Source organism: Ictalurus furcatus, chromosome 2, assembly GCF_023375685.1.
Source record: "Ictalurus furcatus strain D&B chromosome 2, Billie_1.0, whole genome shotgun sequence".
NCBI lineage: Eukaryota > Metazoa > Chordata > Actinopteri > Siluriformes > Ictaluridae > Ictalurus > Ictalurus furcatus.
Window position 1 is genome coordinate 27,654,629 of NC_071256.1, and position 264,232 is coordinate 27,918,860.

Here is a 264,232-nt window from a genome sequence, read left to right on the forward strand (position 1 = left end):
CACACACACACACACTTTTCAGTGAGTCAGATTATTTGGCTCAGTTCAATATGACTCGACTCTTTCGGCTCCCAATTAGCTTATTAGCTTTGCTCTTAATTTAAAGAAATTGTTTAATGAATTTCTTACCTTCTAACAAGCAAAACATAATTATTTTGTTTAGAAATGAATGTAGGAGTTTATAAAATCTATTTAAATAACTGGCAAAACAGTCCTGCTTCAAACATTCTTCAAAATAATTTTCTTGGATGAAAATAAAACTTAAAAAAATAATAATAATAAAAGCAGAGTGGCGCAGAATCACAGATATGACACCGTATGACATGGATATGACCAAACCATTAACATGAACATTTTAATAATAACGCTAAAGAGTTGTCCGACATGCTCTTCCTCTTGCGCATGCGCGTTAACATCGGCCACGGCACGCGCGCGGAGCAGGCAGGTGGTCCTGAGCCAAGTTCACTGATCGCCGAGTCGAGTCATTAAACAACAAGCGCTCTGAGGAGCCATGGGATAACGGATGTCGCCCGAGTCTAGCTGCTCTAAGTATTATGTTAAAAAGAGGAAATGCGTTTAGGCAGCGTTTCCCACGACTTTGATATACCCGAGAGCATATACCTCCCCGTTGTGTTCGTTTTGAACTCGTTTAAAAGTGTAGAGTGAGGATTTGTTTAGTCAGGATGGCGTCCGCTCGACAAGACTACGTCGCCCCGTGGTGGACTTACTGGCTTCACAACTTCCCACACGTTAATTTCCATTTCCAAGCAGTTGATAGTGCCTTTAAACCGGGGGAAGTAAACTACCACCAGGTCAGTTTAATATCTATTTACTTCACACATTAATTAAAAGTATGGTGAATGTGACAGAATTTAGCTAAGTGGTTATTTTTCAGTAAAATGAAGCACGTTCTGGTTTCACTGGGTCTCAGGAGAGAGCGCGTGACTGCCTGCCTGCCTCAGTAACTGGGCTTTCAGGCCAACTTTTTTTTTTCATCTGTAAAATAAAAATAGCTTCACGTGTGTTCTTACTATTTTTTTTTTTGTTTGAAAGTAAGGACACAGAAATAATTTCCTTTACTTGGGTATTTTAGATATTGGAAAACATGGACATCTCGAAGCAAAGGAGTTCTGTAGCTCCTCTGTTCATTTACATTCACATCCATTACAGATGCACATTTTATTTTCTTTCTTAAATTCTTGCAAGTATTTATTTATTTATTTTTGTTGCACTGGAACGTTTATGCAAATGAAGCGTTGTCTAATTAAATATGCATACATTTGCATGCTTCATAAAATGTCTAGTATTTTTGTATGAAGTTGGAATTAGAATCTTACTTAGTGTGAGGACACAGAAAAGTTTGCTGGAAAATCTTTTCTTCGTTGTTCAGCTAACAAAACAGTATAAAATCTCATGTAAATCCAACCATAATCAACATTTTGGGGAATCACTATGGAATAGGAACGGAGGCAACATTTCATGTATTTAGGTCATCTAGAAAGATTTTTGGTTTTGAATATACATATATATATATATATATATATATATATATATATATATATATATATTATATATATATATATACAAGGTGGTTTAATGTGTTACACCGATGATTATGAATGCATGTATATCATAATGGCACTTAAATTGACATATAAATATCAGGAAATAAGCTTTTCAGGGATATAAGACATGATGTAGTTGAGCAAAGTGGGCGGAGCTTCAAGTCTGCTTCAGGATAAAGCAGTGTACACAAACAGGCAAATGATCACTGTAGTTTTTTATTACTACAATGGAGTACTTTTATTACTACAGTTTGAGAAATGTTATAGAAGCAATTTATAAAAAATCGGAAGGAAATAAACGTGACCAAAAATTTCTACGTGTAGTGTCTTGCCTTAAGAAGAAAAGTAAGAGGCTGGTCCTAGATTTGCGCAAGCTGTTAACCCTAACCCCAGGCCATATTTATGTTTATATGGGAATAAACATTGAGTCATCCTCTTCGGTATCTGGGACGGAAATAAAAAAAGAAGGCATTCCAAATAACTAAGCATTGCTGTACCAAAACAACAAGCACGCACCACTACATCACAGGTCATAAACCGTGTCAGATGACAAAGAGCAGATAGTACTGAATAGACAAAATATTTAAAGGAAAATCCACACACTATATGGCCATAGGTATGTGAATACCTGACCGTCACTCCTATACGTGGTTCATGTGTGGTTCTTCCCCAAACTGTTGCTGAAAGTTGGAAGCACACAGTTGTGTAGAGTGTCTTTGTATGTTGTAGTATTACAATTTTCCTCCAATGCAACTAAGAGCTTGAGACCAAACGTGTTCCAGCACGATAATACCTCTGTACACAAAGCGAGCTCCATGAAGACATGGTTTGCGAAAGTTGGTGTGGAAGAACTCGAGTGGCCTGCACAGAGCCCTGACCTCAACCCCAATGAACACCTTTGGGAAGAACTGGAACACTGGCTGTGTGCCGGCCTCCTCACCTGACATCAGTACCTGACCTCACTAATGCTCTTGTGGCTGAATGGGCACAAATTCACACAGCCATGCTCCAAAATAACGCACAAAGCCTTCCGTAAAGATTGGAGTTTATTATATCAGCAGGTGGGTTGGTGGGTTAGGGGTTTTGGAGGCACAAACTCTGGAAGGAACTGTTCAAAAAGCAAATATGATTGTGATGGTTAGTGTGCATCAAAAGAATAGATTAGCTATGACATTTTTGGTGTTCAGTATTTGCGTCTTTAATGTCGCACCAGAGCAAGTCTGTCACCCAAAATCTTCCACTACTTGTTTATTACATTAGTGTCCCATGCAAAACAAGTGCAGACTTCACCAAACGTGTTGTAGTTCATCACGTATGGTTAAGGTTAGAGAAAATAGTATGCATGGTGTAAATTCTATTTTTGGACAAATTATATATTGAAGTTAATTTAATGTTGCATTACTGCAATACAGCTACCTAGCAACGTCCAATTTCTCTCAGAAGTAATTTATCATAGAAAACGGTCTGCTTCCAAGAAGAATGAGAACTGAATCTCACTATAAAGCAGAGCTTTACTGTACATGCATGAAGCTTTCCACTAATCCATCTTATACAGTAGGCTGCTGCTTTACATTAAGGCATTTTAAGCCTTTTCCTTAAAGCTTATACACTGTACATGGGCAGTCACTAGACACATTTACTTATAAACATGCACAAGTCTATTTGCTTTAACTTGATACATATACTCATATACCACAGTTCTGTTTGGTCAGGAAGTGTTGATTAATTTTCTCTAACAGCAGCTCTGAGAAAAATTGTGTTAATTTCCCCTTTCTATAGAGACTTTTGAGACACCCTGTAGTTGACGCTAAGGTTTATAACCACAAGTCTTTGGGTGGTTTTTAATCTTTGTTATGCCCTTTCTCTATATACTGTCTCTCTCTGTGTTTTTGTTGGTGTTTGTGTGTGCATTTTCACCCAGATCTCCCTGTAATGGTGTTGTTTAGATAGGTTTTAATGTGTTGTCATCATACCCCTTCCCCACTCACATACGCTCAAGAGTTGCTGATTCTTGTAAGCATGTCAGTAAAGTAGATCCTTGAAGAGAAAGGCGCGATCGGACTGTAAGTGCAGTTAACACTGTGTTGGAGCTCAAAATTGCTCCCACAACAGCACACCGAAGCTGTGAAAGAAATCCGATAGCATTAGTCCTTTTGTAGAGCAACTTGTTGATTTATGCTGTATTATACTACAATCGATTCCACTTTTGGCAGACAGCTGGCTTGAATACAAACCCCTTGTCCTTACACTTGAATGTGATGTTATTGTCAGTCTGGTATTTTAATACATTTCTACAATACACACAGAAGGGAGGGAGCAAAACAAATTACTTTTATTCCTCAAACACTCGACCAACAAACTATTTTTGCACACCTGCAGGTGACAGATAGACACAAAAGACACAACCAAGTCAAAAATCAACAAGGAAAAACTCCTGCACACTAACAGTACTTGTACATGTATTAAAAATAGCTTTATTCACAACGTTTCAGTCCCATGACCTTCATCAGGCATATACAAACAATCTGATTTAGACTTCATCGAGAAATGGAAAATCATGAAAAATAATTTTTTAGATAGGGGTTACCCGTCCGAATGGGTCGATGAAGCTTTTAATACATCTTTTCAAAAGACTCGTTCTGAGTTGTTGAAAAAGAAGACAAAAAAGTTTGAAAAGAAAACATTATTTTACTTTTATTACTTATTAATCCAAGTCTTATTTGATAAGATAAATTTTGCAAGCATTGGCACTTGTCTTCTGATCCCGAGTTAAGTGCTCTTTTTCAACACCCTCCGCTTATTGTATACAAACAGGCTAAAAATTTGAGAGATTATTTAGCACATGCCTGGTTTCTGAGTGATATCTATTGTCCATCTCAGAGATTACTTAGTCCTATACAGAATGGAAATGATCAATGTGGTAATTGTGCTCAGTGCAGTAATACATTCAAAACATCCCTTTTTATGTCATCCAAGAACTGGTAAATAATATAGAATTAATTCGTTCATTACTTGTGCTTCCACTCATGATGTCTTGCCCTTGCGGTCTCAGTCATGTTGGGAAAACCTCACACCAACTAAAACAAAGAATTAGTGAACATAAGAGTTCTATTAGAAGAAAGGATGTTAATTATCCTGTCACGGTCCATTTTCTTTCTTTGAGTCATGATGTTTCCTCCTTACGCTTTTGTGGTATTGATAAAGTGAATGTGGCACCGAGACAGGTGATGTAGAAATGTTGTTACAGACATGAGTTATTTGGGATTGTTACTCTTCAGACTTTATCACCTATGGGCATGAACGATTAAGCATTGTATAATGTGATGCTATATAGTTATATTTATTTGTTTATGTCTATATAATATGTAAATTTTTCCTGTAACCCTTTTATGTGATGCTGTGGTTACAATGATGTATTACATCACTGATTGCGACTGGTAATGATGGATCATTGCAGTGATTGGTCATGTGTTGATTGTAAATGAGATCGTGTTGAGTAGATTGTTTGTATATGCCAGATGAAGGTCATGGAACCAAAACGTTGTGAATAAAGCTTTATTTTTGATACGTGTGCAAGTACTGTTAGTGTGCAGGATTTTTTTCCTTTTTGATTCCTCAAACACTAAAAAATAATTTTTCGCTAGTAAAATTGATTTAATCTTTACCAAACTGTCTTGCAGCATGACTTCAGTTTCACTTCAATGCGTGTCTACTTGTAACATTTATTTGTATTAATTACCAAACTAAATAACGGAAATGAACATCACAAGAGAAGAGAAAGTCTTTCATTTTTATTTACCTCTTAATCTCATAATTGTTTTCATTTTTGTTTCAAACTCTCTCATTTAAACATGATGTTTATTTTATTTAAAAAATTTTTAAGGACTGTTTGAGATTCAGCTTTGGATGATGTCACGTAACAGAGGCGGATGCAAGTGCAGATTTTCATTAAGGAAATGCAAAACTCGAAAACATAAACCAGATCAGGAGACACAAGGCAAAAATACATATACTAAGAGTTGAACTAAGGTACACTCGGCAACACACAAACACAACAGAAGCTAGACAATAAGAGGTAGAAAAACAGGGTCTGACACAGGTGAGGCTGATTGAGGCACGTGAACTGCTGGGGCTAGTGGGAAATGTAGTCCAGCGACGATTTCTGCATGAACATGACAGATTAAAACCATATCCATTCATTCATTTTCACTAGCCCTTTTATCCTGGTCAGGGTTGTAGTGGCAATTTCCTAGGGTCAGTTTAGCCCATTATACACCTGTGAGCTTTGAGGAAATGGAGGAAACTGGAGAGCCTGGTCAGTGGTAGTTCAATGGTTAAGACTGATTGGAAGGTCGTGAGTTTAAATCCCAGCACTGCCAAGCTGTCACTGCTGGGTCCTAGAGCAATCAATGCTCAAATTTGCTCAGCTGTATAAATTTGAAAATTTTATAGGTAAGCCGCTCTGGATAAGGGCATCTGTAATGTAATGTAATGAAAACCATGGAAAAACATGGTTCATTGCATAAAGACTGGATGTGTTTGCAGTATTCAGATGTCCAGTTTCAGTGAACCTGTGGCCACCATAGCTGACAGGAGTAGAATCGGATGGGTCTTCTGCTGGTGTAGCTCATCTGCCCCAAGATTTGGCATGTTGTGCATTCTGAGATGCTTTTCAGCTCACCACTCTTATAAAGCGTAGTTGTATGAGCTACTATAGTCTTCCTGTCAGCTCAAACTAATCTAGTTTGTATTAAAGAGGCAGGTGAGTGTAAATAAGGTATGAAACCTCGGTTGTTACTAAAATTAAATGTGAGCTCACAGCTTAGTAAAAAAAAAAATAGGAACAAGGAAGGTAAAGTCATTGTGGTCAATGATCTCATTCCCTCATGTTAACAAGTTATAGCCACGCACTGTTTTTGTTAAGAACGGATGTCTCCAGTGAGGCATCTTAAAACGAAACAGTGTGTGTTATGTTTATTGTGATTTACACACAGCATGTCTTCTGAGACAATAAACCTGGCCTCTGATAACAATAGGGTAAATAGCTCAATAGAGGTGTCAGGGTGCATGTTTGTTTGTTTCAGATATCCAGCTGCACAGTCATGTTTTCCAGTCTAGGACCACATCGTGGGCTTTGAAAATGTTACTTTGTAAATATCCTGCATCGTTGGATTTGTTTTTCTTCATGCTATTCACTTCAGTTCAATTTTATTTTTACTTTTAACAATGGAAATGGTCACAAATCAGCTTTACAGAAATCCAGATATACTATAGATGTAAATACTGTAGATACTGTGGATACTGTAGATACCTGACCTTCACACCCATACTGGATTTGGGTCTTCCCTAAACTAGTTCCCTAAAGCATTTCAATTTCCCTTCACTGCAAGTAAGAGGCCCAAACCTGTTCCAGCATGACACTACCCCTGTGCACAAAGCGAGCTCCATGAAGACAGGGTTGGCGTGGAAGACCTCGAGTGGCCTGCACAGAGACCTGACCTCAACGCCACTGAACACCTTTGGGATGAACTGGAATGGAGACCCTAGACCTTGCTAATGCTCTTGCAGCTGAATGAGCACGAATCCCCAGAGCCATGTGCCAAAATCTAGTGGAAGCCTTCTCATAAGAGTGAATGTTATTATAACAGCAAAGAGGGACTAAATCTGGAAAAGGATGTTCAACAAGCACATATGGGTATGATAATGAGATGTGCACAAACCTTGGGCAATATAGTGAAGATTTAGATCCCTAATGAAGAAGGCACCTCTGACAGCGGCAAGGAAAAACTCCCTGAAACAACATGAGGAGGAAATCTTGAGAAGAACCTGACTGAAAAGGGAACAAATCCTCTTCTGAGTGACACTGGATAGTTGGATTTTAAATTATTACTCATCCATAACTGTATGCTATAATGTCAAAATGAAAATTATATTATTGTAAAAAAAAAAGAATAATTTTATGCACAGAGAAGTCGGCATTACATTTAAAAAGCGATAATGATTTAGTCTATGTAGAAGAGTATTGTCATCTATGTTATTAGAAATTGCACTATGGTCAAACAACACCAGCATGGAGACAACCGTGAGCAGAGGCCTGTAGTAGGTCATTTACCATTTTAAACTGCACTGTTTCTGTACTGAGCCTAGCTGCTGTGCTACAAACTTTTATAAATCTTGGAGATAAAGGGGAGGCTCGACAGTCCCTACAGACCTATATTTTGACATCTGGCAAGGGTCAATGTCAAGTTTTTTAATCAGTGGTTTGATAACTGCTAATTTAAAGGATTTAGGTACATAGACTGTGCTTCTGTGGTTCTGTGGATAGCTCTCTAAGGTGGGTTTCACACTGGGCACATTTACTGCGGTCTGAATTCGAGTGTGATTGTTCCCGGCGCCCATAAATCCCCCTGACCCCCCCAATCCCCCCCAACAGCATTGATCTGGTTTCAGACTTACAGCGCCCTCTACAATTGTTTGATATCCATGCTCTCATGGATACAAAAAAAATGCAAACAAAACACAGGTTTATCAAAAAAATTATTTGTTAAATATAGGTGTGCAACAATTATTGGCACCCCTATGAATTCATTTGAGAAGTATATTTGAAGTATATTCCCAGTGATATTTTACTTTTTTTTTTTAGTACACCCGGGTGACTAGGGACAGGAAAGTGTTCAGCCATGACATCTTGTTTCACAGGGGTATAAATATGAGGTAACACATAGGCCAAATTCACTTAGTCATTCATAACAATGGGTAATACCACGGAATATAGCTGTGATGTGCAGCAAAAGGTTGTTGAGCTTCACAGAATGGCAAGTGGCTTTAAGAAAATAGCACAAGCATTGAAAATGCCCATTTACTCACTCATTGTGACAGAGACAGCTCCGGTCCACTTCTCAGACCACTTTTTTTCCCCTCCCAAAAGTACCTAGTGACAAATCTAGCGACTTTTTGGGCAAACGTTAACTACATTCCGTAGAAGAGAGTGGCCAGTGCTGCCCCGCGAGCGCGAGGTCAAGCTTTCCCGCTGCAGACACACCTCTCTCTGCGGCTACTCTGTTCAGTGAGGGGCAGAGAGGAGCAGCACAATCATTCACTTCTAACTTTCTCTCTGAGTGATCATTTTACATATAGCCGAAATCACAGCACAGCTGTTGTCAAACAGATGTAAAGGCCTGACACTAAGCATAATGCAAGAGACCAATACGACATGATGACATAATGAATATGTTAATTAGCGGGTGGAATCATCTAGCGACGTCTAGCAATTTTCCATTGAAAGTTGTTGGCAGCAGTGCTCTTGTCAGTCACACTGACATTATGGTGAAGACGAAGCAATGCCTGGGAAATGGAAATTTAGTCCAGCATGGCTGGAAAAGGCACCATATGTAAATTGGTTGTGAGATGTGTGTGTGTGTGTGTGTATATATATATATAACGAATATGTTTGAATGACATCGCTTGTATGGTCCTTGAAAACAAACAAACAATTAAATAAATAAATAGTGCTTGAAAGGTCCCTGAAAGTCCTGGAATTTCATTATGAAGCATCTGTGCGAAGCCTGACAAATTAGCCGTATTTGATCGTGAGTGAGTTCATTTCCAAATTCAGTTATTTATTCCTGATGTTCTGTTCATTCTTAGTACTCTGAGGACAATTTCCATTTGTATGATTTCATTGCTCTAGGAAACAAAAGATGAAATATGTGGCATATTTAATTAGTTGCTTGTATGATTGTTCATCAGTTTTTCCAATAGCAAGTTATTCATTCCCATTAATAATGTATTGAGAGGAAAATCTGGTTTGTCTGTTTTCATTTATATCAATGTATTTCTGTAAACTTGGTTAATTTTATAGATTTGAATTATGATTTAACGCAATGTTGCATGGTATAGTGATACTACTTGGTATCATGATACTTCAGCTGGTATGGTATCGTACGATAGGTTAATGGTATCATGTCAACCCTATTATGAGCAGCAGTGGACCTCTTCTATGTCCCCCGACGTTCCTCTGCCTCTCATGGTACACGTATTTTGTGGACAAATGATGTCGTCATCGGCTAAAAAACATGCGCAGGTTACTTTACTTCCTGAACAAGTGTGAACCCGAGTACGAGTGGCGTTCACATTCACGGGAATCGCGGCACAGTTCCAGCGCAACCAAACTCGGACCATTTCCTACAGGTAGTAACTCGGGTTTGGTACCGCAGTGCGCTTCCTGGTCCACAGGACAGCTGTCACCTTATCAAATTTTCATGCAAACCACGCTCTGTTTCGGACTAGACTGCCAGCGTGAAAGCCCCTTTAGTTTGAGTCCCAGTGATACATCCATCGTACCCCTTTGTGATAGTTATTTTGATCCCAAAATGCATCATGCCCTGCTTGATATAATGACTAAAATCATCAGGCAATTATGATGCCTCTTGTTGAATATTGATAGCAGCTTGTCAATCAGCTTGTTACATACTTTGACAAAAACTAAAAACATGTTGCATTTAATAGAATGCATTTAATATGGATACAAACTAAAAAAGCTTAACCTGGTAAGTAAGAAAATATTATTTGTTCAAAATGTGCATGCCATTTGCAAAACTCTCAAAATATCAAGGTGTTGGAATAATTTTGCAAGCGACTCCATTTCCAATATCAGCAGAGTTTAAAAAAAAAAAATAATAATAATTTTTTATCATGCAGCCTGAGCTGCTTTATTAGTGCTGCTATGTGCTGGTGTAATAGCAGGAGTGTGATGTAATTGACATTAGAGGAATTCACAGCCCGGTATAAAAGACTTCCATTCAGATGTGCTATCACTCGGTAATTGTTTTATAGTTTAGTCTGATCGAATGGATACTGTGGCTGCAGGCTCCTAATCAGAGGTTTCTCCTCGCTTATTTTCTGAATTTGCTTCATCGCTCTGTCTTTTGTGCACCGCTCCTTCAGGGTGCAGTAACTCAGAGGTCACAGGACCGTAGAACTATTTTACTTTGCTCATGTTATCACATGACTCTCCGTTTTGAGTGATCTTCTGATCATTTCTCCTTTGCCTCAATGCATATAGGTTTCCATAATATTGTGAAAGTGCTCTCTAGTCATCCTTAAAACACACACACACACACACATGCAGCATTAATCACATGTAACCTGTTAAATATGTCTTCTCAAACAGCTGATAACTGTGTGTATGTGTGTGTGTGGTGTGTGTGTGTGTGTGTGTGTGTGTGTGGTGTGCTGTTTTTTTGTAGTCTCTGATCTTTCTGGCTTGCATGGCAGCTACGGGCCTGGGCTTGAGCCTGTTGCTGCTGGGTATCTATTTAAGTTGCCTGTGCTTCTGGCGTAGGAAAGAGGCAGAGGAGACCAAGAGGCCTGACACTTGCTGTGTCACATGGGCCGCCGTGATCACGGGCCTGGTCATATGGTAAGTAAATCTGTCTCACTTTGTAAGGGTATGTGAAGGAAAGAAGGCTCGGATACATGACTACAGAGCTGGACAAATCCCAAATTCTCTGAAATGGTAGAAATACACAAAGAAATGTGTGTATAAAACGCTTGCATCCAAATACATCACAATTCAATGTGCACCTCAGTTGATGTCTGTAGTGAAGCAAGTGGCAGGACTCAAACCTCAAGTTTGTCACCTCACCAAGAAATATATCAAAACCCTAGGAGTGTGCTGAGCTGTCACTTAGCTGCTTCTCAATGTACAGATAGCCCGGATACATAATCTGCTTGTCCCAGGCACATGGGTCAGAGATATTTTCCCTCGTATGTGGTATGTATTATAGGAAAATCAGAATTGAAGTAAAAAACAAATCATTATAGGAAAATAATCAACAGTGAGATGTTGTGACGTGACGCTGACGGCCATTATTTATAAGATTATTTATTTTCCCATCACAACACGGCACAAAGTTTTTTTTTTTCCCTTTTAAAGTATGGGATTAGATTTGTGCCAAAAATATTGAAGGTAACTTTTCAAGAAGTGAACAAAACAAATAATATACAATGAAAAAGAAGAAAAACCCTCTGAAACTGAAAACAGTGAACTGTTTGAAGCCAATGAGACTAAAGCGCTGTTAAACCCGCTCACTCGTGAGATTCGTGCCAGAGCGTAAGCGAAAACTTTGAAAGCGTAAATGAAAACTCTGGCAGCGCATTCGTAAACCACGCTTAGCGAAAACGAAGCTTAGAAAACTGTTAACAAAGAATGCTGTGTATTTGAAGACTAGGATTAATTTTTGCCACTGGGTTCACTGTTTTCAATTTCAGAGTGTTTTTCTTCTTTCTCATTGTATATTGGCACAAATTGAATTCTATATTAAAGCACATCAATTTGCCAATGATTACAATTTTTTATTTTTTAATGAAGAACACATTATACCTTTTAAATGTTTATATTTACATGTAACTTTACATGTTTGTTCCTGTTATCACTTACCTTATAACAGCTATAAACATTCTCTCACCAGCCAGCTTTTTCCTCTTTCTTGAAATAAATAAGATGTAGCTTGTCGTGATCACAAAACAACGGTATGTGGACGGTCCTGTGGAGGAATAATTACAGACTGTTACAAAATTGTCAAAAATAGAGCTGCAACAACTAATCGATAAAATCGATAATAATCGAGTATGAAAGTCGTTGTCAACGAATCTCACTATCGACTAGTTGGTCTGCGCGCAGCGCGTTTACTCATTACGTTAATTCTGTTCCAAAAACACGCATCGGAGTGTAAATACTAAAGTTGTGTCCCAAATGATGCAATATACACTTACACTGTACACAATGTACTCTACCGTCTAGTGCAGTGTTTCCGTGGACCCTAGTGGTCAGTAATAATAATAATAAAGTATATATATTTTTTTGTTAAATGAATCAAAATATATTCAGATGAGATGTTTTAAAATGAATCACTTTGGTTATTCCTGTGCATTCACAAATATCACGTTAGCTGAGCTGACGATCGTTCATTGATGGATTTATTTTAAATTTATTTACAAATGAAATGATAAGTTGCCCCTGCGATGGACTGGCACCCTGTCCAGGGTGTACCCCGCCTTGTGCCCGATGCTCCCTGGGTTAGGCTCCAGGTTCCCCTGCGACCCGGAAAAGGAGTAAGCGGTTGAAGATGGATGGATGGATGGATGATAAGTTGCAAAAACCTATGAGTGGTAGACAAGTTCAAGTGTCACATTGATGGATAAAACAAACAAAAGATAATTCAGAGAGTCAAATTAAATATCATACCAACAATAAAATTTAATTATTTATGTATTACTTTAGAGATGCAAAAAAAAGCACAGTCCTCAATTAACAATATATATTCTGGTGTGTGTGTGTGTATTGTGTTCTTTTCAGTCTTATATAATTGGTAAAGTTTTAGTCGTAAGTTTATGTTTGTAACACTCAGTTTGTGGATTTTATTTTAAATAAATGAAAAAATGGTGCTGGAAGTTTGCGCCCCCCCCCCCCCCCCCCGATTAATCGAAAAATAATCGGCCAACTAATCTGTTATGAAAATAATCGTTAGTACAGCCCTAGTTGAAAGTCTCCTTACAGAAAGCTTCACCATATCTTATTATGTTTTTATTAATGTGTTTAATATTCATTAAATAACACATTTGTTTATTAGTGTCTTCGACACAAGTCTCTGTAAATGAGTTGTTTCTATCGAAACAACAACATATTAGAATAGGTGCATTAACACACTGTAAACCTGTGATATTAAATTACAGCTGTTACTATTGTCAGAGCTGCTGTTACAGGAAATCAGTCAACACCTTCTGACCAATCAGATTCGAGCATTCAACCATGCTGTGATATTAAGTGAATAGTATTTGAGAGAAAACAAACATTTAGATATTAGCTAAGTATAGTCTGCAATAATGCATCAATTTCATATAGACCTTTATATGAGGTGGTACTTCTGGTTCTGTTCTTTTTGTATGAAAACGTAATGCTGAAAATGCAAAAATGCTACAGAGTTGGACAGCAGCACAGTAACTGAATTCATATGTTCACAGAATGTGTGGATTTGTCTGTGCTTGAAGATGAATATTTTAGTTATAGGGTCATGAGTGTCAGCTGTAGATTAGTGTTCAGTTTTGGCGTATAAAGATGCAGTAAGACCTGCAATGCCCTTTTTTACTTGTTGAGAAAATTAGTGAGGATGATAATAATGAGGGGGAGGATAAAACATTAACCTGTGAAATGTCATCTGGGCCAGCGGATGGATATTTATGTACAGTATTCGTAAGGATAAGGAGATAATTGTGCTAAGGGATGAATTTGCAATGCTGCAGTCATTTGTAGGAAAGTGGGAAAGATTCGGTTTTAAACCAAATGTTCTGGCTAACATCTCATTTGAACCTCTCAATCTTTGCTTATCTTATTTGCTTATTTCTGAGGATTAGGTCTAATGTGGGAACAGTGAGCTTCTGTACTCCTACTCTTATACAGAGTATCATGCACCAGGGCTGCAGCTGTCACTTTGATGGAATAGCCTCCTCCAGACTTATGATTCACTACGCCCAGTACTGCAAACTAAAATAGTCAAAGATGAAGAAAAAAAAAAAAAAACGTCCCATATTATACCTGCACTGGACCTGGATAGCGCTTGGCAATTTAATAGGTGTGTCTGAATACACAAACCATAAAAATGCCTAAGGTTCCCCCCCTAGGAGAAGTGGTGACTGGAATTAAGTGAGGACACAATGTCCTTGGTTTGAGTAGTACTCAGAAAGACATCAGCAGAGATCTACAGAGGTCAGTTTCTCTTGTGGTTCATGCGCAGGCGATTCTTGAAACTCCCCTGACTATTACGGTTTTCCTTCCTTACTAGCAGTCACCATTTCTTTACAGCTCTAATAATATCAAACCAGAATCTCATAACGGTTTCAACAGACTGCTTGCATTACGGGGTTTTCCACGTTACACCGAGTTTTGACAAAGTGCCTAATTGAATTGCGGAGGGTTCGACTTAATCTTGTGACAGATTTCTGAAAGAATCTTACTGCAGTTAACATTCTACCTCTGAACACAGAGCTCCTTGTGGTGTTAAGTGCCGCAGCGTGATGCTGCTTAGCAAAGAGGGTCTCTATCTCTCGCAACCATATCATGACACCGGAAGAAACTAAAGCATGGTTTATATTGTGTTCGGTTTATATGGTTTATATGCACCTTCCCTAACGAACTACGGAAAGCCTCATGCATTTTATAGTGTTTCAGAACAGTGGGAGGTTCTTAGCTGTCCATCAAACAAACGGGCGGGGCAGGAAACAGTAAGGCATTGTATGTATAGTGTGTAAAAAAATTAATAAAAACAAACCAGCCTTTATTGTAAGATGGGGATGAGACATGAGGATGTTGCTTTTTTTCTTGCAGACAACCTATTTTTATCCAGTAGTTTAAACACATTCAGGATACATTAAGAATATAAAAATCCATATCTTTTAATTTTTCATATGTAATTGATGTAATCTAAGCATTACAACTTTAATCTTGACAGTAAATGAACCAATGCTAAAGGTGTGTTAGACAGACATCAGGTTTAGTGAAGCAAACCTAAAGTATAGTATAATATAGTATATCCTTTCTGCTCTTACGAGACTAAACGGTTCTGGAGTTTAAATGTGAAATTTTGCATTGGTGTTCTTAGTGTTTTTCTATACACGTGAAGCCTCATTACATATTCATCCTAATTCCTTGCTAATTTCTTATTATCTCTGTAGCTGCAGGACAGAGAGGTCCAGGGAGTGGTGAGTTAGCTGCCCTCAGAGCTCTGATGATATAACCAAACCCATTATGTGCAGAGATGGCTGAAAGCCCAGCTGCAGGAAACGAGGACTTTTCTGAAGCCTCTGATCTTGTGCTGCCCTCCAAAAACCAAACAGCGGCTTAGTGTAAGGACATACAGTTTAGGCACTTTTACTTTCTTCGTTGTGTTCATGAACATTTACTGAACACATGAACGCATGAACACAGGCCCAGACGACTCGTTTCCCAATTTCCCATCTATTCATATTCCCAGTAACTGCTAATTGAATTACTTAGGGAAATGTGCAGGCTTTAAGCGAGAGGTAATGTAATGAAACTCTTTCACTGTTGGCTGAGGGAGAAGCAGTGAATATGGAGAACTCACTAGCACAGGCTGAAGGTGGCTTAGACACAGCGAGAATGTGACATCCATCATGATTAGGAGGCTACAGAGACAGGATGGTCGTCTACACACACACACACGCACACATACACACACACACACACCGCTCCCTGTGAGAGGATATGTAACAGGCAGAGGACTTCTCTTGCTGCTCCCACCCACTTTGCGGAGGAGATCTAACAGCAGGGCTGCATGGTCCATCTGTTCAGTCTCCATTGTCCTCTCATGGATGTCCTGTGTTTATGTTATCTGCGACTTTAAACCACATTTTTACTTAACAGTGTGAAACCGACAAAAGTTTGTTTTTGTGTCTTTGTGGTTATGTCATTGTAACGTGTCTGTTTGTGGTATGGACGGGTGTCTAGCGGTTTTTCAAAAGGTTTCTATTTGTTCAGTTTCATTTTCGCTCGTTCACAATGGTGTACCTGTTTACTATTGTTATATTAAGATACACTGTCAGTCATGTGGCAGCATCGCAATGCATAACGATTGGAAAAACATTGCACGATCTTTTTTTAAACTGGTTTTTGTCTAGTTTTGGTGAACCTGTGCCCATTGTAGCCCGGATTCCTGTTCTTGACCGACACGAGCGGACCCCGATGTGGTCTTCTGCTGTTGTAGCTCGCCACCTCAAAGTAAACTGTGTTATACATTCTGAGATCCTTTTCTCCATGGTTGTGAAGAGTGTTTATCTGAATTACAGTAGACTGCCTGTCAACTCAGACTAGTCTGGCCATTCTTCTCTGGCCTCTCTGATTAACAAGGCATTTCCATCTACAGAACTGCTGCTACCTACCTGGTGTTTCCGCACCATTCTGCGTAAATTGCAGAGACTGTTATGCGTGAAATTCTAGGAGCTCAGCAGTTTCTGAAATACTCAAATCAGGCACCAACAACTATGCTACGGTCAAAGTCACCGAGATCAAATTTTCCCCATTCTGATGTTTGAAATGAATTGAAGCTAGGGTTAGGGTTAGGGTTAGCCCTAACCCTAACCCTAACCCCTAACCCTAACCTGTATCTGATTTTATGCATTGCGCTCCTGACACATGATTGGCTGATTGGATAATTACATACATTTATTTTTTTTTTAATTTGCCTCTTTCAAACTTATTTATGATAAAATAAAATTAACTGGGACTATATAATTTACAGTAATTCTTTGCTATCAATATGTTTTGCAGTACAGTGCGTCATTACTGTGAATAAACATTACAGTACAGAAGCTGTAAAGATGAATCACACTATTTGCCTGGAACTCTGATGCCTGTAAGTTACAGGGAAATGTTTTACAGTGACTTCTCTTCCTTGATTTGGTAACATTTTGTGATGGGAAACACAGTTACTATAATAGGGCATGGTTAGTTCTAGATTTCGATTAGTATGCATACCACACTGAAACCGTGCTGGTCAGAGTAAATATTATCTACACCCATTAAAAGTAATTCATGAACGACCACCTTCCCCTGTCCTTTTTTGTGAAAACCGTACCAGTGATGTGATTCATAGTGGTTGCACGTGAGAATCTGCTTATTACTTGTGCCACCAAGTTAAGTGCTAGACCCCCTAGATACACAAAATGATGTCATCAGTCATGCGAATGCGCGGGTAGCTTTCGGGTAGCAAGGGACAACGAGTAATAATTGAAGGCGCGGGGTGATATTTATCCATTGAGGATATGGCTTCTGGGAAGGACCTCTGAATGTATTTTAGAATTTATTTGATTAGAAAAAGAAGAAAAGAGAATTTTAAGTGCCATCTCAGTGCCTCTGAGGTATGTTGTGATTCAACAGGCAATACTTTTCCAATAGTAGGAGAGGTTAATCTAGTAATCAGTTTTTTTCACAGTTTTGAGAGATAGCATCTTCTCCAAAAGTAATACACAGAAGCAGCGAGAGGCACCAAAGAGCATGGAAGGATAGAGCAGGATGAGAAAGACTAAGACCACACCGAGACCAGATTTCATCCATCCATCCATCCATCCATCTTCTACCGCTTACTCCTTTTCAGGGTCACGGGGGAACCTGGAGCCTATCCCAGGGAGCATCGGGCAAAAGGCGGGGTACACCCTGGACAGGGTGCCAGTCCATCGCAGGGCACACTCACATACACACTCACACACCCATTCATACACTTTAGACACGCCAATCAGCCTACCATGCATGTCTTTGGACTGGGGGAGGAAACCAGAGTACCCGGAGGAAACCCCGCAGCATGGGGAGAACATGCAAACTCCGCACACACATGGCCCTGGCGGGAATCAAACCCCAGACCCTGGAGCTGTGAGGCGAACCACTAAGCCACCGTGCGCCCGACCAGATTTCATGCAGACATTAAATCTTACAGGTAGTTGGGTTTGTGCCTTGATACTGTAGTTCAGTCTGTGGTGGACCTTGTGCTTTATGATCCACAGGTGGATGAACATAACTGTAGTAGAGTTGCCTAAGTATATCCAGCAGAGACATAAAAGACAGACCTATTCTTTATTACAAATGACCAGTTATGCTAATGTGAATGTCTTGGAGAACATGTAGAGCCAGCTATGTTATTGTATGACTAAAACGAGCTTTATCAGTATTAAGTGTGTTGGCTCAGTGGTTAAAGGCTCTGTGTTACTAATCAGAAGGTCAGGAGTTCAAGCTACCACAGTTGGACCCTTGGGCAAGGCCCTTAACCTTCAACTGCTCGGTTGTATAAATTAGATAAATTTAAGTCGCTCTGGATAAGGGCGTCTGCCAAGTGACGTAAATGTAAATGTTACAGTTCTACAATATTTTCTTCAGTTTGAATATGAGGATTCTTTTTTTGTAAAGGGATTGTATACAAGAACTTAACAGTTAGCTTATCGTGTAAAAATTTCAGTACACAACATGTGAAAAAAATTGGAAAAGCCTTTGTTAGAAAATGTACCTTTTTTTCTCTCTCAGTTCTGCAGTAGGAGTGGGTTTCTATGGAAACAGTGAAACCAACGATGGCGTCTACCAAATGACCTATTCACTCTATAACACCAATCACACTTTGGCTGGCATCGATAGCCAGGTAAGAGTGTGTTTCATTTGCTGCTTCATATTACTGTGTTGCCTGAGGGCTAATAATGCACAGACAGTACACACACATACAAACACACACATACACACACACAAATACACACAGCACATATACACACAACACAATACAACCAAGTCATTTATAGAGGTTTTTCTCTCTGTCACTACACTCACCAGTAACTTTAATAAGAATACCTGTACCCCTTTGCTTCATGTAATGTGGCAGCAGCCCAATGCATAAAATCATGCATATACAGGTCAAGAGCTCCAGTTAATATTCAGATCAAACTTCAGAGTGACTTCAGTCGAACACAGTGACTTTGACTGTGGCATGACTAATGACAGGCTGGTTTGAGTATTTCTGCTTACTGTATCTCCTGCCATTTTCACACACAAGGATTTACATAGAATGGTGTGAAAACCAAAAAAAACATCCAGTGAAGCAGGTGGAAAGTGCTTGGAGACCAGTCTGTTTCAAGCTGACAGGAATGCTACAGAAACTCAAATAACCTCTATTTACAAGTGTAGGGAGCAGAAAAGTAGCTCAGAATGCACCGCACGCCAAACATTGAGGTGGACGAGCTACAACAGCAGAAGACCATATCAGGTTCGGCTCGTGTCGGTCAAGAACAGGAATCTGAGGCTACAGTGGGCACAGATTCACCGAAACTAGACAAAGTCCAGTTTCGAAAAAGACATTGCAGTGTTTTTCCAGTCGTTATGCATTGCGCTGCTGCCACATGACTGGCTGAATGCATAATTGCATGAATGAACAGGAATATAGGTGCTCCAGTGAGTGTATATGTGTGGGTGTTTGTATGTATGTGTGTATGTCAGATAACAGTGTATGATTCACTTCTGTACTGTAGGGATGTAACCAAATAGAAATACATTATTTCAAATGAACAGATAATGTGTTCTAAATAGATACAAATATAAAAAGGTGGCACACAAGCAGGAGGTTTTTACTTTCTTGTAGGCACAAGTAAGTGGTCAGATTTGAAGCTGTCAAGAGACAAAGGAAGATGTTCCTTGTTCCTTAAATGCATTTACATTGTTTACCCATTCATCCTTGGTAACTGCTTGGTGGTTTCAATTAGGCCACAAGTTTGTTTATATTTTGGGAAATAGAACCAACTAAATACATATCGTGAGCAGATTGAAACAATGAAACAAAAATATCTTTGTGAGAGGGATTTAAAAAAAAAAACCCCAGTCTTCACAGTTATGATCTTGGGTGATATAGCTGAGGTTGAGGGACTCTCAGAGCCAGGATTCACACACCATGCCGACAGTGCCGGCATTTCTACCTCTGGGTTGTTTTCCACAAAGTGTTTCTAGGAGCAAGGTAGGGTTCATCCATCCATCTATCCATCCATTTTCTGTACAGCTTATCCTACACAGGGTTGCGGGGAGCCTGGAGCCTATCCCAGGGAACTCGGGGCACGAGGTATGGGGTGCCAACCCGTCCCAGGCCACAATCACACACACTCACACACATTAACACATTACGGACAATTTGGAAATGCCAGTCAGCCTACAATGCTCCCAACCCAGGAGGTGTGAGGCAAATGTGCTACCCACTAAGCCACTGATGGTAGGGTTCATATTTAATTCAAATATTTAACGAATTTAATTCAATAAAAAGAAAGACTTTCAATAAAAAGAAAGACTTCTACTTTCAGTGTATGGATATTTGGAGCATTAAGTGTACAAATACAGAGAGTGAATTGCATTACTCCTCCCACTGTTTTGTGACAGGTTATAGTCCATGATACACACTCAGGAGTGTGTTGCGGGACACGGCCTGAAACATTTCCAGAATTATTCTAACACATAGTACACACCCTAAACAAATTACCCTGAACACCCTAAACAAATTTAATTTGTAACAATCTTTTTTTAACTTGTCCACAGACTTTCTGCCACAGGACAAATTCTACACCATAAAAATTCATTAAAAATAAACTAGTTTCATAAGAAGCTTCAAGGTTCCCTTGTGAAACAAAGAACAAATGAGGAATAAAGAGCAAAAAAAACATGGAAACCCAGAATAAAGAAGCTTGTGTTGTGGTGAGATGTCCTAACTTTCAGGGAAATTCTACTTAAACGCCTTGATTCCTCCACGTATCTCTCATATATTAGTTCCTTGTTTTGAATTACAGTATGAAGCAAGCCATCATATGACATGTCTGAAATGATTTGATTAAAAAGAAAGTGGATGTTATTGTTTAAATTATACAGGAATGGAAAAATCAAATAACAAAACGTTATGTGACTGAGAGACAACTGAAACAAATATGATATAAAAAAACCAACATTTTTTACAGTGATATTTCCATTTAAAAAACTGCCTCTAGACTGAGATGAGAGAATTCTGTCTTATCTCAACTTTCTTCACAGATGTCTGGACTGTGTGATAAGCTGATGGGTATCTCTGGGGCACCCATCCTCTCTCACAGCCTGTTCAATGGCTGTGTTGTGTTTTCAAGCCTCAGACTCCAGAACTCATTTCTTTTTTTATTCAGAGCTTGAGGTACTTTTTAAAAGCAGCTAACTTGCAGCAGTATTTTGATCCGTGGCCCTGGTTGGATTCATAGGAAGTGCCATAGAGAAATAGCTGAACTCCATTCAACTTTCGATCTCTTCACGAGTCTGCCACTGGCCGCTGGAGTCACGGCAGCCTTTACTCCCTGACATCTGTGCACTGTGATCTAAGGCTTTGGTGTTGCTTTCCAGCTGACCATACTCATGGTTTTGTATCTTAAACACCCTCCAAGGCTGAGGACAGTGTTATCAGTCAATTGGGCAAGTGAAGTGTACAAAACATAAATCAAGTCTGAATAAATCACACTGAGCTGATCATGAGAGCTAACTAAAGTCACGAGTGCGGAGTTGATTTGTAGTCTGATGAATGTACTTAGTTGTAACTGAGTTGTTGTGATGATTTTATGAATGACAGTTTTATTTGTGTTACAAATAAAGCATCACAAAGATGATGTTATCTTCAGTACTCAGTTTTACAAGCACGGCATTTGAACCTAATCTAAAACCTAATCTATTAAGGAGCACAGAAACACTCTTTATGGGGACCTACGAATAAGACGTTGAAGATAAGTTGGAATTAGTCTCGGAGATTGTAAATGGAGGGAGGACACGAGCAGCCTAATGTCCTTCAGAAAGAAAGGAGGGACTGGTAAGTACAGATCAAGAGATAAGCATAGGTAATGTTTACAAAAAGAGGGCATTGTGATACTTGAAAACATTTCCTTATACTTGTAGCACAATATCCGAGTTTGCTCAAAGAGTGCCGGATAAAAAGAAGTGACACCTTTAAAAACATAATAATTTTTTGAAAAATGAACAATTTTAATGTCCAGGTTGTGAGTAACAGTGGAGACAGTCAGTGTAATAAAAGCACTGATGATACCAGTGATATGTCACAAAAATGATCGCAATATCAATATATAGGTAATGAATAAAACATGACAGGACTTACAGTTACAGCTGATAAGCAAAGACAACAGATGTGATGTGGTCCGATACAAAGTGGAGGTGGATTACAGTGCCCTCCACTAATATTGGCACCCTTGGTATATATGAGCAAAGAAGGCGGTGAAAAATTGCCTTTATTGTTTAACTTTTTGAGCTTTTGTTAAAAAAAAAAAAAAAACCCACAAAAATACTCTGCTCTCATGCTCTCTGCTATCATATCAAACAATTGCAAACAAAATACAGGTTTATATTTAAAAAATCTTTGTTAAATATAGGTGTGCAACAATTTTTGGCACCCTTTTAGTTAATACTTTGCGCTACCTCCCTTTGCCAAGATAACAGCTCTGAGTCTTCTCCTATAATGCCTGATGAGGTTGGAGAATACATGGAAAGGGATCTGAGACCGTTCCTCCATACAGAATCTCTCCAGAACCTTCAAATTTCGAGGTCCACTCTGGTGGACTCTCCTCTTCAGTTCACCCCACAGGTCTTCTATGGGTTTCCAGTCAGGGGACTGGGATGGCCATGGCAAGACCTTGATTTTGTGGTCAGTAAGTGTTTTTGTGTTGATTTTGATGCCTGTTTTGGATCATTGTCCTGCTGGAAGATCCAACCACGGCCCATTTTAAGCTCTCTGGCAGAGGCAGTCAGGTTTTCATTTAATATCTGTTGATATTTGATAGTCCATGATGTATCCTAACAAAATGTCCAGGTCCTCTGGGAGAAAAACAGCCCCAAAACATTAAAGAGCCTCCACCCTATTTAACCGAGGGCATGAGGTACTTTTCCATATGGCTACCTCCCTGCTGTGCTAAAACCACCTCTGGTGTTTATTGCCAAAAAGCTTTATTTTGGTTTCATCTAACCATAGAACCCGATCCCATTTGAAGTTCCAGTAGTGTCTGGCAAACTGAAGACGCTCAAGTTTGTTTTTCTTGAAAGCCTTCCAGACAACTTGTGGTGATGTAGGTGACTTCAGATTGTAGTTTTGGAGACTTTCTGACCCCAAGACTCAACTAACTTCAGCAATTCTCCAGCTGTGATCCTTGGAGATTTTTTGGCCACTCGAACCATCCTCTTCACAGTGCGTTGAGACAATATAGACACACGTCCTCTTCCAGGTTGATTCATAACATTTCCAATTGACTGGAACTTCTTAATTATTACCCTGATGGTGGAAATTTTGTGGTATTTTCTTATAGCCGCTTCCCATTTTTGAAGCTCAACAACCTTTTGCCGCACATCACAGCTATTTTCCTTGGTCTTACCCATTGTTATGAATGACTAAGGGAATTTGGTCTACGTGTTACCTCATATTTATACCCCTGTGAAACAGGAAGTCATGGTTGAACGATTTCCTGTTCCTAGTCACCCAGGTGTGCTAAAAACAGAAATGATTAGTTCACGTCTCGAGTCTTCGGGTTCGAGTCGTTCGTTTATCCCGTGACCGCCCCGTAGGCTGAATGCAGTGGGGCTGTGAAGTGATGAACGAACGACTCGAACCCGATGACTCGAGGCGTGAACGAATCATTTCTGTTTCCTGTACAGAACCCATGTGGATGTTGCAGCGCGTGCGTGGTCAAAAATGGACGAATCACTCTCTGAGGCATCTCGTTGTTCCCGAGTCATATTAAAGATTCGTTCAAAATGAAATCCTCACACAATCCTCTGTCCTGAAAATTGGAAAACATACTGACTGCCACTTGAGACTCCTTCCACAAGTGTTAAACAAACATCTTATAATAGAAAGCTTTATGATATGAATGCTTATACATTATTCTTTCTTAAATAACATATATTTAATGTTTATTATTAGTCTTAGATCATGTAGATTATCTGGCATACAGGTCCTTGTGTATGAGCGCATTAATATAAACCTATCACTTAAATCACAGTCAGAACTAGTGTTAGAGCGGTTCCCTTATAGAAAATTCAACACATTCTAACTAAAGAGTCGAGCATTCAACAGTGCTCTGCTGTAAATCATTATATCGCCCAGTCCAATATTTAATTAACAAAACTTAGTCTCATATTATTTTGGAGACTGAACTATTTAAATGTATTAGTATAATATTGGTGTAGTTGCAATACTGTAAAATATGAATTGCTTTGTCATGGTTGGTAGATATAAGCTTTCGTAACCTATTAGCTATGTTAGCCTTGTGCCTCCAGGGCAGAATTAAACAAAAAAGGTGGGCTCTATAGACATTTTATTGAATTGGACTACATTTGGACTACAAGTAGAAAATTTCTTATCTTTTAAAGCCCTGCCAACATTTAGAACAGCTCAATAGGCAGAGAGTTTGGTGCTTATCTGCCTTTGACAAATAGCTTTGCACTTTCTCTGTAACATGACAACGTGAATATTTTGTACTGCTAACTTTAAGAGAGATTTAAAAAAAAGATATTCTGGTTAGAGGCTGGAGACTGTTTATAGCTGCTATAGCGCAAGTGATAACAGGAACATTTTTTATGGACATTTCACAAGTGTAAAAATGTAATATATGTCGTACTTTAATAAATAGAAGTTTTAATTGTTGGCTGATTGCTGTTGTATAGGAGCAATAAAACACTTGTGTTTTGTAGGAGATGCTGTTATAGGAAAATAATTCACTTCAGGGTGTCAACGCATCACACCATCCCATCCTTGACTATTTTCATGACAGCACATTCCATTTTGGCTGCCAAAGAACAGCAGTAGTTATTTATTACATGATAATTACCCTTTATTGGTTTTTATCTCAGGCAGAATTAGCCTGAGATTATTTTAGATTGCAGGCTGATTTGTTAAAACATGCAGCTGCTCTAGTTGTCCAGCAGACATGCTGGACCAAAATGATTCCTCTCTGTCTCAGCCATCTCTCTTGGGCTTTAGCCCGTATTTCTAAAATGGATTTGCATATGGTAATCATATCCATTAGGAGATTATTCTGGATTAGAGTTTTTGAGAGGTTTGATAAATATGGCTCGCTCTGCAACATGCAGACACAAAAGGTTATTTGGATGCATGTATATGAATACATGGGGGGAGGGGGGCAAGGTGGCTTAGTGGTTAGCGCATTTTCCTCGCACCTCCAGGCTTGGGGGCTCAATTCCTGCCTCCTCCATGTGTGCGCAGTTTGCATGTCCTCCCCGTGCATTGGGGGTTTCCTCTGGGTACTCCGGTTTCATCCCTCAGTCCAAATACATGCACTGTAGGCTGATTGTCATTTTCAAATTGTCCATAGTGTGTGAATGGGTGTGTGAGTGTGTGTGTGTGTGTGTGTGTGTGTGTGCGATTGTGCCCTGCGATGGGTTGGTAGCCGAAACTCACCGTGACCCTTTGTAGGATAAGCGGTACAGAAAACGGGTGAAAGGATGAATACATGAGAAAAAAAGGGTGAAATGATGTGTGGTGAAATGACAAACACAAGATCTTTATGAGGCTTGACTCTGCCTCCAGATCCACAGTCTATTCATCAGCTAACTGACGGCTCTCCTGGATCTGTCCTCTTTCAGGTGACTGGCTCTTTGAGCAACATACAGTTACGGCTAAAGGAGCACCTGGCACGGCTGGATGAGATCTTTTCGCCTCGGCAGGACTACACCCAGACACTTCGCTTCATGCAGCAGATGGCTGACAATATCATCCGACAGCTCACTGCCATGCCCAACATCAGCCAGGCCAGACAGGACCTTGAAACAGTCGCTGATCAGGCCAGCTACATCGAGTATTACAGGTGACGTGCATGGCGTTAATGGGCTTAGTACTACTTCTTTATGAGTTATTTTTAAAAGACTGCAAATTGAGTTGGCGTCAAGGTGGGTAGCATTGCCATCTCACATTACCAGGGTTCCGGGTTTGAGCCCTGGTGTGGAGTTTTGCATGTTCTCCCTGTGTTTAGGTGGGCTTCCTCTGGGTTCTTCTGTTTTCTCCCACCTCCCAAAAACATTCTGGTAGGTAGACTGGTTATGCTAATTTGCCCCTAGGTGCAAATGTGTGCATGCATGGTGCCCTGTGTGTATTCCCAGCAGGGCTACAGATCCACCGCGTCCATGACCAGAACAAAGCGCTTCCTGAAGCTGAATAAATGCAATCTGAGTCCTGGGTTGCTCAATGCAGTAGTCAAATCCTGCAAGTCTTACATCCGTCGTGTTGTTCTTTTTTTTTATTTATCTCCGTTTAATTCTCCGGAGAGCACTACGTTAGTGTATAGTATGTGACCTGCATGTAATGGATTATAAGTCTGGTCACCGCGTTTCTCCATCACACATAAAGCTATTCAGAGTGCTATTAACAGCCACAGCTGATTTCTGGCCTGCAGACAAGCGCCATTAACTAGCACAGAATTATGTAGGAGTCACTTGTGCCATTGACCTTTATCCAGCCTTTAAAGCAGTCCCTCATTTCCACTGCCCTTTCAGAGCTGTTAGGCATGCCGAATTGAGTCATATATTCTCTGTGAAGATCGCATTCCCATTTGTAGACTAGCGTGTTATGAACTAGCAGCGGGCTTATTGATGAAGGGCTCATGTTTCTGGTGACCGGAGGACTGCGGTATCGAGCGAGAATGTGCACACCTTCTTCCTCCATTACTCAGGGCAAATCGAATCAGCCAACTTCCTCAGTCTCTCTGTCTCAAGGTGTATGAGTATAGGATTGTGGCTTTATCTGCGTGCTATAGCATCAATGTAGATGTTCAAAATACCTGCAGCCATTACAATATAAATGATAAGAGATGAGTTGATTAGTTGTCTAGCTGTAATCAATTTGATCTACTATTCTGACCTGATAAACATGACTTCAGAGTACAGCTGCAACAACTAATTGATAAAATTAGTTGGTCTGTGCGGTACATTTACTCATTATGTTACTTCTGTTCCGAAAACACGTTTCGAAGAGTAAATACTAAAGTTGTGTCCCAAATGAAGTACTAGACACTCACACGATGTACTCTATCGTCTAGTGCAGTTTCCGCGGACCCCTAGTGGTCAGCGGTGTAATTGCAGGGGGTGCGTAGGAGAGTTTTAAAGATGTTTAAATAATATTATATATATATATTTTTAAATGTATCAAAATATATTCAGATGAGATGTTTTAAAATGAATCAATTTGGTTATTCGCGTGCATTCACAAATATCACGTTAGCTGAGCTGACGATCGTTCATTGATGGATTTATTTTAAATTTATTTACAAATGAAATGATAAGTTGCAAAGACCTATGAGTGGTAGACAAGTTCAAGTGTCACATTGATGGATAAAATAAACAAAAGATAATTCAGAGAGTCAAATTAAATGTCACACCAACAATAAAATGCAATTATTTATGTATTACTTTTTATAGATGCAAAGAAGAAAAAAAACACAGAATTAAACTACAGTCCTAAATGAATAATATATATTCAGGTGTGTGTTTGTGTGTATTGGGTTCTTTTCAGCCTTCTATAATTGGACAAACATTTGTGTAAAGTTTTAGTCTGAAGTTTATATTTGTACTGGAAGTTTGCCCCGCCCCATCCGATTAATCGAGAGAAGAAGAAGAAGAAAAAAAATCGATTATGAAAATAATCGTTAGTTGCAGCCCTACTTCAAAGTTATTCGGGAACTGGTTGTGTCAAACAAGGTGGCAGCAGTTGCTGCTGTACAAGCCAAGATGAATAAACACTCATCAGAGTAGACACAGTCTCAGAGTGAGATGATGTCCATAGTGTCTGTTCTCTAGCTCATGAAATACTTGTGTCTGTGGATTTTCAGTACTGAATTAATAACTGATTAAAACACACACACACACTTGAAACTCCTGCTGGTGTATTATGCATTGAATCCCTTTTAAATAAAACACTGTGCTGTACATTTCAAGCTGTGGTTTCGTTCCTGTGAAAGAATAAGTGATATATAGTTTTATGGATGATTTGATTCTGCTTCTTTCAGATGGCTGATGTATCTCCTGCTGCTGATTCTAGACCTGATCATCTGTCTGGGATGCTGTTTGGGGCTGGCGAAGCATTCTCGCTGGCTGCTCACCCTGTGAGTGCTTCTCATGTTTCTGCATACTTACTGAGAGAGCACAGATCTCCTCCTCTGTGTCTGTAATATGCACTTACTGTCCTATACCAAAACCAGAAATTTTATGCATTTTTAAAAAAATATATATATATATTTTCTGTTCCTGGCAATGAAAGTGACATGCAAGTGTTCACATAACATGTTCACATGTTCTAATTTTAGATGCCTTCTGTAAGACACGAATGACCCTTGTTGCTTCGTGTTGAAAAAGCGATATAAACAATGATCTATGGCAACAACAGGCACAGGCTCACCGGAAATGGACAGTTTGGACAAATTACAAGAACACTGATTGGTCTTTCTCCGATCTTTAACTGTCCAGTTTTGGTGAGTGTGTGCTTACTGTAGCCTCAGATTCCTGTTCTTGGAGTCAGCTGTTGCAATCTATCCGCCTCAAACGTTCAGCGTTTTCTGTGTCCCACGGTTGCAAAGAGTTGTTATTTGAGTCACCGTGGATCTGGCCATTCTCCTCTGATCTCTCATCAATGGAGAATTTCCACATTTTTCGGTTTTTATTTATTTATTTATTTTTATCTCTCGCACCATTCTGTGTAAACACAGCACTTTTCAACAGTTTCTGAAATACTCCAAACAGCTATAACATTTTCCCCCATTCTGATGTTTGATGTGAACATTAACTGAAGCTCTTGACCGGTATATGCATCATTTAATGCGTTGATCGCACTGCTGCAACTTGATTAGCTGGTTGGATAATTGAATAAATAAGTCGGTGCACATGTATTCCTTATAAAATGGTCAGTGAGATGTTGTAAGTATGCAGATTCCACGTGTGTGTCCCGGTTTGGGAACGCAGTATATGTCGATTGTCATGTTCTTCCTTTTACCACTAACAGATGAAGGGATTAGATAAGCAAACCAACGTTATTCTCAAGCACTCGAGGGAATAAAAGACCCCTACACACATGTGCTCAGTGCAGTCTTCAAGCATATACGTATCTAGCAGGTATTGTGGTTACCAACACTAAGGCAAAGCCTGCTTCCTGTCACCTAGCATCTTCAGCAGACGTGCACGTTTCTTGCAAGGCTGTCTTTTGTCTAAAGTTCATCTATTATTCATCAAAATAAGTTCACAGAGAGAGGCTACGGACATGTTCTCATTCTGAGAGCATAACTATGCGTTCGCATATGTGCTCGTGAATAACAACACTAAGTAATTAGCTGAAGTGAATATTTTGCATCTTCAAACATTAAGGTGAAATGTTACCCCAGCTAAAATAGGGTTGCTCTTTTATTTCTATCAAAATAGGGATTTTCGTTCATTCGGCTGATTCATTTAATAGTGTTTTCCTTTGCTATCAGTGGATGTCACTCTTTGTTAAGTTTGTTTGTTACCTACATGCTTTAGTGAAATGTATATAAGTCCAATCAAAGCAGTTGTTTTTAAGTAGTTAAAAGCTCTCAAACTGTTTCCGATGTGCCTGTGCCAAATCTTTAAAGTCAATGTTCTCCCTTTTTACTTTTGGGGGAAACCAAAAAACCAAAATGAGATCTATCAGAACTATATATAGTAGAAAATGTCACCATGTGAAGGGTTTTTTAGGCTGCCACATAGCATGCAGTGAATATGAAGTCATATGGGACTATATATAAATATATAGTGCATGGTATAGTATATGGTGGGTAATATAATATAAATGCATTATAGTGGTCTCATTTGTGCGCTCCTTTAATTCCATGGCAGGTAGTCATCAGAAGATGAAGGTATTATTTTTAAATACCTTCCTTCCTGTGTGGTCTTACTTTTTTATCTACCCATCTGTCTTCTCTGCCTGTGAAACAGCTGTGTGGTCACTTCTGTCTGGTCTGCTCACGTTTCAGGAGCAGCTTGCTTCATGCTTTAATTTGTCCTCACTCGTGTGGTTTTAACTGAATATAATGACATCACACACACCAGCAGTATAAAAACAAACTGGGTCTCTTGAATGCTGGCTACTCCCTTCTCTCGCTCCCTCATATCTCATACATTCATCCTTGTCTCGCTCTCCCTGCTCCCTCCACTTACTCCACTAATGCCTATTGATCGCTCTGCCAGGATGTGTGCGTATGCGCTAGTGTGTGTCTGTGCGCGATTGCACCCTTAACTAATTTTTAAGTGCTTCCAGTCCACTTTACTGGTGCTTTTAAGACCATCATCAGAAAAGAGATTTGGTTCGTGAAAACCTCGGCTGCATTTTTGCGCCCATCAGGGAGTCGTTTTCTCCATTTTATTTCTTTTCTCTCCTTCTCTTTCTCTCTCAATTATTATTCCTCCTTCTCTCCCTCTAATCTATGCACATAAACATGCTAGGGCTCAACAGTATTCTTTGGTAACCGTTATCATAATTGCATTCCGACCATCTCAGAGCTTGCAGATAAGTTTTTTGCCATTGTTTTGATAAATTGTGGAATTGGTGTAATTAAAAAAATATATTCAGGCCAGTTTTTAACCGTGTCAAATTATGGGTCTACCAAGTTGCACTGATCACTATTTACATGGAGTAATGGAGGAACAATCTGGGGAACGTGATAACATAAATGTTGAAACAATTTGTGACTAAAACAAAGGAAGCAGAAAAACAAATGTGGCAGAATCCAGTGCTGAATCCAGTAAGTGTTGCCAGATATGATTGTTGGAAAAACAGCTGAAAAAAAAGCATAATTGATTTATTCATCCATCTTCAGTAACTGCTTCATACTGGTCAGGGTTGTGCTGCATCTGGTACCTAATCCAGAATCAATGGGCACACAGTGGAAGCACATCCTAGTTAGACTCCAGTCCATCGCGGGGCACCAGCCACACACATTCACACACTAATACACACCTAGGGGTAATTTACCATTACATTCTGTCCACTTTCCAAGGACAAGGGAGAACCTGGTGGAAACCCAAGGGCAGAACATGTGAAACGCTGCACAGACAGTAACATGAGCTCAGGATAACGAGGTGGTAACACTACCCACTGCACCACTGAGCCACCCATCCAAAAACAAAAACATGATCGCAAATAAAATGAAAAGAAATAAAAATAAAATGATAATAAGAATAAAATTGATCCAAATCAGTTATTTTTATAATAACGAAAATATATTTTTGTTTGTTTGTTTGTTTATAGGTAATTTTTTGTAACTGGCCAATTAAATTGAGATATTGAAAAGTTAGTCACTGTTGATTCGGAGAGATGTTATTTTAGTTCGTATTCACAATTGGTGACTTAAATTCAAAAGTTCAATATTTATGAAGAAGCAGCTTAATTTTTATTCTTTGTTGTCAACTGCAGCACACGCACGAGGCAATTTAAAAATAAACAAGTAAAAATAATGACCAGTGCAATGAAATATGAATGAGAAAATGGCAAGAGTTCAAATAATAATCTAATAAAAGTCTAGTACATTGCTCAGTATATTGCTGCATAAATAGTTCTGGGCACAATTATCACATTAATCACTGCAATTTTGGCTTAATATAATGATCTGGCTTCCACCCTCATTTGGCAGGTTTTTAAAAAAAATAAGCACTTGATCCTGCACATCCTGTTTGTCGTTGTTTTTGTTGTTGTTGTTGTTTTTAAACAATGAACTAGAAGTACATTTGCTGATAGATTATATGGCCAAAAGTTTGTAGACACCTGACCATTACATTTACATTACATTACATTACATTACATTTATTCACTTAGCAGACGCTTTTATCCAAAGCGACTTACAAATGAGAAAGATACAAGCAAATTACACCCATAATGTATGTGGACCGTCCCCAAACTTTTGCCACAAAGGAAGTACACAGTTGTTTAGGATGGATTTGATGGCCACTCCATGCGTATAACTCCACTCTGACTACAGCCCATGGGCAGTGATAAGAGGTGGATTGAAAGAGTAAACAAGTCATTTCAATGGTTTAATAGTTCACTTTGTAACCACTGGAGCGCAAATCATGATGTGTACGAATATAATCTCAATATTCTATTTTTGTCCTTTGTGCATCCCTGCATATCCAGAGACAAACAGACAAACAATGATATTTAGTGTAGAAACCAACACTGAAAGAATTAAGTGGATCATTTAGAATATATGCTTGCACTTCCGTGTTGTCAAAAAATAGCTACAACATAATAAATACACTTATATAGTATTAAGTGTGTAATTTTGAATCTGATGTTTTCAAATGATACCTTGTTTATGTGTGTAGCAGAAGGATTTATTAGCAGTGAGCATTTTATTTCGGGTGTGTCACTTATGTACTCTTACTAAAATGGTGGGTGCCCCTGGCATGTGAACAAAGCGTGAATCTCATTGGTCAGCCAGTTTTTGACGCGACACATCAAAAAACAAACGAACCCCTCGACTTTAAAAAAAATGTATGCCTGGGTGTGAACACTCTCACTGACAGCCATTGGCACGGTAAATGGACCGTTTTTTGTGCTGCAAAAATTGTCCCAGTGTGAAAAAAAATACTCAGGGTTTTTTTTTGTTTTTGTTTTTTTAAGTAAACTTCATAAGCTTGGAATACTTGTGATAATATCTATATACAGTACATCCTTTCTATGGCCTCTTATCAAGCCTCTTTCTCTTTCTATGTTTCAGTATTATGGTGTTAGCTATGCTGACTCTTATACTGAGCTGGGCATCACTTGGGGTCGGCATGGCCACTGCAGTGGTGAGTTGTTACTGTTCTTACTAAACACTGACTAAAACAGTACCTATTACAGTTAGAACACTACATGTTGCAGTTAGAACACTACATGTTACAGTGAGAACTCTACCTGTTACAGTTAGAACACTACATGTTACAGTGAGAACTCTACCTGTTACAGTTAGAACTCTACATGTTACAGTTAGAACACTACATGTTACAGTTAGAACTCTACCTGTTACAGTTAGAACACTACATGTTACAGTTAGAACTCTACCTGTTACAGTGAGAACACTACATGTTACAGTTAGAACTCTACATGTTACAGATAGAACACTACATGTTACAGTGAGAACTCTACCTGTTACAGTTAGAACACTACATGTTACAGTGAGAACTCTACATGTTACAGATAGAACACTACATGTTACAGTTAGAACTCTACATGTTACAGATAGAACACTACATGTTACAGTTAGAACTCTACATGTTACAGATAGAACACTACATGTTACAGATAGAACACTACATGTTACAGTTAGAACACTACATGTTACAGTTAGAACTCTACGTGTTACAGATAGAACTCTACGTGTTACAGTTAGAACTCTACCTGTTACTGTTAGAACACTACATGTTACAGTTAGAACTCTACGTGTTACAGTTAGAACTCTACCTGTTACAGTTAGAACACTACATGTTACAGTTAGAACTCTACGTGTTACAGTTAGAACTCTACATGTTACAGTTAGAACTCTACATGTTACAGTTAGAACACTACATGTTACAGTTAGAACTCTACCTGTTACTGTTAGAACACTACATGTTACAGTTAGAACTCTACGTGTTACAGTTAGAACTCTACCTGTTACAGTTAGAACACTACATGTTACAGTTAGAACTCTACGTGTTACAGTTAGAACTCTACATGTTACAGTTAGAACTCTACATGTTACAGTTAGAACACTACGTGTTACAGTTAGAACTCTACCTGTTACTGTTAGAACACTACGTGTTACAGTTAGAACTCTACGTGTTACAGTTAGAACTCTACCTGTTACAGTTAGAACACTACGTGTTACAGTTAGAACTCTACGTGTTACAGTTAGAACTCTACGTGTTACAGTTAGAACTCTACCTGTTACTGTTAGAACACTACATGTTACAGTTAGAACTCTACGTGTTACAGTTAGAACTCTACCTGTTACAGTTAGAACACTACATGTTACAGTTAGAACTCTACGTGTTACAGTTAGAACTCTACATGTTACAGTTAGAACACTACATGTTACAGTTAGAACTCTACCTGTTACTGTTAGAACACTACGTGTTACAGTTAGAACTCTACGTGTTACAGTTAGAACTCTACCTGTTACAGTTAGAACACTACGTGTTACAGTTAGAACTCTACGTGTTACAGTTAGAACTCTACATGTTACAGTTAGAACTCTACCTGTTACTGTTAGAACACTACATGTTACAGTTAGAACTCTACGTGTTACAGTTAGAACTCTACCTGTTACAGTTAGAACACTACATGTTACAGTTAGAACTCTACGTGTTACAGTTAGAACTCTACATGTTACAGTTAGAACTCTACATGTTACAGTTAGAACACTACATGTTACAGTTAGAACTCTACCTGTTACTGTTAGAACACTACATGTTACAGTTAGAACTCTACGTGTTACAGTTAGAACTCTACCTGTTACAGTTAGAACACTACATGTTACAGTTAGAACTCTACGTGTTACAGTTAGAACTCTACATGTTACAGTTAGAACTCTACGTGTTACAGTTAGAACACTACATGTTACAGTTAGAACTCTACGTGTTACAGTTAGAACTCTACCTGTTACAGTTAGAACACTACCTGTTACAGTTAGAACTCTACATGTTACAGTTAGAACTCTACATGTTACAGTTAGAACACTACCTGTTACTGTTAGAACTCTACCTGTTACTGTTAGAACACTACATGTTACAGTTAGAACTCTACGTGTTACAGTTAGAACTCTACATGTTACAGTTAGAACACTACGTGTTACAGTTAGAACTCTACGTGTTACAGTTAGAACTCTACATGTTACAGTTAGAACTCTACATGTTACAGTTAGAACACTACATGTTACAGTTAGAATACTAGATGTTACAGTTAGAACACTACATGTTACAGTTTAAATGATATCTGTACGATCACACATTGCAGCTGACCGTCTGTTATAGCAAGAATGAAGTTGGTGTTTCTAGGTCATTATTATGGAGACAGAGGGAGTAAAGTTTAACTTCTTCTTCAGAGGATTACTGAGGCTCAGCAACTGCTATTCACTTTAGTCTGCATGTCTCAGTGGTGCAGGCCGCTTACTAAAGCTTATTACAGAGCCCTAGTGCCTGGTCATTCAGGTTAAACAACCTTCAGGCTTATTGATGTAAACAGCTCTTCCTTCTGGGTCACTCATGGCATAAACAGGTCGAGGTGCTGCTTGCACCTCTGTTCCATTGTGTCTGTCCTTCCATCTCCCTTTCTCTCTCTCTCTCTCTCTCTCTCTCTCTCTCTCTCTCTCTTTCTCTCTGTTTCTTTATTTCACACACACTTTCTTTTAGACATGCATGTGCATACATGCCCTGGCTACACTGTTTGTGTATTGTATTCAGTAGTCATGCCAGCATCTAAGACTTCTTAGCTATGTGCATGTCATAGACGGATTATCCAGAAAAAGCTTCTTTATCTGCACAGCTGTTTCTTTTCCACACTCTTGTGACTCAGATTACCGAGAGTCCCAATTTATAAGCTATAGACCTACATAGTATGTAAATATTTCAGGATGCATTTTCATATTTTGATGGGATACTTATATCAGCGCTCTGAGTAATGGTCGATAACCGTTACCGAGCTAATGTTGACTTCCTCTCAGTAAAACATCACAGACGTGAAGGTGGCATGCTTCCAGGAAATTTCTGAGCTGCGTTCATATGCAAAGATCTGTATTGTCGACATTATACATATTCATGACATGTGTACAAGAGATGCCAGTGGATTGGACTAGAAAAATATACATCCAATATGGAACCAGTGATTCAGGCAAATGTCAGGTACAAACATGTCTAATAGTATTTATAATTTCTTCATAGAACAAAAGTATGCTGATTGCATGAACCAAAATGAATGATTTCAACTAGTAGTATACCCTGCAGTTTTTCTGTACTGTTAACCCATGTGGAACCAGCACGGTTGCTCTTCTTCCTGGTTGCTACGAGGAACCAGCCCTTTGGAGCCAGATCTATTTCTCTTTGGAGAAGCGGAAAAGCGATTAATGATGTCACTCCTCAGACACAAGCCATTGGTTCTGTGTCTCTTTGGGGATTGAGTCTTAACATGGTTGATGAAGGGAAGGATCAGGGGTCAGTCACTCCCTGTAAAGTGGATTGCCCCCTGCCGATGTGCCACATTGATTCAGGTCCCGCAGGCCTGCCGACCCTTTTCTCCTAATCCATGTAGAATACAATGTAGAACATAAATGCTCTTAGGAATGGGTTCAAATGATCAATCAATGTCCGACAGCTGACAAGTCATTTAGAGAGGTCGACTGGGGTTCTTTAATCAACATTTTTTTTTTTTTAACAATAATCTGATTACGGTATCTCAGTGATATAAAAACGGTCATTTTTGTTCATTGTGGAATACCTCAGCTCATATTGAGGAGGGCAATGAAATCAGGATGCTCAAAATATGTTTCAACACCCACGTTGCTGAAAAAAAAAAGTTCCTCTTTTTTACATGTGTACTGAAATTTAAACTGCTGCCTCTTCATTGATCTCCTCAGGAGGCTTGCCGGTGTCCTTGCATACTAATGTATTCTGGCTGGGCTTTCTGTTTTCATTAAGAATATCGAGTCTTTGGTTGCCATCACTGTATTTCAGACCTGAAAGTTTACTTGGGTTGGATTTGTTTTTGTCATGGAGAGTGATTTCGTCCAGTTGCACAGAGTCAAGTAGATAACAGTGCAGTATATTGCTGGTTTGCGTCAGACTGCATACAGTATGTTACACCTGTCAGTAGAATAAGTTATCCTGTGATTAACAAATATGTTAAATATGTTATCCTGTGATTAATTTTAGAGGAAACCTATAACTGTGCCTATTACATAAACAATATAGCCCATTAAGTAACAGCCATTGGTTAGTGATTCATGGCGGCAAAATGATGTCTTTGAATAATAGTCACTTCTGCCATCAAAGCAGCCACTTTTCAAGGCAATTTCTGTGTTATGATCAAATTCTAGTTATTGTGGATATTTATCGAGCATCTAGCTCACTTTCTGTTTTTCTGTGATCATGACAATGATGATTTTGGTGCAGTAAAAGACAAATAGTTATTTAACTGGTTTATCAATGTTAGTTAATAAAGAAACATTAGTCTCTCAGATGAAGATGGACCTAAACTAGTCTAATTACTCACAGCTTGTCAGGACTTTCCTCTGACCAATTTCACAAGCAGTCATTCAGAAAACCCAAGTGATCATTGTTGAAAACATGCACCTTTTGCGCATCCATCAATGCTACACACTTAGATTGAAACCTGTCCAAATATTTCCACTGAAGAGAAGCAACAAATGCTGCTGCAGCTGTGCTTCAAGTCAATTAGAGAAAATAACAGGTCTCCTCCAGATTTCATTTGCAAGAAGATGAATATGATGAAGCACTGTAATTGCAGTGTCTTTCAGCTGTTACACTCGTGCAAATGAGTGTGGAGGAGGCAGAGGAATTTTTAATTTGAGTCAAAAAAAAAAGAAAGAAGTGGTTTGTTTCTGCTTTCAGTTAAGGCCAACGTGACACTAAAAGCTGAGTAAATAATGTTTTTCAGTCCAGGTCATTTCAAATGTTGGTATCTTGCAATAATGAAGTAGGTAAACTACAAATCTGTGCATTCCTAACTGGTGTGTATTGCACTGGTGTGTGCTATGCTGCCCTGCTTGTGTTTTGGTGTCAGCTATGTTTTAAAAATTCACCTGCCATTTGGGTATTGCTCAGACATTCATATTAGCGTTTGTTGCTGTTTTTAACAAAAGTACAATTTGGCTAATGTTACAACCATCTGTCATAATGCTCCCTGTTGTTGTATGTTGGCTTCTGTTTCTGTTTCTTTTTTCTTTTTTTTTTTTGCAACAGCATGTGGATCATTGTCGTTGTTTGCACAGGGGAACCCTGCAACCTGACTAGACCAGACTGACTCTCTTCTCTTTGAGTTGCAGTAGCTTTTGTCTTTTTCAGCAATGCTGAAGTATAAAAGCACAAGCTATTTTGTGGTTACAAATAACCTGTTGCACTCTAGATACATGTGGAAGCTGTAGGGGATGAGCAGCAATCATTTTGATTACTCGCTCCTTCTGTTTTGTGGCTTGGGTGGATAGAATATTGGATTTTCTGTGTCTTTTATATAACTCAATAAAACCTCATTGATATTTTAATAAGTGTTAGGCGTTTTGGTCTGGCAGCAGGGTTTCGGCTGGACGGGAGTCCACTCTCTCATTCACATTGCTGTCCACTATATAAATGGGTCGTAACCGCTAACCATAAATATTTAAGGCTTTTTCACAGACGTTTAACTATTTGTCCTTAGACTCAAGTCTGGTAGTTTGTGTTCAGATTTTTAATTAACATTCCAATGTAACACAGCATTTTACACAGATAAGGTAATGAACAAACACACGAGCACAGCACCACCATAATATACATCAGTCCAGTCGTGGCAGGGATTGGATCGGTGTTACAATATAGCATGTATTTGTGTCCTAGCACATGAAGATATATTCCTCAGCTGTCTGATAAGGACTCTTTTGAGGACAATTCTGGACACATGTTGGACAGTTTGAAGAGAAATGAAGTCTGTCAAACTGGCACAGAAACAGTGTCGGACATTTGACACCGCCTGATCATCAGTTTCGTGATTTCAGGATTTTCCCCTGTATATTACATTTAGAAGACCTATTGAAGCCCATCTAAGGCCTAGACTAGTCCCTTAGACTTACTACTTTGAGACACTTACTGAGAATTATTGTTAGGTTTTTGGCACATCATGGCAGTAGCTTGTCATAGGTCACATGGCTACATTCAAGTAGGACATGCAGATAAGCAAGCCATTTTCTTTCATCTTAACAACAGTAAATAAGGTAGTTATGAGACGTCATAGCTTGATGTGCAGTTTCGAATTAATTTTTGAGATTACAGAGCAAACATTGTAGTGTGATGTCACATTGGACACTTGCTGTCTTATTTAAGATCATCTTAAAATTGTCCTCAGATGCAGTGTATTCTTTTGATTTCCGTTGTGTGGAGATTTATTCGTTGTGTCTGTGTAACGCGCAGTGAGATTTCAATAATGCCGGCACTTAATTCTACCTCATCCATAATGACAGCAATTTAGGAAAGCGAAACGAAATAAATGTTCTACTATCGCACAGTGGAATACAATCAGTGTTACATTGACAGAGGAGAACAGGGCAATGAAATGACGACCGATAAAATATGTTCAAACACTAACTCTCCTGGAAAGAAAATGTTGATTTGCCCTTAACATTTATATTGATATTAAATTTCAACTTCTTTTTTGATCCCCGCTTGAGGCCACTGGTGTCACTGCATATTAATGTATTCTGAACGTACTTCACTTTGTATGTGAACAGTTTTCCTTAAGATAACTACTTCTTCGTTTGCCATCACTGCATCTCAGGACACAGTTGAGCGATTGGTTTGATTAGTTTTTGCTGTGAAGAGTGAACTCTCCATGTGAGCGTAACTGCGGTTGCTTTTGTGTATCTCTGCACAGTTTTTCTCTATGTGCAATGTAAAAATTGGCACGTGCAATGTGCAATATTAAGAAGGTGGCATATGGCAAGTAGCAAATCCCCAATAGTGCAGTACAGTAACAACAGATGTTTGCGACTTTACTGGCTAAAGTGCATTGAATCTACAACACACCCAACCCTTTCCTTAAATCCTGTTTAGTACGTGCACCAGCATCTCCGAAAGCTCGGGAGAAGTTATTTATACAACCTTTCATTACATTGCTTATAACTGGCTTCCTCCTTTATCACACATACACATCCTTAGCTGACAGTCTCATATACAACTCTGGAGATGGATTATATTAACCTCTTGGGCCTAGGGTATGGAATGTACAACACAACTACCATTCACTAAATTACACACATTTGTCTCTCTAAAATGTCTGAGAGGAGTTATTTATACAGTATTTACGTTGGTTATTGCCTTGCTTATCTCTCTCCTACATGCACATCAGTTAACTGACTGTCTCATGCAGATAATGTTTTTCTGATATGGATCTTCTGCATTATAATTCACTTTACTTTTAATATCCTAGGGTGCCAGCGACTTTTGTGTGGCCCCTGACAAATTTATTGTGAATCAAACAAAGGACTTCCTGCGTGAAGGCAAGTTTCCTACAACCTGGATCTAGGGATTAATACACAATATCTTATCACCATGAGGCAGTTCATTTGTGTACCGTTTTATTAAAATAAGCACGTGTGAGCAATAGAAATGAGAGTTGTTAAAAATCTTCTTTTTTTTCTTCTTCTTACTGTGCCTTACAGATGTAGCCCATTACTACCTTTACTGCAGCCAGACTCTACTCAATCCTTTTCAGCAGGTAAGCGTTGTATTCTCTCTGATTATGAACTCTCAGACAGAGCTGTTATTAGGGGCCGATGGCATAATTGGACCGGTTAATTCAGAGAAAGCTCAGTGTTAACCCCATTATTATGGCATGATTAAAATATCAGCACGCATAATTTAATTACTTAAAGAAGATATGAAAATAAACTTGGATCAGATGGAATCCTTTAGTCTGTGGGTTTGTGGTAATTAGTTTTGTCTGGCTTCCTGTGGGATTCCTGCCAAAGGTAGGCATTAGTTTAGTTTGTTGGAACTAAACTGCTTTTGGTTGTTTATTAAGTATTAAGCTTGTTGGAAGTAAAAATGAGGCAGAAGCATGTAGTAAAATGTGGCTAAAACTGTACTCATTAACATACCCCTGACCTTAAGGGTTAAATGTTTTCATTTCTACAGGATGATGTGGCACCAGGAAAGGTTTTGCCACAGAACCTACTATACTATGTTAGCTAATGTAAGTTATAATGTAACAAACTCTTGTGTCATGGTATATTTTGACAGGTTTGGTTACAAGTCAATAATGGATATCACAGTGCCAACCACTGGCTGCTGTAAATTACCCCTAGGTGTAAATTAGTGTGTGAATGTGTTAGTTTGTGTGCATCCTGAGTGTATTCCCACCCCACGTCCAGCGTTCCCAGGATACGCCCTGGATCCAGTGTGAACTCTGACCAAGATAAAGTAGTTACTGGATATGAATGAATAAATAAATGCAAACCAAATGCTATGTGTGCAAACAATAACAACCAAAACTCACATACTAAAACTTCACTTCTGTTGACATGTGACAAAGTTGAGCTATTTTACTAGCAGCTAATTGCCAGATTTTTTTTGGATGGCAAGTGGCATTTGCAAATTGCATATTCATGCATATTCACAGTTCCAAGCTTTTTCACTGAGGGTAAAAGTACAGAGATGTTTCAAGGTCTCTTGAGCTATTAAAAAAAATATAAGCAATAAAATAGCTTTTCCAGTTAGATTATTTATATTCTCATAATGTTAATATTTACTATACATTCAGATTGTAAGCTGATGACTATTACAAATACAAATACTCTAATGCTACATTTTAAACGCCAAACATTTTATATCACTGTGACGTATCTTCTCCTGGCAGGAAGTGGCTCAAATTGGGCGAAACACCAGCATAAATATTTTTAAGTCTTATCCCTGTGTTGTAGCCGCTGACCATCTTCCAGAGGTCCCTGACAACCATGCAGATTCAGGTCCAAGGCTTGCTTCAGATTTCTCTCTCAGTCTTCCCCACTGCTGAGGTAAGAGCTCCACACCTTTACGTGTATTTATAAAACACTTTATGCGTATTATAGTATCTGCCTGTTTTTCATTTAAACATAAATGCTGTTATTTGTGCATGCATGTTTTTAGAGGGATCTGTTGGGCATTCAAGGGATTCTGAACACCACAGAAATAAGCTTGCACCAGCTCACAGCCTTGCTGGACTGCCGCAGTCTGCATAAGGTGAGAGCCTTTTTAGTGCACTGTGTCTGTCTCACAGCGTAGAATATGAATCAGCGTCTGTGTGTTTTGTGTGTGTGTTTCCATGGCAGGACTATCTGGATGCCCTGGTGGGATTGTGTTATGATGGGGTGGAGGGCCTACTCTACCTGTGCCTTTTCTCACTGCTGGCAGCCTGCGCCTTTGGCGCCATGCTGTGCACCATTCCACGAGCATTTATCCTTATAGCCAACAGGTAAACCTCGCTTGTTTTGGTAAGATAACGTATTGCTGCTAAAAGTGTTTCAGGTTTTTTTGTGGGGGAATTTTTTCATTATTTAGAAACTAGTTCTTAGCAAGATCAGTGTTTTTTTTTATGTGAAAGGGTATGTACTGTACGTATGTAGGTAATGGTTTCATAATTGATGGAAATAATGGACACTAGATATTAATATCTAGGATGTCATAAGGAGTACGATCTCCCGTCGCCTTTAGAACAGCTTTAATACTTCTCGAGATGCTGTCATGTACGTCATGAATAGCTAGTGGCAGGATGGGCAACCATTTTCAAGAAAAAGAAATCCTTCAATTATTTAAAGGATGAAGGAAGTGGATAGCTACTACACAGTTTGTGCTCCATACTTTTCCATAAAGTTTTTTTTAAATCTGGTGACTGAGGAGGCCAAGGAAGGACTTCATCCTGTGCTCATCAAACCACTCATGAGAATAACTACACATTATCAGGAAAGAGTGATTGCACTACAGGATGCACCTGGTCGTGTAACATTTCCTCATATTTGTTTCCTATTATACAACCATGCAAAGCAATCACTGGATATAATGATTTCCACGAGATGGCTGCCCATATAAATATGGACTTAGCAATCGGCAGCAGTCATTGAAGGTTAAAGGCATTCTTTGGCTTCCTCCAAACATAAATCCATCCAGATGTAGGAAATATAGTGAAAGTTGATTTATCAGACCATATTTTCTTAGGTTGCTGAGGAGTCTGGGTTTTTTTTTTTTTGTTGTTGTTGTTTTTTTGGGGTTTTTTTTGCTCCTAATACCAAATTATGCATTCTCATGTACTGGCCTTTGATACAAAAGATTTCGGAATAGTAACAGAACTCATGAAATAAAGTAGGAAATTAAAGTACTCTTCTCTTGAATTACTGTATTCATTGCCAGAAAAAAAGAGACAAAATGAAAGAGTTGATATGCTAATGCTAACCTCCCCTAACCAATTATCACCAAGTTGAAACAGAAGGGGAAAAAAAGCAGTAAAGTGATTTAAATGTATTAACTGCCAAAAAGGGTGACAAAGAATGGAGATGCTTATGTCTATAGCGCCTCAAGCCAAGCCTGCTCTCTGTGCCCACAGGGACAGGAACTATGACGACATAGACGAGGAGGACCCGTTTAACCCGCAGTCACGGCGCATGGCCCCATACAACACAAGTCGTACAAATGTGCACAGCTTCTGCAGCTACAGCAGCAGCCTTGGAAGCCAGAGCAGCCTGCAGCCACCACCGCCAGCCGCCTCCACCGCTCCCCCTCCAGAGTACATGTGAGTGAATTCTGATGCAGATTAATACATGTTTACAAGTTATGTACTTTCCCTGAACTCTTTTAGCTGATTGGAGTTGCATAATCATCTAAGTGGTTAGACCTACACCCATGCCTCACTCTCACTGTCTCTGTTCATCAATTAGGAATCAGTCAATGCTGTTTGGAGGAAATCCTCGATATGAAAATGTGCCACTGATTGGAAGAGGTTCACCACCACCTTCGGTATGTCATGGTAAAACTGTGAGCCATACAGCAGCCAAGCTTATCATTTTCTATCAACTCGTTCTGTATTTGCTGAAATAATGAACGGGAATCAACGTGTTAGGGCTAGTGCAACACTGCCCCCTGCTGGTTTTAGCGATTAGCATCGCATGCCTCCTCTTTGTCTCTGATGATTCTCTTTTGCCTTTCGGTTCCCATCAGGCTATGTTACGTATTAAATAATGAAAAGAATAAAAGAACAAATATAGAAATATATATGAAGTTGGTATAATAAAGCAATAAGCCACTCGAGGGTGTGTGTGAAAGTTACAGTTACATTTATATAGTGCTTTTCCAGACACTGAAAGCACTTTACATGTGGGGGGTTGGGGATGGCGGGGTCTCAAGCGTTTCTTTAGATTATTAATGAGACTTAATTTGTCCATAAATTGATTTTGAGACAGAAAACTATTATCACCCATGTTCCACCATGAGGCCATCTAGTAAGTTACTACATTTATTTACTTCTTTCATTAGCAGGAATGAAAACTGAACCGAAGCAAATGCCCCAATTACCAATATTCAATTCAGTTAAATTTAAGTCTAGCGCTTTAATAATCTACAGTGTCACAAAGCAGCTTTACAGAAATCCGGATGTAGGTTTAGATGTAAATCCAAGGACAATCCAAGGTAACAAGGAAAAAAGAAAACGTTTTAAGAACATAAGCACCTAATGTTGGCAGGACACCTATAATCAGTGTTTCCAGTGCTCACTGCTGTTGGCTGCCTTTTGCCTTTCAATATTGTGCCATTCAAAAAATCTAATACTTTCAGTTCTTTTAGTTCACACTTCAAAGTACATGTGTGTCTGTGTGCAGTCTAGTATTTAACCTGCCTCTATACTAGACTGTAGCACTACTTAAGTGTGATGTACATGACACTTACATGTCCCATTCACCTAAATAAACATTTATAAAGGTTTATTCTAACAGGTGTAAAAACCTGCAGTAACTCTATAGGGGAGGAGTTCATAAGGCTTATTGACATCTACATTTGCACTTTTTGACAACTGATGTACTCAAATCAGCCCTAATATTAAAACCACCTGCTTAATATTGTGTAGGTCCCCCTTGTGCCACCAAAACAGCTCTGACCTGCTGAGGCATGGACTCCACAAGACCTCTGAAGGTGTGCTGTGGTATCCGGCACTAAGACGTTAGCAGCAGATCCTTTAAGTCCTGTATGATGCAAGGTGGGGCCTCCGTTGATCTGACTTGTTTGTCCAGCACATCCCACAGATGCTCGATCAGATTGAGATCTCTGGAATTTGGAGGCATTAGTCTCAGATGAGGGGGGCACGGTGGCTTAGTGGTTAACACGTTTGCCTCGCACCTCCAGGGGTGGGGGATTAATTCCTGTCTCCGCCCTGTGCGTGTGGAGTTTGCAAGTTTCTCAAACAATTCCTGAATCCTTTTTATGGTGTGGCAGGGCGCATTATCCTGCTGAAAGAGGCCACTGCCATTAGGGAAAACCGTTTCATGAAGGGGTGTACTTGGTCTGCACACACGCCTTCGGTGCTGGACAGGGGTCATCATGGGCACTCTGACCGGTCTGCTGCTACCCAGCTCCATACACAGCGATCTGCCATGCACTGTGTGCATTTCTGACACCTTTCTATCATAGCCATCATTAACTTTTTCAGCAATTTGTGCTGCAGTAGCTCTTATGTGGGATCGGACCAAACGGGCTAGCCTTCACTGTCTACGCACATCAGTGAGCCTTGGGCGCCCATGACCCTGTCGCCTGTTCACCAGTTGTCCTTCCTTGGACCACTTTTTGTAGGTACTAACCACTGCATATGGGAACACCCCACAAGACCTGCCATTTTGGAGATGTTCTGACCCAGTCGTTTAGCCATCACAACCTGGCCCTTGTCAAAGTCGCTCAGATCCTTTCACTTGCCCATTTTTCTTCCACATCAACTTCAAGAACTGACTGTTCACTTGCTGATATAAGGGCGAAATATATTCGACCCCTTGACAGGTGCCTCTGTAACGAGATAATCAGTGTTATTCACTTCACCTGTCAGTGGTTTTATTTTTAAGGCTGATCGGTGTAAATCTACATTATGAATGCCAATGTGTTTTATTGTAACCTATTATCAGATTTGTCATGCTATCTCGATAATGATAATTGGAACACGACAGGAGAAACAATAATGCACACAGTTGTACAATATAATAGGAAATAAACATAATGTATGCATACACAAATGCAGTACAAAAATAAAAATGCACAGATACACTTATGCATGTATACCCTGTGTGAAATTGTGCAGATTTAAGGTGGTGTGTATCAGCATGATATGAGTATAGGGACAAGGAATCAAAGTCCCATAAAGTGCAGTGTGTGCATGAGTTACAAGTGCTAAATGTCTTATTATTCATCGATGCAAAATAAAAAAAAGTGTCCATATTAGATGTGTTATTGTTATTTTATGTCAAATTCATTCGAATTTTAAAAAACCATTCACGTTTAATTACTATTTTCCCCCTTTGTTTTATTCATTTCTGGATTTATATCTACAGACATGTAGATACAGTAAGTGGGCTTCTTAAGAAATACACTGTCTTTGTTATTTGCCTTTGTCTTCATCTTCTCTATACCGCTTTCATCCTAGGTTATAATATCTGGTCCAACAGTGCAGTTGTTCTTCACTCATCATCACTATGTTTCTCAGCACAGTCAAGCAGTTTGTTTCTTATGGATTAAATTAGTCATATTAAGTCTCATCCCCTCAGTAGTGTGAGCTCTGACGTACTGCTGTGTTCTTGTTGTTCATTGTCACCCATCCTAACTGCCACGGGAGGTGAGAATCACCAGGATACCTCCATGGGCAAGTGCATGCAAGACCTTCCAAAGCCACGACCTTCCAACAAAGTCACATAGTGTCTGTATGATGAAGTATTTCATATACACTAACGGTCAAAAGATTGCAGACACTTGACTGAAATGTTGCTCGTGATCTTAAAAATCTTTTGATTAGAAGGTGTATGATTAAATGTTTGAAATCGGTGTTGTAGACAAAAATATCATTGTACCAACATATTTCTTTCTTTCATTAGAAAACTAACATTTTATTTACAAAAAATAATTAATTAATGGATGACTTGGAGCGAACTATTCGAAAAAAGCAGTCAATAACTGTCCAGCGTAGGTGGGAACTCCTTTAATACGGTATAAAAAGCATCTCAGGGAGATTCCTCAAGAAATCGGTTTAGAAAAGGCCAAGAATACATTTCTGGAAATTCTAGTCAAAAAAGGGCATCTACTTTGAAGATGCTAAAATATTAAATTACTTTGATTTATTTTGGATTTTTTTTTTTTTATCACAACATAATTCCCAGAGTTTTGATGACTTTATTATTATTCCCAAAAGTGTGTGTGTGTGGGGGGGGGATAAAATATAGAATGAGTGTGTGTAAACTTTTGACTGGTAGTGTACATACTGTTGTTATACAGCCAGTGTTCATTTTCTTCTTCTGGCCCCTCGTGGGAGATCATGTAAACCTTGGAGCTATCTAACTTTCAGAGTTTCAAGTTTATTTGTCCCGTGCACAAAATGTCAGTGACAATTGTATACATTGCAGTGCTTATTGTGAGGCTCAGGTACTCTGCAATACAAACAAAAAATATATCAGAAGATAAAAGGGGGGAGGAAAGTGGGGGAAAGAGATTACTTACAAATACAGTATATGTAACAAAATATGCAGAACATATTGGTATGTATGGTTTGTGTGCCTAGATAGTATACTGTCGATAGTATGTCGGTAATGTGCAGATCCTAACTGTAAACATGGGAATATGTGCAGTCACGGTGTAAAAATAAAAAGTAGCTGTATGCACTTGCAGTGTCTGAGCAGTCCACTATAGACAGGTTGAAGCAGATAAAGCAGCAGTACAAAGTAGCATTAAAAAAATTATATTTAAATTAAAGGTATAAATTAATAAATTAGTATGTGTAATAAATATGTACAATATTTCAATATATTGCACAAAGACAACACTTAGTGCTTAGCAGCTATGAAGTGGTAATAGTGTTCATAGAAATATTGCAACATGCCCAAAAGTGACAGAAACATGTGTCCATGAGTGTCCTTGGGCTGTCAATGGGGTGACCAGTGTGTGGGAGGTAGTGGAGGCATGAGTGACAGAGAGGAAGAAGAAGTAATGACTGGATTACAGTTTGTTCAGGATCCTGATGGCCTGCAGGTAGAAACTGTTCTTCAGCCTGCTGGTTCTGGATTGAATACTGCAGTACCATCTGCCTGATGGCAGTGTGGCAAAGAGTGTGTGTGCTGGGTGATTGTGGTCTGTGGTGATTTTGCAATCATTCCTCAGACATATTGTGTGGACGATGTCCTGTAAATCCTGGTGTTTGTTGGCAGTAATGTTGTAATAGTTGTAATAACTGTTACATTTGTATCTGCGTAACAGTTTGTGACAACAGTCGGAGTTACAGGTGCATTGTCCTCCAAAGTAGTCGATAGTCTCGCTTCACAGCTGCGGTGAATGTATTTTCATTTTTCGGAGTATTTTCAGAACTCCAGGTCTACTACATTGAGTACTGTTCTGTTGCTCAGTATACTTGATGAGGGTTCCTTCTCATTGCCATCAAACACTACACCATGTGATCACTTTGTGACTTTGTTGGAAGGTATTGGTATACGTACACGCATGCACAAGATGGTATCCGGTTCATTGTGACCTCCCGTTGAACCACAGTTGCATACGTAACTGGAGATTTTACTGTTTTTGTTTATTTTGTCTCAGACTCAGAATGCTCCTCAATCCCACATCTTCACCTCTGATTGAATTGCTTCTGAAAGTGTTTCTACCTGCCGTTGTTTTTATTCTAAATATCGCAATGATCTGATAGTACATAAAATACAGTGCTTCTTGTCCAATGCCCATTCGACATGATTAATTAAAAATATTTTTATGACATATGATGGCAGACAAATGGCAGCTCATGGAGGTTCTGGTTCAATGCTTTTCCCTTTCTTTCTTCTTTTTAGTATTCACCCAGCATGAGGACCACCTACCTGTCTATGACTGATGCCCAGATACGACACTTTGGAAATGACTACCATGTATAAAGCGTGAGTGTCTGAACCCCCGAAGAAGCCGAGACTACCCTGGAATACTCATAGATGATATTTAAATCAGATTTTTTTTTTATCTCTCGTGGATACATTTTCTTCCCTGTTCTCCTTATAGAGGAATTCAAGACCTGCAGTTCATGCTGTGTTGATTGATTCCAGAAAGACTCAAGAGACCAGTAACCTCTCTAAAGAGGAGGCCATCCAGGTTAATAGCGTACATCCTGTACCCTGTAAATACAACTTTTTGGTCAGTACACGAAAATATACAAACTGTGAAGTTGAAAAAAAATAAAAGGTTGGATTTGCTACACACATGCTATCAGTTCCATAACAAGCCTTTCAGTTGTCTGTGTGTAATAAATTCACACGGGAACGAAACCGAAACGATCGCCTGAACAGGATTCCACAATAAAACACATTGGTTGTTCTGCATTGTAAAGAATAAATGGTGCTTCTACCTGCAGAGTTTCTGTACATAATTGTGACATCTCAATGAAATGAAGTGTTACCTCATCGCTGCTTGAAAAAAACAACAACCCAAATCTTACATTTTCAAGCATCGAGAGCTGTATCACATGTCAGGACTGTAGTTTAACCATGTGTTGAAAGATTTGATTCATTTTTAGGCTCAGATTTGAGAGAACCTCTGTGTTGAAATAGCTTTCTGTTACTCAATGCAAGGTCAAGGCTGAAGCAGTAAATACTTTCATATATGTAAGCTGATGTACTGTGTGAATATGGCTGAGCTGCGTTAAGTTGTTGCTTTTTAAGTGCCAGATAGGCATAAGAAGTTTTAGGCATCACTCACTGAATGACTTGCTGAACAAGATTGAAATTGTACTTATACTGTTAAAGATATATAACCTGAATTCTAACTTTGCTCCTTTATGATGTCTTTATTCTCAGAAGTGGGTTTTTTTCTATTGTTTTGGACCAGTTGGGAAAATGTAAAACTTGATTAAATGAATAATTTGTTCATTTTATTGCGGCTGTGTTTATTTACAGATAGATCCCACTCAGATCATAACAGTTTCCACTGAATTTGGACACAAGGAGAAGAGTGCTTTGAGATAGACCAAATTGAAGCAAGTTATTGTTAATATCCTTGGATTTATAATCGTTTATGTCCTTGGATGACTTAAGTAGCTCACCAATGATCTCATAAATACTTACTCCACCTTTTGATTAACATAATAACAGTAATAATAATAATAATAATAGTTGCCTTGCATTTGTTATAAAATTGTAAAAGAAGAAATGTGTTGCACATTTGTAAATCCAGTAATAATTCCTGTGTCAAAAAATATTAATGTAATAAATCAGCCTGTTAAGATTATATTTACACTCATATTTTGTTTTCACAAGTTTAAATAACTGATTTAGATTCCAGCCAGTCATATGGTACAATCACTGTGAGCTGCCAATGTCCATTCTTACTCATTTAGCCTGGTTTATTTATTTATTTTTTCATTTTGTTACTGTGGTGGAAATCTCAACTCCTCCTTATTAAAGTTATTATATTTAATATAGAGTTATTATAGTGGTTTGACTGGAATTGAATTGCTTTAAGCCAAAATATATTGATTAAAAAACAAATAGCACTATACATAATGTCAATTTAGATCTATCTAATGTGTGCTGCTGGCAGAAATTTCAGAATGATCTATGGCTCTAATAAATAGCCAGCATATTGTATGTACACATTTAAACAACATCATTTCATTTCATTTGTTCAAATTTTTATAAAACAATGTGGACACCTGACCATTATACCTATATGTGTTTCTTCCCTCAAACTGTTGCCATGAAATTGGAAGCACATAATTGTATGATGTAATTGTAAGCTGTAGCATTACAATTTCTCTTCACTATAACTAAAAGCTGTTCCAGCATGCACAAAGAGAGGTTTTGCCAAGGTTGGAGTGGAAGAACTTGAGTGGCCTGTACAGAGCCCTGACCTCAACCCCAGTGAACACCTTTGAGATGAATTTGAACACGGACTGCACCACAGGCCTCCTCATCCAACATTAGTGCACAACTTCACTAATGCTCTTGTGGCTGAATGAGCAAATCCTCATGGCCTCGCTCCAAAATCTAGTAGAAAGCCCTCCCAGAAGAGTGGAGGTTATTATAACAGCAAAGGGGACTAAATCTGGAATGGGATGTTCAACAAGCACATATGAATGTGCGGATTAGGTGTCCACAAACATAGTGTAGTTTGAGATTCCTTGCACTACAGTACATACATCATTATAACAAGCAGCAGAGCAGAAGGACCCTTATGTCACAAAATGTTTTACCATTCTTACTACAGGTGGCGCTGAACAACTCATGTTGATCAGCTTCACTGGGTGCATTTTGAGAATGGCTGCACTGTATGTAGTTCACCGCATTGGACTTTTCCATCCATCCATCCATCTTGTACCACTTATCCTTTTCAGGGTCACGGGGAAACCTGGAGCCTATCCCAGGGAGCATCGGGCACGAGGCGGGGTACACCCTGGACAGGGTGCCAATCCATCACAGGGCACAATCACATACACACTCACACACCCATTCATACACCACGGACACTTTGGACATGCCAATCAGCCATGCATGTCTTTGAACTGGGGGAGGAACCCGGAGTACCCGGAGGAAACCCCCGCAGCACGGGGAGAACATGCAAACTCCACACACACAGGGCCACGGTGGGAATTGAACCCCCAACTCTGGAGGTGTGAGGCGAACGTGCTAACCACCAAGCCACCATGTGCCCCATGTGTTGGAATTTTATGAATACAAAACACTAATACATTTTCAGTGAACCAGTGAATCACTACAGAATCATGTACTGTTCTTGAAACAGGTAATTTGGCTCCCAATGTTTACTGAAAAGAGTCAACTCATCACTTACCTTTTGGAAATTCACATTTTGGCTTTTGACTGGGACATTCTTTTGTATTTTTTTAAAGTCCCCACAAAATCAAAATGGAAGTTTTGTGGCTTTTAGCATGAATATGCTCGCTTTAGCGTGCTCCAAAACAACAAAATTCCCGTTTAGAAGATATATTCATTTAAAATTTACAGTCTCTCTCTACCACCAATATTGATCAACCATTTTGATGACATCATTCTGCACTTCAGATTCTTGTCAGATTTTCTGTCCAATCAAATGCTCTCTAGAATCAAAAATGTCCCGCCTCTCAACGTTATAAAAACACCATGGTACTAAGCAGTGTCAAGTACAGCTTATCCTGGACTGTGATGTAAGCTAAACGTATTTTTTAATTTTTTTTATTATTTATTATTTTATTTTATTTTTTTTAAAAAGGGAGTAGTCACTTGATATGTCCTGCCCTGATTTTCTGTTTCAGTGGAAATTAGGTCAACACACCGAATAACACAGGGATTTTAAAGCAATTCCCTGTTTCGTGTTTTATATTGAAAACATTCTGTAAACTTATTATTATTTTTTTAATACTGGCTATATATATATATATATATATATATATATATATATATATATATATATATATATATATATACAGTATACATTTACAGTATAAAAAGTATATTATAAGGAGCTATTCAAGTTACTACCGGTCTCAATAATAACACAAATTTGTAAAAAATAAACCTGAACAAAAAGTAATTAACTAGAGAATCTTAGGAGGCTTTTATTATTTAGAGAAGACTTTAGCCTTTCCGCCTGACAGGAAACCGGAAGTAACGTTTATCGTAGTGTATTTCGTTTTCTCTCGATGGCCGCTGGTGTTAGAACGATACCTCTGATCTGAGATCAGGTTTAATATTCAGTTTGAATGTTTACTGGGGTTGGGAAACTGATCCTGTATCAGAATTTAAAGGGAACCTGCAGCTACGGTTGCTAGCTAGCGTCACTTCCGGTTTGTTGTTGGTTAGCAGGTGAACGTTAGAGTAGTGGAGTGATTCAGGCGAAGTGTGCATCGTACAGCAGTTTACTGGAATGCATTTCGGAGAGAGAAAATAATTGATTTATTTCGGAAAAGAGCCGGGTGTAGTAGAAGTGGCGGGGATGTGGGAAAAACGCAATGGGAAACGTTTTCGCCAGAAAAGGATGCCCAAGTCGAGTAACAGAGCAGGACCGGGCTATTCTGGTACTGTTCATTCATATTTATCCTCGCGGTGAAAGAAACGTAGCATTTAATCTGTGTGTGTGGAATGGGGAGTGTAGGGGGGAGGGGGTGTATGAGGTAGGGGGGGTATGAGGTAGGGGGGAGGGGGTGTATGGGGGGAGGGGGGTGTATGGGGGAGGGGGGTTGTGGAATGGGGGGAGTGTAGGTTGTGGGGTGTATGGGCTGGGGGGTGTATGGGCTGGGGGGTGTATGGGATGGGGGGTGTTCAACAGTTATGGTCAGTATGTTGGGTAACGCTAATTAAATACCACTAAAGGGATTACTCTTCATGGATAAACAACTGCATGCACTGGGGTTAGTCAGGTGTCCTATTTATCTGGCCCTGGGATTTAAAGGCACTGGCAGCTATGAATAGTTAACTAAGGAATGAGGAAAAAACAGGGTGTGCTGTTATAGGAAAATATTCAATGACACGGTGGTGTGATGCAGTCAGGGAGTATAGACTGGTTTCCAACAACAGCATGTTTTATTCCTCTTATACCACATCACTTAGTCAGTGCTTAATCAGTTAATGGTTAATCAGTTTATAGTTATATGTAATTAATAAAATAAATAAATTAATTAAACAACCGCTACAGTTTGTATATGCATATTTTAGTATACAAATAAAACAATCAAGGAATTAGGATTAGTAAATCGGACAGGCGACAAAGAGAAGACGAAATGGAAAGACCTTCGAAATGAAACAAAATCTATCTCCATATATATATATATATATATACACATACTACACCTAGATGGTGCAACGGGTAGCCTAATCTTTCAACCGGGCATACGTCCAGCTGGTCAACATTGATTTATAAAGCACATTTAAACACAACATAAGTGGATTCAAATTGCTGTACAGTAGAAAAAGGTAAACCAGTTAAAACAATAACATCAACATCTCGACATTTTCTAAGGAAATTTTCAAAGAATAAAACTATGATTTAAGAGAAGATTTAAAAGAAAAGAAAAAAAAGCTAATGATGACGCAGACCTGAGATGAAAGGGGGACTGGACTGTTCCAAAGTTTTGGTCCGGCTGCAGAAAAAGCCCGATCACCCTTGGATTTATGTTGACATCAGGAGACAGACAAAAGTAACCGATTTGGAAGATCTGAGCGATCTGAATGGAGAGTAAGGGTGAAGAAGGTCACTGATGTATTTTGGTGCAAGACCAGACAATTATTTATGCACAAAAAAAGAAGGATTTTAAAATCAGCCCTAAATTTAACGTGGAAGTCAGTGAAGAGTTGCTAAGAAGGAGTAAATATGATCCCTTTTTTCTAGACCCTGTTAAAAACGAACCCCTTAAATTGAGTTAGTTCCTGTTATCATAAACACTTGGTTGGTTCCACACCAGACTCACTCTCTCTCTCTCTCTCTCTCTCTCTCTCTCTCTCACACTCACTCACTCAGACAATAAAGCCGGGTTCACACTGTACGATTCTGGCCACGATTTGGTCGTCTGGGACAAATTTTGTGAATCCTAAAAGATTCCTATAATCCTAGGCCAAAATCTATAGTCTTTGATCGTTAGTTTGACGTGCTCCCCGACTGCCGATTAACGGCCGTCACGATCAAATTTCTCCTCCGATTAAATTCTGGCAGTGTAGGAAGATTTGAGGCACGGTCCTGTAGTGTGGCTTCTCCTACTCCGCACCAGTCTTCTTGCATGCATCTGTTTTTCGCGTCTTGACTGTCGTACAGTCTGATATTAATCACAACTGAGATCCTACAGTGTGACATGGCTTACAGAGGGGAACATGTTCATAGGGTCTGACAGGCAACAGATGCAAAGGACTATTAAATATCACACCATGTGCACCCGGCTTAAGACGAAATAATTGACCCTAAAGTGACTGATTTAGTCGGACTGTTACAAAGTGCTGAAACTGGAGACTCCTTCCATAAATATTAAATATACATCCCCTCACAGTCAATGTCGCTAGATCGATGACATGATTCAATTATTATTATTGTTTCATTTGGAGTGTCCTCCTGACAAGACCCTGTAGAAGTTGTTAGTACAGAAACAATAATATTAAGAGCAAGAGCACTGATATAATCCCGAGGAACTACCGTCAGAGCCGTTAAGAAAATTCATCAACACTTTCTGAATTTTCAATCAGTATAATGCGGTTAGCAGCATGAAGTCATTGTATGAAGTCTGTATTCTAATTGCACGCTAGCCGGCTAATTCAGTCAGACCGATTTGGTCTTTTGGGAAACTGCAGTGATTTGCGTCTACGTTCCATACAGGTTCTTCGGATGGGTTCGTTCCAGTTTCTCAGCTTAAACACGACTTGCACTTCTTTATCTTCCGTTCTTTATTTTCAGCAACTAAAACAGCAGCGAGATAAACTGAAGCAGTACCAGAGAAAACTGACCGTTCAGCTGGAGAAAGAGAGGCTTCTAGCCAAGCAGCTGCTGAAGGATGGGAAGAAAGAGTACGTTTAACGGAGTTTCCTTTATCTTCTCTCATACAATGTGTTCAATTGTGTCGTTCAAAGAGGATGATACTGAACCACAACAAAAAAGGTTTTAAAGGCTTAATTCTGTCAATTATATTTTAGAAGAAGAAATAATATATATTTCTTCTTCTAAAATATAATTGACAGAATTAAGCCTTTAAAACCTTTTTTGAGAATGTAAATGACTGAAATTGTTTTAATGTATTGGTCCGATTTTGGAACATTTAGATAAAACTACATTAGGACAACTTTGCTAAGACGATCTCTGAGGTCTGCTCATTTCTAATATCGTTCTTATTAAAGTGTAAGAGTTCAGTATCTGTTTCCATTATAAATCGGTTTTGAGTGAATGTTCATGGCACGTATGGTACGCCGGCGTTTACGAGTGATTCCTGTGGCCTTGTGGTTTCAGAAGAGCTCTTCTGCTGCTCAAAAAAAAGCGGTACCAGGATCAACTTCTGGACAAGACTGAGACCCAGATAAGCAACCTAGAGCACATGGTGAGAGTCGTCTCCTGCTCTACTGAGACTGCACTAATGATCCAAATGAGGGACACTCTGAAGAGCGCATCACTCTGTGGACATGTCCTACTTTTTTTTTTTTTTTTTTTTTTTTTAAAGTAGCAGAACACAGTATGTCAAAAGCTACAAATGTGCATACATGTTCTCTTTGCAGGTCCAGGACCTCGAATTTGCTCAGATTGAAGTAAAGGTCTTGGAAGGTCTGAAAGTCGGCAATGACTGCTTGAAGAAAATGCATGAGGTGAGGAGCTCAGATGAAATGTAGTTTTCGTGCGCTTCAGCATTAGGAATGATGAACTGTCGTACAAGGAAAAAGAAAATCTGTGTACTCAAGAATGAGCTGTGTCTGGCAAAGCCTCTGTAGCATCCATTGTTTACAGATTAAGTGATTGTAGATTCAATTAGATTCTATTTAATTTGTATAGCGCTTTTAACAATGGGCATTATCACAAAGCAGCTTTACAGAAATATATACATTCAGGATATACATTTAAACTGTATCCATTTATCCCTAATGAGCAAGGTAGCAAGGGAAAAGCTCCCTGAGATGATATGAGGAAGGAACCTTGAGGGGAACCAGACTCAAAAGGAAACCCATAAATCCCATAAATTATTCCCTTCTATAACCGCGTACAACATGGTCAAAAGGTGCAGTTGTGTACCCAGGAAATTCATAACAAGGGAACGAGTACAGAACTGTACATGGCAATTGTAGAACTAAAGCTATCATAGCGAAACCGTTCATATCAGTTGCAGTCCAGCGCCATCTTCATGGTTTTTAAGTGCTACCATCCTCAGTAATCTCATTGATCTTTAGGCAGTGGGGATGTGGGGCCATCTTCAGCAACAGTGGATGATTTCCAAGTGATGAGAACTCAGCCAGAAGCAGGGCATCAGGATGGATCAGACAGAGGAAGGAAGAGAGGGAGGGAGGGAGGAAGGAAGATAGATAGATAGATAGATAGATAGATAACAGTTTAAAAATGAATAAATAAATAAAAACTCTTGATTAAAAATTGCTAACTCTAGCTAAAATTGTGTTGTTTTGTTTTTTGGAAGTCATGGTGCTTTATTTTTCCTGAGGAAAGATCTTGCATTTAAAGGATATCTCGTCTCCACAGGCTCTGTCCATTGAAGAAGTAGAGAGAATAATGCTGGAGACACAGGATTCAGTAGAATATCAGAAGGTTTGTCCTTTTTATCACTTACAGTACAGGTGGTTACTGCTGCCCCGGTGCGGTGACTGATCTCTTTTCTGAGTCACGTCCAGTGAATAAAAACGTTTTGTTACAGGTTGACATGAGCCGGTGGTGACGCAGAGGTTATGTACTGAATAAAACATCACAGGGTGTGCTGTTATAGGTAAATAATCAGCGCCAAAGTAGTGTGATGCAGTAACTGCCTGGAAGTTGATTTATTTTTTCTCTCTCAGTAGCAGCACAACTCGCACCGTTTTATTCCTCATATACCACAGCGATTTTGCCAACAAATAGAATTTTTATGAATAAAAAATGAAACGTGATGCTCTTTATCCATTTATAGTTGTTATAATTTCATGTTGTGAAACGGCTACAAAACATTCTAATATACTGCTTACATTATAGCAGCTATAATCAGCAGTTCCCTCACCAGCCCCCCCCCAACCCCCCCGAAATGAATAAAACGGATAAGTACAGTGTCTTGTGTTATCGAGAATTCACAAAGCCCTCAAACCTGAAGAGATGGTGGAAAACCTAACGTTACGCAGCTTTATCTCTGACTGTTACAAAGCACCGACACTGGAGACTCCTTCCAAAAATGCTAAATAAACATCTCACAGAAAGCTTCACCATACCAACAGTTACACCCAGGTTTAATCTGTTTATATGAGTGGCCCTGTGTAAGTGTTAGTACAGAAATGATAACGTGTTAGAATGATGTTAGAATTAATATAAGCCTTGTAGCTGGAACTACTGTCAGAGCTGCTCCATACATAGAGACATGTACGTACGTACGTACATACATACATAGGTTTGCCAGCACCGTCGTTGACATTCACTTCTCGGTCGGTCTTACAGCTCATGGGAATCAAAAATCCAGTATCTCAAAATATTAGAATAAAGAATTTATAATACAGAAATATCGACCTTCTGAAAAGTATGTTCATTTATGCAGTCAATACTCGGTCAGGGCTCCTTTTGCACAAATTACTGCATCAATGCTGCGTGGCATGGAGGCAATCAGCCTGTGGCACTGCTGTATAGGCTTTAAACTAGTGACCACAAGGTTGTACGTACAAATGCTAGAACTTTCAGAAAGCCCTTGGATACGTGTGTTGTATTTGGTCTTACTTGTAAATTGCTTTAAATAAAACAGTCTCTGAATGAACAAACATAAACTTGGACACACTGATCCTATACTGGGTATTAGTATCGGGGATCCTGTTGGTGTGAAATAGCTCCAGAATTAGATTACATTTAACATGTATGACGTATTTCATACCGCAAAAGTGTGCAACTGACAACACAGATGACGTGAACCACATGAACATAGGATGTCTTTATTGATGATTGAGCTGATTATTACTATACATAATACGTATAGATATTTACAAACATTAGAAATTGTCTCGCTATTTGGTTAATAACAGGATAGTATTATCAGATCAGTATTATGCATCTCTGAATGTATTTTATTTCCCCCCCAGCAAATCAGTGAGATGCTGGCTGGCTCTCTGAGCCAGGAGGATGAGGATGCTGTGCTGGCAGAGCTGGAGGCCATCATTCAGGTACACTCATCTATGTCAGAGCAAGTGCCTGCTTATTTTAGGCTGATTTGTTTTTTTGTTTTTTTTTCTCTTCCTTTTATTGCCTGAAACGATCTGATTTCTTCTGTTTCAAAGGATGAAGATTTTCAACTTCCTGAAGTGCCCACTGAGCCCTTGCCTGCAGTGCCCGAGCTAAAGAAGGGTGTGAACGTCTTAAAGCGCAAATGCAGCATTACTTCAAACTGCCAGTACGTGGCTCCCTCTCCCTCTTTCTAACTTTCTGCTCTTGTCTTGTTTCTAGAGAGAAAACCAGCGGAAGTGAAGCAGGATGGAGAGGTTCTGTCGGCGTAGTAGCCGACGGTCTCGCGATACGGATCGCTCACACGTTAATCAGTCTTAATACGAAGACGCAAGCACACCGTGAACACACTGTTCTTTCCTGTCAGCTCTTCCCATGATTTTTCTTAAACCTGACTCAACATATGCATTGCATGTACTGGCTTTATTTATTGTGATGAGGGTAAAAATGTCTGCTTTGAACGGATCACTGCCATTATGATGATGGTGGACATTTATACAATTGTCTTCAGGTGTGGTTGATATTACAAGATTCACCGAATAGAAAATCATTACACAATCTTGAGATGTTTTTTTTTTTTTTTTTTACAAAATGAGAACTTTAGATATGAAGGAACATTCAACGATCTTGTCCATGAGACTGATTTGAAGTAAATGATTGCAATTCAATTTCTTACTGTATATTACCTTGTACTATGACCTTTTTGTGTAAGTAAAATCCATGTCAGTATTGATGAAATGTGCATTTGTGAATCTATACTCTAAATCAGGGGTGTCCAATCTGATCTGGAAAGGGCCGGTGTGGGTGCAGGTTTTCATTCCAATCAAGCAGGAGCCATATATATGTGTGTGTGTGTGTGTGTGTGTGTATATATATATATATATATATATATATATATATATATATATATATATATATATATATATATATATATAATATTCCCTTGCTTATTCGTGGCTACAGTAAGTAAGAACTATTCAATCATCAGTTTCTGACACGATTTTTTTTCCACCCACAAGCCTTGTTGTCCTTGACCAGTAAGCTGCTTTAATTATTATTCTTTGCCGAGACCACTGGAGCCGGCGTTCCTATCAAATGTTCATATTTGTTGTTGCGATAAGAAATGACAAGCCTGCTTTCAAGACATAAACACAGTGCACTGCAGTAACATGGGGGAAAAAAAACATTTCAAGTTTATTAAAGGTATGTTAAAGCAGATTTGGGAATCTGAAACAGATGGTACTCAATCATCCAGCTAGCAAAAAATCCTTTGAAGCTGTAGGAGGCAAAACAAGTTCATATTCAAATTTCAAGATGTTTATTGCATAACTTTTATTCTTTGGGGATATAAAAAAAAAATATATTGAGCGTGTAGATGAGTTCTTTCAGTTTCCTCAATTCATTGCTACCATAGCAACAACTCGCAGTATTAAATGTGATGACATTGATGTTACGTTCTAAGCTGCTAAAGTGTCTCATGGCGAAATGAAAAGTCCTCGATTCTAATGTCTGAGAGGCGCTTAACAAAATAATCGGCCAATTTTTGTTTCTCCCGTGTGAAGCACATCTTAAAGAGAAATGCAATAAACCAAATCCAGCAGGGATGCATAAAGAGTGATGGATGATGATTAGTGATTGCACATACACCAGACACTTTAACAGGAACATCTGTACCCCTGCTCAATCATGCAATTATACAATCTCTCATGTGGCAGTAGCACAGTACAACGATCATCAGATACCGCTCACAAGCTTCAGTTCATCCATCCATACATCCTTCAATCCTACACAGGGTTGCGGGGAGCCTGGAGCCTATCCCAGGGGACACCCTGGGCGGGGAACAAACCTATCACAGGGCACAATCTCTCACATATTCACACACTACGGACAATTTAGACATGTCAATCAGCCTACAGTGCAAGTCTTTGGACTGGGGGAGGAAACTGGAGTACCCGGAGGAAACCCCCGAAGCACAGGGAGAACATGCGAACTCCACGCACACAGTGCAGAGGCGGGAATCGAACCCCCAACCCTGGAGATGTGAGGCAAACATGCTAACCCCTAAGACTGTTTTGAGTATTTCAGAACGTGTTGATCAGGTATTTTCACACAAAACTCTCTAGAGTTTACACAGAATAGTGTGAAAAACAAACAAACATCTAGCGAGACGCAGCTCCGCATGCAGAAACGCCTTGATGAGAGAGCTCAGAGGAGGACGGACAGCTGGTTCGAGCTGACAGGAAGATTATGGTAACTCAAATAACCACTGTTTACAACTGCCCTGAGCAGAAAATCATCTCAGAATGCACTGCATGCTAAAACAGCACAAGCCCATCAGGTCTTACAGTATTCTACTTAATCTCATAATCCTTCACCACTGAACTGAAACGTCAAGCCATTCGCACCAGAATTCACCTCATGTGTTCACTTCGAGAAACTGTTTTCATCAATATTATTGTGCCACGGTTGCCATGGTTATTGAACCAACGGAGGCGGGGAATGTTGAACAGGTACCGTAAAGACCTGCCTTGTGGGCGGAGCCAATTTCAGGGGGCGTGTTTTCACAAACTGAGAGAGTTGTCTGTTTCAATTACCGCAGCACCGTCGGCGTTTCTCCGCTGCAGCTCCAGCAGAGCCACACAGGCGAATTTCTCGAGTCAGTTCTGAGCTTCATTCGATTTGTCCTTGCGTCTAGGAGGCGAACATAGATTTATAGATAGAGATTATAAAACCCACCCCAAGACGTGTTTCGGATAACCGTTTTTCTTTAGAAGAGAGTGTGTATGGTTTGGACTGAAGATATCACCATGTCTCGTACCGACGAGGTCCACCGCGTTACGGAGAATGTCTACAAGGTAAAGTAGCTGATGACGAGCTCTCGCGCACGGTTCGCTTCACAAAGCGGGGTTTAGTGACTGATGGAGGATTTTTCCTCACCTTAGTAAATGTTCAGGAGTAACACTGCTGAAGTAGTTTGACTGTAGAACGTGTCCTTACATGTGTTTAAAGCAACAATGTTCTTGTTGGGTGTGAGGAGTGGAGTGAAGGGGAATCACTAGTGAAACTTGTTAGCATGCATTGTTTGTTTTTCATTCAGATGTGAGAGGGATTAAAAACAGTAACCTAGGGTTATGAAGTCGAACATTGCTTAAATGTGCGTTTTTTGTGTGTTTTATTTTACCTTCTGCCATCTCTCTCTCTCTCTCTCATGTGAAGCTCAGGGTTTGGCTTGGCTTCATAGTTGCCCTTCCTTCACAGGTGCGTTCAGACGACCTGCTCTGTTGCAACAGGTTTCTTAGTTAACTCTGCCTATAGGCAATTTCACATCAACTCCATCCACACACACTGTGTCTTCCTGATCCATCCTGTATTCCTACACACACACACACACACACACACACACACACACTGTGTCTTCCTGATCCATCCTGTATTCCTACACACACACACACACACCCTGTCTTCCTGATACCATCCTGTATTCCTACACACACACACACACACACCCTGTCTTCCTGATCCCATCCTTTATTCCTACACACACACACACCCTGTTTTCCTGATCCATCCTGTATTCCTACACACACCCTGTCTTCCTGATCCATCCTGTATTCCTACACACACACCCTGTCTTCCTGATCCACCCTGTATTCCTACACGCGCGCACACACACACACACACACACACCCTGTCTTCCTGATCCATCCTGTATTCCTACACACACACACACACCCTGTCTTCCTGATCCATCCTGTATTCCTACACACACACACACACACACACACACACACACACACACACACCCTGTCTTCCTGATCCATCCTGTATTCCTACACACACACACACACACACACACACCCTGTCTTCCTGATCCATCCTGTATTCCTACACACACACACACACACACACACACACACCCTGTCTTCCTGATCCATCCTGTATTCCTACACACACACACACACACACCCTGTCTTCCTGATCCATCCTGTATTCCTACACACACACACACACACACACACACACACACCCTGTCTTCCTGATCCATCCTGTATTCCTACACACACACACACACACACACACACACACACCCTGTCTTCCTGATCCATCCTGTATTCCTACACACACACACACACACACCCTGTCTTCCTGATCCATCCTATATTCCTACACACACACACACACACACACACACACACACCCTGTCTTCCTGATCCATCCTGTATTCCTACACACACACACACACACACACACCCTGTCTTCCTGATCCATCCTGTATTCCTACACACACACACACACACACACACACACACACACACACACACACACCCTGTCTTCCTGATCCATCCTGTATTCCTACACACACACACACACACACACACCCTGTCTTCCTGATCCATCCTGTATTCCTACACACACACCCTGTCTTCCTGATCCATCCTGTATTCCTACTTATACATACATACATCCACACACCCTGTGTCTTCCTGGTCCATCCTGTATTCCTACACACACACACACACACACACACACACACACACACACACCCTGTCTTCCTGATCCATCCTGTATTCCTACCTATACATACATACATACATACATACATACATACATCCACACACCCTGTGTCTTCCTGGTCCATCCTGTATTCCTACACACACACACACACACACACACACACACCCTGTGTCTTCCTGATCCATCCTGTATTCCTACACTCACACACACACACACACACGCACCCTGTGTCTTCCTGGTCCATCCTGTATTCGTACACACACATATACACACATACACATACATACACACACAAAACCCCAAACTTGGTCCTTTCTCTGGATTAAGCCTCAGTCCTGTGATACATAAGCCTGTTAAATAGGGCACCTGAAGTCCAACACCTAAAACGAGGACAATGGAACTATTCTGAGAGCTCAAGGCCAGGCGTATGTGTCCTGGATCAGGGTGTTGCCATTTGCATTTGGAGTGGACGCAAAACACCGTCTCGCCATTTCCTCACCGTGTTTACACCAGTCTGGGCTCGATTCGGACTCTGTTTTTATCAGTCTTTATCAGTCTTTGCGAGTCACGCCATAATAGCCTTTGTCAGATTGAGGAATTGTCTGATTTGAGGAAGGGAGACTGCGGCGTGTTACACATTTCCATGTATTCATTTGGCAGGTGGTGTTTTTTTTTTTTCTTTCTTTCTTTTTCCAAGTGAGGCAAGTGCTTACTTCTGAGGAGTCCCAGTGAAATCAAAATGGAAGTTTTGTGGCTTTTTGTAGGTATGTGTTAGCCTTAAAGGGATAGTTCACCCAAAAAAGAAAATTGTCATCAGTTACCGTGCAGAATGGTGTCATCGAAATTGTCGATCCGTATCGGTGATAGAGAGAGACTGTAAAATTTGAAGGTTTATGTTCTCAATGCGAATTTTGTCATTGTTTTGAAGCACACTTGCTTATAGATATACATAACCTTAAAGGGATAGTTCACCCAAAAATGAAAACTCTGTCATCAGTTACTCACCTGCATGTCGTTCCAAACCTGTAAGACTTTCATTCATCTCCGGAACACACAAATGAAGACATTTTTAATGAAACCTCGAAGATTTCTGTCCCTCCATTCGCTGTCCAAGTAACCAAAACTTCCAAGCTCCAAAAAGTTCATAAAGCCATGGGGAAAAGTAATCCATGTGACTCGAGTGGTTTAATCCCAGTTTTATGAAGCGATACGAATGTAGAACTCCCGCTCTGGCGATACAACGGGACCTGGAAGTATTGCGCTGTTTACAGCAGAGGAAGAAGGAACGCTGTACACAAACTGAGTCACGTAGAACAATCTTTGTAACGAAGATGTCTGCAGATTTCGACATAGAGGAGGACTCAACTTTTTTTTTTTTTTTTTTTGGTCCGCTCTCGCGTCAACACAGCACGCGTATGTCGTGAATGGGCGTTAGAGATCGATGCAGAAGTGAAGATATTTTGTGAATTAAGATGTAATTTTAGTTATTTTGCGCATAAAAAGCATTCGTATCTCCTCATGAAATTGTGAGTAAAGCACTGCGTTCACATGGATTGCTTTTACGATACATTTTTGGAGCTTGGAAGGTTTGGTTACTTGGACTGTAAATGGAGAGACAGAAATCTCCCAGGTTTCATTAAAAACATCTTCATTTGTGTTCCGGAGATGAATGAAAGTCTTCCAGGTTTGGAATGACATGCAGGTGAGTAATTGATGACACAATTTTCATTTATGGATGAACTATCCCTTTAAGTTTATCTATAAGCTAGTGTGCTTCAAAACAATGACAAAATTCGCATTTGGAACATATAACCCTTCAAATTTTACACTCTCTCTCTCTACCACCGATATGGATCACCAGTTTTGATGACATCATTCTGCACTTCAGCGTCTCATCAGATTTTCTGTCCAATCAAATGCTCACTAGATTCTGAAGTGTCCCGCCCCCAACATTATAAAAGTGACCTTGCCGAAGTTGGCGTTGTTGAGCGAGAGAACTCGTATCAGCAAGCACGGGTCGTAAATGCGTCTTTGGCTATTCGAACATGTGCGGTTTATTCCAGAAGGTTAAGAAGGAAATGGCTTGACTTCATTCAGTCTGGAGAAGGAGGTATTTGTGTCAGCTCACGGCTTTGTGACGGGAATTTGTCCCATGATTCCTTCACCAATTTTGGGATGTTCGTTTTGCAAGGTACCGTCAATTGTCAGACATAGTTGGATATTTAAAAAGAGGGAGGAGCCACTCTATATGTCCTGCCCTGACTTCCTGTTTCAGTGGAAATTACGTCAACACATCAAATAACACTGCACATTATAAGGCACTCCACGGGGACTTTAATGGTGTACCTCGCGGGTCTAGTCAGTCATGACATTTTCAGTGAACCGCACTGTATTATGGTGCTTTTCAGTCCCTCCAGGATTTCCCTTACACAAAATCACACAAACTCCACAATATTTGGAGGCGCTTGCAATTTTTCCTGAATTACCGCAGATTTGGGCCAAGACCTCACGTGACGTCATCATGACACACATTCAACCAAAGCCCTCTCGATTCAAGTGCGTCAAACATGAGTACAGCTAAAAGATCTCATTTACCAGCAAACGTCGCTGAGAAAGGCCGTGCAAAACAAATTTGTGCAGTTGCGATATCGTCAGTTCAAGTGGTTTTGCACAAAAAAATGTTGCATCTCAAATTCTGATAAAAAGACGCAGCAAAATAAAGCATTTTTGGCCACAATGATCACAAAAATCTGTGCAGAATCCTGTACGGACTGTCTTTCACAGCGCTAGTCTGAATCCAGAACTGCTCGTAAAAGTAGGACGAATTCTCAGGAGGTTATGATGTGACAGTTTTCCACACAACACTGGAGCTAACGGAATATCAACAACAGGTGCAGCAATGGAGACGGCCTAATTTACCTTGTGTTTGGCATCAGGGTTTGTGAAGAGACGTTAAACGGCTTACCAAACAGATCTCCACCCATGTTTAAATTTCTTTAGCTAGGCCACGAGGCAAGTAAATGCTCCGATATGTTACTCAGTGCCATGTTTTGGTAGTCTGAAAGCTGACTGGGCTAAAAAGTCCTAGCTAATGTAAAGTAGTCACGTATTGTGAGCTATCTTGCTAATTAGGGGTGTTGATACATACACCAAGCGCAGACTGGTTGAAACCATCGTGTTCTCCATCGCAATGTATGGGTGTGAAACTTGGACCAAAGAAAAATCGACTCTTTTGAACTGTCGTATCGGAGAGCGATGCTCTGTACACCCTGGACTGCGAAAGCAACCAACAAGGCAGTCCTGCACCTGGTGAAACCTGAAATGTCCCTACAAGCCAAAATCACTCGCCTCAGACCGACATACTTCGGGCATGTCGGGCGTTCAAGATCGTCAGAGAAGGATATGATGCTCAGAATTCTCAGCAGGACAAGGAGAAAAGGCAGACGGCGGACCCGCTGACTTGACACCATCAAACCAGACACGGGCATGAACGTCATGTGACTGCAGGAAGCTGTCAGGAATCATGAAGCGTGGAGGGAGCTAGCTTACGAAGTCGCCAAGGGTCGGGAACGACCGAGTGGCTAATCATCATCAATACAGACTAAGGGAAACGTACAAGTTTATGATGAAATGCGTTTTTCGATCTTCGCATCACACGTAAATGATGTTCAAGTCTGGCTAATGCTTTTTTCTTTCCACCTTTTTAACAGTACGGGAAACCGAGAACGTTATACATGCACTTCACTTTACTTTGCTTGCTTTCCATATACCTGCATGTTCCTGATTCGGAAAAGGTCATCTGTCATCAGTGTACGCAGATTCATTTGCCTTAGTAAAAATTCTCGTTCTGTGGTCGGCCATCTTGTGCCTCCGGGTGGGATTTGAAGCGTGTTCTAGTTACAGCCTCGAGGGTTGAACACACAGCGGGGTCCAAAAGTGAAAAATGCTTCTATTTCGCATTCTTTTCTAATTTGATACAATATATTTCATGACAAATTCTATTAATGACAACAGCTTGAGTGAAAATGCGAATCTTTTGACATATTTATATGAATTTCAGAGTATTCGGTATGTCCCCGCTTTGCTTTAATGACTGTGTGTGTGTGTGTGTGTGAGAGAGATCAAGCTGACATGGACTCCACAAGTGTGTACAAAAGCTTCCGATCCGTTTGAGATTAAATCCATCGGCGTGTCGTCTGAACACGTGCTCCAGTAGAAGAGATTAGACGTGAGGAAATCTGAGCTTTTTGTACAGACAGTTAACATGATCAATAGCACAAATTTGCTTACATTTAAATAGGAACCTAGAAATCGTCCAGAATATGACATATTTAAGATTGAGCATTTACTTTTACATTCTTTGTTTTTAAATATTTAAATATTCTAACACCTTTTTGTTTTTATTTCCAATTTTAAATTCTAAAAAAAAAAAACAAACAAACAAAACCTCAACCTGGATTTTCAGTGTGATCTCTGACCTTTGGACCCTACTGTATATACAAGTCAATAAGGAGGAGTTTGTTGTTGTTGATGTTTTTTGGGTTCTGCACCAGGAAATTATCCATAACCCCGACGTGATATCTGGTTGTCCTGGGCTACGGATCCACCCCTCTCTCCCTGTTTGGTCCTCGGAATGCCCTGATAAAATGGTTAAACCAAAATTAGAACAGTTATGGATCACTTGGAAACAGAAAAACAAACAAAAAAGAGAGACAAAATATGGGATTTCCCCACATTGGATGTCCCAGATCTTCTAGCTGACTTACAAAATACACCTTCCTACCATTTTCTGTTCTGTTGGGTGAATCAGGTTGCGGAGGAGTGTTGTGGGGAGGATAAAATGTGAAGGCGGTCATCGGAGATGGTAGAACGTTGAGGGAGCTGCTGAATAATCACAGGGGAGCAGAGAATGACGAGCGCAGCACTCTGGCCGCTAAGGTGTGTTCATGTTTAAACACCGGGTGTGGGTGTGAATTCGCCCAAGACTCCGTTATGCACACAAACGTACGCATGCAAACAAGGCACACCCTACCTGCGATTACAGCGGTTAAAGCTGTCTCGCCTGGGAAACAATCAGCAGTGTGATAAGAGGCCCCGCCCCCCTCTCTGTGAGTCATGGTCAAGGCCTGCTGTCACAATATTGCAGTTTCTGTGCTCTGACTGCATTCAGTCGCCTTCCGACATGAAGCTGATCATGAACACAGGTGAGAGGAGGACATCAGCAGCCTTGCATGTCCTGGCTGCTTGAGGAGAATTATGTTGTATATCTACCTCGAGGTTTCGGTTCTTAGCTAGACGTGTGCTAATGGCATTTAAAAAAAAGTTGTTTATTTATTTTTTTAAATAAAGTTTAGCTTAGTTTGAGCCACACCAGGGAGCTGAACATTTTTATTTTAAAACATTGAGCAAGTGACAATGACCGTGTCATTGCATCATAAAATAAAAGAGCCAATCATAGTCCATATGCAAATTCAGGCCCGGTAATGCTGACTCGCCAGGCTAACAGCGTGTCTGTTTATCGAATTTCTAATTTACCCATTTATTGAATCGGAATTTATCGATGGTGTCGTTTTAGCAGAACTGTCACGACAAGCAACTTTAATAAAGAAAGTGATGCTAGGTAAAACAAGTTGACCAAGGTGACCGTAAAATATTCCAGCATTATATGCAGGATTGCGCACTGCTCAGGCTTATTATATACATCACTGAGAGTTTTATTCTAGACACACACATGCACATTTTGTCATCTCGTGTCTCTCAAAGCTCTAGTTGCTAGCGGATGCTCCTATCTTTAGCTTGCTGCCGGTTGCCATGGTTTCACTGGTAGCACCAGGCTAGTGTGAAATCTACACAAGTTACCTACAGAGCATGTACAAAGCCAGCCCTGTGACTACAAATGGGGAAATTGTGTGTAAAACGCATTTCTGCAGTGCATCTGCAGTCTGCTAGTGAAATGCACGCGCCTAAAACGTACTGGAGGCGAGCTGCACCTTCTTCCATCCCATTGCTGGTTACCATATTACTTCACTTCTGCTTCACATAGAGGTAAAGTCTCGCTGCCTCCACTCGCTTTCGGTGTCAAACAGTTATTCAGACTCGTGTTGCTGTAGGTTCAGCAGCTCAGAAACGAACGTCTTTTATCCACTCCTTTGCATTATGGTACAAATTTCACATATTGTGTTTCACATATTGAGTTTTAAGAAGGCGTCACCATTTGTCAGATCAGGGTTTCTCAGGCTTTCGCCCACTTTTTTTGGGTCATCATGGCCCGCTTTCATAAAATAAAATAAAATAAAACATCCACTGGTTTTACCGACACATGATGCTTACTCTGAAGGTGACGTTCAAGTTTGGATGGCTTCATTGACTCGTTGGCCAAAACCTCACTACTCCCGACACACTGGTTTTTCATCCACTGTGACAGTAAAGCCATACTCGATGTAGTCCGGGTCGTACGTGCAAATGCATTTTGCTGCCTTTGAAGTAGAAGGAGTTTCTGAATCGATTACATGCCTTCTTTTTTCTTTATTGGGGTTTTTTTAATTTTTTTTTTTTTTTTTTATAAATGGATGCATTTTTCCAGTGTTCAGACTAGCACGGTACATGGAGCTAGCACATGCGTAACAACGCTACCTAAAGAGACCTTGATTGAGGTCGCACAGCTAATAAATGGCGTCGGGATTTATCTTGCGGCAGTTTGCATAACCCTGGAGATATTTACACGATTCGAGAAAGAGGTCACTGTTGAATTAAACATTGCAAATGTACAGTTCTAATCGGTCATTTGGTACACAAGACAGAAAAGATCAGCAAACCCAGCAGACAATGATCCGCGATCCAATGTGTTCGATGAAACAACTGCTCTGGGGCAAAGCTCTAACCTGGAAAACCGGGACAAACAGGTTACATGAGAGAGGTTCTCAACCTTTTGTAACTAAAGGCCCTCCAAGCTTCCCCAATCATGTGGCAACCCCACCCCCCGCCCCATATTGGAGGAGACCCGGTATAATGATTATCTGTTCTATATAAAATCTATCTGTATGTAACCTAATCTATAATCTGTTTTTGATAGATAGATTTTTTTTTTTTCGCTTTTGTGTTTTTGTACTTTTTCATAACTTTTATGATTTTTAAAAAAGAACTTTTTTATGACTTTTATAAAATTCTATAAGCAGGCGCAGAGAGAGGTGTGAGTGCAGCGGGAAAGCAAGGCCTCACGTTTGCAGGACAGTTCCGGCGACATTTGGAAAGTTGCTAAAGTTTGTCGAAAAAGTCGCTAGATTTGTTGTTAGGCGCCGGTGAAATTTTGTATTTTTTGTAACAAAAAGTGGCTAAAGGGGTCTGAAAAGTGGCTAAGCTGGCAACACTGGTCTGCACTGACAGCTAGATAAAAGGCAGGCTAAGCTCTGCCTCTCCCCAGCAAAAATAACAGGAAGAGAGGGAGAGAGAACGTGGGGTTTTTCATTTATGCACATTCTATTTGAAAAGCAATAAAATACACCGAGTACCCAAATGATGCCCTGTCTGTCTTTTTTTTTTTTTTTTCTTTTTTTCTTGAAAACAATTCACGGCCCTTCCGATCTCTCCCTGGTTGAGAACCAGTGGGTTACATAGCCAGGCTATCAGTTTTTCATTGCACAAGCAGGTTTAGTAGGCTGCTGATATAACGGTCACCAGCATTTTTTTTTTTTTTTCCTACTCCATTTCCCCTTTCGGGAGGGGGGAAAAACTGGATGCTACGTTTTTGTTTATACCCAACACGCTCCAACAGGTTGATATTCTCAATTGCTCGATTACTCCTGTGCTATAATTTTCCGAATCCTGCTGTCTGCTACACTACAGACGTGCTCCGTGGACATGGTCTGGCTGTCAGTAGGAATTCTTTTCACTAGGCGTATTAATTCGTTTGAACGTATGCTAGACAAGCACTCCAGAATCAGGAGCACGGAGTGATGAAAATGCAGTACAACACGATGCAGCGTAAAAACTGCTATTTTATCACTCGCGCTCTAAAACAACACGCGGACGCTCTATTTTTACATTTCATCAAACGAGAATGATGGACTCCAGTGACATTTTGCAAAAATAGAGCACTACAGCTCATGGGCGAAATGTTGCAGCCTTATTTTAAGGGTGCAGACATGACGCTTCATCACCGGAGACAAAGACTATGGCTACGTAAAGTCGCCACTCGCAGGGACTCTTTTCCACAGTCTGTATTAATGCATATAATTAGTTCATCATACTTTTGAGTTAAAACTTTTAAGGTGTTTACACTTTTACAAGTCAAGACAATGAATTAAGTTTAAAAGGGGTCATATGATGCTTTTTAATGTTTTTCCTTTTTGTGTGTGTGTGTGTGTGTGTGTGTAATGTATCTGTTTGTGCATGTATAAGATCTGCAAAGTTACAAAGCTCATAGTCTCGCACAAATCTTGCTCTTCTGAATCAGAACCTGTAAGCACTGCATGTCTGATTATTTTCTGAAGTATCTGCTGTTGACTGTTCAACTGTGGAGTTTTGTGTTGTGGCCCAGGGCTTAGCTGTAGACCTTTGCTAACGTGCTAGCTAAAGTTCTTGTGTTGAAGTAGTTTTGATATTCAGCTCTGGGAATTTTTGCCTGTAAACGTGCAGAGCAACGCACATTCCCGTGACACAGTTACCTACATTTACATTTATTCATTTAGCAGACGCTTTTATCCAAAGCGACTTACAAATGAGGAAATACAAACTAAGCGAAATATCAAGCGGAGAACAATACAAGTAGTGCTACCATACAAGATCTCTAATTGAGTTCTAGAGAAGCAGAGGTGTAAGAGCCAGAGTAAGTTTTTTATTTATTTATTTATTTATTTATTTTATGTTAAAGAATTTTTTTTTTAAAGATAATGTGGGGTTGACGTTTTAGGAGTTGGTTAGGAGTTCACGGAAGAGGTGGGTCTTTAGCTGTTTTTTGAAGATAGTGACAGATTCTGTGGTCTGGATTGAGGTTGGAAGTTCATTCCACCACTGAGGAACAGTTAGTGTAAAGGTTACCTGTCTGTATGTTGCGTCTTTTTCTCTGTTGATTTCATCAGCCAAATTAAACCGTTATCACGTCCTATCTGAAAGGTAAGAGAGTTACATAATAAAAACTTATGACTGTGAAACATTCTGCGCTCTTTCGCTTCCGATTGATCTGCTCGATCATCCGCATTTTCTGAATCTGACTCGGGCTCGAACCGATCCGGTAAAACCGACCACATTATTAACTGTGTTGCTTAGATTTGCTTTAGAAGCCTTGGAAGCTAAAGCTTGCCATTGTGCTAAGGGGCGTTACATTTCCGACACACGCTTGAGGTTTTCGGCCAATGGCAACGCAGTAGGTCAGCTGGCCAATCGGAGCACTCTGGGCTTTTCGGAAGGAGGGGCTTTGGAGAAACCGGAGAATTATCTGTTTTTTTTTAAGCATCAAAGCATGTTAACCTATACTATTACGCCAAATAAACAAAATAATGAGCTTTTTAATACATTTAAAAAGCATCGTGACCCCTTTAATTTTTCTAAAACTTATAAACTTGAGTTATAAACAATTGGAGTTAAAAAGAAGAAATAGGTTCAAATGCGGCTATCATGTTTTACAGTGCAGGAAAGCGCGAAGCACATCGGAGCCTTTTGCTGCGTCCTAATTCGCCTACTGTTCGTCCCAAATCGTAGTATGTTGGAATGAGTATCTCAAAGGTACCCATATGGCATACTAGTTCCGCTAGATCCATGGACACTTCAGCTAATATTGCCCACAGCTCCTTATTAAATGATATAACGAGTACCAAATGAAGAAAAACTGAAATGCAACGAGGGGTTAGTTTACGGTGACAGTCTGCGTAACTAGGCAACAGTGTTCTCGTCAGTTACATGACGTGTTAGTTTATCCCAGTACTCGCATACTCTTTTTGCTACACACTCAAAAGTTTGTACCTTTTCTTCACAAAAAGAGTGCGTACTTCTAGAGCATAATATAATTAGGCGAACTGGCATGCAGCATTTGTCCAGTAGGCTAGCTAACTAATTTCTGATTTATCCGGCACTGTCAGTGGACGAACAGTGCCATTTACACCGTCGTGCCCTTTTCAGATGATTGCCCAACCTTCTATTATGGTTCACGAAATTATTATTCATATTTGTGAGGTGTTTGAGTGGAAAAAAAAAAACACTTGGACTGCATTCAGAACACTAACTGCTTGTAGCATTTTTTCCACTCTGTGTTAAAAGCTCTGTTTAATAATACTGCATGTATTTGCGAAAGGGAGGGGACGAGAATCAGCTCGTGCTCACCAGATCCTGCTGCTGGTTGGAAGCTCGGAGTACACGTAGGCATTGTGAACGGTGTGTGTGGATAAACACTACCTGGTTGCTGTGCGCTGGGCAGGGTGTGACTTGTCAGGTCCTCGGCTGAAAAACAACACTCGGGAGGAAAAAAAAAAGGGGGCGTGTCCCGGCACCTCTCCCAAAGAGTCAACCGCGGACAGGTTTGCCTGTTTGGGTATGGCGCTGTTGTGTATCCTCAGGTGGAAAATACCAGGTGTGGCTCTGGTTTCACACATACCAAACCCGTGATGATGTCGGCCTCAATCACTCGGGTTGTCTTCCTGTATCAAACTTCTCTCCGTAGTGCGCTTCTGTTTACTGCGTCTTCATAATCTGGCTGATTATTAGATTTCGGCCGTTCGCAGACGCGTTTTTATTAGTTATCATCACCGCAGGGGGATTGAAAAAAAGAAAAAAAAAAAAAAACAAACCTGCATCGCAGTGTGGATGTGGCGAAATCTAGACAGGTGGTTTCTTAGCAACAACATGCTATTATGTGTTTCTGTCACTCTCGTGTCATATGAGAGAGGGAGGAAAAGAGAGAAAGGGAGCCGGGGGTGGGAAGAGATGGGCGATGTGGAGGAGGGCTTTTATAAAGGAATTCGGAATAAACAGCGAGAGTAGTCTTAAAAAGCCTTCGAGGCAAAACCGTAAACTCTGCTTTGTTTCAGAAGGCTTGTTTTTTTGGGGGGAGCGAAAGGTCTTTTATGTCCACTGTAATTACCCTGTCTTGACAGCATTGACTTACGAGGCATTAACAGTCATACAGCTGCAGTTTGTCTGTTCCTGAATTACCGTCATGTTCATTTAACTGTTCAATACTGCCTTCAGCCAGTGAAGGTATAATATAAATCGTTTATGGGTTTTGTTTTGTTTTAAGTCCGCATTCATTAACAGCTTCCTGACGGTTTGATGCAGAAGCGGGTCTCATGAAGTGGGTTTTATAAGCGGAGGCACCGCTCGAATCCATACACCCACGTTCTCAGAGTCTGGGGGTGGATGGCTTAGAGCCACTGCTGCGTCTTATTGTCGGGGCTCTCTCTCTCTTCTCTCTTTCTCTCTCTCTCTTCTCTCTCTCTCTCTCTCTTTCTCTCTCTCTCTCTCTCTTTCTCTCTCTCTTTCTCTCTCTCTCTTCTCTGTCTCTCTCTCTCTCTCTTTCTCTCTCTTCCTCACTTTCTCTCGTGCTCGCTGTCTCTCTCTTCCTCATTTTCTCTCGTGCTCGCTGTCTCTCTCTTCCTCACTTTCTCTCGTGCTCTCTGTCTCTCTCTCTTCCTCACTTTCTCTCGTGCTCTCTCTTTCTCTCGCTCTTCCTCACTTTCTCTCGTGCTCTCTCTGTCTCTCTCTTTCTCTCTCTTCCTCACTTTCTCTCGTGCTCTCTCTGTCTCTCTCTCTCTCTCTTCCTCACTTTCTCTCGTGCTCTCTCCGTCTCTCTCTCTCTTCCTCACTTTCTCTCGTGCTCTCTCTCTCTCTCGCTCTCTCTCGCTCTCTCTCTCTCAAAAACATTAAAACAAAAAACCTTCAGAATCAAGCACGGCCCGCTTATAAAGTAATCTGGTGAAGCAATAAGGAAATCAGCCTCCGTGAAGCTCAAGTTTACATCATAGTTCTGCGTGCTTTTAATGAAAATGAACATCAGGATTGTTGCGCAAATCTCATTTCCGAAGAATTTTTCTTGCACTTTTTTTCTTTCTTTCTTTCCTTGTTTTCCTCTATCTCAGATTTCATAAACCTTTTTCTAAGCGCAATTAACATGTCAATCCTTCAAGCGTGAATAAGTAAGCACGCCAGCACAGGCAGTAGAAAAGTAAACGGGGGGCTTTAAATTTAATGCGTCAGATTCAATAATCACCAATAACACAATTAGCTGCGCTCATCAGTCAATTAATTATTAATCAACGAATGAATTAATTCAAGAAACCAAATACTGTGCTGAAATTGAAATCTGACGTTATTTTACAGGACGAGTATTTCACTGACATTTCTAATAGGCTTTTTTTATTTTTTATTTTCAAGCCCGTATCATTGCGTCTGTCCTGTAGTCGAGTGTGTGAATGCCAGGACAGAGTGGGATGTCGGCGGTGGCCTTTGCGAGGAAAAGCGAGTGTGGGAGCGAAACGGAGAGAGGGTGAGCGAGCGAGGGTGGGGAGAGCGTTTCTCCATCCTTGTGGAAATGGCCTGTAATTGCTACGTGGGGCAGTGGGCCTGTAATTAACCAGAGAAGAGGAGCTGGAACAGAGGGGCAGGCTGCGAGGCCGACCTATTCTCTCTGCTTTCATCTTTTAAAAATTACACTGAAATGTGTTCAGGTTAGCAAAGTGAAAGAAAAGGTTGGGGGGCCGCGTTAGTCTTGACACATGACCAGTGAAATTAAAAAAAATTCAAACTCTAAGATTTACATTTCCCCCCTCCTTTTTAGTGTTACACTGCCCTCCACTAATATTGGCACCCTTGGTAAATATGAGCAAAGAAGGCTGTGAAAAATTGTCTTTATTGTTTAACTTTTTGATCTTTTGTTTAACAAAATGCTCTGCTGTCATGGATATCAAACAATTGCATAAAACAAGTTTTTATATATATATATATATATATATAAGCTTTGTTAAATATAGGTGTGCAACAATTATTGGCACCCTTTTAGTCAATAGTTTGCTCTACCTCCCTTTGCCAAGATATCAGCTCTGAGTCTTCTCCTATAATGCCTGATGAGGTACATCATGAATACATGGCAAGGGATCTGAAACCGTTCCTTCAGATTTCGAGGTCCACGCTGGTGGACTCTCCTGTTCAGTTCACCCCACAGGTTTTCATTTAATATCTGCTGATATTTGACAGTCCATGATGCCATGCATCCTAGCAAGATGTCCAGGTCCTTTGTCATAAATCCTTCCAAACAACTTGGGGTGATGTAGGTGACTTCAGATTGTAGTTTTGGAGACTTTCTGACCCCAAGACGCAACTGACTTCTGCAATTCTCCAGCTGTGGTGCTTGGAGATTTTTTGGCCACTGGAACCATCCTCTTCACAATGCGTTGAGACAATATAGATACACGTCCTCTTCCAGGTTTATTCATAACATTTCCAGTTGACTGGAATTTCTTAATTATTGTCCTGATGGTGGAAATGGGAATTTTTCGATGCTTGCGCTATTTTCTTATAGCCGCTTCCCATTTTGTGAAGCTGAACAACCTTTTGCTGCCCATCACAGCTATATTCCTTGGTATTACCCATTGTTATGAATGACTAAGGGAATTCGGCCTATGTGTTACCTCATATTTCTACTCCCTGTGAAACAGGAAGTCATGGTTGAACAATTTCCTGTTCCTAGTCACCCTTGTGTACTAAAAATTTAAATCTCAATGGGAATTCACAAGGGTGCCAATAATTGTTGCACACCTACATTTAACAAAGACATTTTATTTTGGATGAACCTGTGTTGTTTTTGAAATTATTTGATATCCATGAGAGCAGAGTATTTTTGTGAATTTTTTTTTTTTAACAAAAGATCAAAAGGTTAAACAATAAAGAGAAATTTTCACCGCCGCCTTTGCTCGTATTTACCAAGGGTGCCAATATTAGTGGAGGGCACGGTGTATAGAATAGAGGTCATGTATTTTGTGTGTTTTAAAATAAGGGTTGCGTAGATCAGAAGATGGAGCCCAATAGACCCATTTCGGCTGCATTGTCGTATACATACATAATTGCAGTGAAAGTAACTGAACCTTCCCACAGCGCCAAAACTACTAGTAACTGGTTTACTGACCATGGTCTTACTGTGCTTGATTGGCCAACCAACTCGCCTGACCTGAACCCCATAGAGAATCTGAGAGACACCAGACCCAACAATACACACGAGCTGAAGGTCGCTATCAAAGCAATACCATAAATATAGAAATACAATAACATACTTTTCAGAAGGTCGACATTTCTGTATTATGAAGTCTTTATTGTCATATTTTGAGCTGCTGGATCTTTTGGTTTTGATCTTTTGGAGCTGTAAGCGGTAATGATCAGGATTAAAACAAAAAAAGGTGTGAAATATTTCACTTTGTGTAATGAATCAAGAATATATGAAAGTACCACTTTTTGAATTAAATTAGAGAGAAAAGTAATTTTTCCACCATATTCAAATTTTTTGAGCTGCGCCTGTAATGAAACAGTTCAAAAAGCAAAAAAAAAAAAAAAAGGTTGTGTATGGCTAAAAACATGTAAATACATGTCTCGTCAACCATTTGTTTTCTCTTTTTTGTTCGTCAGTCCAAATCTCAAGAGCGCATCACATTTCTGCAAAACCTGGTTCTTTTTGTTTTTTGGGGTTTTTTTTTTTTGTGGCACTTTTGCAGCTCACGGCTCAGTTTAGGAGCCGACACGCCTTGAAGACTTTCCCTGTGGCAACAAACCTAAAGGAGCAGCCTTAATGCTGATGTGGAGGCTCCTTTCATAAATCCTAAATAAACATTCATAATAACAGCATATTTTCCTCACTTAAAGTGTGTTTATTGTTAGGCTTAAATTATGTGAGCGTTTTCCAGACCAGTCCCTGTGACATAGCCGTTACTATAGAAAAGCTAAACGTATTAGAACAAGTGTATTTAATATAAACCCGTGAATTAAAGTATAGCCCGAATTACTGTCAGAGCTGCTGTAATAGAAAATTAATCAACACCTTCTGACCAGTCAGATTTGAGAATTCAGTCGCAGGCTTAGTGTCCGACCCTGAATACGTGGGCGACCGTCGCTCAGGTGGTGGAGCGGGTTGTCCACTGATCATAGGGTTGGCGGTTCGATTCCAGGCCCACATGACTCCACATACCGAAGTGGCAAGACACTGAACCCCAAGTTGCTCCCGATGGCAAGCTAGCGCCTTGCATGGCAGCTCTGCTATGGGAAACAGTGTAAAGCACTTTGTAGAACCACTAAAGTTTAAAAAGGCTCTATATAAGTGTAGATCATTTACGTAATTCCAGCACATTCTCTGTATGTCTACATTTTGAAGTCCATCCATGACCGAATTTAGAGTTCCGTTATTTTTATTTTTGTTATCTGTTGTAGCACTTCTGACTTTCCCACTTAAAGCAAGGTCTCATTAATGCCTCATGCACACATTTTAAAGGATGAAAATGTGATGAAGGCTGTGGACGACTCCCTTTTTGGAGCAGTCGTGTGTGTGCGAGAGAGAGGGAGAGAGAGAGAAAGCACATGATGTTCTGTACAATAGAGATCTGTTCCACACCAAGCCTCTGAGTCATATGCAGGTCCAAAAGTTTATCTGTACAGATTTTGGATTACCTAAAAGATTGCTGAGTTTCCAAAACGCTGTGTCTGAAGAGTGCCGACGTTCAGATCTGTATCTGTCCAGACCTGTGCGCCGTATTGATTTCACTACGGCTTCGTTCGAGCGCTCTACCGCATGAGGGTCCGAGGTGCACCGTTTAACGTACATGCGCTTTCAATTTCCAATCGTGATTTCAGGAGAAATGCCTTCACCACACCTTTTAGTCACGAAGGTGTTCACAATCTGTTCTTAATTAAATAGCCAAAGAATCAATCAAGAAGGGATGAGGCGAAGAACTAAACCCACTGGTGTTTCCATGGACACCGATGCTGGTGTGTGGAGTGTTGTGTAGAGGGGTCAGAGGTTACAGTGCTGATGAGCTCTGACTAATAACTGCTTCTGTGGGCAGGTAAAAAAGCAAATCCAGAAGTACAGTACTGTATCATTTCCCACTCAATCTCACAGTAAAGTGGAGCATCCATTAGCACTTCTATTATGTGTTTAAAATCTCAAACGTGACCTTGATGTTTAGGAACGGGATATTCTTAGAAATCGGCACGTCCAACATTTTCAAACATTTACACAAAATCAGAGCAAACACTCCAGCATTCCAAGGAGCTTGCACTTTTTCTAAATTATCCCAGATTTGGGCCAAGACGCATCCTGTGACGTTAGCACACCACTCATTCAACCAAAGCCATGTGCGTCGAACATGAGTACAGCTAAAAATACTCATTTACCAACAAACATCACTAGGAAAGACCGTGCAAAACAATTTCGTGCGATTGCAGTTTCGTTAATTAAAGAAGCCCCCCCCCCCCCCCCAAAAGAATAAAATCAAATTGCATCGCGAGTCAATCAAGCGTTTTTGGCCAGAACAATTACAACAAAACAGCTCTGCGAAATCCTGTATGGACCAGGGAATGGATTCTCAAATGTCTGAATATCCAGACTCCTCGGAGTGTTTTGTTAAGTTAAATCATATGACTGCTGCCACTTGGTAGGGTGCATCCTCCAAGCCCCCCCCCCCATCCACATTTTTTTCAAACTGCTGCTCATATCATGCGTCACAGCATGAGGAAAGCACTATCCGCCCCTTTCTGCATACAGGATTTCTGCGATTGGCTACTGGTGCTATTATTGACAGGCAAGAGAGTAGAGAGCATGCTCAATTTTGCTCCCTTACCTCCCAGCCACGGGTAACTGTGAAATCATCAGGTTTGAAACTCGCCGTCTCCTGACTGTAGGGCAAATGCTTTTCTGTTGCAACACGGAATAAATTGATGGTTTTAAAGTGGATATCATTGTGTATAGGGACACAAACAGTTAATGTTGTCTCCTGTCAAGCTAAACGCGCCTTTGTGGAAATGCCATACCAGCTACTTCCATACTTCTGTGGTGGTGTTTTTTTTTTTTTTTTTACACTGGGACTGGTTACTAATAGCCACCAAACTTCCCTCATGCCTGAACAACTGACCATGTTTATATTCTATTTATATTCTTAAGCCTTAACAGGATGACCAGTAGAGTGTTGCAAGAAGCTAGTTGGCCTTTTTGTTGTGTTCTGCCAGTTTGAGCTATATTACAGACACGCAGTATGGCACTCCAGGGGCCTCACTGCAATCCTGATCACTGGTTACTGTCTGTCTGAAGTTTCACATATCCTCCTGTGGGCTGCCGTGGGGGTTTTCTTGTATCTTCTCACCTTCCCAAAAAACTTTCCAGTAGGTGGACTGGCTATATTAAATTGCCTCTGGGTATGAACGAGTGCACCCATGGTGCCCTGTGATGGACCGGCATCACATGTGTAGTGTGTGTTCATGCTTCGTGCCCAGTGTTCACAGGATACTCTCTGGATCCACTGCATCTCTGACCTGAATGAAGGAATGAATGAATGAATATAACAAATATTACACTTTTTTTTTTTTTTTTTCATTTACAGTATTTGGCAGACGCTCTTATCCAGAGTGACTTACACTTATCTCATTTATACAACTGAGCAAGGCAAGGGCCTTGCTCAAGGGGCCAACAGTGGCAGCTTGGCTGGGGCTTAAACTCCTGACCATCTGATCAGTAACCCAGAGCCTTTAACTACTGAGCAACCACTGCCTCTATAAATATGTTGTTGTGGTTGTGTTTTTTTTGTTGTTGTTGTGGGGTTTTTGTTGCTGCTGTTGTGGTTTTTTTTTTTTGGGTTTTCTTGTTGGTCAATTTGTGGTTTATATGTAGAAATGAAAAGAATATATAGAAATCTTGATCTATGAAACTTTCTGCCAGTCTTCCCACCCAGATCAGTTTGAAACAGTTTCATTCATTAAATCTGGGCTTCCCAAACTTTTTGCCAGTTAAACCCTTTCAGCCCAAATTATTTGCTTTAAATAGGCCTTAATTCTTGAGACTGTAAGTAGGCTATCTGAAACTTTTGTAATAAATGACAAAGCATGTTACCTTTCAGGTTGTGAAGTGCGTTAACCTCTTTACTATTTTTGTTTGTTTGTTTGTTTGTTTTTGATTATTGCAATTTTAACGTTAAAGCCAGTGCAATACCTCCATGAACCCCTAGCATTTGGGGAACCCTCGGTTGCTAAACCCTGGTTTTTAATCAGATTGGTGTAATATTTGTTGGCTATTCAGAGAGCAAAAGTGGCTAAAATGCTCATCTCTAATATCTCATGCACAAGGCGATGCTTTTAATCGTATTACATGTGAGCATCGACATGACTGTTAAACTAAACACGTTTCGCAGCCTATCTAGGAACCATTAGTCGTTTGCATAAAATTGAGCTAGTTACGCCATAATTATGACAGTTAATGCAAAGTAATAAGAGTCGGTGCATTCTGTCTAACATCATGCTGTTAATGTGTCATGCTAACACTTGTACTGCAGGTTGCTTATCATTGACACCGTGTGAAAACTGTTTTCTCTAAGCACCGCGCTCTCGCATGCTCCCGAATGCATACCTGCGCTCGCTACCTGCTGAGTGATTTTGAACCCAGTCCTTGGCAGTAAGTTTGGCTTGGCAGTTGTTTCTGAAAAGCTGGAAGCGGTGCTTATGCCATGCATACCATGCAGTACTACATCATGAGCAAGATGTACAAGTGCCCTTCCCAGGAGCTGAAGCCTAACTAACAGGAAAGGGTGAAAGCTTGAGTGTGCTGTAGGGTGAATGCGGCAGAAAACGTTTCCCTTTTTGAAGCTCTATTCAGACAGAGAGAGATGTACACACCCTGACCACTTTGATTGGCACACCTGTACACCTGCTCATTCATGCAATCCTCCAGTCATCCAAACATGTAGCAGCCGCTCTGTGCAAAACGTCATGCAGGTACAGGTCAGTGCGTGCGTGCGTGATGAAATCCTTTTCTGCTCACTACGCTTGTCAAGAGTGGTTATTTGAGTTGCTGTTATTTGACTTCTTTGTCAGTTGAAACCTCTCATATCAACAAGGTGTTTCCACCCTCTGAACTTACACACACTGGAGTTTTATTTGGTATTGTTTTTCGCACCATTTGGTGTAACTGTGTGAAAATTTCAGGAAATTAGTTTCTTGAAATCCTCAAACCAGCCCATCTGGCACCAGCAACCATGCCACGAGATCCCATTCTGATGTTTTGAAGGGAACATAAACTGAATAGATTGCAGGCATTAAAGGGCTGCCCTGCATCTGCACATTCCTGCATCTGGATAATCTACATTCCTACTTGCTGAAGCAAGCAAACATAGAAAAAGTGATCTTTGGGAAATGTATTTGATTCTGGCCATCTGGCAACCTCGTTGAAAGAGGTGTGTGCGCGTGTGTGCGTGTGTGTATATTATATCTTGATATGATTAAGTCATGGGGCTGAACAGAAGGCCTGGTGATATCTAGTTGCATTACTCTGTGTACCTTCATCCTAATTGCACACAGCATGTGCTCTGGGCTCGTTTATGCAGCCCTGCTACATTCTATTAACTCACCGGCGTTGCCAAATCACTCATTAAACTGGGGGAAACTACATCGCAGGTGGCCACGGTGGTGTATCACAACTATCTTGTCTCTCTTGATGGGATGGTGAGACAAACTGAGCCAGATGGAGAGAGAAATGGGAACACTCCTGGAGGAAACATTTTAACAGCGTGACTGGGATGAAATCCTAACACACGCACACACAAAAAAAAAAAAAAAAAATCCAAGCAAGTTATCTAAAGCATTTTCATCAAAAGCTCAATGAATAAGAAATGCTATTATGGCTGGAAAGAGAGGGTGGAAAATTTATAGAGAACGTCCTCCTGTGGAGACGAGCACACGCAAGCCTTTATTCCTCTTTAGGATTTATCCGAGTACTAAAGCATTACTTGTATGTGGGTGTATATACTGTGTAAAGCGACCTTGGGTCTGAGAGCGGCGCTATATAAATTAAACATCTTATTACTGCACTCCTCGTATTGGAACCAGATGTAGTGGAGTGTATATATATATAATATGGTTTATTTTTCAGTTTACAGTAATGCACTCCAAACATTCTCCATACACCTTTTCCGAACGTGAGGGAGCCCATATGACTTGAGATCACGTGAGACAGGGGAGGGGCAACCCTTCCAGAAGGTGTCGGTTAATATTCAAGAGTTCATAACACGTGTGCAGCTCGTTCCAGATTAATACGTCGACTGGCTCGTCTCCCATGTTGTTGGAGAGAAATAGACTGCTCCTTTCCTGTATTTTTGAGCGGTATCTTGTACTGGGTTACTCCGCTGTGAAACTGAGGAGCTCCCACATAAAATGTGTAAAGGTTGGCACAAATGAGTGAGCTAGTTTTCTTTAACATGCAGTTCAACAGGGTTTTTTTAATTTATTTTTTTAAAAATAAATATTTCATTTAACAATATCGTAAGATGGCTGGACATCTTATGGACTCTGGATATATTCTCAATACAAGGTTAAGGTTTCTGTGATATTGTCAGTACAGTTTTGTTTTGTTTTTTTGCACCAACAGGATTGGTCACATATTTTAACCGCAGATTTATTTTGAACATGAGATGCTGTTGCTGCCATGTGTCACTTTGTGTTACTGTAGTTCGTAGGGTAGATTGAGCAGCACACAACATTGGAAAACAAAGCAGAGACCTGGAGAAAGAAACCGGATGAAGCAGCTGTACACATTCAGCTCTGCAGTGGAAAAGCGGTTCTCGATGCATGATTTTAGAGTTCTTCTTTCTGCCCAGGTCACAGCCTAAGGCTGCGTCCGAATATCCCTACTAATCTACTATATGCTAGGCAAAAAGCAGCAGTATTCATGAAACAGTAGGTGAGCAAAACCCGGAGGACCTACCGCTTATGCTGAGACTCTGCAGTAGGCTGATCGATTATAATTATGATTATTTTGGTCAATATTGAGATCAAAATTATTAAACACGATTACTCATTGACTTTGGAAATATCACGCGTTTATTGAACTTTATATAAATAAAATAATTTATTGCATTTGTAACAGTGGATTTCCTTGAATATAATTCAACTGGAAAACAATATGTAACACAACTATATATATATATATATATATATATATATACTTAAATAATGTAAAAATAAACATAAATTGGATCACTATGCCTCTACATGTACTTTACTTACTTATTTGATCTATGGATAGCTGCTTACATTCGTTTTTTTTTTTTAATGCTTTTGCATGAAATTTCTGCGTTTTCCGCATCTCTTTGTACTGTATTGATGTCTCTCTTGTAGACAGGCAGAGCACGTCACGTGACGCATTTCGGCGAATCGCATCGCCAGAAATGAACTTTAAACTTCCTTAGCCAATGAAATTCTGTTTCACTTTGTTTAGTGAGCTCTCGAAAGGAAATGAGTGTATTTAGACCAGCTGTCATGACTCAAGAGGAAATGGGCTTTCCAGTGTTAACAAACATTATTTCTTTATGATCCACGTCGGACTCTTTGAAACCAAATTGTTTCCAAACGGCTGAACTGGTTTAACCTTTTCTTGTCGACCGAAGGCTCTCTTTCTGTCATCTAGGCTTGAGCTGAACTAAAAATGCCACAGCTTGGCGGGGAGTGAGTTCGGCCTTCTAGGGAGGGGCGAAAGCGTGCCGCTGTGAAGAAAAATGGCTACTATTTTTAAAAAGACAAAACGAGAACGTTGCAAAACGTCACAATGCGGCACAGTAATCTCATTATCTCGATTATTTTGTTTTCAATCGTCGGAGGCCATAATCAAAAGCGAAAATTCGATTAATCGCACGGCACTACCCTTAAGGCAACGGGACTGGTGCGGAAGAGCTGTCCGAATCAAAAATGGTGGAAGAGAGCACGTCGTCGGCTCTTTTGAAGTTGTAGGTCACATGACGATGCCAACATGGCGACTGTAGTATGTCCGGATTTTATTCATACTACACACGTACTGATCAGTACGTACTGTATCAACGGCTGATCAGTAGGCACGGAATCGAATGAAGTAGGTACTGTCCCAGTAGGCGAGTTTGGACGCAGCCTATGTGTGATTCTAGAGATCTTTTAATATAGCACCTTTTGCTTATTTAACTGTAACATGCCCGTTTCAGCTCATCAGTTAATGACTAGGTTCAGTAGGTAGAGTGTGTTAGAGTGAGGAAATCACCTTATCTGCATGATGCATGACTGCAGGTGAGCACACGGTGTTCTTTATCTGCTGTGACTTCTTAAAAAACAAACAAAAAAAACCACACACACAGCTTGTAGTTTTTTTGTGTATGTACTTGCCTCCTCCCTTATCTTTTTTTCTTTCTCTTGGCTTATTTTTTCAGCTTTCCTGCCATGTCACTGAAGTAGAAATGGTGTGCATGCCCCCCTTAACGCGAGTCAGGAATAACCCAGCTCTCCGCCGAAGTGCCTGCCGGCCTCGGGTTCCAATTAGCTCCTGCAATTAGCCTGGCAGATGTAGCACAAGAGGACTGGGATGGATGATAAATTTAGCAACGCAGACAAAATATGGAGAATAAAACCCTGCTTCCAACTCCTCCCCTTAAGCGCGCCATGAATTCTAGCACGTTTGATTCATAAGCTCACGGAATTCATATTACACCTATGTCACATGAAAACCGTTTCTTAGCCATGGTGATGCCAGCAAATGTTCTGGGCGAGATAATGATGCTCTTTGTTAAAGAGCGCGAGTGTGTGTTTGCACATCTTGTTCAGCAGGGAGCGGAGCGCGGCTGCCGTCCCCCTCAGTGTTCTAACCGAAGCTCAGGGCGTTTGTATGAGCATATAACAGGAGTACTGCCATGGAGTCTGCTGCCTGTTATGTAAACCTCCCACCTTCTCTCTCTCTCTCTCTCTCTCTCCCTCTCTCTTCTTCTCTTCTTTCTTCTTCCTCCGATAAAGCTTGTTAAAACTGGAGTGTTTTGCATGCAGCTTGTTTCGGGAGGGAAGGACTGGGAGAAAAGCATTAGCAGCAAACCTAGGAAGAACGTAGAAGAGGGAGAAGGAAAAAGACCTTCAAGAACTCGCAGCCCCCTTGCAGACATGGAGGGGTCTTTCATATGGCTGGGAGATTTACTGAAGTGCTGCTTATTGCTGTTTTGACTGGCACACACTCTCCTTCTCTCCACATTACTGCCCTTTATTCGATATCAGGCTGAGCTAATGATGATCTTGTAAAGGATCAAACAATATCAACATTTATTGAGCCCCATTTAAAAAATAAGTAAAAAAAATAAAATCCTGCATGTGGTATTCCCACAATAATTATTTTAGCTCATGTTGAAGGGTTTTTTAAAATTATTTTTTTTTAAATACAAAACCATCACGTACTTTGTGCTACTTCTCAATGTCTTTTTATCAAGTGTTCTCGAGAACCATCATAGGTCTCATTAATATTCAGTCTGAACCCGAGGTACACTGTGGGATTTCTACATTTTCCCCCCACTGTTCTAAAGACCTGTCTGAGGTTCAATTAGTATTCACGCTGCTCACTGTGACTTTGGGTGATGGTTTATTTTATATAACGTGTGTATTTACATACAGCCTAATACTTCTACAAAGTGCTTGTGCGTATCGGTCAGTCAGAATAAAGGTAACCAGGTTATGCAGTGAGGGAACAGTGGCTTAGTGGTTTTCATAGGAGTCTTTGAGAAATTTCAAAACTCATTAGACACATTATTTATTACTCCAGTATTTGCATTTACACCATGTGTATATCATATCGAATGGATTCAAAGCATGTTACAAACAGTTAATTCTCACATGTACACACATTACAATTAGCAAGCTTGCCTCACACCTCCAGGGTTGGGTGTTCAAATCCCACTTCCACCCTCCACCAGAGTTTGTATGTTCTCACCGTGCTTCGGGGGTTTCCTCCAGGTACCAATCCAAAGACATGCGTTGTAGACTGATTGATATATCTAAATTGTATATAGTGTGTGAATGTGCGTGCAGTTGTGCCCTGTGATGGGTTTTCACCCCGTCCAGGGTGTCCCCCACCACGTGTGCAGTGTGTAGGGTAAGCGGTATGGAAAATGGATTGATTGATAGTTCCAATCAGAATGAAATATCGGTATAATCAAATTATCCTTATCAGGAGTGGACAAACCATAAATGAGCTTTGCTTATTTTTTTATTTGATTTTATTTAGTTTCTTCAGTATTTTTACATACCTGTAGGTTCCTGCCTCAGAAACCAAATTGGTCTACCATCAGCCAGATTGTGCCTGGACTGCAGCCCATGCTATAGTTGCAGCATTTAGGATGCGTCACAAATCTATGAAGTGCATGAAGTTTAAACATGGCTTACTTTCCAAATGAAAGTTCGTAGCTTCTTTTGTAAAAGGCAGTAAGGAGTGGGGCTCGTCATTCCCTGGTCGTTAAACCTATTAATCCGCTGAGCAGCTACCAAAAGGAAAATGGTTTTGTATTTGGTTGGACAAATTAGTAGCCTGGACAGGAAATCTGCTTGGGCACCCATGCTACTTTGTCCTTGCTAATAGAAGTAAAATGCCCATTTAAACACTTGTATCCTTGACTTTCCTTATCTGATTGTGCACATACATTTGTGTGTGTTTGAGTTGCAGTGTGCACCTGGTGCAAAAAAAGTGTAAACAGAGTTCATGTTCATCACGTTAATATACTTAAAATCATTGTGAGGGTGGGTGGGCGGGCGGTGGGATGCGCATCAGACTAATGTTTTGACGGCGGAGTAAACTTGGCACGGCGTCAGACATTCAGTGAGGATGTTAGAGGAAGTAGTAGCTCAGTGGTTAAGAAGTTGGAATACTGCTCAGAAGGTCGTGAATTCAAATCCCAGCACTGCCAAGCTTCTACTGCTGGGCCCTTGAGCAAGGCCCTTAACCCTCAACTGCTCAGTTGTATAAATGAGATAATTGTAAGTCTCTCTGGATAAGGGCGTCTGCCAAATGCTGTAATATAATGTTGTGGCTGTAAATGTACACAGTAAAAAAATTTTTTAAAAAGAAAGTTATTTCTTGGGCAGTTTTCCCAGGCAGTGGCTTTTAACATTGGTAACATTATAAAGATGATTAATGAAGGCAATCTGTCTGGGTTACTGATAAGTTACTGCATTCATTTCTGGATTTTCTGCTGAATATTGGGCAAATATCAAATAATGAGCTATTTTTAGTGTGGGCTTCAAAAAGCCCCCCCCCCAATATTTTTATTGAGGAAAAAAAGCATACTTCCTGTCACATAGATACAATACCATTCTCATTTTTTGTTATACATACATATACGCACATACATGCATACATACATGCATGCATACAGAGTGTAGAAAAGAAAAACAAAATTAAAGAGTACAATCAACTAAACAACCCCCACCACCGACTCATCATGGCTGACCAATATCTGTATCTGCTTATTTATATATTGTAAAATCCAACAACAGGGGGGGGGAAATCAAGTGGGAAGTGCGTTTAAATATGAAATAAAGCGTTACCATTTATTAAAAAAAAAAAAAAAAAACTAGCAGGAAAAAAACTTGTCAGTACGACCCCTCATCTTATATTTTATTTTCTCGAGTTTAAAAAAAAAAAAAAAAAAAAAAAAAATCAAGAAAGGCTCTTTTTAATAATAACATTTGGGTAACGATTTGCAGAGATGAAAATGATTAAAGGCGATTAAACACGAAAAATACATATACGTATCCTATTAAGACGCAGCTATTGTTATATTCATATTTACACTCGCACAACATTTAAAAAAAAAAAAAAAATTCTTGTTTCCAATTTTCAGCTGTCCAATTTCAGTGAGTGTGTGTCCACTGTAGAGTCCGATTTTTGTTCTTGTCTGACCGCAGTGGAACCCAGTGTAGTGTTCTGTTGTTGTAGCGCTCCTCAAGGTTCGATGTGTTGTGCATTCTGAGATGCGTTCGAGTTTTATTCGAGTTGCCGTAGCCTTCCTATCAGCCGAAACAAATCTGGCCTCAGAGCCTAATCTAATAATCAACAAGGCACTTTTGCTCCAAGAACTGCCTCTAACTGGATGCTTTTTGTTTTCCGCGCCATTCTGTATACACTCTCGAGCCTGTTGTGCATGGAAAAACCCAGATCATCAACGGTTTCTGAAATACTCAAGCCAGCCCACCTGGTTCTGATGTTTGATGTGAACATTAACTGAAGTTCTTGACTGACATCTTCATGGTTTTATGCGTTGTGCTGCTGCTACATGCTCGGTATAGAGGTATACATGTGTTCTACCTCACTATCCTTCTTATAATGACGCTCATATCCACTTTAACACTTATTCTTGTACTAGTTTTCTTAAATGTCTTAATGTAAAATGATTATGGTAATGACAACATGGTCACTGTTGATTTGGAATCTGCCAGAAAAATATTTCAATATAAATATAACCACTCCTGGTCGAACACTAGAAAGCATCCCAAAGACCAAAAAAAAGAATTAGATAGTATCTCCTGTGCGCTCAGACTGGGGTTGGGGTAAGAATATCTGCGCAAGAAGGTCATTCAGGGGGAGTCTCCCGTCATAGAAATGTTGTTTTTATCCAGCATCCTTTTCTCCATCGCTCTTCTGCTCTGTTCAAGCACTCTCCTCGGTGTGCTGATTTGCTGAGCCATTCCAGGCTTCATTGTCCCCGTCAGGGCCAGACCCACTTTCCGAGCTGTGCACAAACTTCAAGGTGACCTTGCTCTCTGGTCCATTAAGGCAGAGAGGAACGAGCCTCCTTTCATGCCCCACAGTAAGTATGCTCTACCCCTTCATCCACAGGTGACCGTTTTTGTGATTTACGCCTCTGTTAACGAAACCTGCATCGTAAAACATTAATACAAACTAGCAGCATCGAGTCGTCTAGTATCTATAAATACCTGACCTAAATCAGCCAACTCCATTCGGCTCAAATCTATCTTCCGCTCCCCATATCCAATATGGGTTTTGACCTGCTATTTTTCAACCCATCGACGTGTACTAAGGATGCAGCTAGCACTCAGGTTTACGGTCTATTTCTGTTCTGTTTCGGCGCTCTGCACGCCTGCGTTCACAAAATTTCCAGCTCGGGTTCCGCTTTCTTTGAGCCGCTCCATTGGAAAGCCGTATTATGAGTAGGGGTGGGATTCTCTTGATTTGATTTCGATTCAAGGTATTCGTAAAATTGATTCTATATCAATCTTAATGCATCTTACTCTGTAGTTTTTATAGACTACATTTTAAGTTTGAATCTTTCTAGTGTAACAACTTGCTGCTTTCAAAACGTCATGAAAACTAAGCTCTTTGTCCCGTAATAAGGCCATGAGAACAAATATCGCTTGAATTTCAGCGGAAAAAGTACACACTGTGTAGCCCCTGTTCTAATTTTTGTCTAGCGAAACGTTTGTTTCCAAAAAACGTTTGGCTAAATATCTTTCGTGTCATTTGGTGTATACAAAGCAGGCTGTGAAATAAATGTCGTATGTGGCATACTTCTGAATCGGTCATGTCAAGAATTAAAATTTTTTAAAAATTTTTTTTACGGACTGTGCTGGAAAGATTGTTCTGAATTGGACCTTCTCTAAAATGACCAGTGGAAATAACCCCAGTAGGGATGGGTGACATCATCTACCAGTAGAAATTCTCCTCACAATAAGAGTGTCTTCTCGCGATGATAACGATAAAGCCTAGTTGATGACGTGTTTGTGTGCGACGGCCTGCGACCCATTCGTAGCTCGCGTGCAGAGCGAAAACAAGTCCGGCGGAAGGCGGACGTGAAGCTGAGGAGGAGTTTATCAGTAAACGAGGAGCTACCTCTACAATCTGGCACTTTTTTTGCTTACTGAAAATCAGTTTTACTTTCAGATCAATGTTTGTGTTTCTGAGACTCTCAAGACTGCATGTAGCTGGCACGTATAGCTAGAAACGGTGGCGAATGGCACTGTATTTATATCGTTATCGCAATAAATACCATAAAATATCGTGATGTAGTTTTAAGTCCATTTCACCCATCCCTAAACCCTAGGTAATGTATATCTCATCCGAATGGACATGTAGATAAAGATTCCATTTAAAAAAAATAAATAAAATAAAATAAAAAAATTTCGTGTTTCCTATTGTCCCCTGCTGAAAAGAAACCCCAAAACAGAGTATTGTGAGTTTAAGAAGTTGCAGAATGATGAAATATAGACAGTGTATAAAAGGACTTTCTAGCACAGGTACAACACATGTACATGTAATAGCCATGTGACCTAGTAATGATCATGACTCAAGGGATCAAAGCAATGAATTTGGATCTCCAGAAAGGTGCAACATGAAAGTCTTCGCCCTGTCATCGGGAGATCGCTAGTTTAATACCCGAGGATAAAGCAGCCTATCGCTAGCGGCTGCCAGCCCAACACTAGCCAATCGCATGCATTTGTGAGCTCACGTTTGCCGGAGAAGGTGGATTGAGCTTTCCTCCAAAAGCATTGCGCCGCCCAGTGACGCAACGTGAGCAGCAGTTCGTAAAGATGTGCTTGGCTGCCTTCATTTGTCTCAGGGGAAGCACGTTAGCCTTCATCCTCCGCAGTTGGGAGCTGTTATTTGATAGGAGAGAGCTTGATGGTGGGTTGGGCGTTGACAGTGGCAGGTGACCAAATTGGGGAAACAAACTTTTAAAATTAAAATGAGGAGTAACTTATAAGCATAGAATTTTTATTGTAGTCATTACTAGACTCCAGAGACAGCCTGTGTACGGCCATTCATCCCAAAATATCAATGTAGTTGCCTGATTTAAAAAAAAAAAACTAAATAAAGAAAGCACAGTGAGTCACACAGCTGACCTCACACAGGGAATATCAGGACTTGAGCCATGTTTGCACATGTTTGCACATGTTTGCAGCGCTTGTTCCGTTTGGGTGGTACAGAGAAGGGATAATGGAGGTAGAATATCGATCTAGTCATTGTGTGAGAATGGGAGCAAGAGGGAGGAACACGGCAGTGCGCTGTACTCTCAGCTCGGGAAGTTGGTTAACCCTGCAGCCCTAGCACTGCTGCCGCTCTAATTGGAGAAAGGCCTGAAGGAAAAGGGGACAGAGCTGCGAGTGTTATGACAGGTACCTGCACAGCTGAGCTTCAGCTCCACGATTATGTGAAGGGGCGTGTTCATGTTGGTCACTTTTAGAATGGTGCTTAGAGGGGTTTTCCTTTTAGCCTTTTCCACCTCGCGAGATATTCGCACTTTAACATAAATGTTAAGCGTAAAAGACATCTACCTTGTTATCTCTCAAACGACACCTAACTCCAAAACTCAGGAAAGTGGTTCAGAGCCGTCTGTAGGTTTCTCTCTTCCACCCTCACAGTCAGCGGCGGGTTGCCTCCTTCAGGAACAGACGTACACGAATAGCATGATGCGTACGCATCACAACAATGTGCAGTGGGGTCAAGGTTGGGGAGGAATACGAGCGGATTCTGTTCATTTGATGCTTGCATGATTGTTGCCAAATCCCACCCTCTTTCCTCAGTTGATCATTTCACCTGGATACTATAGACTTGTACCTCTGAACTGCTGCTGTAATCATAAAGACCATCAGTGCTCATACTGGTCCTTTTACCACTGAGCGTTGTTCCACTTTATAGTATACAACCGGGAAAGAATGATGATTAATGTAGACTCCTTTTGAGTCTGCTTCCCTTGAAGGCTTCTTCCTCTTGTCTTCTCGGGAAGTGTTTTCATCGCCGCTGTCGCCTCTGACTCGCTCATTAGGGATCTAAATATAAATCTACATTCGGATTTTTTGGGAAGCTGCTTTGTGACAGTTCGTCGTCGTTAAAAGCGTTGTCTATCGAATCGAATCGAAGTCCTGTATCTGTATATTAGAGATATAGTTACTTTTTTGCGTTGTTTTATTAAGGTCTTGCGTTCCTCTTTGCGTTGCTGCTACAGTTTTTCGGACACTGAGGATGTACGTCTTAAAGCAGTCCTAGTAAAAACTGACAAAAATGTGAATTCTTGAATTTGGGACTGAGCCAGTATGTCCGTGTGCACGTGTTCCTCCAAGGATATGCTGATGAGCCATGTACTTTTCATTGTGTATTCATTCTAGTGCTGCTGTTAGCATTACTGACGAGCAAATCTCTTCTCCCTGTGCTTTTCAGACCATCATGGAGCAGTTCAACCCCTGCTTGCGGAACTTTGTTGCCATGGGGAAGAACTACGAGAAAGCTCTCTCCAGTAAGTACGGCACCATTTTCTCCCATTCTGTCCTCATTTAGCCGCTCCTTCTGGGCAGCCAGCCAGCGCCTCCCGCCTCTCAACCTCCTGCTCGCGCCACTTCTTTTAAAGACCGTCATGACAACAACGCCGTTCAATTTATCATCCTGCCACAATCATCCTTATCAGCTCCAGCTCAGCCATCGGTACCTTCAGTACCACCGAGTTGTTTAGAGAGAGACACACAAACCAATTCTGCGGAGGCCTTTCAGATTGAAAACGATGCACACTACATGTCCGAGAACGTGATATTTAGTCGGCGGATGAGCGGCGACACGGCCGGGAAGACTTTCCGTATCGGTTGAGCTTTTAAGATCCAGATAATCGGCCGTCAGTGTCTACGTTTCCATTCTGGCTCATTTATTTCTCCTAATCTCTGATATAATGACAAGCAGCTCTTGGAATACAATACCTTTTGAGAATGATGAATAGACCTGTATTGGAGTAAAGATGTGGTTCTGTGATGTGATTTAAAAAAAAAAAAAAAAAAAAGGCATTTTCTCCAGTGAGAAATGATCTCGTATGCTATTGTGCAAGGTTTTTCTCTGACATGAAAGAGATTTCAGCGCAGTCTTCGATGACCACCACCTAAGGCTGGGTGATATGGCGATAAATGCTGTTCTGAGACAGGGTTCTTTTATATACATGTAAATACAATGTAAATATTTTATAATATTTTATAAAAAAAAAAAAACATTATTTTTTATGACACAAAAAATATCAGTTTTTGTAGACATTACATAAATTATCAAATGTTTTTTATTTATTATTATTATTATTATTTTTAAATCAAAACACTACTGTAGTGTCCTGTATTGAGTTCTGCCACATTTCATTTTTTGAAACCGAGACAGTCAGTAAGCATTCCTAATCCTTACCTAATCCTCAAGCCGCACAAGAAAAACAAGCCGTGTAACCCCTAATCATCACAGATTGATCATTTTAACGGCACTAAATATGTGAAACTGTGAATCGGCTATTCTGCACGTACCATTTCATAACCTGCAGCAGTCGACTCGGTACAGGTTCAGAGGGAAGCCACTGCTGCAGGATTCTACACTGCAGAAAGAGTTCCCTTTCAGGAAGATAAGTAAGAAATAAAACACGGCAGGGTGTGCTGCGAAGTGGACGGATAATTTTCCAATAACGGCATGTCCTGAAGTATCATGCCAAAGCATTGTTTGAGAATTTTATAATCGTTTTATTTATTTATTTATTTAATGTTGTTATAACGTTTATAAGCCGTTCCTCCCTCAACAGCATCCCTCAATAGTGTAGTAGGAAACCCACTGACTGTTCCAAAGCTCTGCCACTCGAGACTCCTTCTATAAGTGTTAATTATTTTTTATTTGTTTAAATGATTTTTTTTCATCCTATTATTATTAGTATTATTAGACTTGAAGTATCGTCATGTCTTACTATAGAAATGATACAATATTAGAATGAGCGCATCAATATTAACCTATGTAGAGATTAGCACATGATTAGATTGACTTCTCTAGCTGTAAACGTTCACCGAATTCACTCACACAGGAGGATAAATCCCTCCAAAGAGCTCTGGGAGCATTAGCGCTGCTCAGCGGATTGGTCCGTGAGAGACGTACTGCGGGACTGAGGATAAGCGGGAGCTCTATTCTTTATGGCCTCACTTCTGGACAAGTTACTACCTAGGACAACTCGCAAAAAGATCTAGAGCGGACTGTCCCCAGAGGCGCGAAGGCTCAAGGTCGAGCCAGGATACCGTTTAAGAAGATGGTCTGGGTTCATATACCCAGGCTTCTAAAGAGCAATTTACAGGAAGACACCTGTGAACCTGGAGCTTAATGTCAGGCCACTCTGAGGCTGAGCGCTAAAGACTGAAAGAAGATTACTCGTGATCTTCCGAGCGTTCAGATGCGCCGTCAGCTAATCACCACTCGACATGTGCGCCGCTGACTTGTGGAGCCTGCAGCAGGAGGAGGCGACCAAGAGGGTCTCCCCTTATATGTCTGGGAAAGAAATGAGGGGACGTTTGTAGAGATGGTCCTGCAGAATGATGGGCTGCTATAGATTATGATTTAATTAGTGCAGCATATGAACATGTGGCTCTCTCCAGCTGCTAGCACTGATTCAGAGAGCGTCTTCCAGAGGAGGACTCGCAGCTATCCGCAGGCACTGGTCCCATCTGTCGAGAAGCATTTCAGCATAACTCTCTACAAATGAGTTCTGAACAATTGTGCATGCGCACACACACACACACAGAGGCAGAAAGAGCAATGGTGCTTGCCCTAGTTTCTATATAGACAGAGCAGCTGGCCAGTCTGATCAGTGACCCGCTGTAGTCGTCTAGTCATCCTGGAACGTGAGCACCGCGTCTCATAGTGAATTGATGCAATACCTGCAAATTACTATTCCACTGACTCGAAAGTACTGGGAGGAGGATGAAGAGCGGGGCCGAGTGACTTCAGAGGCAGGAAAAGGCTTTCTGTGGTGTGCACAAAGTTGTGTAAGAACCGTGCACGCACACATCAGTCAGCCAGTACGACTCACAGCATAGCACTAGTCACGACTGATTACTCCGTCTTTTTGTCTCGTGCTATTTTGTGCAGCAGTGATAATGATCTATTGTTTCTCGTCTCTCATGTTGATGATTTGTTGGTCAATGAGGCATGCACACTGTGTGTGTGTGTTTGTGTGGGGGTGAGGGTATTTGTGTGTGTTTGTGTCGTGTGATTGTGTGCAAGGTTTGTGTTTGTGTGCATGTTTGTGGTCTGTGTGGTGTATATATGTATCTTTTGTGTGTGTGTGTGTGTGTGTGTGTGTGTGTGTGGTCTTTGAGTCCGTGTTTGTTTCTGTGTTTGTGTGATAGTGTGGTGTTTGAAGCTGTGTTTGTGTGTTGTTCGTGCCTCTGTGTACGCGTTTCTGTTTTGTGTGCTTGTTTGTGTGTACACTGATCAGCCATAACATTAAAACCACCTGCCTAATATTGCATAGGCCCCCCTTGTGCCACCAAAACAGCTCTGACCCATCGAGGCATGGACTCCAAGACCTCTGAAGGTGTGCTGTGGTATCTGGCATCCAGATGTTAGCAGCAGATCCTTTAAGTCCTGTATGATGCGAGGTGTATGTGTGTGCGTGTGCGATCGGTGCAGTCGTTAAATGTCCTTCCTTTAAAAGCCGAGTGCTGAGCCGTGTGCTTGTCCCGTGCAGTGCCGAGGCTGAGCAGCAGTTCCAGCAGGGTGATTGAAGAGCCATAATGTGTTTTGCATCAGCAGTGCTTTCACACAACCAGCAGGAAGTGTTAATAATGAAGTTGACTATTAGTGTATTATTTCTGTTACACACTCCGTCTGTGACTGTGTTTCCTCTACAGCGGTGACGTTTGCAGCCAAGGGCTACTTCGACACTCTGGTGAGGATGGGCGAGCTGGCCAGCGAGAGCCAGGGATCCAAAGACCTAGGTAAGTTTGTTTCTCCCGGTCTCACTGGGCCATGAGCCTGCAAACGCACGACTAGACAAACTGAAACATGGTGTGAGATGCTGCTTAGCTGTTTATGCTTAGGCAGAAATGTCAGGTCTGCTGAGAATGAACTTCTCTCTTTGGAAAATGTGTTTGTACACTGATATTTGTGCATTTGTCGGACAGCGTGGGGTGGAGGTGATGGGGGGTGGATACATCTGGCTAGAAATCTCCCAATGCTATGTTGGAATTCAGTCATACATCAATTAGTTCAAAATCTAATTACTAAGTACTAACTAAGTACGGAAAGACCTTTCCAGTACTGCTTTGGTTCTGTTTAGCTTGTATATGTGGGACCTCGGGAATGTTACTCATACCCTGTTTGCTGCTCAGGTCCTCAGTGATCATTTAGTATTCACAGCCTGATCCACTCTCCCACTGATTGAACATTTAGAGATTCGAGTGAATTCTCTCATTTCCCAGCCGTCACCGAGCGTGGGCGAAATTCTGATTCGAGAGTTTGGACTCATCATGGCTTCATTCCATAAAAGAAAGCCACATCTGCACAATTGGGTCTCTTGAGGGACCTTGTCAGACCTGGCAGCCGGTGATTTCAGTTTTTAAAAAGCCTCTCATGGAGCAATATTCAGACTCCATTCCAGTTTTTCATTTAAACTCTGAAAAGCCAATTAGCACTTAAATTTTTCAGTCTCGCTCTCTAGCACTTTTCTTTCCTTTTGCTTTTCGCTCCTTTCATTTTCTTCTTTGTGCCACAGAGCTCAGTCTGGACCTCAGTGACTCATTACAGGTCCTGCAACACCCGTCACATTAAACAATTCGAGTTTGCGTTTGCACGGAATCTTGCTCACTTTTCAGGTCGCAGTGATGTTCAGTTTCTTGTCCCTGTGTAATTATTCTTTACCGCAGCCTGGTTTTCAGATGCATGACTGAGCGACGATGCCCCACTGAGCTTGTGACTAGCCTCTTTTTAAGCTGTGTGTACCAGCCTGTTCTCAAAGTTCTCTTGCGGAATGAGTCATTATCGTCTGATGAAGACATCCGCGTGTGTGGGCGTGTGGGTGTGTGTACACACAACATACATGATTCAATGTGAGGTAGAAAGCACTTATGAAGCACGTACTGTATAACGTGGAGTTGTGCTTTAGGGGAAATTCATCTCGGATGTGATTGGGTTCAGGATAATGAAAGGACAATAGCAGTGATGTTTTTCCACAATGAGTGGTCCACACCCTGGAGTTAAAACTTTCCTGACCACCTCCTGCCCTCAAACCCTGCCCCCAACACAAACTCGCATGCGCTCTGCCACGTGGAGACGTGGCTAGTGGAATGCATTTTTAAAATTGATTTAACGTGAACAAAATCTGCAGATATATATTAAACAGAAATCTTATGTGACTATAAACTTATATTATACACTATACAGTTATACTATGCACTTATACTATACACTATGCACTGTACACTATACACTTGTACTATACACTCATACACTATGCACTATACACTTATACCATACACTTATACACTTATGCTGTACACTCTGCACGTATACACTGTACACTCTTCAGTCTAGTGTATGAATTTTAGAAGGGTAGTATCTTCTCAAATGCCACACTTTCAATACTAACCGGACGTATATGCTGTTTCCCAGTCTAGGGCAAATAAGGTCAGACATACATAATGCGATGGAACTAGCATTACCAAAATAGCCAAACAAATAACTAGCCAAAGCTTCCTTGAAAGATGAGAATTGTTAAATAACAAAACCCGGTAGACAACCTATGCGTTATTATAAGAATTCAATAAGTATGTTCGGCCATCTTGATTCCCCCCCCCCCCCATTCAGCATCCGAGCCTGATGTAGCCGCTCCCCATCCGCATGAAGTGTCCATCATTCCACCCCCCCCCCACCCCCCCCCCCACCCCCCCGAGTGCATCATCCGGGAACTTAACGTGCACTTTGTTTTTTGGTGTTTTTCAGTGTAAACACACTTATTATACTATTTATACTACAAAATGGCGTAGAATAGTGTATGCGATTTGGGACGCACCTAGTGAAATCCAGAACTAGAACAGAGAATACTAGGTAAAAACATTCAGACAGTGAACGAGACTGTGGAACACACGACAACACACAAATATGACAACAGAAGCTTGACAGTCAGGTGCTGAAACACAGGAACTTGTATGTTGGTGCTAATCAGGGTGAAACAGTAAACTGGTGCAAGTGATAAACATATGACATGCTGGGGCTGATGGGAAGTGTAGTTCAGCACCCCTTTCGTGCTATCCTGACAGATCTCATCAGACACTGACTGAGACAGATGTTTTTTTTTGTTTTGTTTTGTTTTTTTTGTTTTTTTTAAATAAAGAAGCCAGTGATTTCATGAAGAAGAAGCGTCCTTGGTTACATATAGAAATTATTCTCCCTCTAGGCTGCCAGTATAAAATATCAATATGCCTCGCTTATTCCCTGGAAAATTTCAGCTTACAAGGACATGTCAAACTTGAGAGAGCACGTTGCATTAACTTGGTTATATAAGAGTGCAGCAAACATGACGTATTTTTGTAGCCAACCCGGAAGTTTCCACTGGCTTTTAGATTATTGCAGAAAATAAGCTCTATGACCAACAACAGTTTATGATTCTTACATGTTTTGTTCATCAAGATAATCCTCACAAATGAACACAACTTCTATTCATGTTGAAGACGAAATGCAATCGCCAGAAGTAAAAAGCTACAGTTGGGCTAAAAACTACACCACGGTGGCATGACGTCAACGTCACCACCATTTAAGCTCTCGATAGAAATTATAGCATTACAATTTGGGGGGAAAAAACACTACAGTTGGAAAATGTTATAAATTGAGTTGGAGCAGGAAGAGTGTGAGTATAAACACAACGAGGGTATAGTAGATGAGATTTCCTGTTCAGCGTGATGTTTAATGTCCTCGACAACCTCCTGTAGTCCCATTTAGCCACTTGTTAGCAACCGCCTTTTTTTTGTTAGCAACCTTTTTCAAGATGCGTAAAAGAGTGGGATATTATTGATGTATTTTATGTAGTAAATATCTTCAGGTTGTGTTAACCTCAGACCTTATTTCAGGCATTTAACCAAAAATGACCAATTCAAAATGACCGATTGACTTCGGGCCGATGGAACCGGGCGTGCTAATGCTGACTCGTTTCTGCATTTTTAAGACTCCGGTTTTTACAGCACTCTACACTAATGCTACTCACGAACTTGTCACTTAGCTAGCAAGCAGATAGCCCTACGCGTTGTTAACGTTCTTTCACAGACATGAGCTGGACCTTCTGTCGTTATGTAATACAAGTGTAAATTAGATTTTTAATCATGATAATCTTTATTTACACCGAATGACCTCGTCATAAACGCTTGTTTCGAAATTCAAATCTGATGGAATTTAGCCGGTGATTGTTACCAGAATAATTGTGATATAATGATTTAACTGTCCTTTGTATGATAGTATGTAGTATGTTAGTAAGCTTAGCCCACATTCCAAATAGCTTCCTATTCACTGTGTGTGCTCAATACAGTGTGAACTTCCCAGAGAATCCAGTTCTGGTTGGATTTGCTAAATAGTTGTAGTTGCTAAATCTATTCATACTCGCCAATATACTGTTCCTTCATTTTATGTGTAATTATGAAATTGGGTATTAAGTACCAAGTTTTATATATTTCATAATTAAGTATTAATATTGCATAAAAGAAAAGAACAAAGTTTTGATAGTCCTACTATATGTGATGGCCAAATTTCAGGCTTCAGTCTGTCCCTCAATCCCATTGGTCGTTGCTATATCACTTCATGGTCCATACCTAATGCAGATGTGTACACATTTTCTCTCTGTCACTTACTCACACTGTTCACACCACCGGTTTGCAGGGAAGCCACTCGGTGCCCCTGGCTGCTGTCCTTCTGAAAGAGCCCTAGGTTAATGGTTTGTTGTTAAATTGTGGGCTTTTGTCTCTGGTGTGTTGCTCACTGTGTTGCTGTCGTACAGAGATGCATGTTTGTCAATCTTGGCAGTGTGCAGCTAGTCTTGCGTGTGTTATGCACTTGGTGAGAAAGCCACAGGGGTTCAGTTGGAGCCCAACTGTAAATGCTTTCCACCTACACATGATGCGCGCTCTCTCTCTCTCTCTCTCTCTCGTTGTCTTTTGATTATTTCCCAATGCCCCTCTCTTTCTTTCACATGCAGACAAGTGCATTCAGTCACGTAGATGCTTGTGCAAGCATTGTATGTTCAGAAAACGTCCTTGGTTGCAAGCGGCTCTTCATTCTGAAACGAATCGGACGAATTTTGTGTTTATCTACGTGTTTTGTTCCCCCCCCCCCCCCCCCAACTCCCACACACTCCCCCACACACTGTGCTGTTTAGGATAATGATCGCTCTGTCACTGTCCCACCCACTCAAACCCTCCAAGCTCCTTCTCTCTCTCTCTATCTCTCTCTATCTATCTCTCTATCTATCTCTGTCTTTCTGTCTCAGTTCACCTCTTACATCATTCTGGCACAGCCAGCAGTGTGGACAGTAATTGGACCACTGATAGGTAACATATCATAGCTCACCGTCCCCTCTCTCTGCCTGCTACTATACATCTAACAAGGTTGTACTATGTTCTGCTCGTGTATCCATCATCTTGTCTCTCGATAATCCGGGCCTTGTGTCCAGTTTGAGCTTTAGGTTCTTATTTTCAGTTATTAGGTGAGTTAGTAGACACGCCCTGTTTTTTAAAACATGACCAACAACAGCAGAAACCCCTCAACGATACTTCTGAAATTTGAGATGAAATGTATAATTAATGGCACTGATCCTTCTTAACGTTAATCGGCTACAAAGGATGGCAAAAACAGAAGAAGCTTTATCTTTACAGAATGGTTACACAAACTCTCTTCAGGGTTTAGGTACCACTAACAAAGCCTTGTGGAGTATGTGGACACCTGACCATCACACCCATATGTGAGTCTTCCCCCAAAATTGCTGTAGCATTTCCAGTGTAATTTCCCTACACTGGAAGTAGGAGTTTGAGACTAAACCTGTTCCAGCATGACTGGTGACCCTGTGCACAATGCGAGCTCCATGAAAACATGGTTTTTGCCAAGGTTGGAGTGGAAGAACTCGAATGGCCTGCAGAGAGTCCTGACCCCAGCCCCACTGGACACCCTTGGGATGAACTGGTACACCGACTGCGCCCCAGACCTCTTCACTCGACCTCACTAATGCTCTTGTGCCTGAATGAGCAAATCCCCACAGCCTCGCTCCAAAATCTACTGGAGAGCCTTCTCAGAAGAGTGGAGGTTATTATAACTACATCATTAACAGGGGGACTAATTCTGCAATGGGATGTTCAACAAGCACATATGAATGTTATGGTCAGGTGTCCAGAAACCTTTAGCCATATAGTGCATGTCTGTTGTGGGCGTGGTGTTCGGCTTGCGTTGTCCAGAAACAGTAGTGACCTAAATGTATAGCCTACTGCCAAATATACCATTTATACACACCACTTTAATTCTAAATAAAGTCCAAGTTTGATTTCTGTGTTGCGTTCTAGGCTTCATACTAGCTTTTTAGATTAGCAAAGGAAGCTAATGGTACTAGTTACGTACACTCAGCAGAGGCATCAATGATCTCCGCTGCTTCCTGCCATTGGATATAACAGGATAAGAAGCCATGGTTATAGTTTATTTACTTATTTATTTTTATTCCATTTTTGGATGTTAAACAGTAAATGGGAACTAACTGCAGGTAGGAACTAAAAGTTGTGCCCACATGTACCCAAGGAATTATTTGAACCAATTGTTCTGATTTGATCACTTTACAGTATAACTAATCTGAGAAAATTTCAATTCCTATGTCACATACTGCTGTTTCTGGACATAGGGTTTGGGAAAAGCACCTAGATAGAAAGCTTCTATCTAAAATCGCTTCCCCAGTCATTGTTCATTATTTAATATAGAAGTAGAGTGCTCTGTGTAAAACACTTTACGGAGCGACAGTAACCGAGACACCGAGTAACCGAGCCTATCCCAGGGTGCATGGGATACAAGGCGGGGTACACCCTGAACAGGGTGCCAATCACATTCACACACCCATTCATACACTACGGACACTTTGGACATGCCAGTCAGCCTACCTTGCACCCTGGAGGTGTGAGGCGAACGCGCTAACCACTAAGCCACCGTGCACCCAAGATCCATTTTCTATTTAGTTACTAGTCAGTGCTCTGGAAAAATGTCAGTATAAATGATAGCAAATCTTCAAATATGATTTCAGTTCATGTGTTCATCAGTTCACATGTAAAATCATGTATTCGAAGCTGTCAGTAACCTTTATTCAAGTTGCTGTTTGCATAATGAGCCACTGAGTCACTTTATTTTGCATGGTTATACATAGAAAAATAAATATTAAATATACCCTCTATAGCCGGGGTCACCAACCCTGTTCCTGGAGATCTAGTTTCCTGTAGGTTTCATCTCCAACCAACATCTAACACACCTGTTTTAGCTGATGAAGAACTTAAGGCAATGATTCAGTGGTCAGGTGGGCATGATTACGGATGGAGATAAAGTCTTCAGGAAGGTCCAGATCTCCAGGAACAGCGTTAGTGACCACTGCTCTGTAGGAACCAAAGCTGTACCCCAAACTGTGCCTTATTTGCTGTATAGTGCACTTTCTGCCATTTTTTTAGTGCTGTCCAAAAGCCTGGAGAATATCCAGTGCATTGTTTTAATCCCCTAATGCCCAGTAGTAGGTCGTATCCAAATAATCTACCCTAGTGGTCACAAAATACCCCAAATGCATTGCATTGTTTGGCTGTATTTCTCAGAGAAGGATTGGGTGGGGGGGGCTGCAGGAATTGAACCAGTTACTATGACAACATCCTTTCATGCTGCTTATTATTATTATTTTTTTACAAATAAATTTTGTGAAGTCATTGCTATAGTCACACATGTTGTGTCTGTAGTCAGCTCGGTTCCTTTAATGTCCTTAAGTTTGAGATTATGTTGATTTTAGGTTTGAATGAATGTCGTGTGCAGTTTTCCTGATGTAGGTACGGATCATTTCAGCCACAGCACATTCGTGTGGCAGGACCATCTACATAATGTTATGCAGATTATTGGAAATGATACTGTATGTACTTTAAGATAATATCTATCCGATTCACCTGCTGTCAGACATTTCAGATTAGTGTTTCAATACCTCAGGCAACTGTAGTCGAGTTGTCCTAGTGTCTGCTAAAATCAAGAGAAACTGTAGATCTACTCATTTAACAGACGTTCATGGGGTTCTCCGGATCTGAGAAATCATTACACCTTCGTTAGATGGACATAAACACAATGTCTTCCTATGCTTAAAAGCTGGAACTTTCTGGAAGGTAGCATCTCTCCTGCTCACACACATTAAGAAATAATTCTTTGTATACAAAGGGTTAATATTTTTTGGTAGATTCTTATCATTTTGAAGCGTTCTTATGTTGTGTTCCAGAAATGAAAAGCATTCCCTTGGGAAATACAAAATCAATATTTCTGGAGTATGAATTGGGACAACAAAACTCAAATATAGGACTGGTGTAAGAAATATAGGATGACTCGTCACTCTGTTCATTCTTCCAGTCAATCTTTCAGTTTCTTCATGACCAGTGATAAATTCTGGGATGACTCTGGTTTTCTGCTGTCATGAATCCTCATGAAAGCGAAGAGGAACCCACATGCGGTTACCATGAGAACAAAGCTGCTCAGAAAGAGGCTCCGTCTCGCACTCATTAAAGTCAGATTTGCCACTTGTTTTTGATGTCAGCCGTCTGTTTGATACGGCACATAAAGCGATTTTGCTCCCCGTCCACTTCTATTAAACATCTTTAAATTCTCTCGAGGGGAAACGAGATGTCCTGGGTTTTTTTTTTTTTTTTTTTTTTTGGAGACCGTATCACCGATGTTTCGCCCCGGGAAACAGACAACACTGGCTGCTTAGGAAAATGTTCAGCCTTGCAAGCACAAAATGGCGTATGAACTTCTGCTCATAGTAGATGACCAACAAAGGAATAAAACACGGCAGGGTGTGCTGTTAGAGGAAAATAATCAACAACGGGGTAGTGTGATACGGAGCGTCCTGAAGACAAAGTGGACGGTTTTCTAATATCACATCCTGAAGCCTTTTATCGTTCTTAGACCACAGTGATTTGCCAACAATTTTTAATGTATTGATGAATGTCAATGCTTTTTAAATATTCGCAACCCCAATTCCGAAAAAAGTTGGGACCGCATGGAAAATGCTAATAAAAACCAAGGAGTGATTTGGAAATGTACTTTGACTTGTATTTAAACAGAAGACGTATAAAGACCAGGTATTTGATGTTTTACTTAATCATCTGCATGGGTTTTTGGAGATAAACCTTTATTTTGAAATTGGTGCATGCAACACGTTCCAAAAAGTTGGGACAGAGGCGATTTGGGACTAATAGCGATGTGACAAATTGAAATAAGAAGGTGATGTGAAACAGGTGAGGGAATCATTTAATCACAGTATATAAGGAGTCTCCAAAAAAGGCCTAGTCCTTCAAGAGCACGGATGGGTCGAGGCTCGACAATCTGCCAACCGATGAGTCAGCGAATAATCCAACACTTTGAGAGCAACTTTCCCCAAAGACAAATCGGTAGGATTTTGGGGTATTTAACCTTCTACAGTGCACGATATAAGTAAAATATTCAAGGAAACCGATCAAATCTCGGTGCGTAAATGGCGAGGCCGAAAACCACTTCTGAATGTGCGTGATCTCCTATTCCTCAGACTTCACCGTCTTAAAAACAATCATGAGGCTGTAATGGATATCCTGACATGGGATCGGGAAGAAAAACTCTTCAGTTTGAAACCAGAAATTTACAAGTCCTCAATTCTGAAGATACTCTAATAGTGGAAAACTTACCATTACAAAGCACTGACACTGGAGACTCCTTCTATGGATATTAAATAAACCTATCCTAACAGGAAGCTTCATCTTATCAACTATATATATATATATATATATATATATATATATATATATATATATATATATATATATATATATAAAATATATATAAAATATATATATATATATAAATATAAATATAAATATAAAATATATATATATATATATACATTTTTCTTTGCTAAATAACAAGGTATTTTATTTATTTATTTAGATATATGTTTATTATTAGTCTTAGGTTATGTAGATGTCACTGTTTCTATAGTAACAGCACATACACGGCAACATGCTTAGATGCATGCTTTAACACCAACCTGTGATCTGAATTATATAGTGGTCAGAGCTGCTCTTATAAAATATTTAAATAATAGGTTTATGTTAATGTCCTTCATATCAAACATGTCCATTAGTGGCCTGCATCATGAGACTAACTTGTGGCGTGGAGTGGTGCATAGTGAGATATGGGAGCAGCACCAGCAATTTGGAGCACACATGTACTTAAATGTGTAACGTGCGTCTCTCATAATTACGCTGTAAAAAAGAAAAAGGAAAAAAAAAAGGACCTGAGGCAATGAGTCAAGGTACATGATTGCCTGTTGAGGCTAACGGATTATGCTGGGCCAGGAGAAGTGGGAGATCAGCGCTCACTAATGGAGGTTAGTTAGCAGGGAAATGTTTACTTGTTTGAGGGGAAGAAGAACGAGAGAGTGCTGACTGCTGTCATCTTCCACTGTCTGGTCTTGTCTTGCCTGCATATCGGTCCTTCCTTCAGTCTTACACACAGGTGTAAGTGTTGGCCCGGTTGGAACGAGAGCAGTGGGGCTCTTTTATTAGCCCTGCGCCGTGGTCCCAAGAGCTCCTACTTTCCGCTCTATTTCTGAGCGCCGTGCTGCATGCTGGGAAAGCATGCCAAACCCACATCGTCCCTCACCCCGGCCTTGATTTGCTTCCTTGACACAAGAAGTCAAATCAGTCTCCCCAGACACACACACACTTTGATGCGAAGACACACACATATATATATAAATATATACACACATAAAAACCACACGTGATTTTTCCCGACACGAACTTTTGCTGAGTGCAGAGTGCTATAAAGTACTCCTCTCTTTTAAAATTAGAGCCTTTCTCCTTTTCATCCTGCAGTGCTTTATTACAAAGATGCCTTTTCTTCATAATTACTGCTATTTATCTCCCTCTCTCCCTCTCTCTCTCTCTCGCACACTCGTTCTCTCTTTGTCTTTTTGGTTCCGACTCTTTCGCACACTCTCTCTCTCATTCTGTCTCTTGCAACTCTCACTTACTGGTCTCTTTCTCTGTAACTTTCTCCGAGTTACTCATTTTTAAACAATAGCCTTCCAAGACCTATTTGGGCTGGTTTAATTTTACATAAGGAGGTGGGGTAATGTAATCAATGCGGGTGCATCTCTGATTTTAGAAGAAGAAGAAGCCACTTTTATTCGTCTCGTATACATTACAGCACAGTGAAAATTCTTTTTATTATTATTACTACACTTTGTTTAATACATATCCCAGCTTTTTAGGAAGCTGGAGCAGAGAGGGTTAAGAGCCTTGCTTGAAGGCCCACCATTGGCAGCTTGCTGGTGCTAGGGCATGAAACCCCGACCTTCTGATCAGTAGCCCAGGGCCGGACTGGGACATAATTTCAGGCCATGAGTCTCACGCTCATCCAGGCCACCCCATATACCCACAACAATTTTGAAACCACTGACAACCCTATTTTTTTCTTTCCTGAATTTAATTTATTACACACATTATGGCCATCCCATAAAAACATGAACAAGAAACCTAGAGGTAGTGAAGCAGTCCTAATCTATATTCGCTTACATGGGTATGCACAACACCAGAAGTGCAAAGCTTCCAGTAAAACTGTACTTCTCACTCACAAAAGTACATTACATGCAGAAGGAAGGTAAACAAAACACCCTTTTTTTTTTTTTTTTCCTTCTTCTTCTTTTTGTTCTCTCTCCTCCCATCTCCCCCTGTTAGGGCAATGTGTGTGGTTTTTATTTTATTTTTTTTAATTTTTTTTTACGTTTTTATTTAACCATACTAGATTTCCTACAAATGTATTAAAGCGTATTTAAGTTGTCTTATTTTACCTGGACCGGTAATCTCAGGTTGACCCTGAAGTGTGCCCACTGCACCAAAGCTAGTGCCAGGTTGACTCTCTCCACCTTATTGTGGAAAAATAGGAGAAAAAACTTTAGTTTTTTTTTTTTCCAACCTCACACAAGGGCAGACATAATTTTCTAAATTGCCTAAATATCTATTACAATAGCTTTATAAATTGTGTTACATGGTATTGCTTTTTATGCCTTATAGCTTGGAAAAGTTTTTGCTGATGTTTGCCCTAGCTGTATTTGTAATTTCAACGTTTAAAATAACAACACTGAGGGCTTCCTTAATTGTACTCTATGTAAACTTGAAAAATGTTCTTATATTAAACTACTTGGTATTCTAACTATACAGTAGGGACGCACCGAAATGAAAATTCTTGGCCGAAACCGAATATAATGAAAAACGTGGCCAAAGGCCGAGTACCGAACACGTTTTTCCATTTATTTTACCATTTTTTTCACCATTGCATAAATTAAATAGTCAAAATGTGCTTTTTACTATTTTTTCTTGCTTTTCAAAGAAAAAATCAATTACAAAAACTACAATTTCAAAATATTTATTTAACACTGAACATTTTTTTTCATTCCAGCAGGGATAGGCTACCAACAAGGCACAATATAACTTTAAGTAAATAAATGAGTAAAATAAAAATATTTTGATGAGGTCATCTTTGAGCCCCCCTTGAATAGCCGATGTTAGGCCTATAAGTGACTGCTGAAAGAATGGAACACTCTGTAGCCTACAACAAAAATGCATTAAAAAGTGCATTGACGAGTGCAAAAAATGGTTCTATTGGGTTCTATACAGCTGATTATATTGGGGATAGATACCGCTCGCGTCCCTGTACACCTCGCGGAGTATTATAGTGGATATAGTATAGTTAGATACGTTGTTAATGTTATGTTCCCTTAAATAAATACGTCTTTACCTGCTTCCATACTCTACTCCCTTACGTCTCGCGACGTGACTGAATACTCCGGAACAGAAACAAATCAAACGCACGTCTCCACAGTAAACAATGTCTAGGTTGTCAACATCCGAAGAGCATGCGCTCGTGCACATAGCACGAGCATGCGCGCGCCCCCTCATCACTCCAAGCGCGCTGCCGGAAGTGGAGGTCGTGAAATTCGCGCGTCTCACTCTGGTTACTAGGCTATTTGGTCGCGTCATCAAACATGTCATTGTTCGGTCAAATTTATTCGGCCTTTTCACTTATTATAATTTCGGCTGCCAATCATTCGGTGCATCCCTACTATACAGTAGATAACGCTGTCCTTTAGCGTATTTTGAGTGATGGTAGTAGTGCTAACGTTTGCTATTACTGAAACTGTAATTAATACTTGGTTTAGCTAATTTAGTGAACACAAATCAAGCCCTGAACTGGTCAGTAATTTTGCTAAATTTCGCTATTTCTTTTTGAATGGCTTTTGTCATGCGTGCCCTTTCCCCCTCTGCTCCTCCTGGCCGCTTCCTCTCCATCCTCGCTCTGTGCAGTGATGACTCAGTTTGTTCGCCGGAGCTGAGGAGAATGGTAGCGTTGCAAGTCAAGACTAACAGATTAATGATTTGTTATTGATTTATCAAATGGCGTATTCGGAAAAGATCACTTGAGTACATTAGACACGCAGTAATATAAAATAATAATGATTTAACAAAAAAAAAATAAAAACAGCAGGGCAGTGGGACAAATCAGTCGTCAGGCCACCGGGAATTCTCCCAGTGCTCCCGATGGCCAATCCGGGCCTGCCTGAGCCTTAACCTTTGAGCCACTACTGTACAAACCTGTCTATTTGAGTCCTGTCTGAATCCATCCTGTCAATATTATTTCTACAGACTTTGCTTTTCTGTCGTTTACCCACTAAAACGATCTGGAGAAACCACCCTAATAATGTACAGTGAGAGGGAAATAAGTATACAGACTCTTTTAATTTTTTGTAATTTAATATATCCGCTTCAGAATTTATACACAAAATGTCTTTTTGGGAACCTGAAAGTTCATGGAACCACAACTAATGATGAGGAAGGTGAAAGAGAAGGCTGCTGTCACTTGAAAAGAGTTGCAGGACGACCTGAAAGCAGCTGGGACAGTTACGCAGACAACAAAAAGCAATAAACAGCACAGCAATCACCTCCATTCCTACACCCCATGCAAAATGACACCTCTGCTAAAAAAGAGATGCAGGGCTTTTGACAAATCAGAGCTCTTTTGGAACAATATACTCTGGTGAGACGGAAAAAAATAGAACTCTTTGGCAGTAAGTCACCTCATGATGTTTGGAGAAAGAAGGGTTGCACGTATGATCCTCAGAACAGCATACCTACAGATATATATTGAGGTGGGAGAATCGTGATATGGGGCTGCTTGTCTGCAAGAGGGTAATGGGGCATTAAACATCATTGAAGGAAACATGAATGGAGCGATGTACCGAGACACATTAGAGAAGAATTCACTCTGAAGAAACTGAATTTGCTTTGTATGGCCTAGCTAATCTCCTGCCTTGAATCCCTTTGAAAATTTATAGGGGTGGGGGGGGGGGGATTTTGCGATTCACCATCGAGATTCGCCAAGAGCAATGGATCCACCATGCTGCAAAAAGATAATTACTTCTTAGTGTAAACATCTCGATGCTGTAATCGCCAACAACAGCTTTGCAACAGAGTACTACTGTTCGTTTGTGGTGTCTGAAATATATATATATATATATATAATATAAAAAACACACCTTTTGTTTATGAATAAATACTTCTTCAATTTGAAGTGGACATATGCACTGGAAGTCTATTACGAATAGCAAAAATGCAAGTGTCTGATTAGTTAATTTCCTGTACGAATAGACACGTTAAAGATTCTAGCATAGCCTATCTAGGAAGCGCGCTCTCCCATTGGCTCTCATCCGAATTTTAAAAGTTTAAAATGCAGAATATTAAAAATATCCACCTTATTCCCGAAGCTAACGCTGGAGAACTCGTAATGGGTGAAATTTCCGGTAACTAGCAGAAGCGACCGTAATAGCCGATGTCGGATGGAGCGTGTTTTTCGCAGTGCTTTTGTTAGATTACTATTACTTCTGTAGTTTTGTTTTCCTCATTAGATTTGAACACATGTTGTAATAGAAGAGTATGGATTGTGAAAACGTCGTCCGAGAGTTCTGAGAGAACTCGTGCCGTTCGCTGCTGCGCTAACAATCAGGCTAGGCTGAAACAGAAGCGTTCTGAACATGAGCACGTTTTTAGCAGGAAACGCATCTGTCGGCGATGAACTCCGTGACGTTTTTCATCGTCTACAAAAAGAGGACGAACGTGGACGAAGAATGTGAACTTTAAAGAACGCCTCCAAAAACATTGCATACGTGATCATTTCACTTGGTTGCCATGACAAGGCTACGAGATCACCGGCAAAGAGATGACGAGTCCTCTAGAGGGTTAAAGGGAAGTTTCTGGAGCTTTCAGTGTAAAGGAAAAAGCCCGTATGTGCAGAACGAGTTCTTTTGTTTTCGGTATAAAACACATAAACATAAACAAATATTTAGTGTCTTTTTGCTTAAGTGTTTGTTTGCAATACTTGTACAGAAGCGTTTTTGCTTTGTACTCATATTTCCTCTACGGATCAAATAAATGTGTGTGTGTGTGTGTGTGTGTGTGTGTGTGTGTGTACTACATACTGATAACATTTACATTTCTTTTAAATGTCAGAAGCAACAGATGAAGTTAAGTAGCTAAACACGTTCCAGAAGGTTATCTGAGGTCACGTTATTTAATTGCCTTAACGCCAAACGATTAATACCTTCACCAGTGCCGACTGGATAACAAGTAACCAGAAGTCACACCATAGTTCGTGCAAGGAATCATGGGAAGCAGGAATAAGGTGGGTAGACGAGGTTTAAAGAGTTGCATGCCTGGGCATGTAACCTACTAATAATCAAGGGCAACTTGCTGAGACACAGGTGCAACAAGAAGCACTGTCTAATAGAGTTCAAAACAATTAGTTTGGATTAAAGATGCGGCGTGTATGTGGTACGCATGGAACGTCAGTGTGATGGCCATGTCTGCATTGTGAAAAAGCTCTGTAATTCTCTATAATTCATATGACTGCTGTGTAAAGTGGTCATAATTACTATAGAGGTCCTCTGGCAACATTGCTGAACCACAATACTCCCAGAATACCTGTCCTCTTGGCTGGCGCTAGTAGCTGACACGTGATACTTTTGCCATCTCTCTCGCACTTCTCTTAATCACTGTACCTCCTTATGTGTCACATGTGTTGGGGTGTGTATGTGCATGTAGGAGATGAATTCGTTGCAGGCGTTTCTCCATAGACCCCCTCATTGGCATTCCATGTTCCAGTAAAAGTCTCTTCCTCATTAGAGTCGCACCGCTGGCATTTGGCACCTCGCACATCTCTCAGTAGAAGAGTTGTACGCGCTCTGCTTCTTCCCTCTCTCCTCCCCTCTGTCACGGTGCACAGGCTGTGCTCTTGAGGATCCGTCATTCTCACCTTTTTACTCCTAAAAGCGTGCGTGCTGTATTTTGAGTGTAGGGTCTTATTCCTGTCGGGTCTTAATTGCTCCAGTCACACGCAACGTGCCTGAAAGACACGCTTTGATCTTCCTTTCTCTTTGCCCTCTTTAGTTCTGTCATTTCGTCAGCTCTATTTTCGTGTCTCTCTTTCTGTTAGTTGGGGTAATGCCACTTCAGAGGAGCCTTACTCGGCCAGAAGGCCACGGTGATTGACCTACTCAAGCCCACTCTCATTAGATACATTTAGCGTTTCCAGAACCTTCTGAAGACCTGAGTGACCTGTCATTCTGACGTTTCAGTGTGTTGCATAAGCAGTAACACGGTGAATATGGAGGAAGTTGAGCTTTTACATTTTTAAAAAAAAATTATTACCTTTGCTTTGTTATAGAAATATGACCCGATAATTAATGTTTGTCATCTTCACAGAAGTAAAACATGACTGGGATGTGCTGCTACAGGAAAATAGTCCATGACAAGCAAGTACCAAAGTATTTAATTCTTCCTGCAGTCCCTCCAGGATTTAGCTTTTTTTTTTTCTTTTTCGAGTGCAGAGTTGAAGGCAAAATCAACTAAACTCCGCAATATCCGCAGGAGCTTGTAATTTTTCAAAATTACTGCAGATTTCTCACAGATTCGGGCCAAGAAGCGTCACATGACATCATCGCAACACACCATGTGACGTCATCACAACATGCATTCAGCTAAAGCCCCCTTTGATTCTCGTGTGTCAAACATGAGTACAGCTAAAAGGTCTCAAATGTGCAAAATAATTTTGTGCAGTTGCAATTTCGCCAAAAAAGCACAAAAAACTCTGTAACATCAAGCATTTTTAGCCACAACGATTACACACACTAAAAAAACCCTGTGTGAAATCCTGTATGGACTGCTCAAGGAATGACACGTTGCTTGTTAACTATTTAGGGATAAATGCACACACTAAATTCACACACACTGGGCGGCTGTTGCTCAGGTGGTGGAGCAGGTTGTCCACTATTCGTAGGGTTGGCGGTTCGATTCCCGGCCCACACGACTCCACATACTGAAGTGTCCTTGGGCAAGACACTGAACCCCGAGTTGCTCCCGATGGCAAGTTAGTGCCTTGCATGGCAGCTCTACTACTGTTGGGGTGTGTGTGTGTGTGTGTGTGAATAGGTGAATGAGAACCAGTGTAAAGCGCTTTGGATAAAAGTGCTATATAAGTGCAGACTATTTACTTAAAATCTGTATCCTGTGTTTATATGTTTCTGTAAAGCTGCTTTAAGACAATGTCCACTGTTAAAAGCGCTCTACAAATAAAATTGAATTGAATGTTGTGGAACGTTATCACTTACATGGCAGTTGTAACCAGTAGTTTCATCACTAGCCTCTCTTTTTTTCCTCTTTATTGTAGTTAATAAGACAAAAAACAAAATGTCATTTTGCTGAGATACTGGAGAACACAAGTACTGTCATGGCTGTTACAAAGCATCGACACTGGAGACTCTTTCCTAAAAAAATGTACTTGCAGAACCATTCGCCATCAATGATTAAACCTTTTTTCTTCGTTACATATCGTTTTGGGGTTTGTGGGGTTTTTTTTGTTTGTTTGTTTGTTTGTTTCTGTTCATATTAGTCTTACATTATGTGGCTTCCATCATACAAGCCCCTGTGAATTAGTTGTTAGTATAGAAACAATAACACATTACGATGAGCGTGTTGTTAATAATAATAATAATAATAATAATAATAATTGCTGTTTTAGAAAATGAATCCACATTCAGGTTTGGGAACCGAGCAGAAATGTGGTATAAAGCTTTTTAATCCAGCTGTGTGCGTGAAATGGCAGACTTTCAGCATTTTTGCTGCTTGCTGTTCTTTCTTTCTTTCTTTATTTATTTTTCTTGGACACTGAGCTGATGTAAAAATATGTGTTCCAGAAACGTTTTCCTGACCAGCCTACATCGGCTTTAAAACAAGCTTTAGTTATCGATTGTTACATAAACGCAGGTTGATGATTCTGTACGCTTTGCACTCGAGTGCACTCCTGAATGATTATCAGTACAGGAAGCACCAGCTCAGTAGTTGCTGGTGTGCAGAGTAGTACCTGCTCTGAAGCAGGAGATAAACAGCTTCCTGGAGCTGTGACCTGTATGTAGCGGTGTCCAATTGCGATGCGGTCATCATCTCATCCACTGGCTGTGTGAAACGGGGACAAAGACTTCTACCACGGAAGCCTCTTCTGAGAAGAACAAGTGTATATATCTACCAGAGGAATCAGTGCTGGGTTTAGTAGCTCCTGCGTCCAATATGTCATCTCTCGCTCTGCATAGAACCAGTTGGTCACGGACACATGGCTGTGTGACCTTTTGTAGTGTGATTTCAGTCCTTTGAAAGGAAAGCAGCCCTTTTGAAGTGGCAGGAGACATCAGGGCGCATCAGGCATTATAGTTCTGCGTTTACGCGCATTTGCTGGAGAGGGGGTTTATGGGTAAGAGCTGCATGCAGAGACGCTTTTTACATTGCTACGTGAGCTAAATACTGATTGTGTGCAGTCCTGTTTACACCAGTGTGTTTCAAATGAAAACGAACCTCGTCCGTACTGACGTTTCCGCCGTGTTTCAGAAACGATCTCCGTCCACACTACACGACCGAATACGCATGTCACATGACCATTCATGCACATTGGGCATGCGCATACAAGTGTAAACAGGAAGTGGGTTGCTAGTCGTTCCCTATAGGACTCACACCGCTCGAAATGAGATTTGTTGCCGATCGCTCTAATCATAGCTCGCCTCTTGCGCATGTAGGCAGCTGCAGTATTATAAAATCCAGAATTGAACGGCACAGTGGCTGCAGAGAATGACGACAAAGCCAGCAAAGCTTGCGGTTCAGTCTCCGTGGTGTTGTGTGTACGATCAAGGTGGCGTAACGGTCATATGGTAGGGGCTTGACAAATCAGGGAAGGATACGCAATGATCCAGAAGACCCAATCAGGGGGCGGGTGTGGGCGGAGCCACGCCTTCGTTTTCAGAAGTCTTCGTTTTGGTCTGTTTACACTGAAACGTGTGCCTGGAATGTTCAAACTAAAACGGGGTCTTCGGCGTTTCCGAAAGTCTCCGTTCACGTGAACGCCGAAGTAGTGTACACGACAGGCGTAACCGTAGCAACAGTTATGCATTTTAAAACGAAAACACACTAGTGTAAACAGTGCCTGCATCTATTGTGCTGCATACCTGCTGTCAGGTTGACCGAGAGGTATGTCTGGTTGCGTAACCAGAAAATGTTGACCTTTCTTCTGTGGGTTATGTCTTGTGTAAAGAATAAAACTTTAAACAATAAAGTGTAAACATCCAATATTTAATGTTTCCTGCTAGAGGTGTGCTAGTGCGCCTCAACCGCTTTTTGAAAATGTAGTCTGTTAAAAATTTTTGCCCAGTGCTGGTCACGCTGTTACGTTTCTCACACTGGTGTCTTTAATAAAAATTTCTCCTCTATGATAAACCTCCTGCATGGACAGCTATAAATGAACAGCATGAGCAAGTCGATCCGGTTCCCCCCCATGGAAAAAAACCCTACATATTTCCCAGTAATAAATGTCGGTGATGTGAACCATAAATAACAGCTCAGTAAAAAAAAAAACTAATGAGAAATGAAGTTAAGCTGAAGTCCCGAAGAGTCGCTTGATACTGCTTTTGATGAGAATTGACTTGGGTTATAATTGATCATTTTCCCCCAGCACTTCACAAACCATAGCTATTTATTATTCATACACTGAAACGTGGACGTTGAGTTTAGTTTAGTTTTGTTTTCGCTGGTGTTATTCACTGCCTGTATTCGCTGTAAATTCTGCCTTGCTTCATGTGACGCCGCTCCCTAGTGTACACACTCGCATTCCGTGCAAGCGTGAAGACTTCACTCTGTAAGAACGTCCACGCACAATCATGACACGTTCACAGATACGCGCTCGCAGGAGTAGCAATCAGCCATGCTGTGCCAACTGCATCAAATCTGGAAATGCAGTTGGGACTCGTGGATATTTCCAGGTTTCAACAAGCTATAGGTCTCAGTTCGGTCAAGATGGACATTTAATACCAGGTGTAAAGCCTTTTTATTTTGTGTACCGTGATGCACCACAAATACACACACACACACTCAGTCCAATGAAGCATAATACGCCGTTAGTGCCTCTAGAGACCACTTCTGTCTATACACTAGGATTCACAGAGAGTACAACCGAGGTGTGTGTGTGTGTGTGTGTGTGTGTGTGTGTGTGTGTGTGTGTGTGTGTGTGTTTTTCTTCCAGGTCCCCCCCACCACACACGCACACAAAGAGGTGCTGGTATCGCCACTGATCATGACTACTGTAACCACAAGATAAGATTACCTGCAGTCTTTGTGGTTTCAACACTGAAGCCCCTTATCCCACAGTACCCCACACAGACACGCCCACATTCATTTCCATTATCAGCAGCCCCACAGATGTGTTTTTCCCATGAGAGCTCGGGAGTTTACACTGCGCCATTTTCTCTGTGGTGGCTCCCGGCTGCTTTTCCTGTTCAGCGCACATCTGTCATCAACGTGTTCGTCTCAGTACTGCATTCCCAAGCACTTATAAAAGCAGCACCAATAGTTTGGTGCAGAGGTTTTTTTTTTTGGCGTTTTTTTTCCCGCTGTCAGCTGAAGCATTCTGGGATGTATAGTCTTAGTGACAGACGTGGCGAGTGATGTAATCCGCTCATATTTGTATGAGAGGAACAGTGACAGCAGACAGCTGTTGAGAGAAGACCCGACCGCCTACAGAGGCACAAACCCTTCCTCTCTCTCCTCTCTCCTCTCGCCTCTCCTGGCCCCAAGCCTCCGTGTTTCCTCTGTTTCCACGACACCCTGCAGTAATCTGCACTTGACCTTCATCCATGATTCACCCTCCGCCTCCTCTTCCTCCTTTCAGACTGGTCTGGCCTGTTGAGTTGGCTCGCGGCTACGGTATCTCATCAGCACTCGGGTTTCCGCTTTCTCGCCCCTACAGCCTGCATGGTGTGTAATGTGTTATACAATGAATTTAAACCGAATGTTTGCATGGGTTCTTTCCATACACACACACACACACACACACACACACGGGTCGAAGCATGCATGACTTCTCCGGCTGACTCATCGGAGTAAAATCTGCTCACTGATTGACAGGCTGAGAAGCTGCTTTTGTTAATGTGACATGTTCTAAAGAAAATGGGTTGGATGAGTCCAGACCTCCGTACACGCATGCACTTTGACCTGTCCGCTTCAAGTGCAAGAATGCAGATCTCTAACTAAAACTCGACATTTTAACTGGGTACTCGTATCAGACAGTTTAGCGAGAGATACTCAGTGCTACCTGTGGACGTTCCCTAAAAGCACAATGCACAATGGCTCCTCTGTGGCTCACTTTGTAGACAGAAAGGTTGGCCTTATCTCTGTGTGCATACTGTATCAAGATGCACTTGATTCTACTTCCATTTTAAAGCAGAAGAATAACTAGATTTCTGCAGAAGAACTGCAATGTGCTGTTTTATTTTTATAAAAAGAGCCGGTGGCTCTTTGTGACAGCCTGCAACATGTCTTTCTTTAATCGATCCAGCTGTCTGAGTCTCAGTGGTTTGGCCAAAACCCTTAAATTGGATTGCAAAAAAAAAAAAAAAAGCTCCAGTAATCATTTCCTTCCTCCAAGCCAATTTTAATTCCAGTCATTTTGTGCAGCATCTTTGCATTCTATTTTGCTTAGGGTTTGTTTGGGGTTTTTTTGTGTGGATGGAGCTCTGATGGAGATCGAAGTGGGCTGGTCTAGAAAAGGCATTTTCATTAAAATTGTTCAAAACGCACTCACGTGGGAGTCACCTCAGGCATTCAAACGGTATTGGAGCATTGCATTTATATTGGTTCAGTTGATCCAGCAAAAGTTTACAAGTTTAAGAGTACAACCTTTTTTTTTTTCCCCTCAGAGTATGTACCAGAATCGACGCACCTCAAATGCTCTCCAGGTTGCATGGTTTTGTGCCGTGAGCCATTTTTCGAATACCTGATTGCTGGGGTTTGCAAATGGAATGTGGATGACTGTCACACTGAAGGACTTCCTTAGACAGAAATGTATTTTCTTTTAAATTATGCACTATTTATTTTGCACGATTAGTCTGAACAGATGAGATGCATTTCTGCTCTCATGGTAACTTAAGGCATGGCAGTATTGCACTTTAGATGCAACCCAATGTTGTGCCTAAATCCTAGATTTTCTCTCATGTACACTATATATGGCCAGAAGTTGGTGGACAGCTAACCATCACACCCATGTGCTTTCTAAACATCCCATTCCAGATTTAGGTTCCTTATTGCTGTTCTAACAACCTCCACTCTTCTGGGAAGGCTTTCCACTAGACTTTGGAGTGTAGCTGTGGAGATTTTCATTCAGCCCCAGGAGCATTAGGGAGGTCATCAGCACTGATGTTGAATGAGGAGGCCTGGAGCTCAGTCTGCATTCCAGTTAAACCCAAAGGTGTGTGGTGGGGTTGAGGTCAAGGCTCTGCTCAGGCCACTCAAGTTCTTCCACTCCAACCATGTCTTCATGGACCTCTCTTTGTGCACAGGAGACAATACATCCTAGACAGCTTTGTGATAACAGTTTAGGGAAGATCCACATATGGATCTGATGGTCAGGTGTTTATAAACTTTTGGCCATATAACGTCTCTAAGAAATCTCCTATGTAGATTTAGGTCCTTAATAACCGTGGCAAGGGAAAAACTCCCTGAGAGGACGTGAACAAGAAAGCTTGATACAGAAGAGAACCCATCCTCTTCTGGGAGACACCCGAGAGTGGGGATATAAAACATTTACTCTTCTTCTACAGTTGTATACTTCAAAAGCAACAGTAATAAGTGTGTTGAAAGAACGTTGAGTATGAGCGTATTGTGAAGGAGTTTGAGATGAGCACAGGGCAGCAGATCTTAGGTCCGTGTCTACAGTATGCAGATGACATTATATACTGAAGAAAGGCCGAGACGTGGGCGTGAACTGTTTTCAGAACGGGCGAATCTTTAGTAGGATCCATTTAGGATCATTCACGACAGCAGAAAGTGAGTCACCAATTTAGATGTCTAGATATGTAGGCCATCATTTAAAAACAGGACATTTTTTTTTTTTTTACACAAAGATGTCACAGCCAGCGGAAGGGGAGGAGCCACCGGAGAGCACTGAGGCTTACATTTATACTGAAAAGTTTTTGGATGTAAATGAGAAGCCAAAAATTCAATCCAAAAAAAAAAAAAAAGATTTCTTGCGGCGGCTGTTGTGGGATGATTCGCTGATGAGAGGTCTCAGACCAGAATTTGAAATTGTCGTTTAGTGCTAATTGTTTGATTAGGGGTACAGCACACACAGGTACATGGTTTATAGTGTATAGTACACACCATCTGAGGTAAAGCTTTAGTGATGTTTCACTTACTTTACAAGCATGAGCCTGAAATGCCTCGGACATTATTAATGCATGAACACTATCTTCAGTTGCACCTGTGTAACTCCTGTAAAAGTGCTGGTTCAGGCTCGGTCGGTGCCTGATAAGGCAGATGGGCCTTTGGCCGGCTATAACGCCGTGCTTCTTTAACTGATTGAACCTCTGGGAGCACTCGACTGAGCGCAGTGGTGTGTAAGCCCCAGGGTTGTGATCACAACTGCTTATCTGTAATCGGCTTAAGTAGCCTTCTGAGAGCGTGCCGTCTTCTCCTGTGGCCTCTATCTGTGTTTGTGTTTGCTCCACAGGATCGTTCATGCTTGAAAGAGCTCCTTTTGAGGAAAAAGGCGAGATGTGAGCCAGTGGTGGATAAGACCGAAATAAATATATATAAAAAAAAAAGCTTGTTCATTGTATGAAAAAAATGTCAGTAGTTCAGCAACTCCAAAAGCATCGAGTTTAGCAGATCCTCTGCAGTTTATAAAAAAACACACGCATTATTATGTAAATGTAATTATATAACCGAAGACAGCTCATTGGACCAGAGACTAGCTCTAGGGCTAGGGACGTGTGCTGAGAAAGAGGAACTTTAACAGGATTTTATTTGCCCTCTCTGGTCTGATTAGTGAACTGATGACCTGCTTTGTACAAAAGAAAGTTGATGGTGAGAGCAGAACTAGTAAAGATGAATGAACAGAGAAGTATGCGGTTCAAAGCCAACGTATCGCATCTGTTCAGTGGCCATGACGGATAGTGAGAAGTAGGATTGTGAAGCCACCGTTATGAAACAAAACTGTATCGCTTCAAGGTGTCTTATATATATAGCTACTAACTAATGCTTAATGGTTAAACTTTAAAACGTAACTGTTGTTGACGGTTTGATTCCCGGCCCACATGACTCCACATACCGAAGTGTCCTTGGGGCAGAACACTGAACCCCAAGTTGCTCCCGATGGCAAGCTAGCGCCTTGCATGGCAGCTCTGCTACTGTTGGGGTGTGTGTGTGTGAATGGGTGAATGCGAACCAGTGTAAAGCGCTTTGGAACCACTAAGGTTAAAAAAAAACAAAAAAAAAAAAACAAAACCCACTATTCAAGTGGAGACCATTTACCATTTAATACGATGGAAAGAATTTATGTAGAATTGTAGAAGAATACTAGGGGTGTAATGATTTGTAAGATTTGGATCAGCGTATTGGTTTAAGATGTAACGATTGAAATAAATCTAAGCAACAATCGTAAAAGTATTGAGAGGGGGGGATTGAGTTGGGGGGGAGGGGGGTATGGTGGCCCCACGGTTGGGGGCTGATTCCCGTCTGCATGTTTTCTTTCGGGGGTTTCCTCCAGGTACTCCGGTTTCCTCCCCCAGTCCAAAGACATGCGTTCTCTAAATTGTGTGTGTGTGTACCCTGCGAAGGGTTGGCGCCCCGTCCAGGGTGTTCTCCGCCTCATGTCCCGAGTTCCTTGGGATAGACTCCAGGCTGCCCTGCAACACTGTGTAGGACAAGCAGTGCACAAAATGGATGAATGGAAATTAGTCTCTATTAAATTGATTTTTAAAATTATTGAAAAAGTACAAGGGTGTTCTTTTAGATTTTTAATCTGATGTGTAAATTGCCTAGCAAAGCGATTTACGCGGAAACTTCTGATACGACAAAGCCGGTCACATGTCGATCGGAGGCAACTAAATCGACTTGTATCAGATTGTATCATATCGTCGCAGATTCAGGGGGAATTGTGAAATCTCGAATCATCGCCTTAAGAAACGAAATCGTATCAAGTGGAGACCTGAGGTTTACACACCTATAATACCCCTGATATAACTGTGTGTGTGAGTGTGCACACTTGCCTTGATTACTCTCATCCTCTGATGTGTTTCATGCTTATATAAGCAGGATCATTTGATCAGGAGTCTTGGTAAGTACAGGCTGTGTTTCACACTGTGTTAGTGTGAATAGGCCACAGTCTGCTTCTGTGCCTAATTAGCTTCTGGCACTGGATTAGTATTGTGTATTGTACAGTTGAGAACAGTGTGAGAACGCCCAGCCTGCCTCTGGCTCCCACAAATATCTTCAGCTCGCTCTCCCAGTTTTCTGAACGTTGTGTTTCTGATCTTGTTTGCTTATTTGACATCCAGCCTAAGGACATACTGTATCTCAGTATGGGGGAGGGGGTTTGAATTTTTTTTATTTTTTTTTATTTATTTTTTTTAAAAAAGTACGTTCACGTCTTTTGAAGCCACAACCTGCAAGTCAACTGTGCAAATAAGCGTTTGCATGTTTACCACCCTGATTGTGTAATTATGATTAATCAAACCAAATCTGCTTGCCGGGAGCGAGCCCTCTCCTTAGGCAGCTTAATGCGTGTCTGCTAGTTTCTGTGTACTGGAGAAAATCTTCAGGTAATTGCTTTCTAATCAGGTCTGGAATCTGGATCATGTGACATTTTGTGACCTTTGGTTAAAAGTTTTAGTTTTGTAGGTTTCGTACTTGGTTTCAGCTTTGGACTTTCGTTATGATGTGACTGTGTGTGTGTGTGTGTGTGTGTGTGTGTGTGTGTGTGTGTGTGTGTGTGTCCACCATTGCTTTCTGTGTTCTTTTTCCTCCTTCTGTGTACGTCTCCTCTGTCTCCTGCTCAAAGTGTCTTTTTATTCTTTTTCTTCACAACGCATTGCATATTCAGAAGAGGCAGCGTGTAGGTATATAAAACGCAAAAAGTGTAGCCAGCTGCATGCCTCCTTCTTTTTCCCTCTTTGTTGATCTTGTTTGCTGTTTTTGACTGTCTTATGTTATTTTATTTTTTATTTTTCAATTAGTGCTATTTTTAAGGGGAGACAAATGAAATAGTACGACTGGTTTGATCTTCAAAGTTGCAATTATATCGACTCGGATGATGTACTTATTTATTTAAACGTCACTTGGCTTGTACCCCTTTTGAAATACTTAAAAATAAAAACTCCAAAGTTTCCTCCGAGTTTCTTTTAAGATTTTTTTCAATAATTTTCTTTTCTGTTTGGTGTGTGTGTGTGAATTTTTTATTTATTTATTATTTATTAATTTTTTTATTTTGTTTGTTTGTTTGTTGTCAGTCTCTGTTCCATTGTTCCGTCTCGTCCTCTGTTTGCTCGTCTGGTCTGCGTGTGTCTTGTGCGACTGCATGGTCTTAGTGCACGGCAGTGGTTTCTACCTCTCTACTGTTCTCGTTATGCCATCCTGCAAATTAATAACAGTGTGTCCTCTCTGCAGGGGACGTGCTCTTTCAGATGGCCGAGGTCCACCGGCAGATACAAGTGCAGCTAGAGGAAATGGTGCGTTATCTTTTAATCTTCTCTCCAGTTGACTTTCCGAAAGCCGTACAGATGGCCTCTGGGTTTTTATAACATGACATGGATCTCGATTCGGCCATGGCCGCGACTGTACGGCTGTTCGTTGTAAATAAGAGAGCTGAATGTTTGAACCGTCTCTCTGCAGTTGAAGTGCTTCCACACTGAGCTGCTTTCAGAGCTGGAGAAGAAAGTGGACCTGGATGCCAGATACCTGACTGTGAGTTTCCTCAACACACACACACACACACACACACACACACACACACACACACACACACGCACGTACACTTTCAGAAGGTTCTAAATAGGGAAAGAACAGTCTGCACATGACTGTTCTCCTGATGCTGCATTATAGAAGCTTACTGCACTGCACAGAGGCACTAGGTCTATTCTCATGGCAACAGAAATGACTGACAGATGGCTTTCATGCAGAAGCAGATTTCAGTGTTTTTTTTTTTTTTTGTTAACTATATAAATATATATATATATATATATATAAATAAATATATATCCACTCTGCCTCACTGCAGTTTCATGTTGTTCAAGCTGTTAAAATTGCAACAGCGCAGCAACATCTTCAGTTGTTTTGGCCCCCCTCTTCACACTTCCTCATACTCACACACGCTGCATCGATTCAAGTCAGCGATTAAACCAAGAATAAAGGATATGTGCAGCATCTCATGGATATCTTTAGAACGAGTGGGCAGTGGGAAAGGAGCCGGGTGCTGCTACAGTATGGAATCGCATAACGGGGGGAGGTGGGGGGCGTTGCTTGCCTTTTGTAGTATATTGTCAGTCAGAGCAAACACCCAGCCTTTATTTCATTATCAGTAAAAGACACTGTAGTGGTGGGTGCGTCTTGTAAACATCATTGTCTTGCAATTGGCAAGAGAGATTTTATTTTTTTATTTTTTTTCTTTAAAACAATGCATTTGTGTGCGCCAGCATTTGGTTAAAAGTCACTGATTGACCGGATGAAAAAAGACCACATGATTTCAACTGTCCAGTTTTAGGGAGGCTGTGTTACTACTACTGCAGCCTCGGATTTCTGTTCTCGGCTGACAGGAGCGGGACCCAGCGCGGTCTTTGCCTGAATGAGCAGGTTTACAGGTGTTCCTACTAAAGTGGCCAGTGAGAGTATTTTTATATTTTGATGAAATAATGCTCAAGAAGGTAGTCAACAGTTTTAAGTTTTCTTTATGGTCAAACATTTTTCTCTTCTAATGGCGCAGTCCTCTCTGGACATGCGATAGCTGTGCTTAGCGTTGTCGCTATGGTTACCACTCGAGGCATGCAGACCGTCGCTGTATTTAAAAAAAAAAAAAAAAAAAAAAAAAAAATATTAATGGAGTGCATATGACTTTTCATGTATAAACTGGGAATATGTTATGTTTGAGATTTAAAATTCACAGTCCTATATGCATTTTTTTTTTTTTCCCTATCTCAAAGTTTTGGAGGCTTGAAGCTAATTAGCTTTACTGAAATGCGAAAACATGTTTCCTGAACTGAACGATAACTAAAAACGTATGTGGATTTGCGGTCTCTAACGAGGCATGTGCATTTTCCCCAATCAAAGCAAACAGGGATGCCAAAAAGCTGATGTCAAAATTCAAATCTAAAGAGCGGAACAGCACGTCCTGCTTTGTCTCGGAAAATGCATCCTGAGCCTATTGTGTCTTCATTCTCACAGTCGTCCACATGTCAGCCAGCGTGTCGGGGCATGGTCAGAGCAGCAAAAGAAATCCCAGTACCACAATACCAAATGTCAGTATTGAATTTTCACTTGGAGCTTAAAAAAATAAATAAAATGCATATAGGATTGTGAGTTTTAAATTGAAATCCACGAATACATCGTCATTGATTCCCAGCACCTCATCAGTCAGCTCAGGCCTAATTTCAAATGCCTCCTACATGACTCATTGCTGTCAAGATTCTCTTCGCACAGCTCTTTTGTTCAACACAGGCTGTTATAAGGAATAAAACATGACCGGGCACGCCATTATAGTTGGCGATTTTCCAACAACGGCACATCACGTAGTGTTTTTTAAATTTATTTTATTTTTCCTATTCCCCAGCGATTGATCAGTAAACCAGAGTTACAGTTTTAACGATGTATACCGTTTATAAGACGAGTTCCTGTTATAGAAGGTTAATTATAGCAGCTGTAAATAGTCCCCAATAGCCTTTCTTTTTTCCCCTCTTTCACTCTCTTAAGTGCAGCTTATCGGATAACTGAGAAACCACAAAACCCACCATCTTAAAGACTCTCCTCACGGTGCAAAACTTGATAATCTGCATTGCCTCAAAGTTTTCTTTCATGAACATTAAATAAACATCTCCTAACAGACAGCTTAACAAAAAAAAAAGGAAAGAAAAAAAAAGCATTTATTATTACACTTGGATTATGTGGATCGTCCCTGTGAATGAACTGTTACTATAGAAACAGTAACTTGTTAGAACAAGTGCATTTATTATAAAACTCTGATTTGCCATGCAGCCAGCATTATTGTCAGAGCTGATTTTGAAAGAAAATTCTGCTCAGGATTTAAACAGTTCAGTGGTTTATTTGAATTCAAATAAAAAAATTTTAGTAGGTTTCCATCCTATATTATTTGTGTGTGTGTGTATATATATAAATATTTATCCTGTTTTAATTTTTTCACATTCTCATATTATAAGGAATTAATATGGATGGCAGTATGTAAACGTGACCCGGAATACTTTTACTGTATAGCATTTTCTTGCATTTATTCATTTAGCAGACGCTTTTATCCAAAGTGACTTACAAATGAGGAAATACAAGCAAAGTGATCTATCAAGCGGAGAACAATACAAGTAGTGCTACCATACAAGATCCGTTAATTGAGTTCTAGAGAAGCATAGTGCGCAGAGTAGAGGTGTAAGAGCCGGAGTAAGGGTTGTTTTTTTTTTTTTAATGTAATGTGGGGGTTGGCAGGTTAGGGGTTAGTTAAGTGCTCACGGAAGAGGTGGGTCTTTAGCTGTTTTTTGAAGATAGTGACAGATTCTGCGGTCTGTTCATCCCACCACTGAGGGACAGTTAGTGTGAAGGTTCTGGAAAGGGGCCTTGAGCCACGCTGAGGCACTACAAAGCGTCGGTTATTAACCGATCGCAGATTGCGTGAGGGAACGTCAACCTCAAGGAGAGTGTTGAGGTAGGGGGTGCTGTTCAAGGTCTTGTACGTGAGCATCAAGGTCTTGAATTTGATATGGGAAGCTACAGGAAGCCAGTGGAGGAAGATGAAATGGGGTGTGACATGGGTTCTTTTGGGCTGGCTGAAGATGAGGCATGCTGCTGCATTCTGAATCATCTGAAAGGGTTTGATGGAGTTGGCTGGGAGGCCTGAGAGTAGTGCGTTGCAGTAGTCCAGTTATGAAATAACAAGAGCCTGGACTAGTAGTTGTGTAACCTGTTTGGTGAGAGAGGGTCTGATTTAGACATAAATGTGATGAATGTTGGGGGGGGAAATAGATACAGCATTGTGTAGCCTGTGTAGGATTTCCGAACACAACTCTGGATGGTGAATCAAATGAATCAAAGCATGCCAAATTTGATTCATTGAATCAGTAAGAGAGTAGTAATACTGTAAGAATTTTCATAATATATCCTGTTTTACCTACCTTGCCATGAAAATAGCCTTTGATGCTGATATGGTATTAAAAGAACAATAAATAATAATCAGTAAACGAGTAACATTAGGCTGCTATTAGTAGCGACTCTGTTTTTGCACTAAACCTGCTCCAACCCATCCACCCTGTATTTTTTTTTTTTTTTTTTTTTTTTTTTTTAAATGTTCTTTTTTTATGCTGTGCTGCCATTTAAAGAGCTTTTTGCATATGCAGTCCAGCTTTCAATTGATGGCCACAGATCATCATTAGTACTTCCGAAACTACATCTTTTTGGAAGTGACTTTTCTTTTCAGCTCCTGTCATTGAGGCTCAACTCCATAACCACTAAATCTTCCCTTCCATTCAGTTTCAGCTCCGTGCTTGTTAAAATGCCACTCTTTCACGTTTTAATAAGTTCCAGAGCATCGCAGGAACTCTTAGAGCGCTCATGTTTGCTTCAGTACTTCATGGGTGATTATGGGCTGTATTATTGAGCTGGGAGAACGCAGGAAGAAAGTGAAACGTGGTTTGTGAATGACGAGCGCCGCCATGCCTGTGGGTTTGCCCTGACTGTATGACAAATGCGCTCTAGCCGCCAATCTCATCTCGTTCACGCGGCTCTCTGGGCGCACTTGTGTCACGCGAAGGGTTTCACTCCAGTGGCCATGGTAACTGCTAGCGAGTTATGAATGTGAGCTTTAAAGCTTAGAACTTTTCTCATTTAAGAATGCCCAGGTGTGCACTTAAGCCATCATTCATAGTGCCATACAGAAAATCATGCAGTTTGCTGTTTATTAGAAACAAATATGACAAATATTTACTTGGAATCTTTAACGAATCCTCCAATTAATCAGCGTGAAGAGACTGACTGATTTCTTGTTAGAGGATATTTACAACATCTGCAGCTTTTCAGCCTTCTAAAAAAAAAAAAAAAAAAAAAAAAAAAAAGGTTCCGTTTTCTAGTATAATGTTGGAGTCATCCAAAAACTGTGTACGCTAAGATATTGTGTTTTTTGTCTCCTGAAGGCGGCTCTGAAGAAGTACCAGATAGAGCACAAGAGCAAAGGCGAGAGCCTGGAGAAATGTCAGGCTGAGCTGAAGAAGCTGCGTAGGAAGAGCCAGGGCAGCAAGAACCCATCTAAATACAACGACAAGGAGCTGCAGGTGAGCCAACCGTTAGCCCCTTCCTCTTTCTCCTCTTTCTCCTCTTCTCCTCGTCTTCCTCCCCACTCTCAGTGACACAGTAACCTCCAGCTCCTGACATGCTACCGTAGGGGAGGTAGGAGAGGCGTGAGTCACGGGGTTGGACGTTGCGCCTACACTTGGATAAGAGTGCGTTCTGCGAACACAGAAAGGTTTGATAACACACTATGATAACGTTGTGTTTATCTTAAGCTAACATGAATTTGAGAGTCATGCGCTCAGGAAGGCAGGTCATGTGGGTGTTACCTCCGGAATTATTGGCACCCTTCCTGGAATGAATGTGTAAAATGAACAACGTTTCATTTTAGCACATGGAAAGTACTATTTTTTCCTGCAAGATGCTGTTTTTTTTTTTTGGGTATATATATATATATATATATATATATATATATATATACAGTGAGGGAAAAAAGTATTTGATCCCCTGCTGATTTTGTATGTTTACCCACTGACAAAGAAATGATCAGTCTATAACTTTAATGGTAGATTTATTTGAACAGTGAGAGACAGAATAACAACAAAAAAATCCAGAAAAACGCACATCAAAAATGTTATAAATTGATTTGCATTTTAATGAGGGAAATAAGTATTTGACCCCTCTGCAAAACATGACTTAGTACTTGGTTTAAAAACCCTTGTTGGCAATCACAGAGGTCAGACGTTTCTTGTAGTTGGCCACCAGGTTTGCACACATCTCAGGAGGGATTTTGTCCCACTCCTCTTTGCAGATCTTCTCCAAATCATTAAGGTTTCGAGGCTGACGTTTGGCAACTCGAACCTTCAGCTCTCTCCACAGATTTTCTATGGGATTAAGGTCTGGAGACTGCCTAGGTCACTCCAGGACCTTAATGTGCTTCTTCTTGAGCCACTCCTTTGTTGCCTTGGCCATGTGTTTTGGGTCATTGTCATGCTGGAATATCCATCCACGACCCATTTTCAATGCCCTGTCTGAGGGAAGGAGGTTTTCACCCAAGATTTGACGGTACATGGCCCCGTCCATCGTCCCTTTGATGCGGTGAAGTTGTCCTGTCCCCTTAGCAGAAAAAAACCCCCAAAGCATAATGTTTCCACCTCCATGTTTGACGGTGGGGATGGTGTTCCAGGGGTCATAGGCAGCATTCCTCCTCCTCCAAACACGGCGAGTTGAGTTGACGCCAAAGAGCTCCATTTTGGTCTCATCTGACCTCAACGCTTTCACCCAGTTGTCCTCAGAATCATTCAGATGTTCATTGGCAAACTTCAGACGGGCATGTATATGTGTTTTCTTGAGCAGCGGACCTTGCGCGCGCTGCAGGATTTCAGTCCTTCACGGCGTAGTGTGTTACCAATTGTTTTCTTGGTGACTATGGTCCCAGCTGCCTTGAGATCATTGACAAGATCGTCCCGTGTAGTTCTGGGCTGATTCCTCACTGTTCTCATGATCAATGCAACTCCACGAGGTGAGATCTTGCATGGAACCCCAGGCCGAGGGAGATTGACAGTTCTTTTGTGCTTCTTCCATTTGCGAATAATCGCACCAACTGTTGTCCCCTTCTCACCAAGCTGCTTGGCAATGGTCTTGTAGCCCATTCCAGACTTGTGTAGGTCTACAATCTTGTCACTGACATCCTTGGAGAGCTCTTTGGTCTTGGCCATGGTGGAGAGTTTGGAATATGACTGATTGATTGCTTCTGTGGACAGGTGTCTTTTATACAGGTAACAAACTGATATTAGGAGCACTCCCTTTAAGAGTGTGCTCCTAATCTCAGCTCGTTACCTGTATAAAAGACACCTGGGAGCCAGAAATCTTTCTGATTGAGAGGGGGTCAAATACTTTTTTCCCTCATTAAAATGCAAATTAATTTATAAAATTTTTGACATGCGTTTTTCTGGATTTTTTTGTTGTTATTCTGTCTCTCACTGTTCAAATACAACTACCATTAAAATTATAGACTGATCATTTCTTTGTCAGTGGGCAAACGTACAAAATCAGCAGGGGATCAAATACTTTTTTCCCTCACTGTATATATATATATATATATATATATATATATATATATATATATATATATAAAATAGTATTTGACTACATGTTATTGAGAAGAAGTGCTGTTATATTTAAAAGAAAACAAAAAAAGTTCCTCCAACATTTTTATTTATTTATTTTTTGAAACCTGTTTTTGTCCCCACACAAACGCACCTGCTCCGGGTACGTGCCCATCTTCACCTGCTTTTTCCCCTCCTGCTCCGTGTTTGCTGTGGTAGCTGAACGGACCTCAGCTCACAGTTTAATGCGAGTACAACAGCGTAGTGGCAGAGTCCTAAAGGAAATAAATAGGCTCTGACTCTGCTCAGTGTATCCACACTCCCGAGAGGCCTGAGCTCCAGAGAAAGCTATCACACTTTCCTGGGTGTGAAAACTCTTCTCTCTCAACTCCATTACCTAGCTGTGTAATACAACACAACTCTCTAGCCTGTACATGACTTTGGCATTGTGCGTATGAAGACAGCACATCCGTTTCTATACTATCTGGATCTGTTTAGAGCTCCGAACAACCATATCTATAAAACTATTTGGATTTCAACCCAAAGTGAGCTGGCATTAAAAAAAAAAAAAACAAACTAAAAAAAAACCCCAAAACAAACATATAATTATACCCTCAATTCCTCAACCTCAGCAACACCACACAAGTTCTTAATTGGCATCAATTAGAGATGACGTGCACAGGGCTTTTTATTTATTTTATTTTATTTTATTTTATTTTATTTTATTATCCCACTTGTACAGTTATTGTATTTGTTTGCACCTACTAGCAATGTATTCCAACAAATACAACTAATAAATAGTAGCCGTGTTTAAAACACCACAACCCTGATTGAAGCATTCACTTGGGTGGAATGAAGTAACGCTGTACCTGCATTTCACAACACCACAAGTTCGTGGTTTTTATCCCATGAGCTTCAACTCTAACACTCACTCACTTGCTCGATGAAAAGTAAAAACCTCCCGCTCTTGCTACATTTTTGCATCCCGCAGAATGTCAGTTACAATCTAGTCTCAAGCAGATGCCCTGTGAAACTGTAGTGCCACTCCTATTTGTATTCGCATTCATATCTATTTATAACTGTTCACGCCGGATAATGTCTTCCAGATTGTTATTTCAGTCTGTTCTCAACCCTAATGTAGCGTTTGTGCATAGACTGAATTGTTTGCTGAACTTGTGTTTTTTTTTTTTTTTTTTTTTGTCCCCCCACCCCTCGAGTTTAACTGCGAGTAGGCTGCATGCTTAGGCAGGTAACCCAGCTCTGGCTTAATCCATTTTTCCTGCTTGTTGTTGTTGCTAGGACTTGATGAATGCTCTATGGGTGCTGCCAGATACCCAGCGGACAATGTCTCAGCGTAGGCTCCAGCCATACATCAGCCATGATGTGGCTCCGCTCCCAGCTTTTAACATGAATCACTGTCATCAGCACTTTAGGTTCTGTGTGTGTGCGCAGACCATCATCAACTGCTCCCAGACTGGTGTTTTGGGTTTTTTTGGGGTGGTGGGTGTTTACTACTTCAGACATAGACTAAAGAGTCTTTCTTTTCATTTAATTTCCCTCCTGGCAACTTTTATGTAAATGGATTAGTCTAGCTGCAGGCGAGAGAAGTCTGTGCTTATAATATAGTGGAGGTTAAACCCACCTGATCACTCTGTTCTGGAAAGCTCGGCAAACAAAGGCACATGCAGCCAGTGCTGGGGAATGGCGGGGGTGTCTAAATAACTGTGTGTTCCAGCATTTTACACACAGCAGAGTGCCCACGCTTTCCAAATCGCCGTGTTTAAGTGTACCACATTCCCGAGCCCATGTTTTTTCCCCTCTTTCCGGTGTTCTAGAAAGAGATTTATTTATTTTTCTCTCCGTCTCAGTTCCGTCTGCTTCCCTCAGTCCTCCGCTCCACTTCACTGCACCTCTGTCCTTCCTACTCCCTGTTTACTTCATCCCCAAGCTCGCGAAAGCATTATTCACTAGTGAAGTATCTAATTAGCTAATTATTTACTGCAATAAAGGGAGAAGATGGAGGGAAATGCAGCTTGTGGCAGCTGGCATGTCTTACTTAAATAACCATGTGGAGGTGGAGTTGTCACTTCCCGTACCGAGGCACATTTGGTGACTAAGGAGAAGCATATGGAGATTGGTGATCCGCATCATTTTAGGATTATGTATGCACATAGGAGCAAAGCCATGCACACACGTGTGCACTCCCAGAGACATGCCTGAGTGCTCACACACACCTACACACATGCACGCACACACACACACAGTAGTGATGGGAATTTTTGTAGCACTTTGGCACATAGAAAGTTATTCAACACTAGATGTTTCAAATACTTTCTTTACTATTTTTCCTCATGATTAATGTGTGACTTTGTTTGAGGTTACTCGACAGCACCATACCATGGAGTCACACTTTAGCATAAATGATATAATAGCGCTGGCGAATTCTTGAATCTGATTGGTCAGAAGGTGTTGTTTGAATTTCCAGAGCAGCAGATCTGACAGTAGAGGTGGAGGAAGTGACATTTATGTCACTATATAATATCATTTTAGATGTATATAATTTTATAGGCTTAAATGAAATAAAAATGAAATGAGGCTTTATTTGAGCACTTCGGTCAGTGAAACGGCTCAATACAGCCTTGTTGTGTCGTGTTGTTGCAGTGAGAAACAGCCTGAGGGCGCTGTGGGATACAGCGTTGTGATTGCACGCAAGGGGAGAAGGAGAATTCGTGGATAATAAAAAGATGGAGTTGGACACGGTCGCACGTTTATTACTTTTACAAGTGTAGTATACCACAAGCTTATAAACTTTGAAAGAAATACCAGTAGGACGGTAACCTAAATAATATGTTAAAAATCTAAATATTAAATAAAGTTTTAAAAACGCGGCTGGGTGACATTCCATTTTTTTTTCTTCTTCCACAAAGCCGACATAGGGCTTCATCCAAATTGGTATTGGTTCTCCTCTCTCGTTAGGCACAAAATCCAAAATGTTCCCAGATTGCCGACGTAACGTTTGGTTTCGCGACAAGATCCATCGCAGCGGCAGAACCCGAAGTGAAATGGCAGAATTCGCCTGACTGGATTTTGCCGCGCTCAAATAAACCCGTAGCAAACTAGCAGACAACACCATATAGGGCGTTTGATTATGATTGCGTAATTTGTGTATTAATATAAAATCTTCCGCTATATGGTAGGCTATAAATACAAATGAATGTTATTTCTTCTGCTTCTTCTTCTGCTTCTTCTTCAGCTGCTTCCCAACTCAAGCAGAAACACAAACGTTGCGTGTAATGTGACACCACCACGGTGGCAAACTACCACTGCAGTGGTGCAGTTGTCATAGCCACCATCACAGCCCTACTTAATACCTTGTGTGTCTTTTTTTTTTCTTTCTTTCTTTTTCTTTTTCTCCCTCCCCTCAACAGTATGTTTTCGTTAAAATCAGTGCTATAGCTCGCTATACATTTCATTTCGAATGCACACAGTTTTTGCATTTGAATGTGCATTTTTATCTTAAATTTGAATTTGAATTCAACAGCCCTAAAGCAGATGAGAGAACCGAAGCAGCACGAATGGCTAAAATGTTGGTGACATTCATTCTTACGTAAACAAACACGCACGTATACACAGTGGCCAGTATCGAATGGTCGAGGTCGTGTCCATAAATCGTACGATGAGTCGATAACGTAATTATCATGGCAGGCCTGAAACTGAAGCTTTCTGTAAGGAGACGTTTGTTTAACATTTATATATGGAGCGTCCATTGTGACCGCTTTGTTAGCGGTCAGTCCATTTTACACCAGGGGAATGTGTTCAGGAATGAAGACTTTGCACGTTCCAGTTTTTCAGTAACATGAGCAGAGTTTAAATTTGTTTCTTATTAACTTTTAAAAGTTAACAGGAACTAATAATTAGTCTTGCTGATGCTCCACAACACTGAACGCAACTGTAAATGGATCGTTTAATAGTAATAAATAAATAAAAAGTAATTGTTGATAAATTGCTATAGTGTAAGAGGAATTAAACATTGTACAGTGGTGCTATTGGAAAATAATGCACTTCTCTCTCTCTCTCACGCGCACGCACGCACAAACTGCTTGCAAAATCTCGGCATGCAGCAAGTGAAGGATCAGGATTAGGAATTGCATGGCTTTGGACAAAAGAGTCTGAAAGAGTGCTGAAGAGTGCAGAGGAGTGACTGATTGCAGTGTAAGCAGGAATAAATGCTGCATCATTTGCTTCCTGCATCCCATTTGCTATTGCTATATCTCAGGAAAGTATTTTAATAAACGTACTCCACTGAGACAGCCCCACTTATTATTCTGTATTATTATCCCCACATATTTAACTGAGCCCTCTGATGGAGTATCAGATGTGGAGGTGCTCAAGTCCATTGTGCATGTTTAAGGTGCTGACGTTAATTCGCAATCATACGTCTCTCTCTCTCTCTCTCTCTCTCTCTCTCTGTCTCAGATAGATCGTGTCATGTGATGAATGTTTCATGAGTCACGAGTGAGAGGTTTGACTGGTTCTTGAGAAGCTGTGCTTTAGCCTCAGCTTAGTTTAGTGGGAGTCTGAGCACGCTGAGAGAAGCATGTAAGTGTGGAGGCTGCAGTACGGCTGAGTTTCCTCCTCTGCCTACTCAACCAGTCACAGCAGCTGAGCCCGTGTGTTGGCTGGAGCGTGGCTGAAAGCTGTCATCTCTCAAAATGAAGGTCTTTCTCTTCCCATCCATCATGCAGCGACACATCTGGCTGCACTCGTCAGTCTTGCTTCCTTGCCACAAAGCTGACCTCTGATATATTTCACACATTTTTTTCCTTATTATTATTATTTTTTTTTAATTTTGCTATCTCCACTCCATATCGGTTCTCTCTGCATTTGTATGACTCATGCTGCATTCCTGCTCTACTGCCTGAGCTTCAGTTTTTTTCACTAAGCCGAAAGCTGTTCTGCCAAGGGGCCTGTAGAGGACACGACCCCACCACACTATGCCGTTTAACAGGCCGGTGCTGATTGGATATCAGTTCACCACTGAAGCCTTTATCCTTTTAATCTACTGTCTGCAAGCAAAGCACTGTAAAGAGAGACCTACAACCCACATATACACAGCCTACGTCTGTACACAGTCTGGGCTCTTGATGGTCATTTCTGAGCATTTGTTCACATTTTGCTGAGAAACTAGCACCTGCCTGTGGTGGAATAATAAACTGCACATGCAGTAATGCCACAGTGGTGCTGCTATTCCTTTCTCTTTAGGACAGTTTGTGCTGTAATACAGTGCTTTCCATTGCATTAACGTCTACACGTCCAGCTCATGAGCTCAAAGGAAACAATAATCTACATCCAGTCCAGCATACCTTGCCGAGTGCTAATCTCAACCCGGGACAGCTCTGGACACCAGACTACGCCTTGATTAAACACGGTCATCACTGACCGAAGGAGATTTCTTTGCTTTCGTTGGATTGTCGGCTTCTTTTCTCTCCCGCCGGTGGAGTCATTAACTTCTTCCTCTGAAGCCGCATCCGCTATTGATTCCACGCCGTGCAAACGTACGTGTGTGGAGTTCTTTTCTCATTATGGCAAATCTCCTCCGCCTAGGGTGAACACAGCGATATGATTGAAATGGATGATAATACAGCAAGCCAGCGGGGAGGCCCCTTACCCCTTTGTGGGGAAATTACATTTGAGTGTTGGAACACCTGGATGTGTTCCAGTAATGAGTTCTGTAATGGTGCTGACATTTCCATCAGGTGAAAGCTCCTGCTGGTAGGAGAGGGGAGTGGGTAGAGAGGGGGACGGATGGATGATGTGACTGATGAAATGTCCACATGCTCTTTCAAACGGGGGCAGTGGGTCAGTGGCATGGTCACGTGGAAAGCAACACTCGGGTTTCATGGGGGGAGAGGGGGTATTTTACAATGCAAGTATGTCAACATCAATATGACGTTTTTATAATATCTCTGTAAGAAGTATAACCCACTCTAGGGATAGCTGGAATAAATGGGCCGCCAGGGCTTGACTATATATTCTTAGTGGGCATGATGTGTGCAATATGAGGATGTGTCGAGGGCTGAATGACGTGAATCTGTAGCCCGTGCGCAGAACAGTGACCAATTAAAGGAAACAATCAGGATAGAAATGTTTCATTATAGGTTAAAGGTGATTAGTCAGAATGACTTTGTATTGATTTACAATGCCCCTTACGTCAAAGGGGACAAGTGGAACCAAAACATGCAGCAAAACACCTCCTACAGTAGATCAGTGCCACCAGATCCCCTCACCGTAGGGTCAAACATTCATTTTTGTTGAGTTTTCTTGCCACCCACTTGTCACAAACATGGTGAAGGATGACTCATCTGTCCATAATACTTTTATACACATCTCTGTAGACAAGTTTTTGTGTGAGTACTTTTTCCATAGATTGAAACGCAGATGTCTCTTAAGTCACTGGTCCTATTGAAACACAACCACATGAGCAGACTTTATGACTGAAAGCGAGGGTTCATTATTTGGGCCTGAGCTTCAACATGATTTGGATCTCTTCCTCTTGAGATCTTGATCAAAAATCCAGGTCAACTAGACCTGCTCAACGTTTGTATACATGCCACTTAGCATGTTAGGATTCATTTCTGAACTCCACTTAGTTATGCAGGTTTTTCCATTAATTTGTCACCTGTCTATATGCATTTTTTTCCTGTGTCCTGTATTAACTAATGCGCCAAGTAAAAAGTTGCTTCCTGGGGGGGTAGTTAAATTGGTCACACATTGAGTTACAGATTTCTACTGTATGGAGTCTAGACTGACTGCTTGACTTTTTCCTCCCTTTATCAGTACGTGGAGACCATAAACACTAAGCAGAACGAGCTGGACACCTTCATCGCAGAGGGCTACAAAACGGCTCTGTCAGAGGAGCGCAGGAGATACTGCTTCCTGGTGGACCGCCAGTGTGCCGTGGCCAAGAACAACAGTGCCTACCACGGAAAGGTGAGGGAGATGGCGCATCTTCATCTGACGGTCTGTTGAAATCTGCTACCAAATTGTCCAACGCAATGAGAAGGCCATTCGGCAGAATCTTAGCAGTTGCCATGGCAATTCCCCGAGCTCGCTCCTGCAACATTCTGCATTATGTCTGTTGCAATTACCAAACTGGAGGAGCTCATTTATGCCCTTGGTTTTGTGTACAGAAGAACTGTTCTGTAAGAACCTGAACCTTAAGAAGAACCGGTGGTCATACTATATAGCTATATATATAAATAATATAGCATTTCTGTGTGTGTGTTTTTTTGGGTGGGGGGGCTTTCTATGTTTGTGTTTGTGTTGTGTGTATGTATGGCATCACTGATAATGGGATTATGCATGGCGTCGAGAGAGAAATGCCCTGACAGCAAGTCCTGTAGCAGTACAGGGGCATGTGTGGGAAGAGTTTAGAAAGGGTGCACTTGCTGTGTGTGTGTGTGTGTGTGTGTGTGTGTGTGTGTGTGTGTGTGTGTGTGTGTGTGTGTGTGTGTGTGTGTGTGTGTGTGTGTGTGTGTGTGTGTGTGTGTGTGTGTGTGTGTGTGTGTGTGTGTGTGTGTGTAAGCGAATGAGTCATTGGGCGAGGAGTGGGCGGATGGGTACAGAGGCAGGCTCCTCACCCACGCTGCAGCATGTTAGAATAGAGGGCGAAGAGGTGAGGAGAAAGAGAGGCCCTGTCGTGAGTACCAGCAGATTCTGAAAGTCCAGCTTTTACATGATCTAATCTTTTAGATTACATAATTCAAATTGCATACTGAATTGAACAGTAATGAAGAAAGTTTAAATGGTGGCTGATTTAAAAACAATACTTTAAAACAATAAATAAAAAGTTTTCATATGCTTTTTATGTTTGTGTGCAGGGCAAGGATCTGCTCACCCAGAAGATCCCAGTGTGGCAGCAATCCTGCTCTGATCCCAACAAGCTCCCGGAGAGGGCCATGTTGCTAGTGCAGCAGATGGTGTCTGGCTCGAACCCCCTTCTCTCCAGCCCGCTGCATTCTTCTAAGGGCAACCTGGTCATCTCAGAGCCCATCCCTGGTGCTCAGCCCCTGCCTGTGCCCCCTGAACTGGCGGCCCTCATGGGCCACCCAGGGGTGAGTGACACCTGCATACCTATTACTCAGCTACAGCTCATTATTACAGAAGGTTTCGTCATTCTGAGTGACAGCCTGTGGGGTTATTCTACAGATTCATATTATATAAAGGCGATTCTTTATCCTCATCATTTGCTTCCTGTGTGGTAGGAAGATGTAAATAAGCCTATTAGGATGCTGATGTTATCATGTGGTTAGAAGGATGGCTGGTGCAGGGAGCAAAAGGAAAGCGAGAGAACATTTCCATAGTGCAGTGCAAGAGATGTGTCAAGGCTTCAGAAACTCATTTCTGCAGACAGCGCTATTGTACAGAGCACCTCACCCTCAGCGAATTTTAATATCCAAGCTGGATCTAGTTACATCGGCTCTTACTTGTCTGTCATTAATGCTAGAGTAATAATTCTGAAGTCTCATGTCTAATATTAAACCCAGTTTTTAACGGTCAGTTTCCTTTTTCAATACAATCTCAAAAATATCATCTGTGTGGCTGTAGTTTATGAATCACTCACTCATTGCTTCACTCACTCACTCACTCCCTGCTTCACTCACTCACTCACTGCTTCACTCACTCACTGCTTCACTCATTGCTTCTCTCACTCACTGCTTCACTCACTCACTCACTGCTTCACTCACTCACTCACTGCTTCACTCATTGCTTCGCTTCACTCACTCACTGCTTCACTCATTGCTTCACTCACTCACTGCTTCACTCATTGCTTCTCTCACTCACTGCTTCACTCACTCACTCACTGCTTCACTCATTGCTTCGCTTCACTCACTCATTGCTTCACTCACTCATTGCTTCACTCACTCACGCATTGCTTCACTCACTCACTCACTGCTTCACTCACTCACTCACTCACTGCTTCACTCACTCACTGCTTCACTCACTCACTGCTTCACTCACTCACTGCTTCACTCACTCACTGCTTCACTCACTGCTTCACTCACTCACTGCTTCACTCATTGCTTCTCTCACTCACTGCTTCACTCATTGCTTCGCTTCACTCACTCACTGCTTCACTCACTCATTGCTTCACTCACTCATTGCTTCACTCACTCACGCATTGCTTCACTCACTCACTCACTGCTTCACTCACTCACTGCTTCACTCACTCACTGCTTCACTCACTCACTGCTTCACTCACTCATTGCTTCACTCACTGCTTCACTCACTCACTGCTTCACTCACTCACTGCTTCACTCACTCACTGCTTCACTCACTCGCTGCTTCACTCATTGCTTCACTCACGCACTCATTGCTTCGCTCACTCACTGCTTCACTCACTCATTACTTCACTCACTCACTGCTTCACTCACTCATTGCTACTCACTCACTCATTGCTTCACTCACTCACTGTTTCATTCATTGCTTCACGTACTCACTGTTTCATTCATTGCTTCACTCACTCACTGCTTTACTCACTCAGTTTCATTCACTGCTTCACTCACTCACTGCTTTACTCACTCACTGTTTCATTCATTGCTTCACTCACTCACTGCATCACTCATTGCTTCACTCACTCACTGCTTCATTCACTGCTTCACTCACTCACTGCATCACTCATTGCTTCACTCACTCACTGCTTCATTCATTGTCTCACTTGCTCACTGCTTCACTCACTCGCTCACTGCTTCACTCATTGCTTCACTCACTCGCTCATTGCTTCACTCACTGCTTCACTCACTTGCTAACTGCTTCACTCACTGCTTCACTCACACGCTCACTGCTTCACTCACACGCTCACTGCTTCACTCACTCGCTCACTGCTTCACTCACTGCTTCACTCGCTCGCTCATTGCTTCACTCGCTCGCTCACTGCTTCACTCACTCGCTCGCTCGCTCACTGCTCCACTCGCTCACTGCTTCCCTCACTCGCTCGCTCACTGCTTCACTCGCTCGCTCGCTCACTGCTTCACTCGCTCGCTCACTGCTTTACTCACTCACTGCATCACTCACTGCATCACTCACTGCTTCACTCACTCACTACTTCATTCATTGTCTCACTTGCTCACTGCTTCACTCACTGCCTCACTGCTTCACTCACTGCTTCACTCGCTCACTCACTGCTTCGCTCGCTCGCTCGCTCGTTCACTGCTTCACTCACTCGCTCGTTCACTGCTTCACTCACTCGCTCGTTCACTGCTTCACTCACTCGCTCGCTCACTGCTTCACTCACTCGCTCGCTCACTGCATCACTCACTCACTGCTTCATTCACTGCTTCATTCACTCACTGCTTCATTCATTGTCTCACTTGCTCACTGCTTCACTCACTCGCTCACTGCTTCACTCATTGCTTCACTCACTCGCTCACTGCTTCACTCATTGCTTCAGTCACTCGCTCATTGCTTCACTCACTTGCTAACTGCTTCACTCACTGCTTCACTCGCTCGCTCACTGCTTCACTCGCTCGCTCACTGCTTCACTCGCTCGCTCACTGCTTCACTCACTCACTCACTCACTCATTGCTTCACTCAGTCACTCACTGCTTCACTCACTGCTTCACTCACTGCTTCACTCACTGCTTCACTCATTGCTTCACTCACTCACTGCTTCACTCATTGCTTCACTCACTCACTCACATTGCCTCACTCACTCACATTGCCTCACTCACTCACTCACATTGCCTCACTCACTCACTCACATTGCCTCACTCACTCATATTGCCTCACTCACTCACTCACATTGCCTCACTCACTCACATTGCTTCACTCACTCACATTGCTTCACTCAGTTACTGCTTCATTCATTGCTTCACTCACTCAATCCCTCACTTACTGCTTCGTGCACGCACTCACTGCTTCACTGTCACTCACCAAAGACTCTGCATCCACATGAGTATCATTATTACTCAGTTGAATAAGGTCAAACATGTCATTCACACTTTAAAGTGACTTTTGCCTAATGTTTTTGTAACTCTTGTTTGCAGAGGCTTATGGGGCCTGATGGCATGTCTCTGGTCAATGGTACGACAGGAATGCAAGGTGAGGAGTACTGGGCTGAAGGGGGTGTGTCTCAGGGAAGACCCGCCTCCCCGCAGCCTCAGTCCCAGACTCAGCCACAGAGGCAGGTCAGCGATGTTTACTCCAACACCCTGCCTGTCCGCAGACCCCAGCCTGCTAAGAGCAAGGCCACCGTGGGTACGAGACCAAGCCACCTACAAAATAAAGCTAAACACAACTAGTCAAGCAGCTAGATTGTTTTTTTTAAATCACCAGTCAAGGAGCTTCAGTACCCAAATGAATGAATTCTACCTACTATCTACTATCTTGTCCTCATGGCATTTGTCTCTCTTCTCCTCAGGCGAGACACGGACTCTGCCCAGGTCCAGCTCCATGGCGGCAGGATTGGAGAAGAACGGGCGCTCACGTGTGCAGGCCATTTTCTCTCATGCTGCTGGTGACAACAGCACACTGCTCAGCTTTACTGAGGGTGACATTATCACACTGCTGGTGCCTGAGGCTCGGGATGGTTGGCATTATGGAGAAAACGAGAAGAACAAGATGTAAGTCCTTGTGCTGTGGGAATAAACAAAACCTGTTTTTACCAACAGCTGGGACATGACTGAACAAAACTATCTCTGGTGGTTTTGTTCTTACCATTACAGTGTTCATGTCTTATTGGTTTGCTTTTAAAAGCACTAAATTTGAGCATGCTTTTAATTTTTTCTTTTCAGGAGAGGCTGGTTCCCCTTTTCCTACACACGAGTGTTACCGGAGAGTGACGGTGACAAGCTGCGAGTTAAGTAAGTACCCTGACGCTTTCTCACACTTAAAAAGGAAAAAAAAAAAAGAAGCTCTAAGTGTGTGTAATTTATTTTTTATTTTTTTGGAAAGACAAAAAATGACTTTTATAGCAGCGACATTCTGAAGGTTGAGTCATTTTTGTTTAGGATTTTCTCAGGCTGTATTGTTTCCCAGAGGTTGAAACAGACCAAGTGCACTTATCTCTCATAATTGTTGCTTCTTGAGTGGATTGGGGAATTTCTTGCTTGGGTGCTCTGTCACTGGGACAAAAAAACAACAACAAAAGCTGGGTTTTGGCTGGCACGCCTTTTTGCATTCAAAGAAGGCCACCGCAAAATCAACTGATTTGATTAAAGCTACATCGAACTCCAGCGATGCATGTATGGGCTTGAGTAGTCTGGGCTGATTGTGCACTCTCCTTCAGTCTACATCACGGGAAGAGCAGCAGCACGGGGAACCTGCTGGAGAGAGACGACACGTCTCTGCCCATGCCTGACTACGGTCTGACCGCCCGTCTGTTGGCTCAGAGCCTCACACAGAATCGCCCGCCGCGTCCCTACAGCATGGCTGGCTTCACACAGGTACACACACATACACATATGCACACACACACACACAAGCATGCTCGCTAACTACTAACCCTGTAGATTTCTCAGCTAAATTTTTACACCGTCTCTGCATGATTCTTGTCTGCTTTATGGGGACAGATATATTCCTCTGAGCTCAGAAGCTTACTGACTCCACCTGCTGGAGCAAAACACACTTGTTTCTGATTGCACTGAGCAATGCATGATTTTATTTATTTATTTATTTTTTAACTAACACTAACTGAACCGTCTTCACTGGCTCTGCTTCAGTGCACTCCAGGGTAGCATTGAAATGTTCTTTTTACAAATTCGCAGCCAGCGATTGAGGATTATGACAGTCGTTTTGCCACAAGGTAAGATTTAATGTGGAGGAACTGATGCGTGTTATATGTAAGAAATAAACTGTAAGGTGTCAAATGAATCAGCAGGGAGATCCTTCTGATAGTGAACAGTAATTAAAGGAATACTCCATTGGTCTTTGGCCTAACCAATTTTTACCAGATCTGCAGCATGTGGGTGATTACCATGGACGAGGATTTGGGCATGTTTCCCTGTACTGGGGGGGGGGGTCTACCCCTCCCCCAGAGAAGGTCTACCTGAAGACGTCCTTATTGATGTCTTAACTTGCTGTACAAATGTTTGCTCGAGGAATTCATAAAAAACTTTCTAGAAAACGTTCACATTTAATGACTACACTTTACCCTGAATGCAAAACCGTTGCATACACACTACTGCTTCATTCGAATTCAACTGATGTCCATATGTACAACAGTTTAAATGAAACATGGGGATGGAGACAATGTTATAAATACAGCTCAGTAAAAAAAAAATTTATGTGAGACAGTGGTAAAGAAAATAAACAGCATATCTGTTTTGTTTTGTTTAGTTATGTTTTTGTGATTTTGGTTTAGTTTATGGTTATCCAAGAGCATCATTTAGAAACACTTTGCTGAGCAACTTCTGCTCTTGTCTTAGTGTAGGGAAAGGAGTTGAAATTCTTGTCTGTGGTACACACTACAGATTTGGTATATAGCAATTAGGAGTATTCTTTTAATACCTGTCTTTATCAGTACTTATATTTCCCTTTCCTTAGCTCATTGTGGCATCTGTCAGCTCAGATAAGTAGCAGATGTGGAAAAAGTTTGTGTCTAAATGACCACCCCCACCCCCCTTTCCCCCTTCCCCGTTTGAAGGACCCCAACAATATATGCCCTATGTGTTATGTGACTGGAGAAGGCTGGATGTATGTCTTTGTGTTGTGTATGTGTTTGAGCGAGTTGGTGGGTTTGAGGGCTGAGAGAAGCATCATCAACATGTGCAGTGCATCATTTCTGATCTCATTGTCCGTATCCTGTGTGCCCTGAACTCCTGTCTCTAGGTCTATACGTCTAAACTGAAACCCATCTAGCCATGCAGTTAACTTACACTGAGGAAGATGACTTTGATAGCCAAAGCCACCTCAAATCTGGCCCCTAGTTTACTTCTTTTTTTTCTTTTTTTTTCTTCAGCCTAGCACGTGAGATAACCCAATCTTGTCATCTAGTACGTTTGTGGAGCTCCTGTTTTTTTTTTTTTAAATGTTAAAACAGTGCTCCTCTCCTCCCTACCCCTCAAAGTCACTTCCATCCCTTCCTTTCTCCACTTCTTTTGGCTGTCTTGTCTTTTCTCCATTTCTTTCTAAGTGTGTCCGACCTGGCAAGCTTCCTTCTCTCTTTGTTCCACAGTTCCGATGGCAAATTGATTTCGACAGTGTGAACACAGACAGGCTATCAGACACAGACACAACTCCGGATAGCACAGGGGTTGCACCCCTTCCTTCCCAGTTTCCCCTCTAGCCTCCCCTACCCCCCTCAAAACAATCCTAACACGTGCCTCCACGCACCCCTCCTTCAGTGGAAGAAGGCCGCTCTCATCCCTCCTTTCTGTCCTCTCTTCCTCCCCTGCGTGTTGTCGCCGGGGGGCCATAGTGCCGGTGGCGTGTGGTGGGTCGGGGGGGAGTCTGACAGAGAGAGCCAGAGGGCGCTCCATCTGCTCGCCTCGCACCTTTACAGACACTGAGCTGCTCTTCGCCTTGCCCGCTGCCGCTGTGGATTTCTTCAAATGGACTCCTCTCCCATGCATGTGCACAAGTTCTGCAACTGTTGTGTTTTTATGATGATGATTATTTTTTTTTAAAGGACATCATCATGTAAAAGTGCCAAAAGCTATGTCGATATTTTCAAGCAGCTCTCCTTCCATAAAAGACACGTGCCGTTTGTCCTTTACTTTACGCTGTGGACTGGCACTATCGAAGCTCTCGCTCGCCACAGAGCCTTGTATTCTCTTTATGGTTCAGTTGTGCGGCGTGTTTTTTTTTTTTTGTTGTTGTTGTTTTTTTTTCTGTGTGTTTTGTAGAGCGTTGTGTGCTTCCACCGTGTCTTTACGCAGCACAATGTGCAGCCCAGAGGGTGTGTCACTTTTAACATTGTGGGATCAATTTTCACATTATTGTCCACACTTCTTCTTTATTACTTCTGAAAGATCTCAAATCATTGAAGTAAGATATACAGGGCACGGAGGCCCAAATAGGTAGGCCAGTATGATAGCAATATAAAATATCAAAATCTAGAACAGCAAGAGTAATATTACTGTGCTATCAGCACATAATAAAGGAAATCACAATTCTATTTACACCTGGTTGTTGTATCAAAGTCTTGTATCAGGATTGTATCCTGTTAACCTTTTGAGGTCAAATCCATCTCTGGTTCTCCAGATTGAAATGGAATTGTTGTAGAGCAAAAGATCCCAACACCACTCCTGGAGTACTCCCTGTCCTGTACGTTTGAGTGTTTTCCCTGCTCTGACACATCTGATTCAACTAATCAGCTCATTAACAGTCCTTTCTGAGTTGAAGTTGGTGTGATGGAGCTGGGCAGACATAAGAATGTGTAGGACAGGGAGTGTTCCAGGACCAGGGTTGGGAACCTGTGCTGTGCAGCATGTAATAATCAAATCAGCTCATTATACTTGACCACTAACGTCCCAAATGTGTTCTTTATTTCCAATTGTTTTACACAAAAGATATCGTTTTTCAGTTTTCATAAAGGCACCAACTTTGGTAGTAATGAACCACGTACGTCATCATAACATATTGTGAAGGCTTTTGGTTGGAGTAATATGAGTAATTGTACATTATTGCCACAGGGAAATTGTTTTCTTAGAGAGTCTGTAGCTGTAACTCCTATCTCTGCCCCATTTTGGCCATGAGGATGGTTCCAGGAGGCTAAAACTAAAACAAACTCGATGGACGAATGAGGGTTTGCAAACATCACATAAGAAGTGGATGAATACATTTGTATTTATAAACTTATCGGTGTAATTGCGACTTACTTAACAGAGATGGATACTGTACATTTGATTTAACGTTTGACCAAAACGTGTCTCGCGTTTAAATCCGTTTGAAACCTCTCTTGCGTGATTTGGTATTTAGAATTATAACCAGATTTCCGGATATAATCCTGAGACTCGAGATGCACGAAACGACCAGGTGTAAATCTCTCACTTCTTCCTTGTAAACTCTGCTTTCTTTTCATCTCTGAGACCTGAATCTCTTGTCGTTTCCATTGAAAGAAAAGCTGTAATGTGTTCTCACTTCTAATCTGTCGCGTTCCTAAACGGTCCGCTGACAGATCCTCTGGAGCCGTGGTGTACTTTCCTGCTGTGCTTTTGTACCTTATGTCTCTTTTTAAAATGCTTTTCTTTTTTCTTGTAAATCAAATTACAATGCACAGAAATCAGTATACAGAAAACATTCCATCACAAAATGCATGCTATGGAGGAACTTCAGCAACATGTTGACCTTGAATGTATTGTGAATTTTTACAAAAAAAAAACTATATATAATATATAAATATCTATATATTAATAAAACACTTGTTCAAATTATACATGATTGTTAACTTGAATCCATGCTGTTGAATCCATTGTGTGTGTTTCTGCATTTCTGCACTACATCATTATATTTATCTCATCTAATGCCCACTCACCAACTTTAGTACCAAATCCCTTTTGCAGTACATATAGAATGCTGTTTGTGTATTCTGTGTGTGTGTGAGAGAGAGAGCGAGCGAGAGAGAGAAAGAGCGCTTAGGTTTGTCTTTATGTGATCATGGATTCTTTTGTCGCAGTGGGATATGCTGTCTGTCTGTTGTCTGAGATTTGTGTATTGAGGTTAGCCGTAATGATTTTAATCCAGGGCTATGACAACACTTGGTAGTTGAATATATTTGGCAGTTTAATATATTTTGCTGTGTGAGAGTGAGCTTTTGTTTCCAAAATTGGTCTCATCAAAGACAATTTGGACAACTGCTATGGGCAGACTCTTCATTTTACACTATATTTTGAACCTGTCATCATTGTAGAGACGTTTTATTTACTCATGTATGAGCATAGGGTTGGAATGTCCTTCATCCATCTGAGCCAGTGCAAAACTCAAAGACACCATGCCACAAAATGAGTAACCTTCCTCCATCCTACACAAAACTAACAGTCCGATATGTAGCCATGCATAATCCTAGTCTGAGCTGAGCTCCGGTACAAACCCATGGACTCTTTTTACCTTCCAGTTTGGGTCCTGAATTGTCCCGGTTCTGAGTGTACAGGACCTCCGTAAGTCACCTGCCTCCATCGCTGCTCAGCCAAACAATCATGTCCTCCCTCTCGCTCATTTTCCCTCTGCTCTCATTGGTTGTCTGGCGTATAATTGGGGAGTGGGGCTTCTCTGTTATTTCTTTTTGGGGTTTTTTTTTTTTGTTTATTTATTTTCCTTCATTCTGTCACCGGCCTCTCTGGTTGGTTCTCTTTCCTTGTGGTGTAATTTGTACCAGCCAATCAGACAGGTCTTTGGTTGCCAGAAGGTGGTGTTTTCATGGAGGCAAAATGTTGGCACTGGAGGTAACTCAAAATCTAACTCTAATGCATGCCTGTCAATGCCTAACAAATGTACACACTAGCACTTAGTCAACAACATCTTGTTTCATTTGCATGCTTGCTCAAAACACCCTCCATAGAAAAAGTACTTTTGTTCATAAGTATATGTCAAATGAATCACTGTATGCCTTTCAGCAGTACTCTTTATCTTGACCAAATTCAATTATACTTTGTAGTGCGTAGATTCAAAATTTGCCTGCTAAAGATGAATGGCACACCCATATGCACCGTTTCACACACTGATGATATTTCTCGACCCCCCCCCCCCTTCTTACAGTGACCGCTCCCTGGAGGTCTACCTCAGATCAAGCTTGATGGACGGCCACACAGCTACACTCTTCTACTAACGCAGCCTTGTTCGCAGGCCTGCTCTCTACCACCTGAAACAAAACACGGAGCCACATGCTTAAGACTCTACAGGGCAACTGGGGATAAAGCCCTGGATCCATAACTCGGGGTCGTAGGAATTAAACAAGTGTTCTGTATAGCTTCCTAAACATTGCTGTATAGTTCTGCAGAAATGTCAGCTTCTCTCTGAGCTGCTCTGAAGAGAAATTAGCTGTGTCTGTGGGAAAGGTTTATAGATCAGTGCTCTTATTGATTTAATCCCATTATGATGATATACAGTGATATGTGTTGGTTAAGGGTTTTGATACAAAGTTAAGAAATCATTCAGAAAAAAAGCTAGTTACATGAAAATGGCAAACGGAAAATGTAATGGTTGAGTATAGATTATTTTAAATCTTTTTTCTTTTATCCCTTTATATATCTGTTGTTGCAGTAGGCCTTAGCCTTCCTTATCTTTAGTTGAGGTAAGATTAGAGCTTCAGTTTATTAGATTTTGAATAAAAAGTGATCTTATTTTCACTCTGTCGTTAAGGCTTCCCTCTGCCATCACTATAGCTGCTGTAAATTGAGGCTTTATTTTGGGGCACTCGTGGCACAGTGGTAAAGGCTCTGGGCTGCTGATGACTTCAAATCCCAGCATTAGCAAAAACCACTGTTCAGCCCTTGAGTATGTCTCTTAACCCTCAACTGCTCAATTGAGTTGCAAGGCGCTGTGTATAAAAGCGTTTGCCAAATGATTCATTTTGATGTACTTTGGCAAAGGCTCCATCTGGCGCCTCCATACTGTGGATACTTCAGTGATGAAAGTGTCGCTGCACTCATCTCTGTTGCTTCGATATAAAGTTCTAGCAGTTTCTCTGTATGTTTCCTGGCAGGGCAGCGCCAGGGGTTTGTGCCTTCTACTGCTTTAGGTGTTCTAGCTTTGGTGGGAAAAAAAGTCCAGACATTCATAGGCAAAGGGGAAAATATTCCGATTTTTTTATTGATGTTTTGCTTTTTAGTTTCTTTTCATTTTGAATTTGATTATAGACACCTCAAAATGCTGACTTTTTTTGTGTCGATGAACTACTTAGGAAAAAATGTCAATATAAATGATGATTGTTCTCGCTCATTAATACTGCTTCTTAAAAAAAATCAGATTTAGACTTGTGGGCTTATGAGCACATGCACAATTGCTTAAAATGTACAATTAGTGTAAATAGTTCTTTTTCTCAATTTGCTTGACAAGTACATCTTTAGAAAGTGCTTCATCCTGGTCAGGGTCATGGCGGGATCCGGAGCCGATCCCGGGAACGATGGGCGTGAGGCGGAACCCTGGATGGTACGCCAGTTCATCACAATGAACCATGCACACACTCATTCACACCTAGGGGCAATTTAGAGTCTTTAGTCACCTAACACCATATTTTTTTGGGATAGGGGAAACTGGTGAATGTGGAGGAAACGCACACAAGCACAGGTAGAACATGCGCAGAAACTGTAATGCACAAGCAGTAACCCGAGCTCAGGATCGAACTGGGGACCGTTGGTTGCACTACGGTGTCGCCCACATGTTAATATGTTAATAAACAAATGTGCTTATTTGCCGATCTTGCATCACTCTTGTGCTTATTTTGAAAATATTCTCACTACTGGAGGTAATAACTCCAGCAGATGTGAACTTTTAAGATTTAAATGTTATTTGTCTGTTCTTTTTTTTTTGTGTGAGTGTATGTGACATTTTCTCTAATACACAAGACATTGCTTGTTCTGTGCTGAAAACAAAAATCATATTCTAGAAAAATGATGCCGTTGACTCGCAGCTGAACCGTGAGAAATAGCTTCAATTACTCATTGTGCTTGAAAATGTTTTGGTTTCAAGTTTCATGAATTCAATTTTTAACACCTTCATATTGTTTAGATATAGGGGTCATATTGAAAACTTGCAACGTCTAGTTCTAAATCCTACTTAAAATTGAAAGGTTATGTGTATTTGCAGTAGTGTATCCTGGTATTAATTGAGTGTACCGTTAAGACAGGAAACATCATCGGCTGTCTGATTGGAATTGCACAGTATTGGGAGAATGAATGTATTTTTTTTTTTTTAAATACCTTCTCAAATCTTGTCTTTGTTCTGTTCATTCTTATTTATGTTGATGCATTTTACTAATACACATTTCTGTTCTTTGTCAAATAAAATGGATGTAATCGAGTGTACATTGATTACTTGATTAGCACACAAGTACCCAATTTTACAAGTAATGGAAACAGGCCACATAAAACATTATTATTTGGGTGGAATATTAAGTGTTTACCCTATTTTGGGGAAAGCAGTTGGTGGTACCAAATTCTAGGAGGTGGGAAAATAGATGATCTTTCATTTTGGACCGTCCGTGACCCAAGGCATCTGTGAGCTCAGTTTACTTTGAACCCTTAGTTACAGCAAAATGACAGTCTAAAACGATGCTTTTCTAATTTTTCGACCAAAGAAGCAGACCAAACATGACTGAAATTTGCCCAGCATAAAAGCTAATTCGTTGCAGGGGAAAGGAACAAGACATATTTGCTTCTGGTAATGGTTTCTTTCGTTTCACACCAACTTGACCGAAGAGAACTTTGATTTGTGAATTCACGAGCTTCGGTGAGCCAGTAGAAATGAACGGGTGGGGCTCTGGCCTCTTTGGTCAATAAAAACTGCTAATTATTAAGTAGGGGTCACACTGGACTTTTGCCTCACTGTTTTCCTACTACTGGTCTGTTGTCACCCATTTGAAAGATGGTCTATCCATCGACATGCGCTATGGTTTTTGTGTTAAAATGTTGCCTCTCTGCCTGCTAGGCTGTTTTTGTTAGCAACGTGGTAACTTTCATGTAATTAGTCGATTGGACTGTCTCTGATTAAACTGGGAGGAGTAGCAGAGTACCTTTTAGTGCATATTTGGCAATACTGGCACAAGCGATCCACACCTCAGTCAGTTCTTATCAAGTTTTCAGCCTCAATATATGACATAACTACAGCTTATATAGCATATATAAGCAAGCCCGCACTGGCTAAGTCTAGATAATGTTACGGGCACAGCAAAACTTGTTAACCTTCTGCAAAAGCAACAACAACAAAAAAAATTACAATTAAACATGTGACACATGAGGACGAACTATGGGTTTGTTTTATTTATTTTTTGGAGTACTACAGTCAGCATGGAGTGGGTTGAAATGAAACAACAGCCATGGTGCTACTACAAGTGCAGGAACAAACACACCACACACCGTACTGTAACAGGATGATTCACTGAGCTCCTGATGATCAGGTATCACTTTGGCAACTCGAAACAGTCATCTATCTGTCTTCTATAAAGTACTGATATGTCTTCCAAAAATAGTACAGTGCTGCAGGATTGTACAGATTACAAAACACCTGTTAAAGAGGACCAGTGTATACCGATGCCTGAATACTGGCATAGTAATAAACTATGGATGTGGCCCAGTGGGGCTGCGTTGAGCATGACTGTGCAGCTGTAGTAAGACCAAGTAACATACATTATTACAGCATTTCCAGTGAAAAATGTTACAGAGAACTTAGTGTCGGATCACTAGCACAGACTTGTAAATGAAGATGGACAATGTATGAGAAAGACAGGAAGTCCACAGGCATTTATTTGACAGGTGTTTTTTATGCTTCTGTTTCTGTCATTATACTGATATGCTCTGCTAAGTATTCGCTAACAATACATATCCAGCGTCTTCCAGCATTATGAGGTACCATTTATAGGAGCTGTTCAGAGAGCTGCCAGTGGCTGTAATGAGCCTCATTATTTTTAAAGGAACTTTTTTCTTTTCTTTTTTTTTTTGCAAATAACTTCTAGGTAGTAAGCAACCTATTTGTTAAGTCATGTTGAAACTTGGTGTGAACTACTTAAAATATTTTCAAGCTACATTACAAAAAGCTGTCCTGGAGCATGTTACTGTAGGTGTGGAGTATTACTTCCCAATAATCACAGTCATCAAGATTTAACCTACACTCTTAGAAAAGAAAAGGTTACATCTTGCACCCACTTTTGCTTTGTCTCTCTGGGGAACCTTTTAACATTTCTACAAGGTCCAAGTAGAACCTATTTAGAAAGCTAGAACCCACTCTTTTTTTTTTCCCTAAGATTTTATGAGAAAAGCTGAAAAACTTGCATCAAATCGATCCTAAAAGACATGCTAGGTTATAATTCAGCATTTCAGTCTGCAGGCCATCCAATTGAAATTCATGGTTACTTGGCAAATCTGTGGAGTTAGCCTTTAAAAATGTGCATCTTAATCGGTTATGCGGTATTCAATAAATTAACCAGATCTCCCCTGATGTCTGATCTTCCTCTAGTCTAGTTAAGGCTATTCTACAGCCATACTGGAGTCTTCCGTAATGAGACAGAGTCCATGACTGTGTAGTTATAGCTCACTGATACTAAAGACTAATATGACAAACCCAGCTTATGTAAACTGATATAGTGAAATGCTAAATCCCTACCTCAATAAGCATTGAGATGAAAGTTCACTTGCATATAAAAGTGAACGTCAGTGACAGGACTAAGACTGGGATACCTTTTTAACTGTATCTCTATAAATAGACAAGCATCCTGACATTGCTGATGGAAACAAATTTGCACATAACCTCTAGGCTTCAACAAAGAAAGTGCATTTACGTAATATTTTCCACATCCTCAGGGTTGAATAGCAGCATAAAGGGGAAAATGGGGAAAAGTGAGGAAGCATATTATATTAAACCCAAGCATCTTCATAATGTGGTTTACGCTTTGATGCCGTACCAATTTTTACATCCTTCAGTTTACCTGAGCCATGATATTTTAGCGTAAAGTGGTCAAAAGCGAATGCCTCCATGGAAAATGGTCTACATTCTCCAACACTGGTACACAATTCAATACCCTTTGTAGTTGACAAAAGCTGAATGTTATTTGATTTGGGTTGTCTTATCAAGACCTTAGTGTTTCTTCCCTTACTTTGCAGTTATAACCAACATCTGGAAGATCTGACCAATGAGTGACGTGTGCACTGTAAGTAAGCCAGTGAGGAGTACAGCAATGTGACCAATACCCTTATGGTTGCTACAGTTTGTAATAAAGTGATTTGTTGCAATATGAGTGTTGATACTGAACGTTGCAAATAATCGTATCGTCCTAAATATGCATACATAAAATTTTAGTCAGAGATTTTTCTGAAATTTTAAATGCTGTCCTTAACAGACAATGTCACTGCCAACCTCTGGCTCAAGACACAAAGAAAGGGTTGGCTAATATAATTCAAATACAGCATGAGGCACTGATTCAGAAAACCCTTGTCCAGAACATTAAATAAACACTGAAGAGGATCTAGAGCCGGATCAGGCCAAAATGAAATCTGGATGCATTCTCACGCCTGGTCTCCATGTGAGCAGCTACCTGTGTGGAGAAAACAAGAGTACAGAGCGTGATGTGATGTGCAGCGCAGAACAAGAAACATCTTGTGTGAGGGTTGTGTAGCAGACACATACACCACGTATGGTACAATGCCTATATTTTGTGTAACTCACATTGCTGGTGGTTACTGAGTGGCACTGACCTCCCATGGGTTCGACGTCCGAGTCAGACACGTGTGTAATAGAGAAGCGGGAAACACTGAAGCGGGAACACTGGGGTGCTGGCTTCTCCTCGGGAAGTTTGACGGGAGAGTTTGGTGAGGTACACGTTCTGTCAGAGGCGGGTTCTAATGTTGAAGCATTGTTCATCAACGGAAAGTCATTCTCCCACTCTAAGGTCCCACCTGTTTAGTAAGAGTTTCTATTATTTTTTATAGCAATAGTAGTGTTTTTATTTTTTCATTTCTTACCATATAGTTACAGTGTATAAAAAAAAAAACTACATATGAAATATGTTTGATTGATTTAGGTGTATAAAACTTACTATCTTCTAAGACATTCCCATTTGAGGAACTATCAGAGTCATTGACTTCCTTCTGTGATGGATATTCCTTACACTCTCCTGCCAGGACATTCGGTTCCATCCCTGGAGGAAAGGTGTATTCTGCCAGTTCACCTGTAGGGCTGTCCTACAACACAAAGATACTATTTCTCAGATATAAAACGTCAGTATTAGCAACTAGTTCAGCTACAGTTCTGTCATAAAACCAAAATTTTACGTCATAGTACCGAGATGCAATGCAACTGACCTGGTCAAAAAGGAACACAGTGACATCATCAAAAAAGGAGACAGCTTTCTTCTTGCGTTCTAGCTCATCACAGAAGGACTGTGTGAGGAGGGATGGCATTTTGAGGAGGCTACGCAGGTGCCTGGTGCTACTTCGCTCACTCACTACCACCACTGGAACAGTGGTGAACTCCTCCTCACTGTCCTCACTGTGCTCTTGGACACTGTAGCTACGCAACTCTTCGTCCGACTCATCGCTGTCATCAGAGTCTTCCTCTTCCTCACAATTCCCCAGGGGTGCTGGAATGTCCAGGTTCTCTGGTAAGGCAGGCAGAATATTGTCCAGAGAACTATCCCGCTTAACATTCAAGAGTGCTTCTTCCACCACCTCTGGTTTTTCTTCCACTCCTTTATTCTCCTCATTTTTCCCATCAATCTGACAGTCTGGATTGCCTTCCCCATTCTCACAGTTCTTGACTTCCAACATAGTGGAGGCAGAACCCAGGGAGTCTGCAGATGAGAAGCCCATGTTAGTACTGTTAACTTGGTCCTCCATGGTTGTAGCTTCCTGTGTTGTGGCTGAGCCCTCAGAAGCCATACTGGAGAAGCATTCAGTGGCTGGCTCCTCTCCAGAGTGCTCAGATTCCACTCCAAGGCCATCATCTGGAGCAGACTCTTTGGTCAAACATCCCCCCATCTCTGGAGGAAATGGGGCCAACGCTGTAATCACTGGACCTGCTGCAGGAGATGAACTTAGATCAAACTCCATGTTCCTCCTCTCAAGACACAACTGTTTGACACTCAGTAAAGCATTATCTACATTTTCTATCATGCTTGGTAAATGGTACTGATCTTCCTTCTGACTCACTGGGAAGCCCCCCTGTCTCCTAGCCTTCTTAAGAGAGTTGTCTTTTACAGGTTGTATTTCAAAGAAATCATCCAATTTATTGTCAAAGAAGATGCTGTCTCCTTCACAGGGACTTTTTTCATTTTCCGCATCATAGTCTGAAAAATAAGCAGAGTCTCTGTATTGATTCCTATTGCCCAGGCTTGTCAGTTTAAGAGTACTATTGCTAGCTGGGGTCAAATCATTTCCTTCAAGGTCCATCTGAAGAACCATTTCATATTCTGATTCCACACTTGTACTGAGAACCGGTTTTCCCTCCAGGTCTTTCATGACAAACTCAGGTGACTCGTTGTTCTCTGTGTCATAGCCACTGTCCAGTGATTTGGGCTGAATAGATGTGTGGTAAACATCTGGACTGAAGGCTTCACAGGGGCTGCTACTTGAGGCAAGGTCTATAAATTCCTGAGGGTCTTTGTTTCGAATCTCTCTGTGCAAGGGTATGTGTGCTAGGTTAATATCTCCAACTTCTGCAAAATCAATAGGAGAGTCTGCAAACACCTTAGAAGTAATTTCGGTAACATCGCCATCACTGCAGTCATCAATGTTTACCAGGCTGATGCTGTCCCCTGTATGACAGCACTCAGAGACACACTCAGACAGAGCTGCAGGCATGACTGTAGGACCAGCTGAGTGCACTTTTATATCTTGTGCAGGAGTTGTGCTTCTGTCCCTAGTCACTGATTTCTCAGCTACAAGAGAAAGAGGATTGCTACTTGAATACTCCCGTATAGGGACGCGTGTCATATTCTCTCTGATATGCAGATGAGGAGTGTTCTTCTGAGCTGGATGTATAATTTGGTGTTTTTCTGGGGCTGATGACTCTACTAGCTTGTGATCCTCGGAACAGAGTTGTATATATGACACATATTCTGTGTATGAATCTGTGTATGAAAATGCAGTGGAGTTGCTACCATTAACCTCCATGTGTGAATGCTGTTTAAATGTATTGGAGGAATTACTTGGAGAATTTTGCCTGGTTGTTATTGTCCCTGGCCGTAAGCTCTGGGCACTGGAGGAAGGTGTCATGTGGTGTACTTCAAGATAGGTGTCAAGAAACCCACTGGTTTGCCGGTCATCAAAGTTTAAAGTGTTGTTATTTGTGGAGTGGTTTGAGGTCCAGTTAATTGTTTCACTCTCAGTAAAATGATTGATGTCATCCTCTGGATCAGCAGCACCCATAAGAAGACAATCAGCAGCTTCAAGATCAACAGTTATATTGTGTGGCCTGGGAATATTCTTTGGTAGGCTACCCATCATATCATAATAGGCCTCATTGGCCATATTTGTTTCAGCTGTCCTCTGGTTGGCTTCAAGGTAGGGGTCACATTGTCCCAAACTGGGGCTGCTCAGTGAAACTGATATGCCACGTGGAGTTTCTTGTACACCTGTATTGTACAAACTCCCAGACTTAAGACAAGACTTGGACGGTTGTCCTCTTTTCAGAGGAACTTCCTGTTCTCTTGAGGGTGTCCGTTCACAGTGCAATCTATCTCGGTCACTGGGGGAAAAGTATTGACTTAATTGTTCTGCAGAATCCATATGGTTCAGATCTTGTCTCTGACGTGGGTCCACACTTAGGGCAGTAGTTGGACTAGCATCTGAATAATTTATAATGCTATTGGAGTCTTTTGCTCCTGACCAGTATGTTTTTGTATGAGCCTCAGTAGGACTTTTCATGTCATTCCTGGAGAAGGTACATTTGCTGGCCTCAAGTTCTGGACTGTAGTCAAGAGTGGCCTCCTCCACACTGATATTGCACTCTACGGGTTCCTCAATACGAATATAGTATTCACTGCTAACAGACGGACTGTGTGCACTCAACACTGGGACCACACCTGGGTAATCTGACTTGTATTGGGATGGAGAAACACCCAGAGTGAGACTCTCCTCTTTGCAGCTTCCTGTGGAACTGCTGAGGGGATAGTATATGTCCTGGTAATGGGGGTTGCTACTTCCTAGAGGCCCACTTGTAGATGAGGAGCAGTAGGCCTGTTCAGCTCTGGCCTGTTCCCACTTGTACTCAAAGTTGAGCCCATCACTGGTCTCAGTGACCGTTAGTATTTCATCACCGTTCTCAGACTGGAAACTGTCAACCATGGAGAAGTGCTCCAGCAGAGGGAATGAGGAAGTAGATGAGGGTACCTCTAGGGCTGGGCTTCTCTGGGAACTGCCTGTGTCTAGACTTGGTCTGAGGGAGTTCCAGCGTTTCTCAAAGTCCTCCTGTGTCTCACTGGTACCTTTAGCACATAGATAGTTCAACAGCAGGTAGACCTCCTCCACAACGGGCCGCTGCTCTGGTTGCAGCCAGCAGAACTGCATCACTTCATACCTGGTCATACACAAAGGACAATGCAAATTCTTAGGATTAAAAAGAAGACTGTCATACCTGAATTATATTAAAGCTTGGACAATCATACAGAAGCATGCTGTGTTTATTTTGGTTATTGTTGCAAATAATAAGCCAGCACCATGGATATGTAGAGAGTGCATAACGACCAAACTCTCATATTGTGATGAACTGACAGAGAAAGCAGGTTTTCATTCACAGAAAGGTCAGTATTTGCAACTTCAGTATCTTGACTACATGTAGTATAATGAATGGTATGGTGTGGGAACAAAATTAATGATCACAAACTTCTAGGAAAAACTAACTGTATGATTGATTGGACTGTGAAACAGGAAAATGAATGACTAACCACACTGGACCTAAGCAGTATTGATTTGTTGGCTTTGCAAGGGAGAAAATGGAATGAACACTCTGGAAGCCCCTGATAGAAAATACATTCACTCTGTTGTTAGTATTTATTTTAGTGATAATTGATGACTGCTTGACTTGCCTGTGGTATGTTTTGTATGTGGTGATGGGAGAGTAATGATTGTCCAGCACATGGAGAATGGAAGGTCATTAACCAATGGTGGTGATTATGACTCAGGAGCTGAAATGACTCACCAGCGTTCAGACAGGGGGACTTTCAGCAAAGGCTTTGGCAACTTCATTTGCTGCTCTTTCACTGCATACGTCAACACCTGCCTGTCTGTATAGTGTCTGTATGGCTGGCTCCCCAGCTCAAACAGCTCCCAGATTGTCACACCCAGTGACCTAAGTCCGAAAAACAAGCATCTATGTTCTGGTGTCATGAAAGGTATGTTAATCCTTATGTTCAGCGGTTGACTTGTAAAACACCTCTCACCAGACATTGCTGGGCTTTGTCTGGTCCACTACTAACAAGTTGCCATGGACCTCATCAATGAGCTCTGGGGCGATCCAACGTAGTGGCACCCAAATCTGATCTGCCGTCACAAAGTAGTCATCCTAACAGAGACAGAAGCAACATACATGGACTGAAGCGATGGACTGAATAGAGGCTGACGTAGCTGTGTTATCACAGTAGCATTAGCACTGCAAGTCAGCAGTCCCTTTTCATGCGTTCCTGACTCACCTTGTACCTGCTGTAAGAGAGGCCGTAGTCTCCGATCTTCACGGACATCTCTGAAGTAAGGAGACAGTTCCTGAGAGCCAGGTCACTAAGGATACACAAACATTCATAGTTAGTGAATGAAGTTGAATGTATATTAAATGTCTAATATACAATAAAATGTCTGATCATTTACAATGCTGTTCAGAGGTCCGACGAGCAACAGGTTCACCTCCAGCAACAAAATCACTGATGCTGGAGTCTGTAAGAGGCACTCAGGCAGCATCAGGATATTGTTACAAGAAGAGACCAAAAGACAGGGGCTGAAATCCACACTTTGGACTGGGACAAAATGGACCAGAGAATCTGCTAACAAGACGGGCATGTTTCTCCTCACCTGTGAATGTAATTATGTTTGTGGAGGTATTGAAGCCCGGAGGCAATTTCACACGCCATTTGTTGGAGGATGAAAGGGTCAGGGGTGGCTGAACCTGCTGCCCGGCAGCTACGGAGGTATCCTTTGACATCACCCTGAAATCAATCAAGAACTACTCATCCACAAAGCTGTGATCAGCAGTAATACACCACACTTCAAGGGGTGCAAATTATACATTTCAAAGTGCATTTAATGTCAATTCTACTAGTGTTGTGATTAGCCACTAGAACAGACTGACCTTATACTTACCAGCAGAGGGAGCTTCATTCCCTCAAAAATACACACACAGGGCAGTGAATGCAGAACTGCTAGGTGTGTGGGTATTTATACCATCCAACTCGCATACACCAGCCGAGTGGAACATTTACTGTATGTATGTGTGTGAGAGACAGGGTGAAAGACAATTACCAGGGGGCAGTATTCCATAATCAGCAAATAGGGTGTGACATCTGTGCACTGGGCCAGGCACTGCAGGAGGGCAGGATGCTGCAGAGTACTGTATCATTATACATACACACACCAGTATAAGTCCAATTATTCAAAAGTAGAATTATACATTTGAACATTTGATGAAGTAAATGGTGATCAAATTAGGATATTAGAAAGAATGACGAAAAAGAGAACAGGGATAGAATAATAACAATACGATGGACTCAGACCGGTAAGGTAGAGCTTCTTCCAGGAACTGCGTCTGCTCCTGTATGCTGGCACTGGCTTTCAGCTCCTTCACGACCACCTGTGTGGTGCTCAGTCCAGCATTCACCTCCCCCAGAAAAACCTTAAAAGCAAACACACAAACTCATCAGATATACAGTAGAATTTCATGAACCATCCTGTGGACCAAGAAGCAGAGATTTACAAGCGTGTAGATTACGTGGAATTCCCCGTACCCAAGCATTTCCCGTGTTTATGGCTTAGAAGCTGCTTCCACAGCACATTAGCTTTGAATGATATTGTATATAATTACACACACATTCCTCTGGCTTCGCATCATCCTTAGACTCTGTGCCAAGACTGCATGCAAGAACTAGAACCCTGCATTGTAAGCCCTTCATTGTAAAATGATGTTTGTTTTAGAAATCTCACCTTGCCAAACCAATCATGGCCAATCTCCTTTAGGTAAAGCAAGCTGTGGTGTCCAAGATCCGCTGACTTCAGCAGCTGAACTAAAATAGGGAGAAAGGAAGAGATCATAAATTGAAAGCATGCAGCCTCAGGAAAAAGAGGTTATGTGACTTGTTTAACAATGAACAATGCATCATGGTGAAAGAGCCTAAACGCAAAGGCAGTTCGGCAAATCTTATCTAGCCATCAGCCAATCACAGACAGTTTACAAGAAAGGCAACATTTAACTTTTATTATTCTGGCTTAGAAAAATGCTTACTTAAGCGAAAGAGACTATGAGGCTCTAACTGAAACTTCCAACAAGTTTTTTTAAAGGTTTTTTTTTTCTTCCTGAAATGGCACACCAGGAAAGAAATACATTTACAGTCAACAGATCATGGTGAAGAGGCTGGTGCAGATGGTGAAGATGATGCAAAAAGCAGATGCAAAAAGCAGTCATCACTGCAAAGCAGAAATCCATGATTGGGTCTTCAGGGAGGAAATAGAACAGCAGTGCTGGCCCAGTTCAAGCCTGCATGACTCCCAAGAACACTCAGAGCTCTCATCCAGCTAGGAATGCAGTCCTTTCTTGTTTTCTTCCCAGTGGACACGGGCATCCTGCCGCACCACCACACACTGTCCCTCAACATTCCCATATGTCTTGTGGTTGCAACTACAGCCTGGAAGCTGGCATGTACCTCGGTGCAATGTTCTTGTAATGAATGCCCAGAGCTAAGAAGTTACAGCTACAGTAAGAGCTCAGTCATCCTTTAGTCCCTGCTGGGCATCTTCTCTCTCTGCTCTACGCATGTGTCTGACGTCCCGAACCCTCCAGCAGTGACATAAGAAGTGTATAATAGCCCTGTCTGCACTATGCTGCCTCTGTCCATGTCCCTGTCTCCCAACGGTGCTGTGGGGGCCGAGATAAACAAACAGAGCTCTATAAGCAGCAGAAAGACCTCTGTCAAACACATGACCCCCCCTCACACTCTCACAGTCTATGTGTGCACTATTCCCTTGTCCCCTCCTACAGTTCCCTCCCTTTATTATTTCTAGTGATGTGGCCCATCCTCCTCCTCCTCCTCAGTGTTCCAGAGGTCACTCATTCCAGCCACTCACAGCCGCTCACGCTCTTCTCTATGGCAAAATCGCTGCCTTTGTGCAGGACATGATGGCGCTTGGTACCCCGGTACCAGGCTAGACACAGGGTCCATTCTCTACTCCTCAGAGCCTGGATTGTCACAGTGATAACAGCCTGCCCCCCTCCCTAGTCCCGGCCGGACACACAACTATCTCTCTCTTTTCTTTCCTACTGTGGTCATCAACTGGCTCTTTTATATTGTTTCAGTGGAATTTGGGTGCTGTGCATTCCTACCCCACTACTAGAATTCCCATTGCAGGCCAGCCCTAGCCTTGGGCCATCTTCAAAAATGCATTCAATCTAGAGTATTATGGTGTCCACTTGTATTTGAACATTGTGATAATTACACAGTATTGTTCCACATCTACACCGTTTAAATAAATTACATCTATTTTATGGCCACATTCGTGAGCCTGTTGTCCACAGAGGAGAATACATTGGAGATTTCTGCTTGTCACGAGCCTGTAATGCAGTGAAACGAAGACCTGCTTATTTTGTGGAAAACAAATCAAACTCTGTTCTCATTCATGTTTTGGGTGGTCTGACAAATATCTGTGCACTGTGAAAAAATTTTTGCAAAAATTGGTCAGAAATGGTTTGAGGAACATGAGTTCAAAGTGTTGACTTCGCCTCCAAATTCCCCAGCTCTCGATTCAATCGAGCATCTGTGGGGTGTGCTGGACAAACAAGACCGATCCAAAATTTCTGCAGTGTGGTTGGGCGCATTATTCTACTGAAAGAAGCTACTGCCATTAGGAAATGCTGTTGCCATTGGTGTGCAACAATGTTTATGTAGGCGGTACGTGTCAAAGGAAGATCTACATGAATGCCAGGACCCAAGGTTTCCCAGCAGAACATTACCCAGAGCATCACACTGCTTCACCGGTTTGCCTTCTTCCCATAGTGCATCCTTATGCCATTTCTTCCCCAGGGAAGTAATGCATATGCACCCGCCCATCCACATGATGCACAAGTAAATGTCACTTATCAGACCAGGCCATCTACTTCCATTGCTCCATGGTTCCACTGTAGGTGCTTTCGGCAGTGGACAGGGGTCAGCATGGGCACTCTGATTGGTCTACAGATAGGTAGTCCCATATGCAGCAAGCTGCGATGAACTGACACATTCTAGCATAGCCCACATTAACTTTTCAGGAATTTGTGCTACAGTAGCTCTTCTGTGGGATCGGACCAGACGGGCTAGGCTTCACTCCCCACTTACATCAATGAGCGTTGGGCGCCCATGACCCTCTTACTGGATCACCGGTTGTCCTTCCTTGGATGACTTTTGGTAGGTACTAACCACTGGAACACCCCACAAGACCTGCCATTTTGGAGATGCTCTGACCCAGTCGACTAGCCATCACTATTTGGCCCTTGTCAAAGTCGCTCAGATCCTTACTTTTGCCCATTTTTCCTGCTTCCAACACATCAACTTTGGGAACTGACTGTTCACTTGCTGCCTTGACAGATGCCATTGTAATGAGACAATGTTATTCATGTCACCTCTCAGTGGTTTTAATGTTATGGCTGATCAGTTTATATCCAAATTTAGTGCCAGATTCTATCATAGGAATATGAAGCTCCTAATAAATGCAATCAACTTTGCCCCTTCATCATATCCCAGATAATATTTTATACAAAAAGTTTGACAGAATGGAAACCACCCAAAAAGGGGACTTCATCCTCACAACAAACACACATACATTCACATGTACAGACACAGCAATTATACACAGCTATATAGATATATAAATTTTCACTTTATTCAGAAGCAAAGAATTGTGACTTGTGTAAATGTGACAGTAGTGTACTGAGTACACATATGGGAGTAAAGCTGAGATTTGTGATTCCACACAGCAAATTTTAATTCCAAAATTAAAGCAAATATTACACATTCCTTGCTTCTTGTGTAGGCTCTAAAAAGTGGTACACTGCAGTACATGAATCTGATATGTTGTACATTTTCAATGGATTAATAAGACGCTTTGTATTATCATATTAAGGTAAAGCTCCATATTCTACAGATGTCCTATTGCACATTTGCCCCATTTGTTCTGTGTGGTAATAGCTTCACTCAGCCTGCCATATCCCTGAGAATTTCTCTGGAAGGAAAAGAGAAATAAACCGGTGAGGAGTGTTTGTATTTCTCGTGTGTATTCATTTTATGTTCTTTTTCAGCTTTCCTGAATTAACACAGTGTAGCAAGCTGGAAGATGAACAAGTGGGATCCAGCTTCTCTGTGTCCGAGCACTGCTCGGTCTAATGGGGGACCTGGACCCACATCTCCCCCTCCCTGCAACACCTGGACCAATCACATGGCCGTAACTACGGATGACTGGAGGGAAGGATCCTATTGGCAGGCTTGCTAAAGGATCTTGCTCCAATCCAAGGTTCCTCCTTCTACCCCCTCCTTACGGTCCACACAAACAGAGCATGTGAGTCATAAAATGAGCATCTGACATACTGCACCACACACACATTCCCACTCAGGCATAGTCTGCCATTCAATCTACTGTTTATCATTTAATGCAAAATCGAAATAAGTTAACATTTAGGGCATAATCAATGTATAGTTCACCAGAATTTAAGTCAAAGGAAACATTTTCCAATCCTGTTGAATGGTGTAATAACTGTATGTATTCTAGTTCTCTGCAAATGACAATAGTATAGCAACAGTGAGCAACCAAGCTTCTATATTTTCCTCTCTTCGCTTTCTAGTTCTGCTTTTCACATGGCTTCCTCAAGCCACGCTGCAGTCATCTGGGCCAGTCTCACTGCATGTTATGCAACAGACAGATGTGCATCCAGCTCTCTGAGGCAGCCATTTCTCTGCTCAAGTGTTCACTGAGAGAATGCAAACAACCCGACTCTTTTTCCATATGCAACCCCAGCAAGCTGGGACAGGCGTCCCATTCTTTAAAGGCAAATTAAAACATCAAGACAATATACAAGTCTTGTATCTATATAATACCAGCTCAGTGTGTCCCTGCTATACTCAGATGCACTACTGTTCCTAGGTTTGAAATTTCTGAAACATGCAACAGCACAATGAATGTTACATTCCATGTCAGAATAACACACACAAGAGCACACATACGCCTCTTTTATACATGCAGTTTTAAATAGTAGGCATGAGGATGAGCTAAAGTGTGAACGCAAATCAGAGTACGCCTGCTAGTAAAATATCAAAAGGGTTGCTTTGTGAACAGACTTAGATACACTACCAGAAAAGAGAGTAACGTATTTCTTTATCCTGTGATGTTTTGAACCCTTTTGAGGTGGCTGATTCAAAACTTTACTTTATCAAAATAAAGAAGAAAAGGAGAAAGGTCTAAAGAAAGACAATTTAGAAATGGAAGTGCTGATGGCCATTATCACTGAGGTTAAAATTCTTCAGTAAATTGATCATATAGTCTTGGATGTGGCATTTATAAACGAATCAGCAGCAGTCTCTGAAAACAGAACGGAATGGGAATTTCATGCGAAATAAAAACGTGCATCCCACTACAATGCCGCAAATAACATCTCAGGTTGTGAGATGCTAGTGAAAATACTAATATCCATCTATCCACCCTCTATACCGTTTATCCTTTTGAGGGTCACGGGGAACCTGGAGCCTATCCCAGGGATCATCGGGCACAAGGCGGGGTACACCCTGGACAGGGTGCCAATCCATCACAGGGCACAATCATATACACACTCACACATCCATTCATACGAAAATGCTAATGTATTGTACTATAATTTATTGAAGTGTGTATATATATATATATATATATATATATATATATATATATATATATATATATATATATATATATATAGTGGATATAAAAAGTCTACACACTATGGTTAAAATGGCAGGCTTTTTACGGAGCCCCCCTAGTGTCAGGTAAGAAAAAAAAAACAGCCGTGTGTATTCTTGATGATGGCTTGACCTTTGCAGACCATATCTCAGCAACTGCAAGGTCCTGTAGGTTCATCCTTTACAACATCAAGAAAATCCGACCCTACATCACCAAACAGGCTACACAGATTCTAGTCCAGGCCCTTGTTATCTCTAAACTGGACTACTGCAACTCACTGCTTTCAGGCCTCCCAGCCAGCTCCATCAAACCCCTTGAGATGATTCAGAATGCTGCAGCGCGCCTCGTCTTCAACCAGTCCAAGAGAACCCATGTCACACCCCTCTTCATCTCCCTCCACTGGCTTCCTGTAGCTGCCCGCATCAAGTTCAAGGCCTTGATGCTCACCTACAAGACCTTGTCAGGAACAGCACCCTCCTACCTCAACTCTCTCCTGAAGGCCTACGTTCCCTCTCGCAATCTGCGATCGATTAGCGACCGACGTTTAGCAGTTCCAACTCAGCGTGGCGCAAGGTCCCTTTCCAAAACCTTCACACTAACTGTTCCTCAGTGGTGGAATGCACTTCCAATCTCAATCCGGACCGCAGAATCTCTCACCATCTTCAAAAAACAACTAAAGACCCACCTCTTCTATGAACACCTAACAAACTCATAATAATAATAATAATAATAATAAAAATAAAAAAAAAGCACTTACACCTCTACTCTGCACCTTGCTTCTTCTGGAATTCAATTAATAGATCTCGTATGGTAGCACTTCTTGTATTGTTCTCTGCTTGATATCGCTTTGCTTGTATCTTTCTCATTTGTAAGTCGCTTTGGATAAAAGCGTCTGCTAAGTGAATAAATGTAAATGTAATGTAATGTAATCCATGCCCTCGGTTTTGCAATCCGTACCCTCGGTTTTGCAATCCGTACCCTCGGTTTTGCAATCCGTACCCTTGCTTTTGTAATCAGTGCTCTCGGTTTTGTAAACCGTACCCTCGGTTTTGCAATCCGTACCCTCGCTTTTGCAATCTGTACCCTCGGTTTTGCAATCCGTACCCTCGGTTTTGTAATCAGTGCTCTCGGTTTTGTAAACCGTACTCTCGCTTTTGCAATCTGTACCCTCGGTTTTGCAATCCGTACCCTCGGTTTTGTAATCAGTGCTCTCGGTTTTGTAAACCGTACCCTCGGTTTTGTAATCAGTTCTCTCAGTTTTGCAATCCGTACCCTCGGTTTTGTAATCTGTGCCCTCGGTTTTGCAATCCGTACCCTCGCTTTTGCAATCCGTACCCTCGGTTTTGTAATCAGTGCTCTCGTTTTGTAATCCGTGCCCTCAGTTTTGTAAACCGTACCCTAGATTTTGCGATCCGTGCCCTCGGTTTTGCAATCCGTACCCTCAGTTTTGCAATCCGTACCCTCGCTTTTGCAAACCGTACCCTCGGTTTTGTAATCAGTGCTCTCGGTTTTGTAAACCGTACCCTCGGTTTTGCAATCCGTACCCTCGGTTTTGTAATCAGTGCTCTCGGTTTTGTAAACCGTACCCTCGGTTTTGCAATCCGTACCCTCGGTTTTGTAATCAGTGCTCTCGGTTTTGTAATCCGTGCCCTCGGTTTTGTAATCCGTGCCCTCGGTTTTGCAATCCGTACCCTCGGTTTTGTAATCAGTGCTCTCGGTTTTGTAAACCGTACCCTCGGTTTTGTAATCAGTGCTCTCAGTTTTGCAATCCATACCCTCGGTTTTGTAATCAGTGCTCTCGTTTTGTAATCCGTGCCCTCGGTTTTGTAATCGGTGCTCTCGTTTTGTAATCCGTGCCCTCGGTTTTGTAATCGGTGCTCTCGGTTTTGCAATCCGTACCCTCGGTTTTGTAATCAGTGCTCTCGTTTTGTAATCCGTGCCCTCAGTTTTGTAAACCGTACCCTAGATTTTGCGATCCGTGCCCTCGGTTTTGCAATCCGTACCCTCAGTTTTGCAATCCGTACCCTCGCTTTTGCAAACCGTACCCTCGGTTTTGTAATCAGTGCTCTCGGTTTTGTAAACCGTACCCTCGGTTTTGCAATCCGTACCCTCGGTTTTGTAATCAGTGCTCTCGGTTTTGTAAATCGTACCCTCGGTTTTGCAATCCATACCCTCGGTTTTGTAATCAGTGCTCTCGGTTTTGTAAACCATGCCCTCGGTTTTGCAATCCGTACCCTCGGTTTTGTAATCAGTGCTCTCGGTTTTGTAATCCGTGCCCTCGGTTTTGCAATCCGTACCCTCGGTTTTGCAATCCGTACCCTCGGTTTTGTAATCGGTGCTCTCGGTTTTGTAAACCGTACCCTCGGTTTTGTAATCAGTGCTCTCAGTTTTGCAATCCATACCCTCGGTTTTGTAATCGGTGCTCTCGGTTTTGCAATCCGTACCCTCGGTTTTGTAATCAGTGCTCTCGTTTTGTAATCCGTACCCTCGGTTTTGTAATCAGTGCTCTCGTTTTGTAATCCGTACCCTCGGTTTTGTAATCAGTGCTCTCGTTTTGCAATCCGTACCCTTGGTTTTGTAATCAGTGCTCTCGTTTTGTAATCCGTGCCCTCGGTTTTGTAAACCGTACCCTAGATTTTGCGATCCGTGCCCTCGGTTTTGCAATCCGTACCCTCGCTTTTGCAATCCGTATCCTCGGTTTTGTAATCAGTGCTCTCGGTTTTGTAAACCGTACCCTCGGTTTTGTAATCAGTGCTCTCGGTTTTGTAAACCGTACCCTCGGTTTTGTAATCAGTGCTCTCGGTTTGCAATCCGTGCCCTCGGTTTTGTAATCAGTGCTCTCGGTTTTGCAATCCGTACCCTCGGTTCTGTAATCAGTGCTCTCGGTTTTGCAATCCGTACCCTCGGTTTTGTAATCAGTGCTCTCGTTTTGTTATCCGTACCCTCGGTTTTGTAATCAGTGCTCTCGTTTTGCAATCCGTACCCTCGGTTTTGTAATCAGTGCTCTCGTTTTGTAATCCGTGCCCTCGGTTTTGAAAACCGTACCCTAGATTTTGCGATCCGTGCCCTCGGTTTTGCAATCCGTACCCTCGCTTTTGCAATCCGTACCCTCGGTTTTGTAATCAGTGCTCTCGGTTTTGTAAACCGTACCCTCGGTTTTGTAATCAGTGCTCTCGGTTTTGTAATCGATACCCTCGGTTTTGCAATCCGTAAAATGCCATCAAGATATTATACTTTTTTCTATAGATTTGGTAAAGAAAACATATTAAAGGAATACGTTGGGGTAAAATCAAGTTTACACAAATTTCCCACTCATATTCAATGTGGCCAATCTACCAAGAAATGGCTGGATGTCAAAATACTGCTCTGCACTGAAGCTACAAGTTTAAAACAGCTAACGGCTGACTTAGAGATCCATGTCTTAATTGACTACATTTGATGTAAATGGAGAATATGTATAAAACACCTCCTTTTTAAGAAAAGGAATAATCATAAATGTTCTATGCTACTGCATAATAACTTTACCCTACATTACTAATCTTCTACCATAACACTGTTGAACGCTCTGACAACATAACATTTTTCTTTTCTTAGCAACTTCAAGAATGACAACGATTATTTTATAGCTGTTATGACATAAGTGAAAACTGGAATTAAACTGTTTCACAGGCATTACACAACATTAAATGTAACGATAAACATGTGCTGTGCCATTCTTTCTAATTCATTGTAATTGGCAAATTGTTTTGGTCTAAGAGTAAAGCACTTCATAACATGATGTTATTGGAAAATAATCACTCTGGTGTGGAAAGTCCCCACTGCTTTGCATCCCAACATCCCATCATTGGTTATTTTCCTATAACAGCCTATAAGAAACCATATTACATGAAGCTACAAGAAGATCTTACTTGATCTACATGGTTGTTTGGCCACAGGCAGTGAAACCTCAGTGAGGGGCAGGACATAGACATCTGGGCCATCTTGAGAGCCAGAGGAGGCTAGAGTGGACAGATCCGCCTGGTACTCCTCACCAGTGTTTTCAAACTCCTGCACAAGACACACACACATACATGTATACACTATATGGTCAATATTTTGGGGATACTTGACCATAACACTAATATGTGCTTGTTGAACATCCCATTCTAAAACTTTGTGGCAACAATTTAATGAAGGCCCATACAGTCTCCTCCAAAAGTATTGGATCAGCAAGGCCATTTCTTTAGTTTTTGCCCTGCACTGAAGACATTTGTGTTTGAGATCAAAAGATGAATATGAGATGATAGAGCTGAATTTTCAGCATTTCCTGATATTTACATCTAGATTTGTTAAAGAATTTAGAACATGGCAACTTTGGTGGCAGAACACCCAATTTTTAGTTGAACAAAATTATTGGAACAGTTATACTTAAAGTAAAATTAAAATAAATGAATAAATAAAAGCACTTAGATTTGGTGGCATATCCCTTGCTTGCAATAACTGCATCAAGTCAGTGACCCACTGAGCACCAAAATGTTGCATTTTTCTTTTGTGATGCTTTTCCATGGCTTGTACCACAGTTTCTTTCAGTTGTTTTTTTTTTTTTTTCAGGAGGTGAAACTCATGCTCAATTGGGTTAAGGTCTGGTGATTGACTTGGCCAGTCTAAAACCTTCCACTTTTTTTGGCAGTGTGTTTTGGGTCATCGTCTTGCTGCCTGGTGAAGTTCCTCCCAGTTAGACTGGTTGCATTTCTCTATAAATTGGCAGACAGGATGTTCTGTAGACTTCAGAATTCAGTCTGCTGCTACCATCATGCGTTCCATCATCAATAAAGATTGGTGAGGCCGTTCCAGAAGCAGCCATGCAAGCCCAAGCCATGACACTACCTCCACCATGTTTCACAGATGAGCTCATATGTTTTGGATCATGAGCAGATCCTTTCTTTCTCCACTTTCGATCACTTTGGTAGAGGTTAATCTTGGTTCCAGAACTTTTGTGGCTCATCTCTGTATTTCTTTGTGAATTCCAATTTGGCTTTCTGATTTTTACTGCTCTTGTGGTATGGTCGCTGAATTTCTGCTCTCAAAGTCTTCTTCAAATAGAGGATTCTGATACCTTCTCCCCTTTTATTTTATGTTCACCATTAAAGTTATGATATTGAAACTCTGATGTAATAGCACTGAAGAGCTACAGCAGTTTAAAGTGGCCACCTGACAAAACAGTATACCTCACTGATTAGATACAGAATAAACAGAGAGTAAATAGTGGCATACATGTGTTTACTAGCATTCTTACAGAATATAAACACATTTTCTGACTAACTAAAAATTCTGACATATTTTTCCCCTCTTGATTTAATTAATTTGAGTGTCACATTATTTGTCTGAGGTAAATTTAAGAGAGGACTTTAAGAGAGTAACCAAGAGCTTTCCACTTCCTTGTCAGCTAACTTACTGCCAATACTGTCATTATTATTAATGAGACCATTCATTTTGCATTAGTCAATTTGCTACCAAAATCGATTAATGTAATTCATGGAGTTCTCAGCCTTTTATAGAATTTAACTGCACAGTTTAATGACTTACTGGTGTTTGGAGGTTTGTGCAACAGACAGGCTTCTATTTGCCGGGGAAAAGAGGGAACAGATGGAACAGGAGGCTGGGCTGGAAAACTCTGACCTACTGGACTCACTCTCTCTCTCGCTCTCTCTCTCTCTCTCTCTCTCCCGCTCTCTCTCTTGCTCTCTCGCCTCCCTATGCTGATGAGACATAGATAAAGCTTCTATTTAACAATTCTCCACATGCTCCCATTGACCCCAAAACAAGCAGGCATTCATGGACATACACATCCATACACAGGCACCACTTCATACATAGTCAACATGTATATCACCTCCGCAACTGTCCAATAACCACCTCTTCTCATGAACTCACACCCATACAGAACAGTGGAGCCCTCTGCTGCACCAAGGCACAGTACATGCTAACCACAGAAACCTCCCAACACCCACAGGGTAATCTATGGTAACTAGCACACAATAAGGCTTTATAAATTAGCCTCCAAAACCAACCTCAAGAATGAAAACCAAAGCTGCATCAACACCCACATTTGTTCAATTCTCCCTATGTATGCCATTTTACGTTGCAGGTCAATAAATTAATTTAGTCTCTTTCATCATTCTTCTACAGATCCTGGTTACATGCTCCAGTAGAAACTTAACCAGCTACCAGTATATTGCTAATATGGGGACCCAGTTGCTCTTTCATGGAGGAAATAAAAGCACAACATGGGGTGTTATATTTGAATTTTCCTGGTATGATATTTTCTAACCCACTTTGGTCCAAAATTGTGCTAACATTCCTGTCTCTCTGGTCTTCGCATACACAAGCTCAAAACATATTATTTGTAGGTTATTCCCAGCCAGGTGGTTCATTGTCCTGCTAAAATATTACCATGAATTATGTAAGTGAAATATCTAATCATATGTTATTACAAAGATATTACTGCACTAAGCCATTGAAGAACTGACATCACCTAATTTTGATAATGTATTTGGTCTAACTCCACCCCTTCATACGATTACTTCGGTCTTCTTAAGGTTATGAAAATAAGAAGAGTTATATGATATATAAGTTAATATGATCTGATGAATTATTTTTGCATTTAGATTAATCATCATGAAAATACGAATCATTGTCTGTTTGGCCTTTCGGGATCTTGCATTCATAACCCTCCCATAAGCCTCGGATTAACATCTCAATAGTGTACAGTGTTGAGAATTCTCCATGCAACTCTCTTTTGGCACGCATGCTTTATGCTTTAGTGATCAGTGAAGAAGGGGCGAGGGAGCCAACAGTCCCTAAAGAACAGCCAGCTGCAGACAGCCTCAGAGCAGAGGAAGAAGGGGCGGAAAATACTACTGCAGAGAGACTCAGCCTCAGTTTTTACATTCCGTTCCCTTCCCCCTCGCGTCCTGTCCCTTTCCCTCGCTCTTTATCCTTTTCTTCTTTCTGTCCTTCTCTAATCTTTGTTTAACCAGCCAGCCTACAACCACCGGTCTAGAATGATAAAACTACATACACAAAGCTCTCCTCTTGACAGGGTGGCATCTCTGCAGAATCCACATCATACTAAACACCGCCCTAATTATCATGGTGACATCTCTGACTCAGCCACCTTCACAGTCCATCACAATCCACCCAGCGTGGGTGAGCCAGAGATAAACCAACCACCTACACACTCACACACAAACCATTCTCTTACAACTATAAAGACCATGTACACTCCCGTTAAGGCTTAATGTGAGGAGCTCAGAGGTCCAGACTAATAAAACCTTGATACATTAATTGCCGGGTATCAGAGTTGTCACAGGGGAAACATACTGTGATGAATCATGCTTTATGTACTCTAAACAGTGGAGCCAGGACCTAATCAGAATTAATGCTTGTCTAGCCCTCATCTCGCTGATACACCGATGCATCCTTACCTTGCTTATCCTCATCCTCCTGTTTACAAGCTCTGAGTTAGAACAGTCCACACACTGATAAACACAGTTTAGTATAGTGCTCTAAAAGGCTGTTTCTTTTTCTCTCTCATTTTTAGTCATCTGTTTTCTGCTCGTCTTCTGGAACAGATACACTTCCTATTTTACCAGTTTCAGTCCAAATCCACCAACTCATGTCTGTCATAATGTGACCTCATCCATCCTGCTATGTTTATCGATGCTCCACTTTTTTCACTTGCACATGTGACAGAAGTGAAAACGCTATAGAGAACTGAGAACTTGCACACAAATTCAGGTCTTCAGCCTCAAGACACACATCTCTGAGACACACAGCCCCAATGTCTGCATTCTTTCCAGCAAGATCCAAAAGACACTCCTCTTCAGGCAATATGTATGATAGCACTTTGATATTGTTCTTTGCACTTATTTTAAATGCCTTTTTCAAAACTTGGCCGTATTATCGTTTACGCACTTTGGTTTGAAATTCAACCTTATTGCTACTGCCTGGACCATTTCAGCATTTTTACAAAGCAACTAAAGATATTATATCTACTGCATCTACAACAACTGTGTTTATTTAAAAGTGTTGTTACAGTAATGACACTCATTACACCAATATGTGGAACTAGAATAATCACAGATGCTGTTTATTCACTGTCTCACTATCTCATGTCAAGTGTGTTATAACTACAGCTGGCCCAACAGCGTCCAGCCCGTGTTCTATTAAGGTTGTAATATGTACAGATATTATCTATTTATTTATTTATTTTGCATTGTTGCTTACTTTCCATAAAAGTGATCTGGATTGCAACAACCACACCTTTAGCATTTAGTTAAAGAATTAAGAAGGGTAGCAGTATCATTTATATATCGCCTATTACAGCAAAATTACTGAAGTCTTGTATCTAAGTATTCTGTGTATGTACGATTTCCAGATAATAAAATAGCCAGTGCAAAATAACACTGGGTATGTGAACTATGTTGGTTATTTAGCAATAATCTGTAGCAATAAAAAACGAAAACCAGCCAGTTTTTTAAACATGAATATGTCCAAGGGTTTTGGCTGCAACAATGTCCTACTCAGCTTATATGTTAACTGCAGTAGGTATGCTAGCTATTCTGCCATGCTATCTATTGTATATTCTGTAATTAGATGTGTATCAAGGCTATTACAGAGCCGCCAACCCTGAAGAGGAATAAAGAGCTTGGGGTATCAATACAGAACATTTTCAATATATTACTAATTTATTGATGCATGAAACCAAAACCAAAACATGTTCTCATGAGCAGATAAACACAATGCCAATGACTTTCAGTTTTTCAATTACTGATAAAATCAGTCCATTCTGAAGTCACTTGTCTAATGTCCCTTGCAGCAAATGAAATGTTTCCACATGGCTGACATTTTCACTGTTGATTTTCTGCTGCTTAATCTGTTTGAACACATTTGAGCTTTTATAAGTGTATGAGAGCAAAGTAAACAAACGGCATGTTTAATCACTTTCTACTTCTTATAATTATTACAATTATTTGTAAATGACTAGATTTTGTTAAAAAAAAAGATTGAAAGTGCTGTTTTGTGACAATTTTCATGGCCAAAATTTCAGTACATCCCTAATAAATATATTTAACTGATGTTAACTGTATACAGTCAAACATACAATGAAAGATTACTGTTATAATTTCACATTAATACATTAAAAAAACAAAAAAAAAACACCTTTACCTAGACAGAAAGCAATAAAATAAAAAATGTCTTATGGTTGGCAAGCCTGCTATTAGTGCTGGCTGTAGATTGTTGTCAAGGCATGTGAACACTTCTTACGTTTTACTGTAGTTTGAGGTTATATTGGTTTTAGGAATATTCAGTAGAAATGTTCAGTAGAAATGTTCAATAGAAATGAAACTGGAGATTGCTTGTTTGAGCGGAAATAATAAAAAAAAGGGTTATATTGGTTTTACATAATAAAATCTGTAATGTTGATTTAGCTGCGTGTAACAACGAAATGTATCTACAGAATCTGAAGTGTTTCGTTAATGTTTAAAAATAGGACATGAGGAGAGCTGTATGGTTGGGAATGAGAATATGCATGACTTATATTTTCATGAGATGTCATAACCGATGTCCAACCCAGCCACACCTTAAGTTTTGGGAAATTCACACCTCTGATTGAATGGAAGGGCGTTCACACTATGGACATGTCACTCCTGGTGTGAATTCTAGGTCACTTTTCGGTATGGTCTCTCGTTTCTTTCCGTCTTTCTTGTTTTTTTGTTTCACTTCCTCCATCTGTGCTAATAAATCAAGCAGGGTCTTTATCTCTGTTGTGAAAACTCTGATACTGCTCATTTCACTGAGTAATGGCTGCATAAAAAATCCTGCTGAAGATTTAATTTCACATCCACTTCTACTTTTTCCAACCGGTTTGATGGATGAAGCAAGTCAGCAGTGAGGGCACACTCACCTTGAAGCTGATGTCCCCTTTCTTGCAGCACAAACAGGCCAGCATGAGGAAGATGAATGTGAAGAGGCCAGAGAAAGAGACAGCCACCACAGCCAGAGAGGATGGCCATGACAGCTCACTCAGGGGGGTGCCACCTACAGGACCCAAGCAGAGGTGCAACCGTTATGACGGAGACATAATCTTGCCAGCTTGCTGTTTATGAAAGAAACTTAAAGAATTTTTAGGACACTAAGGAGAAATGAGGCATGGAAACAATGACTGACTTAAAAGCAGAACAGCATCAGTAATGCAGTTTGAAAAGACGCTTTGTGTCTTCCTCTAGTGCAAGGAATAGAGACACTTTTGTGGCCCATTTAGAGTCTATTCATTTCCCAAGTCAATTTATCTGGATGTTTCATAACACTAAAACAGTATGTGCCTCCTGCTGGTCGATTTCATTTTGAGGGCGCTGTGTGTGAGTGCTAGATCACATCGCCTCCTGTGAAAGACCACGGGAAAACTGCTTTTAATGAAGTGTAAACCGTCTTTCATTGTTTCATTCAGCATCTACATTATGAAACACAATCTGAGAGGGAAAAAAATACAACCAAATCTCAGCAGTGATATGAAATGGTTCTCTTCAGTTAGAATGATCATATCACTTATTTTTAAAGTTGGCACAGACTCAAAATGCTCTTTGAGTCTGTGGAATGCTGGTTCTCGATATATAGATTGGTATTTGGGTTAAAGTTTTTAAAACATGCAAAAGTCACATTTCCATTAGACTTTCTCATAGCTTTATCTTTCAGCTCAGTCAGTAAATTCCACAGCTTTGGAAATGTCAAATATGAGATCACTTCAAAGCCTGTATATTCATGTATATTTAAGGATCCTGGCATTGTTAATGAGCATAAAGAGCATAGTTAAGTTGTCAGCAGCTCGAACAGAGAGCTCGAAAAAATACTGTAGCTGAAATTATCAATGCGTAATAAAACCTGTATGTAGTTCAGCGACTCCAGTTTTCTAAACACGAGCCACCCTTGCTTCTGTCGCAGATCCTCTGTTGCAGCGTTTATGTAAATTATTTACCTGACGGTAGCATATCGGTAAAGTGAAGAATTCTCACACGTATTCAGCGATTTACACTCTCTTGCCTATTTACTGAACTGAAGACATGGCTTGTTAAAAAAAAAAAAAGGCTGTGCGAGTGATCAACAGATTGGACAGAGAAGTTGGGGAATAGCTCTGCCAGTAAACTCAGTGATCTTGTACATGAGATCCAGGTTTGAGTCCCACTGAAGACAACCTTGTTACAATATTGGGCGGCTGTGGCTCAGGTGGTAGAGCGGGTTGTCGACTAAGCGTAAGGTTGGCGGTTCGATTCCCGGTCCACATGCTGAGTCTCCACATACCGAAGTGTCCATGGGGAAGACACTGAACCCCACGTTGCTCCCAATGGCAAGTTAGCACCTTGCATGGCAGCTCTGCTACCATTGGTGTGTGTATGAATAGGTGAATGAGACACAGTGTAAAGTGCTTTGGATAAAAGCACTATATAAGTGCAGACCATTTACTATTTAGAAGTATGCATTAACCCAGAATTTAATGTAGCTGGACCTTCACAAATAATTGTAGATTACCTCTGGTACAGAAATGACTAAATTGACTTATATTACATGTTTTGGTGTATTGTAGTAAGTAGTAATGATCTGTATTTAAATACAGAGTATTAATGGTAGCGTTTGATTGGCTCTGTGCTGATACATGATGACAGAGGAGCTCTGGCCAAAATCAAACTAGCCTTTTCACAGGCTGTCTGGGGGGTCGAGATAAAAGCGGCAGGGCCAGATATCACAGTTTGGAACGTTGAGATTTAATCTGGTTTTCAATTTAAGCCTCCAGCTGGCAAGTGAGAGAGGGTAATGTGACAGTAAAGTCGCACTCAGTCTCACATGCTCAGACAAATGAATACACACATACAGCCAAATGGTGGACAATCTTGCTTGGTTCTGTTACACTGGCAAATGTGCAAGAGCCTCAAAAACCTACCACACACACATTCCAAGAGTAACTGTGCATCAGGAAGGTGATCTTTTGCTTGCTTTTCATTTTAGTAAGAATCTAGCTGATCACGTAGCACTTAGGGAGAAACAATAAGCACAGCATGACACAGAAACTACCTCAACACACACACACACACACACACACACACACACACACACGCTTGTACTGTGAATAGCTGTATCAGAAACATGACCAGTGATCTGCAGTCTAGCTGAATACACGTGCTCCCTCACCTCACTCCCACGACTCCATGGTAACAGCCAGGTCAGCTGACCCTGTCATTTTTGATGGGCTCTCAGAGCATCCTAAATCTCTTTATTTTCTGCCTAACCCCCATTTTCATCACGCTCTGTCACATTTCTGCTAATGCATTAACAGCTGGGCCTTTAAGGGCTTCCTTCTCACTCACCTTCTCTTGCTCCTTCTATCTCTTTTATGTTCTCACTCATAATTTTGTTGCACACCCTCTCTAGCATACATACACAGGCATACACACACACAATATGTGTGCTCTGTACAGATCTAAGCAGGCCTGTGATGACTAATGTGACACATTATAGTGTTTGACAGGCCAGGAGTCGGAGCCATCCAAGGGCACACAGAGTGCAAAACATGTAGGGGTGGGTGAGGATGTATAGTTAGACTAATAGTTTATGGAATTGGGACCATCTGTGCTTAGTAGTGTGTGTATGTGTGTGTGTGTTTGTGTTTGTGTGTGATGGCAGCAGGTCACAGCTGAGCACAGTTTAAACGTCAACCTGTTACTTTTTTTTACAATCTAAGCAACCACATCCGTTGTAACTACCATCGTTGATGTAGCAGATGCAGAATTGAATTATAAATCAATTACTTGTCCGTAACAATTGCCATGTGTGCAAAATGCGAGATACGTTTTATTGATTTTTACTAGTTTGAGCATTTCACTGCTCAGATGGAGCATGATAACTTCCTAACATTAGCAATGTAGCTGCTATTGTTTAACAGACTGCAGATTAAGCCCCACCCCCCTCAAAAGATCTCAAAAACTGGCTTAAACCCAGTCTGTATTACTGTGAGTCCAGCTGTGCCATTAGACAGTGGGGGATAGTGGCATAACAGAATATGGGTTAATGCTTCTTCCTTCAGCTGTCCACACCACTCATGTTAAAGACAGCTTCTAAAAGCACTTGATAATGCTGGGGAACTCGCATGCTGAAGTTTTCTGGAATCACTCCAGGAAAGAGCATATCAAGGGCAACTGGATGAGATGCATTCACTGGATGGTTACAAAACACAGAGGAAGGGAGCCACAAGTTACGAAGCATTTCCTGAGATCCAGGTGCAGAGAAGATTAACCAAGATTAATCCTAGATAGGCTCAATAATGCCTAGAAAACTAAGCAAATAATCAAATAAATGGCAGATGGATCAGCAAGATGTTATGTGGTAGAACACTGTGAAACTCACTGTTAGTCAGGTCTGGGGATGGCTCAGGCAGTTTGGCTTGTGCTTTTCATATGCGAAATTATATCTACAGAAACCTACAGCACTGTCAATAAAAATGCCAGCATATATTTAAAAGCTATTGTAAGAAAACATCTCAGTAAAAAAAACAAAAAAACAGAAGTTTGTGAGAAAGACCACACCTGAAACTGTACCTCCCACTCTTCTGTTCCTCATGACAGTGTATCCACACCCACTGCCTCCCTGCCTCCTTCTTGTTATTCAACAACTCCTACCCAAGACTCGTTACTGGGAGTCTGGCTGTCTAGAATAAAGAAAAATCCTCCCACAACCCCAGCTTTAACTCATATTCCAGACCCATTACAGGTCCATAATCACTCATAATCACTCCATACCTCAGCTGAAGGTGACAGCCATGCATATTTCATTGTGATCAGCTATGAAGGTCTATGATGGAATCACCCAGAAGATGGATAGGTTCCCTTTTGACTGGCTTATCTCAAGGTTTCTTCTGCATGTCATTTCAGGGTGTTTTTCCTTGCCATTAGAGCTACTTGTTTGCTTATTGGAGCTCAAAATATAAATCTACATCTGGATCTACATCTGTCTGTTGTTAATGAATTGAATTGAATATACTGAATTGATTTGAATCCCAACTAGAAAAAAAACAAAGAGTGGACGGATGCTGAAGTTAATTCCTTTCCTTATGTGCCAATGATCAGCAAGTGCAACTTTCTGAAAAGACTCATTGATACTATTATTAATGCACAGAATAGAAGTTATTTTGCTCATGAGTGAGCTGGCTTCTTCTCCTTCTGAACCTTAAAAACCATGGACCTGTTTCTGTCACAACTGCTATTGCATCATGGACATCTCAGCAGACTCATCAATAAAATAGATTTAGATGCCACAAACCCTACCCATAAAACCCCAGGTGCCCATTCTGTTTAAGTTTTTTTTTTATTTTTATCGAAGAACCATTCTATTCAGGAAGTTTGGCAGCATGGGGTCTCTCTAGGGCCCAGGGAAGTGAAATGAGTTGCCGTGGCAACAGTGAGCAGCAGACCATTTCCTCATCCCCTGTTGGAGGTAAGCACACAGTCCATGGTAGAAGCAGTCCTTACACACTACTTGTGTCAAGCAGGAGGGCTTGACACAATTGCACAGGGACCAGCATGAGGGATTGACTGGCTGTTTTTTTTAGCCCCCCCTCTATCTCTCAGTGTGTGTCTTTTCTGTGATCTTTTCTCTTGCTCTGTAGTCTTAGCATGCCTCAGAATGTAGCTGAGATTCACCTGCCTCCTCTGTTTGTACTCATAGACAAATATACTGTACTTATAGACAAATATAAGTGTTGCCCCGCAGTGTTGGTACTGGGTGTTGATACTACAAAATAGAGTGTGCCAAGCCAAACACCACCATGTCAAATCCATAAGAGGAAAACAGAGAGAGACAGAGTGCGATAAAGATATCAAGGTTGCTGATAAGGGTAGTGAAGTTAATGGTTGGTGCTTTAATAAATAAGCATGAATCATTTGGGAATACCATTCACAAATCTCTGGGTCTGCAGAGCTCCATGTTTTTCTTTTTCTCTCTTTTTACACATGCCTAGCAACCTCTTACTCCATTCTCCCTATTGGAAAGCCATGCCTTTGTGGATACTGGAGTGCTTCTTAATGCAGCACAGCTTTGATGGCAGACCTCATTCAGCACCATAGCAAAGCTGACCTTTCTGGACTTATGTAGGGCAGAATGCATTGGTCTCTGGTTTGGCAGTGGCCTTGGAGATAGCATTTAAAGAGAAGAACTAAACCACTGTTTTCCAATATTTGTGAATCATTGTGTGCATCTGGGCCTGGAATGATTCATTCTGCACATGGGAAATGGTATAAATTGGGATTATAATAACGCAGGACACTAGATCCACAGACGGTTTGTGTTTGGAGAACAGGATATTAAGGATGCACAAACACACTCTTCATCAAATAGCCAGGGAGAGAGAAACACTTCCTCAGTAGGAAAGCATTTTCCTTTTTCTATGCTGCCTAAATTCTCAATCCCAGAAATTGTGGCAAAAAAAAGGAATGAACTATCGTCAAGATATGGATGATGTGGAAAGAATAGTGGAATAATAGTGATGCGGCACTTTCTTCTTTCCTGCTTATTTAGCACAGATGGCAACTCAGCAGGTTGTCTGGTCCATCGGGAAGACAACAGTCACTACCCTGACTCCAGAGCATGATTTCTCCAGAGCCACCACTCTCCCACACTGCTGAAATGAAACTGTCTCCAATACCATAGTACTGAAACAAAAAACATTTTAAACATACACAGTTGGATCTCATGGGCTGTGTGGCTGCAGATGGCTCAGCAGTTCTGGCGCTGATGCTGACAGACTGTTCACAGCTTGTGTTCACTTAGTTGGGGAAGTATTTTAACCAGTGTGTTTGTGGTCACAGCGCAGCTTCAATATGACTAAAGGCAATACAAGTTTTTCCACCCTGTTTGTGGTTGTGTAAAAGTCACACTCAGGAAGGAGGCAGCCTGAAGTGTTTACGCAACTGTTCCTTCCCCAGGAACAACATGTGTCTCACAGATAACCAACAATGGCAAAAACATACATATGCATCATAGTTCTACAATGTTAGTTTGGTTCTATGTACAATTTTTGTTAGGCATTTATATTCAGGAGCACTTTGAGAATTTTACCATAAAACCATGATTGAACGTATTCCATATTCAGAGCTAACAGAAAAACGTCCATGGAAAGTAAGCCTGATGCAGCATTACTGGGTTCACTGACACTCAACCTCAAACAGGATGTCATAAATTCCCACTTTCGGCACTCTCATGTCCTTTTATTTTGAGTTAATTCTATGTGTTTTTGCTATGACATGCTTTTGTTTGGGATTTGGTCCTGCCTATACCCCTGTCATGACATTGGTTGATTACCCTAATGTGTTCAGCTTTTCTGTATATTACCTTAATTAGTTTGGTTGTTTCTGACCCTCCTTACACATTATGGTTAGGCTCTTACATCCTGACTGTTACAAACAAAATTGTTTAACCTGGGTATACGGCTGAGTGAATGAGGAAAAAGCTGCACTGCAATGTTGTGATTTTGTGTGATAAATATTGTAATATTTGTCAAACAAAAAGGAGTCCAACATTTATTCTGATAAACTAGCACTGAATCAATGAAAATGGTGTGTTTAGATGGGAAATTAAGGCAGTAATTAGTCAACATACTGTTTAACCTGATATAACTTTACAAGTTTTACCTTAATAATCACCTACTCACCCAGTGTATTAATAACACATACTGATTAAACAATATAGCCAGTGTTGGTCCTTTTCATAGGACTGAAAAGTATTCAATTTGGGGTAAATAACTTTGTGTATTTGGCCAGAACATACAGTAGATTTCCTCAATAGTCTTGGCAGTTAATAACTGTAATAACTGATACTTGTCACGAATCGAGGTTGAGCCAGAAGCAAGTGCAGATAATGACATTTATTGAAACAAACGTACTATGAAACAAAGACACGAACACAACTTGGTATAACACCGTGGCATGAAACAAAAACACCGAGACATAAACAACAAGAGTCTAAGACAACGAAAGACAAGCAAACAGTGCAGACAAGGACTATATATACACACACACGAGTGCTCATTAACAAAACGTGAGTCAGGTGCAGGTGGTCATGTGACAGCTAGTGCAGTGCAGTGGCTGATGGGAAGTGGAGTCCAGAGTTTCTTGATACGTGATAATACTATTAGGTTTATAGATATTGCCGTGTGTTGGGTTGTTACTGTTTGCATGTCATTTCTTTCCTCATAACCTTGATACATCAATCTGCGGTAAATCAGATAAATTACAAAGACACTCTATCCTGTCTGAAGTGGCCAGTCATATATGGGGAAGTCCTGATCCAATACGTCAGGGCCAATAATGACTGAAATGCTAGTTCATTATTGGGTTTGCCATATTTAATCTACTGACATATTTAATGCCAGAATCAGTTATTATGAGTCATCAGTATTGAATCAGTATCACATAATAGCCAATACTCTATGGAATCTGTATTGTATTAGTAATGCAAAAAAAGGTGGACCGTTGGACCTCCTCTTGTAACATTCACATGGCTCTAACAGTGTTTAATACACATGGCTAGTTTCAGAAATGCATGTGTATTATATGATAAATCCAATATGAACGTATATCTACAAATTCATGTGAAAAGTTGATGAAAGTTGAGATTACGGTTGGAGTGGGGTTAACATTCATACTTTCTCTTTTAACTTCATTTGTATGAATTCTCATACCTTTAATAATAAGTGTAAACAGTACATTTAACAAAAATGTGCCAATTAATGCCAACATGCTAGGGATGTAACCGAATATGAATACATTATTAAGAATGAGCATATATCCTGTAGGTTCATCCTGTACAACATCAAGAAAATCCGACCCTACCTCACCAAACAGGCTACACAACTACTAGTCCAGGCTCTTGTTATCTCAAAACTGGACTACTGCAACTCACTACTCTCGGGCCTCCCGGCCAGCTCCATCAAACCCCTTCAGATGATTCAGAATGCAGCAGCATGCCTCGTCTTCAACCAGCCCAAGAGAACCCATGTCACACCCCTCTTCATCTCCCTCCACTGGCTTCCTGTAACCGCCCGCATCAAATTCAAGGCCTTGATGCTCACCTACAAGACCTTGTCTGGAACAGCACCCTCCTACCTCAACACTCTCGTGAAGGCTTACGTTCCTTCACGCAATCTGCGATCGATCAACAATCGACACTTAGTAGTACCTACTCAGCGTGGCTCAAGGTCTGTTAAATGAATAAATGTAAATGTAAATGTAATTGTTTCAAAACACATACAAATACAGATACAGATGCGTGGCACTGGGTTGAGACACAACCAGTCCGTTTACATGGACAACAATATTCCAATATTAACCCGATTAAGACAATACTCTGATTAAGAAACTACCATGTAAACAGCAATTATTGATTACCTTAATCCGATTAAACTCATACTCGAAGTAAACACAAATGGAATTAAGACATGTGGAGTATTCCTATTTTAGTTGCATTATCGACGTGCGTTACAGACATGTAAACACCTTAATCACACTATTAACGTCGTGTGGCAGTTTTTACCGCATTTTGCGACAGGACACGATCACACACGGCAGTGCTCAACCGTTTGACGGCAAACAAGAGAGCATGGCTGCATCCCAAACCGCGTACTTACCTGCTATATAGTAGGCGAAATACATGTGTTTATACAAGTACGCAGTTTGGGACGCAGCCCACAGCTTCAAGCAGTCATCTATTTGCACGTATAGCATGACAAATAATTAACTGCACTTGAAGCGTTCGTAAAATTAAAAATAAAACACCCCAAACTGTATACGGTACCATAACGAAGACGAACTGTATGTTGATACGTGAAATTCTGGAGGGAACGTGGGATGGCGTGGCGTGGGGACGTAATGACGTGCCGTTAATCAATCTATGTTCTACAACATGTAAAACGGGAACATGAAAGGAATATTCTAAAAGCAACTCATGTAAACACCTTAATCACAATATTGTCTTATTCAGAATAAGGTCAGTAATTAGATTACTGTTGTCCATGTAAACGTAGTCATTAAATAGTAATGCAAGCAGCAGGTTTTTACTTATATGTGGGCAAGTGGCCAGATACAGTATGAATGAGCACAAAGCATTTACAGCAATGCATTTAATGATTCATTAATAATTAATTAATTTATTGTTTATATTTTGGGAATTAGAACGAACTCAGTTTGTTAGAGTCTGGTTTGTTGTCACAGGCTGGTACAAAAATAACTGGAAGAAAGGAAGAAATAAAGAAACGAAATGAAAAAACGATCGAATTAGGCCACTCTTTAAAATATCTACACTAAACAGATAGATGCTTTTCAGTGAATGCACGATACTTCTGTTTGAGGTGGTGATCATCATTTTTAAATCCCATCCACACACCTTATTCTCTTTTGTGCATTAGCTGTACTGTCAAAACTGTCCAAAGAATCTGTGAATGTGACAGAGACTTTACGTATTTTCTCATCTCATAGAAAGACACCTGATAGAAGCAAATATAGAGTTATTGCACACATGGGATGTTTTTTAAAAGCCTTTCTCTTTTAGCCAGACTACATTAGCATGGATGTGTTCTAGTATTGTAGTGTTCTTGTCTTCCAGATCCAAAAACCACTCTGCATTAGTCTTTATTACCTTAGGGGAAAATATACAGCATACAGAACATGGGTCAATTAATAGAGTATTAAGAGATTCTAAAATGGGAATATGGCATTAAATATGGGATTTGGAGACTGGTTTATGATTTTGACTGCTGTTGATGCTGATTCAGACAGTAGGCCAGCTGTTAAGGAATGGCAGTAGGCAGTACCAGAGGGACATCTAAGGCAAGTACTAATATTAATTCTAATACTAATACAAATATACAGCACCTGAATGACAAGTTGCTGGATTCTAAAACTTTTTATGAGGAATTTTCCCCACCCAAAGCTAAAAATATTAACTCCTCACCAGCTAAAATATTTTTATCTGTTTAACTTTCTGATACACAATATAATTACATTTTGATGCAAAACCTTAGGATAAAATGAAGGACAAAGAATTAAAATTTATAGCAAGACAAAAAAAAATAGTTTTCTTAATTTTTTTTCTTTTGGATATCTTGTAGAATTTTTCTTGATTAACTGTACAATAAAGAGATCGTTTAAGTCAAAAACCATTGTGGCTGCAAATCTGGTTTATGACCATTATGTCGGCCAGCACAGGTACAGAACGCGCAAATCCACTCTCCATGGTGCTGAAATTCTGCACAGGTAATTCTGAAGCTCAACAGTAGGCATGTACTAATAATCAGTGTATACTTCAATAATACAGTGGACACTTCAAAATACAATCACTACTGCAGTTCATTTGGAAGGAAGTTGCTGAGGTAGAATTTATGGGTGGCTACTGCATATTCCAAACATCTGGCACATTCTGTAGGCAGCATTTTTTGGGGGTAAATATAAAGGTAGTATGTCTGTTCCATGAAAGAGAAAACAGGGTGTTAGACTTCACTGCAACTGAGGAATGCATTTACAAATACAAGTTAACTAGGAGTCTTGAGGAAACCATTTTCTTTAAGATCTTTAAAACCTGTGAGAAAACACTGGACGAATATTGTGATATGAAAATTTCAACCCCAATTCCAAAAAAAGCTGGGATATTATGGAAAATGCTAATAAAAAGAATGAGGAGTGAAGAGGACAAGGTATTTGATGTTTTACCTAATCAACAGCATAGTTTTTTGAAGATAAACTTTTATTTTGAAACTGATGCCTGCAACACATTCCAAAAAAGTTGTGACAGGGGCAATTTAGGACCAATAGTGATGTGACAAGTTGAAATAAGAAGGTGATGTGAAACATGTGAGGCAATCGTCTAATCATAATATATAAGGAGCCTCTAAAAAGGCCTAGTCCTTCAAGAACAAGGATGGGTCGAGGCTCAACAATCTGCCAACACTTTGAGAACAACATTCCCCAAAGACAAATCGGTAGGATTTTGGGCATTTCACCTTCTACAATGCACAATATAATTAAAAGTTTCAAGGAATCCGGTCAAATCTTGATGCGTAAATGGCGAGGCCGAAAACCACTTCTGAATGCGCGTGATCTCCAATCCCTCAGACGTCACTGTCTTAAAAACCGTCATGAGTCTGTAATGGATATCCTGACATGGGCTCGGGAATACTTTGGTAAACCTTTGTAAGTCAACACCATTCGCCGCTGCATCCACAGATGCAAGTTAAGACTTTACTATGCAAAGCAGAAGCCATACATCAACACTGTCCAGAAGCGCCGCCGACTTCTCTGGGCTCGGTCTCATCTGATATGGACAGTAGCACAGTAGAATCATGTTTTGTGGTCCGACGAGTCAACATTTCAAATAGTTTTTGGTCAAAAGAGCTGTCATGTTCTCCGGGCCAAAGAGGAAAAGAACCATCCAAGCTGTTATCAGCGTCAGGTCCAAAAGCTAGTGCCTGTCATGGTATGGGGGTATGTCAGTGCCAATGGCATGGGTAACTTGCACATCTGTGAGGGCACCGTTAATGCAGAAGGATATGTATTCATTTTGGAGCTACATATGCCGCCATCCAGAGCAGGACAACACCAAACCACATTCTGCCCGGATTACAAGCGCATGGCTGCGTAAGCAGAGAGTGCGGGTGCTAGCATGGCCTGCCTTCAGTCCTGACCTGTCTCCGATTGAGAATGTGTGGTGCATTATGAAGTGCAAAATAAGGCAACAAATTACCCGTACAGTTGCGCAGCTGAAGAAATGCATAATGGATGAATGGGGAAAATTCCGCTTGCTAAACTTCACCAACTGCTGTCTTCACTCAGCGCCCAAACACTTAAGTGTTGTTAAAAGAAAAAGTGATGTTACACAGCAGTAAACAGTCAGCTGTCACAACTTTTGTGTAATGTGTTGCAGTCATCAGATTTGATATGAGTATATTTTCAAAAATAAATTAAATTCACAAAGTAAACATCAAATAATGTGTTTATAATGTGTGAATAGAATTTTCAAATGACTCAAAATGTTTGTTTGTTTGTTTGTTTTGCATTTTCCATACTGTCCCAACTTTTCGGAATTGGGGTTATTAATCTACACAAGAATCCACAATGTGGGAACAGACAATCGCTTAGGGGCATCGACCATTACAGCCTGCTGAGAATCACATGTGACCACAATTAAGAGGTCAGACAGCTAAGCAGACAATCGGTACCACAATTAGCATTGATCCATTCTGCTTTATGGAATGTTAGTAACACAGAAAAATCCCAGCTAATTGTCTTACTGCGCCGCATGGGAGAAAAACAGCCCTATTTTCTTATCAGGTCAGTATCATGTGAATGGCATCCTATGATCTGTGATAACAGGTATCATTAAAGATTTCACTGACCATTTCAAAATCTAGTGAGGCAAAGGAAGGCATTATGACTATAAAAGACAGCCCTTCACAGCTTTGACAAGCTGCCACTGAGAAATAGGAGGTACAACGACCTTCTCAGCATTCCAGAGAAAAGTAAAAAAAATAAAAAAATAAAACCTGTCAGTGTGTGCACTGATGATTTCATAAAAGTATAGCTGAACAGGTCATTTAATGTCCACCAACAAAATCATCACTAGGCTTTAATTCACCAGTAAAAGCAAAACAGAGTATTCTATAAAGTCAGGTTTCTTTAATGACCTCATTTATAAAGTGGATGAAGATACGGTTCAAGATTCTGTGGCACATTTACATAGCCACAAGTGCTCAACCTTGAGAAGGTACAGTTAAAGATGAACAACACAGACCTAATATCAGCCGTGCAAAGACACAACACTACATGAACTGAATTTTATTCTTAGTATGTAAAGTTTATTGATTTTATTTCAAACATTATCCAAATCATCAGCTAGTCACTTTATAGGCTGAATCTGATATATTAAGCCCCATTTGTACAGCATTACTGGGGTAATTCCATCTTTTACAGGGACTACTATGTGATTTCATTTCCATCCAAATCCGCAATGTTGGTGTTTTGTTTTTTTTTGTTTTGTTTTGTTTTAAATTCTTTCCCTGGAAAAATTCCAGCCTCGAATACTTAATGTTCTTTAACAAAGTCAACTGTGCTCTGATAATATTGAGTAGTAATCAATGTGATTTTGCTGGCAGATGTCATATCTTTTCTTTATCCATTATTTAGTCATTTTTCCCACAGATTAAGAGATCATATGTCTGCCATTTGCAAAATGATGAATGATTTGTGTAGTCGCTAAAAATGTCATTATTTTATCTTATTGTCTTTGTATTTTCTTCAGTAGGCATATGATTCTATAGTCAGTCTTGCCATTATTGTTTGTTACATACTTTATAAAGCAATCTTGGGCATACAACTGTACAAACGAGCAAACAAAGTTACAGCTACACTCAATATAAAGCCTGGCTTTATATTAGCATATGCCACAATATCATTGCCTTACACACACACACACAGGGCTCATGGGTACCAGCCAAAAGGTCAAAACTGTTAGATATTCCTATCCTTGTGTGGATGATTGATCCCCAGCAAGATATTAATACTAGGGTACTATTATCCACATGGCACTGCCATGTCCATGTCCTTGTGTAAAACGTTAAGGATGTGTGTGATCTGCACAAAAAAAATGACAGGTCTCTTGATTCACACCCACATAAACAACATACCATATATTGCCATGGTAACATCAATTCTCAATTCCATTACTCAGCCAGTCATAGTAACAGATTGCCACTGACTCAGGCCCGTTATGAAACATATATCACAGCAGCTGAGGAGGCAGCCTACAGCAATTCAGCAGAGAGAGAGAGAGAGAGAGAGAGAGAGAGAGAGAGAGAGAGAAGCTTCAGACCAATTTCATCAATTTAATCAAGCAAAATCTTCACATGAGAATGAGCTCTCAGGCTGCTGTAGCAAGGCAGGAATACTGCAATAATGCAACATATATTTGGCTGACCTCCTGAACTGCACCATATCTCATTAACAGCTTTCATGAGGATAAGGGAAGCTCTGCTGTGGGCTTTACAACTCCCTTCGGTGGGCGAGAGAGGGACTGTGCAGATTAATCAGGTGGACTGCAGAGCCATTCTGTCTGCAGTACTGAGGAAGAGTTTACATAATAGGGCATTCACTGAAAAGCCAAATTCACTACTAATGAAGCATTTGACCAGCTCACGGAGTGTGCAGGTTGAACCAGAAGCTCCTTCAGACACAAAACGAAAAAGGGGCAGAAGGAAGAGCATTAAAATCAAAGATGAATAAATCTTAGTATGGTTTAGATCACCAGTATAGACCTTTGGGGCATGTTGATAAATTCCTAGCTTGTGTACGTGTGGCAAAAACTGCACTAAATCTCAAAACCTAGCAGTCTGGACCGTGATCAATTTGGACCAGGATACTGAATGTTGGCATGACACGTCTGAGCCGAAGAAGTGGTTTTACCATTATTTGTATGCTCAGCACACAGCCTGTCCAAGACACTCTCTCACATCTGTGTAGAGCATTCTGATCCCTCACGCAGGTCCAGCAGGAGCCCCCGGGGTCCATCTCAACCTCAACCCCACATTTTTACACACAGCATCGCCTACTGACTCCAGCTAGGGCAGTTCACCCGGGACTACAGCTTTAATACAGTGTAACACACACGAAAAAACACACATCCATGAGATGAAATCAACGGGGTGGCCTTTGTGTCGAGGTTGTTCTCATCGTCTCCTACAGCTTCTGCCTGCTGTTCAGTGTGTCCTGAAGACCTTTCGCAGGCCAACAACCTCTCCATGGAGTAAACAACAATGCTATGTGGCAAGCATGCAGCCATGTTATGTAACAGGGCCACTGTGGGAACACACACACACACACACACACAAAACCAACGACAGGAATGCAAAGCCAGGAGCATCTGGTGTAGCCTTGGAGCTGTTAATTCACGTCTTAATGTTAACAAGGTTTTAAATATATTCCACTTGGAATGTTCTGGAGAAACACTAACACACTTCAAACCAGTGCACATCACATTAAAGATGAAACATCACACCATCATGTTGAAAATGCATATTCATATAAGGTCGTAGATGTGCAGAACTGTTTCACTTGATTTGTGCTGGACACTCACCTGTGTCGTAATGTGAGCTGAAAGCAAGGCTGGGGTTGAGAAAAACCGAGGACATGACCACGATGAACAGCGATGATGGCATCCTCCTTGGAAGGCTGGATGGAGCTGGACTGCGGTATTTTATTCTAATATATAATATTAACTCTTAAACACCGTCGTGCTGAAAGAAATGACTGCCGGCAGTGAAGGTGAAGGCAAATGCAGCATTTTTCCTCGTCACGGTGTCACACATCAGACTCGAGCTGAAACCTTTTTCTCGTCCTGTCGGTTCTCTGCCTGAATAAACGCACTCACGGGTTTGATTGACAGGCCGCTTTTCCCGCGCATTTCCCCGTGGTTTCTTGGTTTGTTACGTTAGTTGATGGCCCCGTGTTCTCTTCAACGACACACTGTTCCTCTCTGCGTCCCTCTTCGTCCCTGCACCAATGCTTTGGCTGTCGTCCAGCCCCGCTGCTGCTAAAATCGGAGTTTCCGGTACGACATGTTCATTTAAGCCCCGCGCTGGAATGCAGCATCAGAGCTATTAACACACTCCAATCTGCTGCTCGCATCAGTCAATTAATAACGCCGCTTTATCATGCGTCTCTTAATCGACTGGATGCGGAGCGAAATGTGGTCGCGTTAACAAGCGCCATCTGCTGGAGGATCCGTGAACAGCACTGTGTGTTACACGAAGGTCAAGAAAATGTGATTTAAGGTGTGTGTTTGAGCAGCCGTTGTAAGACTATACTAGAAGTAACAACAACAACAACAACAACAATAATAATAATAATAATAATAATAATAATAATAATACGACACATTTGCTTTTAAATATAATAAAATACATTAATACGTATTGTATACTACACATATACAATGAATACATCATATGTAGTCTAGACAGTGGGTAGCGCTGCCTCCTCCAGGGTCTCTGGTTCAATCCTGAGCTTGGGTTACTGTTTGTGTAGAGTTTCACATGTTCTCCTCGTGTCCGCAGGGGTTTCTCTGGGTTTTTTTTCGGTTTCCTCCAGCTTACCAAAAACATGCTAGTAGGTCGACTGGCTATGCTAAATTTCTGCCTTGCATCTAGTGTTCCTGAGATAGGCTCAGGACCCACCCCAACCCTCACCAGGATAAAGCAGTTACTGAAGGAACGGATCGTATATTTACATTTTCTCATTTCTCTGATGCTTTTTTTTCTAGACTCAGAGATCTCTTTGTCTGTGACCTGGTGAATCAGTATCAGGATGGATTTATTGATAGAGACTTTAAAGCACATCACTCTGGATAAGCCATAGGTAAATGTATATCTAAATTGAGTTACAACTGAGACAACAAATGAGCAGGTAAGGGTTAAGCGTCTTGCTCAAGGACCTAACAATGGCAGCTTGGTGGTGCTGGGATTTGAACTCACAACCTTCAGATCAGTTGCCTTCTCAACAATTTTAGTTTTTGTCCCTTCACTTGCAGGATTTTACATTTATATTTACATTTACACATTTTGCAGATGCTTTTATCCCTTACAAATGAGGAAATACAAGCAAAGTGATATATCAGGTGGAGAACAATACAAGTAGTGCTACCATACAAGATTTTTAATTGAGTTCTAGAGAAGCAAAATGTGCAGAGTAGAGGTGTAAGAGCCAGAGTAAGGTCTTTTTTTGGTTGTTTTTTTTTTTTTAAAGATAATGTGGGGTTGGCATTTTAGGGGTTACTTACGTGCTAACAGAAGAGGTGGGTCTTTAGCTGTTTATCTGTTTTTATCTGTCTTTAGCTGTTTATCTGTTTATCTTTATCTGACTCCTGCTGAATTGCCACTCCTAATGCTAGATCATAGACAAGTTATATAAAAAATCAATAAGTAACACAATAAGGCAATTAGAACCTCATTTATTTGTTCAAGCAAAGTTTTTAAATGTGTACATTTTAACTACCCTAATTACTTGCAACAGTATCTGATATCATATTCTTCATCATATCAATTAAGACATTCTTCACATTATTTTTTCTTACTCCTTTAGTCAAGAAAGTTTTTGGGAAGAAAGCATTCTACCTTTAAATGTACAATCTTTGACTTCTTTTTATATGTTTAAAAATGGTTTATTTCTTTGTTTTGAAACCTGTTGTACTTGCTTTAGATGATATATTTATGTTTATATTTATTAATGCTAGGCAAACATTCATATGTTATGTGTTAATTGTGTAGTTGTGTGTTTGTTGGTTTGAATATGGTGATTGTTGTTGTTGTTGTTGTTTTCTTGTGTTATGTTATTATATATATATATTATATATATGCTTTTGTGCGTTAGGACCCCCTTGATAATGAGATGTAGCATCTCAAGGGGTTTATCCTAAAGCATAAATTTGTTACAAAGTAAAGAAAAAAGCTGTTAAAATTTTTTAAAACTGGCAAAGATGGTCTACCAGTTTGATCAGCTCGGCCTGTGTTTTGGGAGCGGGTAGCTTGTCAAACCAAGCCAGACGTTCAGCAACCACACACTACCACTCAATAGTCTTACTCGTTATTCCTTTAGTGTAAATATACTTGTGTGTAAGATTAGTATTCAATAAAAACCACCTTTGTGTTTTTCTTGACTACGTGGTTTTTAGGGTCACTCCTGTAATGATGTTGATTCTGTTGCTTTTAAATGAATCAGTGAATCGATTCTCAAGCACAAACTAACAATAATTATTATAACAATCAAAATCTCCCACTCATAAGGTAAAATCTTTTTTGTTCCATAATCAGCCATACATTTCTGAGTGGTAAACAACAACCACCATTCTCTACCGTTTTTGTTTCCCTATGTGGTTTGTGTGCTTGATGTCAGTTTGCTTTTACCAGGTCTTAGGCAAACCCTTCAATAAGATAAACTCAAACTTTTTTTTTCTATTGAAAATCTGTGGTCCGAATCCCAGAGATCAGACCACAAGCGCAAACCTACGAATATAAATGATCTTGAAATGTTCTGCATGGAAGAGTGTAAGATCTTCTGACCTTGCTCTGTAATATGATACCAAATATTTCAGGAGTGTTGATCACTTTAAATGAAGTTGTTGTCTAGAAAAAAATGCACCACTTGAGAAAGTAATATTTGAAAAAATATTGAGTTCAAATGAATTCATTTTATACTATGTCCTTATATGTTTCAGGGCAAAATATTACTCATTATATGTGTTCATTATTTTGTGGGGGGGGGGGCAGTTTTTGAGCCAGTTGAGTATTTTGCAGAGGTGCGCTAGCTTGTTGCTGAGGAGGTCAGGTCCTCGGTCACCAGTTGAGTCATTACAGAGTAGTGATGAATAAAGAATAACATTTGGAAGAGACAGAAGGAAAGAAAATGTTTTCTCAGCCTCATAAACTCATTAATTTATTCAGCCTCATACATCAATATGATTAAATATTGACTAGAGGCTTGAGTCAGTGATTACTGTCAAGGTAAGTGTGATAAAGAAGGTGAATTTATAATATATATCTCTGTGAATAATCTTTAGGCTATAACCTAATGAGTCTCAAGATAATTTCACACAAATGTGGTAATTGCTGGTATTTTATTAGTAGTGACATACCTGACAGTCAGACTGAGTAGAGATGCTGAGGATGGCCATGAAGGACATGTTCCCAAATAAAGTAATTTTAATGGAAAGCTGTAGCAACTAAGAATGGATAAAAGTACAGAAATGACTTGAAAAAGTCAACCGCTGATAATCTGATCAATTAAATCAATTAATCTACAAGATATTACAATTAGATTTTTGCCAATAGTGTTAATCCAGTGTTAAAATGTCCATTTAACTGTAACATATTTTACGTAACACATTAATGCAGAGGTTCTATTTAACAAAGGAATATCAGGGTAAATTTTAACTTAAACAATACACATGAAACATTTTAATCATATAATTTTAGAGAGTTATAGAACACCAATTTAAATGTTTTGATCCACGATATGAATTTGAGTAGAGCAGCATTAAGAAGCAGTGAAAGAATCTAGAGTGATGCACTGATGTGGAAATTTCCCCAAGAGATGTCTCAGTCCCATAATAAGTATCGGCACCTCCTCTCTCAGCCAGGATACACCTGCTACCTCCGACAGTGTCATTTCAGCTCATGCAAATTGTGTCCTTTCTGTCAGTCAGAGCATGATTATTTGAAATACTTTAGTATTATTGTGTAAGTGCTTAGAAGACACATAGAAGTGATTTATCATGAAAAAAGGTGACAAAAAAATTTTGTTTATTCACATCTGAAGAAGAAAAACATGGCACAAGCTGTGACAGTTAAAATCAGTGAACACTTGTAGTGCATGTATACAAGAGCAGTAATCAACTTAATTGGACTGGAAATTAAATTTTAAATGTTTTGATTATTTAAGTGTACATTGTACAGTAAATGAATGTAAAATGTAGCATACATTTATACCAAATTACAGTAGATTACGTTTATTGTAGAAGTGGTGAGAACGCAGAAAGAGATGCACTGGTGTGGAAATTTTTCCAAGAGATGTCTCAGTCCCATAATTAGGATGAGCACCTCCTCTCTCAGTCAGGATACACCTGCTGCTGCCAACTGTGTCATTTCAGCTTTATGAAAATTATATAATTGCTGTCAATCAGAACATGATAACATTATTTTAAGTACTTTAGTATTATGTTGCAAGTGCAAGGTACGTGGAAGGTTTTTTTTAAATAGTGTGTGTACAGGATTAATACAAAGTCCAAGTCTCACTAACCAAATGGGTACGATTGATTAAAAATTGCATTCAGTTCTATTAAGAATGTCTGAACATCCTGCAATTCTTCAGATATTGTGTTGCTTTAGCCCTCTGACACTATTTGTAAAACCTGTGTGATTGGTTTTTGCTCAGTGATGTGATTGGTTATCTGAAAGCGTCACTACAGCTGTTCCACCCCCACCATATATATCATTTTGTGTCCATCTTCCCCTCACTCCATGTCTGTGTTCGTATTTGAAATATTTGTACCCTACACACATTAGCATCATGCATGCAAGGCTTCAGGTGTTCATCTTTGTTTTATCTGGTACAGACCTCTGAAATGCCATTCTGTATTCACTTTATTACAGGTAGTCTCAGTTTCTTGTTGGTTTTGTTGTGGTGACATTTTGTACTTTTCTTCATAGATGTTAAATACCAGAAGGTTGTCACCCCGACACCTGTGTCACTTACCGTGAATAAGGGAGACATGGCCACATTTGTGTGCAGTGTTGTAAGAGATGATGATGCAAGTGGTAACTGGTACTGCATAAGCAGATTCCAGGAAGAGCTCCCCAGTTAAGACATGTTAAGACATTATTATATCTGGAGCACTCCTAAATATGGATCTGGCTTCTCTTCATACAAATTTACATCTAGGAGTTCATCTAAAATTGATTACAACCTCATAATAAATACTGTGGAGGTGGAGGACTCTGCAGTGTATCACAGTGATTCACATCATAACAATAACCAGCTCACTGCTTACAATCAATTCTGCTTTACAATGATCACATTTCTCAGGTGGATGATAAAAATGGTTATCAATAACACATTTCTTTCAACTGGGCTTATTAACAGAACATTGTGATATAGGACTTTAATTTAATTAGTTTTGAAGCGTATGCTGAACATAGCCAGTAACTAAGCTAAAGTCTGGAGGATGTTTCAGTTCTTCTACAAACATTACGGAAACTAGGGGAGGGTTTTTGTACTGGTGAGGATACAAAATGTATCACTGTGGTATTCGTCCAAGGAACAAAGCTGATTGTGATTGGTAAGTAACTGCTGTTTTTCTACAATAAACATACTGTACAATATATGTACTTCACGGCTTGAAATGCACACTGCATGTTTTAGCATTATTTTATTTTATTTTATTTCATTGGTCACTATAAATTTTACTTTGCAACTTAGCAAACTGCAAATGTGCTTGCTTGTGGAATTTTAGCTGTTTTATGCCTAATGTTTCACACCACCATGAAACACTTTCCACTTCTCTGAACACATCTGGAGCATAAACGGAGTGGGTACATTCAAGAGTGCATCTGACCCCTTGCGAACACTGCAGAATGCTTGGATCTCTCTCCAGGGCCAAACCCAAAATTTCAAGATGTGGGGTGTGCTGTGTCACAGTGACCCATTCATCTGGGACAATGGGTCTGTTCTGATACGTAGTAGGCACAAAGTTTTCCATCTGCCCACATACTGAGCTTGCATGAAGAACACCTAAGGGCATATCTCTGTGCTGGAATAGATAGCAGTATGAACTCGGGCAGAACAAACAGAGAATGGGAAAGATGATGAGTGTATCATAGCATGTCCCGTTAACTGTGTGACTCGTTCCATACAGTAAATGTTAAATGTCTCCTTACAGAAAACCTCACTTTATCAACAATTGTACATATTCATGGTTAAACAACACATCTTTAATCTGTTTATAATTAGGTTTAGATTATATAAATGAACTTTTACTATAGGAATGACAACGCATTATAACAAGCACATTAATATAAACCTATCATTTAGGCAAACATATCTAATACAAAGACAGAACGATCTAGTTTTGTTTGCAACAGTCACTGGTTTTACAGTCTAATAAACTGAGATACACATGGAGAGAAAACTGTGGTGGAAGGAGTATGAAACACTGACTTGAGTAAAAATAATACTACTGCAGTAACAATTCAGTTCACTTCAGTAAAAGTAGGGAAAAGAACAAATTACAAATTACTCTTTTATGTTTACAATTGACACAAATAATCCAAAAATGTTCTATTTTCTATTTTGTTTTTATTTGAACTTACCAAGTGAGCTATGCTGAAAGAACAGCAAATTGATTATCAACAGTATAAACCTGTTGGGGGGTGAAGCTAACATTAGCTTTCTAGATAATTTAGCCAAAAGCTGTTGGGGTTTCAGCAGCTTAGATGGATTTAAACTGTAAAACATCAAAAGATCGGGCTAGCTAATCTAGCTCACTCAACTAGCTAATGGTTTACCTGTACATCTTTGTACAGGTTGAATGGTGAGTTGTGAAATGCCAGTATCCCCACTGGTTATGGCTTGTATATTTTGCAGATAAAGATCATGCTGCTTCCTCTGAAGATTCCTGATCAACTGGGCCAGGAATGCTCATCTGTCTCCACTGTCGTTGCAAGACATTGCTACTGCTGACTAAGCATTTGGCAGCTGAAGTGTTGACTTTCAGCATTTAACTGTTTTATTGTGATGGGCTCTTGAAATGGAACTATTTAAAATTTGCACATTCTTAGCTTACCGTCTTCTGGAGTTAAATGTATTATTATTATTATTATTATTATTATTAATATTATTATTATTATTGTTATTATTTTATTCTCTGTAATTGTGATTAAAATATGTAAGAGTTTAATATTTTACGTTTAAAATACTCGAGAGAAATTAAAAGTACTCTGATATAATTATACTAAACAATTACCATTACATGTACTTGAGCCATGTACTCAAGTACTAACCAAAATGACACACAGCTTGTTACTTTCTTTTTTTTTTTTTTTTTTTTTTCCTTTTTAAAAAAAAGCAAGACTTCACTGACTGTGTACTTGGCCTCAGCAGTACTCTTCACCCTGTGAGTGCAGTGTTGCAGTGTCTTGGGATGAAGAATAAAGTTGTCTGGTGCCATTCACTTCAAAGGAAATGTGCTGGTCTGCAGGATCAAAGCCTGAGCTCGGGTATGTATTCCATAATCCTACAGGCATATGCAGTCCCAGGAGCTCCAGGTTGTTTTCAATGTTCCTCCGCTTGAACTTGAACTGGATCATGGTTTTGGTGTAGTGGTTGAGGGCAGTGATGGCTGAGGCCATGCAGGTAGCAAAGGAGGCCCAGGCCAAACTGGAGGAGTGGGAGAATGTACAAAATTACCATTTATTAAATGGTCTGGAGGTATATAATTTCAAGGTTTAATGTTAACCAAATAATAAAAAGAGGGTACCACATAAGTGATAAGCCTATATTTATAAAGGCTTATTCCAACAGGAGTCAACTGTAATAATGACTGCTTTTGCAAATTTTGATGTCAGGACAACATAAGACTTTTAGTCAGTTTGTGTATGTGTGTGTGTGTGTGTGTGTGTGTGTGTGTGTGTGTGTGTGTGTGTGTGTATATGTGTGTGTGTGTGTGTAATAACAGTTTGTTGACCCAGTATCACTATTTCCAATGCCACACAAGCTGTGCCATATTGAATTTGGTTATCCTTCTTTCCCAGACACCATGCAAGCTGAGCAGGGACTATTAAAATTAAATAAATAAATAAAAAGAAGATAGACTACCAATCAACCACATTCAAACTGAGGTTGACCAGAAGGCTTGTGGTGGCTGCCAAAATGTATTAATCTTTCCAAATGTACTTTGTCTGGCTCATTTAAGAGGCAGCATGACAGTTTTAAACAGCTAATTAATGTTTCAGATTCAGGGATTCAAATCCCCAACCCCAGAGGTGTGAGGCAAATGTGCTAACCACTAAAAAAATCTTGTATGTATAATTCAGTTCTTTTGTGTAATAACTGTCACTGGTAAAACTTCCTTATACCCCAGGCCATGTTGATTTTACCACCAGGTACTCAGTTTCAGAGACACTGTAGATCAAAAGTCACAAACTTATGGCCTGCAGGCCGGGACAAGCCAAATTAGAAAATACACTACTTATTCCACTAGGGGGCAAAATAGAGCAATGAACTCAGCTACTGACAAAATGTGTTCTGGTGCCATATCTCTTTTCAAACGTACTATTTTAAGGGTTTCGCAGTAACGGGAGTGAATACTTATGCAATCACAACTTGTACATGTTTTATTGGAACAATTTAATGGGCTATATATATTTTTTGTAGATTTCTGAAGAATTAAGAGGACTTAAGATGTTTGACGCCACGCAACACCGCCAGCAGCCAGCAGAGGGCGGCAGCAGCGCGCAGTGAGAGCGGTTGTCTAGAATTCTCCAGGCTAATTAACCCGGATTACCCACACCTGCCAGGCAGGATACTTAAGGCCAGCGTTTGCCACAGCTCTTCGTCGCGCCTTTGTAGTGGCGTGACTGGCTTGGCCGGGCCGGGCCTGCGGTAAGGGCAAATTAAAATAAATAAATAAATAAATAAATAAATTAATTAATTAATTAATTAATACTTCATAATAATAAGAGTTATGAAAGGAACAGAAAAGACTATTATGGCGAGTTAAGATTTGGCCAGGAAGGAGAAAATGACCCCAGTCAAAGATACAAGACAAAGAGAAAGCTAAAAATGTAACCATTAGTTTTCTAAGTTGTGGGAGTCAGAGGCATAACCTGGCTTTTCGTGGCTGTAGCCAGACGATTTTTTATTTTGCTCCGAATAATTCTCCACTTAGAGTGGTTTGGCACTATGTAGCTGAATGTCAGTAAAAGGTGGCAGTGTTGTAATTTTATATCTTCAGTGAACGGAGGTGAGACAGACAGGGTTTACAGGAAAATATATGGAAATAATTGTCTTATTAGCTGACTGCTCTAAATTCTGCCAAACGCCAGCTAACACAATCAGTGTGAGGAAAAGTTTTTATAAATGCTGAGGAGAACAAGGTGTGTAAATCTTTATACGAGTTCCTAGTTATGTGAATGTGATATGTGCAGAGCATAATGACAGTTAACGTACTTGGCGTGGCACTGAAGTAGCTAAACCCATACAATGATAACTTGGGTGTGCCTCCACTTTGGCGTGTGACACCAAACTAGCCTAGTTAGAAAAGTTTTAGTCTGGTAATTCTACGAACACCCGAGGCAAGTTTTGATAAATCCAACTTTTTCTGATCATGTCATACATTGACTAAGTTACCACAGGGTCCATAAAATAAAACTCTCTGCTACTAGCTGAACCGAGGGTCAAATGCATGGAAACAGTTTATTTGGAAGTATGTTTTTAAATGTTTTTGTGATGGAGAAGATTCTGGGCTCAGTGTCGAATGATTAACTGTCCAGCTAAAGCCTGTAGTGGGAGCCTATTCCCAATTTTATATTTTGTCCTGGCTTAGTAAAAAAGATTAATTTTTGGTGTCTCTTGTTTGGTTTTTCCTGCCTCTGTGTGGTAGCTATGCCTGCCCCACCTGTAGCCAGTCCAAGTGGTACAGTGCATCCCTCCAAAGTGTGTAAAATGCTTGTTTTGAGTCCTGCTTGAAGCTGTTTTCCCCAAAGTGCCTCAATCATGCCCAAACCCTGTCTTTAACCTTTATTTCTCACCCACATATAAAATTAATGCCCTCCACTAATATTGGCACCCTTGGTAAAAAAGAGCAAAGAAGGCTGTGAAAATTCTTTATTTTTTTAAACCTTTTTGTTCAAAAAATTCATGGATATCAAACAATTGCAAAAACAACATTGGTTTATCCAATAAATATGTTAAATATAGGCGTGCAACAGTTATTGGCACCCTTTTAGTCAGTAGTTTGTGCTACCTCCCTTTGCCAAGATGACAGCTCTGAGTCTTCTCCTATAATGTCTGATGAGGTTGGAGAATACATGGCAAGGGATCTGAGACCGTTCCTCCATACAGAATCTCTCCAGATCCTTCGAATTTCAAAGTCCACTCTGGTGGACTCTCCTGTTCAATTAACCCTGCAGGTTTTCTATGGGTTTCCAGTCAGGGGACTGGGATGGCATGGCAGGACCTTGATTTTGTGGTCAGTAAACCATTTTTGTGTTGATTTTGATGTATGTTTTGGATCATTGTCCTGCTGGAAGATCCAACCATGGCCCATTTAAGCTTTCTGGCAGAGGCAGTCAGGTTTTCATTTAATGTCTGTCATTTGATCAGTTCATGTTGCCATGTATTCTAAGAAAATGTCCAGGTCCTCTGGCAGAAAAACAGCCCCAAAACATTAAAGAGCCACCACCATATTTAACCGAGGGCATGAGGTACTTTTCCATATGGCTACCTCCCTGCTGTGCTAAAACCACCTCTGGTGTTTATTGCTAAAAAGCTCTATTTTGGTTTCATCTGACCATAGAACCCGATCCCATTTGAAGTTCCAGTAGTGTCTGGCAAACTGAAGACGCCTGGGTTTGTTTTTGGATGAGAGTTAATTATTGCCCTGATGGTGGAAATGGGTTTTTGCAATGCTTTTATCCACTGTAAGTTGAGTGTTCTTATATAAATCAGCCTGGGAAATATCCTAAAACATTGTCAACAAACATCTATGTCACATGATTCAGGTGTTAGGTTAACTTGACTTCAAATTTGACAAAAGCAGGTAACATTTGTTTATATGTACCTTTTATAAATGTTTATGCATGTTTACCTCCATTGTCATAAATGATTTGTGTTAGTGTAGCCCTGTGAACATTGCCTTAAGTAATGTGACTCTTATAACTTTTTTTTTTTTAACATTATTTGTTGGTTTGGATTTGCTTGACTTTGGTTGTTTTGTTTTTTTTAATGCCCACAAAGCAATTATCAATTTGAATTTAGAGTCATGCATACATTAAGAAATATAAAAATTATGAACCAGCATCCTTCTCATAAACGGATTTTACTCACAGATAGGACCAGCTGTAGTCCCAGGTTTTGGGTTTCCAGTTCTCTGGACCCATAAGGACTGCAAGCTGAAAGGCTGTGGTGAACATCATATGTGCTACCATGCCTATAAGACCTGTCAAACAAAAACACAGGTAATGTACTGCAGTGTTTACGGTGATCATAGTGCACACCACAAGGGTGCAGTGTTGTTCAGTGTTCAAGAAAAACTAGTCTCTAACAGTGTAAAATGAGTATTTGATTTGATTAAGATTCAATTGTTTCATTTAGCAATGATACAAATTATAGTGGGAGGGAGAAAAAGTAGATCTCTGCTAAAACCACTGCCCCCACTCCAATCTGATTACATCCCAAACAATGAAATCCCTGCATCTTTAGATCAGACAGCAGGTTTAGACCAAAATTGCTCCCTGATTTAAAGCTTTCTTCATGTGAACTTCCTGCCTCAACATCTTGTTTAATTATGTGCTTTTATGTAAAATATTTATTCTCCATTTTGTCATGCATTGGTTTAATGAACATCTTTTTTAAAATCCATATCCATAGCTGTGCTGCTCATTCTGTGCTGCATCAGTAGGTGCTCAGTGTTAGTCAGGCTAACAGGCTAGCATGTGGAGCAGCTGGACCAGGGGGCATTGCGTAATCCTCTCCCTTTAGTTCCAGTCAGAGGATCTCCTGCCTGCCATGTGAGCAGTGCTGCAGCCTCTGTGACTGTCTGTGTTAAAGATGCAGCAAAACTCCAGCCAGGCTTAACCCCTGGCCCTGTTTTTTTAAGGTGCATGATGAAATGGAATATGATCAGCAATGCTTCAGGACTGACACATGCCGGATGGCTGTTTTTATTTATTTACTTTTTTTTTTTTAAGAAATGCTACTGGAAATAAACTGGAACAAGTAATTAAAGTAGCTGAGGAGAAACACTTCAATAGAACTGCTTTTTTTTTATGGGGGATATTTGTTAATATCCCTAATAATTAAATCATATAGGTTTTTGAGCGATATTGAGTGAGATTTATGCAATTTATTTGTTTGATATTTATTCCCAAAAGATGTCACAACATTTATATCAGAAATAAAGTCAAATAATCTGTAAATAATTTATTAATTAAATGCGAATTAACGTGCAATGTATGGATAGTCAACCCCCCCCCCCCATTCCTTTTCCTGCTACAATTACTCCTTTATTTTTGTAACAATTACATAATTGACATGTGACTAAGTAAATGTGCTACCATAATATGCAAAGTAGTACAGATATGGTGTGTGAGCCTTTTTGTTTATAATTAGTATCTCCGCTCCAACTAGAGAAGTTCTCCTTTTGCTTACTTCGGTGTGCGGGATCTAAACCTTTCTTGAGGAGCCTCCTGTTTGGTATTGTGGGGGCTTGAGCCTAGAAAACTCTCATCTATGACAGGATATTGAGGAGAGGTGTCATGAGACAAAGCTGATCCGTGATTTAAGAGTTGCCAGTTGGGTTGGTTGCTTACTCTGGTGTATGCAGTGGTGCTATGTTAATACTCAAGTATGTGACTCGTTGTTTTTATTTACTCTTAGTATGGGCTGTTACCTGAAAGTGCAGTGAACAGGGCTGCAAAAGCATTCAGCTTGAGTCGGTTCATTGTGTTACAGCAGTGACACATCTCCACTGTCATGAGTGAGACTCCAATAAACAGCAAAGTGATGTACAAACATTCACCAATAATACACAGCCATAACACTCCTGGAAGAGAGAGAATGGAAATTTGATGATTTCAGCAATGTAACAGTAGACTTTTACAGATGATCATAGCCTTCTTCAGCTTGCTTGCTTTTACTTTAGATTATTTTTTATTGTAATTATTAGTACAAAACCTGAACTGGATATCTGAAAACCATTCCAGGCATACCAAACCGTTTAACGTACATAATGTTGTTTTGATTTAAGCAAGAAAAGTAGATTGGAGGAAAAGGATAGTATGAATTTTATAGTGAAAACTGAAGTTCACCAAAAAATATTTGCATTGCCTTTTTTGAAATACTAAAATATATTTTTAGGCATAGATTATAAGTTTTGACATTGACAGCAATTCTATTGCCAATTCTATCCCCATAGTGACAAAAGTTATACAGGCTTTTTATATTTTATAATTACACACAGGAGAAATGGTCTGCATAAACTGAGGACCTTAATTAAAAAAAATAAATAAATAATAGTTAGGGTATAATTGCTGTATGTACAGGGCAACAGAGTTTCTAGCACTAGATCTAGCTGCTGTTTGCAAGACTGAAATAATAGTGGCAAGAAAGCATTCACAAGTCTTAATAAAATTTAATGAATGTAATTCTCCAAAGTATATGCATTATATACAAAAATAATATTTTTTAGAGGAACCAATAAGTAGGTAGGGAAGTTCAGTTCCCCTTAAATCCTGGTTTGTTATAAAATTATATATTTGCACTATTATTTGAGATAAATGACACCTGTTACTCACTCACCTCTTTCATGATTGGGTGAAATCTCTAAAAACGCTCTACAGGTAAATCCTGTAAACAAAGAAATTTTGTTCAGAATATAATATTAATATTATAAACACTTCAAAATAAAATGCATCATATTGTCAGTTTTCACAGTATCTTCATTTCACAATGTACTCTCTACACCAACTAAAACTGTACAAGAACTTTGACCTAAGATTTCATACTTACCTAAAAGATCAACAGCCTGTTCACATGTGAACCAAATGCCTGTGTGGAATTTTTTCAATATGAACTTTTCCTCTCCAGTCTCGTAAATGTACTGCACCAGATGTGTGTTGTTCGCATCAGAGCTATTGAAGTGGATGCAGTAGTTCTGCTTGACTTTTTCTGGGCCTGTGCACAAGGGCTTCACTATCTTCCTGGTCCCAGAACACCAGTAGCTGGTTGTTACAGCAGACACGGCCAAAGTGAAGGCCAAGCAGTTTAAGGTGAAGGCTAGTGTGGCTCTTGGACCGTTTTGAAGTTTCATGGCTTCTTTCTGGCTTGAGTCAATTAATCTCATATGTCCTTTGACTGAATGATTCCTCTCTTCAAACACGTGTGTCTTTGTAGATGCATTTTAGATGAGATATTCAGCATAGCAAGTATTTTGCAGAGCCAAAGCATCAGCATCTTTTTTCAAACTCTCTCATCCTCTTTGTGAGCTCTTTTATTCTGCATATAGTTCTCCCTTTTTGAATCCACCCACCCTTCTGTTAAAATCACTTACTGTTCATTGCAAAAAAAAAAAAGTACATGTAAGCACTCAGGTTATATCATGTTCTATCTAAAGCCATAGTATATTTCAGCACAGTGATATAAAAGATTATCAGTCAGATTACTCCCCAATCTGGTGCATGGCTCTTCCTAGCATTCAGTTTGGGACTTGTGCATTCTGTGCCATTCTTTGAATTATTGAATTTTTAATAGGATGTAGTGACAAAGATAAAAAAGAAATTAGATAATTCTGTTAATCATTAAGTAAAGACTAACATGTGCATATAGTACAGTGCCTATAGAAAATCATTCCATGTCAAAATCCTTACCTTTTGTCACATTACACCCTGGAAATTAAAATAAATTAAATCTAACTTTCGCCAGCTGTATTTACACATTATAACCCTCAACATCTATGTGAAAAATAAATTTAAAAAAATTCTGAACAGTCATTAAAATTTAATTAGTGAAATACCTGGTTTGGATAAGTGATCAGCTCCTTACTATACTACTTACTCCTTAACTATTATAAACGTGCTCAGGTACAACCAGTCACTTCCCAGATCATACACCATGCTAATTGCCCCCCACCTGACATCAACTGCAGTGTTTTGTTTACTTCATAAGAAAACCGGCTGTTCCGTGATGATTCCATTACTAGTAGTGCATGGCAACGCAAAGAATACACCATGGTTGGAAAGGTGCTTTCAGAAGGACTCTGGGACAAAGTTAGGAGAAGGATATAAAATGATTTCTAAGGCTTTAACTATCCCTCTGAGCACCGTTCAGAGCATTATTAAGAAGTGGAAACACCTTGCCTAGATCAGGCCGTCCCTCCAAACTGGATGACTGAGCCAGGAGGATATTGATCAGGGAAGCTACCAAAAGGCCAATGGCAACTTTGAAAGACTTACAAGTTCTTACGGCTGAGATTGGTCGGTCTGTGCATGTGACAACAATCTCACAAGCTTTACACAAAGCAGGCCTGAATGATAGGGTGGCAAGAAAGAAGTCTCTTCTGACAAAGGGCCACACAGAGTCTCATTAGCGTTTTGCAAAACAACACTTGGAAGATTCTAATGCCATGTGGCAAAAGGTTTTATGGTCAGATAAGAGTAAGATTTAACTTTTTGAACTGAACTGCAAGCGTTATGTTTGGCGAAAACCAAACACAGCACACCACCCAAAACACACCATACCTACTGTGAAGCATGGTCATGGCAATGTTGTGTTGTGGGGTGTTTCTCTTCAGCGGGGACTGGGCAATTGGTCAGGATTGAAGGGAAAATGGATGCTGCCAAGTCCACCCAAATTCTTGAGGAAAACCTGCAGGGAAAAAATTATATATATATATATATATATATATATATATATATATATATATATATATATATATATATATATATACACACTTTATTTAAAGAATTACCATGGAATAGGGTGCCTAATTTAGTGTAGAAATATTCATCCAAGAGTTAAAATTATGTATAAGTACTGAATAGTAGGAAATGTATTATGTAAATAGCATTTATTTAATTAGTGAGAGCAAGCACCGGGAGTCTGCCTTTCTGGCAGATTTGCTTTCAGCTTTAAGCTGGTTAGCAGGGCAATACACTTCTCTCTGACATGAAGGCAATATTAGTAGGCAACAAGCCCTAATGGGCAGAGGGGGTGTTATAAGCTCAACATGCCACATGCTCATCTGTCTCACATCACACACTTGGTGATGAATGAAAGGACAGCATAGGACAAGGTCATGCAATCAACTGGTCCACCTTTTGCACAAGCAACATCATTTCACCCTATCAGATGTCTGGTCAGAATGCATTGTTTAAATCCCCCAATGCCAGAAGCAATTTATCTCTAAGGTTCTCAGTTTGTTATAGTTATTCAAAATAAAATAAAAATAATAAATCAACAGTGCTGTGGCGTAAACCATTTCAACCATTCTAATGACATAAGACATACATATTATGGTTACTTTTGGGCCTTCTTTTACATTTCCAGTTTACTAGTCAAACTATGCCATTACATTCATGGTTCTTCGATTGTTACTCACATAACTACATATGTTTCCTATTTGTTTCACTGTAAAGCAGATTAAACTAATTAATGAACAAAGCCTTTTATGGGGTTTTGGTGTAAACAGCAATAATGGACACATTTTTGTACCCATAGAAGGTGTATAAGTAAAACCTCAATTCCAAAAAAGTTGGGACACTGTAAAATGTAAATAAAAACAGAATGCAATGATTTGCAAATCTCATAAACCCACATGTTATTCACAATAGAATATGGAAAACATACCAAATGTTTAAACTGATGAAATGTACCATTTTAATGAAAAAAATAAGGTAATTTTGAATTTGTTTGCTGCAACACGTCTCAAAAACGTTGGGATGGGGGCAACAAAAGGCTGGAAAAGTAAGTGTTACTAAAAAGAAACAGCTGGAGGTTAATTGGCAACAGATCTGTAACATTATTGGGTATAAAAAGAGTATTTTAGAGAGGCAGAGTCTCTCAGAAGTAAAGATGGGATGGAATCTGGATGGAAGCATATGTTGCTCTAAAACCTGTATATACCTTTCAGCATTAATGGTGCCTTTCCAGATGTGTAAGCTGCCCATTCCATAGGTACTAATATACTCCCATACCATCAAAGATGCAGGCTTTTGAACTGAATGCTGGTAAAAACCCTGATGGTCCCTCTCCTCTTTAGTCCTCTTTAGTTTAGAGGATGCAGCGTTCATGGTTTCCAAAAAGAATTTCAAATTTCGATTCGTCTGACCACAGAACAGATTTCCACTTCGCCTCAGTCCATTTTAAATGAGCTTTGGCACAGAGAAGACAGTGGTGTTTCTGGCTCATGTTCACATATGGCTTCTTCTTTGCATGACTGAGCTTTAATCAGCATTTGTGGATAGCACGGTGAACTCTGTTCACAGACAGTGAGTTCTGGAGGTGTTTCTGAGCCCATGCAGTGATTTCCATTACAGAATCATACCTGTTTTAATGCAGTGCCGCCTGAGGGCCCGAAGATCATGGGTATGCAATGTTGATTTTCACCTTTGTCCCTTGCACATAGAGATAATATAATCTCTATATAATATAGATATAATAATATTATGTAGATGATGAGATATTCATAGTCTTTGCAATTTTACATTGAGGAACATTATACTGAAAATGTTCCACAAATTATAGATGCAGTTTTTCACAGATTGGTGAACCTCTGCCCGTCTTTACTTCTGAAAGACTCTGCCTCTCTAACATACTCTTTTTATCATCTTACTGACCTGTTGCCAATTAACCTCCAGCTGTTTCTTTTTAGTAACACTTACTTTTCCAGCCTTTTGTTGCTCCATCCCAACATTTTTGAGACGTGTTTCGGCCATCAAATTCAAAATTATTGACAATTTTTTTCTTTAAATGTTGTATTTACTCAGTTGAAACATTTGATGTTTTCTATCCTCTATTGTGAATAACATATGGGTTCATGAGATTTGCAAATCATTGCATTCTGTTTTTATGTACATTTATTTACATTTTACACAGTGTCCCAACTTTTTTGTAATTGGGGTTGTAGAATGTGGGATTCTTTTCCATTATTATTGCCTTAGTTTATTTTACACTTAACATTCTGTTACTTGAATCCAATTACAGATCATTTATATTTTTCTAGCCTTTTTTTTTTTTTTTTTAACTTTTCTGTCCACTGTGACTATAAACCAGACCTGGATTATAATTAGGGCTAGGCCCCCTTGGAGGGGGCCCCTGCTTGCTGTTGCATACAAACAAAGAGCCACATAGTGTCTACATACTGACATTTATCTGCTTTCCATGCATCCAACATTAAAAAATAATAATAATTTCAAGCATTCTGCAAAATATTTTTCCAAATATGGATATAGCCCTGCCTCAATTTGCCTGTTGCCAGTGCATCTTTTCTAAACGGCCTTTAATAAATCAGTGATATAACGCAGGTTAACACCAACGCATACTGTATGGCTTAACACAATCTCAAGAATATAATTGCAAGGAAATCATTGCTTCACAGATTAGACAAATGAAATGAAACACACAGGACTGCTGTAACTCTAACCCCAACTAAAACCAAAATAGTGGGAATAACTGTGGAGCGGCACGATGGTAACTAACAAACAATGGCTTCATAAGATGGCTTCAGTTATGAGTCCAATTATGAACTATATGCACCAGTGTTGAAAATGACTTGGGTAACACTGGGGAAAAAGCTGATGATACACTGTGGTAAACAATTGCTCTGCCATTTAAGATGTCAGAGTTGTCTGACGTAGCTAAGTAATCTGTCAGAGAGCCTGCCTGGGTATAAAAACAGATATCCATAATCCCATCAAGCACGTAGCTGAGTTGGAGTTGTCAGGTAGAGCAAGCCAAGAAGATTTACACATAGAGCTAGTTGGGTATTCAGCCAGAACCACCAGAGAACTGATACTAGAAAGCAAAAGCAGGAGAAAGAGAAAGTGGTGATTTAAGTTTAAAATACAAAATGGGAAACAGCAAGAGCAGCGCTTTGTCCAAGGAGATTCTGGAGGATCTAAAAATGAACACCAAATACAGTGAGGCTGAGCTCAGTGCCTGGTACACCACCTTCCTGAAAGAGTGTCCTAGTGGGCGCATTACTAAAGAGCAGTTTGAGGGCATCTATGCAAGCTTCTTTCCTGACGCTGACCCCACCGCGTATGCACGCCATGTTTTCCGTAGCTTTGACCTCAATGCTGATGGCATGCTGGACTTTAAGGAGTACATAATTGCACTGCATTTAACCTCCTCAGGCAAAACTATGCACAAGCTCGAGTGGGCTTTTGCTCTGTATGATGTTGATGGCAATGGAACCATCAGCATAAATGAAGTTCAGGAGATTGTAAAGGTGTGTATGTGTGTACATAGTATAGATGTATTTTGCTTTAGTCTAAGCTGACTACAGTGTATAAATATATTTTACCTTATACATTTACTATTACTTTTACTATTTATTTTGGCTACATTTTTGAATGATCGTATAATGGATTATGACTCTTACACACTTAAGTCTTTAGCATCTAGGTTGAGTTAATGCATCTATGAATTAATTTATTTCGAATAATAGTTATGTTCATTCTTGATTCTGCCGAAATCTAGGCAATTTTCAATATGATTCCGGTTGAAGACCAGACAAAACTTCCAGAGGATGAGAACACACCAGAAAAGAGAGCAGACAAAATATGGAACTTTTTCCAAAAGAAAGAAAATGGTAATTACAATTTGTATGGCCAAATAAAAAAAATATATTGTAGGACTGAATGACACCAAAAATAATTATTACATTACGGTAAATTTTATATATATATATATATATATATATATATATATATATATATATATATATATATATATATTGTTACTGTGGGAGAAGCATTAAACACTGTTAACAAGTTTACAACAAAGTGTTTCACATTCAAAAAAATTTCAAGAAGACCTTTCAAACGACTTGAGAGGGATATTGTTTTGGGGAATATTAGCAAGAAACGGAAATATCATGTTCTCACAATGTCTCAATGGCTTTGCAGATAAGATCGCAGAGGGCGAGTTCATTCAGGGAGTGATGGACAACAAAGACATTTTGAGGTTGATACAGTTTGATGAGCCAAAGAAGATACAGGACAAACTGAAGGAGAAGAAACCATAAATTTCACACTGCTTTTTCCTGAGACTGTACTCTGCTTATTTCCTGTTTACACAGCTAAACTTCTATGCCACTCCGGCACTCCTTTGCTCAAGAGGACCATCTGCGTGTGTATGTGTATTGTCTAATTTAATACCGCAGAGCCATGACCAACCATCTGTATTCCTATTGCACAACTATACAAGCTCCTTTGAACCATTGTATGACAATGCATGTCCTCTACTTTCAATTCAGATACATTATGTAAGCATCTATCATGCAATTATTTGCTTTATTTGTTTATAATAACAAGAATTTGGGGTAAAGTTAAGGTAATGAGAAAGCAATTAGGCTCAGGTTAGCAATCCCTCTCGCATAATCAATCCTCTTAAAATCTGAAGGTCAATCCAGGCAAACTCTCATGAGCCACTGGTAGTTTTAATTTTGCCAGTTAATTTGTATTTGTTTGAATCTTTTTCTATTGACAAAAACAAAACACTTTTTAATCATATTTAGTCAATTGTTGTTTTTTTTTGCTAGTTTTAATTGATGAAAAACTAAAATTTTATCTAACTACAACTAAGTAGTGTAGCCAATAAATACGGTTGTTTTTTTTTTTCAGTTTCTCCCATATTTTTTCCCCTCAAATGTAGTTTTTAGGTTTTCCAAAAGGTATATGCATTAATTTCTCATTTCATCTTGAAAGGAACACCGGATTGTATTCATGCACCAATCAGAAGAGCCATTTACAGAGCAGTGTGCATGACCACATCTTCTCTTGTCTGCCCACTAACCAAGTGTATCAATTTATTTCCATGTTCAAACACATGGTGGGAGGTTTCTGGTGATAGTGGTGGTGGTGTTGGAGTGGGGATTACCTTTTGTCAAATCAACCATTACTGACATTTTCATCTTATTTTTATTTGTTGAGGAAAATGTCCTCACATTTCATCTTAGATTTTGAATACAATGGAAGATTTAGATTTACTTATGGCTTCTTTTTCATCAGGGAAAAAATGTTAGTTATTCTGTCAACAAAAGTAACACTGCTCTTTGGCTCTCTTCTGGATCTGCATTCACAAGGCGGTGGTATGGATTTGGGTGGACACATTAGGCACCATCTCTTGCATCTCAAACATTTAACTCAAACCTCAGCTGTTTAATAGTAGACATGAGATATATATCTAAATAGATATATTATCTTGCTTTTTACTTCAGTTGGCTCTGTTTCTTTGGTGTATATGTATGTGTTCGCCAAAATGTTCTAGGCTTTATAGACTTAAGAAACTCACTATATAAATGCAAGACAGTCTTACGGTTACTGTCAGTTACAGTCTACAGTTATTCAGTCACCTGACTTTTGTTTTTGCCTTTAGCGAATATGTTACATGTTTCAGCTACAGCTGTCAGACAGTTCTTATTGATCATGGTTACAATCAGTTATTGCTAAAATGAAGGCTTTGATCCTGTGCATATTTTACCTTTAAGTCAGTTAATAATACACTGTTCAGGTATGCTGCTCAAAGACGGTCTAGAATTTTCCATGCTTTGAAATGGGCCAGTGCTCTGTCTAGTTACTTAGAAATTTATTTTTTTTATTAACTAATTCATTTTGGTATCAGAAATAGCTCATTATACTGTTGTGTAACAGCTGTACAGTGGAAACCTTGCATTACAGGTGCAACTTTCTTTTCTTTTCTCTGTCGAATCCTTGGCATGTTGCTGCTCTGCTTTCCCAAAGCTTTGGGAATGGTGAGAAACACCGAGGGCTTACTTCGTTCTTTGGATTAGGCTAATGCATGGCCTGGTTTCAAGGGTGGAATGTTGAGCTGCTGGAGCTGATTGGACATGGTGGAGTTGTAGGAGGACGGCTACGTTTCATCTGCTTAAAGGGATCAGTCCTTTCCAATCACGATGGCTGGGTTATTAAGGTGATGTGAGGTAATAACAAGAGTTTGACAAAGATGCTATGGTCCTGTTCTTGTTGTTATGGAAAATAAAATGTAGTTGAAATACATTATTGTTATTATTTCTTTATTTTGGTGATTTCATGGGCATATTCAACAGAAACATGATGATTTCCTTAAACAAGTTGTATTAATGGGGACCATTAATTTGAAAGCAAATAAATCAACAATTACAGCATCATATAAAAAGCATCTAGTTACACACACACATGTATATTTAATGGTACATTTTTTTTTTAAACACACAATGCACAATGTTTGTATGTATTTGAGTTATGCCACATGTAATACGGAAATAGACAATGCTAGACATGCAAAACTGCGTAACGGTAAACCAACTACACCCAATGTTAAGCAAGAGAGGAATGGTAATTAGTAGAAAATGAACTTACTTTTAAAAAAAGAAAAGCTTCTGTGTACTACCTGAAAATATCTGAGCATGTGCCCCATTTGATTTATTTAAACAACCCCAAACACTGTTCAAACTCGTAGTTCTTTTGTTTCTTTCATGAGGTGACACATCAACATTTACATCAACCCCATACAATCCCATTCTGCTCAGAGTCCCTGCATGGATTTATATCTACACATACATTTACAGTAAGACATTAACACAGAACAACAATGAATGTAGTAAACACATACAGCTGCTTTCCTGTTGACTACTTAATAGATTTATTCCAGTATTTCTCACAATTTCTAAGTGTCATATTTGTCCATCATATATCATTTAACTTAATATTACGCAAGTTATTATTACATGGCCCTCAATATATATAAACACACTTGATAAATGCTTAATAAAAAGATTAAAAAAAAAACAGCAGAAAGGTTTTAAAATGGCTTTTCTGTTATTCAAAATCCTATGTGTTACATATCCAAGTTTTGTCCAATTTTCATTGGGCCTCATTAATCAATCTTTTAGTAAAGTTGTGTGTAAGGGTTTTTGTAGGAAAGACCATACTAAAAATTCCCACCAGATTTATAAACATTTTGGTAATGCAGATTTTCTTTGTACTAGAAGTGTATATGATGAGAAATACCAATCAGCAATAAGTGACGTAGTTGAAAACAACAACATGATATACTGCGTAGTGAAAGCGCACCTTCTAAATGAGGTGTGCGCAAAATTTTGTAAATAATGTAGCTCAACCATTGTAGTGTGTCTGTCTGTTACAACAGACTCACACTAACTCTTCCTCATTTTATAGGCTGCTATTACGTTTATCTTATATTGGATGACTAGTCTTGTTTGTCTTAAGTTATGGATTTATTTTGGATTGCTTTCTTTCAAATAACCCATCAATTTATACAATTTGAAGCCAATCACTCCAGGTTTACATACATAAATTTATACGAACTCATCAGCTCTTGTAGGACATGAATGTTTTTTCCCCCCAAACTAAATTGCTCCTGTGAACGATTTACAAATAAATATGTTCATATCCAGCATGAGAAACGAGGCCTGCTGTGTGAAAATGATGAGAAAATTAGTATTCAATACATTTTGCTAATGTAATATATAAATGGTTTCAAGCCTACAGTGTTCAGCTGTCTACCACAAATGGGTCTTTATGTAAAAATGTTTAACCAAGGTTCAATATGTGAACAATTCCACATTAATTCACCATTGCACATGAATTTGGGTAGTATTTTCCTTATGATATTTGCAGACACCAAGAAAAGGAACACAACACACACATATTTACACCCATGTACAGACAGAAAACATATCATGAACATTCCAAGACATAACTTTAGGCACTAAAAGGTGTACATGATACACTCTTAGATGATTTAGAAACCTTAAGGGCTCTGCTGTTGTCCTTCTGGGTGACTCCTTTAAATCCTATGTGGTTCCTTATCAGAGTAGTAGAAAAGAACCCTTAATTATACAACAAAGCCTAAAAGAAAATTTTATTCTAAGAGTGTACATAATACAAATGATCAGGTCACATTTACTGTCACATATATCGTACATTACAGTACATTTACATGTACTGTAATATATATGTGACAAATAAAGGCTTCTTCTTTGTTTAAATTAAAGCAGTTTCTACACTCTAAAATTTATCCTTAATACCAGCTCTAGTAACTTCTCCAGCTGAGCTTGAAATGAAAGCAGAATGAAATTGATGTTGTACAGAGTTGATTATGTTCTGCATAAAGAGGTTTCTTGGCTTCGCTTTAGGAAAGGTTACATGATTGGGTTTACGAATGTAGTGTTGCAGACACATACTCTATGAACACAGTCAATGGCCTGAATTTTTTTTTTTTACATAAATATTATTCTGTAGATGAAATAGAACTATTAATCACCACCTTTGTTTTTTGTTTGTTTAAAGAACTACATGCTTCTTTGCAAAACAAGTCTGCAAAAATATTTTTAAAAAATATCCGTACCTAGCTAATGCATTTTGTTCAGGCTTTTTTTTTGTCAAGAAGAGTTCATGTTGTAGATTTAGGTGGGTATTAATACTGTATAATAAAACTTTCATTGTAGTTGTCATTGCAATAAATTCTGTATTTTTTTTTTTTTTTTACTACATTACAGATTTAACAACGTAACTATTCAATGACACTATAAGAGAATATTATTCTGCACAAGTTCTACAAATGAGATCATGCTGGTTACTTAGGTTAAAACTGCTGCCTTTTTAAAACTGCAGCTGGTTTTTCCTGTAGAAAGCATTTTTGAACACGATAAACAACTGAGTTCTTTTTTAAAACCATTATTTGACAGAAATAATGGTCTGATTCATGCATGCATCCATAATGTTGCCATATTTAGCCATTTGTATGTGCTTCTATTAGCAACATGAATGTTGCCTGAATGGAGTTAACTGTAATTTATTTGAAAAGATTTCACTGCTTGCATTGTGTATATGCATATGTACCTTGATCAACTTGTTGATGTGGTAAAATAAGGCTGGTGGATTTTTACTCATGCAAAACAAAGTGCTGAGTAGATTAATGTATGCTGCCTATAAATTGTTTGATATTAATGATATCACCACTCTATATAACTTTGTAATTTGTATGCCCATGGAAAGATATTGAACGATACAAATGCTGGCTTGAGTGGGACAATGCTGTATGGCTTTGGCCGAGAATATGAAGTGTTGTACAGACAGACAGGCAGACTTGAATAGTTTGGGTGAAGTGTGTAATGTGTGTGTGTGTGTGTGTGTGTGTGTGTGTGTGTGTGTGTGTGTGTGTAGATGTAGATGTGGTTGTCTTCTATTATAAGGTTAGTGTCCTCTAAATGTCCATGTCCGCAGGTCTCAGATCCCCTGTCTTGTGCTCCCGCACCCACAGCTCTCTGTCTTTGGCTGGATCCACACTCTGAAGAAGCTGGTCCACCGGCTCCAGGGTCTACAACACACAAGTCAGACATTACTCTAGTGAAACACATCTTTCAAAATGATGGTTCCTCTACAACATGGTGTTCTATTTTGGGGAAATGGACATCCTACAATGTAAAAATATCATTACTCTAGCTGCTGTTACCTGATGATCACATCTAGGTCTTTATTTTGTACCTGGCTTATCTACAGTAGAGCTGTATCCAAATATATATACATTATTCAGATTGAATAATGATATAATGATATATAATGAATAAAGATATATATATATATATATATATATATATATATATATATATACATATATATATATATATATATATATATATATATATATAATATATTTCTTTAGAAAACTTGGCAGAAAGGCTTCTGGGATCCTACATAACACAACCAAAAGGTCACGTGCATGGGAGGTTGTACTGCTGCAATATGAAATCTTGTTAGACTAACAAAGACCACATTACATGATGGATTAACAGTGTTTATTCATGACATCCTGACAGTGCTGGTATTTCTACATCTGGGTTTTTTCCCCAGTGTTCTCCAATGTTTCTGGAGGCAGAGATATATATGATATATAATCATATTTAATTTAAAAAAAAACCTTCTGTTTTAGGCCACTCCCACTTCAGGTTTAAATCTGAGTTTAAGATACAGATATGAATATTTAGTGCACTAAACAGATACGTATACAGATAGTGGCATTGTGTTACATCCTAATCTACAGACTTGCATATAATTGAAACAGAATGCTTATTCACTCTCTCTCATTCATTCAAGAGAGTGTCACAATACTTAAGTGTGGTGGTATAATGCAGAGATCTCTCTATTTATTATTGTGTCTAACACTGATACTTGGCAGCCAGCCATCAATAAATCAACAGCTTTCACTGGTTCATGCCCACAACACTTGTTTATTCAGCCCTGTCTTGGACACCCTGGTGACCGAAATGCAAAGTGGCAGGATTTGCTAAAGCATTTAGCCCTGGGTGAAAAATGTGGAGCATGCCCTTTTACTAACAGGATCAGTAACTGGATCATGTCTAATCCCTTAGCTCACTAGTGAGCTGTGTATAAGAAATGTGTGCCTAGACTAAGAAGTGCTGCATCTGATTGGAGCCTGATACTGTATGATGAAATTATAGGGAGGATATTTGTATGGTGGCCACAAATTGAAATGTTGACATTTTTTCCTATATAAAGTTTTGAAAACTACAGATTTTAATGAACTGTATGTATTTATTTTCTGCATTTACAGTATCTCACCCATGTAAAATTATAACAGTCTGATTACCCAAAAGTAAAAAAGGATAAAACTGCCCTTAAAGAATTATTTTTTTGAATGGGGTAATAAAATATTGACATTGCACTGGTATGTCATCGCCTGTTATACTCTCCCAACAAGGCCACTCACATCCAGCACCTCAAGAGGGTTCTGTCTCAGCTCCTCAAACATCAGCTCTATGTAAAAGGAGAAAAGTATGAGTTCCATGTGCGCACAAGGTGACTTTCCTGGGCTACATCATAGGGTCAGAGGGGGTCGCAGTGGTAACGAACTGGTCAGTGCCTACCACCATTAAAAAGTTAGTGTTTTTTGGGCTTCACCAACTTCTATTGACGCTTCATACATGGCTTCAGCAGTATAGCATCTCCACTAACCACGCTGCTCAAAAAGGGGACTAAAAAGTTGCAGTGGAACCCCTCAGAAGCCCAAGCATTCTCACAACTCAAGGAAGCTTTCATCACTGCACATAACTTAAAACACCATGACCTCTCCAAGCAATTCATAGTGGAGGTAGATGCATCAGAAATGGGTGTCGGGGCCATCCTCTCACAGCACTCAGGGGAAAAGCCCAAACTCCACCCAGTGGCCTTCTTTTCTAGAAATCTGTCTCCCGCTGAAAGAAACTAACGGGGAGCTCCTCACTGTGAAGAGACTGAACTCTTGTCAGGCACACTGGGCCCTGTTCATTGCCTGCTTTGATTTTACCCTCTCCTATTGCTCAGGGTCAAAGAACACCAAAGACTCCCTCTCCCACATGTATCCAGTGCCTGCTGGGAACACTCAGAGGAGTACATCCTACCCGAACACTCACCTGGGACATTGTCAGAGATCAAGGGGGTTCAGGAAGTGGATAAAAATTTGAACCTTCTTGCTATACGGGACAAATTAATCATGTGAGCTCACACCTCCCTGGCCCTGGGACACCCCAGCACTCGCAGAACACACCAACTACTGCAAGGTAAATACTGGTGGCCACAGATGCTACAAGATATTCAAAGATTCATTTCATCCTGCTTAGTCTGCGCAAAAGCCAAAGTACTTCACACCCTGCCAGTGGACAAGCTCCTCCCACTACCTACAGGTACACCTGAAAGACCATGCTCACACCTAGCGATAGACTTCATAATCAATCTTCCATCACAGGGCAAAACACATCATGGTGATCATGGACTAGTTTTCCTACGCCTTATTCCTCTCCCTGGAATGCCATAAGCATTTGAAACAGCATGCGTTTCTATACTTCGGCAACCTAGAAAACATAGTGAGTGGGCATCTGTTAGCCTGACATCAGGCAACCAGCCACAAGCTAACGGCCAAGTAAAGAGGGCTAACCAGGAGATTGGGCATTTCCTATAGGCTTTCTATGCTGACAACCAGAAGAACTGGGCATGATTTCTCCCATGGGCAGATTACGCAAGTATTCAGCAACCAACCTCACACCTTTCCAGTGTGTGTTGGTTTACCAGCCACCTCTGTTCTCATGGAACACCAACCCCACGGACTCACTCGCTCTGTGCTCTGGACAGCTGGTTCCAGTGGAATGAGCAAGTGTGAGAACAAACTCAACACCTAGCACACACAGCCCAAGTCAACTCCAGGTCCCCCCCAAACCCCTGGACATCAAAGGTAAGCCAGCTTACACCATAAAGGAAATCCTAGAATCATGGCAAAGAGATCATAAAATACAGTACCTGGTAGACTGAGAGGTCTATGGACCTGAGGAAAGGTGCTGGGTCTTAGCCCAGGATGTGCGCGATCCCCTAATTTGATAGGAATTCCATGCACAGCACCCTAATTGCTCAGGACCACAGCCAAGGGTGAGGACTAGAAGAAAGCTTGCTCCCAGAGGTAGCACTTCGGACGGAGGTTCTGTCATGTCACGCCGTAATCTGTGTCTAACCACACTTCCCAGATGACATACACCTGGACTCATACACTCACAGTATATAAGGACTCTCACTCCACTCAATTACTGTGAAGTATACACTCCAGTCTATACTATTTTTGTAGCAGTCTATACCAAGTCATTGTTTATTGATTGTTTTTCTGGTTTTGATCTCGTTTCTGGTTTTCTCGTCTTGCTTTTGCCTGCCCTACTTCATGCTGTTTGTTCATCCCCTAACCCTTGTCTGAATCTCTACATTGCCTTAGATTACATCTCTGATTTTTTTCTGCCATTCTTAATAAAGCATTGAATACCTGCATCATGACACTAGTTTATAAGTGCAGAAGGATGGTGTTAAAACAATACGTGTATCTTTTTACTACTCACACTTTGGTTGAACATGTCTGTCTCGCGACGTAGAGTTGTGTACTGGAGCAGGTGCTGCTGTATCATCTCCACCCTCTCCACCTCAAGCCTTTCCAACTCCTGCAGAAAACAATCGGCATATGAGCATGTCCTAGAATATTATCTAACATAGTATGGTTATAAACTGTTCAGGTGATACAGGAATCTACAGATTAGAATGAGGTAACTACAACAATTCTGTACAGTGGAAATGAGCTATGAGATTACAGAAAATGGATGTTATAGTTCCAGACAGTGTAGGCTCCAGTCCAAATAAATGGTTTAAATGTAGAAGTATAAGTTTAATTACCAAACTTGTTGTGACCATCTCTTCAAACCACTTAGATTGGGCTTGATTGTAGAGATCCACACATCGCATCAGGTCATCACCTATAGCAGACAAAACAAACATTCCTGTAGTACTGTAGTCATGCTTATAGAGCCACAGACTCAGAGCTACTTTACACCAGCAGGGGACAGTCACACCTCATTCTTTTAAAAACAATAGTCACTGGAAAATACCAAAGAAAAAATATTTCTGCAAAGGAAACATGATGGTATGGTTAAGATTGAGACAAGAAAATATTCAACCCTATAAACAAAGTGACATAACCATTTATATTATATGGGAATGAGATGGTGACTTTTTAATGATGTTTGCCTAAATAATTGGGACAGGTAGGCAGTGTCTAACCATGAATGATTTTTCCTATTTACAGTGTGAACTGTGTGTGTGTGTGTCTGTCTGTCTGTCTGCCAGTAGGGCTACACTTCTGAGCTCATCAGCAGAAAAAAGGAAAAGGCAGGTGAGACTGCATGTTGACACTTCTACATTGAAATGTGCAATGTACGTCAGAGTAAAATGCAGAGAAGGAATTCAGTAAAGATTGCTGCTTAATCAAAGCTGCAAGGTGATTTTTTTTCAGTTAAATGCAGCCGTACATTTAGTGTATACTGACGTTCATAATAAACTGTGTCTTGCCTAATTATTCACCTCCAGTGAACTCCACATTCCATAGTGTTACAACCGGGAACTGAGTTTACAAATTTAAGCCAAAATAATCATAAATGTTGAGATTGCATAAGTATTTGCCCCACTGGTGTGAAAACCCTAAAATAGTTACTGCTGCAACCAGTTGCCATAAAAATCCAATAATTTGTTTATTAAAGCAATTAAAGTGTCACAATCTCAGTATAAATACACTTGTTCCTGAAAGAACCTTGTTTGTTAGAGAACATACCTAATCAAGCAGCATCATGAAAACTAATTTGCTATCGAAACAAGTCCAGGAAAAAGTTCTGGAAAAGTATCAATCAGGGTTTGGTTATTTAAAAAGCTGTAAGTATTCCTTGGGGCAACATTAAATCCAGTATTTATTTAAAAACAAACAAACAAACAAACAAACAAACAAACAAACAAAACGAAAAATACAGCATTACTGTGACTCTACTTAGAGGAGACCATCCACCAAAATTCAGTGACCAGGTAAAGATGACAGTTTGTTAGAGAAGCAACCAAAGTTCAAGGGGGTGAATACATATGCAATCCATTTTATAAGGTTTAAGTGTAATACACGGCATTCCGTAATTTGATAGTATGAAACACTCATAATACCAGTTGGTACACTGGTTGAATATGTAACTACAAGTATTGCATGGACACTGAACTTCAGATCTTAATATGGTAAGCTCAGTCTGTGTCTCACAAAGGTATCTGTGATACTCTTCCGTTATAATCTAAATCCCTCACACACTTTATTCAGAGTTTAAGTAAGCACACCTACTGAGTTAATACAGAGACTGCACACATCAGTGTTCAGACCTCAGAATTATCTAAAGATTTAAGTGCTCAGACAGGGTGGAGGTGCGTCTCAGTCCTCTGCTATATAGACTTAGAACTTTTTTTTTCTTGTGCAAGGTACATGCCAACAAGCAGCTGTAATAAACATGCACTGGTCAATAAAATGAAACAGAATTGATCACAGCAACTATATAGTATAAAATAAAAGTGCCTAAAAATGCAAATCTGTGCAACTTCTTGGTTGTATTTCTGTTGTAATTTGATCACTTATGTTGTGGATATGCCCCCAAAGGCCCTTTCATGTCACCCTGATCTCAAATGCTTAAAATGCAAACATGCCAAAAGAAATAAAATGAGTAAACATGGGAGTTTTAAGATGGAGAAATGTCAAAGGTCATCAAGTTAATGTTATAAACTGGTATGCTGTTTGGATCAATGACCTCTGTGTTTATAGCTAAGTCAAGGAATAAACAAATCATTCCAGTGTTTTTGTAGTTTGTTTTGTATAGCCCATAGGCATCTGAGTTGTTGTAATTTGTTGCATTTCACAATGCAATTCATGTCTTTGGGCAATAAAATAAACATGATGGAAAAAAAATTGATGTCCTCAGATTTGGGGTCAAGATATAATCACTGGATTACATGAACATTTTTCAATGGATAGCAATAGAATAGATAGCAATATGAAATAGAAAGTTATTACAGAACATATAATGTTCAGTGCCTATCTAATCACCAGCTTTGAATATGTCCCTGGTGCACTGTCTAATTTCAGATCCTTAAGCAGACACTAAACTGCTCTTCTTTGTATGCCTACACACCATCTTCTGCCTGGGCTCTGACTGGGAGATAATACTCTCCCATGGTGCATCAGGCAGTTCAAAGCTTTGAAAAGCTGCATCCTGCAGGTTCCACATCCCATCCTGTTCAATAGTGCTGACTGACCAGCATTGAAATCTAGCACTGATAGTCCTCACTTGGTGAGGGCAGACGTTTTGTGAGCTCAACTGCTTTTAACTTCCTCTCTAAGGCTATTATCCAACTGTATCTGCACCGGATCTCCAGTTTTCAGCTATCTGAAGTGAACAGAACCTGGCTCCTTTAAAATGTTGGATCCTGGCAATGAGATTTCAACTCTATACCGGCACGACAGTGTCCGCTAACTGATTTCACACTAGAGTGATTATATATATATATTTTTAAAAACTGCTTACTTATGTGCAAATATGGAACACTAGATAATGGCAGGCTTATTTCAGGGGCCATTATCAAGAAGAGGAGATTGATAGGAGAGCAGAACGTCTTGAGCTCAGTAGTGAACAAATTTCAGCAGTTTTTATTCATATTGCAGGAATCTGTATCTGCACATTGAAATCAGTTCTATCGTTTTTAGACTTGGAACACAATGGTTACAAAAAGCAAAGTCAGTGAAAACTTTGATCTGAACTGTTGCTTAGTGGTCATGATCACATTGTAAGTGAAAAAAAGCAATAATTGCAAAGTTGCTAGAAAACCTCTGACCTGCTTGAGTGGATTTCCGTCGAGCCTTCTTGATGTCCTCTTCAGTCTTGTTGCTCAGTTTGATCTCCAGTTGCTGCGTCTTCACCTCCAGGTCCTTCTGCCTATCTGCCAGAGCCTTACGGGCCTACAGCCACACAGTTGGCACGGCACAAGGCAGACATGATTATATCGCCCATTATTTATCAAATTTTTAACTAGATTGCATCCAGCATCTCTTTTTGTATTGTCTTTCCTATTATATGTATGTGTTTCAGCAGAAATTGATTAAAAGTATATAAATGCTGGCCTATTTCCCACCAATCTCGAGAAGTGATTAAGTCCCCCAAATGAGTAGTAACACTGTATCAGGATTATCACCCACTTCTGTTGCTTTGGCTCATTTTGTCAAAGAATTCAAACGTTTTTGTTTTTTTCCTGACAAAACAACTCTAGTGTTACCGTCAAAGCCATACACAAGTTAAGTATTTGTCATATACTAGTAGTGTTTCTTATAGTATAAGTATTAGCAAGTAAAATTATTGGCAAGGTGCATTTTTCACCATTATTAGCACGATGTGTCTAACAGCACTTAGCATGCAATTATCAAACCAATCAGTCATGTGGCAGAAGTATAATACATAAAATCATGCACATACAGGTCAAGTGCAATGTTCACCTCAAACATAAGAACAGGGAAAAAATGTGATTATAACGACTTTGACAGTGGCATGGTTGTTGGTGCCAAATGGGCTGGTATTTTAGACACTAGTGATCCTGGTATTTTCACACACAACAGTCTCTGGAGTTTACACAGAATGGTGGGGGGGGGAGACATTGGCAGTTCTGCAAGTGGAAATGCGCTGTTGATGAGAAAGGAAGAGAAGAATGTCCAGACTAGTTCAAGTTGACAGGAAAACTAGAGTAACTCAAATAACCACTCTTTACAACTGTGGTGAGCAGAAAATCATCTCAGAACACACCTGTCAAAGCACAGCAGAAGACCACAGTAGATTCCACACTTGTCAGCCCGCAGCGGGCACAGGTCAAGATTGGAAAAAGACCAGCCAATATTTTTCCAATCCTCAACTGTCCAGTATTGTTATTGAACCTCCTGACCTGTATCTGCATAATGTTATGCACTGTGTTACTGCCACAAGCTATGTACCTAAATACAGTTAGATAAGTAGCATTCTCTGTGTGAAACTAGAACAGCAGTTGACTACTTATCATTTTTGAAGTTTCAGCCTGAATTATTTGCTCAGAAGCCTTCAGAATGGTCTACATACTACAGCATGTTAAATTCTCCACTATTAAACCGCTATTCTGCTGTTGATTTCTGGTGAGGAGAACAACATGGATCGCTGTCATGAGTTGAGCCCAACGCCTCACCCAACCACCTGCTGTGGATGAGGGAATCTGGGCACAGATACAGTATGGTGAGGTGGTGGTGATGCATACAGCACAATCTGTTAAAGCTATGGTTGCTCGTTTATATTTGGGCAACATTTAAAGATATTTGAGCACAAAAGAAAATATGAATAAATAAAAAATATAAAATAAAAAAAAACCTCATAAAATTTTCTGTCAGGTAAAAATGTACTTGAACCCCACAGCATAATGGCATTATAAGCGTATCATAATCACAGATGTCATACAAGTCATGTCCAGTCTTATAGCAGTGTTATGTAACCATTCCCTGTAACCATCCCCTGCATAGCTGACATTTTACAATTTACATGCTAATATTTTCCCCCTACATTTGCCTTGGTTAGCATATGTTTTATTACAGATATTATGGTACATAACTTACAATTACTGTCAAAGCGTAAGACATATTCAAACATGGCCTCAAAAAAAAACTCTTTACTATCTGTTTTAATTAATTAAATGTAATAATACCTAAGCTAACTAAAGCCCACTTAGCAAAGAATTGGTATGTTATGTAAGCTGTAATGACATCAAACATTTACCCTGATGTCATGACAATAGCAATAACATGTTTCATCACTTGAAATAATCAGATACTAGCATGTTCTTGGGGGTTGTATTCTGGGTGTGTTACAACATATGTTATGACTGAGATCATAAAGTCCATACCTTATTATAAAACATGTACTATAGGAAATCTTAGGAAGAACAATTAGGGACAATTATGGGAATGGCAACATGACACTCATATCACTGGATGCAAACTGCCATGGCAGATCACCTCAGCATACGACATGCTGACACGTAATGTGTTTATGATATGGTTTCAGCATTAAAGGATTCAAGTAAGTTTAAAAGATCAAATAATATAAATATAGGTAATAATACTCTAAAAACTTGTCTCAAGAGAGCTCTCAGTTTATTTATAGAGAAAATGATAATGGAGTTTACAAAAAACTTGCAAGTTAAAACATACCTTCTCTACGGCAGCATAACGACTGACCAGCTGTTTCCTCAGGTCAGCAATGTGGTGGTCATATTTCTTCATGTCCTTCTTGAAATTGTCCCCCCTGAACGTTAGCAGTGGCTTCTCCACCTCGCACTGAAGCTATAAGGCGGAAGTGGGAAGGTTGGTGTGAAAAGAAAAAACTCATTACACTCATAACCAGTCCTTACCCACGGCCCACTCACCCCACAGTACTGTCATCCTGTGTAGGTGTAGGCTATTGTAGGTTCTGTATTCACACAAGTACTGTACACGAGTGTGTGTGTGTGTGTGTGTGTATGTGTGTGTGTGTGTGTGTGTGTGTGTGTGTATGAAAAAGGACCCATCTATTGTGGTTGGATTTTTAGTGGGTCGTTGTGTATCAGTGTTTGTATCCAACTTCCTTGCTGTGTATGTCTCTACAGGATTGGTGCTACAGATGTAATGAGTTGCTGCTTCCTGCTGCTAGGCTTTGCCTTATTTTAGGAGAGATTTATTTGGACCATGGACAGAGTTACAGTCTCAGCAATAATTTCATTCTAGGAGAGCTCCAACTTTTTCTTTGTGTCTCTAGTCAAGAATGTTCTATGAACAATACCTGTTTATAGTAGCTAATGCTAAAAAAATCTTTCTGAGCATTTTGTTACTCTCATTATAAATAGTAAAGAGTATATTTACTATATTTACACACAAGCCTTTCCAAATATTTGTGTGTACACATATCTGGACAGATAGTTTCATCCGATTACAAATTGGTTAGGCTTATGTACATTTCTCTATGGTTCGCAAGTTGTACCTATCCAACAACTTGAGTATACAATTACTCTGTTAATTAGGTTATCCAACTACCTGACTCATATGGGTTCTTCTTCACAACATGACATTTCCTTTAAATGTGTATTTTAAAGACAATACTATATTTTTGCTGGTTCCTACCTTTGAAGAGAATTTGAGATGTACCTCTGCTTCATCAGCCAAACTCTTCTTTAGCTGGCCCCAAGCCTCTCCAAGTGTCCTACAACCAAGCCAGTATAAGCACTGCAGTGAAATAATGCTATAATACATCTATACAAACACACATGCATCATTCAATCACTATACACACCCACACACAGACAGACGCCTGCCACTATCTGGCTCTACATACCCCTCTTCTTGAGCAGCAAGCGGGATCTGGGAAAGCTTGGAGAGGTTCTTGGCGTACTCTTCTTCAATCTTTATTCTAGTGCAGACAGAATGTGCGGAGAATAACAGTCAGAACTGGCTGTCCCAGTGTACAGTACTGCAAACAACTGAGTTACTGACCATAAATCTGGTATCATAATTCTGCTGGCTACACCTGCTGAATTGATGAGTTTCCTGTTAATAATTTAAATAACCCACAATGCGGGCATGAGGTACACATTTGCAGTGACAACACTTGAGGAGAATAAGCCATAGGCAGAGTTGTGCAATAGGCCACCCATGTCCTGATGTAAGCAAAGAGATGGTGAGTCACTCTTCCCTAAAGCTGAGAGAAAGAAACCATGGGATTGAGTAAAGAAACCACTGACAATGAAACAGCTTCAGCAAGAGTGTCCTTCAATTTGTCTTGCACAGGGCCATAAAAGTGATTATGACAATGTCTGTGATGGACTGCTTTAACTGAAAACTAGCTGAGTGACAAATGAATTACGTAAATGAAATCGTTGCTGTAGCATCCACCAAGAAGTTCTAGGTAGCGCACTGGGGATTTATTTTTTCCACAGATGTCATCAGGTTTCATAATGCCTCATCCCAGCATGCTACCCTGTATAACTCAAATCCCACAGAACAGTGAGGTCAAGGTTTGTGCGTGTAAAAAAAAGAAATAAAAAAACCACATGCCAACTTGGTCACACCTGCAAAAAAGTGCAAGCTGCTTTACTAACAGGGTTTGTGGAGGATTGTGTATTTCACATGAGCAAAATAAAATGAGTAGTTTGTGTTGCATGTTTGCCTTAATGAATATGCAATTTGCTGCTGGCAGAGTCAATTGAAATAGATTCATTTAGCACCTGAAATGTGATTCACTAAACCTGAAAGTGATTTAAAATATTAATATGACCAAAAAGCAAGTATTATAGATTATGCCTCAGTATCTCAAATGTTTCTTAAAATGATGTCGGTACATTACCATGACAAAAGCCTAATTATATTATTGTTTCTTCCATGTGAAAATATTTACTAAGCATTTTTATAAGGAGTCTCCAGTGTCAGTGATTTGTAAAAGTCAGAGGTAAATCTGTATGATTCTGTAAAAAGTCTTCAGAGTAGAGGGCTGAATTTATTAAAGAAAAAAGAGAGAGGGAAGAACTTATAGCTTATACCTGCTATAAAGTTAGCAATAAACAGGAACTAACTTCTTTCATGGACGTTCCCCAACATTACATATAGCTGTAAATGAATAGAAATGTCTTAGTGTTTGGTGAATTGCTCTGGTATAAGAGGAACAAAATGCTTTATGTGCTGTTATTTGGAAAATAATTTACTTTGGGTGTTTTAACAGATTTCACCATTCAGTCATTGATTATTTTCAGCAAACCCTGTTGTGTTTCATTACTTATTAGGGCCTAAATGTTTTAACATTTATTGCAATGAACCACAAATACTACATGAATGCTTCAGTTTGAATCTTCTGCACATATTTTTTTTGCACTGATGTCTACTGTGTACATGTGTAAATATGTGTAGTGTGTATGTGACTACTGACTAGGTACACATAATAGTGGGGTTTTTTTTTGGTACTGTAGCACCAAGATTTCCTCTTTAGTATCAACAAAAGTCAATCAACATATCGCTACCTCACTGACATGAACTTTCAAATTTGGGCGGTAATTAGCATTTGTCTCGTGGTCCTTTATTTGCATATGCTTTAGAATTTCTTTAATCTGGTGTTTCTGTAGCATACCTACAAAAACCAAATAAGTGTGCTAAGGTAAAGAAATGTCCATGGAGTGTGAGAGATTGGCATACCTTTCCCTAATGAATTCAGCCATCTCTTTCTGCATCTGTTTGCCCTTCAGCTGTTTCTGCAGTAGAACCTCGAAGCCCGATACCGTGGTCGTCCCCTGAGGGTCCTTCTTATCGGCCTAAAGACCATAGATAGAACGATAAATCAATACACACGCATACACTTGTTTGTCATGAGGTATTTATTCTTACTTCTATAGGTAAATAATACTAGACCTACACATAACCCGAACCACAGCTTCAATAACAAAAAGAAAATATTTGCCTTTTTTTTTTTTTTTTAAATTCAAGCAGCTTTTTTATTGTCAGGGGGTACATGTCTTATTTATGAGAACCAGTCAAATGTCCTCATAAAGGGGTAAACATCACCCCAACCTCCGAGACAAACATACACACACCTCAACCACAAGTGTTTGTGTATGTGTGTGTGTGTGTGTGTGTGTGGGTAAGTAGGTGAGTCAGTGAGTAAGGGGACAAGCTTGTATGAATCAGAGGGTGTGTGTGGGCATGACATCACGTGTGGGGCTGTACGTGATTCAGGAGAGAGTGTTTCATCCCATGAGTAATTGTGCATGTGTGAGTGTGCATGTGCGTATGTATGTGGAGGTGTTTGATGCACAAGCATAGATGATCACCTGTGACTGAGTGCTATTGTAAAACAACACAAACCAAGCAATAATAACCTTTGACTACAGCTGTGTGTGTGTGTGTGTGTGTGTGTGTGTGTGTGTGTGTAGCTTGCTGCGCTGACAGCCACTGACGTGCCTCCTCACACACAGAAGAGGCATCACATACTCTTCTCACATTTAATCTGAGGGATGTAATGCTCACTGAACCGAAGAATGCCTTGTGGCTACACACACCTTCACATACAAACTGAAATCTTACTGCAATAATGAGAACTCCTCACAAATTCCTCTTCTATCAGCATGCAGTACTTCGTATGTGTCTTGCTGTTTTGGGTTTGTGTGATGTGCTTGTGTTGACCATGTGCCATGTGTTTTGGTTTTAGTCCTGTATACTCCCCTGTCCCATCATTGGTTGATTCCCACACTGTGTTCACCAGTTGTGCTCAGCATTGTTCCCTCTAATCTACACATGTCTGATGATGCTTCCATGCAGAAAAAATTAAATCCATGCAGATCAGCAACAAAACATGTGTATAAAAAAGTTAGTCAGTTGGAGTAACTGACAAATGACAGTTCAGACAAGCCACAGGCACACTTGAGTCTCACAACATTGACAACAATGCATTTTTATTATTATTTACAAATTATTTTTTAAAAGTCCAAACAGGAACGAATGTCAAAACTGAAATAGTCCTGCTGCCTTCCAGATTCAGTTCCAACCCAAAATAATGCTAGATTATTAGTAGGGCTGCAACTAACTATTATTTTCATAATCAGTTAGTTGGCCGATTATTTTTTTCAATTAATCGATTAATCGAATGGGGCGGTGCAAGCTTTCAGTACCATTTCTTCGTTTATTTAAAATTAAACCCACAAACTGATTGTTACAAATATAAACTTCAGACTAAAACTTTACACAACTGTTTGTCTAATTATATAAGACTGAAAAGAACCCAATACACACAGACACACATCAGAATATATATTATTCATTTAGGACTGTAGGTTAATTCAGTGCCATAAAAAAAAATGCATAAATACTGATATATATATATATATATATACACGCATTATATATATATAAAATATATAATAGTATATATGCATTACTATTTATGGATGCACGAAAAGCACTGAATTAAACTACAGTCCTAAATTAATAATAACAACTCTTTCATTGCACCTTGTGATTCCTGTTACTCATTGCCTTTAGACATTTTATTGTACTTGTCTTTACTTTTGATCATAGTGTTTAATTAGACATTACAGATCTTACTCGCACTCCACTCTGTATCACCGCGTCTACACTGCACATGAGGAGAAACGTGGACTAATGGTTCACTTCCGTTATAATAAAGAACATAAGCTACACTGATACAGCATATAATGTCAATAAACTTAAATTAAACAAAAACCTTTTAAGCATTACTGTCATGCTCCTGCTTCACAAACTCTGCTTTATAGAGTTTTATCTTCTCCCCGGTGTTTAATATAAAATACTGCTCTGCCTTAGAGGACTTGGAGGTCGCACATTTTCTTCCTCAGTCACTTGATTTCGCCTCTGTCTGATGGTCATTGAGAGAAAAGAAAGTCATGTACGGTGATTCTGGGTATTAGGCTAAAGCTAGTGCCATCGCATTACGTGCGTGTGACGTCATGTAGGAAGCGGCTTATACTTCCGGTTAGTACAAAAACCGCCAGTGTTCCATTTGAGATGATATTACCTTTCTAAAATCCACACATTAGATGGCAGTACAAAGTGCATAGTATAAGTGTACAGTACTTCATTTGGGACACAACTTTAGTATTTACTCTACGAATCCTGATTTCAGTACAGAAGTAACGTAACGAGTAAATCTCCCCTGTGCCGCGCGCAGACCAACTAATCGATAATGAGATTCGTTGACAACAATTTTCATAATCGATTATTATCGATTAGTTGTTGCAGCTCTAATTACTAGCTACATTAGCTGTGAACTTAACAAGCCATGTAAAATGTTTTACACATCTGATAATCATCTGTTAAATCGTGTCAGCATAGCAGTGCTGCTGAGTGCTGCTGAGTGCTGTCTTCCCAGACTAGCTGGCTAATTCCAACCAGGCAGGGTCAGAACAGCCGCGTTCGGCTTATGGGGTATTTCTGCTCAAATGGCAGAATGGTCTTCTCAGCAAGAAATAAAATTAGCCCTTAATTAGCTAGCCTGGAAATTCACTGTTGTGTCACCATCTTGTTGTGAAGCCTTCCTGATAAGTATCATGTATTTTATGATGTTAGTCCAAGCTATCCTGTGTTCTGTTTCTTATTACTTCTTGTTTTCCCCCCCAATTGAGATTAATGGATCATCCTAGTTTAATACTGTCTGCCAGTGTTTTAAACAATCATGTGGACATTAACAATAATACTTGGATTTCCCCTAATACATACCATACTTACACACTTGTGCCCTGTCTTCATTAACCACATGTTACTGACCACAATACTTGGTGTATACTGTATATAATGTAAAATAAAGGATAAAGGGAGTGGTGTAGTATAACATTCTATGCATTTTCCCCCCTTTACAGAATACCTTACCACCCATCCCCTCCCTCATTTTCTCTTACCCAAAAATAGTCACAGTAGCTCCACTCATTGGGTTTGAGGAGTTGCTGCTCAGGCGTAGACTGTGCCAATGGGAATGTGACGAAGTTGATCTACAGAGTGATGGAGTAGAAAAACAGATCCAAATAGGGTGAAAAAGCATAAAACAGCATAGGAATTCTAATCTCAAGCTTCACTGAATTATCAAGAAAACATAAATACATATTATATAGTTCATAATACTCATTTACTGTACATTACACACAACAAATGGGAGCTATAAATCAAATGTGCTTTTCAGAAAGGCAGTGCAGTTGCCTGAACATATGGATGGGTGGGTCTTTGAGTTTTATAAGAGGAAAGGATTCACAACACACAATTTTTTTTTTCACAACACGGTTATGTAAACACCACAATATAAGAACACATAATAACAAATCTCAGACTTCTGTCTTAATACTGCCTTGATATTTAGTGTGACCCAATACTGTACAAACTGACCACAAATAACAAAACTGTACCAAACTGGAAACACTCTAGAGCCTATATAGGCCTATATTTCTTTATGCAAACATAAAAAAACCATACACACTTGAAATTATTTTATTCCATCAGGAAAGCTTGTAAAATTATACTGCTGAGTCTACAACTGAGATTTAAATGTATATGATTACAGAATGGGAAAACAAAGTGCATTTGCAGTACTGTTGCCCAAGACAATGTCAAAACAGTTTAAGCACAGGATTAAATATAAGTCATATGTTTTACCTTCCATGAAATAGTAGAGTAGTAGAGAGCTTTGTTATTCTGGCCATACACGGGTAAATAATAGAACAAAATAGCATTCTCCAAGGCCTTGGTACAATATATTATAGAAATCTGACAACAGTGTGGTGCAAGATAATCACCAGACAAAATGTACTGCAAACAGACAAGATATAGAAAAATGAATGCACACTGTTCAATAAGTGTCAATGCAACACAATAAATACAATGCAGTAGAACAGTTTTAACACAATAGAGGCAGTGTTGGACGTACAGTACATACAGAAAAAAGCAACCTGGTGACAGCATTTTTGTGCTAGCCACTTATTTCTACCCATCACAACCTCCTCATCCCCTCTGCATGATACGCTTTACATGGTGTCAGTACCTCAGTATCAATGTGTAAACACAATTTGTACCTAAAGCATTTCTAAAGTGCTCCGTGGCTCAAACAAAACAGTCACAATTCCATTTTTAATCCAGTGTGTAAATCCCTCCATCCTGATGCGTTTTTCTGCATTCAACAGAAATCTATTGAAATCATACAAAAATATTTATATAAAATGTAAACTGTATTTCAACGAAGTAGTGCAACACTGTTATGGTTATGCACCCTGTAGCTGGTCTGTCATGACACTTGAGCATTATTCTCTCTTATTCTTCACTGACTTTTTGCCTGTTTTGGCCATTCATGCAGGAAGAGATTTTCTATTGTTAACTTTCAGAATAAACACCTGCTCTGAGGTCCTCAGAAATCTCCTTAGTTCATGCTATGAGACACTTCCACAAAAATGTGTTGTCAAGGTCAGACTTTGATAGATCCCTGTTCTTTAAATAAAACAGGGTGTTCACTCACGCCTAATTGTCATCCCATTGATTGAAAACACCTGACTCTAATTTCACCTTCAAATTAACTGCTAATTGTAGAGGTTCACATACTTTTGCCACTCACAGTGATATTGTATCATTTTTCTTAATAAATAAATAACTAAATATAATATTTTTATCTCATTTGTTTAATTGGGTTCTCGCTGTCTACTTTTAGGACTTGTGTGATGTTCATTTATGCAGATATATAGAAAATTCTAAAGGGTTCACAAACTTTTAAGCACCTGTGTGTGTGTGTGTGTGTGTGTGTGTGTGTGTGTGTGTGGTAGCTGCCTTATAAACAGCTTGGTTGGTGAATGTGTAAAGGTCAGAACTGGTCATCTGGGTTGTTACCTAACATGCTTGAGGAAGGAAGGAAGGAAAAATGTAGGCGACAGGGAGAAGAAACACAATCTGAACTGAGAGTAAACAAACTGAATGATTTTTTCCCCCACTTGTCTATAGTAATAAATAGTACGTCTTAAATATGCCCAGTGTCATTCATCCAACAATGCTCATTGAGTAGGAATCAAATGTACTCACCAATGAAACACACAGTCTGTTTGAGTATACACTCTTGAGTCCACAGCATCTCCAATTAGCCTGTTAGACCTACAGTTATGTAATGTTCACCATCTGCACTGCATCCCTGCAACTGCCAAACAGTACACTTCTTCTGCTTTACACACTCACACACACAGCACTGCACAAGGATGGATCTCCATTCCCAGACATTCCCAAAGATTTGTCCATAATTAGGATATGATGTTCACATGGATTTCCAAACATCACTTGGCATACTAATGCCATATCTGTATTTAAATGATTCATGACAATGATCGGAATAGATTTTTTTTCCACAAAGGAACATGTGCAAACATGGAGGGAGTCATAATTTCTCTGTATGGCCAAACCGGTAAATAAAACAGCCACTTCTGGTGCAGTTCCATGCCATAACCCTTTCATACATTTTAATGTCATAGATCTGTCTCTGATCATAGATTGCCATATTGTATTTTATGCATTCTTGATCTTAATAACATACAAATAATCTAGGTACATTAAATACCAGAGGTTATATTCTGTGTGCATACACTACAAGCACTACACACGAGCTTACTCTCACATACACACATGCTCATGTGTCCCAGGTGTGCTCGAGTCAAATGTCTTGATTTATGCGCTTGTGCCCAGTTCCTTTCTATTACCTCCCTGGGAGACTGTCACAAATTGTCACGGCCACTGAGTTTTCTATTACACTGCCTCTACATTTGTCATTGCTGTTGTTTAAATCAGCCTCCCATCATGCCCTAAATTAGCTCATTTATCGGCACTGCAGCGCTCCTACACCACTCCACCCCCCTCGTTAGGCTCAGGTTTGCCTCTGCTCACTGCTCAGATACAGGAGAGCGAAACCTTCCATGTAAACTGGAATACAGCACTTTTGGGAAAGCTGTACAGCAGAATTAGAGTTGAAATTTTAGCATAGAGAGATAGTTAGACTGATCTTAGATCAATTCTTAACAGAGAAGTCAAACAATCTATAGCACTGGTGTTGTAGGTGTGATTACTATGGAGAAGAATATTGATGTGTTTCTCCCTACTGATAAAAGAGTAGAAAAAGTGTTTAGCTGAAATTCACTATAATGGAAGGGCAGTAGTTGTGGAATTTATTTATTTAAACCCTAATTTTGCCCTTTTATGAATTCCTCAGTCAATGTTATATATAAATTACATTCTGATAATAATCCTTCATTAAATGAAACTATTTTGTTTTGGTGGTTATCTGCTACCAACTTAGATGATGTGCTTCATTGGGGAAATAACTGCTAGTTAATTTAATCAGTTCTGTTCTGTTGAATTAAGCTCATGTTTTCATGTTGATTAATATACATGTTGACAGCCAGTATCTGATCACAAACTGGACTGATTAGGTGTATGTTTATTTCACTATGGCATGTATCTATCCATCACCTTGGCCAGAACATGAGAAAAGAACACTTAGCAACGAGTAAGACATCTTTAGGAACACTGTGTGTTTTGATCGCTTTGTTTGTTAAACTGGCTCCAATGTGATTTTTGCAGACAGGTAAGGTTTTCACTATCCATCCATCCATTTTCCAAACCATTTATTCTACACAGGGTCACTGGGGAGCCTGGAGCCTATCCTAGATTACAGGGGTTACAAGGCGAGGGACCCCCTAGATGGGTTGCCAACCCATCGCAGGACACAATAGAACACACATTCACACACTACAGATAATTTGGAAATGCCAATCAGCCTACAACGCATGTCTTTGGACTGGGGGAGGAAACCTGGAGTAACTGGAGGAAACTCCCAAACCCCAACTCCAGAGGTGCAAGACAAACATGCTAATCAATTTCCATATGACTATTGGAAAATGTATTTGTTTACATTTTAGAGGCGTCAAAATATATTATTAGGAGAAAATGATCAAAACACTTTTTTTTGGTCATTTTTTCCTGTTTTAAAGAATTGAGCTACAGCTACATCAGTTGGGTTTTCCCAGGCCACCACCTGTATGTGAAACATTTATGGATGGAACTAAAGAACCATTCTTTCATTTTGACTTCCACTATTAGTAAGTTATAAGTAAAAAAAATTCTCAGTGCAGGGAAACATGTCCATAAATTGTCCTTAATTGCAGATGCAGTGGAATGAGGTTGGGTTGAAAAGACACAGAAACAAAAGGCTAATGCTTAAAACATATTATTCCGTAATTACTGTTAATTATTCAGTAACTCCTGTGACATGAATAGGAAATAGTTCATAGTTACAAGTGTGGGGAAAGTAAGTCTGAATGTACTGACAAATCCTGTGATTTTAAGAAGTTAAAATAGCATCAACCAGCCAATAAATTCAAAACTGTCTGAGAGATCCTTGCTGCTCATAGTGATATTGCTTTTACTGGCACAGTTATGAAGCGCCTTGTAAAGCTTTTAAACTTCATATACTGTATCAGCTAAAGGAATAGGAATGGATACTCTAGATGTTTCAGAGCTTGATGAATGTGTTGTTAGTAAATACAAATAAACAACTTGCAAGATAAGGATAAAAAATTTACAGTGACAATAAGGTAAAGAGCTTTTCCTGTCCTCTGTAATTCAGTCATTCAAAACATAAAACATACGTTTTTACATAATCCTTCCATAAACCATCCAACATTAAATTATAAAAGGTTAATACAATGCTTATGAATGTATTATAATGGTCCAGTGTTTGAGTAAGCACATTGTGTGTGTGTGTGTGTGTGTGTGTAGTCTGGGTCACACCAGTATGTTAACCGACTCGCTTTCTTTTTAGATGCACTGGCTATAATTGGTTGGCTGCCCAGCACCCAGTTTTTCGCTGAATAGCAAATACCACTGACATAATGATAGCGTGTAGTAAACTACAGGAATGCCAACCAGTAAACTAAATTCCATTTGGTCCAGGGTTCCTCTGGCACAGCATACACATACTGCAATGGAAAACCTGCATTGGCCTGCTGAAAACATACACAAGCACACACTAATGTACATACTCCAGCAAACATCTCAAACACTGCTCAGAATGTGGACTGCTCGGCCACTGTTGCTAAGCAACAAATTGGTTTCACTGTGAAGGCACACACTTTTTTTTCCCTTCCTTTTGTGAAACAGCATAGTGCTTTACTCTAACAGACTAAAGCATCTGCATACCCACCTGCCTTAAACATGACACATTAGCCAATATGTACACTGCCTGACATTAATACTTAACCTCGTTCTACGAGCAGTCTCAGGCTCATTTTACAGCCTATTCTGCACCTCAACAAGTGCTTGAGGGACTTAAGGGTCTGGCTATTTAAACTGCCTTTGAGTTTGGATTCAGAGATCTGCACGTCACTGGCTTTGCCTCACAGAAGGAAAAAAGACAACTCTGCCTCTCCACAAATCTGAGCCATCCCACCATATTGATCGAAAGCAGCTTTGATTGCGGTTGTCATGGAAAACTGACTGTTAAGCCTCTCTAAGACTGTCTCACAATATTCAATCATTGACATGCAATGCAACGCAGTGCATACATACATGCCTGCTGATTATGCAAACAAGCCATTCTCGGTATTCTTGTTATCCATTTAATGCAGGTTCATGCGCAATTCTAGGAGCGCATTAGGATTTTCTTCACTCGATATATGATTTAGCGCCCCGTCATTATCTGTCAAGACCTGTATATTTAAAGTACATCAGAATGTCACACACAGTGTGCCATATGCTTCTCTGTTTTAGAAACAAATCAAAGGACCTCCTTTCTTCTCTGACTCTCACAATCCATATTTCTCTCTAACCTTCTTTGTGTGTGTGTGTGTGTGTGTGTGTTTCATTTCAACACCCATTAATCACTTCTAGTGCCTTTGTCACCATGGAAACTGGACTAGCCAAGTCTTCCCCCATTCCATGGGCTGCAGCTATCTCTCCCAAGTGGGCAGGCTTTATGGCCCTGATGGACGGCTTTGCTGCCCTGTTGGTGTGACATAAACAATACTCCCCTCTTCCAAAACAGTAATCGAGAAGTCCAATCTGGCTTTCCAGCACATGCGGCATCCCTAATTCATTCTTTTTTCCCCCTCGCTCTCTCTCTTTCTCTCTCTCTCGCTATCTCAGGCATATATCATGGGTTACGTAACTATATGCAGTATTACTCTTTGAATTATAGACTGTCGATTGAGCATTCAAATAAATGTAATTACATGAAATTAAATACATCCTTCTTTGATGCACAATATCAGTGTCATCTGTGTATCAAGACTTGTGTATAGACTCCACTTTCTTTTGATGGAGGACAATAGTTCCCAGCCCTGATCTTTAATACACTCACATGCAGCCTGTTAATTAGCTGATTAATGGGATAGGATGTGTTAAAGCACGAAACACAGCAAAAAATATCAGAACAGTGATACTACAACAGGACCAGGGGTGGAAACTTCCGATATGCATCATATACTGTCTATATATTTATACATGATTTCTGCTGATGAGGAATGTGATTTGTTGTTGTTATTATAAGTTGCTACTATTACAAATGAAGAAAATATCACATGACTACAAGGGATTTAAATATAAATTCTTGATTATTTGCAGAATCTAGATCCATGCCACCAAACCTTCTTCTGGCTGCATGGATGTAAGCATTTTATTTTAACCAGAATACAAATCTCAATTGGGCCACAACTGAATATCACTCACAAGATGTGTGTCAAGTGATCTGCCAGCACTCCTGAACCCAATATGGGTACTGTCAGAGTACCGTGTGTATGTTCGGTATATTTCTCTTTATATATCCAACAGCAATGATGCAAGCAAGCAAGCAAGAAGTGTGCGTCTATGAAAAATTAGTCTCACACTGTCAGTATCAGCAATGCCCGATCTTTTTTGCACATACTGCACACACTAAAAGTCACGTCAGAGCAGAGTCTGGAATGCCAAGTGGTCTCTGGAGATTGAAAAGGAAAAGCCTGAGGAAGAAATAAAAGGAAGCCAAGACACCAATACACAACGACCACTCTGATGTTACTAAGTTTGTAAATCAGCTGTCCAAACACACTTGCTCAAAGTATCACCTAATGATATAAGCATCTAATCTGTAACGATATACAGCTGACAATGTATGCTCAGAATGTAAAACAGCAATGATGTAATCCCCTAGGAAACACACATACACTAAAGGAGAGTGGCACTGAACTAGTGAACAGATGTTTCCCATCAGCACAACACTCCAGGAGTTTACAACCCCTCTGGCCAGTTTCAAAAGTGTAACAACCTGACATTTCAACCTCTTATTATCGCTTTAGTGATTGAGAATAATCAATCAAGCTCTGCCTTTTCTCTCTAGCTATCCATTATCCACGACCGACTGGGAGCTGTAGCCTGAGGATGTCAATACAGTAATCAGTATCAAGTCATTATGTGCAAAATCAGCCTCTGGAGTATTGGAGTATATGTGAATTTATGTGTGTGTTTGTGGTTTCCCCAGACTCACTGTGGTTTTGGTCTCCTTGATTTCCTTCTCCTTGTTCTGTCTCCTGGCTGGTGAGAGGGACCCGGGGCTCTGTGGGGAAAGATAGGAGGCATCGTCAAAACTGCCCTCTGTGTCAAAGCTTTCCTCTGTTTCCATCTCTCAGGTGCTCCCTTCACTCCTTCTCTCTCACTCGTTCTCTTCCACTGTGTCTCCCGTGTGCTGTCTGTCTGCTTGCCTGCGTTGCCGTGGTGAGCAGCGCAGAGTGGGCTGTGTTTTTGTGTGTGTGTGTGTGTGTGTGTGTGTGTGTGTGTGTAGGGAGAGGGGCGTGCCAGTGCTGTTGGAGAGTAGGGGGGTTTGTGATAGTGCAACTGCAATGAGGAGAGCAAAAGAGAGAGAGACAGAAAGGTAAAGTGAGTGAGACAGCAAGGCTGAATGAGTAAGTGAGTGGGTAAGTGGAGGTGTGACACACCTACAGTCCTACAGTTAAGAATGTGTGCATGCACACAATAAAAATGAAGGGAGAGTGAGTGTGAGAGAGCTAAAGTTAGAGAGAGGCAGGCAGGCAAAGCACAAGACAGCTGGAAGAGAAATACTATGAAGGGAACCTGACAGAGACCGTGTGACAGAGACAGTGGGTTAGAAAACATAAATGGGAGCGCAAGGATGGAAAACAGCTTTTATTTACTCAAACCGCACCACACCTCCTTCTTTCTTCAGCATGCCTATGTGTGCTTGACTAAGAGAAGAGGAGAAGGAAGGAAGGGAGGGAATGTGAGGGGAGAAATGGCCGTGTAATAAGTACTGAGAGGCTAATGATTGGAGGTGGGCTGAATACGAGATGCGTGATTGAGACAAGAGAATTGAAAATGAAGAGCTTTCTCTTCCCTGTAATTGTGAAAAAGAGATTTCTTTTTTTTATCTCTGTTTAAAGGTCAAATGATAGCTGTATTCACAGAGCAGAAGAAGAGTGCATCTGTCTGTGCTGGTGTTTTGTGAAGGCGCGAAAACTAGACTGTGTGCAGGTGCTATATTTACACCCAAACTCCTCAGCATCCATCATCACCCTTGTGTTCAGATCTTTGTCAGTGTTTACTCTTGCATTTTCCCATGTCCACGATGCTCTCTGAGCAAAACAATGCCCTGTTTTGTGTTCTATTTGGTATAATACTGAAGCAATATTTAAATGATCTTTAACAAATATACACATGCGACTGATCAAAGATGCACACCCACACACACTGACTCACCTGAAGAGCAAAACCACCAAACACTGCACCACGAAAAAGGACTAAACACCAAACAACAATACAGCCTCTCACCTTTCTCTGGAACATGGAGGCAGCGGCCCCACACTGCCCGTCTCTTTCTGTGCCCTGTCGTTTAACAATCCACTCCCACTTTTTTTGCCGGCTTCACACTGCCTTTCGACCTCCTTTCCCCTCTCATCCAAATCTAACACACCTCTTTCCCTGTTATGATTCTCCCGTTCAGTCTCTTCCGAACCTGGCCTCGGATCAGGAGCTAACCACGTGCCAGTGTCCAGGAGCGGAACGCCCATATGGCCTGTACTCCAGCCTTCTTGCTGGCGTACCCACACCCTCATCCCACTGCCAGGCAACCACGTGACCTGCCCAGAGCTTTGCTTGGTCTGATTTCCTCTGCTGCTCAGGCGTTACTGTTAACTGGGCCTTGCAGGTGGCTCCCAAGCCTGCAGCCTAGACATGCTGTCTAAAACTGCCAAACAATGAAGGGTTTGATTGTAAGTGATCTGGCATTGGATTTGAGCCTGGCAGTGAATTCAAAAGATGATTTTAGAGGAAGTAGTAGAAGCCTGCCAGGCAGCTTAAATTTGGCACAGGTGTTTGAATTGTTACAGTGATGTAGACAAGATTCAACTTTCATTTCTTTAACATGTAGCAATGCCATGATCATATTGCTGGCATCTTGTATGAACATCTAGCAATACCAGTGGCAATGCCATCTTGGTGGCATGGCATAGTGGTACCCTGCTGAATATATAAGATTGATGGTGTGTCATTGTAACATCTAGGTGCTGTGTTGATGGTCACCAAGTGTCTGATGCGTATTGTACTCTTTTCTGGCCGGAGGTTTCAGGATCTTGAAGGTTTTTCTTTGAATATACATTATGGGGAAACTTTTGAATACTGTGACAACAACTGAGGAAGATATGGTCATGTGGAAGAAACACTGGGTGTGGTTTTTGAGGTAGCACCAGTTGCACAAAAACAACAGTCTGTAGTTGGTCGTTTGCAATGTCAGTCAAGTGGCCTCTTCTGCTGAAAGTATGCACCATTTAGCTACAAAACATACTCGCTGTCAAAAGCTAGATGTCTGGCTTACAAGACTACAATATTGTTCACATCTTACCATATAGTAGTACCAATGATGTGGCCAATGATATGTTTGAGATGATGGAATGGTTAAAAGTTTAAGATAATGGTGCAAAATACTCCCAGACCACCTGTATGTTGGGGTATGTAGGCATCTGTATGTAGATGTAAAACAGTCATCCTGCTGAATAAAACACACACTGATGCAGTGTGAGCTCAAGGTGCACTTTTATTCTCCAGAATTTAAGTGTAAAACTCACAGCCCTATAGTGATTTATCTTGCTCGGTGAAGGACTTGGTAATTAGCTGATAAGCTGAATCAGATGTGAACTGAACTCTGCAGTGCCGTCGTCCTTCAGGAATGGAACCTGACATTCCTGTTTTAAGTAATGCATACGCAGACACCCAGATCAATCCTCTTATAGATCCCATCCCTGACCTGCCCGAGTAGGACTGTACCTGGCTGTTCACTCTGGCTTTCCGCACCATCCTGTCTACCTTCTCCAGTCGCTTCGCAGGAATGTCAGTAGACTGTGATTCATTTACTGAAAGCATATAGACCAGGGGTTTACATCAGTTAGAACGCTCATTGTGTCATTACAATGAATAAATACAAAATTACTGCAATATGCAAAATATTTGGGATTTGGACATTAGTTATAATGCCACTCACACTTCATTTATTCCAATTATAACAACCAAATTTTAGGAGTTACTGCAAAAACAGACACATTCACATATGCATGAAGAATGGCTCCATGAAAACAAATAACATCAGCAACATCAGTCTGACAAATGATGTACATCATGATAAATGAGGGAGATAAAGTAAGTGTGGTGTAGAGATGGTTCAGGCCAGCCCACACAGTCTGCAACTCTACTGGGAGTCACAAGCTTTTTTTCTAATCCCCCTCAGGGATGTCCATTAACAAGTGTAACCTCTGCGTCATCACCACTGACACTGGCTATATCTTCTTTTCCTTTCCCTCCTTACCTCTGTGTCTGTTTCTCTGGCCCTGAGCATGTGATTCACTGCCTGGTGTCTTGACACACATGTGTCCAATTCTATGTAACACAGGAGTCTCTAGAAGTTGTCCCTCAGAATGCATCAACCCTTGTGCCGTTTTCATATTATATTCATATTGGTTCTAATTTCATTTTCAAACGCTTGTAAATATTTCAAACACTTGTTACGGTCAGGCTAAAATGACATGAGCATAAGCATTGTAAAATAAATATGATCTGAAATTTCCAGGCTTATTAGGTGGCAATAACGTTTTAGTATGGAAAAATAATTTTGATCAAATGACTCATTGTCCTGAATAGTTTAATGGGCACTGGGGCAAGAACAGCAGCGAGACAGGAATACACATACACAAGACAGGAAATCAGATCATAGAGCCTGCTTACTTTATAACACATGCTTTAATGTATTATGTTGAACAGACACATTAATTTTTTGTGCACTTAAATCCTTGTTTTTAGTATATTTACTGAGATACAGTGAACAGTTGAGCACTTCTGATTCTTCTGTGTGTGCACAAGTTTTGCTGCCCCTTCATTGGCAATGTAGTACAATAGTATACAGTGCTGTGAAAAAGTATTTGCCCCATCCTGATTTCTACTAAATAGTTTTAGATCTTTAAATTAAACACATCATGAAACAAAGGCAACCTGTGTAAACTCACAATACAGTTTTTATTTATGTTTTTTTTTTTTTACTGGCTCAAAAAAAGTTATCCAATACCTATCACCAATGTGAAAAACTAACTGCCCCCTTAAACTTAAAATCTGGTTTGGATCATTGCTTTGGATCATTGTCTGGCTGCATAATCCAGTTGCACTTGAGTTTCAACTTACTGAATGAAGCCCGGACATTCTCTTTTAGGATTTTCTGGCAGAGAGCAGAATTCATGTTTCCCTCAATTATTGCAAGTTGCCCAGGCCCTGAAGCAGCAAAGCATCCTCACACCATCACACTCCCACCACCATGCTTGACCGTAGGTATGATGTTGTTATTGTGGAATTCTGTGTTTAGTTTACACCAGATGTAATGGGATCCCTGTCTTCCAAACAGTTCCACTTTTGACACATCAGTCCACAGAAAATTCTCACAAAAGGTTTGAGGATCATCAAGGTGTGTTTGGGCAAAATTCAGACGAGCCTTAATGTTCTTCTGGGTTAGCAGTGGTTTTCGCCTCTCCACTCTTCTATGGATGACATTTTTGCCCAGTGTCTTTCTGATAGTGGAGTCATGAACAGTGACCTTTATTGATGCAAAAGAGGCCTGTAGGTCCTTTGTAGTTGTCCTTTTGTGACTTGCTGGATGAGGCGTTGCTGTGCTCTTGGAGGAATTTTGGAAGGTCAGCCACTTCTGGGAAGGTTCACTGTGCTGAGTTTCTCCATTTGGAGATAATGGCTCTCACTGTGGTTCTTTGGAGTCCCAGAGCCTTTGAAATAGCTTTGTAACCCTTCCCAGACATGTATTTCAATCACCTTCTTCCTTAACATTTCTGGAATTTCTTTCATCTTTGGCATAGTGTGTTACTGGGTAAGGCCTTTTAACCAACTTCATGCTGTTGGAAAAAGTTCTATTTAAGTGTTGATTTGATTGAACAGGGTTTGCAGTAATCAGGCCTGGTTGTGTCTAGTCCAGATGAACCCCATTATGAATGCAGTTTCAAAGATTTGTAGAATTAGTAACTACGGGGGCAAATACATTTTCACACAGGCCCAGTTGGTATTGGATAACGTTTTTGCTTCAATAAATAACTATAATTTAAAAGCTGTATTTTGTGTTTACTCCAGTTGCCTTTGTTTTATCTTAGATTTTGTCTTATTTTCTGAAACAATTCTGTTTGAGATATACACAAAAACAGAAGAAATCAAATACTTTTTCAAAGCATTGTAGCTTTACTTAAAAGCAGTGTTCACAGGGCTACATGACCTCTATATAAGCTATTTATATATATGACAACTGGCATTTAGTTATTATAAAGTCTCATTTTGAAAGGCATCAGCTGTCTTTGTCAATTTTGATGTTAATTTGACACAAGGCCTGAGCTAAATAAGACAGATGTACATTGACGTCAGCTGTGTTATAACACTTTCCAGACTAATATACTTTTAAAAAATCAAACAAATTGCCCTTTTTTTTTTTTTTTTTTTTTTTTTTAGCTTTATTTGGCTTTAGCTTTTTAGCTGCCTTTTGCCTTTTATAAGGAGAAGGAACAAAAGTGAGCACTTCCAAATGATTATCTGTAGTTTATCTGGTATTTGTGATAATCAAGACGTTCAACAGATATAGCATTGGGAACAAAGTGAGACTCTTAGTAATGCAACTTAAACAGCTTGACATCACCTGAGGTTTTGTGTGTGTAGGTAGTCTTTGTAGCTAAAGTAGATGGCATTTCCCACGTTGTTTCTGAAAAATATATATGGCAAACATCATTAGCAGAGATGATTTATTTAATTACATTGGTCATTATATTTCTATGTGGAAACAAAATTCAAAACATTGCACAATGGCTTGTCTGGATTTGTGCATAATGACTATGCAATTTTGGGTACAAAATACAGGGCAGGTCAGTACAAATAGGTTCAATTAGTAGGCACAATGTAATTAACCAAATTCCAAGTCTCTTCAGGAATGGTGTATGTGTGCACAAATTACTACATCCATGAAATGTATTCAATGCCAAAGCCTGAATTTAAACCGAGAGTATGAAAAGATTTTGATACTTAGCCTGTGCTATGAGCAGAACATACTGTACATTCTCTTATTTTGTGTTCATATTGCATTTTTGTACAATTTTTCCTTGCATCTCACAATGCTGTTATATTTTATGGGAAATGTGTTGGAGAAAAGTTTTGTTTCAGTTTGACTGTCTCAATAGAAGTCTGAGTTCACACAAATAGTACAAGGAAATACCTAATTTCTAACCCTTACTAATGCTGTAATTGTTGTTCAAACAATTGTTCTTTGTAAATTGCCCACAGTACGGCACTTTTTGTGTGCTTAAATTATCCCCTTGCACACATAAATTAACACACATTATTTGGGATCTTAGTAAATCTGGGCCTAGGAGTACAATAGTACTCTAACAAGTGTAATGCTTCTTTTGCATTGCAAGGCCTACAAATTATAACGGCAATTTTTTTTGCTCGGTTGCTCCAATAATGTTTGCTGTGAAGTGAGATTGCTTTTTCTTTTTTTTGCACATGCACATGCAAAATAGCACAGTTGTGTCCAAAGCAGTGAGTGAGAAGCCAGTTTTCTCAGAAAAAAAAAAAAGATTTTGCAAGCATTATTTCGTAATCAGTCTCAAATAGTATTCTCGGTATAGAGTGACCATTTGGCAGCCACTCCTGTAAATATTATTATAGGAATAATTATCTGGAAGGGGCACGTCAGGGTTAGTCTAAGTAAGCTGATAATGAATTGAGGGCTGTAAATTTTGACACGGGAAGAAAAAGTGATTATTCATTTTGATTGCTGGCTGTAAAAATGAACAAACTGTGCAGACTGTCTGTTTAGAGCTGGCAGTAATGACTGATGCGCAATATTCTGTGAAGAAAAGCTGAGGACACAAACTGTTTTTACAAAGTAAAAGCAGCAGCACATGGTAATAATGCATAAACCTGCCAGAGTTTACAGGAGATGTGTAGTGCCAGGCCAGTGCCAGAAGTGTGCCAAATACCCTGAATGCCAGCTCAGAGCAGAAAGTACAATCCAGAATAGCTCTGACTCAAGAACTGTTTATCTCCTCAAAACACATAAGTCTTAAATAGCATTGCAAAGACACAGCCTGATACAAGATCTGCAGTCCTGCTCACCCGATTCTTATCTCCTCTCTCTCTCTCTCTCTCTCTCTCTCTCTCTGGCCTTTATCCAAAACTCTGCAAACACAGGCTGCCCCATGGGGGTGCTGCCAAGGCTCTGCTCTCTAACTGCTGATAATGATCGGTATTAAACAGAGCTGCCTTCAGCATACACTTATATTAGCGTTCTGTTGAAAACAAATGGCTATTACAGCATTATGCAAGCTAGTCATCATCCAAATAGAAAAATGAGAAGGTTATAAGCTCAGATTTTCTGTCCATGTTGGTGGCTGTGTCAGTATAAATCAGATAGATCCGTTCGATATAAGCACCATGTTTCAGTTTTCAGATAAATGGTTTGCGGAAATGATGAAAAATGTTAATGGCACATCACAGCCCACGGCTCTTTACACAGTTGGCACAGCATCTATGCTTACACAACATAATACAAGAAATGCCTGCACTCATAAAAATTTGCATTTTTTTTATTAGGTGTGTATGCTTGCTTATAGTAGCTTTAGGAAATATGCATAAGAAATGCAGAAGATGAGAGATTAGCTGCTTGGTGTTTGGCTCTGGTCACTAATGAGGCGAAACAATGAGCAAGTAAATTTGTTTTAAAATGCCAGAATAGACAATGAAGCCTAAGCTTTTTGGCATGGTTTCGTATCATGTAGCTGTGTTGTATTATGTGCAAGAAAACTATATCTAATGTATTTCTATGAAGCAAGATATAAACTATAGAGAATCTGCACTTTCTCTACCTTGTTGCCAACTAATTGACTTTGTTGTTAGACGTGGCCACTTTGAGTGCTTATGTGAGTGTATGTTTGTGACCAAACAACAAATCACTGATCACCATTGTTCTGAAAAGAGCAATGACTTATCACTATTGTTCCCAATGACCAATCACTGATCACCATTGTTCGCAACAACCAATCACTGATCAAAATCTTTCCCAAAAACCAATCCATGATCTCTGTTGTTCCCAACAGCCAACTGCTAAAAACCATTGTTTCAAATAACTAATCCGTGATCCCCATTGTTCCCAATGACAAATCCGTTATCATTATATTTCTCAGTGATTAATCACTGATCACAATTGTTGGTCCCACCTGCACACTTCCTCATTTTAAACTTACTTCTTGACTATTTTTACATACATAACCATTTTGTTCGTGTTTATTTCCTACCTACTCACTACCAATGCTACTTTTTGTTTGTTTTCTTGATAGAAATTATAGCATTTTGTAAATACATACATAGTTACTTTGATAAGATTTTGTAAATAGGTAAATAGTTTTGTGGTGCCATGTCTGGATGACTTCTTTCTATAAGAACCAAAGTAATAATCTCTCGTTTTCTATTCTGAACAAAACTCTACTCTATTCTTGTCCTCAGAAAAATTTTCCATCTTCATGTAACATGTTTTAATATACAAATGATCATGGCAGATCAATGAATATACAAATCTGCTAGCTTGTAGCAACTTTTTAAGCGTGCATTAGCTATTTTCCTCTGAAGGGAGTTGGCAACATTGTTTCTGTGCATATTGAGGCGTCCCTTGTTAAGAAAGCAGAGTTTCCCACCATCCATCATATATATTTATAATGTGGGAGGAAGAAAGTAGTAAACCTACCTTTACTGCTTGAATTAATGTAGTACTTGCACTCCTCTGCTGACCTGTAGCAATTCCAATCCACAGGTAAAATAACTTTGTCTCACTCTGGTCTATAGTGGGAATGGAGTTCCCAGACACCTAACACACAATAATAATAAAAAAAAATCAGTCAGAAAACATGAAACTGGCTAAGGAAGCTTTTATTAAATTCATTAATTAAAAAAAACCCCTCCCAGTTATTTATTTTCAATTGGGTTCCTTATATTGTATTTTTTATTAACTCTCTTTCCCTCTGCCTACCAAGTGAGATTAGGAGGAAAGAATATTATTTAAAAATGAACACGTTTCAATTAGCAATGAGCCCACAGCATCATGGCCATGCCGCAAGCAGAATTAGTAATACATCGACTGTTCTGATGAATCACGTTGCCATATGATGTGGTGACACAGATTCAGATTGACTAATCGCATGTTTATCAGCTATCCAATAATACAATTAAAATAATGTCCACCCATCACAGTAAATAGCCACAATTGCTTCCTTGCTTAAAACATATACAATATAATCAGCTGTTTTAAACAAGCATACAAACCCAGATTTGATGTGTGATTTATTCATACAGTGGTGCTTGAAAGTTTGTGAACCCTTTAGAATTTTCTATATTTCTGCAAAAAATATGACCTAAAACAACATCAGATTTTCACACAAGTCCTAAAGTAGATAAAGAAAATCCAATTAAACAAATGAGACAAAAATATTACACTTGGTCATTTATTTATTGAGGAAAATGATCCAATATTGAATATCTGTGAATGGCAAAAGTATGTGAACCTTTGCTTTCAGTATCTGGTGTGATTTGCTTGTGCAGAAATAATTGCAACTAAATGTTTCCGGTAAGTGTTGATCAGTCCTGCACATCAGTGTGGAGGAATTTTAGCCCATTCCTCAGTACAGGACAGGTTTCCTCACATGCATTGCTTGCTTCAGGTCCTTCCACAACATTTCTATTTGATTAAGGTCAGGACTTTGACTTGGCCATTCCAAAGCATTACCTTTATTCTTCTTTAACCATTCTTTGGTAGAATGACTTGTGAGGTTAGGCTCGTTGTCATGCTGCATGATCCACTTTCTCTTGAGATTCAGTTCATGAACAGACGTCCTGATATTTTTCTTTAGAATTCACTGGTATAATTCAGAATTCATTGTTCCATCAATGATGGCAAGTCGTCCTGGTCCAGATGCAGCAAAACAGGCTCAAACCATGATACTACCACCAGCATGTTTCACATATGGGATAAGGTTCTTATGCTGGAATGCCGTGTTTTCCTTTCTCCAAACATAATGCTTCTCATTTAAATAAAAAAAGTTTTATTTTGGTCTCATACATCCACAAAACATTTTTCTGATAGATGTCTGGCTTGTCCATGTGAATTTTGCAAATTGCAGAAGGGCAGCAATGTATTTTTCTTGAGAGCAGTGGCTTTCTCCTTGCAACCCTGCCATGCACTCCATTGTTGTTCTGATGCTGGACTCATGAACATTAAAATTAGCCAATGTGATAGAGATCTTTAGTTGCTTAGATGTTACCCTGGGTTCCTTTGTGACCTCGCAGACTATTACATATCTTGATCTTGGAGTGATCTTTGTAGTTTGAACACTCCTGGGGAAGGTAACAATAGTCTTGAATTTCCACCATCTGTCTGATTGTGGATTGGTGGAGTCCAAACTCTTTAGAGATGGTTTTGTAACCTTTGTCAGCCTAAAGAGCATTAACAACTCCTTTTCTGAGGTCCTCAGAAATCTCCTTTGATCATGCCATGATTCACTTCCACAAACGTGTGTTGCGAAGATCAGTCTTTGATAGATCCCTGTTGTTTAAATAAAACAAGGCACTCACTCACACCTGATTGTCATCCCATTGATTGAAAACACTTGACTCTAATTTCACCTTCAAATTAACTGCTAATCCTAGAGGTTCACATAATTTTGCCTCTCACAGATATTTAATACTGGATCATTTTCCTCAATGAATAAATGACCAAGTATAATGTTTTGTCTCATTTGTCTAATTTTATGAATGTGAAAATCTGACGATGAGGTGATATTTGTGCAGAAATACAATTTTCAAGCACCACTGCATGTTTGCTTTGTTTACATGTATGTGTAATTATATTATGTCTAGTGGGGTGTCTTGCCTCATAAGCCATGTAAACATGCTGCATGAGATACTGAGCTTTCTACCCAGACATCCTTAGCTAGAGTTAAGACCCTTATCAGTTATGTATAATATACTGTATCTGTGATGTATGAACAGGTATAGCTTGCATCATAAAAACACAACATTATATTACCCATTATATTACCTGTCAGAAACAAAACTAACGTCTTTTCACAGCTTATCAACCACCTCCAGACTCAGACTGAGAGGAAATACGAATATAAACAAGAAGGAGAGGACAATGGAGATAATAGAAGATGAGAGAGAAAGAGAACAAAGACACTGAAAAATGCTAAAGAGTATATAACAAAGCAGAATGCTTTTTAAAATCAGATGAAAATCACCTAAAAATGCATTTTCCTTGTTGTCTTGAAGAACCACTGAATACCAAGAGCAAACATCCCAAGAGATTCTTTTATATATTAATAGTATAATCCGTAACTAAATAAGCTAATAGTAGGATTGCTGCTGTAGTTTAATGTCATTTATTTAAAACTACACTGCATATTTTTGTTATTATCATTATCACAGTCAATCGGACTTTGGGTCAGATTTAACTCGGTTTTTTTAAATACGTATGTGCAGGGGCCTGGTTTTCCTGAACTGAAATATGTTTCTCTTTTCCATGTATCTCAATCACAAGTTTGAAAAAATGTTTATGTGAAAAGAGAGAAAAATGCATTTAAAATGCAATTGTAAATATTACAAAATGATTTGTTTATTCTTATGACCATTTCTCGATGGTAATCCAATAACTTGATCAAAGCAAACCATACACTGTGTGAGGAAATCACACTTCGCTACTGTAGCAAGGATTTAGTCATCTTTATGTGGACTTTATGACTGTTTTTACCACTGTGTTTGTTAATCCGGCTCCTTACCTAACATGATTCTTGCAAACAGATAGCCTAGGCATGACTAAAGAGTAAGTGAAAACATTTCTACATCATTTTGTTGTTTATGATTTCTGAAATTTGAGAGATTTAACATATGCTATAAGCATGTTTTGGCTGTTTGACAGAATTCAGCCACAGCAACATCTGACACAATTTCCCAGACTTCCATGCATATGTCATAAAGCATCTCAAATTCTTCATATATTATCAAGCTCTAGAAAGAATTACAGCTTCACAGAGTATAAGGGTAGTGAGCTAGCCAGCTATCTTTAAATCCCCATATGTTAAATTCAGTCGTTTTAATGGTAGCAAAACTGGACCGTTGACGATTGAAAAAATGTTGCCTGGCCTTTATCCAATCTTCAGTTGTTCAGCATTGGTGAGCCTATACCCACTGTATCCTAAGATTCCTGTTCTTGGCTGACTGAGATTCTTTTCTGCACACCATGGTTGTAAAAAGTGACTATTTGAGTTACTGTAGACTTCTTGTTAACTTGAGCCAGTCTGGCATTCTCTTCTGACCTCTATCAGAACTTTTGCTCACCGGATGTTTTCCTAAAAAGAGGAGATGAAGGGCACCAGCAATCATTAGATAAATTATAAAGGTGTGCATTCTATAGGCATACCTACAGGTCTACACATCTTTGATGTGGAACATAAAAGAGATTCCACACTGCATCACTCCCTCACTCTACCTCAATCTCTTCCTCGATCTGTCTCTCTGCTTAGGTTTAGTGAAAGATCTGACACATGCTGTGATGGTGGAATATAGGCCCTTTTATCCACGAGAGGGCCATTCTGCACTGTACTAATTTTTCATTCCACTATATTAGCAAACATCCACTAAGTCATTTGGGTATACTGCTGGCATGAGACTCATTCCTGTCACCCTTGTTAGGAAAAGAGCATAAGTGGAAGGGGGGGGGGGGGGTATGGGGGATGTTATGGGGGACATGTGCCAGTGGTGGCTGATGTCAAGAAAGTAATGTGGTAATGATATCTTCAAACAAAGGATGTGTCAATCAGATATTCATTTCGTTTTTACCCAAAACAGACCCTTTTTTGTGGGGTTTTAAAGTGAGGTTTTTAAAATTCAGACCCTAATTGTTAATAGATAAACTGGATAATATTCCCTGCTGAAAAAACAATAGAAAACCTCATAGAATTTAATAGTTATAATGGGATTTATATTGGTTTTAATGGAAGCTGTAATGTGGGTATTTACTGGTAATTTGCTGCTTTCTATTGGTGGCATGTTATGTCTAGTGGATACCATTAAGGACCTACGTCTTTAAAATGTCCTACTATGTAATGGAAACCATTTGGTAATGGTTTTACTGGTTAACAACTTATGGTTTGTAATGGTATTTGTGGTGGAAACCATTAGCATTTCTGTGATGGTTTTTTTTTCCAGCAGGGTTAGTGCTTAATGACGGTCTAGAATAGTACATAAGTATGCAATTTAAGACACAATGCAAGTTTGTTTAGTTGAGGTGGATGAATGAGGAAATGTTTATACTTTGTCTATATTTTTATGGTTGAATTACCTGTCAGGATAGCAAAAAAACTAGTTAAATTTAAACCGGGCATGTCTGAATGTGACTTCCAGAAACTTTTCAAAATATTAGCGCATAATTATAATAATAATAAATCAGTAGAGTGAACAGAATGCAGTTTGATTATGGACTCACTTTTGAGTAAAGTGGCTAACTGAATGCATGCATTTGTTAACAATTATATAAAATTGTTACAAACACTCAGATTGCAAGTGTGGGTATTGCAATTACACAACCGGTGCAAGATCAGTGTTTTGAGAAGAACAAAACAAATCCTACATGCTGCTTTACAAATTATTTTGTTTATTGCTAAATTGATAATAAATGCTAAATTGGTAGATTACTGGTGTTAAAAAAGATGGGCTTTTGTGTGTGTGCAGTTTCAACAAATGATTTTTCAGAAATTTATTAGTTGATGTGAACAGAAGTACTTGACCTGGATTTGAATTTTCACAAAAAGACATGATATTAAAATCCAGAATATGCAGCTGTTTATATTGGTTTGTTGAAGTTCAATAAATGGCATTATAAATTCCATAGCACTAGTCTTGCATTAGTCTCTACTGAAAGAACTCTAAACTCTTATATTAACTTCTTGCTTCAAAATTTTTCTGGGAGTCTGCTCATGTATCATACTGGGACATTTATAAACATCCTCTGAATATATGTTTAGGAATATTCCTCCAGGATTAAAATAGGACCTGTTGCGTACATTTATAATGATGAACGTTATTAAAATGCCCAAATAGGGATGGTGCTGGAAGAATGTTGATCAGTCATACCATTTCTCTCATAAAGTTTAGTTTAGGATCACAGCAGGAGAATAAGATTAAATGACGCCACTAACGAACAGTTTCATTTTGGTTCTGGAAGCAAAAATCACTCATGTGAACATCAGTGTTGTAGCACATATGGCATTTTATGGCATCTGGCAGACGCTCTTATCCAGGGTGACTTACATTTATCTCATTTATACAACTGAGCATTTGAGGGTTAAGGGCCTTGCCCAAGGGCCCAGCAGTGGAAGCTTGGCAGTGATGGCATTTGAACTTATGACCTTCTGAGCAGTAGGACAACATCTCAACCACTGAGCTACCACTGCCCCTGCATGTAATCATTGTTATAATGTGTTTTGGACTTCAGAAGAATCAGTGGACTCCATGTACACTAATAAATATGGACAATAAAAAAAAATCGATGGTAATATTGCCGCAAAAGTCTTGACACTGAACATTACATCTATTAAGATTTAAACTGGGTTTACATGGAATGATGTTTGGCCCAATTTTGTTGCCACAAACAAATCGATCGCCATAAAAACATTCTTTGGTCATGAGCTGAGATCAGTGGTCTACAGCAGCGGTTGTCAACGGTGGGGAGGGGGGTGCGGAGAGATCGGAAGGGGTGCGCAAATTGTTTTCAAGAAAAAAAAAAACAGACAGGGCATCATTTGGATACTCTGTGTATTTTATTGCTTTTCAAATAGAATGTGCATAAATGAAAAACCCTGCATTCCCTCTCTCTGTATTTTCTTTTTCCTGAGGAGAGGAGGAGCTTAGTCTGCCTTTTATCTAGCTGAAAGTGCAGTTCAGTGTTGCCAGCTTAGCCATTTTTCAGACCCCTTTAGCCACTTTTTTTTTTTTGCAAAATAAGTGCCTAACGACAAATCTAGCAACTTTTTGGACAAACCTTAGCAACTTTCATAATGTGGCCAGTACTGTCCTGCAAGCACGAGGTCTTGCTTTCCTGCTGCACTTACACCTCTCTCTGCGTCTGCTCTGTTCAGTGATTGTCTGAGAGCTGGAGCAGCACTTCCCTCTGATCACACAGCAGCAGACACAGACGTGAATGTAAAAAGAAGCAAGCGCAGGTGTCCCACTGATTGATTTAACAATGTCATGGATAACGAGACGTGCCCTTCGTCCCAATTTACATCATTCATATGCAAAGATTTTTAGAATGTAAGATGAATGTATTGTAACATGTTTTACATGTAAAATAGTTCACGTTATTACAGCCTACTTCTCTTGTTCAGAGTAGTTATAGTGTTCAGAAATTTTTGGCTTCAGAAAGTTTTGATAATTCATGTTCCATACCTGTCTGTTATATAGTTTTATAAAAGTTATTTAAAAAATTATAATGAAAAGTTATGAAAAGTAAATCTATCTATCCCTCTATCTATCTATCTATCTATCTATCTATCTATAAATCTATCTATCTATCTATCAAAACAGATTATAGAATAGGTTATATACAGATTCTATATAGATAAACATTATACCTGGTCCACTTCAATATGGGGGGGTTGGAGTTTGCCACATGAGAGGGGAGGCTTGGGGGGGCTTTACTTACAAAAGGTTGAGAACCTCTGGTCTACAGTATATAATGTTATCTACTCACCATGGACCAATTTAGTGCAATTGCCACCAAAAACAAAATTATGGCAGTGTCAGATTCTTTGTATTAAAGTCTCAGTATGTGACCATTGCTACGCTTGTCTAAAAACCACCAATGGGACGTCAAAGGATTACAAAAAACTTGTGGGACAAATATGGTAGTAGCACTGGCAAAATTTAAATAAAGCACGCCAATGTACAGAAAAATATCCTTACTACGTCAAGTTTAGTTTGAAGAATGTTGGTGTTTATGCGACCCCATTTTCTGCACAAGCCCAGATTGCACTGATTGATGATGTAAACATTGTGTAGTAATTTTCTGTAATCACAGGTCAATCGTTAGTAGATTTTCATTGTATATTATGACACCGAACACATATCGCACATATCATTTGTTACAGATTTCAGCCAAGATTTCCTTGGGATCATCTCATACAGTATGATAATTAATCATCATAAAAGACAGCTGTAATCACACAGTGTAAAATCTTTAGAAACTCTCTAGAACTTGAATTAAGGCTTGTCTTATTCTAAAAACTACACACACAAAAACATCAGGCATCAATTCCTTCCATCTACATACACCTTACTGATTTGACTGCGGAAAACAAAAACTGACGTTTAAGCTATAGTTTCTGTGAAATGGATGACAAACCATTGTTTATCAATTATTTGGACCATTTACATTACTAGGCAGACAACCTTATCCAGAGTGACTTATATTTATCTCTCTCTCTTTTGTACACAACTGAGCAATTGCTCAAGGGCCCAGCAGTGGTAGCTTGGTGGTGCTGGGGTTTGAAATCACAACTTTCCAGTCAATAGTCCAATGTCTTAACCACTGAGCTAATACTGCTAACAAAATTCATCCTGCTCCCAAAATAGAAACATCATAAGGGACATTATAAGTAGCCTGAAGATTTGAGTTAAAGCATACTGTATGAGCTGGGCCTCTATAAGGGCCAATGTGACACACAAAAAAAATGTAACTTATATATATAATAATTAAATAATTAAACACACTTGAATGAGTTGAAAGGGGTATGGAAAGAATCTAAGGCCATACTATGTCTGTTGCAGACTAATGGATATGGCTATAAACAAACCAGATTTTACTTGACATTATATTTTTCTTTTTTTAAAGATAACCAGGAATGTTATTTAAGACACAACAGCTGAACCATAAACATAGACTGTCAGGAGGAGATAGTTCAGACTTGACATGCTGTGTGGTGGTGAACAATGAGTTTTAGAAACTCTCACAGAAAACTCAACTGTTTGATCTATAAATTGGGCTGTGCTGATTAAATTATATGCACGGAACATGAAAGAAGACATAACATCAGAAGAGGTAGAATATACCAAGCACCTCAGCCCACGATTCTGTGACATTTCCATGCATATGTTTACATTAAGTAGGGAGTCAAATGTATATACTGATCATATGTTAAATCACAAGTAGCTTGTTTCCCAGCATAAAAATAAGTCAACAAAAAGTTAGCATGCTCAGCAAGGCATATTAGAACACATCCCCATTCTTAGTTAGAACAGTAAACACAACTATTCAACCTACAAGACATTTTATGTACTTGACTCAAAACTGACTAAATGCTCTTACCAGGTACTTCTGTTCATCAAACAAGCCTTTGCAAGACAGAATATTCACAGTAGAGCATTCTGGATGAGATGATGAATGTACCACTACTAACAGAGCAGTTGGTTCTAGACCCCCTGCAGCATTGCTCACTCACTCATACACTAATACAGAAAGTACAAAACAAATCCCAAATCCCAGACTTCAAATTCAAATATGTGGAAAGAATGACGAGTCATGAACCCTGCCCCTCTTTTTTCTTCTCATTTCCCAAAAGCAGAGGTCAGACAAAAAATGCCAGGCTGTGGTTGCCAAGCTTGGAAACTTTCTAAAAGGCTTTGTTCTCGAGTCCCAGATGCAAGCGGGTTACAAGCCTTCTCCTGGACTGTGGAGACGACAGGCAGCACAGTGCGTGACACCATGAAGACAGAGAGAGTCGAGAAATGACTCCCTCTTCAGTTAACAAGGCCAGTTTTGTGCTGCTTGAGTCAAATAGACCTTGTTTAGGGCTTCTTCCTGCCAAAGAACTCCCCCCGTAATGACAGTAACTCAGACAAAGACAACGGCTCTGCTATTTTTACTGTCGTCTAAGACAGAGACTTAAGAAGGAGTGATGAGCGAGGTGGACAAAGTACTGTTTTGAATAAGCAAGCATGAAGCACTCTCCGTAGAATCCGCCCTCTAAAAGTAGCTGTGAGAAATCTGTCATGTCGTCATGTCAAAGAACAAAGTTGCATGCTTGACGGCTGCTTCCAGTTACTTCAATGCGTATATTCATTGGGCAACCATGCCAGTATTAATGATGGGTTATTCACAAATGATTCATTTGTTTTGAACGACTCTTTTACATGAATTCATTTCAATTTTATCATTTCATCTTTGCACCAAAACTGGATAAGATAAAAACTTGTTTTCCCTGCTGTTTTCTGTCTTGTTTACGCAGGTATATAAATGTTTCTAACATTTTTACCAGCTAACATCTATTCCTTGGATAGACTGTCTATCTTTCTACTCAGCACAGATGCTGCTCAGGTTTGTGTGTAATGTTATTTAGTAGAAATAGGACACATTTTATGTCCAACTATCAAACATTTTATTGTTGTGATTCTCATGATACTTATGATTATCTTGTGATTCATTAATGCACTACTCAGCAGTGCCAGATCAAACTGAATTGAACTAGGGAGATTATTATTATTATTATTATTATTATTATTATTAACATACCACAATAAAGAAATCTTAAATTAATTACACCATTCATCTTTATATGAATCATTGGCATCCATTAGCATAATGTTCTTATGCTGCTAAAAGCTTGTGTTTGCTTGTCTGCTTCCTGAGGCTGAAAAAAGAAAATCGATACAGTCACATTTAGACTGGCCAAACCAAAGCACAGAATTATTGTGAAGCACAAAATGCTAGCTGGATTTATAAATTTCCAGATCACGACATCTCATAACCCCCATGGAAGTCAGAATGATAAGAGTTACTCAAGATATTATTTTATAACTTCTAAAAAATACTAAGAGGTAAGAAGTCGTAACTATAACAGGTCGTCATTTCAAGATTCTATAAGTCATCCTTATGAGATGAAAAGTAATAATTATGATATCAAGTCATAATTTTTAGAAACCATCATAATTGTAAGAAGTCATAATTCTGATATGCCTAGTCATAATTATGAGATAAAGTCTATAAATAATCTTGAGATACCATGGACATTGAAGGCCTTCTTCTTTCTGAGCACAAAACTGCATCAGTAAAACCTACAAGGAGAAAATAATCCAAGCAAAATGAGAGTGTGAATAAGTAGTTATCTTTTAAAAAATTGGTTTTGATTTGATTCTCATCTTATATTTTGATAATTAATATTTTACTTTAACCCAGCCTTTGTGCCCGATGCTCCCTGGGATAGGCTCCAGGTTTTCCCCGTGACCCTGAAAAGGATAAGCGGTATAGAAGATGGATGGATGGATGGATGGATATTTTACTTTATTTTATTTTATTTTATCATTACATCTAAATGGTCTTTTCTATGCTGTAGCATTAACTTTACCCTTCATAACTTTAGGCTGCATTCAAGCAGCCTACCTCAACCCTGAAGAACAGCCCCAGGGCATTATCCATCCTCCACATCCTCCATCCTCAACTCTACTGCTGGCACTATGCATTGCGACAGATAGCGTTCTGGTCATTGAGGTAATATTATAAAATTATAAATTGGCAAGTAGGTAGGTAGGAAGATAGATAGATAGATAGATAGATAGATAGATAGATAGAACTGGGGAACTGAAGAAACATCATTTAAGGATCATTCAAACCAATTGTTTGGTTTTATTGCTTTGTTTTACATCCCATAGAGGCTGTATTCCTGTATACTGTAGGGTTTAACAGGAGTATTACAGTATTACAGAACAGAAGGAGTAGATTGGTTGTGATCACATATGGAGAACAGGTTTACATAGTGTATACAACACACACACATCTATATAGTCTATAATAATTGACTCTCAATCTCTTTATTGTTGTTTTTTGGAGGTTGATGGATTTGATCCCTATGATAAGGATTATCTTATCTTATTTACTGTGTCAATTTGAGTTTATAATAATTACTATGTGAGGCACTGACTTGATATCATTGTGGAATTCAGGAGCACATTTTGACAAAAAAAAATGTGTGTGAAATTCTTGCTGCTGAATGTGATTGTGTTCCTGTTGAAAAAAGTCAACAGTATAAGGATGGCCTACTACCCAAGCTATTAGAATATCTAGCTATCCATCCATTTTCTGTACCACTTATCCTTACTGCATCACAGGGAACCTGGAGCCTATCCCAGGGAGCATGGGGCACAAGGCGGGGGACACCCTGGACAAGGTACCAATCCATCACAGGGCACAATCACACACACATTCACATACTATGGACACGCCGATCAGCCTACAATGCATGTCTTAGGATTGGGAGAGGAAACCAGAGTACCTGGAGGAAACCCCCAAAGCACAGGGAGAACATGCAAATTCCACACACAGACACAGTGCTGTGGCAGGAATTGAACCCTCAACCATGGAGTTGTAAGGCAAACACACTAATCACTAAGCCACAGTGGCTATTCTGCTAAACTGCTGCATTCTGAACCATAGAAAGCTTAAGTTAAGTGTGTTTTATTGTAGAGTGTTATTTACAGTGTGGTGTAATGATATAAAATATATTATGACAATTTTTGTCTGAAAAAAAACTGTCATAAACATCTGCTCAGCCATCTGTAATAATATTTATTTATTTATTTAATTCTTTTTAAAGCTGCATATCTAGAGTACACAAATTTGAGTTAAGATGTCATGGTGTCAAAACAGCTGTCATCACCTTCGGCCTCAGGGATTGACCTCCATCGGTGCCCCCATGGTTGGAAAAAAAAATGGCAGTGAAAGTGCCCTCTAGGGTGCCCCTACAGTAGATAAAATATTTTATATAAAATAAAATATAGGGTGAAATATAGGATGTTCATACAGTGGTACGGTATGTGTGAGAAAACATGATGAGCCTCCCTCTATGTTGCATTTTCAGTGGGGAATAGGTGATGCAGTGTCGTATAGGGTTCCCCTACATTAAAGGAAACATGAAGTGCCTTACTGGGTGTCCCTCTGGTGGAAGAAAATAAATGCATTGCCTTACAGGCCCTCTACATGCAAGACAATAAAACAAAGTGTCCTCTAGTTGCTCCTGCACTTTTTACTTTTTCAGTTCTGCCCGACTAACAGCCTGTGTCCACCTCTGACTGCTATGACAACAGCATAACACATCACTGCATGTACATGTAAACGCTCATGGCAACATTATTGTCTACAGTCAATATATAATACAATAATTATTATGTAAAATAGATTGTTACTTTTCCTCCTCTTCATTTAGCCTCTCTATAGCTCTACACTGTGCATTTTAACAACTGTTAGACGGTTTCTGCTGCATAAGCACACAATGCGGAGCTTTGTTGCAGGTCACATGACTTAAGGTCAAAAGCCTGCTGAAATCCTTTTCTGAATGAAGGGATGCATATGAATTTCAGCTGTTGCTTCCTGTGTTCAGTCACTAATCAAAGTTGCCACTTGGCCACAAATACACAAATGACATCCTCCTCATTTGCCGATGATACTGTTATTGTTAGTTTGTTGACTAAGGGTGAGAATTGTCATGGAACAGTGGTGAATGATTTTATGACACGGTGTGACAGTGCCTTTTTGCAAATAAACATAAAAAAGACCAGAGATATGGTAACTGATTTTAGATCTTGTCAATTGGCTCCTCAACCAAATAGAGTGAAAGGTCAAAAGATGGAAGGAGCCAGCAGTTACAAGTATCTTGGGCTTATTATTAATAATAAGTTGCGTTTCGATACTCATGTTGATGCAGTATGCAAAAACGGTTACACTGTCTTCAGAGGCTCTCTACTTTTAATATCAGTAGGACTCTTATGACCATGTACTATAAATTTTACATTTGTAAGAATCTGTACTTTGCTTCTCTATATGCTGTTGGTATGGTAATGTAAATGTTAAACATAGAAACTCATTGAATGGCATCGTCAACCAAGGTAATAAGATTACTGGCATTAAGCAGACCGCATTATCAAATAGCTTTGTTTTACAGAAAGCTACAGCGATTCTTGCAGATTGTACTCATCCTCTGTTCCCTGAATTTAAAATGCTTCCTCCTGGTATACGTTATAGTATGCCTAAACTTAAAAGCAAATCAGTATAGACATTCTTTTATTCCCACTGCTTTTAAATTTGTAAGATGTCAGAATGTTGTGTTTGCTGTTTGTGTTTTGTATGGTTACAAATTTTATGCTGGACCAAAAATCACCCTTTGGGCTTATAATAAAGTTTGAACTTGAACTTGATGATCCCATGTGGAGGAAACAAACTGTATAATGGGAAACAAAGGATCAGTCTTACAAAACGCCTTTGAAAATAAATGGCATTGTTCTGAAGGACTGATACATTTCCATTACTGGGGAGTATATTTGAAATATAGGGACGAATACAGTGAAATGCCATATAAAAATTATGGACATTATAAAAGGGAAGAATGTAGTAACATATTTTATATTTCAAGAGGAGGTTACTCTAGTTGTTCCAGTCATTCAGACTTAAGAGAAAGGGTTATTCAGGTGTTTGTTAAAGATTCTACTCTAATTATTTTAATCAGGTTCTTAAAGTGTGACTTGGATAGGTTTTATAACATGCCAAATGAATAATGTTACAGGTGGTTTGGGGATGTGTAAGGCCACTGCTATGGGAAATATTTGTGACAAATTTGCAGACAAAATTATAGTGATTTCAAATATATCGAATGGTTTAAAATTCAAGGCAGCAAATAGGTCTGATTAATGTGAAAATGTTATGCTTATGCTTTTAAAAGAAACAACATTTGAAATGTCACCACACAGCTCCAGGGTACTGATCAGGTCTGATCCTGAGCTTGAGTATGGGCTTCCTTCAGGTTCTCTGATTTCCTCCTTCCTCCCAAATATGTGTCAGTGGAGTGGTACCTCTAAATGGTAGTGGTACCTCTAAATCTCTAGCAGTGAATGAGTGTACAAATGTTTTTTTTTCATGTATGTGTGTGCATGGTGCCCTGTGATGGACTAGCTTAAAATCTAGGTTAAATTACTACCTTATTCCCAATGTTCCCATGATCCACTGCAACCCTGACCAGGAAAAAGCGCTTATTACAGATGAATGAATGAAGAGGAACAATTTCTACCCTGAGGATATTAGGCAACAATAAGCATCTCAAAATGTTTGACATTAAAGCAAAATTTTTCAATCTTATCTAATCCACAAAGGGCTGGTGTGTTTACAGGCTTTTATTGCAACCAAGCAGAAGTCACACCTGATTCCACTTGTTTAATCAGTTCATCTTGGTCTTTTGTCAACTATCAAGTCTCCTATTTGGCTGAAATGAAAGCCTGCAGCCACACCAGCCCTTTGTGGATAAGATTGAAGACCTCTACTAAAAGGCATCATATAAAAATCATGAATTTCATATTTCAATGTCTTCTATCTTCTTTTTTAAAGCCTCACTGGCAGGGTTCTTTTTTTTTTAAAAAAAAACAAAACAAAACAAAACAAAACAAACAAACAAAACCAATTTGATTTAGTTTAAACTTTCATTAAAAAGTGTAACGTTTCTCCGTTACTTTTGACTAATGGCAGTTTAATCTATCATGGGTCCTTATTGATATACAATCACAGCCTCAGACACTCATGCAGCACTTTTCTGGCCACAAGCTGAAGACTATTGAAGGTTGCAGTCTAACTGGCTCTATGCATTTCTGTGTCTATATGCACTTCCATGCACTGGTTTTGAACACCATGGTCCCATACTCACATATTTTTCTTGATGTCATTTTAGGAACATTGGCATTAACAGTGGTGCAGTGGGTTTCGATCATGCTTGTGTGGAGTTGTCTGTGCAGTTGTCTCACTTTGTCCATGTGGGGTTTCTCCCACCTCCCAAAAACATGGCTACAGGTGCGTTGGCCCTAAGTATGAATGAGTGTGAATGTGTGTCTGTATGCTGCCTGCAACTAGCATGACATCCTGGGTGTATTCCTACCTCATTCCCAGTGTTCCTGGGACAGACTTCTGATCCACCACAGCCCTGACCAGGATAAAATGCTTACAAGTGTTGAAAGTAAGTAAGACAGTGTTGCTTAAATGGAAATACAGATTTTTTTTTCTAGATGATGCACAGTGGCTTAGTTGTTAGGACATTTGCCTTGCAAGGTTCGATTCCTTTCTTCTCCTTGTGTGCACAGAGCCTGCATGCTCTCCCCGCGCCTCAGGAATTTCCTCCAGACACTCTGGTTCTCTCCTCCAGTCCAAAGGCATGTGTTGTAGGCTGATTGGCATCTCTAAATTGCCTGTAGTGTGTGAATGGGTGTGTGAGTGTATGGGGTTGGCACCCTGTCCAGGGTGTCCCCCGACCTGTGCCCCGAGTCCCCTGGGATAGGCTCCAGGCTCCCTATGACCCTTTGTAGGATAAGCAGTACAGAAAATGGATGTATGGATATAATCTGGCTGTTTTGTTGTGTGGACTGTGTGTCGTGACTGAAGTAAGTGAACCCTCTGCTGGTTTATTATTGTTACTGCACACTGATGATTAAAGTTGGCTCAAACAAAAGCATGCCTCAGACTAGACAATCATTAAGATTTTTGTTAAATTATTTGAAGCAGTATAACCATGACTCATAATTTCCACCAAATGAAATGCCTCTCAATGTGAACTCAGACTGCCTTTTCTGCTTTTCCTTAGTTGACTGTGATTGATTTATCCTTATACGGTAAAAGAAGAGATACTTGTTTAATTCTATATTAATCACATGTGTAATGTCTTTTATACGCTTATCAAACACAAGACAAGTTGCTGCTCAG

General features: G+C 40.1%; 7 protein-coding genes across 21 annotated transcripts; 4 read left to right on the top strand and 3 right to left on the bottom strand.

Moving 5' to 3' along the window:
• Positions 1 to 508: 508 nt before the first annotated feature.
• ttyh2l (tweety homolog 2, like) lies at positions 509 to 50,008 on the top strand. 4 transcript variants are annotated; one of them, XM_053612361.1, is made up of 15 exons: positions 509 to 812; positions 10,814 to 10,986; positions 18,652 to 18,763; positions 25,765 to 25,985; positions 28,179 to 28,274; positions 32,895 to 32,967; positions 40,325 to 40,394; positions 40,557 to 40,612; positions 41,817 to 41,909; positions 42,022 to 42,114; positions 42,204 to 42,346; positions 43,472 to 43,657; positions 43,803 to 43,881; positions 48,939 to 49,022; positions 49,141 to 50,008. In XM_053612361.1, exons 1-14 carry the CDS (start codon positions 684 to 686, stop codon positions 49,017 to 49,019), a joined length of 1,605 nt encoding a protein of 534 aa, XP_053468336.1. In that variant the 5' UTR covers positions 509 to 683; the 3' UTR covers positions 49,020 to 49,022; positions 49,141 to 50,008. The 4 variants fall into 4 exon arrangements, with proteins under 4 accessions (XP_053468336.1, XP_053468325.1, XP_053468343.1 ...); XM_053612350.1 differs by having other exon boundaries at positions 48,939 to 50,008; XM_053612368.1 differs by lacking the exon at positions 10,814 to 10,986 and having other exon boundaries at positions 726 to 812; positions 48,939 to 50,008.
• A 2,653-nt stretch (positions 50,009 to 52,661) lies between these two features.
• Positions 52,662 to 59,801, top strand: chmp6a (charged multivesicular body protein 6a). Of its 3 annotated transcripts, none has more exons than XM_053612403.1 (7): positions 52,662 to 53,143; positions 55,504 to 55,613; positions 56,050 to 56,137; positions 56,313 to 56,399; positions 57,280 to 57,345; positions 58,845 to 58,925; positions 59,040 to 59,343. In XM_053612403.1, exons 1-7 carry the CDS (start codon positions 53,078 to 53,080, stop codon positions 59,178 to 59,180), a joined length of 639 nt encoding a protein of 212 aa, XP_053468378.1. In that variant the 5' UTR covers positions 52,662 to 53,077; the 3' UTR covers positions 59,181 to 59,343. The 3 variants fall into 3 exon arrangements, with proteins under 3 accessions (XP_053468378.1, XP_053468387.1, XP_053468369.1); XM_053612412.1 differs by lacking the exon at positions 52,662 to 53,143 and having other exon boundaries at positions 54,591 to 55,613; positions 59,040 to 59,106; positions 59,206 to 59,801; XM_053612394.1 differs by lacking the exon at positions 52,662 to 53,143 and having other exon boundaries at positions 54,591 to 55,613.
• Positions 59,802 to 61,462: 1,661 nt separating this feature from the next.
• On the top strand, positions 61,463 to 150,483 carry baiap2a (BAR/IMD domain containing adaptor protein 2a). Of its 5 annotated transcripts, none has more exons than XM_053612483.1 (14): positions 61,463 to 61,838; positions 93,668 to 93,743; positions 97,135 to 97,221; positions 123,592 to 123,653; positions 123,817 to 123,888; positions 128,325 to 128,462; positions 137,364 to 137,516; positions 138,407 to 138,640; positions 141,572 to 141,782; positions 141,946 to 142,147; positions 142,319 to 142,387; positions 142,813 to 142,969; positions 143,291 to 143,328; positions 148,221 to 150,483. In XM_053612483.1, the coding sequence occupies exons 1-14, from the start codon at positions 61,767 to 61,769 to the stop codon at positions 148,288 to 148,290; spliced, it is 1,641 nt and encodes a 546-aa protein (XP_053468458.1). In that variant the 5' UTR covers positions 61,463 to 61,766; the 3' UTR covers positions 148,291 to 150,483. The 5 variants fall into 5 exon arrangements, with proteins under 5 accessions (XP_053468458.1, XP_053468424.1, XP_053468433.1 ...); XM_053612449.1 differs by lacking the exon at positions 143,291 to 143,328 and adding an exon at positions 147,580 to 147,622 and having other exon boundaries at positions 61,465 to 61,838; XM_053612458.1 differs by lacking the exon at positions 143,291 to 143,328 and having other exon boundaries at positions 61,467 to 61,838.
• A 1,423-nt stretch (positions 150,484 to 151,906) lies between these two features.
• aatka (apoptosis-associated tyrosine kinase a) lies at positions 151,907 to 190,694 on the bottom strand. 2 transcript variants are annotated; one of them, XM_053612436.1, is made up of 14 exons: positions 190,466 to 190,694; positions 175,215 to 175,348; positions 169,174 to 169,312; positions 160,298 to 160,377; positions 159,871 to 159,989; positions 159,620 to 159,707; positions 159,173 to 159,306; positions 158,800 to 158,884; positions 158,551 to 158,672; positions 158,310 to 158,459; positions 154,475 to 157,688; positions 154,210 to 154,354; positions 153,869 to 154,069; positions 151,907 to 153,708 (listed from the first exon to the last, which is right to left on the bottom strand). In XM_053612436.1, the coding sequence occupies exons 1-14, from the start codon at positions 190,545 to 190,547 to the stop codon at positions 153,680 to 153,682; spliced, it is 4,722 nt and encodes a 1,573-aa protein (XP_053468411.1). In that variant the 5' UTR covers positions 190,548 to 190,694; the 3' UTR covers positions 151,907 to 153,679. The 2 variants fall into 2 exon arrangements, with proteins under 2 accessions (XP_053468411.1, XP_053468401.1); XM_053612426.1 differs by having other exon boundaries at positions 153,840 to 154,069.
• Positions 190,695 to 198,032: 7,338 nt separating this feature from the next.
• On the bottom strand, positions 198,033 to 205,751 carry LOC128617589 (germ cell-specific gene 1-like protein). Its single transcript, XM_053640764.1, has 5 exons — positions 204,667 to 205,751; positions 204,457 to 204,504; positions 203,549 to 203,701; positions 201,985 to 202,096; positions 198,033 to 198,315 (listed from the first exon to the last, which is right to left on the bottom strand). Exons 1-5 carry the CDS (start codon positions 204,998 to 205,000, stop codon positions 198,033 to 198,035), a joined length of 930 nt encoding a protein of 309 aa, XP_053496739.1. The 5' UTR covers positions 205,001 to 205,751.
• A 3,382-nt stretch (positions 205,752 to 209,133) lies between these two features.
• rcvrna (recoverin a) lies at positions 209,134 to 213,426 on the top strand. Its single transcript, XM_053612545.1, has 3 exons — positions 209,134 to 210,103; positions 210,355 to 210,466; positions 210,783 to 213,426. Exons 1-3 carry the CDS (start codon positions 209,723 to 209,725, stop codon positions 210,899 to 210,901), a joined length of 612 nt encoding a protein of 203 aa, XP_053468520.1. The 5' UTR covers positions 209,134 to 209,722; the 3' UTR covers positions 210,902 to 213,426.
• Positions 213,427 to 216,016: 2,590 nt separating this feature from the next.
• Positions 216,017 to 257,452, bottom strand: gas7a (growth arrest-specific 7a). Of its 5 annotated transcripts, XM_053612524.1 has the most exons (15): positions 256,817 to 257,452; positions 248,150 to 248,269; positions 245,051 to 245,113; positions 242,149 to 242,234; positions 239,360 to 239,428; positions 231,729 to 231,818; positions 228,499 to 228,614; positions 226,652 to 226,726; positions 226,441 to 226,519; positions 225,496 to 225,627; positions 223,113 to 223,236; positions 220,101 to 220,180; positions 219,773 to 219,871; positions 217,630 to 217,676; positions 216,131 to 216,219 (listed from the first exon to the last, which is right to left on the bottom strand). In XM_053612524.1, the coding sequence occupies exons 3-14, from the start codon at positions 245,097 to 245,099 to the stop codon at positions 217,671 to 217,673; spliced, it is 1,005 nt and encodes a 334-aa protein (XP_053468499.1). In that variant the 5' UTR covers positions 245,100 to 245,113; positions 248,150 to 248,269; positions 256,817 to 257,452; the 3' UTR covers positions 216,131 to 216,219; positions 217,630 to 217,670. The 5 variants fall into 5 exon arrangements, with proteins under 5 accessions (XP_053468472.1, XP_053468480.1, XP_053468508.1 ...); XM_053612497.1 differs by lacking the exon at positions 217,630 to 217,676 and having other exon boundaries at positions 216,017 to 216,219; XM_053612505.1 differs by lacking the exons at positions 217,630 to 217,676; positions 256,817 to 257,452 and adding an exon at positions 250,496 to 252,111 and having other exon boundaries at positions 216,017 to 216,219.
• Between the last annotated feature and the right edge of the window lie 6,780 nt (positions 257,453 to 264,232).

Excerpts from the sequence above, each read along its gene's own strand:
- ttyh2l (XM_053612350.1), top strand. The coding sequence starts at position 684 with ATGGCGTCCGCTCGACAAGACTACGTCGCCCCGTGGTGGACTTACTGG. Across the intron at positions 813-10,813 it reads GGGAAGTAAACTACCACCAG|TCTCTGATCTTTCTGGCTTG; the intron begins GTCAGTTTAATA and ends GTTTTTTTGTAG. Across the intron at positions 18,764-25,764 it reads TGGCTGGCATCGATAGCCAG|GTGACTGGCTCTTTGAGCAA; the intron begins GTAAGAGTGTGT and ends GTCCTCTTTCAG.
- chmp6a (XM_053612394.1), top strand. The coding sequence starts at position 55,435 with ATGGGTTCGTTCCAGTTTCTCAGCTTAAACACGACTTGCACTTCTTTA. Across the intron at positions 56,138-56,312 it reads TAAGCAACCTAGAGCACATG|GTCCAGGACCTCGAATTTGC; the intron begins GTGAGAGTCGTC and ends TTCTCTTTGCAG. Across the intron at positions 57,346-58,844 it reads ATTCAGTAGAATATCAGAAG|CAAATCAGTGAGATGCTGGC; the intron begins GTTTGTCCTTTT and ends TTTCCCCCCCAG.
- baiap2a (XM_053612483.1), top strand. The coding sequence starts at position 61,767 with ATGGTTTGGACTGAAGATATCACCATGTCTCGTACCGACGAGGTCCAC. Across the intron at positions 142,970-143,290 it reads GCATGGCTGGCTTCACACAG|CCAGCGATTGAGGATTATGA; the intron begins GTACACACACAT and ends ACAAATTCGCAG. Across the intron at positions 143,329-148,220 it reads GACAGTCGTTTTGCCACAAG|TGACCGCTCCCTGGAGGTCT; the intron begins GTAAGATTTAAT and ends CCCTTCTTACAG.
- aatka (XM_053612426.1), bottom strand. The coding sequence starts at position 190,547 with ATGCCATCATCGCTGTTCATCGTGGTCATGTCCTCGGTTTTTCTCAAC. Across the intron at positions 158,460-158,550 it reads ACAAAGCCCAGCAATGTCTG|GTCACTGGGTGTGACAATCT; the intron begins GTGAGAGGTGTT and ends TTTCGGACTTAG. Across the intron at positions 154,070-154,209 it reads TGGGAATGTCTTAGAAGATA|GTGGGACCTTAGAGTGGGAG; the intron begins GTAAGTTTTATA and ends CTTACTAAACAG.
- LOC128617589 (XM_053640764.1), bottom strand. The coding sequence starts at position 205,000 with ATGAGATTAATTGACTCAAGCCAGAAAGAAGCCATGAAACTTCAAAAC. Across the intron at positions 203,702-204,456 it reads TTCACCCAATCATGAAAGAG|GAGTGTTATGGCTGTGTATT; the intron begins GTGAGTGAGTAA and ends TCTCTCTTCCAG. Across the intron at positions 198,316-201,984 it reads GACTACAGCTGGTCCTATCT|TTTGGCCTGGGCCTCCTTTG; the intron begins GTGAGTAAAATC and ends CCACTCCTCCAG.
- rcvrna (XM_053612545.1), top strand. The coding sequence starts at position 209,723 with ATGGGAAACAGCAAGAGCAGCGCTTTGTCCAAGGAGATTCTGGAGGAT. Across the intron at positions 210,104-210,354 it reads AAGTTCAGGAGATTGTAAAG|GCAATTTTCAATATGATTCC; the intron begins GTGTGTATGTGT and ends GCCGAAATCTAG. Across the intron at positions 210,467-210,782 it reads TTTCCAAAAGAAAGAAAATG|ATAAGATCGCAGAGGGCGAG; the intron begins GTAATTACAATT and ends ATGGCTTTGCAG.
- gas7a (XM_053612497.1), bottom strand. The coding sequence starts at position 245,099 with ATGCCATCTACTTTAGCTACAAAGACTACCTACACACACAAAACCTCA. Across the intron at positions 226,727-228,498 it reads GCTGAATTCATTAGGGAAAG|AATAAAGATTGAAGAAGAGT; the intron begins GTATGCCAATCT and ends TGTCTGCACTAG. Across the intron at positions 226,520-226,651 it reads CTTGCTGCTCAAGAAGAGGG|GACACTTGGAGAGGCTTGGG; the intron begins GTATGTAGAGCC and ends GCTTGGTTGTAG.